Genomic DNA, 288,358 nt, shown 5'->3' on the forward strand with positions numbered 1-288,358 from the left:
GGCTGAAGACTGGCACCTGTGATGCTGGGGACCTCCGAAGGAGGCCAAGATGGATCATCCACTCTGCACTTCTGGCTGAATATGGTTGCAAATGCTTCAACCTTGTCTTTTGCGCTGATGTGCTGGGTTCTCCCATCATTGAAGATGGGGATATTTGTGGAGCCTCCTCCTCCATTAATTGTCCAATTGTTTAATTGTCCACTGCCATTCGTGACTGGATGTGACAGGATTGCAGAGCTTAGATCTGATCCATTGGTTGTGGGATTACTTAGCTCTGTCTATCTGTCTATCTGTCTGTCTATCTGTCGGTCTAAGTCCATAGCTGCTCAAGGCCAAGCTCTAAGGCCATCTGCAGTCTCCAACACTGAAAGTCTGCAACCTTCCACCAACTATGGTATAGGTAATTTTGTAGCATTGTGTAGGAGCACTGAGTCATGCCAAGGCACACGCAAGATAGACTCTAAGGGAATGTACAAGGATGACCAGCCTAATATGAGTTTTTATTGAATAGTTTTTTGTGGTGTCTCTCATTTCAGGATTTTGGCCAAGCGGACACAATGATGCATCATGTGTGTCTAACTAAGGAAGTTTAAAATTGTGTCAAATTGAAAGAAAAAGTGTACAATACTGTGAAGATTAGTGGTAGGTCAGAAGATTGGACAGATCTTGAATAAAGGTGTTACATTTGCGATTTTCTAATCACTGGACCTTTCCAGAATCTAGGGAATCATGTAATTGGAAATGTACACCTCTATTGAAGAAAGGAAGGAGACAGAAAGCAGGAAGCTATAGGTCAATAAGCCTCACAACTGTCATTAAGGAGGTTTATAGCCAGACATTTAGAAAATCATAACACAATCAGAAAGAGTCAACATTGTTTTATGAAAGGGGAAGTATGTTTGACTAATTTATTGGAGCTCTTTGAGGAAGAAACAAAAAACATTAAGGGGCACCTATAGATGTTTTGTACTTGGACTTCCAAAAGGCATTCGATAAGGTGCCATGTCAAAGATCACTACACAAAGTAAGAGCGTATGGTGTAAGCGGTTAGGTATTAGCATGGATAGAAGATTGGTTAGCTAACAGGAAGTAGAGAATAGGGATAAATGCATCATTTTCGGCTTGGCAAGCTGTAACTAGTGGAGTGCCACAGGGACCAGTGTTGGGGCCTCAAGTATTTACAATCTATATTAATATCTTGGATGAAGGGGCTGAATGTATGGTAGCTAAATCTGCTGATTACACAAAGGTCGGTAGAAAAGTGAGTTGTCAAGAGGAGATAAAAATTCTACAAAGGGATTAAGATAGGTTAAGTGAGTGGTTAAAAATTTGGCAAGTGGAATATCATGTGTCATCATATCATCTTGTCCACTTTGGCAGGAAGATTTAAAAAGGAGCATATTATTTAAATAGAGAGAGATTACAGAACTCTGAGGTGCAGAAGGATCTGGGTGTCCTGGTACATAAATCACAAAAGGTTAGAATGCAGGTACAGCAAGTGATTAGGAAGGCAAATGGAATGGTGGTGTTTATTGCAGGGGGAATCGAGTATAAAAGTAGGGAAGGTTTGATCCAGCTATATAGGACCTTTGTTAGACAGCATCTGGAATACTGTGTCCAGTTTTGGTTTCCTTACTTAAGAAAGTAAATTGAATTAGGAGCATTTCGTAGAAGATTCACTGGACTGATTACTGGAATGAAGGGGTTATTTTATGAGGAAAGGTTGAATGGATTGGGCCTGTATCCATTAGAGTTTAGAAGAATGAGAGATTATCTTGTTGAAACAAGTAAGATCCTGAGGGGACTTGACAGGGTGGACACTATGAGGATGTTTCCCCTTGTGGGGGAGTCTAGAACAAAGGGACACAGTTTAAAAATTAGGGGTCTCCCATTTAAGACAGAGATGAAGAGATTTTTTTTCCATCAGAGGGTTGTTAGTCTATGGAAATCTTTTCCCCAGAGAGCAGGGGAGGCTGGTTCATTAAATTTATTTAAGGCTGAGCTAGACAGATTTTTGATTGACAAGGGAGTCAAGGGTTATAAGGAGCAAACAGGAAATAGAGTTGAGGCTGCAATCAGGTCAGCCATGATCTTATTGAATGGCAGAGCATGCTCGAGGGGCTGAATGGCCTACTCCTGCTCCTAATTATTGTGTCCTTGTGTTCCATAGCAGAGGGCTGGAAAGATGGGGAATTGTGGATCAGCAGTGATGTAGGAATGAGATTTTAGGGGAACTGAAGCCTGTCCAGTGCAAAGGAGTCCTGGATGCCTCCTCCCTTCCTCCCCCTCTTCCCTCTTCTCCTCCTCCTCCTGCCTAGGTGCATTCCAAAAGACTGGAGGCAAGGGATGTGTCAACATGAGAGTGAGGTTGTGGAGGGCAAAGCAAAGCACCTGAATTTGGAGACTTGTTCTGGTGGGTTCCAGAGGGCTCCTTCCAAGCAGTCCAAGCAGCAATACCATTGTTTCAGAACAACATTGGCTTGCTCCAAGAATTTCCTGATGGCAGCATGACTCTCATTTACGCATGTTGTTCCAATTATGAGGTTTGTAAGATTATTATGTTTTGCAAGTGTGTCTTTAAATTTTAGGTAAAATGAAGGGGGCCATGTGACCTGTTCTGAAGTTTGCCTGACAGAAAACCTAAGTGTTTTGATTGTCAGGGATTAAAGGCTGCCCAGATTGTTCTACTGGGAAGAAGTTGCATGATGTTTACACTTGGAGACAATGGCAGATGCCCATGTGCTACCATTGGATAGACTAAGGGCTGCATCTTCCGGTTGGCGAACAGGGGTGTGAGGCCCGCTCGCCGATGCGTAAAACGACGCAAGGTGACGTCGGGCGGGCGTCCTGACATCACCCCTCTTCATTTGCATTTTCAGGTTGGCGGGCGCGCAGCCGAGTCGGCTGCATGCCCACCAACCTGTCAATGACCTACTAAGGCCATTAAAAAAGTAATTGAAATTATTAGTGGACCTGCCCGTCCAACCTTAAGGTTGGTAGGCAGGCCGGGAGCCCTGGTGGGCTTCTGAAAAACATGAAACCTCATCCACGGGCGGGATGAAGTATCATGAGGCATTTTAAAATTTCAGAATAATTTAAAATAAAAGTTATGGGCATATCCCAACTCATGTGACAGTGTCACATGAGGGGACATGGCAGCGAATTTTTTTCAATTGTTTAAACTGCTTTTCACATTTGAGCCGATCTCCCTGAGGCAGCACTTTGCCTCAGGGAGATCTGTGCGCTCTTTCATGCGCATGCGCAAAAGAGCGCACTCCCGGCTCAGGGAATCCCCTCCCCTGCCTGCACAGGGAGCACATAGCGCTTCCTGGCGGACGTCACGCTGGGCGGGCCTTAATTGGCCCACCCACGTAAAATGGTGGCGCGCCCCCAACTGGGGGCACCGATCGGGAACCCGCCCACCCGCACCCGCTCCCACACATCACCCCCCCAACAGGGGGAAAATGTTGCTCTAAGTCTCTAAAGTCCCAGAAAAGTGTTGCGAATGGTGGGTTGTAAACAGTTGTGCTTTTAAACCATCAGTTTGGCTCGAAGGTGAAAGAGCTGGGCTCACGAGGATAGGTAATCAGCATTTCTACTTGGATACAAGACCCATGTGATTCATATTGCCATGGCAATGGGCTTTGTGAGGGGAAGCGTTTCTAAGATATCCCTGAAAACTCACAGACAAGGTTGGTCTGCCAGGATCTGGGAGAGAGAGCAGTTAGAGGCTGAAAATCTCTATTGATCACAATGCTGGAATGCACATGGAAGCTTGCACTTGGGTTGAAAAGAGCAAATTCTTGAAGAGTTAAAACAAAACTAGAAGAATCATCTAATTGGCATTAGCGGAGGATCTCTAGTAATAATCTCACCATGAAGGACTGTTTGGGGGGGTTAGAAGTTACCAGGCTGAGAAAGCAAAAGAACAGAAATAAACCATCAGGAGCTAGGAATCATTTTGGGCTGATTCTGGGAGAAATGATTGTCTACTTAAAGGACCTTGTAATGTACACCCGATAGTGGAGTTTTTCAGTTGTATTAAAAGTTCTGTTGTGTAGTTTAAAGGATAAGTTGCTGACAAAAATAGTATTTAGTCAACTACAAAAGTAGTATTTAGTCAATAATGCTTTTAGTTTGTTACAGTAAACATCTTAAAACATGAAATCTTGTTGGGTCATCCATTCAGCCAATAACTGGAAATCTGGATTTCTTTTTAAAAGTTGTCAGTCTGTACGGGGATTGTAACACCATGTCTACACATGGTTGGATAGCTGAGGGGATATATTGGCCAAGTGTGGAATGGGTAGCTCTCATCACCAAGCAGCCAGTCATGGTACAATGTGATGGCTCAAATATCTTGAATGCAGCTGACTGCTGCAGGATGAAAGCACTGTGACTGCTGCCATGATAGTGGACATTGTTCCGTGTTTCAACATAATGTTCTGTGCAAGGTCACACACCAACTGCATGTTCAGGAAGTTAATATGTGGTGCCCAGAGAGCCATGTGCATGTAGTCATTGGCTATCCATGCTATTGGGTGTCCTGCAAGCCTGGCAAAACTTCCTGCTTCTTTCTGATAAGAGAGAAGGCAATAACATCCTCTCTCAATGCCAAATCAGTGCTAGAATCCATCCGATGCTGCAGTCCACTGCTCTACACGCTTCCATTCCACACTAGGCCACACTAGCACCCTTACAATCACGGTGCTCCATGCTGCACCAGAAGTGGCAGGAATCAGTCCATCTGCCATGGTACAAGCACCAAGTTTTATTTGCACCAGCACCAGTGGTGCTGTGGAGTAAAGTTTTGCGGCCCCTGATCTTGCATTAAAAGAGTGATCACATTTGAAAATGTATTCATTTGTAAATTCATTGAGTGATACAGCACAGAAAGAGGCCATTTGGTCCATTATTCCTGCATCAGTTCTTTGGACAAGTTTTCCAGTTCGTAACACTGCCTGTTCTGCCCCCATAGCTTTACTCATTTTTCCCCATTCAAGTATTTATCCAATTCTCTTTTGAAAGTTAATCAAGAATCTGCTTCCAGCAACCTTTCAGGCAGTGCATACCAGATCATAATGATGCAAAACAAAATTCTCCTCATCTGATTACTTTCCCAATGACCTTAAATCTGTGACCTTCATTGGCTGTAATCCACTTCAGGATGTCCGAACATCATGAAAGGTACTTTCCTTCTTTGTGATCATCTAAAACTCATTTTTATTGCTGTGGAGATGTTTCTATGCATTGGCAACTCTTTGTAAATCCTTAGCTGCCTCCCAAGATCAGAATAATCCAGCAAGAACTAATTGTTCCTTTTATTTCTCTCTCATTTTAAGCACAATGCAAAATTGGCATAAATGACAAAATATGATGTCTAAAGATAGACCCAAAACCTTATGTGCAGAATCATCCCCTCCCACCAGCAGTAGGATTAATGGCGGGCGGGGGCAGACAATAGTTCAGGAGCTGAAAAATCGGTTTCCCAATGGCAGGAAATGACAGCAGGAACTTGCAGTCCCAACCGTCATGGTGGGATAATGGCAGGTTGCCATTCCCATCAGAGGCTGTCGTGAAGTCAGTGTGCATCTCATAGTCGGGATTCAAATATACACCCAACTGGAATTTCCCCCTCCGTCATCCAATCGACCGTCCCACCAGCGGGATTTCACTCTGGTTCAGAACATGTCGGATCAACATGTTGGGCACAAGTCGGGACTTAGCTGGGTTAATGCCTGGAGCAGCAAGTGGAACCTGGAGTCGATGATGGAGCAGGAGCTGCAGGCAGAGCCTGGAGCAAGTAGAGCCAGGAGCTGCAAGTGTACGGCTGCAGAGGGTAATGGTGCTCGATGAGTGCCTTTGTGTGGCAGGGGTGGAAGCAGCCTGACACCACTATGCCCTGTTATCTTTGATGACTTTGGCGGGTGAGCTCTGGAGTCTCAAGGCCTGGAGGGCCCCGCTTAGTTCGGCTCTCGAGCTCTGGGGCTGGTGCACCCTCTGCGATCCCAGAGGCCGGAGCTGATGGAGTCCCAAACAAAGGGGAATCAGAACGGCCAAGCACCCTCAAACAGTCCTGGGTAAAGGCCCCAGGGGTGTCCACCTGATGCTCCTCCCACCTTTGGGCACCCAAGGGCCCCTCTCTAACTCCTTGAGGGAAAGAGGCACCTGGAGGGAGGTCGAGGTGCCTGTCCCCCTCTCACGTAACCAGTGCAAAAGCTCACTCATTGCTACAGCAATGGAGTGCAGGTCTGCATGCATCTCCAGCAGAAACTGAACCAGGTTCTCCATGGCATCCGTCACCTTCCCCATAGAGACCTCGATACACGCACATGCCAGTACCACTTCGTCAGAGAGCAGGCAGACAAACTCCACCTCATGTAGAGGGCCTCCGACACCTCTGCCTGATATTGCCCTGCCTCTGAATGTATCTCCAGCGTCTTCTCTGGGACCGCTTCCAGAGGCTCATCATCTGACTCAGACTTAGCAGAAGCCTCTTGCCCACCAGTCCTCCGAGTGCCATTGAGCTTGGCTGACTGTGCCTCTTCCTGCTGCAGACAAGTGTCCGTGAGGTGACCACCAGAGTGTGAGACCCTGCCTGAACTAGATCATCCTTTTCCTGCACTGCAGGTCTGTCCTCTGGTAAATGCAGTTGGCCATCACCACCCTGGCGACTGCCTCCCATGCAGAGTTGATGAGTCGGAGGGGCCTCCTCCTTCCATCCCTTGAGTAGAATATGTCCCTCCTCTCCTTCACTGCATTCAGCAGTACTTCCAGTGAAGCATCACTGAATCTGGGTGCCAGTGCTCCTTGGGTTCTGAGTTACATGTCCTGGTTTGTAGCTAAGAGCACAATAAAGCAGTAGTTGCCTGGGTGCCTTTTAAAAATGGCCCCTGGATATGATGGCCGGCACACAACTCCCTGCCTACCATGCCGCGAACAATGTCGGGAAACCCCCAGTGCATAATTAATGAGCCTAGCACCACACAATTTGGCACGATTTCCCACTGGGCTCCGCGACAGACAACACTCTTGCTTCCCAGCCCTGCCACAGGAATTAGGTCCGGAACGGTAAAGTCCGGTGTATATCTTCAAGTTACTCAGCAGTGGCATTGCACACAGGTAGTGTGGGGTCTTGACAGCTGTTGGGATCTATAGCTGTTAACCTGGCCTGTCCCTTTAAGTTCCGGTGTTCTGCCAAAAATGGTCTAAATTGATCATTGGAGGCGAATTATTGGGGACGTTCTTCCACATTGTGACTGCTGGCTCATTGCCTTTTCTTTGTACCAATCCCTCCAAATTATCCCTAGGAAATAATTTGATCTCTTTCTATGTATTTTTTAAACTTCCCCACCAGCTCCCCCCATATCTCATTGGTGTTTTATATAAACCTCTGAAGTGTAATGCATTCTCTCAACACTTTTATAAAAATAGATGGGTAAATATCTACAGAAACATGAAAAATGAACAGAAAACACAGCGGTGGCCTATTTGGTGGGGTTAATTTTCTTCTCCAGGCAACTGGCAGGTGCAAGTGCTCCTGAGATGTGCTCTGCTTGTTTCCTCCTAGGAGCTATTCGGCACAAACTGGGCCTTGCACTCTACAGGCAGGAGCACATCTAAGTCACCAATGAGTCTCCTATTGACTATGAATATAATCGAAGTGTTGGATAGGAAAAGACCAGCTGGTCCTTTCAGCCTGCCCCATACAGCAATGATGCCTGAAGCAGTATGAGCCATACCAACCACACCCACCTACCAGTATAATGTTGAATGCTTCTATGTTTAGTCATGCGAGTCTATTTACTATTGATGCTCACTGTGCTTGATTAGATAAGCCTGGGTGTGGACTCAGAGAAAAGTAAACAAAGCTGTAGAAAGAGCTGGAATCTGGAACTAGAAATGTGGAGTAGACATTTTAAAGCACTGTGAATAAAACCTGTTACACACATAGAAACCAGTGTCATCTCTGCATAGGTCTATGACATAAAATATACAACAACCAGTAGCCATGTGATCGTCAGGGAGAGGCACAAAGGCAAACAAAAACCCAAGGGAGAAACAAACAATGGAAAATTTTGCTCCGACCTATCTGCAGCCAGCTCACCCGATGTGCCTCAAAATATGCGGGAGAGGAAGGTTAAAGACACGGGCCCTCATTTGCTTTGGTTTCTTTATCCTAACCCAAGGATCCCCATTGATCACTCTAGTTGGCAAGGGTCTAGGGAGAGGCCACAGTGGGTGTTCCTATAGTATGGCACATGATGACAGAAGGCAGTGCAAAATTAAATTGGAGGCCATCATTAGCCCCTTCAATCTAATTACCATAGCAACACTGGCAGGAAAGAAAGAAAGAACTTGCATTTATATAGTTCCTTTCATGACCTTAAGTTGCCCTGAAACATTTTACAGCAATGAAGTACTTTTGAAGCATAGTCACTTCTGTAACGTGGGAAATGTGGCAGCCAATTTGCACACAGCAAGATCCCATAAACAACAATTTGATAAATGCCCAACAACTTGTATTAAATTTCACGTTCCTATAACAAAATATACCAAGTCACTTTCCACAGGAACAGCAGACATCGAGCAAGAATTAGGAGAGAAGTTAGCGAGGTGACCAAAGTTACAATCAGAGTTAAATTTGAGGAAAAGGAGAGAGAAAGTGAAGAAAAGAGGTTCAGAGCGAGTTCTTTCAGAGTTCAGGGGCTGTTAAACTGAGGCATTAAACTGAGGCCCTGTCTGTCCTCTCAGGTGGATGTAAAAGATCCCATGCCAATGTTTCGAAGAAGAGCAAGGGAGCTTTCCCTGGGGTCTGGGCCAATATTTATCCTTCAATCACCATCATAAAAGCAGATTACCTGATCATTATCACATTGTTGTTTGTGGAGCTTGACGTGCACAAATTGGCTGCTGTGTTTCCTACACTGCAACAGTGATTTCACTTCAAAAGTACTTCATTGGCTGTAAAGTGCTTTTGGACATGTGGTTTTGAAAGGCACTACATAAGTGCAGGCCTTTCTTTTTCTGTAACTAGTATAAATAAGAAATAGAACAATTCTAGGATCAGGAATGGAACACTAGGGCATTCTCTGGCAGTCAATGGGAGAATAGGAGACGAATGGAATAAATATCCTGACTGCACTGGTACAATTAGAAATGGAGCCAAGGAAATAATGCACATTGGATCACAGAGAAGAGTAAAATAGGATCGATCAGCCTAGGGGAAATGATGGCACTGTGGTAATATCAATAATCCAGAGAACTAGGCAAATGCTCCGAGGACATGGGTGCAAATCCCGCCTTGGGTACTTGCAGAAATTAAATTCAATAATAAACCTGGAATATAAAAGCCAATCTCAGTAATGGTGATCACGAAGCTATCACTGATTGTTGACTCTTAACTGCCTCTGAGATGGCCTAGCGAATCATTTAGTTCAAGGGCAATTAGAGATGGACAAGAAATGCTGGCTTTGCCAGCAATGCTACATCCCGTGAAAGAATTAATCATGATTGATTGAGTGAAGATCGTGGAGAGTTAAATCATGACCTTTTCAACAAGGGTCACAAGATCATGAGATAAATATAAATAAGAAATGATTTATTTTGAGTCTTCATCATTAAGTACGCTCTGGACATTGATGCCCACAAGAAAGGGACTGAAACAACAGTTTCATTGAAGCCTCTTGCAACCAGCAGAGATTCTCCACTTCAGCTTCCTCCTGCAGGCCAGGGAATCCATATGATGGAAATTGCACAACCTTAGACCATGTATATTTGAAAGAGTCTCTTTGTAATCCCATCAGTTGGTACAAGACTTGACTTCAGGTTCCACAGATGGGAGATCAGTGTTATAACTTATTTATCCAGTATTTTACACAGGAAGAGTTTGTCATGAAACAAATGTCCTCCCAGCATTATTTTCTCTCTGGCTAGATATGCATGGTAAATTCAATCAAGGTTCCAACTGTGAGAACAACTTGATCCAGCAGAGAAATGTCTTGACAATTGTTAAAAGACCATTGCAGGCATTATGTTCCACCTGAGTCTAACCAATGTTGACCATCAGAAAATCATGAAGAACGTCCCATGCTTCTATATCCCTTTTGTAATATGGCATAGTTGCTGTATGCAAAGTGGCAAAGTTGAGAGACTATCTAGGAATGGTGGGGGCAGGGCTGTTAAAGACACATGCCAAGCAGTCAATGAGCAATTCAACAGAGATGCTTGGGATGTGCTTTCTCCAGTGTGGATAATAAGGATAGACAGGTTGAAGACATCTAAGAGGATGTAAATGGTGAAAAAGATGATAAGAAATAGCCCCTGTGGTGGAAGAACCTTATGTAATTTTGAGATCAGGGGCTAGCCATAAATATGGATTGTAGAGTTAATATGTAGGGTGAAGCTGAGTGAACAGAAGAGAGGGAACAGAAAGAGTCAAGCCTGGCATGGTGTAGAGTATGAGGCCAGTTGGGCAGTAACAAATGGGTTACTTTGTGGATTGACAGGGTGTGGTAATGGTACAGTATAAAGGATATAAATGGCAAAGACCAGGAAGAGGAGTGAGAGGACAGGAGATGAAGAGGGGAACAGAGTCGGATGGAAGCAAACTGAGGAAGGGAAAGAGCAGCTCAAATCTGTAGCAGAAAACCAAAGTGGATGACAAAGAGCAGAAGCCTTGGCTTATGGCATATTGCTTTTGCTTAATTATAAGAGTTTCTCAAATAGAAGTCTGAGAGTGGCAACCACAGCCTGACAACTGTTTGTCAGCCGAACAAAATGAGGCCTGTTGTCAATTCAAAATTCAAAGCATGAGGCTGCTTGTGCTCAGAGATGTTGCAGCCATAAGACCATAAGACATAGGAGCAGAAATTAGGCCATTCGGCCCATCGAGTCTGCTCCGCCATTCAATCATGGCTGATAAGTTTCTCAACCCCATTCTCCCGCCTTCTCCCCGTAACCTTTGATCCCCTTACCAATCAAGAACCTATCTATCTCGTTCTTAAATACACTCAATGACCTGGCCTACACAGCCTTCTGTGGCAATGAATTCCATAGATGCACCACTCTCTGGCTAAAGAAGTTTCTCCTCATCTCTGTTCTAAAAGGTCTTCCCTTTACCCTGAGGCTGTGCCCTCGGGTCCTAGTCTCTCCTACTAATGGAAACATCTTCCCCACGTCCACTCTATCCAGGCCTTTCAGTATTCTGTAAGTTTCAATCAGATCCCGCCTCATCCTTCTAAACTCCATTGAGTATAGACCCAGAGTCCTCAAACGTTCCTCATATGTTAAGCCTTTCATTCCTGGGATTAGCCTGCCCTATGTTGGCATCTGGGGCCTATGGTACCATTAGTGTCCAGAGTTTGCCCATTGGTCAGAGTTTAGGCCCTGCTTGATGGTCAGGGTCTGCCAATGGGAAGTGACTGCAGGTTAGAATCAAGAGCCACCTGGAAGTTGCACTGCACAGTTTTTGGGATATTACCCACAATGAGATTGGAGCTGCAGCCTTACTTGTTCCCCAAAATAATGTGTACTCTTCTGAATTTTCATTTACTTCCAGGAGTGCTGCTTCAGATTGTGCAGATGGCCTTTGGTGTTGGTGTCAGCCATTCACAATTGGACCACTGGAAAGAAGCAAATGTTATTCAGGTAGGTTCTAACAATTGCAGCCAGCATCAAGTACAGAGCTGCTGATTCACAGAGAGTTAGGTTACCTGCATGCTTGCTGAGTTTCGCCATTAGCAATATGAGTGCAACAAGTATGTTACATCCCATGATTTGATACATCAGCCCCTTATCCTTACGGCCAGGGTTTTCAGCTTAGCGTGCGGGTGTGCACCCGACACACACAAGTGTGAAATAGCATGCGATGACATTGGGTTAGCGTCCCGTCATTGAGCGCTCGCGTGATATTTCGGTCAGTGGGAACGTGCAGGTGTTGGCAGCGCGCCTGCGACAATTAAGAGGGCTGTTAAGCCCATTAATTAATTCATTTAATTGAATGTTTCCCTGCCTGTCCAACCTCTCAGTTGGCGGGCGGACGAATACGCCAAGCAGCCTTTGCACTTTTTGCAAAAACTCATCCACGGGCGGGATGAGGTATCAACCAATGATTAAAAAAAAATAAAATCTTTTAAAACTCATTTTTAACATGTCCCTGCTCATGTGACAGAGTCACATGAGGGGACATGTTTTCCTTATTTTTCAATTCTTTATTTTTCATGTTAAAAGTTTTCAGCTCCCTGAGGCAGCTCTGTGCTTTCAAGGAGCTTTCACTGTGCACACCTGCCGCGCATGCTCACACTTCAGCGCTCGCACTCCTCCCGCCCCCCACCCCGGCATTGCTGAGGCTCTGAGTGTGCCTTTCACACTGGTTGGCTGTTAATTGGCCAGCCAGTGTGAAATCGCAGCCGGGGACTGATCGCGGGCAGCGGTCAGTTTCGCGGCCACTCCCGACTGCCCGCCGCACCCGCCTGACAAGGTAAAAATCCTGCCCTATGTTATTGATTGAAACATGATTCTGGCACAGACAGCTGTGCAGTGAAAATAGAAAATGCTACCAGCATGATATGCTGACATTCATGTGTTGTTTGGCAGAGCTGAATGACAGGACTGCATATTAGAAATCAGAACACTGAGCTCTACAATTTCAACCAAAATTACCATCCATTCAAACTAATACAGGACTAAATTCCTGACCTGTGCTCCTGTCCCTTGAAGCTCTGCACCAAAAGTTCTCAATCCTAAAATCTATACCATAATGTCTTAATGCCATTTACCATTCCCTTTTCCAGCTTGTTCTGTTGTGAACATGGTTCATGCCTCACTTTTTCCTTTCTGCTTGATCTGGCGCTACATCTTCATTCAATCACACCTATCATTCTGATGTCTTTCCAAAATACATGATCACACTTGACGTTTTAATCAGTCTGCAACATCTCAAACCAACTTCATCTATTGATGCCAAGGTGAATTGTAGAACCACACTGTCACTTCAGCTGGTGTCAGCTAACTGAATACAAGGTAGGTATCTAATTACTCTATCTGACATGATTTACTGATGTAAGTTTTTTCATGTTATATATGTTATAGTGGAAATCTTTGTGTCTACTTTCTCAGTGGAAACAATCTGATAATGAGCTTTTCTTCTCTCGAAAACTTTTATATATGTATACATATATATATGTAATCTAATCTGCCCATCTAATAACTGACACAATTGGTTGCAATGCTGGTTTTACACTCACCTGATGTTACTTTCCATTGAATTCAGTGCACCCAGTCTCACTTCCTGCCCAGTAAGTTATGTTACAATTAGCCCCACAGTATTTCATGCATCTCTTGTCACAGTGATCAGGGATACTGACTATTTATTTGAGGGTATTCAACCGACTCAAAGCACAGAATTTTAAACTGATAGTCCTTGGCCAAGCAGCAGGAGCTGTAGAGGGCCAGGAACTTTTATACTGCTGGAGTGGGTTTTACCAGGACTCTGAGCCACATCCTACTTCTGACTTTTCCAATCATTCAAAGAAGGTGGGTGGAATGATGCACACAATCTGTCAAAGGAAGAATTTTTAATTAAAGTGAAGGGAAAGCTGCCCCTCCCCCCTCCCATTCACCACCTCCCCCCAACCACCCTGCCTCCCACCCCACAACCACCCTTCCCCAGAGCCCAACTCTTACCTGGATGTCCTGCTGCAGGATCTAAGGACTGCAGCGAGGTGAGGACAGCAGAAAGAAGGCAGCCTGTCAAACCAAGCAGGTGGGGGTGGGGGAGGGTGAAGAAGTCAGCAACAGCAGTATACTCTCTCCAACCTGGAGATGGTGCACCAAAAGGACATCAGGGAGGGTGGGTAAGGTGGAGGTATCACCCTTTTAGGAGCCAATCCTCACACACTGACTTGCCCAGCATTCTCCAGCACAGCGCACCTCAGACAAAGACACCTTGCAGCTCCATTCATTTCTCTCCCTGCAGGCACCTCCTCATATCCCCATCTGAACAGCCAACACTCACACTCACCCTCATCCTATTGCCCTCTCGCACAAGTGCATCACAGCCACCCTCCACAAATGTTGTCCTTCACTCCTCTCCAGACAATTCGTTTCTAACACTCACAACTCTCTGCTTGCAGGGGAAGAGAGCATATAACTTCATGGAGAGGCAGAGAACCCGGAAGGACTGGGTGGTGGTGTTGAGGATGGTGGCCCTAGTGTGACAGCCACCTTGTCAGTCATTGGCAATGCATGCCACCAGAAAGGCAGTCTTTTTCCAGGAGGCTGCAGATGTCAGCAACAACCTGCCATCAAAGCCTCATTCTCATGAGACGCTGGTGCTCAGACACAATGGCTCTCACTCCTCTGCCTGTAGACCCTGTATTGGGGTCTTGCCTCCTTCGAGCTGGATCTTAGAATCTATTCCCTCTGCCCTGTGGAGCAGTGTGTGGTGGAGGAGATGACGGCTGCCACTGCTGCTGGTTTTGCTCCTGCTGCTGCTGATGCTGTTGGTGTTGGTGTTGTTGCTCTTTTTGTTCCTCATCACGAGGTTCAAGGTGGGGCTGAATAAGTTGCTCCAAGGCTGTGGGAAAGGCTGACAGCCGGGAAATACAGATCAATGTGAGTGAGTCCAAGACAGCAGAACTGACTTCCGAGAAGTTGGCAATCACCTGTCAAGCAGTGAAAGCGCACTGTCAGAAGAAGTGCTGTGAACAGCAACCTCTCACCGGGCCATGGCTGGAGATCTTCGGTTTCACTCTTTGAAGGCTTCCCAGCCTGTCAATTTTACTCAAGGAGCATTACATGCTGTGCATTTGCCTGCTTGACCCTGGCAAGTTGCTGACAGTTCAGATGTGCTGGCTGCTAAAGACAGAACAATTGTAGGTAAAAATGTTAAAACCTAAACTTGCATAAACAAGCCTGACTAACAGGACACACCATGAGCTGCCCAGGTCCAGCAATATGGCCCCTTATATATTGTGACTGGGTATAAATCCTTAATTTCTCCCTTAATACAGCTGCCTTCTTTAACCTGAACAGCAGCTCTTTAAGGATTACATCTAACTGACCGTGTACTGTTGTTGTACAGAGGGGAAGTGGTTACACTGACTGTGCAGAAAGGTTGGTAAATGAAGTTAGTGTCACAATAGTTTCCAGGATGGAGACTGGGCTCATATTTCTTTGATCAACAAAAATCTCATTGCATCAAATAAATACTTGTTAAAGTTTACTGTAATTAAATTTTAACTCTGATCTTTTTACTGAGAACCTTCATTGATAGGTCAAGGACACAGCGAATAACAACACCAAATATAGAAGAAAAAATGGTGTAAATGAAGAAGTAATGGTTATGTGACACAAAATTGGGTTTTCAAGCTGGAAGACTGCAGGAAGATGTGAAGACCAAGGGAGGTAGGGAGATTCTAGAGTTGCACGTTTGTGTTCAAATTGTCTTGTTGCTGTGCTAGTGTCTCTATCCTGGGTATTGCATGTATGTCTATGGTAAGATATGATGACATATAGTCCCTTAATGTTAAATGACAATGATGAGTGGTATTGCTAGTTTCTGGCTGTTCAATGATGTGGATTAAGCAATGCTGAAAACAAGCAAGTCAAAGAATGGTGCAACTACCAAAAGAACACACAATCAACATCGACAGCAATAACCCCACTTCCTATGTTGTCTATCCTTATGAACAGTATAAACTAGGTTAATCAAATGGCACCAATATCTAGTTTATGCATTGGTTAAGATTATGCACATTTAATTGCACAGACCTAACACATGTAGTTAATTAAAATCTAGCTGGGTATCATTTATTTTTAAGTAGGGAAATCAGAATGAAAAGCCACAACTCATGGTACTCATAGACTGCCATGATTGAAAAGAAAACAGAAAGCAAGTGAAATAAGGAGCAGTGTTCAGGTTTTAAAAGCACATACATTGTAAAAGCATGAGTAAACTGAACAAGACAAGAGGCGTCACAGATTTGACACCATGGGAAAGAATGAGTTAAAGGAGAGAGACAATGTGATGAGACTTGAATTTAAGGCAGTGAGGATGTAGGGAGAACTCACAAGATGATATACCTGGAGAGTGAAAGAAAAAAGGGAAGGAAATTCCAGGGGACACAGGCCACTGTGGTTCAAACAAAATAGATAGAAACATGGAGGTTTATGAGGAAGAGAGAAATAAGATAAATCTTCTGTCTAGCCATCGATCATTCAGTGAGAATCCTGACTTTTCTCTTACCAATCCGCATTTATCCACCTTAATTAACCATTGTCAATGAATACTCTGTGGGAGGAAACCAGCGTATGTTTCTCTTGCTTTGTGAAGAGTTATATGAGGGAGTACACAGAGGGTTCAGGTAAGGTTGTCAATTCTGGTTGTATTCCTATAGGCTTCATTCCATGACCTCCCACTCCAACACCCCTCCCAGTCAAGCAGACTTTTTTCTGTCTCCAATATTTCTATAATTAATAAACAACAATGTTCAAAGCAAATGCAAAATAAGTGCACAATTGTTTTGAAGCCAATAAGATTTGTTTTTCCCAAGTTGCTCGTAGCGGTATCCAGGAGATTAATCGTTAATTCCTTGCAGGACAATCATGGAGGGTTGGCAACCAAAGCTCCAGACCTGAGATCTGGTGACCCTTGTATTGAAATGTTTTCAGCAAGTCGAGTGACAGTGAGAGCCGAGAGATTTAAAATGCTGAGAAGCTGATTTAATTTCTCAGCAAATGCTGACAATATGTTCTGTTGTGGGGGGGAAAAAAAGCCTCTTAATGTTCTTATAACTTGTTTATTTGATTGGAAACATTTTCAAAAATAGGTTTAGCTGGAACTTAATCATTTTGAAATAGAAAGTTGAGTATTACCATGATCAGGTTATGCTGACTAAACATTTTGCTTTCAGACTGGATTCCTTTTAATCACACAGTTGGCTCCATAGTAAACCTACAGTTAATTCAAGTATAGAATTCCACTTCATGGAGATTAAAAAAAACAACAATGCTGCAAATTTATAATGGAACCAGAAAATGCTGGAAGTAGACAGTGAGGCTTCTGATGAAGGATCGGAGCCGAAACTGTAACCGTTTATTCTCTTCCAGTCTGGCCTGCTGTATATTTCCAACATTTTTAGCTTTCTATAAAGTCCGTTTGGTTTGGAAATGAAGAGTTGTAGAACATTACAGTTCAGCAGGGGGCTGTTTGGGCCATCATGCCTATGCTGGCTCTTCACAAGAGCAATCCAAAACTAATCCCACGGCCCCACCCTCCCCATTGCTGTGTATTGCCCTCATCTTGAAGTATTTCTTTTGTTTTCCCTTGAAAGATTGTTGAGTCATTAATTGGCGCAAGTTTCGCAAAGGATTTTCTAATCAGTGTGCTGACAGAAAATGACCCCTGTAGACTTTCCATGATGGGAGGCTTACAGGGATTGTCTCCCCTCATAATGCTATGAAGAGCTTGATCCAGTCTTAAAGAAGAAATGGGTCTCCCAATGCTTCAGGGGATAAATACACTGCTCTGTGGTACTGGGGCATAGAGTTTTGAGCAGGCCTCATTGATCCCTGGCCCATACTCAATCAGTGATCTGAACCAAAGGAGGATTAGGCCTGCTATAATTTATATAGCACAGGTTCAGGGAACAGAAACCCTGCTAGAGTTCCTTGTTGCTGCACTGTGAGCCTTCTCCTTGACATAGTACAGGTAGTCCTGGTGTGGGGAGCACCATGTACCACCTACAAAATGTAATGCAACCACTCCTTCAACAGCGCCTTCCAAACCTGCAACATCCACCGCCTAGAAAGACAAGAGCAGCAGGTACATGGGAACACCGCCATATGCAAGTTCCCTTCTAAGCCACACAGTATCTTGGCTTGGAACTATATAGTCGTTCCTTCACTGTCACTGAGTCAAAACCATGGAACTTGCTTCCTAACAGCACTATGGGTGTACCTACACCACATTATTATGACCATGTGAGGACCTGGGTAAACATTATTAAAAATATGCTCCGACTTCCACGCACAGACAGGAACACATACTCAAAGCTCACACACACATGCCCACATTTTTGAAGTTCACACAAGTGCACACACACACTTAATGTTCACACACATAAATACAGGTTACAGAGTAGGATAGATTTGGCCAAATTATAGTCTGTAAGAATTAAAAGAAGTTCATAGTTCACAGCTTGGAGTATTTGCTGGCTGCAGCCAAATCCGGTTGTCTTGCTTTCAGTGTTGAGGTGGTTTAAAGCTGTAGCTAGTCTTTCTGTCTTCCTGGAGATATTGCTGAGGAGTTGAATTCTTTGTTTAAGAAATCTCTGCCTAACACAGAATGGACACAAAGCATCCTCCTCCTCCTTCAGGTACCATGCCCTAAGAGGGTGCTGGTAACCATAGACTCCCATTGGATTGGTCCATGACTATGCTTGGCAAGGTGCTGCAGTGGTTTGCCTTTGCCTTCTGTAATGTTGCTAGCCAGGAACTCTCCCACTCTTAATCCCTGCCATAAGGCAATTGGAAGGATTTTCAACCTGTTTGGCTATGTTATGAATGCACCTTCCATGGCCATGAAATCCTGAAGTGGGACTTGAACCCAGAGGTAGGGGCACTACCACTGTGTCACAAGACCTCCTGTTAAAGAAGCAGCTGTCACATTGTTTGTTCTTTAGATGGTAAAGTTGCAAAACACTAGCTCCATCGAAATAGCTTTATATTAGGGTTCTGAATTTCTTTGTGTTCTTTGGGTTCCTACTTAGGGAAGGCAGTGATTCAGAACCTGGTGCCTTTTCTGGCCAGTTTCCTTTTAAAGATCTTAGTTATGTATCGTCTGGGGAGTCTGGGCATTCACCACCATCTGGTGGTAGTGCTCTGGGCATGTCACTACTAACAGCCATGTGGGGGGCAGTGAAGATCTAGGTTTGTCTCTACAGTCAAAGGAGTCGATGTCCACAAACTGCTGAACAGAACTGCTTGTACTATGCAAATATCTCTGAATGCATGGCTGAGCTGTCTCTTCAGATTTTAACCCATCAAGGGCCACTTCGACATCTCCCTTATCAAACTTCAGTATTAACAGGGAGAACTTTAAGAGCTCAGCACTTGGTCCTGAGCTAGGGCCAGTTCCCTCACTAGCGGTGCCCTCACTGGTTACATTGAGTCTTTCCCTACTCAATTCCAGCTGCCTTAACTGGAATTCTCCCTCCTCCCTCCATTCTAGCCTCTCCATTTCTGTTTCTTCTCCTTCTTTCCCCTTCCTGGAATTCTAGCTCTAGTTTCTGTTGCTCCAGTTGTATTTGTGCCAACCAAAAGAAAATCAGTTATTGGAGTTTTTAAATTACTTGGAGTGATCAATTTGGCCCCCCACTTCCAATTTCTCTCATTTGCCTGTGAGTTTGATTCCGGACATTGAAGTGTTTTCCTTTTACCCCTCATCCTTAGTTTTTCTAGGGTGTCTTGACATTAAATGCCACCCTAATGTCAAGGGTAGAACCACTTTCACCTCGAGTCTGGCAGTCAGCTCTTCTATCCGTAATTATATAAAAGCCTTGATGGAGTGTGGTGCAAAGTGGTCCTGGCAGAACCTGAACTGAGCTTCAGTGAGCAGGTTATTGGTGAATGTGTAGCATTTGATGACTCCTTTCATCAATTTACTGATTATTGGCAGAAGGTCGAGAGATCTTTAATTACACAGAATTATTCAGCACAGAAATAGGGCTTTTAGCCCAATCAGTTCATGCCAGTGTTAATGCTCCTCTCAAACATCCTCCTATCCTTCCTCATGTAATTCTATCACATAATCTACCAAAGCCTTGTCCATCATATGCTTATCCAACTTCCCCCTAAATGCATCTGTACTATTCGCCTCAACTACACCCTGTGGTGACAAATTCCACATTCTCATCACTCTTTGGGTAAAGTTTTTTTGAACTTTCTATTTGATTACTGGTTATCTTACATCAATGGCCTATAGTTTTGCCCTTCCCTACAGGAGGAAACACTCTCTCTGTGTCTACTCTGTCAAACCTTTCGTAATTTTAAACACCTCTATTAGATCACACCTCAGTCTTCTCTTTTCAGGAGAAAAGAGACCCAGCTTCCTTTCCTGCTAGTTGTAACCCCATATTTCTGGTATCATCCTCGTTAATCCTCGACTTGGAAATATATTGCCATTCCTTCACTGTCGCAGGGTCAAAATCCTGGAACTCCCTCCCTAACAGCACTGTGGGTGTACCTACTCCACATGATTGCGGTTCAAGAAGGCAGCTCATCACCACCGCTCAAGTACAATTTGGGAAGGGCAATAAATGCTGGCCGAGCCAGCAATGCCCCCATCCTGTGAAAGAATTAAAAAAAATTTTTGCTCACACTCCAGGTTATCTATATCATTTTTATAATATGGTGACCGGAATTGTACGCAGTGCTCAAAGTGTGGTCTATACAGAGTGAAAGTTGACTCTATGGCCTGGATTTTCCAGCCCCGCCATGGGCGAGGCGGTGCCCCAGTCAGAAGCCCATTGACTTGCGGCGGGGCCAGAAGATGGAGGCGGCGGGCCGGGTGCAGAAAATCCTGCCCAATGCCTCTGGATGATGTTGATCTGATAGATAACAGTGGAACTAAGCAAGGGCAATCCCATAGAGCTGGACAACAGAAGAGAGGGCTTGGAAGAAGATGTTGTGGACTACTGTTTAAAAGGCTGTGGAGAGTTTGAGGAGGATGAGGTGAGATGGTGTACCACAGTCATAGAAGATATCATTTGTGACTTTGACAGGTTCTTTGGCAGGGACAGAGCCTGATTGCAAAGATTTGAACAGGATTTTGTGGGAAAGTAAGGCACAGTTTTGCGAGGCAACAACAAGCTCAAGAACTTTGAGGGGAGTTCGAGATTGGAGATGAGGCAGTAATTTGCAATGACAGCGTGATCAAGACTTTTTTTGGAGGAGTTGATGATGGTGGTTTTGACACTGAGAGGAGCAAAAAATAATCACGAAAAATAGAATCAGCCTGAAAGAAGATAATATGCCATTTTTAGAAACTTTGACTTTCAGCCTGATAAGAACCAGAACTTTGGGTGAAACCATAAGGTTTCCATGTTCATAAAATTTCAACACGCGATGTTAAACACAAAGGAAGAAGTTCAGATTCTTTGCTAGATCTAAAGATCAATGGTAAAAAGCTGTGGTTCATGCCATGAGACTCGTTTCATGCTCTGACCATTTCCTTTCAAGTAAACAAACCATCCAAGAACTTAGCAAATTTGACACCTTATCTGGAGACCACTGTTTCCTTTGAACAGTTTCCCCAGGCAGAGTTTCGCCTCACAGTGGATTTCCCTAACAGCTCAGTACATTGTGTATCATTGAAATAACAAGAAAAATCTATTTAGACCAGACATTTCCGATTGAATATGATGGCTGAATATGATTGCATGTAACCAATTAAATGTAATGATCACCACATACCAACCTTGCACAGAATAGTGGAATCATTCCAGAGTAACCCTCACCCCTGCCACTGTACAACTCTAGCAAGTAGGATGTCAGTGCCAAATGTGGAGGAACAATGAGGGAGATTTTGGTCTTTATCTGTTAGGATTTCAGATATTTAGGGTAAATCCAATGACAGAAATTGTATGGAGGAATGTGAGAAGAATACAAAGAGGCTGCAAAAGGATATAGACAGGTTAAGGGAGTGAGCAATGGAGCATAATGTGGGGAAGAGTGGGATTATTCACTTTGGCTGTCAGAATAGAAAAGCAGAATATTTTTAAAAGGTGTGAAACTTGTAATTGTTGATGTTCAGAGAGACTTGGGAACACAGATAGTTAACATGCAGGTACAGCAAGCAATTATGAAGGCAAATGGCATGTTGGCATTTATTACAAGGGGATTGGAATACAAGAATAAAGAAGTCTTGCTATAATTGTACAGAGTTTTTGTGAGACCACACCCAGAATACTGTGTGCAGTTTTGGTCTCCAAATTTAAGGATATACTTGCATTGGAAGCGGTACAGTGAAGGTTCACTAGATTAGTTCCTGGGATGAAAGGATTGTCCTATGATGAGAGGCCGAGTAGACTGGATCTATACTCTCTGGAGTTTAGAAGAATGAGTGGTGATCTCATTGAAACATACAGATTCTGAAGGTGTGTGACAGAGTAGACACTGAGGTTGTTACCGTTGCCTGGGGAATCTAGAAAACGGGGGCACAGTTTCAGGATAAGGAGTTGATCATTTAGGACTGAGATGAGGAGAAATTTCTTTACTCAAAGGGTTGTGAATCTTTGGAATTTTCATAGCTTTAATGAAGTGCAGTTGTTCAAGGTTTCTGCAATCAGAATGGGCACAGGCAACATTCTTGTTGACAGTGAGAATACATTCAAACCAACTCACCTCGCCAGGGAAGTGAAATGAACCAGCTCTGGGAGGCTATGAGAGCAAACAGAAAGCCCTAAGTACTGGAAACCTGAAATCAAATGCGTTTAGACAAAACTTCCTGAGACATTAAGGACTTACACTTTCAGATATGACTAATCTGCTGTGTGTTTCCAGTAATTTTGTTCTTTTTATTTCTTTGTTTTTAACACATTAACAATGAAGGTAGTTTCATTTTATGGGGACACACACTTCTGGATGTGGACTCTGACTTCATTTGTATAAAACCTGATGCCTAAGGGTCTGGTGCTGGGAGTTCCAGGATTTTGACATAGTGACCAGTAAAGAATTGGTAGGATAGTGTGTGACTTGGAGTGGAACTTGGAAGTGTTGTTGTTTCAATGTATTAATGGCCTTGTCCTTCTAGGTGATAGAGGTTGCATCTTGGGAGATACTATCAAAGAAGCCTTAATGAGTTGCTGTAGTGTGTCCTGTAGATAGCACACCCTGTAGCCACAATAGACCAGTGATGGAGATAGTGAACGTAAATGTTACCCATTATGAATGGGTTTAAAGAGGCAGGGTGACTGTTTTATTTATAGGAGCTGTTTTCTCTTCATGCTGCTCCAGAATGAGGACAGAAGTGAAACAGAAATGCCAATAATTGCAAAAGTCGAGAAGAAAATGGGAGCTTTCCTCCCTGCTACAGGTGATCAGCTCCAGCCTGATTATATAATATTATATAATTATATAATCATACAGCACAGAAGGAGGCCCTTTGTGCCTCCCTATCTCTGTAACATCCTCTATTCCTACAACATTTGAGAACTCTGCATTCCTCCAATTCTGGCCTCTTGTGCATCCCTGATTTCTTTTGTTCTGCCAACTATAGGCACGCATTCAGCTGTCTAGGCCTTAAGATCTGAAATTCCTCCCTAAACCTCTCTCCCTTTTTCGAAGATGCTCCTTGAAACATGCCTTTGTCCTAATATTTCATGTGGCTCCAATAACACTCCCAATATGTTTTATTATGCCAAAGGCACTGTATAATTGTAGGTTAGTGTTGTAAAGTCTGTGCAACTCTTCAAAAGAGCTATCCAATTAGTCCCAAACCCCTGTTCTTTCTCCATAGTCTGGTATTGTGTATTGTAGTTTCTACTGATTTTATTTCTGAGAATATCATCCTATTATTATTGAATGGGCCTTGAATGAGGAAGATTTTATTCCCTTTTTCTTCAATTCTCTCTTGTCCTCCCCTGCACTTTTGGAGGTGCTGACTCTGTGCAAGGTAGAGTTTCACAGTGCTAATTGTTCCTACTTATCTTGCTCAATTGGTCATCATTCATAAATGTGTGACTTAGAATTATATCAGGAGAATGACGTCACAATGAGGTCAATTCTATCTCCTCATTGGATGTCCAAACACATACAGGGAATGCTGGACAGTAATCGAGGGCTAGAGCATTGAGAATTCCATTCTGTACCCGGGATTTTTTAAAATTCATTCTAGGGATGTGGGCTTTGCAAGCTAGGCCAGTGATTATTGCCCATCCCTAATTGAGAAGGTGGTGGTGAGCTGCCTTCTTGAGCCGCTACAGTCCATGTGGTGTAGGTACACCCACAGTGCCATTAGGGAGGGAGTTCCAGGATTTTGACCCAGTGACAGTGAAGGAACGGCGATATATTTCCAAGTCAGGATGGTGAGTGGCTTGGAGGGGAACTTCCAGGCGGTGGTGTTCCTATGTATCTGCTGCCCTTGTCCTTCTAGATGGTAGTGGTCATGGATTTAGAAGGTGCTGTCTAAGGAGCCTTAGTGAGTTTCTGCAGTGCATCATGTAGATGGTACATACTGCTGCTACTGTGCGTCGGTGTTGGAGGGAATGAATGTTAGTGGATGGGGTGCCAATCAAACAAATTGCTTTGTCCTGGATGGTGTCAAGCTTCTTGAGTGTTGTGGGAGCTGCACTCAACCAGGCAAGGGCAGAGTATTCCATCACACTCCTGACTCAGATATGGTGGACAGGCTTAGGGGAGTCAGGAGGTGAGTTATTTGTGACAGGATTCCTAGCCTCTGACCTGCTTTTGTAGCCATAGTATTTATATGGCTAGTCCAGTTCAGTTTCTGGTCAATGGTAACCCCCAGGATGTTCATAGTGGAGAATTCAGCGATGGTAATGCCTTTGAATGTCAAGGGGCAATGGTCAGATTCTCTCTTGTTGGAGATGGTCATTGCCTGGCATTTGTATGGCGTGAATATTACCTGTCACTTGTCAGCCCAAGCCTGGATATTGTCCAGGTCTTGCTGCATTTGGACATGGACTGCTTCAGAATCTGAGGAGTCACAAATGGTGCTGAACATTGTGCAATCATCAGCGAACATCCCCACTTCTGACTTATGATGGAAGGAAGGTCATTAATGAAGCAGCTGAAGGTGATTGGGCCCAGGACACTACCCTGAGGAACTCCTGCAGTCATGTCCTGGAGCTGAGATGATTGACCTCCAACAGCCAACAACCTTGGGAGTCCAGCTGTTTTGTCCATGTTTGAACCAAGGCTGTGATGAGTTCAGGAGCTGAGTGGCCCCGGCAGAACCCAAACTGGGCATCAGTGAACAGGTTATTGCTAAGCAAGTGCCACTTGATAGCACTGTTGATGACAGCTTCCATTACTTTTCTGATGATCGAGAGTAGACTGATGGGGCGGTAAATGGCTGGGTTGGATTTGTCTTGCTTTTTGTGTACAGGACATACCTGGGCAATTTTGCACATAGCCGGGTAGATGCCAGTGTTGTAGCTGTACTGGAACAGCTTAGCTAGGGGCACGGCAAGATCTGGAGCACAAGTCTTCAGTAGTGAAGCTAACAATCATTCCTCTGCTGTCACCCTGTCTGAAGCCAAATAACTCAGCTCAGGGCAGAGATGAAATGTGTGTCCCTGATTAATGTGGGCCGCTTCTCGGCCTGTGCAATCCAGATAATAACTGGGTAAATTAAATGAACCACCATAGAAGCTTTAGGAAATTCTTAAATAAGGAGCTATTTTTTTCGCTTTATAAGTTAACCCTGGCTCTAGCATACACTTGTACTATGGTTGCCAACTCTGGGTGGATGTAGTCCTAGAGCATTCATCACATGACCACCCACCATCGCCCAGTCAAACAGCCTATTTTTCCATAAAGGCAAAATACTGAGGATGCTGGAAATCCGAAACAAAACAAAAAGTTCAGGAAAAACTCAGCAGGTCTGACAGCATCTGTGGAGAAAAAGAAGGGTTAACGTTTCAAGTCCGTATGACTCTTCTTCAGAGCTAAAGGGAAGTAGAAATGTGGTGAAATGTATACTGTTTAAGGAAGGTGGGACAGGTGAAGCTGGATAGAAGGCCAGTGATAGGTGGAGGCAAAGGAGAGATTGCGAAGGATGTCATAAACAAAATGTCAAAGGGGTGTTAGTAGTGGGGATACTGGCTAAAGGAGGTGCTAATGGTAACATTTAGATTGGAAAGCAGAATGTGATAATGGCCAGACCAGGGTAAGCACTATTAGAAAGTGACAGATGGCCCTAGTCGGGGGAGGGGACGGTGGTAGGAAAAAAGATTGAAAAGGCTAAAAGCTGGGGATAAAATAATAAATAGAAATGGAAATCAATTTTTAAAATAATAATAATGAAAGTAAGTGGGGGAAAAATTAAATAAATACTAAATAGAAAGTAAAAATGACAATAGAAAAAAGGGGGGGATCAAAAAGGGGTTGGGATGGAGGAGACAGTTCATGATCTGAAGTTGATGAACTCAATATTCAGTCCGGAAGGTTGTAAAGTGCCTAGTCGGAAGATGAGGTGCTGTTCCTCCAGTTTGCGTTGAGCTTCACTGGAACAATGCAGCAGGCCAAGGACAGACATGTGGGCATGAGAGCAGGATGGGGTGTTGAAATGGCAAGCGACAGGGAGGTCTGGGTCATGCTTGCGGACAGACCGAAGGTGTTCCGCAAAGCGGTCACCCAGTCTGTGCTTGGTCTCTCCAATGTAGAGGAGACCGCATTGGGAGCAGCAAATGCAGTAGACCAAATTTAGGGATGTGCAAGTGAAGCACTGCTTCACTTGGAAGGAGTGTTTGGGCCCTTGGACGTTGAGGAGGGGGGATGTAAAGGGGCAGTTGTAGCACCTTCTGCAGTTGCATGGGAAGGTGCCATGGGAGGGGGTTGAGGTGTTGGGGGTGATGGAGGAATGGACCAGGGTGTCCAGGAGGGAACAGTCCCTATGGAATGTCAACAAGGGGGGGTGAAGGGAAGATGTGTTTTGTGGTGGCATCATGTTGGAGTTGGCGGAAATGGTGGAGGCCGATGGGATGAAAGGTGAGGACAAGGGGGTCCCTATCATGGTTCTGGGATGGAGAGGAAGTTGTGAGGACAGAGGCACGGGAGATGGGTCGGACACAGTTGAGGGCACTGTCAACCACAGTGGGTGGGAAACCTCGGTTAAGGAAGAAGGAAGACATGCCAGAAGCAATGTTTTGGAAAGTGGCATCATTGGAACAGATGCAACAGAGGCGAAGGAGCTGAGAGAATGGGATGGAGTCCTTACAGGAAGCAGGGTGTGAGGAGCTGTAGTCGAGGTAGCTGTGGGAGTCGGTGGGCTTGTAATGAATATTGGTGGAAAGTCTATCACCAGAAATTGAGACAGAGAGGCCAAGGAAGGGAAGGGAAATGTCGGAGATGGACCATGTGAAAGTAATGGAGGGGTGGAAATTGGAATCAAAGTTGATAAATCTTTCCAGGTCCAGATGATAGCATGAAGCGGCACCGAAGCAGTCATCGATGTACCGAGAAAAGAGTTGTGGAAGGGGGCCTGAGTGGGACTAGAACAAGGAATGTTCCACATACCCCATAAAGAAACAAGCATAACTGGGGCCCATGTGGGTACCCATTGCCACACCTTTTATTTGCAAGAAGTGAGACAATTTTAAGGAGAAATTGTTCAGTGAGAGAACAAGTTCAGCCAGACAGAGGAGAGTGGTGGTGGATGGGGATTGTTGGGGCCTCTGTTCAAGGAAGAAACAGAGAGCCCTCAGACCATCCTGGTGGGGGACGGGAGGTGTAGAGGGATTGGACATCCATGGTGAAGAGGAGGCAGTTAGGGCCAGGGAACAGGAAATTGTTGATATTATGTAGGGCATCAGAGGAATCGCAGATGTAGGTGGGAAGAGACTGGACAAGGGGATAGAGGACGGAGTCAAGATAGGAACAAATGAGTTCCATGGGGCAGGAACAGGCTGACATGACTGGAACAGTCCTGTTTGTGGATTTTGGGGAGGAGTTAGAAGCAGGCTGTCTGAGGTTGGGAGACTATGATGTTGGAAGCTGTGAAGGGAAGATCCCCAGAGGAGATGAGGTCAGGAGATGATGACAATCCTGGAAACAATGGCTTGATGTTTAATGGTGGGGTCAAGGTCCAGGGGGAGGTAGGAGGAAGTGTCTGTGAGTTGGCGCTCAGCCTCTGCGAGGTAGAGGTCAGTACGCCAGACAACAACAGCACCACCCTTGTCGGCAGGTTTGATGACAAAGTCAGGGTTGGACCTGAGAGAACGGAGTGTGGCAAGTTCAGAAGGAGACAGGTTAGAGTGCGTAAGAGGAGCAGAAAAATTGAGATGGCAGATGTCACACCGACAGTTCTCAATGAAAAGATCAAGGGCCAGAAGGAGGGGTCCAGGTGGAGGGAGAATACTGGCGGCGGGTGAAAGGATCTGTTGAACGGGGGGAGGACTCCTGCCCAAAGAAGTGAGTGCGGAGACGAAGGCGGCGGAAGAAGAGCTCAGCATCGTGCTGAGCCCAGAATTCATTGAGGTGAGGGCGTAAGAGTATGAAACTGAGTCCTTTGCTGAGCACTGAACGTTCAGAATTAAAGAGGGGAAGGTCAGAGGGTATAGTGAATACACGGCAAGGGCTGGGATTAGAAGACAGGATGGGGTCAGAGGGATGGAAAGGGCTGGAGGGTCCTGGATGGGTGTTGGTATCAATGAGTTGTTGGAGCTTACGTTCCTTAGCACCTGAAAGAAAGGGACAAAGTTTCTTGTTAAGAATCTGGTTGGATAGCCAAATGCTTACATTCCCACTGTCAGTGAATAGGCCACTGTTGATTCACCTTTGGTCTGTCCGCAAGCTTGAGTTCAAGAACTTCAGACTATGTACTCTCTCCTCCATCCCAACCCCTTTTTGATCCCCCCTTTTTTCTATAGTCATTTTTAATGTTTATTGTGTATTTATTTACTTTCTTTTCCCCCACTTACTTTCATTATTTTTTTTTTAAATTTATTTCCATTTTTATTCATTGTTTTATCCCCAGCTTTTAGCTTTTTCTATCTTATTTCCCACCACAGTCCCCTCCCCCCACCCCATCCCCACTAGGGCCATCTGTCACTTTCCAGAGACCTTACCCTGGTCCGGCCATTATCACATTCTGCTTTCCACTCTTAATGTCACCATTAGCACCTCCTTTATCCAGAACCACCACTATTAACAATCCTTTGACCTTTTGTTTATGACATCTTTTGCAATCTCTCCTTTGCCCCCACCTATCGCTGGCCTTCTATCCAGCTTCACCTGCTTCCCGCCCCTTAAACAGTATATATTTCACCACGTTTCTACTTCCCTTTAGCTCTGAAGGAGAGTCATATGGACTCGAAACTCTGTCTTTCTCTCCACAGATGCTGTCAGACCTGCTGAGTTTTTCCAGCATTTTTTGTTTTTCTTTCAGTCTTTTTTCCATCTAGGTATTAATAACTAATAAATGAAAGTGTTCAAGGAATGAAAAAAGACATGCACTCTTTTAGCTCTCCTCTGATTTTGCTCCCCAGTGGCTCACAGCTTCATCCAGCATAATTCCTGGAGTGTTGGGAACCCTCACCCCCATAAGGTGGGGAATCACATAGAAACCTGAGAATCTTCAGAAAGTATGATATGAAGGTCATTCTCCCAACAAACCATTCTTTCCACAGACACCAGAGAACCTGGCTGGATAGCCAAATGCTTATATGCCTACTGTCAGTGAGTAGATACTGACAAATTACACTGGTGTAACCATACCCTGCACAATGCCAATACTGTCAACAATCGTGGTGAATGGGTTAAGCTATAAGAGCACCTTGTAAGCAATAACATGATTATGTTAATGTAATAATCAATGAAAGGTTGACATGCTATTGCCTAGATGGCCTTAGTTTCATTAAATGTTTTACTTAGTATCTTTAGACAAGGACGCAATTAAGTCTGCACTTTGGAGTTCCATAGCAACTACTGGTGCCAACTCTTTACCATAGTTTGTTGCAGTGCTGAGGGAGCATGCAGTAATACAAAAGCTCACTGTAATACAGCAGCATGTAAGAAGCTAGTCAGTACACTCAGTTCCTCTCAAAAAGAACTGCCTGCCAACAAAAGAAATCTGATCCCAATAAAAATCCAATGCTCTGGCCAGAAATGCTAATGTCTTCAATGACTGTTCTCGAAACTGTTTACAGGTGAGGCAAGAAGAAACAGCTCTCTAAGAACTTCCAAAATAATTCAAGTAATGGGGACACTCAGGGAATGAAAACAACCATCCTCATTAATCGTTCCAAAAATTACAACGTAGTTTGTCAGTGTTAGTTAATGCATAGTTTTCAATCTGGATGTGGACAATGGAGCTGAATTCCAGAGGTGAGGGGAGCCCTTGACATCAAGCCAACAATTAACCAAATGTTGCATCAAGGAGCCCTCGTAAAATTGAGGCCAATGGGAGTTGCGGGGGAAGCACTTCACTGGCTGGAGTCACACTGAGCACAAAGAAAATGGTTGTGGTTGTTGGAGGCTGATCTCAGTCCCAGAACATCCCTTCAGCAGTCCTCAGGGTCATGTCCTAGGCCCAATCATTTTCAGCTGCTTCATCAATGACGTTCCCTCTATTGTACAAGGTGGGAACATTTGCTTCTGATTGTCAGTGTTCAGTTCTATTTGCAATTCCTCAGATACTGAAGCAGTCTGTGTCCTCATGCTGCAGGACCTGAATAACATTCAGGTTTGGGCTAAGTGACAACATTCATACCCCACAAATGCTAGATCATGGCCATCTCCAACAAGAGAGAAACTGATTATCTCCCCTTGACATTCAATAGCATTATCATCACTGAAACCTCCACTATCAACGTTGAGGGGGTTAACATTGACCAGAAACTGAACTGGACTAGCCATATAAATACCATGGACACAACAGCAGGTCAGAGGCTGGATTTCTGTGGTGAGTAACTCACCTCCTGACTCCCCAAATTCTGTCCACCATCTACAAGGCACAAGTCAGGAATGTGATGGAATACTCCCCAATGTCTGGATGAGTGCAGCTCCAACAACACCCAAGAAGCTCAATATCATCGAGGGCAAAGCAGCCCACTTGATTGGCACACCATCCACCATTTACACCAACCACCACCAAGACACCATGGCAGCAATGTGCACGATTTACAAGGTGCACTGCAGCAACTCAGCAAGTCTCCTTCGACAGCACTTTCAGCAAACTGTATCATTCAGAGAGGCAGCAAGTCCATATGTACATCATCCCCTGCAAGTATCCCTCCAAGTCACAACATCATGATTTGGAACTATATCACCTTCATCCTTCATCATCACAGGGTCACAATCCTGGAACTCTTTTCCTAACAGCCCTGTGGAAGTCACTTCACAGACTGCAACAGTTCAAGAAGGCAGCTCACCACAACTTTTCAAGGGTAATTAGAGATGGGGAGTAAATGTTGACCTTGCCTGTGATATACATACCCAGTGAATGAACAAAGAGAACTTGCAGTGTGTGTTTATACAGAATCAGATGAGTACCAATATAGCTATGGTAACAATAAGCATGCTGCATACTGATAGAGCCACAAAAAATTATGAATTAAGTCTGCCTGCATTGGATGAATGAAGCCCCTGACTAGAACAAACCAATCACATAAAGTGCTGATGGACCCAAAGTAACGGTAGAGTTGGGCTTACTCAAGGTTCAGGTGGAGGTAACAAACACTTGCTTCCCTGAGATAAAACTTGCCCAAGTCATTCCATGAAGGATGAAAAAGAAGATTGCTAATTCTTTAGGTGGGGAAAGTACAGCTGCTCATTATAAAACCATTGAACTTCTCCATCCTGGAGGAGGGGCTAAACTTGAGTTAAGCACGTGCCTAATACTTCACCATCACATTATTACATGTCATATTCCCAGTGAGTTGGCCTTTCAATCAGACAATAGGGCTTTAAGATATATTGTAAAAAGGCAAATAGTCATGTCATTATCCTGACCTGACCCACCCGTATCCTCTCACATTCTAGTGTTTTAAAACTCAAGATTGCTATCACCTTATTACTATTTCTTCATTTATCTCACTCTATCAGTCAACATGGTAATCTTGGTGGTAATACACTGTGTACAGTTTCACATCTTTCTGTCAGGTTGTAATATTTATAGACAAATAACATGTGTTAAATCAGAAGAGGTGAATTCACTTTAGTGTGCATTCATTATATTAAGTGGCCACAAAGGTATTTGTCCTTCTCTATCCACGCATGTATGCGCCACCTGGAAGATGAATTAGAATGCCCTAAAAGGACCACATGACCAGGCAATTAGAATTCTAATCAATTAGTTATCCAACTGGCACAGATTGGGCTAATCCATCCATGGAGTACACAACCGCTGTAACAAATGGAAGCAGAACACAGAAGGCAAAGCCAAGAATTAGGAAGAGGAATAGGCCATTCAGCCCTCAAGCTTGTTATGCTGTTCAATCATAATTTATCCTCCTTGATTCCCTCAGTAATGTTACCTAACAAAAATCTATCAATCTCAGTTTTAAAGACCATAAGACATAGGAGCAGAAATTAGGCCAATCGGCCCATCGAGTCTGCTCCGCCATTCAATCATGGCTGATAAGTTTCTCAACCCCATTCTCCCGCCTTCTCCCCGTAACCTTTGATCCCCTTACCAATCAAGAATCTATCTATCTCGGTCTTAAATACACTCAATGACCTGGCTTCCACAGCCTTCTGTGGCAATGAATTCCATAGATGCACCACTCTCTGGCTAAAGAAGTTTCTCCTAAAATAAAATTTTCAATCGGACCTGAGCCTCAACAACTTTTTAGGTGAGAGTGCCTTTGAGTGAAGAAATGCTTCCTGACATCAGCCTTCAATGGCCTAGCTCTAATTTTAGGATTTTACCCCCTTGTTCTAGACTCCCCCACCAGAGGAAGTAGTCTCTATCTACCTTATCAACTCCTTTAATCATCTTAAACATCTCAATTACATCACCTCTTTATGTTCTACACTAAATGGAATACAAACCTAGATTATGCATCTTTTCTCATAATTTAACCCTTTTAGCCTTAGTATCAATCATCCTGATGAACCTGCACCTCACTATCTCCAAGGCAATATATCCTCCCTGAGGTGCAGAGTCCAGAATTGAATGCAGCAGTCTAAGTGGGGTTTAACCGGTGTTTTATATAAATGTAACATAACTTCTACCTTTTTGCATTCCAACCCTTTTGGGATGAAGGCCAACTTTCCATCAGTCTTTTAAATTGATTGAATTTCACATTCAGTTTGAAGGAGATAAGAGTTGGTCTAAGACTAGCTAACAGGAAGCAGTGAGTAGGCATAAATGGGTCATTTTCAGGTTGGCAAGCTGTAACAAGTAGAGTGCCACAGGGATCAGTTCTGAGTCCTCAACTATTTACAATCTATATAAATAGCTTGGATCAAAGGACCAAATGTGTGGTTGTTAAATTTGCAGATGACACAAAGATAGTTAGGAAAGTAAATTGCAGAGAGGACATAAAGAGTCTGCAAAGGCACATAGATAGGTTAAGTGAGTGGGCAAAAATTTGACAGGTGGAATATAATGTGGCAAAATATGAACTTGTCCATTTTGGCAGGAAGAATAGAAAAGCAGAAAATTATTTAAATGGGGAGAAACCTGAGTGTCCTGGTACATTAATCATAAAAAGTTAGAATGCAGATACAGCAAGTGATTAGGAAGGTAAATGGAATGTTATTTATTGCAAGGGGAATGGAATATAAAAGTAGGGATGCTTTGCAATAGTTGTACAGGATGCTGGTGAGACCATGGGCGGAGTTTTCTGCTCCCATTGGCAGCAGTCGTGTTTGGCGGCATGAGCAGGCGATATGACGAGAAGGCCAAAAATCAGTTTTACACTGCCGTGAAACCAGTTTGCGATTGTCCGCTCTACCCGTCAATGGCGGGGCATGTTTCCAGCTGCCCAACATCGGGAACTTAATTTTAATGCATTTGCATCTCATTATTGTGCCTGCACACTGGAATCATCCCTCACATCAAATTTACCTCCCACGCCGGCATGACTTCAGAATAGCGTGATTTATGACTGCCTTTAAAAGGTGTTCATCTGGCAAGCTGAATTTTGGGGGCAACTCAGAAGTGAGTGCACACAACCTTGCACAGCGCTTGCAAGGATCGCTGTTGGACAACAAGGAAGAGATGCTGCGTGTTTGCTGGGGGCATAGGCAAGTCATTTTTGCCCAGCTGGCATTCATTGCGGTACTGGGGCAAAGGCTGTAGAGCAAGTAGGGTAGGGGGCATGGGCAAGGCAGCACAGACTGATGGAAGTACACAAGCACATACCTGGAAGGTGAGGGGGTGAGTGACGGGGGAAGCGGCCATGCATTTGGAAAGGCTTGTCAAAAGTGAGCATTCTTCCACAGCTGAGACAATTCAGCAGCAGCTCCATTGACATGCTTGGAGTCGGGTTGCTAAACCATTTCTGCCCACTAAAGCAATGCAAAAGCATGAAAGTTCCACCAAATGCTCCAGAACTTTTCAACCCTCAGACACAGACTGCAAATTAGTGTGCGTTTTAGGGGGCAGCAGAGCACTTGGCCGACTGGGTAAGTTGTACAATCCTTTGTGAAAGCTGGCCATGGTGCAGTCACTAGTGGAGGCTCTCACAGCCCCTTTCAATGTCTTTATTGAGGTTTCCTCCATGGTTCAAGCTAACAGTGCAGCCTTGCAGTGCAGGTTAGGAGAATGTCTGCGCCTGAGCTGAGAGCACAGTATGCAGTCCAATGGGCAAAGCTGCCACCAATCGGCCAGGTGCAGTGAGGCGGAGGTGGGTGGGGTTTCGGACAGCCATACAGTGCATTACACACTGGCCATCCAAGTGGGGGCCAGCACTCTCCTGCATGGTGAAGGGGCCTTGAGACGCAGCTGGAGCCAGAAATTTATCCAAGCGAGGCCTTTAGGAGAGATACGCTAATCCATGCATCTCTCTCTTTGACCCTGCAGGAGAACATCAGGATCATGGAGCCTGGTGATCTAGCTGTATGCCTCATGGCTTACAGGGAGCAGAGAAGAAAGAGAAGAGTTCGATAGAGGCACCTGGCTTGCCAAAGGGAGGAGCACTGCCCTCAAGATGAAGGTGCAACAGGGTCTCCTGCGCACACAGCTGAAGATCCATTGTGAGCCATTGCTCGTAGGTGCCTAGCTAAACTCAGGGTCTATAGATGGCGCTTCTCATTCCTGCAGATGACCGAGGACCAGTGTCGCCGAGGACTGCGCATGTCTAGGGAACTGGTCGGTCACATCTGCCACCTGCTGCAGGATTTGGTGCCATGAGGACTTGGAGGGCATCTACTGCCAGTGACCATAAAAGTGACTACGGCTTTCAATTTTTACACCAGTAGCTCCTTCCTGAACTCCTCAGGTGACCTGTGTGGGATCTCGCAAGCCTCCACGCACAAGTGTATCCAGGAGATCCTGGACGCCATCTTCACGAAAGCATAGAACTTTGTGCATTTCACCCGGGATCACAAAATCAAGAAGCAAGAACACTGGGATTTGCATAGATCCCTGGTTTTCCACATGTCCCATCAACTCATGTGGTGCTTAGATCTCCATAGCAACAAGCAGTCCAGTAGGTAAACCACAAGGGCTTCCGCTCGCTGAATGTTCAGCTGGTCTGTGACCACCACAAACACATCCTGCAGGTCTCTGCACGATTCCCAGGGAGTGCCCTCAACTCCTACATCCTCAGCAGGTCTCAGATTATTGACATCTTCCAGGGTCCACAGAGGCTGCAGGGTTGGCTTCTTGGGGACAAGGGCTACCTGCAGAGGATATGGCTGATGACACCCATGCAACGGCCTCAGACTGCAGCAGAGCGACGTTATAACGAGGCTCGTGCTGCAACCCGGGCTTTGGTGGAGCAAACAATTAGCATTTTGAAAATGTGGTTCTGGTGCCTTGACAGATCTGGTGGAGCCCTGCAATACAGTACCCTGAGGATGTCGCGCATCATCGTAGCTTCAACTTAGCGCTGCAATGAGGGAAGGACCTGCCTGAGGAGGAGGTGGAAGACCTGAATGTTTCCTCTGATGAGGAGGATGTTGAAGGGGGTGTAGGGTTGAGGTCCTCAAAGGCAAGGATGCCAGCAATAAGGCATCACACTGGCCAGACTAGGCAGATGTGCTTGGGAGGCACTCATAGCCGCAAGATTTATGGGGCATGATGACGAGTTGCAGCGAGGACAGTCCTGACATCCTCACCTTGCATCTGTGAATGTTTGACTGCTGTGTGTCTGATGGCAGTGCACATACCCTCAGTGCTCAGGCTCACATCATGGAGACGCAATGGAGGCCTTAATAGTCGCAAGATTCCAGAAGGATGATGATGACGACATGCAGTGAGGACACGCCACAGATCTTCACATTGCCTCTGTGAGGGCAGCTCGCTTGCACTCTGTGATCAGGGTCATATCATGGAGATGCAGCTGTGAAACTTTACGTGCACTGACCCTCTGGCAACCTTCATCACCTGTACCCTTCAGCACCAGTTAGCCTAACATCTGTCATAGGGAAAATGTAAGAAGCTATTATTAAAGATGTTATAGCAGGGCACTTAGAAAAATTCAAGGCAATCAGGCAGAGTCAACTTGGTTTTGTGAAAGGGAAATCATGTTTAACTAATTTATTGAAGTTCTTTGAAGGAGTCACATGTGCTGTGGATAAAGGGGAACTGGTGGATATACTGTACTTGGATTTCCAGAAGGCATTTGATAAAGTGCCACAGCAAAGGTTATTGCAGAAAATAAAAGCTCATGGTGTAGGGGGTAACATATTGGCTTGGATAGAAGATTGGCTAGCTAACAGGAAACAGAGATAGGCATAAATGGGCCTTTTTTTGGTTGGCAGGATGTGATGAGTGGTGTGCCACAGTGATCAGTGCTGTGGTCCCAACTTTTTACAATTTATATAAATGACTTGGATAAAGGGACTGAAGGAATAGTTGCTAAATTTGCTGACGACACAAAGACAGATAGAAAAGTAAACTGTGAAGAGGACATGAGGAGACTACAAAGTGACATAGACAGGGGAAGTGAATGGGCAAATAACTGGAAAATGGAGTATAATGTGGGCAAATGTGAAATTGCCATGCTTAAAATCTTATTATCTAAATGGTGAGAGATTGCAGAGCTCTGAGATTCATAGGGATCTGGGTGTCCCAGTGCATGAATCATAATAAGCTAATTTGCAGGTACAGCAAGTTATTAGGAAAGCTAATAGAATGTTATCATTTATTGTGAAGGGAATTGATTACAAAACTAGGGAGGTTATGCTTGAGTTCTACAGGGCACTAGTAAGACCACATTGGAGTATTGTGTACTGGTCTCCTTATTTAAGGAAAGATGTAAATGCGTTAGAAGCAGTTCAGAGAAGGTTTACTAAACTAATACCAGGAATGGGCGGGTTGTCTTATGAGGAAAGGCTGGACAGGTTAGGCTTGTATCCACTGGAATTTAGAAGAGTAAGAGGCGACTTAATCGAAACCTTGAAATCCTGAGGGGTCGTGACAAGGTGGATGCGGAGAGGATGTTTCTTCTTGTGGGAGAATCTAGACTAGGGTCACAGTTTAAAAATAAGGGGTCGCTCATATAAGACAGAGGTGAGGAGAATTTTTTTCTCTCAGAGGGTAGAGTGTCTTTGGAACTCTCTTCCTCAAAAGGCAGTGGAAGCAGTCTTTGAATATTTTTAAAGCAGTGCTTGATAGATTTTTGATTAACAAGGGGGTGAAAGGTTATTGGGGGTAGGCATGAATGTGGGATTGAAGTTACAATCAGAACAGCCATGATCTTATTGAATGGCGGAGCAGGCTCAAGGGGCCGAGTGGCCTACTCCTGCCCCTAATTCATGTTCGTATTATGTTCAAATGTTCATATGTTCGTATGACCGTGCCGTCACCAAACACAGATGCTGAAGAGATGGGGGCCAGCCCCACATCAAAGGTCCTCAGAGCGCACAGAGAATGACGGAATTCTGTGACACCTGCCCATGACATTCTGACAGCAACGATAAGCACCGTCGAGGAGCAGGCTTCACTGATATGTCCAGTGAGTGTGAAGCTGGACCATCGTTTTGCTCTGAAGATTACACACTGCAGAGCGAAGACCCCTGGACTGAGACACTTGCATTTATCTTGTGCAGGAACCAAGGTTTGACATCTGAGTGACACAAACAGTGCCCATCAGAACAAGAAGCCATATACAAGGAGACATTCTTGGGAGTTTATTTACAATAGTGAACATTATGTACAATGAAATACACCCGTGCCCATGCTGCGCAACTACCTAACCTTCCTAACCTTCTTCTTAACCTTCCTAACCCTGCTGCTACATCTTGGTGCTCCCCTGACATTCACAGCGGAGGTGGAGGCAGCTTGCTGACTGCTACACCCTGTCTGTGATGACCTTGCCAGGTGTCCTCTGGAGAACAGAGACCTGGAGGACCTCGACCTGCTTTGGGTGTCATACTGTGGGCCAGGTGCACCCTTCTCAGCCTGTGGAGATGATGGGGTCACAGGAAGAGAGGATTTGAATCGGCCGGACATTCCCGGAGTCACCTGGGTGGATGGCCCCAGGGTGTCAAGCTGCTGGTCCTCCTCCCTATGGGTGCCCGATGGCCCCTGGCTGATTCCTTGAGGAGAAAGGGAAGCTGGAGTGGGATCGAGCTGCCTGCACCCCTCTCACATTGACACTGATGGAGGCCAACTATGATCTCAGCGATGGAGTTCAGCCTGCGTGGCAGTGCAGACCAATGTCCCGGACGAAGGTCTCCATGGCGGCACCATCCTGCCAGTGTTGACCTCGGTGCTTCAGCATGAAGGCGCTATCATCTCGGACTTAAGACGGATTGACTTCTCCATCATCCCTTGCAATCTGAGGATTGCACCAGACATCCCTTCCTGATGTTCCCATGATTGTCTTTGCGGCCCCAACACCTGATTGAGGGCGGAGTTCAAAGGCTCATCATCTGACTCGGACTCAGCAGATTTCTTGTCTCCAGCAGTCCTCCAAGTGCCGGCAACCTCGGATGTCCATGCCTCCACACAGGTGGAAAAGATTGCGCGTTGTGCTCATCAGATTGTGATCCTGAAGCTGCTCTAGATCTAGCTCTCACCAAGGCGTGTGTCACTGTGTTGATGGAGGGTGTGGGTGAGCGCCATGACGGGTCTTCCAACAGTGCTGCCCTCAGGGTCCTCATCTGAGGTGCTCTCAGCGCTGGAGTCGGGCTCAAGGTTGCCTGAGGGCGACGTGGTGGATATGCCTAGGAGAGAAAGTGGAGATTATTAGTGCTTGGCAGCTGCATTACAACACTACAATGGACTCAGAGTAGCGTTGAGAGATGAATGATGTGGTGCAGGATTGCCACGTGGATGCTTGCCGCTGACCTCACCATTGCCGCAGGGATAGTCGACGTCCTCTCCGGCCAGCTCCAATGCGTGACTCTCGAATGGAGTGAGGACCTTGATGTCCGGCACTCCACCCCGGGTCTGGAACCTGTCACTGTGATTGTGCGCAATCTTGTCCTCCATAAAGACAGATGGAGAGAATGTGAACAAGGTGCATGCCATGCCAAATGTGAAGGATGCCAGGCATGCATGTGTGCTGAGTGGAGCCATGGATGGGATGAGGAGGCAGTCTCCAGAGGAGATGAGGCCAGATGGAGATGTGAGGGTGTGTGTGAATGAGTGACTGTTGAAGTTCCTTGAGCTGGCAGTGAGTGAGATGCCAGTGAATGTGTGATGGGCTTGTGAGTGGGTGAGTTGAGGGTGATGAGATGGTTGACTTAACCTGGTGGCACGGATGAGATCATTCATCCAGAGAAGTGTGAAGTAATGCATTTGGGGAGGACAAACGAAGCTAGGGAATAACAATAAATGGGAAGATATTGGGAGGGGTAGAGAAAGTGAGAGACCTTGGCGTGCATGTCACAGGTTGCTGAAGGTGGCAGGACAGGTGGATAAGTTGGTAAAGAAAGCATATGGAATGCTTTCCTTTACTGGACGACATATAGATTATTAAAGCAGGGATGTAATGATGTAACTGTATAAAACACTGGTTAGGCCACAGCTGGAATTATGTGTACATTTCTGATCATCACATTACAGGAAGGACATAATTGCTCTGGAGAGAGCACAAGCAGATTTACAAGAATGTTGCCAGGGCTTGAAAATTGCAGCTATGAGGAAAGATTGGATAAACTGGGTATGTCTTCCTTAGAACTGAGGAGGCTGAGGTGTGATCTGATTGAGGTGTACAAGATTATGAGGGGCCTAGATAGAGTAGCCAGGGATGCCCTGTTTCCCTTAGCAGCTTAGCAGAGAGGTCAATTACCGGGAGGCACAGATTTAAGGTGATTGGTCGAAGGATCAAAGGGGACATGAGGAAAAACTTCTTCACCCAGAGGGTGATGGGTGTCTGGAATGCGCTGCCTGGTTTGGTTGTGGAGGCAGAAACCCTCAACTCATTTAAATGGCACCTGAAGTGCTGTAACCTGCAAGGCTATGGACTGGGTGCTGGGAGGTGGAATTAAAATGGGCGGCTAGTTTTTTATTTTTTATTGTTCGGCCAGCGCAGACCCGATGGCCTGAATGGCCTCTTTCTATGCTGTAACTTTTCTATCTATAAACCTGATGACACCTCAGAGGAAGACTAGCCATTGATTTAATCACACCGCATCTGTGATCAATCACTGGAAATGCTCCCATCAGCCAGCCCTGCCTCTCTCACCACCCCCCATCACCACCACTGCTCAGCAACTCCTCATTTTTCATCTGGTATTGAGCCAAACAGACAAAGTCCCATGTTTAATCCCTGCTTGTGAAATATCTGTTGATCTCAACTGGGATATTACTTAAGCTGCTGCATTTACCCTCACATCCATGGACTTGAAAAGGGGAGAAAAATCAAGGAGAAAGGTTTGGTTCTGATGCCCTGTACCATAGTGAATAATCTGCAAAAACTAACTATCTAGGTTCACTCTTGAATATATTAAGCAATGTACTGGAGACTGCTGATCCCCATAGGCCCATATCTGTCAAGGTACTGGAGGCTGCTGATCCCTGTAGGCCCATTTCCATCAATGTACTCGAGGCTTCTGGCCCCTGGGGGCCGATGTCTGGCTAGGGCCAAAACTTTCAAGACAAAAGAGGGAAAAAATGATTGTTTTGGTAGCATTACATTTATGACCATGCTGGACAAAAAGTGTGGGTTATATAGAGGTTATATAGTCACCAAATGGTGCTCACATTATCAGAGACTGGACAGCACAGACTATCATTGACTACCCTCTCTGTGACAACTATCTAAGGCTGAACCACACTGTTCAAACCTTGGTATCATATTTGGCTCCAAGATGAGCTTCTGACTACATATCTACGCTTTTGTAGAATTGCCTGACTGCGCACCTGCCTCAGCTCATCTGCTGCCAAAATTCTCACCCATGCCTTTATCGCCTATAGATTTGACTATTACAAAGCATTCCTGCTCAGCCTCCCAAATTCTACCCTCCATAAAGTTGAGGTCATCCAAAACACTGCTTCCTGTGTCCTAATTCACAAGTCCCATTCACCCATCACCCCTGTGCTTACTGACTTACATAGGCCTTGGTTAAGCAACACCTTAATTTTAAAACTCTCATCCTTGTTTTCAAATATCTCCATGGCCTCGTTCCTCCCTATATCAGTAATCGCCTCTAGCCCCACAACCCTCCAAGGTATCTATGCTCATGTATTCCCAGTCTCTTCAGCATTCCCAATTTTAATCACTTCACCATTGGTGGCTGTGCCTTCAGTTGCCAAGGCTGTAAGTTCTGGAATACCCTCCCTAAATCTCCCCAAAAGTTAAAATACTGCTGTTTTATATTTTGTTAACTGCTCTATATAAATGCAAGTTGTTGTTGTTGGATGATTCACTGTGTTTTCTGTCATTCAAAGTATAGACTATAGAAATACAGATCAGGGAAGAAAGCTTAACTTCATTATCACTTCTTGGCAGACCAGTCCTGGATTTCTCCCACTGTGGCAGGAACTTCTGTTCCAGACTGGAATCAAACCATAGGACTTATTCCCAAATGCTCCAGGAGTCTTTGATTGTGTAATGTGCTCTCTTTTTATCCAGCATTGTTTTGTATATTCAAACAAAAAGTACAATTATGTAACCAGGGTTGGCAGCAAGTAGTCTATAATTGACTCCATTAAAAAAATGACCTGGTTCCCCAGGCTTTCTGAGTGAATTGGCCCTAACCTAATAGTCCTTCCCTCAGAAACTGCACAAATACAATTCAGAGAGATAAAATAACAGAATGCAAGGACTTGAAAAAAGCAATTATGTTTATTTTTATTCATTCATGGGATGTGAGCATCACTGGCAAGGCCAACATTTGTTGCCAATCCCTAATTGCCCTTGAGAGCAGTTATGAGTCAACCACATTGCTGTAGGTCTGGAGTCACATGGAGGCCAGACCAGCTATGGATGGCAGGTTTCCTTCCCTAAACCACATTAGTGAACCAGATGGGTTTTTACAACAATCAATGATAGCTTCACGGTCACCATCACCGAGTCTAGTTTTCAATTCCAGAATATTTTTTAATTAATTGCACATATTAATTAATTGAATTTAAATTCCACCAGCTGTCACAGTATGCTTTGAACCCCATGTCCCCAGAGCATTAGTGTGGGCCTTTGGATTACTAGGCCTTTGTCATTACCAGTACATCACCACCTCCCCTAAATATGCATATTTGGATCTTGAAGAAGGCAACTGATGAAGTGAATTCTAAGATGATCCTCCAGCAGAGGGATCAGGGAATTCAGCTCCCATTCAGTGCCAATGACCACATGCATCAAGTCCCTGTAGAATCCATACAAAAGAACTCTTATAAACCCAGGACTGTCAGCTTGTAAACACACCTACACCATAGAAGTAGCCAGCAAAGGTCTAAACCAAGAGATCAGCAGCTTAATGCTCAGAAATGACACATAATATTGGAAAGTGGTACATGCAAATCTGAACCCAAATATTTCATTGGATGACAGTCAGGAACTGAGGAAGACCGAAAGTATTGTTGAAAAAAGAGACATACTGTTGAAGCTTGCCTTGCAGTCCTCAGGATGGAATCACAAGAATACCAAATCTCAAAGGGAACAACAGTTTATACTGCATGAGAAGAGGGTGTTGATTAGTTGGAAAGTGGACTCTGATTGGTAGAGACATTGTCATGGAGAATGCACCAGGAAACATTTAACTGCCAAGCTTTTGTTTAAGTTCAAACCAGACAAGTCGATTCTGCTTGGTTAAGGCATTGCATTGGAGAATGAATCAGGGATTGGCTGTCCCCCAAGCTTTTGTTTAGCTGAAAAGGCTGCAATGTGCAGACATGTTCTTTCTGTTTGCAAAGAACCAGGCCCTGTTTGTGAACATATGTAGCTTCTAGCACTTGTATATGAGTCACACTGCAAGCCTGACTGATAACCTTAAATTAACTGTTAGTGCAATGCTCGGCACAATCAAGATTGTTTGCTAAGTGTTGATCAATCGCAGAATCACATCTAGTGTTGGACACTATCAGCATTCTCTTCTCATGCAGTATAAATTGCTGTTCCCTTTGAGATTTGATATTCTTGCAATTATATCCTGATAAGATTCAACAGTATATCTCTGTTTTTCAGCAATGCTCAAGTTCTGTACTACAACACGACCACTGAAGGTATAGAGTAAAAGAGCCCTGTAAATTCTTTTAGGACTTCATTCTTGAATGTGATGACACTGGCAAGGCCAGCATTTATTGCTCACCTCTAGTAGCCTTGAGAAGGTGCTGGCGGGCTGTGGCTTGAAGTAACAGTAGCTTGCTAGGGTACTGGATAATGAATTGCTTAGGAGATAGGAGACAGAGAGTAAGGATAACGGATATGTACTCCAATTGGCAGGATGTGACTAGTATCCATGTATAACCTAGAGATCTGTACTGTACTCAGCTTTTCACTATATTTATAAATTTATATTAAGGGATAGAGAGACAAATATCTAAGTTTGCTGATGATACTAAGTTAGGTGGCACAGTTAATAGTGGAGATGGGAACAGAAAGTTGCAAAGAAACATGAGCATGATTCTTGCAAAAAATATACTCTTCAGATTTTCTCAATTAAGGCATTGGCCCAATCAGTGCCAAGTAAAGGGGGGTTTTGACATCTGCCATGCCTGTGCCATCTGTAATTAAGTACTTTGAATGAGGCAAGGATTTGAGTGCAAGGATCAAGTGTGGAGCAGGAGGCAGCCATTGAGTGGCTCAAGTCTGTCCACCATTCAATTAGGTCATGGCTATTATGAACATATGAATTAGGAGTAGAATTAGGGCATTCAGTCCCTCATGCCTGCTCAGCCATTTAATAAGATCATGGCTGATCTGAATGGAACCTCAACCCCACATTCCTGCCTACCTCTGATAACCTTTCACCCCCTTGTTAATCAGGAATCTATCTAGCTTTGCCTTAAAAATATTCAAAGAATTTGCTTCCACTGCCTTTTGAGGATGAGTTCCAAAGACTCACAACCTACTGTGAGAAAAAAAATTTCTTCATCTCTGTCTTAAATGAGCGACCCCTTATTTCTAAACAGTGACATAGTTCTAGATTCTCCCACAAGAGGAAACATCCTTTCCGCATCCACCCTGTCATGACCTATCGAGATCTTAAAGGTTTCAAAAAGTCGCCTCTTACTCTTCTAAATTCCAGTGGATACAAGCCTAAGCTGTCCAGCCTTTCCTCATAAGATAACCCACCTATTCCTGGTATTAGTCTAGTAAACCTTCTATGTATATATATAAATTGTAAAACGTTGAGGCCCCAGCACTGATCCCTGTGGCACACCACTCGTCACATCCTGCCAACCAGATAAAGACCCACTTATGCTACTCTCTGCTTCCTGTTAGCTAGCCAATCTTCTATCCATGCCAATATGTTACCCCCTACACCATGAGCTTTTATTTTCTGCAATAACCTTTGATGTGGCATTTTGTTTACCCTTCTTGATACCATTACCTCACAAAAATCAGTGAACCTTAGGCTTGAAATTTTCAATTGACACCCCACCCACCTCCCCCTCCGGCTCTCACCACAGACTCAACCCATTTTGGTGGCAGAGAGAATTCCAGATTTCCAGTGCCCTTTGGGTGTGAAGGAATCCTGCACTCAAACCGTAAATAATGAAAGATTCAAACATATTTGCTTTTTCTTTTCTCATCATAATGCAAACACAAACCACTGACATAAAAGGCTCTGCAAGGAAAAAAGGTTTGGAAAGTTCTGTTCATTGAAGAAGATGTACTGATGAAATTGGAGTGTGGTGGGTTTTTGCAGCCGTTCTCAGGTTTCCCAGCTGGATCATCGTCAGCAGCACATGAACAAGGACAAGGTTCCCAGTCTGCAGATTCCACAGATTGTTCACACTGTGCTGCTGATTCGCTCACTTAGGCTAAACAAGGAACTTGGCAGCATTGCTGTTTCCAGTTGATTTACAGCCACTGCTGAAGTGGAACACAGCAAGTGGCACTGCTCAGATAATGCATGGTCAATAAGGTCAGCAGGGAGTTACAGGAAACTGGTGAAAAACTATGTACCACACATACTGTGTAACACTAGCTACAGGTGTGACTCTATGCCACTGGCATACACCATTTGTAGCCTAGCATTCCATTTGTACATTTACCATGTCAGTTTCATACTTATCCCACCACAAATGCAAGCATTACAACTGTACAATTGGGTTGAGTGCAACCGCAGCTTAACAGTGTTTTACTGCCACTCACAGTGTAGGTGCTTGTCAGTAACCTTATGGCTTTACAGTTGATGATACTGCACTCTACATGAAGCCATCAGTTGTGCCCAAGTGCACAAACAATGTGTTTCCTTCAGAGAGCCATCGCCTCCAATCATGAAATAATGTTTGGCCAACCCTCTTTCTTTGCCAAGCAATAATGGAAATCCTCCCAGAACATGCCATGATCTTACAAAGTAATGCCTGTTACCCTTGTCCCCTTCTTCCAAAAACGCTTATCTCCATGGAGAAAACCTCTTTAAACAAATACATATTACAGACATTTTAGAACGTAGATCTAAAATAGTTCAAATTATTGAAATGAATTTTTTTCTCATTAAGGCAGCTGAGAAGTTTTTTTTTAATGTTGAGCAATCCTTGAGTCATAGAATGAATCATAGAATAGTTACAGCACAGGAGGCCATTAACCCCATCATGTCCATGATAACTGTCAGCAGCAGCAACTCAGCTAGTCCCGTTCCCCCGTCTTTTCCTTGTTGTCCTGCAATACTTTTTCTCTTCAGATAATTATCCATTTCCCATCTGCCTCCACCACTCTCAGCCAGTACATTCCAGGTCCTAACCATTAGCTGCATAAAAAGGGTTTTCCTTATGTTGCCTCTGGTTCTTTTGTCAATCACCTGAAATTGGTGTCCTCTAGTTTGCAACCCTTCTGCCAGTGGGAATAGTTTCTCCCTATCTACTCTGTTTAGACACCTCATGATTTTGAACATCTCCATCAAATTCTCAAGGTAGAACAACCCCAGCTTCACCAATCCATCCAGGTAGCTGGGGTTTCTCACCCAAAACCATTCTCCTAAATCATTTCTGCACCCTCTCCAATGCTTTCACTTTCTTCCTAAAGTGCAGTGTCCAAAATTTGGCACAGAACTCCAATTGAGTGTTTAAGAAATGTTCACCATAACTTCCTGTGCTCTATTCTTCAAAGCCCAGGACCCAAAGTCTTTATTAACTGTTTTCTCAACCTGCCCTGCCACCTCTAATGATTTGTGTACATATACTCTGAGGTTCCTCTGCTCCTGCTCTCCCTTTAAAATGTATCCTTTGTTTTATATTGCCTCTCCTCTTTCGTCCTACCAAAATTAATCACTTCACCGTTATTTGCATTAATTTTATCCACCATGTCTCTGCCCATTCCACCAGTCTGTCTACATCCTCTTGAATTCTATCACTATCCTCCTCACAGTTCACAATTCTTCCAAATTTTGAAATTGTACCTACACACCCAAGTCTCTATCTTAAATACACTGTTACTTAGACAGTACCTTCCAAACCCACAACCTCTGCCATCTAGAAGGAACAGGGCAGCAGATACATGGGAACACCACAACCTGGAAGTTCCTCTCCAAGCCACTCACCAGCCTGACTTGGAATATTGCCATCCCTCACTGTCGCTGGGTCAAAATCCTGGAACTCCCTCCCTATAACAAAACTGTGGGTGTACCTACAGTGGTTCAAGAAAGCAGCTCACCATCACCTTCTCAAAGTCAATTAGGGTTGGGAAATAAATGTTGGCCTAGCCAGTGAAGCCCACATCCCTTGAATGAATTAAAAAATACATCTCCAGTCCAGAATGTTTGGGACCAAGACATTTCTGGATTATGGAATTCTTTGAATTGTAAAATAACATTAGAATGCCTAACCCCAAGTACGAACCAGATATAAATATCTAACCGAGACATAACAGTGACAAAACCTCATAAAGCACAAACAAAAATTGCTTTATTTATCCAAATACAGTATCTTCCATATTTACAAAGTACTGTGCTGTACTAATATGATGCTGATGACATCGAGGGAACAAGGAAATCCAGGTGACCAAGAATGAGCACTGCCAACTGTTATAAGGTTGTTTTGAGTCTCACTAAGAGGTCTGGAGTCTTGTATGGTTAAACATAAACCGTTTATTGGTAACTCATAATTATATACATATCCAAGGTACAGCCCTGCATGGGTGCTGTTTTCATGTTCGCTCCTTCCAGACTCTTCCATACACAGCCGACCATCATGTGACTCTCTACATCACTATATGGGTGGTACTGTTTCCCTAGTGCCACATCAACCCTTACTCTGCCGAACCAACAGGTCCAGGCTGGGGAAAGTAGGGGTAATGATTGTTTACTAAACATTCAATATAAAAATCTGGGAACTATTTCCTTTCTTAGAAAGATTGGCAATGCACTGCCAGTGTGGAAGGCTTTGATTTTTTATTTTGTCTCCTATCTAATTAGTCCGCTTCTCTTCCTCCTTAATCCATCTTGGCTCTCACTCTCTCCCCGCAGTTTTCCCACTGAAACAGCCGAAGGCTGTTCATCTTATCTTCAGTAGAATAACAATAAAAGGCCACCACATTCACTATTTCATGATGTGTTACAGTGCCGTGAGTGGCGAGTCTGTGTTGCCTGAGCTTGCTCAAAAAAATTCCGGACAATTGATGTTTCCGAATTTTGAATCCCTGGACAGGAGGGGTCACTGTGTCTAGAATAAGAAAAGCAGTGGTCTTAATACTGATCCCTGGGGAATTCCACAATATACTTTCCTCCCATCTGAAAAATAACCATTCACTGCAACTCTCTTGTTTCCTGTCAGTCAGCAAACTTCGCATCTATGCTATCACTATCCCTTTTATTCAATGTGCTTTAACCTTGCTGATAATCCTATTACGTGATCAAATGCCTGTTGGAATTCCATGTACACCACATCCACTGCAATACCCTCATCAACCCTCTCTGTTACCTCATCAGAAAAATCAATCAAATTAGTTAAACATGATCTTCCCTTAACAGATCCATACATCCTTTCCTTAATAAATGCACATTTGTCCGAGTGACTGTTAATTTTTTTCTGGGGTTATTGTTTCTAAAAGTTTTCTCACCACCAAGGTTAAACTGACTAGCCTGTAGTTGCTGGATTTATCCTTTCACCCTTTATAGAACAAGTGTGTAACATTTGCAGTTCCCCAGTCCTCTGGCACTGTCCCTGTATCTAAGGTCGATTGCAAGGTTATGGTCAATGCCTCTGCAGATTCCACCCTTACTTTCCTCACTGTCCTTGGATGCATCTGATCCTGGCCCGGTGACTTATCAACTGTAAGTAGTCAGCTTTTCTAATAATTCCTCTTTTTCAGTTTTTAGCCAACCCAGAGTCTCAATTATCTCCTCTTCCCCTATGACTTTGGCAGCATCTTCTTCCTTGCTAAAGACAGATGCAAAGTATTAACTTGGGAACTCAATCATGTCTGCTGCCCCCAGGCATAAATCCACTTTATGGCCCCACTCCTCCCTTCACCACCCTTTAGTATTTATATGCCTGTAGAAGACTTCTGGATTACCTTTCATGTTAGCTGCCAGTCTCTTTTCAAACTCTCTCTTTGCTGCTCTTATTTTTTTTTCACTTTCCCGCTAAACCTTCTGTATTCAGCCTGATTCTCACTTCTATTATCAACTTGAAATCTGTCATGCACACCCTTTTCCAGCTTCATCTTACTCTCTATCCGTTCTTCATCCAGCAGGCTCTGCCTATGTTTGTTCTACCTTTTCCCTTCATGGGAATGTGATTCATCTGTGCCCAAAATACCTCCTCTTAAAGGCAGCTCATTGTTCAATTTAAAGTTTTGGCCATCAATCTTTGATTCCAATTTACCTGGGCCAGATCCAATCTCACCCTTTCCCAATCATTATTTTTATTCTGGATTGTCCCTTGTCCTTTCCCATCCTGCTCCTCCAGGTACCAAGACCTAAGAGGGCGTTGGTAACCATGGACTTCCATTGGATTTGTCCATGATAATGCTTGCAAAGTACCACAGTGGTTTGCCATTGCCTTCTGCAGTGTGGCTGACCAGGAAACTCTCCCACTCTTACCATCAGGCATATTGGAAGGACCTGCAGGCTGGTAATTAACCTGTTTGGCCACATTATGAACGCACCTTCCATGGCCATGAAGTGCTGGAATGGGACTTAAACCCTGAGATCCTGACCCAGAGGTAGGGACACTGCCACTGTGCCACAAGACCTTCATCGTCTTCCATAGCTAACCTAATCTTATGATACGATGACCACTGTCCCTGAAATGTTCCCCTACTGGCACTTGATCTACTGGACCTACCCCATTCTCCAGAACCAGATTCAGCAATGCCTCTATCCTCATTGGACTGAAACATACTGATGTAGAAAATCCACCTGGACACACTTTAGAAACTCTTTCCCATCTACCCTTTACACTATTACTATCCAAGCCAAGATGAAGATAATTGAAAACTACATTAGAATTACTCTATAGTCTTTGCACATTTCTGTAATTCCCTTGCAGTTATGTTCCTCTGTATCTTTCCCATTAGTTGGTGGCTGAGAGGATACACCGAGCAGTGTAATGGCATATCTTTTGATTCTTAGATATAACCAAATAGATCTGCCTTTGACCCCTCTTAGGTATCATTTCTCTCCAGGACTGTGATATTCTCCTTAATTAATACTGCCACCCCTCCTCCCCCTTTCTTCCCTTCTTGAAGTTCAATGTTCAGAGCAACCTCAGCAGAAATGCTGCCCCATGAGACTGGTCAAATGCATTCATGCAGTCCCATAGATCACTCGCTCAGGGAGTATGGAATATCCACAACAGGGGTGTGTTGTCTCTGCTAGAAAGATGCATTTGTTGGCATTCCCCACCCTTGCTAATGAGGCAGGAATGTGGCAGAGATTTGACACCTTTGTGAACTTGCCTCATGACTATCTGCAATGGATGATCATCTTCAGCAGCCCCATCTGCCAGGCACGGTCAGGCAAGAGGTGTTCCAGACCCAGCCTTAGCCACTCAGTATTTGTGCTGCTACTAAAACACAATCTAGTCATTAAAAGGTATGAATCCTGATTTTTAAAGGAAAATAAATCCAGTAATTGCATTGATAACTATCATTGGCTCATTCAGAATAAATCCAGGCGAAACAGCAAACGGGAACATATCACACAAAGCTGAAGAGATTTTGGAACTGTGCTGCTCTCTTAGCATGAAATTTGACAGTATACTGACTAAATGTACCATCTCAATGTCATAAGCAGAGCAATCTAGAACATTTTGTGCTGGCAAAAGAACCAGAAGGGAGACGGGGAGAATTTTCTTTTGCTGAAACGTGTTGTTATGATCTGGAAAGCATTGGCTGATAGGAAGAAGATTCAATCATGAGATTCAAAAGAGAATTGGATAAATATTTGAAAAGAAGAAACATCGACGGGCTTTGGGGAATGAGTGGGGGATGGGGTTAATAGGTAGCTCTTTGAAAGAGCCAAATTAACAATGGTGGGTCGAATGGCTTCCGTCTGCGCTGTTTGATTAGATGATTAAGAATCCTGTGCAATAAGAGGCAATGTGATCCAATGAATAAAACAGGAAGTGAGCATCTGTTTTGTCAACTATTGAAGCAGAAAGGTAGATTAGCATCTCAGGTAAACCAAATGGGAAGGGGTTTGTCACCTGGTACATGTGGCACTCAAGGGCACTAGTGTGAAGCTGGAAGTGCAACCAATGCGTAAGATTTCTGCAGAATGTGAACCTCTGAAGAAAACAAATGATAAATTAGCTGCAACAGAGGCTCCTGTGAGTAACCTTGCAGACTGGTGGTGTCAGGGTTGAGAATCCAACCTGCTGCTAAGGAATGAGACCGAGCTGTTAAAAGCTCTCATTGTTCACTGCCAGCAGTTGAGGGGACAGCCACAAAGCCAAGCAGTGTAACAATTTTCTCTGTATTGGATGCCAAAGGTGGGTTCTGGCATGGGGAGTTGGACAGACTATGGAGTGTTTATGGGATTTTGCTGTCACACAGTGGTGGTTACCTTCGCCTACATTACAACAGTCAGTCAGCTTCAAAGCAGTTCATTGTAGGGAACTCGTTGAGATCTTTCAATGCGATACAGCCAACCTCCAGTCCTGAACTCCATTTAGTAGGTACCAGTGCCTGAACAAGCTGTTTGACATTTCATTAGTTCCAACACAAAGTGAAAAGCACAGAGTTCTTTAATTTATCAGAGATGATGCTTTATTTTATCAAGGAACTGCTGATCTTATGAATGCCAGAGCATCCTATTGGTGGAAGAATATCAGAGACAACTGCTATACAGACATATTTCCAATGCAGTTTAAGTGTCACTCACAGATAAACTGTTAACTGCTGATGGATTGGGACCAGATCAACAACAATAACTTACATTTATATAGTGTTCTAACCTAGTAAAATTCACCAAGGCACTTGACAAGAGCATTAGCAACCAAAATGCAAATTACAAAACAAATACAAAAACAAACTGCATAAGAAGGCACCAAGACTGGTGATCAAGAGCTTGGACAGAATGGTTTTACAGAACATCTTAACGGAGGAGAGAGAAGTAACGAGGGAGAGCTTTAGGGGTGGAAAACCAAAGCTTAGAGCTTCGGCATCGGAAAGCACGGTCATCAGTGGTGGAGCAAAGAATGATCCTAACAAAAAATCCAACTATTCTCCAGGTCCCTAAACATAATAATGATGTCTGTTCATGTAAGCCCCTCCCCAGTGTGATGAACTATCTTTTGTCGCCTGTACCATTCACTGAGACAGCAAGAAGATAAAGTTGTAAAACAGCTCTGAACAGACCCATGATGAAGCCAGAGGATGGGATTTTCTGCTCCGTGGACTAAATGTGGTGGCAGGCGGGAAAAGCGGCGTTTTGCCCGCCGGCTGCAATGGCAGGTTTTCATGCCCGATTGTACGCATCTCACCACATTCAATATACATCAACAGGAAACGCATCATATCACAGGCGGGCAGCCTGTGATTCACCCACACCACCATGACCTCAGTAGATCATTTCAGTGGGTGCCATATTTAAATCACACGCGCGCGTAACCTCCTCAATGTCCGTTGCCCTGGACTGTTCCAAGTGAGAGATGGCCCCCAAAGCGAAGAAAACTGCAGCCCCCTTGTTTAGTAAAGCATCACTGGGTCACGTTCTTTACACCATTGAAGACCACCTGGAATAGCTCTCCTCCTGTGATGGCAGACGGAGGTCCAAAAACCTCACCACTGCGGCTTGGGAGGAGGTTGCCAGAGTAGCGAGTGCCATGAAGAGATATTAATGTCTATAATGTTACTGGAAATTATTTTTAACTGCAGTTATAGTAGAGTCTTTGTCTATGTATGTGTCTAGATGTGGCTCAGTTGGATTAAAGCCAGCTAGTCTGGGTGCTTTGATGTATAGTGGTTTTGAGATGTTAATTAGATAAATGTAAGGAAGTTAAAGGTAAAATGCAATGTGAATTTGTTGAATAAACCATTCAAAGGAATGGGTAAAATCTTGCACCTATCTGGGAGATGCCAAGTATTGCTAATAAAATTGATGGAATGGAAGGATGATTGTTACAAGAGGCAACATTTTTTAAAAGCCTAGTAATACAATGGGAAATTTACATTCAAAGGGGAAGTTAGGTATAAACAGAAAGGAGTTTGTGTGAAAGTCAGAGGCATTTAAGATCTAACCAACCTGTAAGCCAACAACTGTGTCTGCAAAGGAACCAAATTGCAAGGAACCTCATTTTGAATTCGTAAGGTCAAATGTGTTTAGCTTGGTATCTGTTTAAAGTCTATGGGTTATTGTTGCCTTGGTGAAGATTTACCTGGGAAGTGATTAATTTGGTGATTTGTTTCAAAGGTATTATGGTAGTAATTTGTAGACCTATGTTTAATTTGTTGTTAAATTAAAAATGTTTAATTTAGTTTTATATAAAAAACCTTATGAGGCTCGGTGGTCTTATTCCTGAATTCAGAGCTGCATCTCAAACATACCAATTGAAAATATAGGTTATGACAGTTGTTCAAGTTTCCTTCTGGGATTTAAAGAACTCAGCCTTTACCAACTGCTGTGTCATAACAACTGGGGGCTTGTCTGGGATAATAGTTCTAATTCCTTGATTGGTTTGGAATTGGTGAATCTTAAGGTTATGAGTATGAGAAGCTCTTTGAATTCAGGAGTTGGTGAAGTTTTTTATAAGTGGTGAGACTGCATGATGGCTTTGGCAATTGCTAAGACTTGTGTGGGAGTAGAAGATATAACTCTGATTGTGTTGCAAAAAGCACCCAAGGATGAGTTAACAGAGTTGGCAGATAAGTTAAAATTAGGGTTACCTGTAGGGGTGAGGAAAGCAGATATAATTAAAAGTATAGCGCAGCATCTACAGTTGGAAGTGAAACCTGACACAAGTGAGTCACAGCTGGAGGTAGTGAGACTTCAGTTTGAAATGAAGACGAATGAACTTGAACAAGCAAAGGAACTGAAAAAACTGGAACTAGAAGCAAAGGACAGAGAAATGGCATTTCAAAGGGAGCAAGTGGAAAGGTAGGAGAAAGAAAGGAAGCTGGAACTGGAATTTCAGGCAAGAGAGAAGGATAAAGAAAGAGAGGCAAAGGAAAGAGAAAAGGAAAGAGAAAGGGAATACCTGCTTAAAAGGCTGGAAGTTAAAAAAGAGATCGCAGATTCTGAGGAAAGTTCTGATGATGGAAAAACCTTTAAAAACCCAGTGGGGAGATGTTTAGATTTGTACAACCTTTTCCAAAGGCCAGAATTTTCCTGTCGGCAATTTGGGGGCGGGGCCCACTCGCCGAAGGGAAAATGACGCGGAATGACGTCAAGAGGAACCCCCGAAATCATCCCGGTCCCTTTAAATTTTTAGAAAGGCGGGCGGACAGCAAAATCAGCTGTCCACCCGCCGACCTGTCAATGGCCAATTAAGGCCATTGACAGGCTAATTAAGATCATTAAAGACCTGCCAGTCCAACCTTAAGTTTGGCGGGCAGGCCAGGAGCCCCAGCGGGCTCCAGATAATACATGAAACCTCATCCACTGGCGGGATGAGGTTTCACGTCCATTTTTTAAAAGTTTAATAAAGTTTATGTCCTTTTTATTAACATTTCACATGAGGGGGACATGTTAATAATATTTTTATTTTTCTATTTTTTAAGTTTTGTGCACTGTCACTAATCTCCCTGAGACAGCACTTAGTCTAAGGGAGCAATGCGCTCTTTCGTGCGCATGCGTGAACGAGCACACTTTGACAGCTAGGGATTCCCTCCCCCCCCCCCCCACACAGGAAGTGCTATGCGCTTCCTGTCGGGCAGGCCGCTGGGCGGGCCTTAATTGGCCCGCCCACTCAAAATGGCGGCGGGCCCCGTTTCGGCAGCGGGGGTCGGCTGACCACCAAGGGCAAAATTCTGCCCAAAGTGTGAGGAAAAAGCATTTGAAGCATTCTTTATTTCATTTAAGAACGTAGCTAAACAGATGAAATGGCCACAGGAGCACTGGACATTATTGCGGAGAATTCTCTCCCCGTCGGGTGGATTGGGTGGGATTGGGCACAGGCGGGCATGCACCCGATCACTGCCTACAATCAGCTGGGCGCCGCCATTTTATGTGGGTGGGCCAATTAAGGCCTGCCCAGCGTTATGCGCACCCAGAAGCACTGAGCACACCCTGTGCAGGCAGGGGGAAGAGGGAGAGTTGGGGTCTGTGCTCTTTTACGAATGCGCATGAAAGAGTACAGAAATCTCCCTGAGGCACAGAGCTGCCTCAGGGAGATTAGTTTGATTTTTTAAAATTTTAATAAAGAAAAAAAAAAATTTTTAAGGCATGTCCCCTCATGTGGCAGTGTCACATGAGCTGGGACATGTCAATGAATTTTAAAGAAAATATTTATTTAATTTATAAACCTTCATGAAACCTCATCCTGTCCGTGGATGAGGTTTCATGATAAATGCGAAGGCCGCCTCGTCTCATCATCTGCCCGCCAACCTTAAGATTGGACGGGCAGCTCAGTTAATTATATGAATTGGAATTTAAATGGCCTTAATAAGCCTTTGACAGTTCGGTGGGCGCGCAGCGGAGTCCACCGAACTGAGGATCTGAATGCGCGATGATGTCGGGACGCAAGCCCAACGTCACCACACGTCATTTTACAAGTCGGCGAGCGGGGCCAGCCCCCACTCACCGAACAGAAGATTCTGGCCATTGTTACAGTCTAAGTTGGTGGGTAGAGCGCATGAGGTATATGCTTTGCGCTCTGAAGAGGTATTGGTGAATTATGATGTGGTGAAAAAGGCTATTTTGAGTGCATTTGAGTTGGTTCCTGAAGTACACAGGCAAAAATTTAGGAATATGAGAAAATAACCTGGGCAAACGTACACTGAGTTTGAGAGAGTAAAACAAAGTAATTTTGACCGGTGAATATGGGCATTAAAAATAGAGACAACATATGCAGCTCTTAGAGAGGTAATTCTTTTGGAAGAATTTAAAGACTCAATCTCTTCGGTAGTGAGAACTCATGTGGAGGAACAGAGGGTTTAAATGGTGAGACAGGCAGCAGGGATAGCTGATGATTATGAGTTAGTGCATAGAATTAAACCTTTTTTCCGACACTCTTTTAAATCGGAAAATGATAGAAAGTGAGAGGGTGAAAGGAAGGTGGGCAGTCAGGGAAGAGAAGGAGTATCTGGAAATTCCCAGGAAGTCTTTTCGCAGAATAAAAAAGAAGGTGCTGAGGGTAGAAGTGACATTCAAAAGTTGAGGTGTTTTCATTACAAGAAAATGAGGCATACAAAGTCAGTGTTTTGGAAATTATTGGGAAAACCCGTTGGAATTATTGGGATGTTACAGAGAGAGCATCCTGGATTGTTTCCAGGTTGTGTGGTAACGAGATCACAAGCACACAGATTGAAACAAGAAAAAACAAGAAAGGCAGGCAGTTCAAAGGCAAAAAGAAGGTGTTGAAATCCAATTAGCTGGTACTGTGTTTGATAGCATTGTTCACAAGGAAAGATTACAGGACAATTCAACTGAAATGTTTAACTCAAGGAAGTTAGTGGAATTACAGATAAAGGATTGGCAATTAAAACAGTTATATCAGAAAGCTTATTCAGAAACAGAGACAAAATGTATTCCAGTGTGTTATTACCTTAAGGGAGATATTTTAATGAGAAAATGGAGGCATTTTGAATTTGTAAGGTCAAATGTGTTTTGCCTGGTGTCTGTTTAAAGTCTATGGGTTATTGTTGCCTTGGTGAAGATTTACCTGGGAGCGATTAATTTGAGGATTTGTTTAAAAGTTGTTATGATAGTAATTTGTAGGCATATGTATGTGTTTAATTTGTTTTTAAGTTAATAATTGTTTAAATTAGTTTTATATAAAATCCTTGTGAGGCTCGGTGGTCTTATTCCTGAATTCAGAGCTGCATCTCAAACATACCAATTGAAAATATAGGTTATGACAGTTGTTCAAGTTTCCCTCTTGGATTTACAGAACTCAGCCTTTATCAACTGCTGTGTCATAACAAGCGCCAACTCAGCTCATATCAGCCATCCAGTGTAGGAAGAGGATGAATGATCTCATCCGTTCCACCAAGTTAAGTCAACCATGTTATTACTCTCAACACACACTCTCACAAGCCCCTCTGACATTCGCAGGTTGACAGTCCACAGGGATCTCACACACAACCAGCTCAAGGGGCATCGCCAATGACTTTCCCACACACACCTTGACTTTTCCTTTTGTCCTCACATTTTGTGAAGCTCATGTCCTCATTGTGTGCACAGCTCCAGTCAGCAGCCACACAAGCCAGGCATCCTTATCATCTGCCTTGGCATATCTCCAGCTGTCTTTATACAGGACAAGCTCGCCCACAATAAGAGGGAGAGATCCCAGACCGGTGGTGGGATGCCTAAGCTCAAGGCCCTCAATCCCTATGAGGAGCATGCTGTTGAGCTGGCCGGAGAACACCGAGGCTGTACCTATGGTGATGGTGAGGTCAGCGGCACAGACCCAAGTGAGGACCTTGCACCAGCTGCTCCTTCAGACAGTGACACTGTGAGTCAATTGTTGTGTTTTGGAGTCTGCAACCATGCACTAAATATCTCTACCCTCTTTCATAGGCACCACAGCCAAATGCCCCACAGACACCAGGAGCCAGCCCCTCATATCCAGTCCCAAGGACACCTCAGATGAGGATCCAGGCAACACACTGCTGGAAGACCCGTCACAGCACTCACCCACACCCTTTACCAGCACAGAGATATACACGTTGGTGGGACCTAGATCTAGAGCAGGCTTGGCGTCACAATCTGGTGAGCACAGCACTGATTCTGGTCTACAGCAGGTGGAGGCAGGCCAATCCAAGGTCACGAACACTCAAAGGACTGCTGGAGGCCAGGGTTCTGCTGAGTCTTAGTCAGATGACAAACCTGTGGATTTGGCCCTCACTTAGAGGTTGGAGCTGCAGGAACACACATGGGGATATCAGGAGGGGTTGTCAGATGCTTTCCACAGATTGGCACCATACAGTGGAGGAGTCTGTCCACGTTCAGTCTGAGGTCATTGTGCCGGCATGCAACTGCAGCAAGTCAACACTGGTTGGGTGGCAGCCGCCATGGAGACCTTGATTCAGGACATTGCGCCTGTGATGCTTCAGGAATTGCACTCCATCTCTGTAGGCATTGGTGGCATCCAGCGGTGGCTACACGAGAGGTCACTCCAGATGCTCCTCCTTCTCAAGGAGTCAGCCAGTGGCCCTCGGATACCCATGGGGAGGAGGACCAGCAGCTGCAGCCCTCTCCCCTACCCCCAGAGCCATCCGCCCAGGTGACTCCAGTGTTCAGTCGATCCCAACCCCCTCTGTCTGTGAGCCTATCAACTGCAGCTCCACAGACTGAGGGGGGTGCACCTGCCCCACAACAGGAGACCCAAACCAGGCCGGGGCCTCCAGGTTTGGGCCTTCCAGAGGACACCCACCAAAGCCATCACCGGCAATGGGGTGTAGCATCAGCAGGCTGCCTCCACCTCCGCTGTGGATGTCATGGATGCACCAAGATGTAACAGTAGGGTTAGGAAGATCAAAAAATATTAGGAGCACACAGGTTGAATGGGCGTTCACTAAATGCACATAATTTCCAACAATGTAAATAGAATTGCACCCACCTCTGTTTGCTGAGCAGTATGGTGGTCAATCAGATGTTACACCATGTTCACTCCCCCCACTTATCGCAGATGTCACATCATCTGCCTCAGGTCAATGTTGTGTGCAGTCATCTCATAACAGTGTATGTCACTTCTCAGCTCATTCCCACATCAGTGAAGCGTCACCCTCAATGTAAAGTGTGCTTGTGCAGGGCATCTCTTAGACTTGCTTTGCAAGTTCATCTCAGGTTCATTCCTGGCTGTGTAAGATGGAGGCTCATGTAGTCCCCGCTTCTTCTGCACTGTGGAAAGGTAAAGGGGTAGAGTAGAAGGGGAATGTAGATGTGCTTGATCTCCATGAACACTCCATGAGGATGTTCAATCTATCAGCCCAACCTCTGAGCTCCTGTGCACTCATGTCTACCTTCAACATTGTTGACTCTCTGGCTGTAAACCTGCACAGCTCCCCAATAACTGTGTGCACCCTCCCACCTCAATGGTCCTGAGCTCTGACCCTCACTGACATATTTTTGCCCTGGTGCTCAATGATACAGCAATGACCTTTAGCAACTTTGGAGTTGTCTGCATTGTACCCACAAGATTATTGTGGAAATGTAGAGATGCAGTGTTGGGCCATATGTTCTGCTTAGCGACCCTCATCTAAACCCTTGGCGAGCTCAGCGGTGCTAATTTCAGATGGTGATGTTTGCGGACAATTGAACTGTTGAGCCTGAACTCAATGCGCATATGTTAGCTAGATGGGATGGCAATGCTCAGGCTGGAAATGTGCTAGGATCTAGGATGGAATGCGGCTGATGTGTGCCGTTTATTATCAACAATGTGCAACCTTGAGGGTTCCATGGAGTGTCTGCAATTGTCGGGATCGCAAGGGGCGGGGCTGGCCATTCGGGAAAAATGATTGTTTTGAAGAGGAGGCATGTTCCGGTGTGGCAGGCAGGTGTCTGAAGGTGGCCCTCAAAAGGCCGCCCATGCCCATTGAAAGGTCAGGCTAACTGCAGGCTTGCATCCCTCACTGAGACTGCCGGATGTCAATGTTATGAGGGTTGAAATTATGAGGACTCCGTATGATTAACATTAGGAGAACGCATTTGCACTTGGAGAATGTCCTCAGCTGGCTTGGCCCAAATCTCACCTCACATTTTCACCATCAAAGTCACACATAAGGCATTGTCCAGTAGCTGGAGATTGCTCTTCTTGAGGTGCCTTGTCAGACTGAAGACATACTACCATGAGTGCACTGAGGATTGCTATCCAGATCCTGCCTCCTGTAGGCTGAGGTGTGATGCTGAGATACCTTCTGCAGTAGAACCACATTTCAGCAAGGCAAGATGCTTCCAAGGGTTCGCCATCTTTCAAAGGTTGAGGACATGGTGAGCCTAATGCGTAACTACTCACTCTCAGATTGAAATGGGTGGTTGAAATGAGAAGGATAGCAACGCAGGTGGTTGGATGACACAGGCCCAGCATGGAAGCCAGTGACCCGAGAGCATAATCACTGCATCTCATCATCATCCTCCTGGAATCTGGTGGCTATTAGCGCCTCACATTCATGCCTGCCTTGCCTAGCCTGTGCTATGGCCTCATCCCCTGCAGCCTCGGCTTCCTTGACCTCATTGCCCTCAGTCCTCTTGATGTCCTCATCGTAAGAAGAGACGTGCAGCTCCTCCATCTCATCATCTGGCAAGTCCTCCCCACTTTGCAGTGCCAGGTTGTGCAGGGCACAGTGAGCCACGATGATCCGTGAGACCCTTTGGGGAGTGTACTGGAATGTGCCGCCATATCTGTCGAGACATTGGAATTGCATTTTTAAGATGTCAAAGGTTTGCTTTTCCAGTGATTGTGTGGCGGAATGAGCACCATTGTACTTTCCCTCTAATGGAGCTTGTGGCTGCCAGATGGGCATTTGCTACCTTTGTGGGTAGCCTTCGTCGCCAAGGAGCCAATCCCTGAAGTGGCCCTCAAAGATGCCTGGTCTCTGTGATTTACTGAAGATATAGGGGTTGTTGCAGCTCCCAAGGTATCTTGCGCATACCTGCATGATGTGTTTCTGGTGGTCTCAGCAAAGTTGTACATTGAGTGAATGGAATCTTTCCCTGTTAATGTATTGCATTGGCTCTTGCCAGGGAGCTCTCATAGCCACATGGGTGCAGTCGATGGAACCCTGCACCTGTGGGAATCCGGAAACCGCAGCAAATCCCAGTCCTCAGGCTGCCTGGCTAGCTTGATCTCTAGTGAGGGACACATAATTGTTGGCCTTGGCAAAGAGGCCGTCCGTTACCCCCTGCATGCAGTGGTGGGCGGAAGCTTGTGAGATCCATAGAGGTCCCCAGTGGAGCCCTGGAAGGAGCCACTCACATAGAAGTTAAGAGTCGGAGTGTCTTTGAGAGCGACTGGCAATGGATGTCCTCCCAGTCCTCGTGGCATCAACTCCTGGAGAATGTGGCAGATGTGAGCCTGCAGATCCCTGGACATGCGGAGGCATCGACGGCACTGGTTTTCGCCCATCTGGAGGAATGCCATGCGTCTTCTGTACACCCTGGGTCTTGGGAGCAGCCTACGCTCAGCATCTGTGAGCTGCATCCTCTGGGTCCAGAGGGAGTCCTGCTGCCACTTGGTCATCAGGGTGATGCACCTCCGTTTGGCGAGCCTGACGCTGATGTCACACTCTTCCCCTCCTTTCATCCTGCCTGCATGTGATGATGAAGACAACATTAAATACACTATTCGTCTTCCTCATGTTCTCCTCTCTGCTGGAGCATCAGCCTCCTAAATTCCTCTTCCTGTCACTGACTGGTGAGTGACTGTGGTTTCAAGGGGTTAGTTTCAGTTGAAGCACCTCATTGCCACAAACTTCCTTGGCAGTGCAATGACTGTTTTCAGGAACATAATTGTGCTTCTCCCACGCCCACTTCCTTTTCTGAGACCTCATGCTGTGAGATTGCTTTGAACAGGTGCTTGGATGTGCTGCTTTTATCCAGGTGCTGGAATCCTCTTCCAGTGCACTCTATGACTACATCTTTTGGAATATGCATGAGGGCAAATGTTGAGTGAGGGACTGAGATTATTTTAGGCAGGGCTGGGGTTTCACATCTCTGAAGCTGCCAGCTGCAATGTTGGGGAGTATGGTTTCCAATGGCCTTCTGCAGTTTGTCCAGTAGCCCACTTAGTTTTGGATTTACTGTTGCACTGGGAAGTTACCGCGATTGGGACAAGGGGTTATCGCAGGGAGATAGATTAGTGGCACGAATCGGGATTAAACTTGCTATGAGTGCGCTTTATGAATTAAGGCTCCAGATTACCTCTATAGTCATTGAAGTGCTCCTAACAAATCTCAGCTGTGCTTTCCTTCCCATTTGGGGACAGCTTTCAGATGGCGCCCCTTTAATGGGTCCCCAAGTGCAGTGATCCACTGCTCCCAGAAGCCCTAAGAGCTCTCCCCAACAGCATTTCCTCACAGTTTCATTTTCTGCTGTGCTTGGAGTTGGGTTGCAAGGTGCTGGTGCTGAGGTTTTACTGCCAGACCAGCTTCAACCCTCCCTGTGTGACTGTGGAAGTCCATCCCATTGGCTTGGAGGAGCATAATGTTCAGGTTTTCCTCCCTCCAATAACTGTCAGTCCTCCCCCTGTAATGCTTGATGTCATTGTCACGGTGGTGGATATCCCTATGTTACCCCTGAATCATTTGAGGTGGATGTGCCTATGGCCCATGTTGACCTTACCCCTCCCCATCTTGAGGCCTATTGTACAATGACATATAGGCCCCCCCTGCCCCCCCCCCCACCATGAGGCCATTGAGTTTCTGTCCCTACGCTACCTGTTCCCAATATATAGGCTGCAGACCCCGGACTGTGACTGTGCCATCTGCGGCTCAGTATTATGCCCGAAACCCCCCAGACCGACTTACGTGAGGTGATGATCAGGCACTGTGCATCATGCTGGGCATGACTGACTGTGGACTGACATGCCCTGCCCCTTCCCGGACTGGAACAAGGACAGTTTTTGCTAGCTCAGAAATCTAAACTGAAGCACTTCTTTACTCACCACCCTTCTGGCCTGATTCACATTTGGCCTTCTGCCCGAGATTCACTTCCCATTCTGACCCCGGGGATGTTCCCTCACCACGACCACACCCTGCATCATGTGTCTGAGTGTACCCTTCCTCAGTATTTCTTCACCACCAATGCCCCACCATCATCCCCCCAACCCCAGTCAAGCCATTACCCTCCAGCCCCTTCCCTTGCCTCTGTCTCTGTCTCGTCTCCCCCGTACTACAGTCAGGCCTTTGCCGTCCAGCTCCTTCCCTTGCCTCTGTCTTGTCTCCCCCCCGCCCCCACCAGTAAAGCCTTTGCCCTCTAGCTCATTTCAACATCATTCCCACATTTCTGCTGGCCTGCTATATATTGCCTTGACTCTGAAACCACCCTGAAATGGATGTGCTGTTGCCTGCGCAGCCTGGTGCGGAGTTGAGGAGCTCCGAGCGATGCGTGATGTAAGGTAGGCGAACACAACTCAAAGTTATGAGTGAAGTGCCGTTTGCCAGCTGCATGTCACTCATATCCGATGGTGAATGACACTGGTCTAATTAGACACTGGCATGGCCTTATCATCCTGCGTGGGGACTTGGTTCCGGTGAGCTGCCTTCATACTGATCATTCATTATGTCTAAATATATTCAAATGCCATTCCCGACATGATGCAGCAGAAACACGTGCCAACATTCAAGTCTGGAGCATACAATCTGTTTTCACACCGACACAAAACTGACTTTTGCACTCCTGTAATATTTTCCCCTCCCACCTGCCATTAGGCCCACCGCTGGCAGGAGTGGAAAAGCCCACCCGTAATTGAAGTTAAAAAAAACATTGAGCAGTTAAATCTTAGGTGTTATGTTGTTGAGGAGGAGCTCAGTGTTCAGAACGATGCAGCATTATAAGATGCTCATGGAACTTTTGAAAGAGGCAGTACTATATGCCCAAAGATAAAATTTACAGCCATTAGGCCCAACTCTTCTCGTTTCTACACAAGTCTCTTCCCACCCAACTTAATCTAATCCTATCAGCATAACATTCTATTTCTTTCCCCTCATTTGTTTATCTAGCTTCCCCTTAAATGCTGCAACGCTCGGTGTCTCACCTACTCTGTGGCAACAAGCTCCTCATTCTAACTACTGTCTGGGTATAAAGTTTTTTTTAATTCTTTAATGGGATGTGGGTGTCACTGTCATTTGTTGCCCATCCCTAATTGCCCTTAAACTGAGTGCCTTGCTAGTCTTATCAGAGAACAGTTAAGAGTCAACCACATTGTTGTGGGTCTGGCGTCACATGTAGGCCAGACCTGGTAAGGACACCAGATTTCCTTCCCTAATGGACATTAGTGAACCAGATGGGTTTTTACAACAATCAGCAATAGTTTCATGGTCATCATTACTGAGACCAGCTTTCAATTCCAGATTTTTATTACTTGAATTCAAATTCCACCAGCTGCTGTGGTAGGGTTTGAACTGATCTCCCCAGAGCATTAGCCTGGGTCTCTAGGTTTCTAGTCCAATGATATTAGCACTGCACCACCATCTCTCCATTTTCCTGAATTCCTTATTAGAATTATTGATGACTATCTCGTACCAAGAGTTTTTTCTTTCTTTTGACAAATCTCCTTTGATTGTCCCAGTGTTCTTTTCTGTTCCTCTCTTTCTGGCTTTTCTTTCCTGAGTCATTCTCTGATCCAATTTTCCTTCAGTAACAGGAATTAGCCTCTAATTCAGCTCAGAAATGTATGAACATAGGAATGTAGAAGCCTAGTCCATCAAACAGGAGGTGGTCATTTAGCCCCAGCAGCTTATTACATGGGAACCGGAACCATAGAGTTATACAGCACAGAAACAAGCCTTTCAGCCCATCGTGTCCATGCTGGCCATCAAGCACCTAACTCTTCTAATTGCATTTTCCAGTCCATAGCCCTGTATGCTATGGCATTTCAAGTGCGCATCTAAATACTTCTTAAATGTTGTGAGGGTTCCTGCCTCTACCATCCCCTCAGGCAGTGTGTTCCAGATTCCAACCACCCTCTGGTTGAAAAAAGATTTCCTCAAATCCCCTATAAACCTCCTGCCCCTTACCTTAAATCTATGCCCCCTGTTTATTTACACCTCCGCTAGGGGAAAGGTTTCTTCCTATCTATCCTATCTATGCCCCTCATAATTTTGTATATCTCTATCAGAGGTATAGCCCCCTCAGCCTTCTCTGCTCTAAGGAAAACAACCCTAGCCTATCCAGCTGATATTCAGCCTCAGTGCCTTACCCACCATTCAACTAGATTATGATTGATCAGTACCTTAACTCCATGTATCTGCCTTATTTCCATTCCCTTGTCTATAATTAGGATCCAATATAGTTCGATATTTGCTGAATTTTGTCTTCTGAAAGATATAGGTAACGTTGAAAGCAGCAGCAGAATAGTACACTTTGCAGCATTCAAATTAGGTCACATTTGGGATTTCGGACTATTTCATGACAGAAGGGCTTTGCCATGGTGCATTAAATCACATTTGGGGTCACAATGCATCATATTTACAAGGTGGAATTTAATGCCCACCCCCAAGGTGAATTTGAAGGCAGGGGGCATTTAATCATTGACATTCACCTCCTGCCCTTTATTCTGATGCTCCTTCCTCCCCAGCCAGTGACCTCTCCACCCCCAGCCCACCCCACCCCACCCCCGCAGCCCCCACTCCACTCCCACTTCACACACCAACACCCACTCCCACACCCCACCCCACCCCCACACCCTGTCCCCACACACCCTGCCCCCACCTCTCCACCCCCCAAACTGACCACTTAAGTGCCTGACTCACACTTAATACAGTGGATCTTCCCCAAAGGAGGCAATGCAGGACTCTCAACAGTTCTCCGGTTGGCAGGCAAGAACCCCATTGTCTGGATTAAATTCCACCTACAGAGTGGCCAAGTGTTGGGGGCAGGGTGAGTGGTGTACCAGTTTGCAAAATGATATCTCTTAACTACCACTTCAACTTGAGACAGTGTGGGTGAATTTAGATGTTCCAGGCAACAATCCACACTTATTATTTTCAGATGACCAATTCATTCAGAAAGCAGAAACAAGCTTCCAGAAATCCTTAACAAGAGGGGCTGCAGCTGGTTTGATTAGTAGTTCTACTGGCCTGTCTCCTTGCAGAATGATAAATGCTGAGTCTATGCACAATACCACAAGTGCCAAAGCTATTGAGGTTTTGAGAAGTTGGTTTGTAATTTATGGGTTACCAGAAGTGTTGGTGTCAGATAATGGTCCACAGTTTATATCAAAAGAGTTTGAAATATTTCTAAATTAAAATGGAGTCAAACACACTCAATTACCACTTTATCACACAGCATTGAATAGTGCTGCAGAAAGAAGTATACAGATTGTGAAGAGCTCTTTGCAGAGTATTTGTTAGGTGACAGGCTAGGCAGTAATTTCCATGTTTCTCTTTAACCCAGGTGAGACAATTTTCTGTTCTCTGACAGAATAACCCCACAGTCTACAACAGGCTGCCCTCTGACAGAATAACCCCACAGTCTACAACAGGCTGCCCACCTTACAAGTTAGTGTTTAAACACACTCCTAGGACAAGGTTTAGTTTCCTTAAGCCTGACATCAATAGCAACTACCAAGGTGATAAGGAGAAGTATGTAATTGAAGTTTTTGTAAAGAGACTAGATGCATTCACATATCTAGTGAAGATTGGAGAGAGACTCTGTCAATGTCATGTAGATCAATTGCTTGAAAGAGAAAATCTGACAAAGGGAGAGCATGAAATACCTCCTATATTCCAAATCCCTCCTGAAGCTCCAAGTGCAAGTCAGAAAGATAGTGAAAGTCACAAAGAAACCGAAAGTTTGCTGGTATTACAGAATCCACCAATAGAGCAAAGTGAGTCAGGATCTTTGATTAAGACAAATCAATCAATGTCACAATCCGCTAATTGGAGTTGGTAGTCAAAGTCAAAATTCAGATCTGACATAGTCAGAGATGTTGACAGAGCAGAGTCAAGGTAATGGAAATGGAAGGAGATCCCTGGACAGAAAGAGAAAGATGCCAGATAGGTTAATTGTAGAAAGGAAGAAGAAAAAAAGTTGCTCTTTTCATTAATTCTTATCAAATGATGGTATTTTTGTTAAATACATACTGGTGTTAAGGAAAAACATTTTTTTAACATGTAAGTTACTCTGGCAGTAGCGATCATATATGCTTTGGTTGTGATTACAGTAAAAACAAGTATGCAACCCAACCTGTTAAATCTCAGGTCTTGCTGATATTGGTTTAGTCATATTGTACATGGGAAATTATGTATATGTTGCATTTTACATTTTAATATGTGTTGTTTTTTAACGGGGAGGGAGTGTAGTATATTGTAGAACTGCCATTTCTGATCCATTGGGGAGGAGTGAATAAAATTAGTTCAATAATGGTTGTCTGCACTTGAGCATGTGTCATTCTTACTCAGTGCAGTACACAACACAACAATAAGCTGTCACAGAACAGGAAAGATTGCAATAAAAACAGAAAATGTTGGAAATGCTCAGCATGCCAGGCAGAACCTGTGGCAAGAAACAAAGTTAAGATTTCATCAGAACTCATCAACCTGAAAGGTCATCGACCTGAAACATTGAGCAGTATTTAATGCAGGCAATAGATGCCTCAGCCATTGGCTGAAAAGCTGGCGAGAGCCCCCTTTCTGGAAGGCCTGCCAAATTAAGTGCCCTTAAGCACTTAACTGAGCAATGGCGGGCCTTCCACAGGATCAAGAACCCTGGGGATGGAAGTCCCATTCCCCCGTGAGCTGCCAGCCAATTAGAGGCCGGCAGCTGTGCATTGAAGGCAGTGCCAGTGGGAGCAGGCACCCAGGGAGAGGCCCAGGGTTGCTGAGGGACTCAGACTACAGGTGAGTGAGAGCAGGATGGGAGTTGTGGGAGTTGGGCTGGGAGGCAGGGTCAGCAGCAACGTTCTCAGCAGCTGCTCCTTCCAGAAAGCCAAATCCCTCGGTCAGGCACTGACTGCCTTTGAATGAGGAACCCCACTACCCACCATGGGAGCCCGCAAGCAAATCCAACAGTGTTTTGCTTTCCAGACTTCCCACATGGCAGGTTCCTCGCCCTCCATTGGTTGAATACCAGCGGCGGCGAGATGAGACCCTTAAATGGGCATTAATTGCCCACTTTAAGGGCCTCTGTTGTGAGCGAGGCTGGAAGGACATCCACGAGCCTTCCCACATGGACTTAATCAGGGTGGACGCAGGAAGGTGGCATAATCCCCTCCCACCACTTACCCGCCCGATTAAATGCCGTTCTGCCTCCAAACTTGCTGTGGGGGAGAGCATTAAATTCCAGCTGTTAACTCTATTTCTCGCCAGATGCTGCCTGAGCTGCTGAGTATTTCCAGCATTTTCTGTTTTTACTTCAGATTTCCAGCATCTGCAGTATTTTGCTTTTGTATTTGAGCAAAGATTGCAACTTTGGACACTGCAACAAGAAGTAACAATATCTGAGAGGCCACTATTATGGGACATGGAAGCAAGAAAATGAAACTTTCAAACTATATGAAAAGAAGTATACACTGTGCTATCGGGAGAAGAGGCAACATGAAGAAGACTAGAAAGAATTCCCTTGGTAGGCAATCCTGGCCCTCCCCAGAACAGTGATCCGGCCATTCCATGTTCTGAATCAGGTACCCAGGTCTTGTTCACCAATGAATAAAATGTTTAGTAATTTTAGTATCATTTTGTGGTTGCTGCCTTTGTTCAAGGTTAGAATAGTAATTGGGTTATTTCCCCAAGCATAGGGACAAATTATTAATAATAACCTTATAGCTGCAGCTTTTAAAGCTCAACCCCATTTTCTAAAAATTGGCAATTTTCTGAGTTCATGCTTCTGGTAGGAATCACATAATGGGGGTCTGTCAATTCACTAAATACATAAGAATAGGGCAAAATGGCACATGTAAGTCATCTTGCGAAAAATCAAGGTTTATTCTTCCCCCTAACTTGGCCCATTGAGTGAACAGGAGCATACTGTAGATTGGGGATCGAAGATGCAGGTGAAATTTCAACCTGCACATTTTCTTCCCCATTTCCCTTAGAATACCAAAGAACAGGATTGTCATCCCTTAAGTTATCTGGGACTCACATAAGAAATCCTAGGGGAAGAAACTTGTTCATCTAGTGTTTCTACACAGGCTTCCATTACATCCCCAAGGTCAGGTTGCTGTGAGCCACTACCTGAGTGACCTATGCAGCATTCTTTATTGAGAAAATTGAAGAATGTCTCAGAGGGCACATAGGTTGTAGCCCACCACGCTGCCTGCCCCCGAGGAATCAACGTGAGTCTGTGTAGACTGAATGCAAACCAATTTCTCCCCCATAGTGTTTGATCAGGAGACAAACCTAAATAGGCTCTGCATGTTGTACAAATACAAATGGCTGCACCTGCTATGTCACTGGATCAAAATACTCAAACTCCCTGGCCAACAGCACTGTGAGAATACCTTTATAGTTTCTAAGTTCCCTGTCATATTAAACTCTCCAGTAATAAATGACATTAATATAGCAAACAAAATGCATATTTCCATTTCGCTTCATTCGTGGAGAGAGCAGAAATATTCAATTCTTTCAGACCTATTTTTTGGGAGATTTGGGAATAGAACACCCTACCCAATCCTGACCTGTTGGTCTCAACTGTCTGTCTTCTTGAACGTTCTGTACTTTACAACCGACTAACTTCCTCCATTGGACAGCTGTAAAGCCACAGGGTCAAAAATATTCCAAATATGGAACTAACTCGGTGTAAGACAACATGATTTTATAAACAGAGTGGAGGCAGTTTCAATTCAACGGTTGCAGACTCAGGCACATTTCAGCTAAATTTATAGAAACTTTGCTGAATTTAAAAGAAAACAAGACCTCAAACCTCAGACATATAATAGAACATAACTGTATAATAATTCTCCAAATTCTTTTGACTTTTCATTGTACACTTAGAAGTGGTATTATGCTTTGTCCTTTATGCTGAAGAGTTAGAGCTTCTGCTGCAGGGCTTGTACCAAAGGAAGGTGGCTCTGCTTAGGGCTAAAGGCCAACATGAGGTAAATGCACAGATGCCAGGTGCACGGAGGATGGTCATGGACTGAATCAATACAATCACACTCTGGCAAAAGAAGCTGAGGAGAAATGTAAACAATGGGTGGGATTTTCCGGCCCCGACACCAGCAGGCATCATCGCAAGCAGGAAGGGAAAATTTGGAGAACTGTAACGTCTCTCCTAATTTTCCCCTCCTGCCCATGCTCACCGGTGTCGGGGCTGGAAAATCCCCACCCAATATATTTTATATAGTGAATTGTTGTGATCTGGAATGCACTGCCTTGGTAGAAGCAGATTCAATAGTAGCTTTCAAAAGGGAATTGGATATATACTTGAAAAAGAAAATTTACAGGGCTACGGGGAATGAATGGAGTGAGTGGGACTAATTGAATAACTCTTTCAAAGACCTGGCATAGCACAATGGGATGAATGGCCTCTTTCTGTGCTATATGATTCCAAGATTCTACATAATTCAAACGCAGCTCCAAAGAAGGACAAAGTCTACCCATATCAGGAATAAAGTGAGGTGCCCTGCTTCATTCTACACACATTTCTTGGGGGACTCATGACAAGCCTAAATTGGAAACTATTACATCCCTTTGGAGGCATCATTTTAACCAACTGTGCACCACCATTGTACCTTTGTCACACACTCATACATTGAAACTAAGCTGCATGTTTTTTTCTGAGGTGAAAGGGGAATGCAGGGTGAGGTGCTCCTCTACTGTCAAGGAATTTTTCAGTCAGTCAACAGTCATGATGGTGCTTACCTCCTGAGAGCTATCCACCCAGTGTTCCCTCCTCAAATAATGTGGGCACCATAGATTTCCCTATAATGAAAACATTGTGGCTGCTTGTTGGATAATAATCAGTAACATGCACAGTAATGCTTCTGTGGTCAGGTACCAACCGAACAGGATTGAGTGCCAACCCTTTCTGTACTGCGCAGCCATGGGGTTGATAGGAACAGTGCCAATGCCACATTTGCAACACTCTGTACTCAAGGGAACCCTGTCACCCAATGAATTCATTATCCAGCTGTCGCCTCTTTTCTAAAGAAAAAGTGACAAAGGTCACTTTGCAAACACAGCGTTTGCTTGACATCAGAGTGCAGTAGATTGGAAGGAAGTGGTGGTATAAAGGTTCACTCAATGGAAAGAGTCGCCCGCACTCCTGGTGTTATCCGCAGCAGACGTGTGGCAACAGTGTGGCAGCCTGTGGCTGTGTAGCAGAGGAAGAGAAGATGGGAATCCTCTGATGTGGTCAGGCCTTGGAATGTGGGGCAGGAAAGCTCTGGTGCTGTAACTGTATTTGTGAAACCCTTATGGGCTCTTCTTCATAAACATCATAGTGGTGCTCTTGGAATGTGGAAAGGAATTCCTACCCTCACCACTTTGCATGATCCTATTTTAATGGCAGCAGCAATCAGAAATAATGAAGGAAAGTGCTGCTAAGAACAAAGACAATAGATGTAAAAATGGAAGATGACACAGCAAAACCAACCATGGAGTGAAATGTAATCAAATTTAATACAAAATGCAAAATGAACAATGACTCTTCATAACAACTATGCAGCATTAACCCACCTTCAGTAATCTACAAAAGCAGGCAAGAGTCAGGTCTACGAGCAAGGTGAACCAGCCAGAACCCCATTTCCATTATTGTTCTATTTATATGAGCTCACTCATACCTTCAGTGTGATCTCCTTCTAGAACCAACAAATGGATATTGAAAATTCAGTCCAATGCAACTGAGGCAAAAATAGTCAAAAACACAGTAACCATGAGGTTGTCTTGACTCAAGCTGAAGGTAAGTTCATTGATGAGATCAAGATTGCCTAAATGTTGCAAGATGGCATTGAGAACCAATTGGAGTGTTCCTAAAAAGGAATGAGTCAGGTTCTGCCCTGGCCTCAGCTACTCACTAGATAAATATTGAGCCATCAAGTGAAGAAGTGGCCATTCTTCATGTTTAAGCCAAGCCAGCAGGTATCAAAAGGCTTTGTTACCATGGGAGAAGGATCACAGCTTTCCTTTGTACTCAATGTGGAATAAAATTGTAAACTTATTCTTTACAAATGAGTTACAATTTCTTTATTTGAGGTGTAAGTTTCCCACAACATTTACACATGCATTTTTCAACAGGGGTTACTGAATAGCATTCAGGAGCTCCCTCCCTAGCCTGGTGCTATTCAAACCAGTGGTATTGATCTAATCACTATCCCATCTGAAATCAACCAGTGCACCACAAACCTGGAATTATAGAAGGGACAGTTAAATGGTACCTTCACCCAATGAGTTTCCCAACATGTTGCTGTTGTGTTTTACAATCAGGACAAAATGGGATATTAGCAGTGGAGTAAGTATTTTATTTTTGCAACTGCATGTGGACTTGCATATCCCCCATTACTGATGGAGTATAGTTTTCACACTGGCAGTGCCAACCTAAGTCACAGGATTATTGCCATATAACCTGCTCATAACTTGAAGGTCACTCTGTAACCACTGTCACAGGTTTTGAGGTCTTAATTGCAGAGTGAACTGGTGGAAACTCTTTCGAGTTACCAACAGTCACAGATTGCAACTTTTTTCAAGTACAATCACAGTTCTTGGTTTTCCAGGAGTGGGACATGAACCCACAACCCTCTGATTCAAAGGCGAGGGTGCTATGAACTGAGCCACAGCTGACACCTCGTGAACTGGTGGAAGGTGCACATGGGGACATGGGCTGGGTGATGAGGATAGGGTCAGCCCATCAGCGAATGAACTGAGTGAGAAGTGTGGCATGATTGGGTTGGATGGTTCTTTGTGAATATAGGGCTGTAACTGGATCATGAATAGTAGATCTTATCGTAACTGCTGTTGCGAAACAGCCTGATGACAGACACAGTATAAACCCCATCATTCAAAGTAGTTATCTAGAAATAGGAGCCTCAAAGGTTCAGTTTGATGTTTGGGTTGGAAACATTTGTGCTCAATACATGTAAGGCTGGTTACCCATGAGCAGAGCTGGTACATTTGTACTTCTATTAGCCAACAACCTCAGCCTACCTCAAAGAATATCCTGTCACGAAGAATAAGGATTCTTCCCAAGTGCCTATCATTTGAATGACCCTTGAAGCTCCCCAGTCCAGCTCAACCTTAAAGGTGTTACCAAAATTGTACGCTTGCACCCAAAATCTGTCTCTACCAGCAAATGCTTAACTGTACCAATAACTTAAATATGTCAATATATTCTCCTTTAAGTACAATGGAACAAAACTGTGCAGGAATTATCTTTTTAATTTAAAAGCAAAAAACTGCAGATGCTGGAAATCCAAAATAAAAATACCTGGAAAAACTCAGCAGGTCTGGCAGCATCTGCGGAGAGGAACACAGTTAACGTTTTGAGTCCGTATGACTCTTCAACAGACCTAAGGAAAAATAGAAGAGAGGTGAAATATAAGCTGGTTTAAGGGGGAGTGGGACTGGATAGAGGGCCAGTGATAGATGGAGATTGCCAAAAGATGTCATAGACAAAAGGACAAAGAGGTGTTGCTTGTGGTGATATTAGCTAAGAAATGTGCTAATAGGTGTCATTAAGGGTAGAAAGCAGGACGAGCAAGGTACAGATAGCCCTAGTGGGGGTGGGGTGGAGGGAAGGGATCGAAATAGGCTAAAAGGTAGAGATAAAACAATGGGTGGAAATACATTTTAAAATAATGGAAATAGGTGGGAAAAGAAAAATCTATATAAATTATTGGAAAAGGGGGGATCGGAAAGGGGGTGGGGACTGAGGAGAGAGTTCATGATCTAAAGTTGTTGAACTCAATATTCAGGCCGGAAGGCTGTAAAGTGCCTAGTCGGAAGATGAGGTGCTGTTCCTCCAGTTTGCGTTGAGCTTCACTGGAATATTGTGGCAGGCCAAGGATGGACATGTGGGCATGAGAACAGGGTGGTGTGTTGAAATGGCAAGCGACAGGGAGGTCTGGGTCATGCTTGCGGACAGACCGAAGGTGTTCCACAAAGCAGTCACCCAGTCTGCGTTTGGTCTCTCCAATGTAGAGGAAACTGCATTGGGAGCAGCGAATGCAGTAGACTAAACTGAGGGAAGTGCAAGTGAAATGTTGCTTCACTTGAAAGGAGTGTTTGGGCCCTTGGAAGGTGAGGAGAGGGTAAGTAAAGGGGCAGGTGTTGCACCTTCTGTGGTTGCATGGGAGGGTGCCGTGGGAGGGGGTTGAGGTGTAGGGGGTGATGGAGGAGTGGACCAGGGTGTCCCGGAGGGAACGATCCCCGCGGAATGCCGCTGGGGGGGTGAAGGGAAGATGTGTTTGGTGGTGGCATCATGCTGGAGTTGGCGGAAATGGTGGAGGATGATCCTTTGAATGTGGAGGCTGGTAGGATGATAAGTGAGGACAAGGGGGACCCTATCGTGGTTCTGGGAGGGAAAGGAAGGTGTGAGGGCGGATGCGCGAGAGATGGGCCGGACACGGTTGAGAGCCCTGTCAACCACTGTGGGTGGAAAACCTCGGATAAGGAAGAAGGAAGACATGTCAGAGGAACTGTTTTTGAAAGTGGCATCATCAGAACAGATGCGACAGAGGCGAAGGAACTGAGAGAATGGGATGGAGTCCTTACAGGAAGCGGGGTGTGAGGAGCTGTAGTCAAGGGTCACTGGCCCTCTATCCAGCTCTACTTGTCCCACCCCCCCTTAAACCAGCTTATATTTCACCTCTCTTCTATTTTTCCTTAGTTCTGTTGAAGAGTCATATGGACTCGAAACATTAACTGTATTCCTCTCCACAGATGCTGTTAGACCTGCTGAGTTTTTCCAGGTATTTTTATTTTTGTTTTTGTTTTGGATTTCCAGCATCTGCAGTTTTTTGCTTTTATATTAGTTAACTTAGTTTTGTTTAACAGCTTTGTGAAACAAGGGTGAAAGACAATTCTAACACATCTTTATAATACGGTTATTTATTTAGACATCTCCACAGTTGCTTTTCCATGCCTGCAGAGGCATCATCTGGCCATTCCCCTTCTCCTGGCCTATTGGTTCCCTGGCAACTGAGTAAACTATCAAAATACTCATTCCACTTGTTTCCAGTGAAATGAAACTTACAGTATCAATCTAATCCTCTACTTTATTCCAAGCCAAATATCGTCTATATACATTTTACACAGCTTCCCAATTTCTATCTAGGATCTTCCCAAACTTAAGCATTTTTGATCTAAAATATTTTGTGAAAGGCTCACTGCCTCTTGCCTCCTGGAAAACCAACTCCTTGGATAGTAAGAAGCCTGAGATTGGGGTTCCCCCTTCCCAGGAATCCAAACATATTGTTTGACATTTGAACTGTGGAAAGGCCAATGACCACTGCCCCAGTAAGCACTATGGATGGGTCTGGACGTCACCGCACACTCGCACGATATTTCAATCAGCAAACGCGCAGCATGCCTGCCGACAATTAAGAGGTCTATTGAGGCCATTAAAGTATCAATTAACAGTGATTTTTTGCTGCCCATCCAACCTTACGACGAATTGGCCAAGTGGCCTTTGCATTTTTCAGGAAACCTTATCCAAGGGCAGAATGAGATTTCCGTAATTTAATTTTTTTTGAAAAGTCTATTCACAGAATTTTTATAATATGCACACATAAGTGACTCATTCTGATGCATGGACATATTTTCTACATTTTAAATTCTGTTTTTATTGATTTTAAATTCATCAGCTCCCTGAGGCAGCTCTCTGTCTTCAGGGAGCTTTCCTTCCATGCTGCCCCACGCCTATGCTGACTTCAGCGCTTGCCCTCCTCCCACCCCCATGCTGAGCTTCTCAGTACACACGTTTCGCACTGGCTGGCTGTTAATTGGCTAGCCAGTGTGCGATCGGGGGCTGATCGCTGGTGGCGGGCCGCTCCCGGGCCCATCGATTGCGGCCGCACGCCAACCCAAAAATTCTACCCAATGTTTTTTTCTTTCTCCATATCAACTTCTTGGTAAAATTCCCTGTAAAATACATGAATTGACGTTAAGACAATTATCTGCAGCTGAAACCCGAGAGACTGCATTGAGCAGGGTGTGCTGCCAAGAAAACCCCTAAGGAGGTGGTACTGATGAGTAAATCACACTAGATGCTGCCAAGCTGGGCATGTAGGAATCCAAGCCTTTTCATGCCAGTGTCCTGCGGTTGTTCAGATTCAAATCGGGTCCAAATTTCACCCAAATTAAGCACAGTACAGCACTTGCTGGAAGAGCTGACAATGCAGACCCAAAGTGACTAATTGACATATGCACAAAACAAACTGTGAATATTGTGCTTCAGTTGTAACATATTAACCAAAGGGATAAAGATAGAGAACTAACAAAATCCAAGCTTCAATCGCTGTATTGTAAATGGAGGAAAGATCCCAAATATAGAAAGGAGCTGCTCTATAGCCTTGCTGATGATGTGATGGGCACAGATATCACTCTAAAACACACAGACAAAAGGTCCCAAGTTTGATTCCTGCTTTGTGCTACATTAACCAATTTCAGTGACCAGGAATATTGACCTCAACATATGTAGATAAGGAGGGAGAAAACTATTCAGGAAATAGGCCCCCAGTCAAAATGTATATACGTTTGGATGTCAAGCAAGAATCGGGCTGGGCCCACCTGTGATGTACTTCAAGGTCAAATGTGCTGCCAACACTCTCAATTTGGGCTGAAGCTGTGTCACCTGAAAAAGGACAATGCAGCTGCTGAGTGCTATGCAAGAGTTAGCACCTCTACTAGAAGAAATGAAGAAAAATAAAACCCAGCCAAATAAAGAGGGCTGAATGTGTGATAAGGACATTAGCTGTTATATAGAAACATAGAAGCATAGACAACTTATGACACAGAAGGAGACCATTCAGCCCATCGTGACTATGCCAGCAGAGAAACAGCCATCCAGCCTAATCACACTTTCCAGCTCTAGGTTCATAGCCTGTAGGTTAGAGCATTTCAAATACATATAAAAGTGTTTTCTAAATGCAATGAGGACTTTTGCCTCTACCGCCCTTACAGGTTGTGAGTTCCAGACCACCAACGCTCTCTAGCTGAAAAGAATTCTCCTCAACTCCCGTCTAATCTTTCTACCAATTACTTTAAATCTTTCCCTCTGGTTATTGAACTTTCTGCTTTCTGAAAGATGGTCTTTCCCATCTATTATAGACCCCTCAATTTTATAAACCTCAATAAATTGTCCCTCAGCCCCCTATGTTTCAAAGAAAACAAACCCAGCTCATCCAATATTTCCTTATTGCTAAAATTCTCCAATCCCGGCAACATCCTCATAAATCTCCCCGGTACACCTTCTGGTGCAATCATGTCCTTCCTTTAATGCTCTCTATGTAGTTTAACTATTGTTTTATACAGTTCTATCATAACCTCCCTACTCGTATAATCTGGGCCTCAGACAGTAAAGTATCTCTTCCTAATCGCTTACCTGCCTCTCCGGCTATCTTCAGTATTCTATGAACTTACACTCCAAGATCCCTCTTTACACTTCTAAGTATCCTACCATTTATTATGTATTCCCTTGCTTTTTTTGCCCACTCCAAATGCATGACTTCACAATTCTCCAGACTGAACTCCATTTTTCACCTTTCTACTCAGCTGACCAGACCATTGATATCTTCTTGCAGTCTTCAGCTTTCTTCATCACATCTCCAATTTTTATATTGTCCACAAACTTCTGAATCATGCCCCCTACATTTAAGTATAAATCATTGATGTGCACTACAAAAAGCAAATGACCCAGGACTGAGCCCTGCGGAACCCCATTGGAAACAACTTCTAGTTAAGCACCATCCACCATTACCCTTTGCTTCCCGCCACTGAGCCAATTTTGGATCCAACTTGCCACTGCCCTTGAATCCCATGGGCTTTTACTATTCAGACCAGCCTGCCATATGAGCCTTGTTGAAAGCCTCATTAAAACCATGACAACTACATTGAAAGCACTACCCTCAATAGATCCTCCTTCCTACCTCCTCAAAAAACTCACTCAAGTTAATCAGACAACACCTTCCTTTAATAAATCCTGCCTGTCCTTGATTAATCTGTGTTTTTCTAAATGATGATTTATCCTGTCCTCCAGAATGTTTTCCATTCATTTGCCCACGTTAAACTTCTGATAGCCAGTTAGTGAAGGGTGTGAAATACTTGCCAATATTTTTCATGCCCTAATTCCTTTTTAATTTCACTCCTGCACTTGCTGCACTCTTCTAGGCTTTCTGCTGTTTTGAGCTCTCAGTGTCTGAAATCAGCAGCTTCCTTTATTTTGCTTTATCTTACACTTTACGCTCTTTGACATAGATTTTGGAGTCCAACTCTTCTTTTTAGGAACATATCGTTGTTTATCTTCTCTGTCTCCTCCTTGAATGCCTCCTGCTGCTTTGACACCGATTTACCTTCAAGTAGCTGTTTCCAGTCCACTTCTGCAAAACCACATGTCAGCTTAGTAAAATTGGTATTTTCCCAATTTATGCTTTTTTTAGACTTGGTCTATCCTTGTCCTTTTCCATAACTAAGCTACACCAAAGTCCAACAAGGGTAAGGTTCTGCAGCCTAAGGGCATGGAGAAATACCTATTACTGAAGTCTCTTCCCCCCAATTAATAGGACTTCCCACACTGCCCCTCAGACTATCATCATCTCCTTCCTATTGGTCTCTGGTGGGTCGGGCAGAATGTGGGATATCAGGCCATAACTGTTCACCATCATTTGCATGCTGCTTGCTATTCTGCTGGAACTGCTGCTGGGACTGTATCTGTAGCAGTTCAGGGACTGACACTGGAACTCTGCTGGGACTGTATCTGTAGCAGTTCAGGGACTGACACTGGAACTCTGCTGGGACTGTATCTGTAGCAGTTCAGGGACTGACACTGGAACTCTGCTGGGACTGTATCTGTAGCAGTGCAGGGGCTGTCACTGGAACTCTGCTGGGACTGTATCTGTAGCAGTTCAGGGACTGACACTGGAACTCTGCTGGGAATGTATCTATAGCAGTGCAGGGGCTGTCACTGGAACTCTGCTGGGACTGTATCTGCAGCAGTGCAGGGGCTGTCACTGGAACTCTGCTTGGAATGTATCTGCAGCAGTGCAGGGGCTGTCACTGGAACTCTGCTGGGACTGTATCTGCAGCAGTGCAGGGGCTGTCACTGGAACTCTGCTTGGAATGTATCTGCAGCAGTGCAGGGGCTGTCACTGGAACTCTGCTGGGACTGTATCTGCAGCAGTGCAGGGGCTGTCACTGGAACTCTGCTTGGAATGTATCTGCAGCAGTGCAGGGGCTGTCACTGGAACTCTGCTTGGAATGTATCTGCAGCGGTGCAGGGGCTGTCACTGGAACTCTGCTTGGAATGTATCTGCAGTGGTGCAGGGGCTGTCACTGGAACTCTGCTTGGAATGTATCTGCAGCGGTGCAGGGGCTGTCACTGGAACTCTGCTTGGAATGTATCTGCAGCAGTGCAGGGGCTGTCACTGGAACTCTGCTGGGACTGTATCTGCAGCAGTGCAGGGGCTGTCGCTGGAACACTGCTTGGAATGTATCTGCAGCAGTGCAGGGGCTGTCACTGGAACTCTGCTTGGAATGTATCTGCAGCAGTGGAGGGACTGTCACTGGAACTCTGCTTGGAATGTATCTGCAGCAGTGGAGGGACTGTCACTGGAACTCTACGGGAACTGCTGCTTGAAAAATTACTGGAAATGTTCTGGATCTATTGAAGGTTCTGTTGCTGGAACCTTTGTTAAAACTGTGCTGGAACTCTTGCTGAGACCATGACTAGTACCTTTGCCAAGACTACACTAGAACTCTTGCTGGAACTGTTGCTGGAACTCTGCTGGATCCATGTCAGAGCTCTTGCAACATCTGCACTAGAATTCTTGTTGCTAAAACTCTGCTGAGATTGTGCTAAAACTCTTGCTGGGATTGTGTTAGTACTCTTGCTTGGGTTGTGCTAGATCTGTTGTTGGATCTGTGCTAGAATGTTCCTCAGGCTATTCTAGAACTCTGTCTAGGACTGTACTGGGGCTCTTTGCCAGAACTGATGCTAGAATCCGTGCTAGGATGGGGGGGGAAACTTGCTTGGATTGCACTAGAACTCTTGCTGGGCTTTTCTAGATCTCTTGCTGGGACTGTTCTAGAACTACTGCTGGAATTGCACCAGAACTCTTGCTGGAACTGTGTTGCAGCTGCTATTTTCTATGGCCATTTGTGTCCTGTGTACCAGCCATAATATGTCACCAAAGGGATAATTTAATGGAATTAATTTTCACTGTTTGTGAGCCCCAGGTATCATTGTCAACAAACCTGTTTCATGGCCGGAATTTTATGGCCCTACTGCGGTGTCTCCCCCGGTGGATGCGGCAAGACATTTAAATTTCCATTCAGTTCGCCTGGACCGTAATATCCCGCCAGGCGGGAGGGGCCGTACAATCCTGGCCCATGTGGTGATTGCTACTACTGAGGAAGCAGAATTCCAAAAAAACAGTGCTAAAACAGATAATAATCTCTATCTGTGTGCTGTGTGTTAAAAAACTGAGTAAATAAAGATGCTCAGATAGTCAGGTTTAACTAAACTCACAAACCACTCCAAATATACAATAAATGTTGACATGTGCCAAAGGATTTAATACTTATTACCAATTAAACCCTATTGCTTCGTGTAAGTACAGACTCTTGTGCAAGATTCCAAACATGTAGTAGCACTTCCTCAAAGTAATGTGGTTTTCATTTGTGCAGTGATCTCTAACTTTGTATAAAATGTTGCCTCTTTCCTGGTAAGAAACATTATGTACCAGAACACTGTGCTACCACATCCAAGTTTAGATTACTTCCCAGAATTAAAAATAGTTCAGCAGTTTGACGGTATAAGCAAAAGCAGGAATGCTAAAGCCTCGAGACAGCAGAGAAAAACAATATAATCTCCAGACCTCCTGCTCCCATAACAAACACGACTTTCTGTACCAATTCCCCTGACAGAGTAAACACAGCTCTCTCAGAGAAAAGGAAACAAAAACAGCAGACAAGGGGAGAAACCATTTTTTTACTGTAATGAATGCCATGTGAGCTCCATTCTACTCCCCAGAGTATCTTAAAGGTGAAGTCATCTCTAATTTCCAAGAAGGTCATGAAAGAATGAAAGGCTTGCATTTATGCAGCACCTTTTACAACCTCAGGATGTCCCAAGGCACTTTACAGCCAATGAAATACTTTTGAAGGGTCGTCACTGTTGTAATTTCCAGACAGCAAGCTCACACAAGCAGCAATGAAATAAATGATCAGGCAATCTGTTATTTTAGCTGTTGGTTGAAGGATAGATATCAGCCAAGCCACCTACGCTCTTCTTTGAATAGGGCCCAGATAAAAGAAGGCACCTCAGCAATGTAACAAGTTGTTGTGATCTGGAATTCACTGCCAGAAGGGGTGATAGAAGCAGATTCAAGGGAATTGGATAAATACTTATGATGGAAAAAAACTGTAGGTCTATAGGGAAAGAACAGGGAAGTGTGACTATTGGATAATTCTTTCAAAGAACTGGCACAAATATCTTGGTCCAAGTGGCCTCTTTCTGTGCCATAAGGTTCTGTGAGCTCGATTTTTAGGCTCCATTGGGGATAGGAGTGAAAGCGGAGTGGGGGGAGGGGGGTGGGGTGGGATGAGCCAGCCGGAATGTTGGCCCTTAGCTTGATTCCACTGTCACTACCCCCTCACCAATGGGGGAGGCAGCAAGGCGACCAGCCCACATGAGGTAGGTCGCCAATCCAGCTTGTTAACAGCCTATTTTCCAGTCACCCTCTAGGTTTGCGCCAGTGCTGGGGGCCAGTTTCCAGGCCCTCCCTGCCTGCCTTGGTACACGGGCTGCCAGTGGAGGGACTCCCCCTACTTTCTCCCACATTCGTGGCCCAGCTGCAAAGCTTATTTTTTAGTTTAAATTTACAAAAGCTGGAGAGAGGATGCCTCCATTTTGGAGAGCCCTCTCCCTTCCCCTCAATTGCAGTCTGCTGGTCCTTTCAAACTGGAAGACCTCTGATTGGCCCTCCAGCTTTGAAAGCTCATCTGCTGTCCTGAACTGGACAGCAAGCCCGTCCGCTGGCCATTGATTGGCCGCCCTGGGGAAAATCACAATGAGTGACTGTTTCCCAAACAGCGCAGGTTTCTGATCCACATTTCAGCCTGATGGCAGGGTTCAAATGCTCACAGGGAAAATCCTGCCTAATGACTCTATGATTCAAGTCAACCAAAGATTTGAATGTGCAGCATCCATTAAATGTTTCCTCCCAGGTACAGGTGGGATGGGGGAACGAGGCAAGTGTCAGGACCGGCCCATCCCACAGAGACATATTGCTTGACAATCAATTACCATTGACCAGAAACTGAACTGGACCAGCCATATAAATACTGTGGCTATGTGAGCAGGTCAGAAGCTAGGAGTTCTGCAGCGAGTAACTCACTTCCTGACTCTCCAAAGCCTGTCCACAATCTACAAGGCACAAGTCAGGAGTGTGGTGGAATACTCCTCACTTGCTTGGATGAGTGCAGCTCCAACAACACTCAAGAAGCTCAACATCATCCAGGACAAGGCAGCCCATTTGATTGGCACCCCATCCAACATCTTTAAACATTCACTCTCTCCACCACTGACACACACTGGCAGCAGTGTGTACCATATACAAGGTGCACTGCAGGAACTCACCAAGGCTCCTTTGATAGCACCTTCCAAACCCACAACCTCTAATACCTAGAAGGACAAGGGTAGCAGATGCATGGGAACACCACCATCTGCAAGTTCCCCTCCAAGCCACATACCATGCTGACTTGGAACTATATCACCATTCCTTCACTGTTGCTGGGTCAAAATCCTGGAACTCCCTTCCTAACAGCACTGTGGATGTACCTACACCACAGGGACTGCAGCGGTTCAAGAAGGCAGCTCACCACCACCTACTCAAGGGCAATAAATACTGGCCTAGCCAGTGATGCCCACATCCCATGAACGAATAAATAAAAAATAATTGTGGATGATAATTACCGTTCAAGAGCACAGTGTTATTCTGTTGGCTCATGGCCATGTAATAAATGCTGAAAGAAACAGGAAGAAGATACTACAGAACAAATAGATGGAGCACAGCAGATTTAAACTGGAGTTTACAGGACATACACCAGGGTACAAGGATTAGTGCATTTAACCAAACACCTTTGGTGCACAATGTCTTAAATCTATATGAGAAAGGTTTGACCTTCAGCTACAGAGTATCACCAGCTCTGGAATTGTAATGTAAGACAAATGATCCAATTTTAAGAGCGCATCTTATTTATCAGCCCTGTTTTTTTTCAGTAGTAATTTATGAACTTACTGTAACTACTCTGCATATCTTCAACATTCATTAATTGCACAGATGTCTAGGGAATGTCTTCCATAACCTGACAGAATTTGATAAAACAGACCACAAACCAAATTAAACTGTCTCCATGAACCACGCAGTGTATGTTACAAATACATAGCCATCAAAAAGGACCCATTGCAAACCTTAACCAAAATCTTAACAGCTGATGGAAGACCTGTGTTGAGCAAAGGATCCTTTCCAAACATATACTTCACCACTCCTATGTGCTCATTTACAAAGTAACAACTTTATCTTTCATTGCTCCTAGGCTTATATCATTCCCACTGAGGCCTTTGAGACTGCATTTCATTAACATTCACCCAGATCCCAGGATTCAAATGGGAGATGGTCAATAATTCATCACAGCAACAAGTTTTAACTTCAGGATATGCCAAAAACCCCAAAATACAGATCTTCCAAAGCATCAATACATCAGATACATCAATATTTCAATCCCTCTGACCCAGTTCAATGTAACACACCAGAAAAAAAGCAGGCCGAATGTGGAGTAAAGCAGTGCAGAGCAGGACCAATGGAGCAAGTTTGGATACAATGGGCCACATTTCGATGGCGTGGTGCAGATCACGGCATGCCCTGTTGGTTAGACTTGCTTGTGCATGTTCAAGCTTTAAATGTTTTTGCACACAGAATTGCTGGAAGTGTGCACAACAAGGATAACAGGCCATCTGGAAGATGGATGATCAATGGGGCAAATGGTGCATCTCCTTAGCCAATGAAATTATAGAATTAAGAAAAGGGCAGAGAAGGAGATAGGATTAGATTGGGTGAATTCAATGTCCAACCAGATACAGAAAGAGAATTAAATAGAAAGGAAGAAAGGTTGAATTAAGAGAAACAGAAAAAAAAGAGAGAAAAGAAAAGTAAGGGAAACATAAATTAAAAATTTAAATTTGGAATTTTCACAATTTCCTAAAACAATTCACAACTTGACAAAATGGGATTCCATACTTATAATAAAAGAGAGAGAGACTGCTGGAAAAACTCAGCAGGTCAGGCAACACCTGTGAATCGACCTGGAATATTCATTCTGTTTTTCTCTACAGAAGCTGCCAGAAGCATGTGATGCTGTTTCCATGAGGTTAACGGAGCAACACAACTCATCCAGCAACATGGGGTGATTTGTAGTTCCTGGAGTATCTCTTTCTCGCTGCAGGTTGCTGACTGATTTGCACATTAGTAATAGCATGCGTTGTTCAGACACCATTATTTATTCAGCAAAATCTGGCATTGGACAGTTATTCCACCCAAACCCCAGCAAACTCTCAATACTCAGATAGAAGTTCAGATTGTCCTTTGTGCCTTGAACAGTACAACCTATTATCCAATAGGTGTACATTTATATAATCAAAGCAATAATGGGCTCAATTCTAACTCTGTGCAAGTGGATGGGATTGAATAAGCTAAAATCTTATCCTAACCTCTGCCTTCTGAATCTCCCAAAAATGCTAAAAGGAATATTGTTTTCCTATTTAATTTGATGTTATAGCTTGACCACATTGATCAACAGGAATAAATTCATTTTGCCTGGATCGTGTAACCAGCTTCCTAGATATCAGCTGTGGCTCATTGCCTGTGCTCTTACTGCTGTTTTAGGAGTTCATGGGCTCAAATCCTATTTCAGAGACTAGAGCAAGTAATCTATGCTGATAGTTATGTGTGGTACTGAGAATGCACAATACTGCCAAATGAGATGTTAAACTAAGGTCCCATGTGTCATCTTAGTTTGATGTAAAGTTATTGGAAGAAAAGCAGGGGAATTCTCCCAGTGATCTGGATGATATTTGTCTTTTAATGAACATCACTAAAGCAGCTGATTATCTCGTGTGATGGCCTTTGGCCTGGAAGCAGCGACAGTAAGAAAATTTGTGATTACTTTAAAATGTTTGGTAAATTTGAAGCTTGAAAGGGACTTTTAAGAGTTTGTATGACTTGTAAAGGGATCAATTATAATTTTTTTTATAAATAAGAAATACTGTTCCATATGACCTCCTGACCCTTGACCTGGAAGTTCAAAATACGGAGGCTGATGGCAGACATGAAGAGAAAAGGAGAGAGAGGGTGGTCAGCAAGCAGAGTCAGCGATCTGAATCGGAGAGTACCTTCAGGGCTGCCGCCACTGTTTCTTTCACTTCCGAGTGAGTAAATGCCCAGAATCGGCCATACCATGTGAAGGTAAAGGTGGTTCTGGTAAATCCAAGCTACCATGATTGACAGAAGCTGAGAGTTGAGAAGGTTCCAGAAAAAAGTGTGCCATTGTGTAGAAGATTGAAACGGTGGAATCCTGTTTACACAGAAGCTGTTGCTTGCAGAGAATCAGCTAAGCCTTTAAAGGAAAGGGACTTGAATTCTGCCTGAGGAAGATCCGAGCTAGGAAGAACTGTGAAATTGGGGCCATCCAGGCCTAGTGGGCTACCTAGAAATTCCATAGGTCGTCTTTGTGGTATCTGCTATTCCATGTGCAAGTTATAGACTGTGATTTGCCTGTTAATTTATGTTTAATTTACATTGATTCTGATTTGTGTTAAAGTAAAAGTCACTAAAAGTGAAATCTTGATGGTAATTTCTACATTTGGGGAGGGTGTTATTCGGTAAATTTGGTCACTTTTGGCTTATGCATTCCCACAGGGATCATAACACCCACCTCCTCACTGTCTCTGCTGTCCCTAATTGGACCATGAATGAGCCATTGGGCCATTGATTGGCTGCTTCCTTGTAAAATGCATTGGATGTCAAGCACCAACATGGCATTGCATTGGGACCCAGAAATGGACACCAGGAACCCAACTCTGAAATGACGATCTGGCCCAAAATTTCAGAAGTATTTGAGTAATTGCACAGCACTTTGGGATGTCCTGAGGTCATGAAAAGCTTTATAAAAATGCAGGTTTATTCTCTTTCTTTCCTAATAAAATTATACCTTGTGGAAAAGACAAGTTCTTTATCTGCTTTTATACAGTCATTGTGGCAGAAAAGATGGCCATTCGGCCAATTGAGTCCATGCTGGCTCTCAGTAGAGCAATCTACTGTCAACGTCCTTCCTTAGTAACATAATCTACAACTCTATTACCCTTTGGGTTATAAAAAAAGCTCCTCTGACTTCTATTCCCACTGCCAAGTTCCTAATTTTAACTTTTCTCCAAACTGAATCATTTTCCCAGAACAATGTTGGCTAATGAGTCACTCCGGAGGATCCTTTATCTTTGCAAAAGAAAATGAGGCCAAATTCTCTAAGCTAATTTAGCAATTTAAAACCATGATACTCATTCCCAAATTTGTCGCTTACTATTTTAACCTTCAAAGGACAATAATTGCAATCCTATGTGGCTTCCTATTCCATTACTCTAATAAAATCAACGAGGCCCATTTTCAGGATAAGTTACCATGTGGTAACAATGAAATGAAACATTGGGAGTTGACAATTTATTGATGGTGTGATATTCATTTAGCATGAGTATAGAATGCTAAACCCTTCCACACAGTCACCTTTCATTTTGCTAGCCAGAGCAACATTAATCTCACTGAGCCAAATATAGCAACATCTTGCATTTATATGGCATCTTTGATGAGCAAATGCCTAACAGCACTTGGGGAGATGGTGGCGTAGTGGTAATGTCACTGGAATAGTAATCCAGAGGCCCAGCCTAATGCTCTGAGGTCATGGGTTCAAATCCCACCGTGGAAGCTGGTGGAATTTAAATTCACTTAATAAATCTGCGAATTGAAAACTAGTCTCAGTAATGGTGACCATGACAACTATCATCAATTGTTGCAAAAACACATCTGGTTCACTAATGCCCTTTTAGGGAAGGAAATCTGCCATCCCTACATGTGATTCCAGATCCACAGCAATGTGGTTAATTCTCAACTGCTTTCAAGAGCAATTAGGGATGGGCAACAAATGCTGGCCTTGCCAGTGATGTCCACAGCCCATGAAAGAATAAAAAAAATGAGTGTCATCAGACATAAATTGACACCAAGCCAAAGAAGGAGATATTAGGACCAGGGATTGAAAATTTGGTCAAAAAGGTAGATTTAAATGTGTATCATAAAGGAGGAGACTCTAGGCTTCAATACTTGACTATTCCAATGTGCTCCTGGCTGATCTCCCATAATGGTGAGGTCATCCAAAACTCTGCATTAAGTCCTGTTCATCCATAACCACTGTGCTTGCTGACCTACACTAGCTCTCAGTCAAACAATGCCTATGTTTTAAAATTCTCATCCTTGTTTTCGAATCTCTAAATAGTCTCACCCCTCCCTATCTCTTCCAGCCACATAACCCTCCAAGATATCCATGCTCATCTGATTCTGACCTATTGAACATCCCTGATTTTAATCACTCCCCTAATGGTGCCTGTGCCTTCAGCTGCCAAGGCCCTAAGCTCTGGAATTCCCTTCCTAAACCTTTACAACTCTCTACCTCACTTTCCTCCAGAAGATGCTTTTTAAAACCTACCCCTTTAACCAAGGTTTTTGACCATTTGTCAGAGTTCTGATGAAAGGTCATTGACATGAATTATTTCTCTCTGCACAGATGATGCCAATACTGTTGAGTATTCTCAGAATTTTCTGTTTTTATTTTTAATCATAGAATGGTTCTATTATGGTCAATATCATGGTCTCCCTGGTCCAGGAAATCCACAGTGTCCAGAGATTTAGCCAGATGGTGTAACCTATTCTACTGTGAGTTCCTTCATATATTGTTTACTGCGAGGAAATTAGATGCTGCAAACATGCCTGAGAACTCCCATTAGGCAGTTGTATCTCCAGATACCATTCCCCCCCAGTTATCTGCTTTGGGTATCATGGAGTGCCTCTCTCTAAACTCCTTCACAAGCTTGATCCCAAGGGTATCTGAATTAGCATGCTAGAGATATAACCATATTAGGATCATGGAGTTGGATTAATTGGAACCTTCAAGACTAAGATTGATAGATTTTTGTTGGGCAAGTGTAGAAAGGGACATGGACCAAAGACGGGCAAATAGGGTTGAGGTACAGATCAGCCCTGATCTAACTGAATGGCATGGCAAGCTTGAGGGACTGAATGGTCCACTCCTGTTCCTATGTTCCTAACTGGGAAATCATTAATTAGTTGACACATTGTGGAATTGTAGCCATGAAAGGGATGACAAATACAATGCATAGCCTTCTCCTCAGGAAACACACTTACTACAGTCAGCTTACAAGTATTTTAGCAATACTTTCATAACCATTATAGACTGATCACTCTTGTGGGTTGCACTTTTTTAAGAATTAAGACTAAGGTATTTTCCAAAAGCCCTGCCCTGATTGGGCCTAAGTTGTGGCCAGCCATTGTTAGTGGGTGCATTCCCTCAATGCATCTTCTCAAGTCAAGCTCTGATTTCTAATGGAGCACAAGACAGCTGCAGATCTGTGAATTCACTGGAACCTTAAACAAACTTCTCATATGGATTCTCATCAGCCTCATTCCTTCATTAATGAATCTGATGAATTGAAATTCCACTGATATCTCCTGGGATACACATTAAACTTCCCAGGCTTATTCTTGTACATTTTATATACCTTAGAGCAATCCAGAGCTGACACTGGTTTCTAAGTGTGCAACAGGTTTAGTTACAAGAAATTTAAAATATGTCTACACTCACACTTACAGCTCAGCTTCTAGCAGCTTCTGTGGTGTCTGTTTACTTTGCTCTGGGCCAACACCCAGGCATAGCTAACCAAGCACAGTGAGTTTGGATCAGTTGCCAGACTCACATAATGAAACACAGAACAGGTGAACACTACGCCTACTACCCCCTCCCTACGCCCATGCCACAAAAAATTACCAGGATTAAGGTAATTTACAATGTTATAGCACAAATTGTTCCTTTGCATTTTTCCACTTGGATAGGAACTCTATCTCAAGGTGTTAAAGTCTGAGCTCAGCCTGATCAGATAGAAGAGATATAGTCCTCAACTTCCACACCATCTTTGGTTCCTAGACTAGTTAAAACTGAATTTAAATTTTCAAACAGCAATGGTGGGCTGTCAATTCACTCTTTATTACATTAATTGTCCAGGCATCTGCAGCCAATTGACATAACTGCTATGCTACAATGAGAGATAATAAGGTGAAGCTGATGCCAGATCAGCAGAGGTAGGTGCTTCTGAGCCAGAAGAATTTGCTTAATACAGCTAGGAATGAATTTATGGAAGAGTTTTATTGACCTCCTGCCTACGCTGCACTACTTCTGGGACTCTGAGACTACCAGGAAATTATTATATAACCTCCAGGCAGACTGAAGGAATCTCAGGTGTAGGTATGGCATTCTCTAGAGGCATACCTTTTATATGCCATTTTCTCACTGCTGTTCAAGTGGTGAAGGAAGAGCAATGAAACACTAAATATTTCCAATAACTGACAATTGCTGCAAATGGAGCGATGTGTCTATTCGAACTTGCCTTTAATCCTGTATGACCAACACCTCGAAAAAACATCGGAGAGATAAATTAGGGCAGGGTGTGAGGCAGCAGCGGAGAAAGGATTTTTTCTCACAGAACATCTACAAGGCACAAGTCAGGAGTGTGATGGAATACTCTCCACTTGCCTGGATGAGGGCAGCTGCAACTACACTCAAGAAATTCAACACTATCCAGAACAAAGCAGGCCACTTGATTGGCAGCCCATCCACAAATATTCACTCCCTCCACCACCGATGCACAGTAACAGCAGTGTGTACCATCTACAAGATGCACTGCAGGAACTCACCAAGGCTCCTTAGCCAGCACCTTCCAAACCCACGACCACTACCACCTAGAAGGACAAGAGCAGCAGATAGATGGGAACACCACCAGCTGCAAGTTCCCCTCCAAGCCACACACTATCCTGACATAGAAATATATCACCGTTCCTTCACTGTTGCTGGGTCAAAATCCTGGAACTCCCTGCCGAACAGCACTGTGGGTGTACCTACACCACATGGACTGCAGTGGTTCAAGAAGGCAGTTCACCACCACCTTCTCAAGGGTAATTAGGGATGGGCAATAAACGCTGGCCCAGCCAGGGTGCCCACATCCCATGAATTAATTTTTAAAAATGCTGGTATTCAGGGTGACCAACCCTTATGAAATAAGGGACAGGCTGACTGGGGAGGGGGGACTGCTCTGTCCATCAGAGCTGGTGTTGGGCAGGGGGATGTGATCATAATTCCCTCTAGTGGCCAACGGCCACAGTGTAATTGCTTATACATTTAAAAAGAGGCAACGACAAGAGGAGATTGCCAGGATCAGTTTCCCTCGGGCCATCCTGGAAATAAGGGACAAAAGGCTTAAGGGATGGAGGACAAACAGTCAAAATAAGGGACAATCCTCAAAATACAGGATAGGTGGTCACCCTGCACTACACATGCCTCATTTCTGACCTGGACAGTGCCTTCAAGGGAGGGGCGTCTGTGGTGACACCTTTGCCAGTTGAGAAGGAAGGGGATTGGGCTGACTAGGCCTGAATTCACTGGAGTTTAGAAGAATGAGAGGAGATCTCATTGAAACATATAAAATTCTGACAGGGCTGGACAGACTAGATGCAGGGATGATATTTCCTCTGGCTGCGAGGGATTCTAGAACAAGGGGTCAGAGTCTCAGGATATGAGGTAGGCCATTTAGGACTGAGATGAGGAGAAATTTCATCACTCAGAGGGTGGCGAACCTATGGAGTTCTCTACCTCAGAGGGCTGTGGAGGCCAAGTCACTGAATAGATTTAAGAAGGAAATAGATAGATTTCTAGAGTCTAAAGGTATTAAGGGCTATGGGGAGAGAGCGGGGGTACAGCGTTGAGAAAGAGGATCAGACATGATCAAATTGAATGGCGGAGCAGGCTAAAAGGGCTGAATAACCTACTCCTGCTCCTATTTTCTATGTTTCTATGAACACAGAAGGGACTCCTGTCCTGCAGTTCCTAATGGCCACTTGATACACCATCTGCCAAAAGTATACCCCTCTAGTATTGAACAGACTTGGTCCTAAAGAGAGTGATAGGAATTTTTTTTTATTAATTCATGGGATATTGTCTTCGCTGGTTGGGCCAGCATTGATTGTCCGTCCCTAGATGCCCTTGAGAAGGTGGTGGTGAGCTGCCTTTTGGAATCACTGCTGTAAGTACACCCACATTGCTGTTAGGAAGGGAGTTCCAGGATTTTAACCCAGCGACAGTGAAGGAATGGCGATATATTTCCGAGTAAGGATGGTGAGTGACTTGCAGGGGAACTTCCAGGTGGTGGTGTTCCCATTTATCTGCTGCTGTTGTCCTGGATGGTGTCAAGCTTCTTGAGTGTTGCAGGAGCTGCACTCATCCAGGCAAGTGAGGAGTATTCCATCACACTCCTCACTTGTACCTTGTAGATGGTGGACAAGCTCTGGGGAGTCAGGAGGTGAGCTACTCGTCGCACGATTCCTAGCCTTTGACCTGCTCTTGTAGCCACAGTATTTATATGGATAGTCCAGTTCAGTTTCTGGTCAATGGTAACTCCCAGGATGTTGATAGTGGGGGATTCAGTGATGGTAATGCCATTGAACATCAAGGGGCAATGGTTGGATTCTCTCTTGTTGGAGATGGTCATTGCCTGGCACTTGTGTGGCATGAATGTTACTTGCCACTTGTCAGCCCAAGCCTGAATATTGTCCAGGTCTTGCTGCATTTGGACATGGACTGCTTCAGTATCTGAGGAATTGCGAATGGTGCTGAACATTGTGCAATCATCAGCGAACATCCCCACTTCTGACCTTATGATGGAAGGAAGGTCATCGATGAAGCAGCTGAAGATGGTTGGGCCTAGGACACTACCCTGATGAACTCCTGCAGTGATGTCCTGCAGCTGAGATGACTGACCTCCAACAACCACAACCATCTTCCTTTTTGCTAGGTATGACTCCAAACAGCAGAGAGTTTTCCCTTTGATTTCTATTAACACTAGTTTTGCTCGGTTAAATGGGGCCTTTGATGTCAAGGGCAGTCACTTTCGCTTCACCTCACGAATTCAGCTCTTTTGTCCACGTTTGAACCAAGGCTGTAACCATGTTTGAACCAAGGTCAGGAGCTGAATGGCCCTGGCGGAACCCAAACTGGGCATCAGTGAGCACGTTATTGCTAAGCAAGTGCCGCTTGATAGCATTGTTGATGACCCCTTCCATCACTTTACTGATGATCGAGTGTAGACTGATGGGGCAGTAACTGGCCGGGTTGGATTTGTCCTGCTTTTTGTGTACAGGACATACCTGGGCAATTAATTGAAAAAATAAGCATTAACAAAACAGAGGGGTTGGACGAGAAAAGAAAGCTGTTTCTGAGATTGTCCTCCATTTTCCCTATTTCCCTGAAGACTTCATACACATATATGTTTTGCACAATGGCTCTGATTTCAAAACTGCAGAGTGGCAGCAGTTGAACCATCTGCAAGATGCGCCGCAGGAAATCACTAAGGGTCCTTAGACAGCACCTTCCAAACCCACGCCCGCTACCATCCAGAAGACACTGGCAGCAGACACATGGGAACATCACCACCTGGAAGTTCTTCTCCAAGCCACTCACCATCCTGACTTGGAACTTGTAGTAATTATGGTTTTGTTTAGTGTGTAATGTACCTTTAAGAATAATACTTGTTAGGTAGTAACCAATAGCGGGCTACCTCAGCAGTCAGTGTAGAGATAGAGTTGGAGTTGAAAGCACACATATAGATGCAGCTGAGCATATTGTAAATAAACTTATGTTTCACCCAAGAAGTGTCTGCTGATCAACTCTATCAACAATAGTCGCAACTTGGCCACCCTTACAACAAACTGGCAATGAGGATAAAACAGGATTGAACAGAAAAAATCAAGTTAGAAAGAAATCAGCATTGTACCTCACCCAGTGTTTGTAAGTAGCAAGCTCCATTAGAATTGAAGTTACCCTCTCTCAAAATGCCACAATTTGGGAGAATTGATCCTTTTGAACCAGCCACAGACGATTGGTCCCATTACAAAGAATGCCTCACATTCTTTTTTCAAGCGATCGAGATTACAGGAGAAGAGAAGAGAAGTGTGGTCCTCTTGAGTACTTGCGGGAGCAAAACCTACAATCTGATTCGTGGTTTGACAGCACCCAGTGCCCCAGATTCGACGAATTTTGATGACTTGGTGGACCTCGTGAAGGGTCATTTTCAACCAAAGCCCTCAGTCACGATGCAGAGGTTCAGGTTTAATTTGCAAAATAGAGCCTTGGGTGAGACAATTGCATGCTACATGGCAAATTTGAAGCAGCTAACGGAACATTATGAGTTCGGTACAACTCTAAACGACATACTCAGAAATCGTTTAGTGTGTGGCGTGAATGAGGACACTGTTCAGAAAAGGTTATTGTTTGAAGTGAATTGGAATTTCAAGAAGGTGCTAGAGATAGCGCTGGCCATGGTAAGCACTGTAAGAGATTCAAAAGTAATACAGGGTGTGCAAAATGACACCGTCCTCCAAACCGGGCAGGAAACCCCAGCTGAAAAGTGGGAAACAGCCCCCATAAGCAGAAGAATAGAGAAAAATAGCTTAGCAGTGAAATCGAAGAATAATTTCAATAGAGGTGGAAACAAGCAGTCTTTTAGCAATTGACAGTTTAAAAAAATTGAATGCTACGATTGCCACAGAAATGGACATATGATGAGGCAGTGCAAGGAAAGATTCAAGCAGACTTGTAAATGAAAGAAAAAGCCCAATGAAACCTACAATGTAGAAGAGCCTGAAACAACAAATTCAGACATTTATTCGTTGTCTAATCTGAAAGTTGGAAAGACAGTACCAATATTGTCACAGTGAAAGTAAATGGCAAACCAATTAGAATGGAAGTGGACATTGGAGCTTCCAATACAGTAACTGGGGAACATACCTTCAGATATCTGAATAATGCTGAACATCAATTAAGTTTAGAAGAAACAGCCGCCAACCTAAAAACATATACGGGTGAAGACATTCAAGGAAAAGGCATAAGCAAAGTAACTGTCCATTATGGAAGCCAATCAACAAAGCTACCAGTGTTGGTGTTTAGAGGCAGGGGACCAAGCCTTTAGAGTGAAATTGGCTAAGGGAAATCAACCTTGATTGGCCACTGAGATTCAAAAGGAAGCTGGAAGCGTTCCTGTTTTGAAAAAAAATATGTAAGGACTCAACAACCTGAAGAAATGCAGGTTGTCTTAAGCCAAAACCTGGAAGAACAACAGAAGAAATTTGAAGAGGCCCTGCTTGATGACAGAGTTCGAGATGAGGTGAGCAACCTTTACAGGGAAAAAGAAAACCTGTTGAAAGACCTTCGCACAGTACAAGATGCCCTTAAAACCAGAGTTTGTGCCTCTGGAAAAGTATGAATAGAAACAGAAAGAATTCAGCACTTCTCTGAACAAACTGAAGAATGAGTTGGCAGGGAAGACACAACAATGTTCAATTTTCCAGGAGGCAGCAAATACAAAAAAGAGATGGAAGAGCTGAAGAATCAGCAAAATGAAGCGAAAGAGGCTTTGGAAGCTGATGTCTCAGAATTTTCCAAGTAGCAGACAGGTAATGAAATTTTGGGAAACTCAGCCACTGAGCTTAGACAAGTTGAGCTGGCATCTGAGAGAAGTCCGGCCAATAGTGAAGTCAAAAAAAGGCCGAGATTAAAGTCTGCGCTAGAAAGAAGGCACATAGAAGAAAGATACAGATATACTAATAGGGCCTTAATTCTTGCGCATACGAATACACTTTCATTCATAGGTCTGGCAATCAAAATGCAAACGCCAATGCCCTTAGTCGTTTGCCTTTACAAGAAAATGATGAGCATGTCCCAGTTCCACAGGAACTTGTTTTGTTAAATTTCTTAGATTCCTCGCTGGTATGTGCTCAACAGATCAGAGACTGGACAAGTTGGGACCCAGTCCTATCTCAAGTATGAGAACAAGTGCTGCATGGTTGGTCACAGGAGCCCGTATCTGATGAAATGAAAACATACTTCAACAGAAGACATGAAATAACCAGCCAGGATGGCATCTTATTGTGGGGAGCATGAGTGATAGATCCTCTAAAGGGAAGGGAGCCCCTTTTAGTTGAACCACACAGTGCCCATCCAGGAATTTCCTGAATGAAGACCCCAGCATGCAGCTATCTATAGTGACCTGGGATGGATGGCAAAATAGAGAGTTTAGTAAAGCACTGTGTGTCATGTCAGCAACTTCAAAAGTTGCCAGCGACAGCTCCATTACACCCATGGGAGTGGCCAGCTAAACCCTGGGTGCGGTTACACATTGACTACATTGGACCTTTCCAGGAAACAATGTTTCTACTCATTATTGATGCCCATTCAAAATGGATGGACATATATGAGGTGAAGTCACCAATGTCGGCCACTACAGTTGAGAAACTACGTCAAAGTTTTGCCATTCACGGACAACCAGAAGTAGTCATTTCCAATAACGGCACGGCATTTACGAGTGCTGAGTTTCAAAAGTTTATCAGCCTCAACAGTATCGCTCATGTAAAAACTGCACTGGTACCACCCTTCCTCAGACAGACTTGTCGAAAGGGCGATTCAAACATTCAAAACAGGCATGAAAAAGCTAACTGATGATTCCTTGGCAACCAAGCTAGCACGCTTTCTTTTTCATTACAGGACTACCCCTCACACAACAACAGATGTCACACCTGCAGAGTTATTGTTGAAACGCCGTCTCAGGACAAGTTTGAGCTTAATAATGCCGAATTTAGAGGGGAAGGTGGAAAGCAGTCAAGGAAGCCAGAAAACTAGACACGATTGACATAGTTGTGAGAGGAAATTTTCTGTGGGAGAGCCAGTATATGTGAAACATTTTGGAGAAGGACCAAAGTGGTTACCGGGTGAAATAAGTGCTGTGACTGGACCTCTATCTTACCACGTGGAGGTGGAAGGCCAGATCATCCGTAAACATGTGGTCTATTTAAGGAAGAGAGAGACAAATCATCAAGAGTTGGTTCCACTGGTGATCATGACCGGGTCTGCTTTTCCTATGGATAATATTCAACCCAGGACAGATGTGTCTGATGTTCCTGTAAGAGCTGAGGATACAGAACTGCAACTGCCCACCGAAGCACCTGATGTACAGGCAACTCCGGAAAAGGAGGTTCCTGACAAAGAATCTGAAGTTATGGAGCTGCAACGTTCCACACATACCAGGAAACCACCTGAAAGACTGAACTTGTAAATTTCTTACCTAGTGTAAATATTACGTTGTCTTGAAATATTTGTACTTGCAACATAACATGTATAGCCGAGTTAAAGGGGGAGGAATGTAGTAATTATGGTTTTGTTTAGTGTGTACTGTACCTTTAAGAATAATACTTGTTAGGGAAGATCACATGAACTGTAGTACCCAATAGGAGAGTAGCACGGACCACCTCAGCAGTCAGTGTAGAGAGAGAGAGTTGGAGTTGAAAGCACACGTGTAGTTGCTGCTGAGTACATTGTCAATAAACTTATGTTTCTACCCATGACGTGTCTGCAGGTCAACTCTATCAACAAGAGTAGCAACTCGGCCACACTTAAAGCAGAACTATACCATCGTTCTTCAATGTTGCTGGATCAAAATCCTGGAACTCCCTCCCTGACAGCATTGGGTGCACTTTTGCCACATGGACTGCAGCAGTTCAAAGTCAGCTCACCACAGCTTCTCAAGGGCAATTAGGGATGGTGGCCTAGTCAGCTACGCTCACATCCCATGGAATAAATTATTAAAAACTGAATCAGTTGCAAGATCCAAAGTAGCAATAGCCCTTACACTCACCAAGTAAAACACAGCCCTTATTCTCACCAGGTTATACTCACCGGGTAAAACACAGCCCTTGTACTCACCGAGTAAAACAGAGTCCTTATACTCATTGAGTAAAACACAACCCTTATACTCACCAAGTAAAACACAGCCCTTGGAATCACCGAGTAAAACACAGCCCTTATATACATCGAGTAAAACACAGCCCTTATACTCATCGAGTAAAACACAGCCCTTATACTCACTGGGTTATACTCACCACGTAAAACATAGCCCTTATTCTCACCAGGTTATACTCACCGGGTAAAACACAGCCCTTGTGCTCACCGAGTAAAACAGAGTCCTTATACTCATTGAGTAAAACACAACCCTTATACTCACCGAGTAAAACACAGCCTTTATACTCACCGAGTAAAACACAGTCCTTATACTCACTGGGTTATACTCACCAGGGAAAACACAGCCCTTATACTCACCGAGTAAAACACAGCCCTTGTACACATCGAGTAAAACACAGCCCTTATACTCACCGAGTAAAACACAGCCCTTATGCTCACCGAGTAAAACACAGCCCTTATACTCACCGAGTAAAACACAGCCCTTAGGCTCACCCATTAAAACACAGCACTTATACTCGCCGGGTAAAACACAGCCCTTATGCTCACCGGGTAAAACCCAGCCTTTATACTCTCCGAGTAAAACACAGCCCTTATACTCACCAAGTAAAACACAGCCCTTATACTCACAGGGTTATACTCACCGGGTAAAACACAGCCTTTATACTCACCGAGTAATACGCAGCCTTTATACTCACCCAGTAAAACACAGCCCTTATACTCACCCAGAAAACACGGCCTTTATACTCACCCAGTAGAACACAGCCCTTATACTCACCCAGTAAATCACAACCCTTATACTTACTGAGTTAAACACAGCCCTTATACTCACCCAGTAAAACACAGCCTTTAGACTCACATAGAAAACACAGCCCTTATACTCATCCAGTAAAACACAGCCCTTATACTCACCCAGTAAATCACAACCCTTATACACACTGAGTAAAACAAAGCCCTTATGCTCACCGGGTAAAACTCAGCCTTTATACCCACCGAGTAAAACTCAGCCCTTAAGCTCACCGGGTAAAACACAGCCCTTATCCTCACCAGGTAAAACTTAGCCCTTATACTCTCCGGGTAAAACGCAGCCCTTATACTCACCGAGTAAACACAGTACTTACCGAGTAAAATACAGCCCTTGTACTCATCGAGTAAAACACAGCCCTTGTACTCACTAAGTAAAACACAGCCCTTATAGTCACCAGGTAAAACACAGCCCTTATACTCACCGAGTAAACACAGCCCTTATGCTCACTGGGTAAAACACAGCCCATATACTCACCAAGTAAAACTCAGCTCTTATACTCACCGGGTAAAATTCAGCCTTTATGCTCAATGAGTAAAACACAGCCGTTATACTCACCGGGTAAAACACAACCCTTATACTCACCGGGTTATACTCACCAGGTGAAACTCAGCCCTTATACTCACCGAGTATAACACAGCCCTTGTACTCACCAAGTAAACCACAGTCCTTATACACAATTCAGTAAAAGACAGCCCTTGTACTCACCGAGTAAAACACAGCTCTTGTACTCACCAAGTAAAACACAGCCCTAATACTCACCGATTAAAAAAAACAGCCCTTGTACTGACCGAGTAAAACACAGTCCTTAAACACATTTGAGTAAAACACAGCCCTTATAATCACCAGGTTATACTCACCAGGTAAAACACAGCCCTTGTACTTAACGGGTTATACACACCGAGTAAAACACAGTCCTTATACTCATTGAGTAAAATACAGCACTTAAACTAACCGAGTAAACCAAGTAAACCAAGTAAAACACAGTCCTTATACTCATTGAGTAAAATACAGCACTTAAACTAACCGAGTAAACCAAGTAAACCACAGTCCTTATACACAATTCAGTAAAAGACAGCCCTTGTACTTAACGGGTTATACACACCGAGTAAAACACAGTCCTTATACTCACCAGGTAAAATACAACCCATATACTCATCAAGGAAAACATAGTCCTTATACTCACCGAGTAAAACACAGCCCTTGTACTCACCAGGTAAAACTTAGCCCTTATACTCTCCGGGAAAAACGCAGCCCTTGTACTTACCGAGTAAAACACAGCCCTTGTACTCATCGAGTAAAATACAGCCCTTGTACTCACTAAGTAAAACACAGCCCTTGTACCCACCGAGTAAAACGCAGCCCTTGTACTCACCGAGTTAAAAACAGCCTTTATACTCACCGAGTAAAACACAGCCCTTATACTCCCCAGGTAGAACACAGCCCTTATACTCACCGAGTAAACACAGCTCTTATGCTCACTGGGTAAAACACAGCCCATATACTCACCGCGTAAAACTCAGCTCTTATACTCACCGGGTAAAATTCAGCCTTTATGCTCAACGAGTAAAACACAGCCCTTATACTCACCAGGTAAAACACAACCCTTATACTCACCGGGTTATACTCACCGGGTTATTCTCATCAGGTGAAACTCAGCCCTTATACTCACCGAGTAAAACACAGCCCTTGTACTCACTGACTAAAACACAGCCCTAATACTCACCGAGTAAAACACAGCCCTAGTACTCACCACGTAAAACACAGCCCTTGTACTGACCGAGTAAAACACAGTCCTTAAACACATTTGAGCAAAACACACTTATACTCACAAGGTTATACTCACCAGGTAAAACACAGCCCTTGTACTTAACGGGTTATACTTACCGAGTAAAACACAGTCCTTATAGCAATTGAGTAAAATACAGCAATTAAACTAACCGAGTAAAACACAACCCTTATACTCACCAGGTAAAATACAACCCATATATTCATCAAGGAAAACACAGTCCTTATACTCACCGACTAAAACACAGCCTTTATACTCACCCAGTAAAACACAGCCCTTATACTCACCCAGTAAATCACAACCCTTATACTCACTGAGTTAAACACAGCCCTTATACTCACCCAGTAAAACACAGCCCTTAGACTCACACAGAAAAGACAGCCCTTATACTCACCCAGTAAAACACAGCCCTTATACTCACCCAGTAAATCACAACCCTTATACACACTGAGTAAAACAAAGCCCTTATGCTCACCGGGTAAAACCCAGCCTTTATACCCACCGAGTAAAACTCAGCCCTTAAGCTCACCGGGTAAAACAAAGCCCTTATCCTCACCAGGTAAAACTTAGCCCTTGTACTCTCCGGGTAAAACGCAGCCCTTGTACTTACCGAGTAAAATACAGCCCTTGTACTCATCGAGTAAAACACAGCCCTTGTACTCACTAAGTAAAACACAGCCCTTATAGTCACCAGGTAAAACACAGCCCTTATACTCACCGAGCAAACACAGCCCTTATGCTCACTGGGTAAAACACAGCCCATATACTCACCAAGTAAAACTCAGCTCTTATACTCACCGGGTAAAATTCAGCCTTTATGCTCAACGAGTAAAACACAGCCGTTATACTCACCGGGTAAAACACAACCCTTATACTCACCGGGTTATACTCACCAGGTGAAACTCAGCCCTTATACTCACCGAGTATAACACAGCCCTTGTACTCACCAAGTAAACCACAGTCCTTATACACAATTCAGTAAAAGACAGCCCTTGTACTCACCGAGTAAAACACAGTCCTTAAACACATTTGAGTAAAACACAGCCCTTATAATCACCAGGTTATACTCACCAGGTAAAACACAGCCCTTGTACTTAACGGGTTATACACACTGAGTAAAACACAGTCCTTATACTCATTGAGTAAAATACAGCACTTAAACTAACCGTGTAAAACACAACCCTTATACTCACCAGGTAAAATACAACCCATATACTCATCAAGGAAAACATAGTCCTTATACTCACCGAGTAAAACACAGCCCTTGTACTCACCAGGTAAAACGTAGCCCTTATACTCTCCGGGAAAAACGCAGCCCTTGTACTTACCGAGTAAAACACAGCCCTTGTACTCATCGAGTAAAATACAGCCCTTGTACTCACTAAGTAAAACACAGCCCTTGTACCCACCGAGTAAAACGCAGCCCTTGTACTCACCGAGTTAAAAACAGCCTTCATACTCACCGAGTAAAACACAGACCTTATACTCCCCAGGTAGAACACAGCCCTTATACTCACCGAATAAACACAGCCCTTATACTCCCCAGGTAGAACACAGCCCTTATACTCACCGAGTAAAACACAGCCCTTATACTCCCCAGGTAGAACACAGCCCTTATACTCACCGAGTAAACACAGCCCTTATGCTCACTGAGTAAAACACAGCTCATATACTCACCGAATAAAACTCAGCTCTTATACTCACCGAGTAAAACACAACCGTTATACTCGTCGAGTAAAACACAGCCCTTGTACTCACCTAGTAAAAAACAGCCTTTATACTCACCGAGTAAAACACAGCCCTTATACTCACCAGCTAAAACACAACCCTTATACTCACCGAGTAAAACACAGCCCTTATGCTCACTGGGTAAAACACAGCCCTTATACTCACTGAGTAAAACACAGCCCTTGTACTTACCAAGAAAAACATAGTCCTAATACACAATTGAATAAAACACAGCCCTTGTATTCACCGAGTAAATGACAGCCCTTGTACTCACCGAGTAAAACACAGCCCTTGTACTCACCGAGTAAAACACAGCCCTTGTACTCACCAAGTAAAACACAGCCCTTGTACTCACTGAGTAAAACACAGCCCTTGTACCCACCGAGTAAAACACAGTCCTTATACACAATTGAGTAAAACACAGCCCTTGTACTCAACGGGTTATACTCACAGAGTAAAACACAGTCCTTATACTCATTGAGTAAAATACAGCCCTTAAACTAACCGTGTAAAACACAACCCTTATAATCACCAAGTAAAACACAACGCTTATACTCATCAAGGAAAACACAGCCCTTATACTCACCGAGTAAAACACAGCCCTTGTACTCACCGAGTAAAACACAGCCCTTGTACTCACCGAGTAAAACACAGTCCTTATACACAATTGAGTAAAACACAGCCCTTGTACTCAACGGGTTATACTCACAGAGTAAAACACAGTCCTTATACTCACTGAGTAAAATACAGCCCTTAAACTAACCGTGTAAAACACAACCCTTATACTCACCAAGTAAAACACAACCCTTATACTCATCAAGGAAAACACAGCCCTTATACTCACCGAGTAAAACACAACCCTTATACTCACTGGGTTTTACTCACCGGGTAAAACACAGCCCTTATACTCACCGAGTAAAACACAGTCCTTATACGCACCCAGTAAAACACACCCCTTATACTCACCCAGTAAAACACAATCCTTATACACACCGAGTAAAACACAGCCCTTATACTCACCCAGTAAAACACAGCTTTTATACTCACCAGGTAATACTTAGCCCTTATACTCACCGGGTAAAACTCAGCCCTTGTACTTACCGGGTAAAACACAGTCCTTGTACTCACCGAGTAAAACACAGCCCTAATACTCACCGCGTAAAACACAGCCCTTGTACTGACCAAGTAAAACACAGTCCTTAAACACATTTGAGTGAAACACAGCCCTTATACTCACAAGGTTATACTCACCAGGTAAAACACAGCCCTTGTACTTAACGGGTTATACTCACTGAGTAAAACACAGTCCTTATACTCATTGAGTAAAATACAGCACTTAAACTAACCGAGTAAAACACAACCCTTATACTCACCAGGTAAAATACAACACATATACTCACCCAGTAAAACACAATCCTTATACACACCGAGTAAAACACAGCCCCTTTACTCACCCAGTAAAACACAGCCTTTATACTCACCAGGTAATATTTAGCCCTTATACTCACCGAGTAAAACACAGCCTTTATACTCACCAGGTAATATTTAGCCCTTATACTCACCGGGTAAAACTCAGCCCTTGTACTTACCGAGTAAAACACAGTCCTTGTACTCACCGAGTAAAACACAGCCCTTGTACTCACTGAGTAAAATACAGCCCTTGTACCCACCGAGTAAAACACAGCCCTAATACTCACCGTGTAAAACACAGCCCTTGTACTGACCGAGTAAAACACAGTCCTTAATCACATTTGTGTAAAACACAGCCCTTATACTCACAAGGTTATACTCACCAGGTAAAACACAGCCCTTGTACTTAACGGGTTATACTCACCGAGTAAATCACAGTCCTTATACTCATTGAGTAAAATACAGCACTTAAACTAACCGAGTAAAACACAACCCTTATACTCACCAGGTAAAATACAACCCATATGTTCATCAAGGAAAACACAGTCCTTATACTCACCGAGTAAAACACAGCCCTTATACTCACCCAGTAAAACACAGCCCTTATACTCACCGGATAAAACTCAGCGCTTGTACTTGCCGAGTAAAACACAGCCCTTGTACTCACCGAGTAACACACAGCCCTTGTACTCACTGAGTAAAACATAGCCCTTTATACTCACCGAGTAAAACACAGCCCTTGTACTCACCGAGTAAAACACGGTCGTTACACTGAATTGAGTAAAACACAGCCCTTATACTCAACAGGTTATACTCACCTGTTAAAAGACAGCCCTTGTAGGCACCGGGTTATACTCGCGGATTAAAACACAGCCCTTATACTCATTGAGTAAAACACAGCCCTTAAAGTAACCATGGAAAACACAACCCTTATACTCATCGAGTAAAACACAACCGTTATACTCGTCGAGTAAAACACAGCCCTTGTACTCACTGAGTAAAACACAGCCCTTGTACTCACCTATAAAAAACAGCCTTTATACTCACCGAGTAAAACACAGCCCTTATGCTCACTGGGTCAAACACAGCCCTTATACTCACTGAGTAAAACACAGCCCTTGTACTTACCAAGAAAAACACAGTCCTAATACACAATTGAATAAAACACAGCCCTTGTATTCACCGAGTAAATGACAGCCCTTGTACTCACCGAGTAAAACACAGCCCTTGTACTCACCGAGTAAAACACAGCCCTTGTACTCACCGAGTAAAACACAGCCCTTGTACTCACCGAGTAAAACACAGCCCTTGTACTCACCGAGTAAAACACAGTCCTTATACACAATTGAGTAAAACACAGCCCTTGTACTCAACGGGTTATACTCACAGAGTAAAACACAGTCCTTATACTCATTGAGTAAAATACAGCCCTTAAACTAACCGTGTAAAACACAACCCTTATACTCACCAAGTAAAACACAACCCTTATACTCATCAAGGAAAACACAGCCCTTATACTCACCGAGTAAAACACAACCCTTATACTCACTGGGTTTTACTCACCGGGTAAAACACAGCCCTTATACTCACCGAGTAAAACACAGCCCTTGTACTCACTGAGTAAAACACAGCCCTTGTACCCACCGAGTAAAACACAGCCCTTGTACTCGCTGAGTAAAACACAGCCTTTATACACACCAAGTAAAACACAGCCCTTGTACTCACCGAGTAAAACACAGTCGTTACACCAGATTGGGTAAAACACAGTCCTTATACTCAACAGGTTATACTCACCAGGAAAAACACAGCACTTGTAGTCACCGGGTTATACACACTGAGTAAAACACAGACCTTATACTCATTGAGTAAAACACAGCCCTTAAACTAACCATGTAAAACACAACCCTTATACTCACCGAGTAAAATACAACCATTACACGCATTGAGTAAAACACAGCCCTTATAATCACTGAGTAAAACGTAGCCCTTATACTCATTGGGTTATACTCACTGGGTAAAACACAGCCTTTATACTCACCGGGTAAAATGCAGCCGTTATACGCACCCAGTAAAGCACAGCCCTTATACTCACCCAGAAAAACACAGTCTTTATACTCACCCTGTAAAACACAGCCCTCATACTCACGCAGTAAATCACAACCCTTATACTCACTGAGTTAAACACAGCCCTTATACTCACTGAGTAAAACATAGCCCTTAAATGCACCCAGTAAAACACAGCCCTTATACTCACCCAGTAAAACACAACCCATATACACACTGAGTAAAACACAGCCCTTATGCTCACCGGGTAAAACTCAGCCTTTATATTCACCGAGTAAAACTCAACCCTTGTGCTCACCGGGTAAAACTCAGCGCTTGTACTTACCGAGTAAAACACAGCCCTTGCACTCATCGAGTAAAACACAGCCCTTGTACTCATCGAGTAAAAAAAAAAGCCTTTATACTCACCGAGTAAAACACAGCCCTTATACTCACCATGTAAAACAAAGCCCTTATACTCACCGAGTAAAACACAACCCTTATACTCACGGGGTAAAATTCAGCACTTATACTCACCGAGTAAAACACAGCCATTATACTCACCGGGTAAAACACAACCATTATACTCACCGCGTTATACTCACCAGGTTATACTCACAGGGTGAAACTCAGCCCTTATACTCACCCAGTAAAACAGAGCCCTTATACGCACCCAGTAAAACACAACCGTTATACTCACCGAGTAAAACACAACCCTTATACTCACTGGGTTTTATTCACCGGTTAAAACACAGCCCTTATACTCACCCAGTAAAACACAGCCCTTACACGCACCCAGTAAAACACAACCATTATACTCGTCGAGTAAATCACAGCCCTTATAATCACCGAGTAAAACACAGCCCTTATGCTCACTGGGTGATACTCAGCCCTTATGATCACCAGGTAAAACACAGCCCTTATCCTCACCAGGTAAAACTTAGCCCTTATATTCATCGGGTAAAATGCAGCCCTTGTACTTACCGAGTAAAACACAGCCCTTGTACTCACCGAGTAAAACACAGCCCTTATACTCACCAAGTAAAACACAGTCGTTACACTGAATTGAATAAAACACAGCCCTTATACTCACCAGGTTATACTCACCAGGTAAAACACAGCCCTTGTAGTTAACGGGTTATACTCACCGAGTAAAACACAACCGTTATACTTGTCGAATAAAACACAGCCCTTATACCCACCGAGTAAAACGTAGCCTTTATACTCACCCAGTAAAACACAGCCCTTATACTCACCCAGTAAAACACAGCCTTTATACTCACCCAGTAAAACACAGCCCTGATACTCACCCAGTAAATCACAACCCTTATACTCACTGAGTTAAACACAGCCCTTATACTCACCGAGTAAAACACAGCCCTTATACGCACCCAGTAAAACACAGCCCTGATACTCACCCAGTAATTTACAGCCCTTATACACACTGAGTAAAACACAGTCCTTATGCTCACCGGGTAAAACACAGCCCTTATCCTCACCAGGTAAAACTTAGCCCTTATATTCACCGGGTAAAACGCAGCTCTTGTACTTACCGAGTAAAACACAGTGCTTGTACTCATCGAGTAAAACACAGCCCTTGTACTCACTGAGTAAAACACAGCCATTGTACTCACCGAGTTATAAACAGCCTTTATACTCACCGAGTAAAACACAGCCTTTATACTCACCAGGTAAAACACAGCCCTTATACTCACCGAGTAAATCACAGCCCTTATGCTCACTGGGTAAAACACAGCCCATATACTCACCGAGTAAACCTCAGCTCTTATACTCACCGGGTAAAATTCATCCTTTATACTCACCGAGTAAAAAACAGCCCTTAATCTCACCGGGTAAAACACAACCCTTATACTCACCGAATTATACTCACCAGGTTATTCTCACCAGGTGAAACTCAGCCCTTATACTCACCGAGTAAAACACAGCCCTTGTACTCACCAAGTAAAACACAGTCCTTATACACAATTCAGTAAAACACAGCCCTTGTACTCACCGAGTAAAACACAGCCCTTGTACTCACCGAGTAAAATACTGCCCTTAATCTCAGCGAGTAAAACACAGCCCTTGTACTCACCGAGTAAAACACAGTCCTTATACACAATTGAGTAAAACACAGCCCTTATACTCACCAGGTTATACTCATCAGGTAAAACACAGCCCTTGTACTCAACGAGTTATACTCACCGAGTAACACACAGCCCTTATACTCACCAGGTAAAACTTAGCCCTTATACTCACCGGGTAAACTCAGCCCTTGTACTTACCGAGTAAAACACAGCCCTTGTACTCACCGAGTAAAACACAGCCCTTGTACTCACTGAGTAAAACACAGTCGTTACACTGAATTGAGTAAAACACAGCCCTTATACTCAACAGGTTATACTCACCAGGAAAAACATACCCCTTATAGTCACCGGGTTAGACTCACCGAGTAAAACACAGTCGTCATACTCACCGAGTAAAACACAACCGTTATACCCACCCAGTAAAACGTAGCCTTTATACTCACCCAGTAAAACACAGCCCTGATACTCACCCAGTAAATCACAACCCTTATACTCACTGAGTTAAACACAGCCCTTATACGCACCCAATAAAACAGAGCCCTTAAACTCACCCAGTAAAACGCAACCCTTATACACACTGAGTAAAACACAGCCCTTATGCTCACCGGGTAAAACTCAGCCTTTATACTCACCGAGTAAAACTCAGCCCTTATGCTCACCGGGTAAAACACAGCCCTTGTACTCACCGAGTAAAACACAGTCCTTATACACATTTGAGTAAAACACAGCCCTTATACTCACCAGGTTACACTCACCAGGTAAAACACAACCCTTGTACTCAACGGGTTATACTCACCGAGTAAAACACAGTCCTTATACTCATTGAGTAAAATACAGCCCTTAAACTAACCGAGTAAAACACAACCCTTATACTCACCAATTAAAACACAACCCTTATACTCATCAAGTAAAATACAGCCCTTATACTCACTGGGTTTTACTCACCGGGTAAAACACTGCCCTTATACTCACCCAGTAAAACACAGCCCTTGTACTCACTGAGTAAAACACAGAGCTTGTACCCACCACGTCGTTACACTGAATTGAGTAAAACACAGCCCTTATACTCAACAGGTTATACTCACTAGGTAAAACACAGCCCTTGTAGTCACCGGGTTAGACTCACCAAGTAAAACCCAGTCCTTATACTCATTGAGTAAAACACAGCCCTTAACCTAACCATGTAAAACATAACCCTTACACTCACCGAGTAAAACACAACCATTCTACTCATGGAGTAAAACACAGCCCTTATAATCACCGAGTATAACACAGCCCTTATACTCACTGGGTTATACTCACTGGGGAAAACACAGCCTTTATACTCAGGGGGTAAAACGCAACCTTTATACTCACCCAGTAAAACACAGCCCTTATACTCACCCAGTAAAACACAGCCATTACACTCAACCAGTAAATCACAACCCTTATGCACACTGAGTAAAACACAGCCCTTGTACCCCCCGAGACAAACACAGCCCTTCTTCTCACTGAGTAAACAAAAAGCCTTTATCCTCACCAAGTAAAACACAGCCCTCATACACATCCAGTAAAACACAGCCCTTATACTCACCGATCAAAACACAACCCTTATGCTCACTGGGTAAAACACAGCCCTTATACTCACCGAGTAAAACACAGTCGTTACACTGAATTGACTAAAACACAGCCCTTTTACACAACAGGTCAAACTCACCAGTTAAAACACAGCCCTTGTAGTCACCGGTTTATACTCACCGAGTAAAACACAGTCCTTATACTCATTGAGTAAAATACAGCCCTTAAACTAACCGAGTAAAACACAACCCTTATACTCACCAAGTAAAACACAACCCTTATACTCACCGGGTAAAACACAGCCCTTATATACTCACTGAGTTAAACACAGCCCTTATACGCACCGAGTAAAACACAGTCCTTGTACTCATCAAGTAAAACACAGCCCTTGTACTCACGGAGTAAAACACAGCCCTTGTACCCACCGAGTAAAACACAGTCCTTATACACAATTCAGTAAAACACAGTTCTTATACTCACCAGGTTACACTCTCCAGGTAAAAGATAGCCCTTGGACTCAACGGGTTATACTCACCGCGTAAAACACAGTCCTTATACTCATTGAGTAAAACACAGCCCTTAAACTAACCATGTAAAACACAACCCTTACACTCACCGAGTAAAACACAACCATTATACTCATGGACTAAAACACAGCCCTTATAATCACCGAGTATAACACAGCCCTTATACTCACTGGGTGATACTCACTGGGTAAAACACAGCCTTTCTCTTCACCGGGTAAAACGCAGCCTTTATACTCACCCAGTAAAACACAGCCCTTATACTCACCCATTAAAACACAGCCTTTATACTCACCCAGTAAAACATAGCCCTTATACTCACACAGTAAATCACAACCATTTTACTCACTAAGTTAAACACAGCTCTTATACTAACCAAGTAAAACACAGCCCTTATACATATCCAGTAAAACACAGCCCTTATACTCACCCAGTACATCACAACCCTTATACACACTGAGTAAAACACATCCCTTATGCTCACCGGGTAAAACTCAGCCTTTATACTCACTGAGTAAAACTCAGCCCTTATGCTCACCGGGTAAAACACAATCCTTATACTCACCAGGTAAAACTTAGCCCTTATACTCACCGGGTAAAACTCAGCCCTTGTACTTACCGAGTAAAAGACAGTCCTTGTACTCGTTGAGTAAAATACAGCCCTTGTTCTCACTGAGTAAAACACAGCCCTTATACTCACCAGGTAAAACATAGCCCTTATACTCACCGAATAAAACACGGCCCTTTTTCACACTGGGTAAAACACAGCCCTTATACTCATCGGGTAAAACCCAGCCCATGTACGTACTGAGTAAAACACAGCCCTTGTACTCACCGAGTAACACACAGCCCTTGTACTCACTGAGTAAAACACAGTCGTTACACTGAATTGAGTAAAACACAGTCGTTACACTGAATTGAGTAAAACACAGCCCTTGTACTCACCGAGTAAAACACAACCGTTATACTCGTCGAGTAAAACACAGCCCTTATACTCACTGAGTAAAACACAGCTCTCATACTCACTGAGTTATACTCATCGGGTAAAACACAGCCTTTATACTCACCGAGTAAAATGCAGCCTTTATACTCATCCAGAAAAACACAACCCTTATACTCACCCAGTAAAACACAGCCCTGAGACTCACCCTGTAAATCACAACCCTTATACTCACTCAGTTAAACACAGCCCTTATACACACTGAATAAAACACAGCCCTTATACGAACCCAGTAAAACACAGCCCTTATACTCACCCAGTAAAACACAAACCTTAGACACACTGAGTAAAACACGGCCCTTGTACTCACCGAGTGAAACACAGCCCTCGTAGCCACCGAGTAAAACACAGCCCTTATGCTCGCTGGGTAAAACACACCCTTTATGCTCACCTGTAAAACTCAGTCCTTATACTCGCAGGGTAAAACACAGCCCATATACTTGCCGGGTAAAACACAGCCCTTATGCTCGCTGGGTAAAACACAGCCCTTATATCGCTGGGTAAAACACAGCCCTTATACTCCCTGGGTAAAACACAGCCCTTATACTCACCGGGTAAAACACAGCCCTTATGCTCGCTGGGTAAAACACACCCTTTATACTCACCAGGTAAAACACAGCCCTTATACTCACTGGGTAAAACACAGCCCTTATACTCACCGGGTAAAACACAGCCTTTATACTCACCGGGTAAAACACAGCCCTTATACTCGCCAGGTAAAACTCAACCTTTATACTCACCGAGTAACACACAGCCCTTATACTCACCGGGTTATACTCACCAGTTGAAACTCAGCTTTTATACTCTCAGAGTAAAACACAACCCTTATACTCACCGGGTTATACACACCGGGTAAAACTCAGCCCTTATGCTCGCCAGGTAAAACACAGCCCTTATACTCACCGGGTAAAACACAGCCCTTATACTCAACGGGTGAAATTCAGCCCTTATACTCACCGGGTAAAACACAGCCCTTATACTCACCGGGTAAAACTCAGCCCTTATACTCACCGGATAAAACACAGCCCTTATACTCACCGGGTGAAACTCAGCCCTTATACTCACCGGGTAAAACACAACCTTTATACTCGCCGGGTAAAACTCAGCCTTTATACTCACCGAGTAAAACACAGCCTTTATACTCACCGAGTAACACACAGCCCTTATACTCATTGGGTAAAACACAACCCTTCTACTCACCGGGTTATACTCACTGGATATAATACAGCCCTTATACTCACCGGGTTATACTCACCAGTTGAAACTCAGCCTTTATACTCTCAGAGTAAAACACAACCCTTATACTCACCGGGTTATACACACCGGGTAAAACTCAGCCCTTATGCTCATCGGTTAAAACACAGCCCACATGCTCGCCAGGTAAAACACAGCCCTTATACTCACCGGGTAAAACACAGCCCTTATACTCAACGGGTGAAATTCAGCCCTTATACTCACCGGGTAAAACACAACTCTTATACTCACCGACTGCAACTCAGCCTTTATACTCACAGAGTAAAACACAACCCTTATACTCACCAGGTTCTACTCACCGGGTAAAACTCAGCCCTTGTGCTCGCCGAGTAAAACACAGCCCTTATGCTCACCGGGTAAAACACAGCCCTTATGCTCACCGGGTAAAACACACCCTTTATACTTACCAGGTAAAACACAGCCCTCATGCTCGCCGGGTAAAACACAGCCCTTATACTCACCGGTAAAACCTAGCCCTTGTACTCACCGGGTTATACTCACCAGGTGAAACTCAGCCTTTATACTCTCAGAGTAAAACACAACCCTTATACTCACCGGGTTATACTCACCGGGTAAAATTCAGCCCTTGTACTCGCCGGGTAAAACACAGCCCTCATGATCGCCGGGTAAAACATAGCTCTTATGCTCACCGAGTAAAACACAGAGCTTATGCTCATCGGGTAAAACACAGCCCTTATGCTCGCTGGGTAAAACACACCCTTTATACTCACCAGGTAAAACACAGCCCTCATGCTCGCCGTGTAAAACACAGCCTTTATACTCACTGGGTAAAACACAGCCCTCATGCTCGCCAAGTAAAACACAGCCCTTATGCTCACCGGTAAAACTTAGCCCTTATACTCGCCGGGTAAAACTCATTCCTTATACTTGCCAGCTAAAACACAGCCCTTATACTCACTGGGTAAAACACAGCCGTTATACTCGCCGGGTAAAACTCAACCTTTCTACTCACCGAGTAACACACAGCCCTTATACTCACCGGGTAAAACACAACCCTTATACTCACCGGGTTATACTCACCGGGTAAAACTCAGTCCTTGTGCTCGCCGAGTAAAACTTAACCCTTATACTCACCGAGTAAAACACAGCCGTCATGCTCGCCAGGTAAAACACAGCCCTTATGCTCACCGGGTGAAACACAGCCCTCATGCTCGCCAGGTAAAACACAGCCCTTATGCTCACCGGGTAAAACACATCCCTCATGCTCGCCGGGTAAAACACAGCTATTATACTCACCGAGTAAAACACAGCCCTCATGCTCGCCGGTTAAAACACAATCCTTATACTCACCGGGTAAAACTCAGCCCTTATACTCACAGAGTAAAACACAGCCATTATACGCACTGGGTAAAACTCAGACTTTATACTCACTGAGTAAAACACAGCCCTTATACTCACCGGTTTAAACACAGCCCTTATACTCACCGGGTTATTCTCACCGGGTTATACTCACCGGGCAAATCACAGCCTTTATACTCACTGGGTTATACTTACCGGATAAAATACAGCCCTTATTCACCGGGTTATTCTCACCGGGTGAAACTCAGCCCTTATACTCACAGAGTAAAACACAAGCCTTATATAGCCCCTATACTCACCAAGTTATACTCACAGGGTGAAACTCAGCCCTTATACTCACAGAGTAAAACACAGCCATTACACTCACCGAGTAAAGCACAGCCCTTATACTCGCCGGGTAAATCACAGCCCTTATACTCACCGGGTAAAACACAGCCCCTATGCTCACCGGGTAAAACACAGCCCTCATGCTCACCGGGTAAAACACAGCCCTCATGCTCGCCGGGTAAAACACAGCCCTTATGCTCACCGGGTAAAACACAGCCCTCATGCTCGCCGGGTAAAACACAGCTATTATACTCACCGAGTAAAACACAGCCCTCATGCTCGCCGGGTAAAACACAACCCTTATACTCACCGGGTAAAACTCAGCCCTTATACTCACAGAGTAAAACACAGCCATTGTACGCACTGGGTAAAACTCAGACTTTATACTCACTGAGTAAAACACAGCCCTTATACTCACCGGTTTAAACACAGCCCTTATACTCACCGGGTTATTCTCACCGGGTTATACTCACCGGGCAAATCACAGCCTTTATACTCACTGGGTTATACTTACCGGATAAAATACAGCCCTTATTCACCGGGTTGTTCTCACCGGGTGAAACTCAGCCCTTATACTCACAGAGTAAAACACAAGCCTTATATAGCCCCTATACTCACCAAGTTATACACACAGGGTGAAACTCAGCCCTTATACTCACAGAGTAAAACACAGCCATTACACTCACCGAGTAAAGCACAGCCCTTATACTCACCGGGTTAAACACAGCCCTTATACTCACCGGGTTAAACACAGCCCTTATGCTCACCGGGTAAAACACAGCCCTTATACTCACCGGGTTCTACTCAACAGGTAAAATTCAGCCCTTGTGCTCGCCGAGTAAAACTCAGCCTTTATGCTCACCGGTTAAAACACAGCCCTTATGTTTGCTGGGTAAAACACAGCTCTTATACTCACCGGGTAAAACACAGCCCTCATGCTCGCCGGGTAAAACACAGCTCTTATACTCACCGGGTAAAACACAGCCCTCATGCTCGGCGGGTAAAACACAGCTCTTATACTCACTGAGTAAAACACAGCCCTCATGCTTGCTAGGTAAAACACAACCCTTATACTCACCGGTAAAACACAGCCCTTGTACTCACTGGGTAAAACACAGCCCTTATACTCACCAGGTAAAACACAGCCCTCATACTCACCGGATAAAACACAGCCCTCATACTCGCCGGGTAAAACACAGCCCTTATACTCACCAGATAAAACACAGCCCTCATACTCGCCGGGTAAAACACAGCCCTTATACTCACCAGATAAAACACAGCCCTCATACTCGCCGGGTAAAACACAGCTCTTATACTCACCAGGTAAAACTCAGCCCTTATACTCACCGAGTAAAACACAGCCCTTATACTCACCGGGTAAAACACAACCCTTATATTCACCGGGTTATACTCACCGGATAAAATACAGCCCTTATACTCACCAGGTTCTACTCACCGGGTAAAACTCAGCCCTTGTGCTTGCCGGGTAAAACACAGCCCTTAAGCTCACCGGGTAAAACACAGTCCCTATGCTCACCGGGTAAAACACAGCCCTTATGCTCACCGGGTAAAACACAGCCCCTATGCTCATCGGGTAAAACACAGCCCTCATGCTCACCGGGTAAAACACAGCCCTCATGCTCACCGGGTAAAACACAGCCCTCATGCTCGCTGGGTAAAACACAGCCCTTATACACGCCGGGTAAAACACAGCCCATATACTCGCCGGGTAAAACTCAGTCCTTATACTCGCCGGGTAAAACACAGCCCTTGCACTCATTGGGTAAAACACAGCCATTATACTTACCGGGTAAAACACAGCCCTTATACTCGACGGGTAAAACTCAGTCCTTATACTCGCTGGGTAAAACTCAGCCTTTATACACACTGGGTATAACACAGCCCTTATACTCACCGGGTTATACTCACCGGGTAAAACTCAGCCTTTGTGCTCGCCGAGTAAAACTCAGCCCTTATGCTCACCGGGTAAAACACAGCCCTTATGCTCACCGGGTAAAACACAGCCCTTATGCTCGCTGGGTAAAACACAACCCTTATACTCCCCAGGTAAACCACAGCCCTCATGCTCGCTGGGTGAAACACACCCTTTATACTCACCAGGTAAAACACAGCCCTCATGCTCGCCGGGTAAAACACAGCTCTTATGCTCACCAAGTAAAACACAGCCCTCATGCTCGCAGGGTAAAACACTGCCTTTATACTCACCGGGTAAAACACAGCCCTCATGCTCGCCGGGTAAAACACTGCCCTTATGCTTACCGGGTAAAACTCAGTCCTTATACTCGCCGGGTAAAACATAGTCCATATACTCGCCGGGTAAAACACAGCCCTTATACTCGCCAGGTAAAACACAGCCCTTATATCGCTGGGTAAAACACAGCCCTTATACTCACCTGGTAAAACACAGCCCTTATACTCACACGCCATCTACTGTCTTACTGCCGCATCCTCATCCACACAAAACTTACAGCAGCATAAGGAATACTGGCTTCCTAGTGTCATCAATGAACAGTAGTGGGTTGGTCAAATATATCATGAGCTTCCTTTATATTTAAAGTTTTATTTACTCATCAAGGCTAGGGATGTTAACACTGGATCATTTCATTTCAACCACCGTTGATGGGCATGGCGTTGGCAACAACAATAACTACAACTTGTATTTATATAGCACCGAGCCAAAGAAAAGATAGAAATAGATTATTTTTTAATTATTTCTTTCACAACCTCAGAATGTCCCAAAGCATTTTACAGCCAATGAAGTGCTTTTGAAATGTTGTGATGTAGAAAATGTGGCAGCCATTTTGACACAGCAAGCTCCCACAAACAGCAATGTGATAATGACCAGAGAATCTGTGTAGTATAAGGATCTGGCATAGAACGGGTGAAGCTGAGATTGAGTTCGGTACCATGCACACTGTGATGTAAAGGGACACATGACCCGAGTCTAAGGAGCAGCCTTGGACTGGACAGAGATGTGTGTAGAGGCAAGCAAGAAGACAGCTCCTAACTTAGACCTCATACTGTATATATGTATGTAGTTACTAGTAGCTAATAAACATTTACTGTTACACTATATAAGACTCCAAATCTCTTCATGAGACCTACTGAACTACATACAACATCTTACAACAATCTGTTTTAGTGATTTTGGTTGTGGGATAAACATTGGCCAAGACATCAGGAAGAACACCCCCCTCTTTTCTTCAAATTATGCCCTAAGATCGTTTATATCAATTTGAGAGGGCAGACAAAGCCTCGCTTTCACATCTCAACCAAAAGGCCACACCTCTGAAAGAGTAGCACTCCCTCATTTCTGCACTGAAGCGTCATCCTAGATTTTGAGGTTATGGCTGTGGAGTGGGATTTGAACCACAATTACTGACTCAGAAGCGAGAGTTCCACTCAGCCATGGTGAGAGGGATACTAGATCAAAAGCTTCATCAAGGTGGTTTTAATGATGGTCTTAAAGTTGGAGCATGAGATAGTGAGGGAATTCTAGAGCCTGGGGACGTAAATGGCTGAAGACCTGCCATTGATGGGCAGAGGAGTGAATGGAGGATGTAACATATTGTTGCCGGCTGCTGCTCAAGCTATGAAACCCAGATCTCAAACTCCTCAGGCTGACGAGAAGTGCCCTCGAGTTCTCACATGGCACAGGATATGCATTTGAAATGACTGAGGTGTCCTACCTCTCTTTATTAAAGCACTAACTATCAGAAATAAAACATAAAACTTAAAAATATTAACATTAAAAGCTTGAAATACACATTTTTTTTAAACCAGCTTTAATTATTCTAGTTCCTTATCTTAGATCCTTACTTCTATACTAATCCTCAATCATAATCTTAGTTCGCTCGGGCTCAACTCCTGCTCCTCAGTTTTGAAATTGTATGTTCCCTTTTTCATCCTATTGTTTTGTGATATTTTCTGTTACTCTCTCCATGCCTGCGCTTTATTTGTGCTCCTTGATTCTCCAAAGACTCTCCCTTTCATTGGTCAATAGTTGTGTACTCTTTAAAAATTTATTTTTTCGGGGGAAGTGGGCATCGCTGACTAGGCCAGCATTTATTGCCCATCCCTAATTGTTCTTGAGAAGGTGGTGGTGAGCTGCCTTCTTGAACCGCTGCAGTCCATAAGGTGTAGGTACACCCACAGTGCTGTCAGGGAGGGAGTTCCAGGATTTTGACCCAGCAACATTGAAGGAACAACGAGGCGATATAGTTCCAAGTCAGGGTGGTGTGCGGTTTGGAATGGAATTTACATGTGGTGGTGTTCCCATATGTCTGTTGCCCTTGTCCTTTGAGGTGGTAGAGATCGTGGGTGTGGGTTCAATATACTTTAATGAAGTGAGGACTTGAGGCAATTTGATTGACGTCCACAAAATAATGAAGGGACTAATTTGTCTTCACAAGTAATGTCAATGAGATGTGCTTGCAAGGCCCAATGTTTATAAGTTAAGCAACAGTAGTGGAAGGTTGCATGTTGGGTGGCTCTTCTTTTCCCAGAGAATGGAACAAGTAGTGGTATGGAACAAGTTGCCGCCTCAAATTATGGGTGCTGATTCATGGAATAGAATCATAATCATAGAATTATAAAATCATACAGTGCAGAAGGTCATTCAGTCACTTGTGCCAACTCTTTGAAAGAGCTATCCAATTAGTGCCGCTTCCTTGCTCTTTCTCCATAGCTCTGTATGTTCACTCAGTATCTTCAAAAGCGAGTTGCATGGATTCCTAGCTGGAGCAGAGATTACCACATACAAAATGTGGCTGCCAAGTAACAGTAATAATGGTCAATATCATTTTCTTTACTAGTTTTGATCATCTTAGGAGAATCATGAGGGAATTTTCCATATTTTTCTCCTAATTGTTTTTTTGTTTCTCCCAGGAGATTGCAAGGCATGTGATGGATAGAAAGTGCCTGAATCATGCTTCATAAGGCATCACCATTGTATGCACAGCCTGGATGGAACAGCTGGACCTTCGCTGCCTAACATTGTTGTATGTATGTTTCTTATTTATAAATGAGCTCAGAGAGGGCTTGTGGGAAAAATCAGAGAAAAAATAGAAAAGTGAGTTCAGGGCTAGTCTTGGGGAAGTCTTGGGGAATGTTTGCCTTGGTGAGCAAAGAGAGGAGAAGGATGTGGCAGATACAATTGAATAGATGGTTTCATTCTTAGAAACAAAGAAGCTCATTGGCACTTGTTAGATGTAAAGGTGGAGAAGGGAGGAGAGAAGATTTAAGGTAATGGCTGATAGTCAATAAAAGAAGCCGGGGGTTCTTTTTATTCTCCAGGATTATCCAGAAATAATGAGCAATGTTAGCAGAAGAGAGTGAGGCCTGATACTGCTGCATGTGGTTCAGCAGATCAGAGGTTTGATGACTAAACCGCTCATGTGACAGATATGCTCCAGTCTGTGTCCCTTGCACTAGAGGGGGTGGAGATGAGCACCATACCAGATAGAACAACCAGAGTGAGAGAGTGCAAGAGTTTTAATTGGGACAAAGACATCAAAGGGAATGGCTAAGCAGATAGACACCTAAAGAATTATTATGGCAAATAGAGGGCAAAAGCTACACAGATGGGAGTTGATCATGCAGTTGTAAACAACTTGCTGGAGCATTTACTTCAGGTGCAGATGCAGATGGAAATGGGTTTGCAAGAGGGTAGGAGCGGAAAGAGTTACAAAGAGAAGATCAGAGATGGTTTTGTGCGTGATGTAGACTATGGAACTAGAGGGACCCCATGTGATGGGAAACTTGATGGGGTCACTGTGAACATAGATGTTTATGTGAAGAGAGAAGTTAAGGAGGGTGCTGAAAATAGCAAAGAGGTGGGAAGTTGAACAGAGATAGAGGTTGAAATCACTGTGGGTGGATGAGGAGTTGCTCAATGCATAGCTCAATAACAGGAATATCTTATATCATGGCAATATCCCATTATACCAATGTGCCTGATGCATCAAACTTCAATATGCCCCTGGCATGCAACCCTGGATCATGAAATCTTGCAGTCCGCACCACACAGTTTTGGACATCTTCTTGTTCTGGAAGGGGGCAGCAAGTTTCAGACTTGAAACTTCAAAGGCTCATTTTACTAAGTTGGCCATCCATCAATAATTAATTTCTGTTTCTCAGCCAATACCAAAATTTGGAAATTCCGCAAGCATCTTCAGCACTTAGCTGAGTCTGCATATGACAGTTTCCTCAGATCTATTATCAACATCAAGAAAATGGGAAGAGTGAGACTTCTCAACACAAACACACTTTTCAATTGGAGCTATGGTTATTTGTTTAAATCAAGTTGAGAAATTGTCCTCCCTGATGAAGGATAAGTGACAGTTCTGCATTTGGGCTGTTTCATTGAGAGAAGACAGGTGCATCCAGACTGCACTCTGGTCTTTGTAGTCCCCCCGCCCCCGTCCTCGCCCTCGCCCTGAAAACAGCAGAACTGCGCAGGCCCAGGACTACAATTCCCGTAAAGCATAGCGGCCGGGAAACTGAATAATTGTCAGCCTCACGGACCAATCAGCAGGCTGATTTTGGGGTAGTGGTGCTCCGTTGCGCCAATGGGTAGAGGCCTGGGCGGGATTGAGCCAATAGGTAGAGGCCGGGGGCGGGATTGAGCCAATGGGTAGAGGCTGGGGGTGGGATTATCTGCTTGGCGTTGCGATTGCGGGTTTGAGGCCTTGGGTTTGTTTCGTCTTTGCCTGTCCGTGAGGAGTGAGGCCATGGCGGTCGGTACTGTGTTCATGGTGCTGTATCTGCTGGTGGTGTTGGCGTTGTCTGAATCCTCCAAGGTAAGAGCCAGTGTCTAGGCCGCGGCTGTATCCCTATCCTGGTGCTGGGAGAGGGGGGAGAGTCCCCATTGTACAGACTCACCTGATGGTACCCAGAGTGTTTATATAATCTGTGCAGTGGGGCTGTTAGCAAGGATCCTCTACTGCAACAGGCGCTGTGATTCTATTTATATGTAAAATTATATATTATTTCTGTTGTATATAACATGTTTACACATGTATATTTTCTATCACATCTTTGTGTGTACATGGTCTATACACAAATCGCCCCAGTACTGTACCCTGGTAGAATTTGGGTGAACCGCCATCAATGGGAAAACTGCAACAAGCAAACAGATGAAAAACAACAAAGCCTGCCACTCTGATGGTCTTCAAGCTAGTGGGCTTTTGTTTGGATCAAGATTCTATGCACCCATCCTACAGATTTGGGAAGAACCTCACCCCCCCCACCCCCTGCCCACTTCAGCAATGTGACAATTATAACTGCCTTCAAGAAGGGAGATATATCGTGCTGTGGAAACTGTCAGGGTATTTCCCTCTTGTCCATAGCAGGCAAAATCCTGACACTTTCTCCTGAATCACTTCCTGTGCCTGCAGAAATCCTCCCAGGGACACAGTGTGGCTTTAGACCTTCCAGAGGAGCCTCCGACATGGTCTTTATTGCCAGAAAAATCCTAGAAAAATGTCGAGAACAAGACCAGGAACTCCACATTACATTCATCGACCTGATGGAGGCACTTGACTCAGTAAACTTTGAGGCCCTGTGGATTGTGCTCCAAAAATTTAAATGTCCAAAAAATGTCTTCACATTCCAGCAACTGCTTCATGATGATATGATTGCAACTGTCTTGAGTGGGAGATCTGAAACACAGGTCTTCAAAACCTGGACCAGTGTCAACCAAGGCTGTGTGATAGCCCCCATACTATTTACAGTTTACCTGTCAATGGTTATTTACCTCATCAAAGACTAACTGTCCTCTGGTGTCAGTATTAAATACCGGTGAGATGGAAAACTCTTTTTTAAAAACTCAAGTCACCGTGCCAAAACTAAACTGACCACCATAGACTTACATGATCTACAGTATACAGATGACTGCAGTGTCATTGCCCACTCTGCACCAGATTTGCAAGCTATTCTCGATCTCCTCAATTCCACATATGAGAAACCCAGCCTGTCCTTCAATGTGCCAAAACAAAACTCATATCAACCCACACCTGATCAGGCAAATATTCCATGGTCAAACATGTTGAAGGAGAGACTCTGGAATATGTTGAGCACTTCCCATACCTTGGCAGCCCCCCCTCTAATTGGCATACTTCTCATTGGCATCTTTCAAAGTGATTGCAGATTTTTTTTTTGGACAAACCGTAGTGCTCCACAATAACTCCAACTGTCGTTACAAAAATGGCACCAATTGCAAAAAACACTCCGGAGGTCAGCGCATAGCCCATGGCCGAATGGATTCAGGGAGGCACCTCCTCTACAGAAAATCAACCACCTACTCCAGCTCCATTGACGAGCTGATCCAACACCGGATCAGCTGCATCACCTTAGCCTTCTGCAAACTATGGCAGCAAGTATTTGACAACAAAGACCTCGCAAGTCAACAAAAGTCCTGGTGTACAGAACAGTTGCTGTCGCCACACTCCTGTACTGTAGTGAGGCCTGGACTGTATATCAGTGACACGAGTTCTAGAGAAACTCCATCAGCAATGCCTCCACCGCATCCTCTGGATTCAGTAGGAGGACCGTTGAACAAACTTTGATGTCCTCCTTGAAACTACCTCCACAAGCATTTGGGCAAAACTCCTGCAAAACTGATAGTGTGCAGATGGCTGAAAAGGGTCTCCCCGCCAGGCCTTGTTTTCTCAACTTTCAAATGCTTAGCATTACAGGGGAGGACAAAGACACTCTGAAGCTCCCCTTGCAGGGCAGAAGGATTGACATTAATGACTAGCAGGAGCTTGCTACCTACCATTCAAAATGGCAACAACTTGTCCATCAATCTGCATCATACTTTTGAGTCACAACATCTGAATGATGAGGCTGAGCGGCAGCAGAGAAGGAAAGAAAAGGAAGCAAATCCTGCACCCCGGATCCTATTACCTTGTAGGATGCCCTGCCCCATGTGCTCAGAGATATACGGGTTGAGAATTGGCCTGTTCAGTCACATGAAGACCCATGGCAGAAACTTGTGACCCTGAGTAGATGTCATCCTTGAATTTTGGTACAGCTGAAGAACAACAGATATAAAGTGGTAGCACTCTTGCCCCTGAGTCTCTCAGTTCCGGGTTCAAGCCTCACTCCGGGTTTGAGTACAAAAATCAAGGCTGACGTTCCGGTGCAGTACTGAGGGAGCGTTGTGCTGTTGGAGGTGCCCTCTTTCGGATGAGACGTTAAACCGAGGGCACATTGCCTGTTCGGGTGGATTGTAAAAGATCCCATGGTACTATTTCAAGGAAGAGCAGGGGAGTTATTCCTGGTGTCCTGGTCAACATTTATTCCTCGATCAGTATCACAAAAAGAGATGGTTGTTTGTGGGAGTTTGCAGAATGTAAATTGGTTACCGTGTTCCCCACATTACAACAGTGACTACATTCCCAAAGTATTGTATTGGCTCTAAAGCACTTTGAGACATCTTGTGTTTGTGAAAAGCATTATATAAACGCAAGCCTTTCTTCCTATACTGTACATAGCATAATATTTATATGCGTTTGTGTATGACAACATTTTTAAGGCTCGGATTTTTCAGTCAATGGCAAAGTGACAATGCTTGCTGCTGACTGTGAAGAAAGCTGCCCACAAAGATCAACCAAACCCTGTGCCGTGGATTTGCCCTTTTCTGACATGCATTTTATTCTGGCACCAGCTATAGGGAATCTCTAGCATTTATTTTTATTCATACTTGGGATGTGGGCATCTCTGGCAAGGCCAACATTTATTGCCCATCCCTAATTGCCCTTGAAGGTGGTGGTGAGGTGCCTTCTTTGAACCGCTGCAGTCCATGTGGTGTGGGTACACCCACAGTGCTGTTAGGTACAGAGTTCCAGGATTTTGACCCAGCGACAGTGAAGGAACGATGATATATTTCCAAGTCAGGATGGTGAGTGGCTTGGCGGGGGAACTTCCAGGTGGTGGTGTTCCCATGTGTGCTGCCCTTGTCCTTCTAGATGGTAGCGCTCGTGAGTTTGGAAGATGTCGTCTAAGGAGCCTTGGTGAGTTCCTGCAGTGCATCTTGTAGATGGTGTACACTACTGCCACTGTGAGTCGGTGGTGGAGGGAGTGAATGTTTGTGGATGGGTTGCCAGTCAAGCAGGCTGCTTTGTCCTGGATGGTGTCAAGCTTTTTGAGTGTTGTTGGAGCAGCGCTCATCCAGACAAACGGAGAGTATTCCATCACACTGCTGACTTATGCCTTGTAGATGGCGGACAAGCTTTGAGGAGTCAGGAGTTACTTGCTGCAGAATTTCTAACCTCTTGTAGCCACTGAATTTATATGGCGAGTCCAATTCAGTTTCTGGTCAATGGTAACCCCCAGGATCCCGCAACGGTAGTTCCATTGAATGTTATGTGGTAATGGTTGGGTTCTCTCTTGTTGGAGATGGTCATTGCTTGGCACTTGTTTGGTGTAAATGTTACTTGCCACTTGTCAGCCCAAGCCTGGATATTGTTCAGGTCTTGCTGCATTTGGACATGGACTGCTTCAGTACCTGAGGAGTTGTAAATGATGCTGAACATTGTGCAATCATCAGCGAACATCCACAATTCTGACCTTACAATGGAAGGAAGGTCATTGATGAAGCAGCTATGACATTACCCTGAGGAACTCCTGCAGTGATGTCCTGGAACTGAGTTGATTGATTGACCTCCAACAACCACAACCATCTTCCTTTTGTGCTAGGTATGGCTCCAGCCAGTGAAGAGTTTTCCCCTTAATTCCAATTGACTCCAGTTTTGCTGGGGCTCCTTGATGCCAAATCGTTTTGCAGACAGAAAGAACATGCACACACTCTGCACCTGTTTCAGCTAAACAAAATAAGTGACTGCCCTGATGAATGAGCCAGTGGATGGCTATACATTGACCAATCAGGATCAAGCTGTCTGGTTTAAATTTCAAACAGTGCTTGGCAGTTAACTGTCAGTCGCCATCACTGGTGCATTCTCCATGGCAACAACTCTGCCAACCAGAGTCCACTTGCCAACCAATCACACTCCCCTCATACAGTTTTTCCCCTTGTATTGGTATTCTTGCGAAATGCCCTGATGAGTGCAAGATGAGAAGCTTCAGCATATGTCTCATTGTTCAGCAATATTCAAGTTCTGGACCACCAAATGACAAATTTTCACTTTTCTTCTTCCCTCTACCTGTTTTTCCAATTTTTTTCTTTATCCTTTTTTCTCCCTGTTACTCTGTAATGATGATTATCCTATTGTGAATTTCCAAAAAAAAGTCTTTCTAGTTTCAAATTTTGAACTTGTGTGCTTTCTTTTTGTTTCAGTTTTGGCCTTCCTGCTATTTGTAGAACTGATCCTTTTGTTGCTGTATAGCCCAACTTTAGGGTCAATAATGAACCGTTTATCCAAACTCTTTATCCTCCTGACCTGTTCTGTAGTGCTAGGAGCAGGTGTGTAGAACGTATCTTAACTGAATGTTAGTGGTGTGAAGGGATTCTTAACTGATTTCTGACTCTTTCTCCAGAGCTCTGAAGATGTAAGATGCAAGTGCATCTGTCCTCCATACAGGAACCTGACAGGCCACATTTACAACAAAAACGTCTCCCAGAAAGACTGGTAAGGCATGGTCCTAATATCTCAGTATTGCACTATTGACAAGAACAGACTTTCAGATATTGCAGTTGGAAACGGGAGTCAGTGGATGAAATTCTGGTTTTATTGGATGGGATTCAGGGATTTTTACTGCTGCACTGTGGATTGATTTCAGCAATTCAATCCATTTTTCCATTAAAAACTGAAAATCAGAGGCATTGATTCTAAGCTGTTTATCAGAAAATCCCAGTAATATTGGAGAGTTAATGATGCGGTAGGTTGTTATCTAATGGAATGCCTGAGGTAGCTTGTGTGAACCTACAGTGAGGAAACTTGAGTTAACAATTGTTTGGTCCTCCCCTCCAGTAGTCCAGGTGACTTTATTTGTCAAGTTCCGAACAGTGTACAAGCTAGTCTACTGGTCTCTCCCCTGGATCTAGCACACAAGTGGATCAAAAGTTGACCCAGCCACAGACTTGAATATGACTTCAGTTGGCTGAGAATAGCTTTTAAAGTTGTTTCCCATCCAATGAAAACTAAGTTTGCTCCTACCTGCAAACAGGGACTATGAACTGAAATAGAGGAAGGAGGCAGGTGAAAGCTTTTAAACTTCTAATAGGTTTCAAAAGACTTTAGTACAAAAGCAAAATACTGCCTATGCTGGAAATCTAAAATAAGAGCAGAAAATGCCAGAAATACTCTGCAGATAAGTCAATGACGAAAGGTTACCCACTTTCTGTTTCTCCTTCCACAGATGCTGCCTGACCTGCTGAGCATTTCCAGCATTTTCTCCTTTTATTTGCGATGATGTTTGATGAAATAAAACAAAGCATAAAATGAAAGGTTAAAAATGGATTAAAAAGAGCATAAGAATGTAGAACAGGAGGACCAGTAGAGCTGATGTTTTAATTTTAATTGAGTTTTAAGTGTTTATTTTAGTCCCATACAATTAGCTCTACAGTGCATTAAATGCGACATAACCACATTGTGAGACTCATTATCTTTATACAGCTGTGGAAGCAATCCACTTATCTAGTTCAACCTGTTGACATCAGAGTGTCAACGGAATGAGTTTAATGATGTGGAGACGGAGGGAGGTTGAAAGTTTAGATGATTTGTTGGTGCCAGGCTATCACTGCAGCAGATTGTAAATGGATAATTGAAAAACAACTCGCAGGGTAAGGCTATACAACATAGAATGGGAACTAATTGTAATGGTTCATTTTTGTGTCAACCCAACTTTCAAATATTTCATGCAATAATGTGCATTCCTGTCTGACTTACTAAAGTTGCTGTTTGTCTCCTCACCTGTTCCTTTCCAGACTGCTGCTGGTTCAGGAATTTGCTGAGGCCTTAAGTGGCGTTTTTTTTCAAACCAGAAATCATGTTATGGTTTGGAAAGTTTCAGGGACATCATCATCTTAGGCAGTCCCTTGGGACCGAGGATGACTTTCTTCCACTCCAGAGTTGTGGGTCCTGAGGTGCCTAAAAAGCCCAGTGCTTAATCCACACACTCTGCCACAGGTTTTGATGAGGTGGGTTCGTGTGATGCTCGGATTTTGGTACCCTCCTTCCGCTGTTTGTGCTTGGCATCCACCTGGGCCTGTCAGAGATGTTCGGAATGATTGGCACTTTCGCAGATATTTCTTCTCCAGTTTGGGCGGTCTTGAGCAAGAGACTCCCGCAAATCGGTGGGGATGTTGCATTTTTTGAGGGAGGATTTGAGGACGTCCGCGAAACATTTCCTCTGCCCTCCTCATGATCATTTGCAGTGCCGAAGCTTGGAATAGAGAGCTTGTTTTGGGAGTCTTGTGTCAGGCACGCAGACTATGTGGCCTGTCCAACGTAGCTGATTAACCGTTGCCACGATACTGGGGATGTTGGCCTGAGAGAGGGCACTGATATTGGAGTGCATATCCTGAGACATGCAAGATTCACAAAGGATTAGGCTGCTGCTATTTGTTGAACTTATCAGAATAGTTATAAGAAAACAAATTTTATTGTAAAGCACTAATGGCATAATAAAATTCAACAGAGGTGTTCTTCCAGGAAAAAACACCGTGCAAATAGTTAAATAAGCATTATTCAGCACAAGGGGTATGTGGGGGCGGGGGAGCTGCTGCATCATTTAAATTCCTCTGGGAACGTGGTAGGTGTGGGTTGGATGTGCATTTTAGATCCCACCTGATTTTATGCTCCTTCACAGTCACTGGGCCTTAATATCAGAAAAGGTGTGAAACTGGCATCTGGCTCAGTTGCTGCTGGGCAGGTTAGGTTAAAATGATTCCCTTGTAGTCATTAAATTCAGGTTATATTTGTTACCTTCCAATTCTTGAGAACTGTTTTAGAATCTAAGGAATTCTAAGGATGCAGAAGTTGCGAAGTCTGGTTCAGCTTTGGAGAATGGCCAGGAAGTGGAATGGAGTCAGAGCTAGGCAGCAGCTTGTGGCAGGAATCAAAGACAATTGCTTCAGCTCTCGATGTTTAATTGGAGAAAATTTCGTTTCATCCACTACTTGACTTGGACAAGCAATGAGAGGGATCAGAGGCAGGGGGTGGGGGGGCGTCGAGAGGAGTAGCAGTGGTGCGGCTGGGTGTTGTCAGCATACATGTGGAACCTGATTTTTTTTTTTGATGATGTCACTGAATTGCAACATGTAGATGAGAATTACGAGGAGCCCAAGAATCAATCTATGGGGGAACTCCAGTGGTAACAGAGACCAGGAAAAGAAGCCATTACAGCTGATTCTCTGGCTGTGATTAGACAGATAACAATAGAGCCCGCTGCGGGTGTTGGAATGGTGTGCTCAACCCTGTCAAAGGCTGCAGACAGGCTAAAAGGGATGAGGAGGGGACACATTCCTTGGCCATTGTCACCTTGAATGTCATTTGTGACTTTGAGGATCATTTCATTGCTGTGGCAGAGGCAGGAGATTGAAGTACGATGGTATTTGCCTGAACTGACCTTTTAGCTACCGTAAATCGCAGCACATAAATCGAGCCAGCATATAAGACAATCCCGTTTTCCGGCCCCAAAAATTATTTTTTCGCATATGCTCAGTTTATAAGCGAACCCTCCCTTTTTCAGGCATGACAGACTCATTAGTAATCAGCCCAATTTTTCACCCCAAATATGCATGCTTTACTGGTGCCTTTATAACTGGGTACAAGCAGGCGATGCAGGCTTTGTTGCAAAGATCTCACTCTTTGTGAGATGACATTTAAAAATGGCAACCGCCCACACCAGCTGTTCACTTTTATACTCAGTGTATAAGTTGACTCCCATTTCTGGACGGATTTTTTTGAGGCTTCAAAAGTCGAGTTATATGGCGACATCTATGGTGTTTAGGGGTGATCACTGCGGTGTAAGCAGGTCTGTATGATATGTATGTTTATACATTGAAACATGAAGGAGACAACATAGGCAGTTTGACCGCAGTATAATAGCCACCAGACAGGTGAAGTCATCCACAGAAGAGGGAAGGGCCAATCCAGATAAGGTTCACCTTAATTCTGGCAAAATCATAACATGCCCTCAATTTGAATGTTTTTGTTTTCAAGTCATTCCCTTAAAAGTAAACAGACTTCCAGAATCAAGTGTGCCTTTTGGTTTGTTTAAAACATGCACAAAATGTTAGGTGACAGCATTAAAGACATCTATTATCTCTCTGTGTAGAAATGGGAAATTCACATCTTTATTGTTTCTTTTCCTTTTATATGCCAGTTCTTTGCCAAACCACAATTCTTCCTTGTGGGAACTTGCAGCGTATAAAATAAACTGGTTCTTTTGGACAGGAACTTGATTAATTTTGGCATTGAGCATTTGACCTGTCAGTTCAGATACTAGTGCTTTAATGCGGATGAAGTAAAGAGGAAACAGATTCCAGTCTATTACCCCAGGTCATGGCAATTCATTTTTGCTTAAATCAGTTAATGTTTACAGCTATGTACAGAAAAGCAGGAATCTATATTATATATTAAAATCACTGAATGGATCACCAAATTTTATGCACCTGGCACTGTAATAGCTGTTTTTATAAGATGACGTGCTGGAGTTTCAACTACCTGCAGTATTGCACTCACCACTGCGTGCATCGGCAACAACATGTTTCCTGTTATCAAAAAGATTGGCTGCAAGTTGTTGTCGGGAAATTGTCTATGATTAAGGATAGCGTGACTGAACAACTTGAACATTTTCAGAGATGGCTAGCATGGATTTTTAAAATATTCTTTGTGGGACGTGGGCATCGTTGGTAAGGCCAGCATTTGTTGCTCATCCCTAATTTCCCTTGAACTGAATGGCTTGGTAGGGCACTGAAGAGTCAACCCATCGCTGTGGGTCTGAAATCACATGTAGGTCAGACCAGATGAGGATGGCAGATTTCCTTCCCTAAAGGACATTAGTGAACCAGATGGGTTTTTACAACAGTCGATCATAGTTTCATGGCCACCATTACTGAGACTAGTTTTCAATTCCAGATTTATAATTGAATTTAAATTCCACCAGCTGCCATGGTGGGATTTGAACCTCTGTTCCCAGAGTAGCCTAGGCCTTTGGATTGCTTATCTAGTGACATTACCGCTATGCCACCATTCCCTCTTCCCCCCCCCCCCCCCCCAAATTTTTAAAGGATATGTAATGCATAACAAATCTGATTGAAATTTTTGAAGGGGTGACCAAAGTAGTGAACAAGAGAATGTCTGTGAATGTTATTTATATAGTCTTTCAGAAGGCATTTGATAAGTCCTTCATCATAGATTGATAGCCTAAAGCTGAAACTTATGGAATTAAAGATAAATTATTGACCTGGTTAGCAAATTGACTGCGTGGAAGGAGACGAAGTAGGGATAATGGGCAAGTATTCTAAGTAGCAGGATGTGACTACTGCTAAAAAAATTATGCCCCCACCCTGAGAAGGCTGTCAATGCAGTTTTTGCAATGTGCCCCAAAGTCAAACAGTGGGTTATGAATCAGCACACAGTATGGAAAAATAAATTGAACTCTTAAATCTTAGGTTTTGAGGCTGCTGTCCTTATCTGGTCTGGCCTATGTATGACTCCAGACCCACGTCAATGTGGCTGACTCTTAATGGCCTAACAAGTCTTCCAGTTCAAGGGCAATTAGGGATGAGCAATAAATGCTACCCTTTCCAGTGATGTTTACCAACAAACATAGCAGTGAGTCATAAGGTTGATTTTTGCTGAGTTTTAACATATTCAAAGACTTGTGTCCATACACCCACAGGTCTTTCTGTTCCTGTACCACTTAAATATTTTAACAGTTAGTTTATATTGTCTTTCCTCATTATTCCTATTAAAATGAATCATTTCACGTTTTTCTGTTTAATTTTGTCTGTCATATGTCTGCCCATTTCACCAGTCTTTGTCCTCCTTAACTGTTAATAGTTTCCTTGCTGATAATACATTTGAGTTTCTTGTCATCTGCAAACTTTGAATTACCCTCTGTGTACCAAAGTCCAAGTCATTAATATATATCAAGAAGAGCAGTGGTCCCAACACCAACTCCTGAGAGATACCACTGCATGGCTTGAAAATCACAGAATCGTAGAATTGTTACTGTGCAGAAGGAGGCCATTCAGCCCATCATGTCTGCACTAGCTCTATGAATGAGCATTATGACTTTGTGCCGTTCTCCTGCCTTTTCCCCGTAATCCTGTACATTGTTTCTATTTAAATCACCTAATGCCCTCTTGAATGCCTCGATTGAACTTGCCTCCACCACGCTTTCCGGCAGTGCATTCCAGACCCAAACCACTCGCTGTGTGAAAAAGTTTTTTTCTTGCATCGCATTTGCTTCTTTTGCAAATCACTTCAAACCTGTGCTGTCTTGTTCTCAATCCTTTTATGAGTGGGAATAGTTTCTCCCCATCTACTCTGTCCAACCCCCTCATGATTTTGAATGCCTCTATCAAATTCCCTCTTAGCCTTCTCCTCTCCAGGGAGAACAGTCTCAGATTCTCCAACCTATCTTCATAACTGAAGTTTCTCAGTCCTGGAGCAATTTTTGTAAACCTCTTCTGTACTCTCTCCAATGTGTTCACATCCTTCCTAAAGTGTGATGCCCAGAACTGTACATAACACTCCACCTGAGGTCTAACTAGTGTCTTGTATAAATTCAGCATAACCTCCTTGCTCTTGTACTCTATGCCGCTATTAATAAAGCCCAGGATACTGTATGTTTTATTAACTGCTCTCTCTACCTGTCCTGTCACCTTCAATGACATGTGCACCCAGATCCCTCTGCTCCTGCACACCTTTTAGAGTTGTATCCCTTATTTTGTATTGCTCCTCCATGTTTTTTCTACCAAAATGCATCGCCTCACACTTCTCCGCATTGAACTTCATCTGCCACCTATCTGCCCACTCCCCCAACTTTGTCTTTTGAAGCTCTATACTGTCCTCCTCACAGTTTACAGTGCTTCCAAGTTTTGTATCATCCGCAAATTTGGAAATTGTCCCCTGCACAGCAAAATCTAGATTTGGGATAGTGGTAAAGGGCAGAGAGGGACAAGAGTGTATATCATATATAATGTATATCAGGAAAAGCAAGGGTCCCAATGCCCACCCATGGGGAACTCCACTACAAACTTTCCTCCAGCCTGAAAAATATTATTTTTATCATCATTATCACTGTTAATCATTACTCATTTCCTGTTAGCAAATTTTGTATCCACGTTGTTACTGTCCTTTTTTATTCGAGCTATAACTTTTCTCAAGTCTGTTGTGCAGCACTGTATCGAATGCCTTTTCAACCCTCTCTGTTATCTCTTCAAAAAACTCCAGCAAGTTAGTTAAACATGATTTTCCCTTAAGAAACCCATGCTGGCTCTTCCTAATCAACCCACCTATTTTAGTGTGACTAGTAATTGTTTTAGAAGCTTCCCCACCACTGAAGTTAAACTGACTGATCTGTAATTGCTGTGCTTATCCTTACAACCTTTTTTGAACAAGTTCGTAATGTTTGCAGTTCTCCAGTCCTCTGCCACCACCCCTGAGTTTCAAGAAGACTGAAAGATTATGGCCAGTGTCCCTGCAATTTCCAGTCCCACTTCCTTCAATACCCTTGGGTGCATCTCATCCGGCCCCAGTGCCTTATCAACTTTAAATACCGACAGTTTATCCAATACCTGCTCATCAATTTTGGACCCTTCTAGTGACAGAGTACCCTCTTCTGTCACCATGGCCTGGGCAGCACCTGCAAAGTATTCATTTAACACCTCACCCATGTCCCCTGCCTCCATGTGTAAATCCCCTTTTTGATCCCTAATCGGCCCTACTCCTCCTTTTACCATCTTTTTTACTATTATGTGCCTATTGAAGACTTTGGGATTCCCCTTTATGTTGGCTGCTAGTCTTTTCTCATAATCCCCTTTTGCTTCTCTTCTTTGCTTCTTCACCTCTCTCCTGAATCTTCTGTATTCAGCCTGGTTCTCAGTTGTATTTTCTACCTGACACCAGTCATAAGCACGCTTTTTCTTCTTTATCTTAATTTCTATCTCCTTTTTCATCCAGGGAGCTCTGGATTTGTTTGCCCTACCTTTCCCTTTTGAGGGCATATACCTTGACTGTGCCTGAACTATTTCTTCTTTGAAGGTAGCCCATTGCTGAGCCGCAGTACCACCAAGCTTTGGTTCCATTGTATACGGTGCAGCTCTATTCTTGCCCCATTGAAGTCAGCTCTTCCCCAGTTAATTTGACTCTGGATTGCCCATTGTCCTTTTCTACCGTCATCCTAAACCTTATGATACAATGATCACTGTCTACTAAATGTTCCCCTGCCTATGCTTGATCTACTTGGCCCACCTCATTTCCAAGAACCAGGTCCAGCAGTGCCTCCTTTCTTGTTGGACTGGACATATACTGCTGTAGAAAATTGTCCTGAACACACTTTAGGAACTCTTGTCTCTCTCTGCCCTTTACACTACCACTATCCCAGTCTATATTTGGGTAATTAAAGTCCCCCATTATAACTACTCTATAATGGTTGCACCTCTGTAATTTCCCTGCAGATTTGTTCCTCTACATCCTTCTCACTAGTTGGTGGCCTATAGACTACACTGAGCAATGTAAGTTCCTTAGCCCTAGCCAAATTGATTCTGTCCTTGAACTCTCTGGGACATCCTCTTTCTCCAGCACAGTAATGCTCTCCTTAACCAATACAGCCAACCCTTCTCCTCCTCTTCCTTTTCTATCTTTTCTGAACCCTTTGTACCCAGGAATATTTAACACCCAGTCTTTCCCTTCCTTGAGCCAGGTCTCTTGTTATCACCACAATATCATTATTCTGCATGGCAACCTATGCCTGTAACTCAACAATCTTATTTACAATACTCCGTACATTCACAGACATGCAGTAACCCTGATTTAAACTTCATTACTTTTTCCTTACTTTGACTCTGCCTATTAACTTACTATTCTCTATTCTGGTGCAACCTGTCTATCCCAGTATTTTGTACACCCTGGCATTTCTCTCTAATATTCTCTCTTTGCTTCCACACCCCTGTCGAGTTAGTTTAAAGCCCCCCCCCCCCCCCCCCCAAAAAAACAGAGCTAGCAAAACACCCCACAGGGAACTCAGTCCCAGCTCTGTTCAAGTGCAACACGTCCGGCTTGTACAGGTGCCATCTCCCCCAGAACCAGCCCCAGTGTCCTAGGAATCTAAAGCCTTTCCTTCTGCTGTATCTTTCCAGCCACGCATTCATCTGCCTTATCCTCCTATTTCTGTACTCACTTGCATGTGACACTGGGAGTAATCTGGAGATTACTACTTTGGAGGCCTTGTTTGCTAATTTTCTACCTAGGTCCCTAAATTCTGTCTGCAGGACCACATCTCCCTTCCTACCTAAGTCATTGATACCAATGTGGACCACGACCTCTGGCTGTTTACCCTCCCGCAGAAGAATGTCCTGTAGCCGCTCAATGACATCCTTGACACTGGCACCAGGGAAAGCAATATGCCACCCTGGAATCACATCTATGGTTGCAGAAACCCCTGTCTGTTACCCTAACTAACAAATCCCCTATCACTATTGCTCTTCTTTTCTTCTTCCACCCCTCCTGTACAGCTGAGTGCTTGTGGTGCCTTAAACTTGACTGCACTCGTCTGAGGAACCAAGGCCCTCACCAGTATCCGAAATGGAAAACCGATTAGCGAGCTGGACCCCAGGGGACTCTTGCACTGCCTGGCTGATTCTCTTGGCTGCCTGGTGGTCACCCATTCCCTTTCTGCCTCCATGCTTCTAACCTGCGGTGTGACCACCTCTCTGAATGCGCTACCCACGTAGCTCTCAGCCTTGCGGATGTGCCACAGTGACTCCAGCCACTGCTCGAGCGCCGAAACCCGGAGCTCAAGTTTCTGCAACTGGCAGCACTTCCTGCACATGCTGTTGTCTAGGCCACCAGTAGTGTCCACGGCTTCCCACATATTACAGGTCACACATTCCACACGACCAAGCTGCCTGTCATGTCTTAACTTCCCTTAAGTTAACTTTATTTTACTTTTGTTTGCTTGTATTACTTTACTGGCCCTTACTTCCCCTTATTCCTAGTGTTTCTTACTCAAATCTAAGTAGCTAATTTAAAAATAATATGCTTTTCTAATTATTTAGTTATTTAAAGACACTTCCTAACAGCAGTTTCTTACCAACCAATGAACTTAACAGTTTTCCTGCGATGTCACTGTTTGATTTTTTTTTAATGTTGCTTCAAACTCCGCTCTGAAGGTGAGGTTTACACCCAGTTTCTGCTCAGCTGTTCCTGTTTCCGACTTAGGATAATCCCTATGTATACCACACCTCTTTCCCCTGTGCACCAAGTTCCCACGTGAGCCTAATTTGTTACTCACTTGGTTTCCGTCTCACTCCGGCATAGTCGCCTGTCTCCTCACGCGCCCCTTACTGCAAAACAACCATTCATCACTATGATAAAAGCAAAATACTGCAGATGCTGGAAATCTGAAACAAAAACAGAAAATGCTGGAAAAACTCAGCAAGTCTAACAGCGTCTTTGGAGAGAAAAAAAAAGTTAACGTTTCAAGTCCTTATGACTCTTCTTCACAGCGTCTTACTAAGCAGATCAGATCTCCTGTGAACTGAAACCTCTACCTTTTATACATTCCACATGTGAGAAAATGTATCATGGTTACCACTTCCCATGGTATATCACAATAGACACCATTTGGATGACCCACCACGTTTTCCTGACTACTCTGAAGGGCAATAAATACCTCACTACTAAACTATTGTATTCAGGGTAAGGCTAATAGTTGAGTTAATGTGCACACTAGTTGTTACACAGATGCTTTACAACAATGTACATTCTATTTCCTTTAAAACAAAAAATTATTGATTGCTTAGCCATTTATGGATAATTTATATTTTCTGCATCCCATAATCTGCATTATATATAAAATCTGCTAGTATTTTTATGATTCCTGTAGAGACCAATAACTATTAAAAAGATATTTGAATTCCCAGCGACTAACTGAAAGGAATTGCAAAACAAGATTTCAAATTTTAAGACATATACTGTAATAAACTAAAAGCAACTTGACTAAACATTACTTAGTAGGCAACTAATACTCTAAACTACAGAAAGATGACCCTTATTAATATCCTAACGTGGCCGATAACCCCATTCCGTGTGCAGAAACATTTGGAGGCGGTAACGTAGCGTTATTGTCACTGGACTAGTACTCCAGATACCCAGGGTAATACTCTAGGGACCTGGGTTTGAATCCCACCACAGCAGATGGTGAATTTGAATTCAATAAAAAAAAGTCTGGAATTAAAAGCCTAATGCTGACCATGGAACCATTGTCGATTGTTGTAAAAACCCATCTGGTTCACTAATTTCCTTTCTTTAGGGAAGGAAATTTGCTGCCTTTACCTAGCCTGGTTTATGTGTGACTCCAGACCCACAGCAATGTGGTTGACTCTTAAATGCCCTCTGAAATGGCCTAGCAAGTCACTCAGTTCTCGAGGACAATTAAGGATGGGCAATAAATGCTGGCCCAGCCAGCAATGCCCATATCCCATGAACGAATATGTTTAAAAATCAGAATCGCCACAGGATTACAGTCTTTATAGGAAGTATTCCACAGTCACTCCCAGCTTCCATTGAGTTCATGTCTTTCTGTTTTGCCAAGATATTATGCTGCATGTCCATTGAACGGTGCTTCCGTCAGTTTTCAAAGAATTTCTGAACGTATACCAGCAGTAAGGCCCACTCCAGCAACTTCTCCCTCCAACCTTGCAAGCACAAGTCTTGAATGCCACAAGATGAGTCTCTTTGACTAGAGACTGTCTTTTCACTCATATCCTGCCTGGTAGTTCATAGAAAGCCAGACACTCCTTTCAGCTGGCCACACTAGCAGCTTTTTGTCTCTCTCAGACCTCCTCTCTCTCTCTCTCTCTCTCTCTCTCTTCCATCCAAAAAAACTGAGACAGAAAGTCTGTGACAGTTAGCCCAGCTGCTCTTTGTTTCAGATGTGAACATTTTGTGCTTTTCCCTCTGTAAGCCTTAACCTAGGTTTCCCGCCCCCCCCCCCCCCACCCCAACTATTACACACACCATTTACAGCACTTAATGTGAGTGAATATCATATTCCTTCTTTCTTTGGACAGAAAATCTAGACTTAAAGAAGCCTGCACTGTATATTCATTAAAGTAGTATAAGATGTGCCACAAAAATTGTTGTAACTTGACCCTTTTTGATTGAAGTGCTTCAGACAGCAGCTGAAGTAAACCACGCAAAGGTAATGATGACATTTTATCAGACATGTGAAAGCCTTTGAAAAAATAAATAAAAGGGTCTACTTATTTACAGTCTTGTATTTGTTTGCATTTAATTGATGTTTTTACTTTTTTTTTTAAAAGTTCCTTGCGTGTGGTCCAACAGATGTAAAAGCCTTTTGGCCACTTTTCCCCTCTGCCCCACTGTTCCCCCACCATTCCCCATTTCTCCTGAACAGACTGATCTTGTTTTTGTTGGGATACAGTTCTTCGGGTATCCCCCCCCACCATACCTTTAGTACTTCCCCCTCATGGCCACTCATCGTCTGTGGATCAAGGCCCCATCAGCAGACTATTTGACTGAGTCCAAACCTTCCCTCATCTAACCCCCACATGAGGCAAGTGGGAGCAAAAACACTGCTGGTTTATCTTTTTTGCTACTCCCTAACCTAGTTTGCTGAGGTAATTTGTAATGGCCTAGTAACATTGATCAGGGAGTGAACCTGACCTTAATGCCTACATGAGGTTTATCTGTTGAGCCATTAGACAGCTCTCTGCACAATTCTAATTTAAAAGATGAGCCATTTTTAAATGCAGAAAGGGAGGAAATGTGGGGCAACGAAAATTTGCAGTGACTTACCTAAAACTTCCAAATAAAGCACATTGATGAGTTCTGGTTCCTTATGGCTTGATGTCATAAACATTGAAGCTCTGTTATATGAAGACCCTGTGTTTCCCCGGCTGTATGCCCTTATAAGATGGATGCAGTTACTTATATGAAGGTGTATTTTTTCCCCATAACATAACGTGAAATAATATCAACACATCCGTTGAATACTTGAATATGATATCAATTTAGATTGAAGCATCAGAGGGCCTGCAATTCATTTTTAAATGGGATTATTTTTGCTGCACTGGATGGAAATTTCAATCTTTATTTGCTTTAAAAAAACGGAATGAGTGAAGACTTCACTGTAGAGTTTAACTATTAGAAGCAGAAGTGTGTACATGGGAATACGGCTTGCATCTTTGCCAAGGCAGAAGCCAGACAGGGTGTGGGAGGGACTGGGCGAGGAGGTATGTTTATGGCATGAGTTCAGAGGTGATTTTGTTTCTCTTGAAAAGTCATTGAATATTTTAATGAGTTAAATAATTAATACTTCCACATCAAGATGAAAGCGAAGAAAAATGCACTTTTATTCTTAAATATTTTTGTGTCTAGTTCACATCTCAAATGTTCTTTTACAGCCCTCTGAAAATATAGTCGGCCTAGTTGGTTTCAGGCAGATGACAACACCCTAACATTTATGCATTGAGGGATCATAAGTCATTGGTAAAGCACTGAAGGAATGTTCTTACAGCCTGCAGTCATCTGAATTCATATCCATTAATAACACTCCACAGATCCTACATGATTCACCATAGGCTCTGTGTACTCCGTATGACACAGTGCTGTCCTGATGTAACCTATGATGCAGCACCAGCTGTATTTGTATAGCATATGCTTAGCATAATGGCACATAGACAAGCAAAAGGTGTACATTGCAATCTTTGTGTCTCAGTGTGATATAAAACCTTAAGAGTAATGCTCAGGAGCTTTGTTAACAGAAGCTGTAAATGCTTAAGCTGATGGGAAAGATGGCTGAGAGAGCTGATTGATTGGTGGGGGAGTGCTCAAGTTTTTCCCAAGTTGGATCCCTTGTGTACATGAGTTAAATGATCCAGGATTGTTAAAGCATTCTTTAACCTAAGACGTAGAAAGGTCTTGTGCCCCTAGCACCCTACATAGATTCTCCAGGCATTTCACAGTTGCCCTGACTTGGCTGCACCTGGTTGCTACCCCACCGAATGTACAGAATTATTACAAATGAAATAATATGAAAACCAGCTGAAACTGTGTGAAATCTGTGGATGACTGACATTTAGATTGCACTTGCAGCTAACCCCGAGAATGTATAATTATAAGCTGAAACTGGATATTTACTCAGTATCTGCCCATCCAGGTGTGTGCATTACACACACAACACACGGAGAAATGTGATCATATTTGTATTCAGATTTTTTACTCCAGAAAAAGCAGCTGTAACCTATGTTTGTATTTCAATAATTGAGACAGATTTTTGATTTTTACAAGAAGCAGGTGATATTGTAATTAAAAATCAGGAAACAACAAACTTGCTAAATAATTACTTTGTATTGGTCTTCACAGTAGAGGATATGGATGAAGAACAATCACAGAATCACAATGATTACAGCACTAAAGGAAGCCATTAGGCCCATCGTGTCTTTGCTGGCTCTCTGAAGGAGCAATTCGCCTACTTCCATTCCCTGGTCTTCTCTTTGTGTAGCTCTGCACATTCTTTCTTTTCAGATAATCCAATTCACTCTCTCTAAAGGCCTCGATTGAACTTGCCTCCACCACGTACTTGGGCAGTGCAATCCAGATCCCAGCCAATTGCTGCATGAAAATGTTTCTTCTCATCTCTCCATTGCTTCTTTTGCCAGTTACCTTAAATCTGTACCCTCTCATTCTCGATCCTTTCATACATGGGAACAGTTTCTCCCTATCAACACTGTCCAGACCCCTCATGATTTTGAATACCTCTTATCCAATCTCCTCTCAAGCTTCTGTTCTCCAAGGAAAACAATCCCAACTTCTCCATTCTATTTACATAAAACGAAGTTCCTCATCCCTGGAACCATTCTTGTGAATCTTTTTTGCACTCTCTCTAATGCATCTTTCCTAAAGTTTGGAGCCCAGAGCTGAACACACTACTCCAGTTGAGGCTGAATCAATGTACTGTACAAGCTTAACATAACCCCCTTTCTTTTGTATGCTCTGCCCTTATCAATAAACCCTAGGATACAATGTGCTTTATGTCATCTTCAATGATCTATGGACATTATCACTCTGGTCCCTCTGTTCCAGTACCCCTTTTAGAATTGTACCCTTTATTTTATTTTGTCTCTCCATGTTCTTCCTACTAAAATGAATACTTCATACTTCTCTACATTAAATTTCATCTGCCACTTGTCTGCCCATTCCACCAACCTGTCTATGTCCTTTTGAAGTTCTACACTATCTTCCTCACAGTTCACAACGTTTCCAAGTTTTGTACCATCTGCAAATTTTGAAATTATGCCCTGTACACCAAGGTCTGGGCCATTAACATATATCAGGAAGAGCAGGGATCCTAACGCCAAACGTGGGGAGCTCCACAATAAACCTTCCTCCAGCTTGAGAAACAACAGTTAACCACTACTGCCTGTTACCTGTCACTTAGCCAATTTCGTTTCCATGTCGCTACTGTCCCTTTTATTCCACGAGCTCTAATTTTGCTCACAAGTCTGTTGTGTGGCACTTTATCAAATGCCTTTTGGAAGTCCATGTACACCACATCAACAGCATCGCCCTCATCAACCCTCTCAATTACCTCATCAAAAAACTTCAAGTTAATTAAACACAATTTTCCCTTAATAAATGCATGTTGGCTTTCTTTAATTCACATTTGCCCAATGACTTGAGGAAAAGTAAAAATAAATTAAGCGGAGGAAGTTACTAGATTTCATTTTTTTTTGAATTGCTAATAGAGAAAATAATGAAACTGAGGACTGATGCCCCAGAACATTGAAAGAAGTAGGTGAGGAAATTGTAGATACTTTAGTCATGGTGCACACATGTTGTGAAGAAGTTACTAGAACCTATTATATGGAACAGAATGACAAAGCACTTGGGCAAATGTGAACTGATTAAGGAGATCTAGCATAGATTTTACATGTCTAACGATCCTACTGAATTTTTTTGACGAGATAACAAAGGTGGTGGATGAAGAAGTACCCGTGGATGTTGTTTATATAAAGTTCCAAAGGTATTTGATAAAGTTTCAAAGGAAAGACTGTTAATAAAGATGAGAGCACGTTGGCAGTTTATTGACATGGGTAGGGAATTGGTTAGGCGGTAGGAGACAGTAGGGATAATAGGCGTGTACTTTCGTTGGCAGGATGTGACTTGCGGTGATCCCACAAATCTATACTGGGATCTCAGTTTTACACTATCTCTGACTTGGAGATACGGCCCTCTATCCTTTCATCCAGGTTTGCTGCCAACACCAAGTTAGGTGTCACAGTAAATAGTACAGCTGGAAGGAAAGTTGCAAAGAGACTTCAACAGACTAAGCAAGTGGGCAAAATTACAGCAGATGGAGTTCAGTGTGGGGAAATGTGAGCACATCCACTTTGAACTGAAAAAGAATATATCAGGGAATTTTCTAAATGGTGAAAAGCTAGGAGCTGTGGAGGAACAGAGATAGGCACCCATGTACAAGAACCATTAAAAGCTAGTGGATAGGTCCCAAAAAATAATTTAAAAAGCAAATTGAATGCTGACTTTTATCTCAATTTCTTTCATCCATACTTCCATCTATTTCCCAGAAGGTCACTGTGTTAAGAACCTCTTACCAGTGACGTTGTGCTCTTACACATGAAGCCTCATTCTATTGGCTTGGTACACTGGAGGATCTTGCAGTTGATCATTTTTTGCTGGCACTTGATGTGTAGGATGTTAAGCTTTTGAGTAGAACTTGTCAGGCTACTAAATGCGATAGCACTAATTGATCCAGGATTTGGATCCATATAGATGATGACAAGGGCCCTGTACTCTTTGTGGCTAGCTGTTTGATTGTGACCCTATGATGTGCCTTGGGATGTTTTACTTCATTAAAAAGTGCTCCATAAATGCAAGTTGTTGCTGTTTAGTGTCAGTTGTGGCTCAGTTGGTAGCAATCTCACCTCTCAATCAGAAAGTTGAGTTTAAGTTGCACTCGAGCACAAAAATCAAAACCGACAATCCAGTGCAATACGGAGTGAGTGTTACATTGTTGGAGCTGCAGTCTTTCAGGTAAGTTGTTAAGCTGAAGCTTCATCTACACTTTCAGGTAGAGGTAAAAGACCCCACCGCAGTATTTCAAAGAAGAGCAGGGAAGTTATCCCCAGCATCTGGCCAATATTTATCCCCCCAGTCAGCATCACAAATACAGATTATCTGGTCACTATCACATTGCTGTTTGTGGAAGCTTACTGTGCGTTAAATTGGCTGCCTCATTTCTCAAGTTACAGCAGTGACTACACTTCGAAAGTATTCATTTGCCTAAAAACATCCCTTAGTCATGAAAAACACTCTAGAAATGCAAGTTCTTTTGTGCTTCCTTGCTTGCTTTCACATCGGTACTCTATAGGGGAATGCACTTTTAATTGGTAAACTGTAACATTGTGCTTTCTATGTGATCTTAATCCATCAGCTTGAATTTCTCCTATTGCTAGTTGCAGACCCTTGAGAAACCAGTTTGGATTTGGAGGTAGCCAAGCTCGCCTGGCCACACTGGGCTGAGGCCAGATCAGTTTAACTCTGGTCTTGTTTCTATCTCCCAGATGAGTCTCCCTCCCAATCCCAGTTGAAATCAATACCTAGCTGGCTGGTGAAAGCAGGATTTTGGGTGACAGGAGGCTGCAGCCAGAGACCATGACAGTCAGGTATGTACACCAGGGTGGGTTACTGTCCAAGTCCAAGCGTAGATGTGGTAGGGTGTGGTGAAGCATGGGGCAGAAAAGGTTTGAGCCTTTCTATGGGCCCCAAAGAAACAGTCCTGTTCCTCATAGTCCTCGAGGAAACCTTCAAAAAAACATCTTTTTAATCTTTGCTTCTTGAGCTCCTTCAGCGCATACTGCTGCTGGATGCTGGTGCTGCACCTGGCATTATTTGTTGGTCACCTTATTGTGCCTTGAAGTTGTCAGTGTGCTGTTATATTGTAGGCACCAAGTTTTGTATATTCATGAGGGCCTTCCAAATTACCGGAAACACACCAGTTAAATCATCAGCAAGTACGAATGTGGCACCAACCTAGAGATCAGATGTTGCCTCTATTTTAAACTCCTTCACTGTACACCCTCAGTGCTCCCTACCCTTGGTCCTAATCATAGTTTGGAAGAACAATTTGATTGTACTTGGTGCTTTTCAGTGATGAAATAGACTTCACAGATATTTCACCTGCCTATCATTCTTGTTTAATCCACCCCAGTGACCACATGGGTTGCTCCTTTGACATATATCTATCAAGTCTGTCTTGTTTTCTGCCCCCAGTTAGAGTTCATTTTAAGCATATAGTTTCTATAGTTCTTGCAGAATGGATAGACCTGTAAATGCCAATCTGCTAACATATCATCTAACATATATTCTTTTTTGCATGTTACATTTACTAGCTGTCAATGTAGTGAGAGCAGAGTGTCATGCTTAAGCCCTTTAAGCTGCTGTGTATTTGATGTAAAGCAATGCTACGCCAAAACAAAAACAGAATTACCTGGAAAAACTCAGCAGGTCTGGCAGCATCGGCGGAGAAGAAATCAGTTAACGTTTCGAGCCTTCATGGCCCTTCGGCAGAACTGAAGCATAGTTAGGAGAAGGGAGAAATATAAACTGGTTTAAGGTGGTGGTGGGGGGGGCTACGCCAATTAGTTTCAGTGCTACATCTTGTGGACAATCAGACCCTTCAAAGATGTCCTTTTGTGCTGAGGTTGTTTTGAATGGTAACAACGTCATTCAGTAACCATGGGCAAGATAAAACACGTTATTATTCAGTGTTACTTAATGTGCTTTAAAGACTGAGAACCTTGAGGCAGAAAGCCTGCTACCTTTGCAGAGGTACAGGTAATTAGAAAGCTAATAGAATGTTATCATTTATCGTGAGGGGAATTGATTACAGAAGTAGGGAGGTTATGCTTCAGTTATATAGGGCATTGGTGAGACTATATCTGGAGTATTGTGTACAATACTGGTCTCCTTTTTCAAAGAAAGATCTAAATGCTTTAGAAGCAGTTCAGAGGAGGTTTATAAGATTAACACGAGGAATGGGTGGGTTGTGTTTTGAGGAGAGGCAGGACAGGTCAGGCCTGTATCCACTGGAATTTAGAAGAGTAAGAGGCAACTTGAGTGAAACGTTTATGATCCTGAGGGGTCTTGACAGGGTGGATGTGGAGAGGATGTTTCCTCTTGTGGGAGAATCTAGAACTAGGGATCATTTTTAAAAATAAGGTATCGCTCATTTAAGACCGAGATGAGAAATTTTTTTCTCTGAGGAGGGTGAGCCTTTGGAACGCTCTTCCTCAAAAGGCGGTGGAAGCAGAGTCTTTGAATCTTTTTAAGGCAGAGCTAAAAATATTCTTGATTAACAAGGGAGTGAAAGGTTATTGGGGGTAGGCAGGAATGTGAGTTTGAGGTTACAATCAGATCAGCCATGATCTTATTGAATGGTGGAGCAGGCTCGAGGGGCTGAATGGCCTACTCCTGCTCCTAATACGTATGTTCATATGTACAAATCTTGACTAGCTTATAGTGTATGTGTATATACCAGAGTAGTGTGAGCATCAGGTTAGTGTTCTAGCTACGTGGCATAACTGTATTGTGTATTTTTTACATTGAATTACTTGAAAATTGCAGCATGGAAATAAGCCATTTGGTCCCTGCCTGTGTTAATGCTGCACATGAGCATCCTCGTCTAGTATAAAAGGGAATCCAAAACTGTTCTTTAGGCATATAAATAGTAAACAGAAAATAATTAGGAACTAAAAAAGGGATTTTATGCCTTGTGGCAGAGGGCATGGCTGAAGTATTAAATGAGTACTTTTCATCTGTCTTTACCAAGGATGGAGATGCTGCCCAAGTCACAGTGAAAGAGGAGGGAGTTGAGACACTGGATGGGTTAAAATTGATGAAGAGGAGAAAATAGATAGGCTGACTGTTGATAAGTCACCACATTCGGATCAGATGCATCTGAGGACACTGGGGGAAGTAAGGGGGAAATTGAAGAACTACTAGCCATGATCTTCCAATCCCCCTTTGACACAGGCAGTGTCAGGCGATTGGAGAATTGCAAATGTTACACCCTTGTTCAAGAAAGCATGTAAGGATAAGCCCAGCAAATACAGTTGGTTTAACAACAGTGGTAGGAAAGCTTTTAGAATAATTCAGGGCAAAATTAACAGTCACTTGGACAAATATGAATCAGTTAGTTGAAGCTAGCACAGATTTGTTAATGCAATCCTGTTAACTTGATTGAGTTTTTTTGATGAGGTAATAGTGAGGGCTGGTGAGGGTAACGTGTTTGATATGGTGTACATGGACTTCCAAAAGTCATTTGATAATGTGCCACATAACAGGTTTGTCAGTAAAGTTAAAGCCCATGGAATAAAGGGTACAGTGCCAGAATGGATACAGAGTTGGCTGAATTAAAAGAAACAGAGTAGTGATGCATGGTTGTTTTCAGACTGGAGGAAGGTATATAGTAAGGTTCCCCAGCCGTCAGTGTGAGGCCCACTGCTTTTCTTGATGCATGTTAATGAGTGTGCAGGTCAGAATTTCAAAATTTGCAGATGGCACAGAACTTGCAAGTATTATGAGCTGTGAGGAGGATAATGATGGACTTCAAGAGGATACAGACAGGTTGGTGGTATGGGTGACATGGCAGATGAAATTTAAAGCAGAGAGGTGTGAATTGATGCATTTTGATAGGAAGAACATGGAGAGGCATAGTGGTATTGTTACTGGACTAGTAACCCAGAGACCCAGGGGAATGGCCAGGGGACCCAGGTTCGAATCACACCACAACAGATGGTGGAATTTGAATTTAATGAAAATCTGGAATTAAAAATCTAATAATGACCATGAAACCATTGTCGGTTGTCATAAAAACCCACCTGGTTCACTAACGTCCTTTAGGAAAGGAAATTTGCCTGGTCCGGCCTACATGTGATTCCACATTCACAGCAGTGTGGTTGACTCTGCAATGCCTTCCGAATTGGCCTACAAGCCACAGTTGTATCCAACCGCTAAAAAGTCAATAATGGGCTGTAATGTCTGACTAGTGTCGGAAAGTGCTGGCCTGCAGAAATTAGAAGAAATAAATGCACACTTACCTGGTCTTGAAAATTGCATTGCCACTTCCATTTTCTGGAGCTGCTTGGGGCCTGCGTCAAAAGACTGCTCGTAGGCCCCAGCGAAGTCCAGATCCAGTGTATTCAAGGAGGCCATGGCCCCTTTTTTACAGCACTTGCTGCCATAAAACGGATAAGTTTAAAGGGCCAGGGAAATTGATAGGCCAAGGAAAGGTGAGTGTTTCAGGTAAGTAGATAGGATTTGGGGGTTGGGGGGTCTGAAGGCCGGGGCGGCCCTGGGGTCCGGAGGCCAGGGCGGAGGGGGAGGTGGTGTTGTCAGAGGTCGGGGGCGGGGCTATGAGGGGAGACCCATGGGGTCGTTCTGGGTCTTTGCAATATTTACCTAGAAGTTAGAAGAGGTTTTAATTCTTCTAACTCTTTCTAGGTAACTATTGGTGTAACACCAGAGGAACCATGGAAGTTTGTGATTTAAATCACATTTTCGGATGGTTCCCAGTGCAGCGCAATTATCCAGAGGAAGTTCGCACTTCTGGGTAATTGCTGTGCAAACCCCTGCCTGGGAACTTGCCAGAGGGATTCCCCAGCGCATCTTTGGGGTACCCCCAAAATCCGACGCTAGTGAGTGTAGAAGTTATGAGCCATTAGGAAATGAAACTGGACCGACCATCCAGCATTGACCAAGGCACCAGAAATGACAACGGCAAACTCAGCCCTGCAAAGTCCTCCTTATGAACATCTGGGGGCTTGTGCCAAAATTGGGAGAGCTGTCTCTCAGACTTGCCAAGCACCAGCCTGACATCGTCACACTCTCAGAATCATACCTTACAGATAATGTCCCAGACACCATCACCATTCCTAAGTGTGTCCTTTCCCACTGGCAGGACAGAGGCAGCAGAGTGGCAGCACAGTGGCAAAGAGTCAGGAGGGAGATTGCTCTGGGAGTCCTCAACATCAGCTCCGGACCCCAAGAAGTCTTGTGGCTTCAGGTCAAACATGGGCAAGGAGACGTCTTGCAGATTACCACCTACCGTCCCACCTCAACTAGTGAACCAGTACCCCTCATTTTGAACAACACTTGGAGGAAGCACTGAGGGTGACAAGGGTACAGAATGTACTCTGAGGCTTCGATGTCCATCACCAAGAGTGGCTATGTAGCACCACTAGAGACTAAGCTGGCAGAGTCCTAATGGACATAGCTGCTAGACTGGGTCAGCAGCAGGTGGTGAGGGAACCAACAAGACGGAAAACATACTTGACCTCATCCTCCCTGACCACAGATGCATCTGTCCATGAAAGTATCAATAGGAGTGACTACCACACAGTCTTTGTGGAGACAAATCCTGTCTTCACATTCAGAATACCCTCCATTATGTTGTGTAGAGCCATGCTAAATGAGATTGATTTCGAACAGATCTGGCAACACAAAACTGGGCAACCATGGGGCACTGTGGGCCATCAGCAGCAGAACTGTACTCAACCACAATCTGTAACCTCGTGGCCTGGCATATCCCCCGCTCTACCATTACCACCAAGCCAGAGGGTCAACCCTGTTTCAATGTAGGAGGGCATGCCAGGAGCAGCACTAGGCATACCTAAAAAAAATGAGTTGCCAACCTGGTGAAGCTACAACACAAGACTACTTGTGTGCCAAACAGCAAAAGCAGCAAGTGATAGACAGAGCTAAGCGATTCCAAAGCTGACAGATCAGATCTAAGCTGTGCAGTCCTGCCACACCCAGTCGTGAATGGTGGTGGACAATTAAACAACCTCACTGGAGGAGGAGACTCCACAAATATCCCCATCCCCAATGATGGGGAGCCCAGCACAACAGTGCAAAAGATAAGGCTGAACCATTTGGAACAATATTCAGCCAGAAGTGCCAAGTGGGTGATGCATCTCTGCCTCCTCCAGAGGTTCCCAGCATCACAAATGCTAGTTTTCAGCCGAATTGATTCACTCCATGTGATATCAAGAAGTGGCTGAAGGCACTGGATACTTACTGCAAAGGCTATGTGCCCTGACAATATTTCCGGCAATAATACTGAAGACTTGTGCTCCAGTACTTGCTGTGCCCCTGGCCAAGTACAGCTTCGTACAGTTTCAGTACAGCTACAACACTGGCATCTACCAGGCAATGTAAAAAATTGCCCAGGTATGTCCCGTACAAGAAAAGCAGGACAAATCCAACCAGCCAATTACAGCCCCATCAGTCTACTCTCGATCATCAGTAAAGTGGTGGAAGGGGTCATCAACAGTGCTATTAAATGGCACTTGCTTAGCAATAACCTGCTCACTGACGCTCAGTTTGAGTTCCGCCAGGCTCACTCAGCTCCTGACTGCATTACAACCATGGTTCAAACATGGACAAAAGAGATGAACTCCAGAGGCGAGGTGAGAGTGATTGTCCTTGACTTCAAGGCCACATTTGACCAAGTGTGGTATCAAAGAGCCCTAACAACACTGGAGTCAGTGGGAATCGGGGAAACTCTCTACTGTTTGGAGTCATACCTAGCACAAAGGCGGATGGTTGTGGTTGTTGGAGGTCAATCATCTCAGTTCCTGGACATCACTGCAGGAGTTCCTCAGGGTAGTGTCCTAGACCCAACCATCTTCAGTTGCTTTATCAATGACCTTCCTTTCATCATAAGGTCAGAAGTGAGGATGTTCTCTGATGATTGCACAACATTCAGCACCATTCGCAACTCCTCAGATACTGAAGGCCATGTCCAAATGCAGCAAGACCTGGACAATATCCAGGCTTGGGCTAGCAAGTGGCAAGTAACATTGGCCCTACACAAGTGCCAGGCAACGACCATCTCCAACAAGAGAGAATCTAACCATCATCCCTTGACATTCAATGGCGTTACCATTGCTGAATCCCTCACTATCAAGATCCTGGGCCAGAAACTGAACTGGACTAGCCATATAAATACTGTGGCTACAAGACCAGGTCAGAGGCTTGGAATCCTGCGACAAGTAACTCACCTGACTCCCTAAAGCCTGTCAACCATCTACAAGGCATAAGCCAGGTGCGTGATGGTGTACTCTCCACTGTCTGGATGAGTGCAGCCCCAACAAGACTAAAGATGCATGACACCATCCAGGAAAAAGCAGCCCTCTTGACTGGCAGCACATCCACAAACATTCACTCCCTCCACTCCTGACGACAAGTGGCAGCAGTGTGTACCATCTACAAATGCACTGCAGGAACTCACCAAGCCTACTCGGGCAGCACCTCCCAAACCACGAACACTACCATTGAGAAGGACAAGGGCAGCAGATACATGGGAACACCTAGAAGTTCCCCTCCAAGCCACTCACCATCCTGACTTGGAACTATGTCACCGTTCCTTCACTGTTGCTGGATAAAAATTCTGGAACTCCATCCCTCACAGCACTCTGGGTGTACGTACACCACATGGACTGCAGTGGTTCAGGAAGGCAACTCACCACCACCTTCTCAAGGGTAATTAGGGATGGGCAACAAATGCTGGCCTGGCCAGCAACAGCCGCACCCCATGAATTAATTTTTTTAAATTACAATTCTGAAGGGGTTGCTGAAGCAGAGGTGTATGAAGACCAATTATTGATGGTGGCAGGGGAGGTTGTGAAAGTGGTTAATAAGGCATATTGGAGACTGAACTCTATAAATAGTGGCGTAGAATGGTGAACCTTTATAAAACTGGTTTGCCCTCAACTGGAGTATTGTGTCCAAATCTCGAGTCTTGATGCAGTCATGTTGCTGCAGCCTCTGAGGATCAGTTAAAGTACTTGCCCTCAGTTTTTTAGTTTTGGGAGAGTCCTGGACCCCGATGTTATTGGCAGTGAGAGTCGAAATTCAGCTGAAGAACCCAAAAGCTACAGTTGGACACTCTCTTGAGAAAAGTTCCCAACTGTGGGAAGGAAGCATCAGCTCTGCACTGTGGTTGGACAGACTAGGTTAGAGTCCAGTGATCCAGGTGGATAGCAGAGGGTGGGTTTGAGACTTGGGGGCTTAAGTGATAAGCAGTTAGATATTGGGCTAGGGAAGATTGAAACCTTCTTTGAGGGGTCTAGAGGGAGCTCTGCTGCTTTTCTTGGTCCCGAAGGAGTGCTAAAGGAGTCACATCTTGGGGAGTTGGCAGTTCCTGCCTGGGGTCATTTGTGGAAATTCTAGAGGCCAGACCTCCCCCTCATTTGTTAAATTTAAGTTGCAGTGTGGATTTTGCCCATTGAGAGACACCACAGGCATGCCCTTCATTGCGCAGCAAATTCAAGAAAAATGCAAGGAGCAGCACCAGATGTTGTGCATGGCCTTTTTCTACCGCACAAAAGTCTTTGACTCTGTCAACCACGAAGACTTATAGAGTATCTATCTCAAATTTGGCTGCCTTCAGAAATTTGTCACTATCCTCCACCTGCTCCCCGATGACATGCAAGTTGTGATCCTCACCAACGGAACTACCACAGACCCTATCTCAGTGAAGACTAGAGTCAAAGTTTGTGCCATTGGACCAACCCTCTCCTCCACCTTCCTCGCTGTAATACTGCACTTTTACAGAATGAAATACAAAGAATCTACAGAACAGATGGGAAACTGGTCAACTTACCCTGTCTTCAATCCAAAACTAAAATTCACTCCAACCTTAGTCGTTGTGTTCCTTTGTGCAGATGACGCTTGTGTGTGCACTCACTCAGAAACTGAGCTCCAGGTCATTGTCAATTCTTTCTCCGAAGCATATGAGAAAATGCACCTTTCGCTAAACAAGACGAAGACTAAGGTCCTCCTCCAACCAGTTCCCACAGCACAACACCTCCCCCCCAACGATTAAGATCAACCGCGAGATCCTGGAAAATGTGGACCATTTTCTGTATCTTGGGAGCCTCCTCTTGACAAAGGCAGACATAGATGACGAAATTCATCATTGCCTCCAATGTGTCAGCTCAGTCTTCGGCTAACTGAGGAAAAGGGCATTTGAGGACCAGGATTTCAAGCCTGAGACTAAGGTTTACCGGGCAGCAGTGATCCCCACACTCCTGTATGCTTCAGAGACTCGAACAACTACAGCATGCAACTCAAAGCACTGGAGAAGTACCACCAGTGGTGCCTTCACGCGATGCTCCAAATTTTGTGGCAAGAAAGGCGATCCAAGAGCAGCCCCCTCTCCCAAGCCAATGTGTTCTGCATAGAGGCGTAAATCACTTGAAACCAGCTCTGCTGGGCAGGGCATGCCTGACACCAGACCTCTAAGGAACTGTTTGACTTGGAGCTCAGTCTTGGCAGGAGACTCCCAGGAGGACAGCGGGAACATTTTGGGAATATCCTCAAAGCATTTCTGAAGAGGTCGAACAGGCCCCTCGACTCATGAGAATCCCTGGCTTGTGACCAGCCAAAATGAAGGAAGTTCATTCCGGGAGGCACCGCAAAAATCGAGAAACTTCGTCGGGAGCAAGCAGAGGCAAAATCAAGGTGTAATAGGAGCATGCAAACCTCCAAACAGCTCAACTACCCAACCATTTGAGTAGCACCACAGCATGTGGCAGAGACTACAGATTACGCATTTGACTTATCTCCAAACTCATTAAACTGCAGTGGAAGCAAGTCATCCCGATCCTGAGGGACTGACTAAGACGGGTGGGGAACCTTTTTCTTATCAAGGACCATTCACACACACAAAAATCAGTTACAGGTGCACACACACAAAAATCAACAGCGTGGGTAGAGCTTTAGTACACAAAACTGCATTGTCAAATTGCAATCTGCTGATTTGAGCTCTTCCCACAGAACAGCAGCCATAGTCAAAGATGTTTCTCAGCGTTCCTGGTGTCATTCTTTTGTTTAAATTAGATGGCAAGTTTCCCAACCCAAAAGTCTAGCACTGTCCTAACGTTCGCCCGGGACTTAATTGTTTTCACGCACCATCATGATCGGTTACAGAGACAAACGAGCAGCCATGCTGTCAGGATGAGATTGTACTGATCTCAGTAAAAATAACGTCTGAGGTAACAAAAAAGTCATTCATTTAGGCAATAGAAGGATCTAATACTGTATTGAGACTTTACACAAAGCATCTGAGCTCATATTAATTTTTGAAAATCTTGCTGCGGGCTGAATGAAGTTGAGCAACAGGCCGGATCCGGCCCACGGGCTGTAGGTTCCCCACCCCAGCCTAAGAAGAGCTTCTGCAAGAAGCAACTTTTTTCCAAAACATGTTTAAGTCTAAACTTATCATTTAAAGGAGAAGCAAGACAGCATACTGTTAAGTGCTCGATCAGTGTGTTTGCAGGTATCTAATTTTATACTAAACTGTTTATAAGAAATATTGATTGTAACTTCTTTGTGTATATGTTCCTATATTACTGTATGACTGTCATTAATCACAGGACTCACAGCAACAGATAGGGCTCTGCTTAGATTTCAAAAATGCCACCCCCACAGCCTCAAAATGATTCTAGGAAAGTGGAACATGTCTTTCATTGAAACGTGCACACAGTTGCTGCTGGACAGTATCTTTAATACAATGTGCATGCTGATCTTCCTCTGCATTTGAGCTATATACTGGCCCTGCTATATACTGTACATTCAAATATTATACAGGCAGATCTGTTCACAATTAATGATCAGCATTAAATGATGTGGTGTTAAATCACTCACTGCGATTGTTATATACCCAGGATGCTTAAGCAACAGCTTAACACTTCAAAGAAATTATTTATTTGAAGGTGGACCCACTGAATTTGTATCAACCTGTAGACCATGCACCTGTTACATGTGAATGGGTTATGAATCAGACACTCATTCTTTAACAGTGTAATTGTCAGCGTAAGTATATTGTTGCATGTGGTGCCACTACATTTAATTCGGAACTAGCCCACTCAGCTTCTATACATCCTATAGATCTCGGGCTGTTTGTGCAGATGGCAATAGTGTTGTAAACCAATATAGTGACTGAAGGGAAGTAACTGGTGCCAGATTACAAAAAAGAGACTAACTTGAGAAGCTATAAACCCTTGCACTCTGCACTACTAAGTAAAATAATAGCATCTTAACAGAGATGAATGTGGTAGCAGGAGAATCAGTCTGATGGAAAGTAGAAAATGTGGCTTCACAGGTGGTAGATCTTGTTTAACAAATACATTCAAATTCTTTCAGGATACAGCAGCCTTAATTAAGGGCAGCTTAGCATATTTAATAAACTAATATATCAGATTAATGTACCCAGACCACAGCAATGTCTTTTAGAATGTCACATAAAAACTGGAAAAACACAGGAGAGGGAGCTGCAGGTTTAAGAGAAAAGCATCCAATACTGTGAGCACAACTTGCATTATTGAAAAAAAGGAAACTGGATCATGGGGCTGTACAGCTCAAAGGATACAGCACAAATCCCAAGGAGTGTTACTGTACAAAGCATTGGTCTGCCCCCATCTTGAGTATTCTGTGAGGTGGAGCATCCTGGCCTTGGAGGGAGCACAGAGTAGAGCTCTAATTTACCAAATGGAGTTGGACTCAGAACTCCGGGAAGAACTACAAAAGCTAGGACATATATTTTAAAGGAAAGTGAACTGAGCGATGATCTTTATTGAATTATTGAAAATGCCAGAGAGATGTTTAAAGTGACCAAACTCCAGGATGAGGAACATGGATTCAAAACTTAAAAACGAGAGGTAAATTCATAGTCATGGAGTCGCCGCGGAGTTGCCTCGCACGGCCGCGGGGTCCATGCCAGTAGTTAGATCATTTTGTAGATAAATTAAAAATAAAATTTAAATTAAAAATAGCAACGTTGTTTAAGTTTGCATTTTGTTTTACATTGCATCACTATGCAGTTGCTGCCTGCCCTGCTGAATGTTTCTACCATTTTCTCTTTTTATTATAGTTGAAACCTGATTGAGTATTGCAAATTTGGGAATTATATACGTTTAATGTAGCCACATGCTGCACTAACGGGTTTTGAGTGCAAGGTCGTCCCTTATTGTAATCTATCTCAAAGAAACTGCCTTGGAAGCTTCCTCTTCCTCCTCCTCCTCAACCTAAACATGGAAGAGAATTCTTTGGGAGAAAAAACCACTTTCTTGCACTGTACAATATACATGGGATGAGGAGCTGCACATTGTCGGCCCTTTGGTCAGTAATGGTGATCTATAAAATTTTGTATTGCATCTATCCTCAGAATGTGATCAGGTCTTCACATCAGTTACTCTGGTCTGTAACTTCCAAGCTTCAGGGCATTGTATCTGGGAGGTACCCCATTGAATGTCCCCCCACCCCCACCCCCAAGAAGTTCCCAGGTAAGGACTGTACAGCAATTGCCCGGAAGTTCAAACTTCCAATGGGCAATTTCCCTGCAAAGGGAACCGTCTGAAAATGCGATTTAAACCGCAAACTTCGGATGGTTCTGACTATGTTGCAGCAATAGTTACCCAGAAAAAGTTAGAAGTAAGTCCGACTTAATTGAATTCACAATTCCAGATCTATTGCAGCATACAACCCAAAGTGAGAACAGATTGGGTTGTGTGCTGCAATAGATCAACCCTGCATCCCCTTACCTATGGGTTTTTTTAATGAGATATGGGCATCACTGGTAGGCCAGCACCTGATGGGTTTTATGACAATCGACAACGGTTTCATGGTCATCATTTTTATTGAATTCAAATTTCACCACCTGCTGTGGTGGGATTCAAACCCGGGTCCTCAGAGCATTACACTGGGTCACTGGAATATGATGATATGAGGCTTTATTACTCTTTACTATGGGCATGTAGAGTAAAGATTTTACCTACAGATAACTAGAACAGTTCGGGTTTGATGGTGCAGTAGGGAACTTTGTGCTTTAATCTTACCTTTAGTTGCCCAGCTGTGGTGAATCAGCTGGCATTGTCACCTGCACAGATATGATGAACCAAATGGTGGCTGCCTGTGGTGTAAGTCTTTCTGTATTTCTCTAAACCATTATACCCTTGTATGTACCCTGTACATTTACAATATGGAATCCTTGGAAGCTGTTGTTGCAGATTGTCAGAAATATAGTGAACATAAGTGGGGGAATTGAGACACCTTGTATAAATACGCCCTGCTGAATACATGCTCCTCGGGCTCTCTGATGCCTTCAGTCAGAGCCTTCATCAGGCTGCATTGAATGGCTGCAATCTCTAGTCCCAGTGATGATTGTCACAGTTAATACATTATTTTTCTCACAAGTGAGTTGCTTCAAGGCCTTGCAAATATTACTGCTGGTAACCACTAGATGGTGCACAAGAGTAAATTGTGACTGAGTGTCTGGCCTTAAATTGATGTCTCAGCAGCACGGCTGTGAACGGGAGCTCACCATAAGAATCTGCATCTTTCAGCTATCTCGTGGTGTGTTGGACTCTACCATGATAGTCTACATGTTTGGTCCTAAAAAAGACTTGGACAGTGCGAATCCTTCTGTTTTGTTCTATCCTGTACGGTGTGCCTAGGTTTTCAAGCTGGGGCCTTTGGGCCTTTAGGGTCAGCACTGGGATCCTAGTGGGCTGTTGAGATCTTTGATTTCTCTCCATCCATCACTAGATTTTTGCATTTCCCAGTATTTTTGGATTGACTAGCACTATTGCTGTGTGTTCATATTATCATTTTCTACAGTGATATCACTGTTTATTTTTAGGTTGCTGACATTGTTAGAACCTGGGCGTGTCAATATTCGCCCTGAGATTCCCATGCAGAAAAGTATTGCCTTTGTTCTGTTCTCTCAAACCCAGTCTGAACTCTTCAACCCAGCAGAAATGTTTAAAATAAAACAGAAAATGCTGGAAATATTCAGCAGATATGGAGAGAGAACAGAATTAATGTTTCAGGTTGGTAACCTTCCATCATAAAATGGTTACAGCATAGGAGGCCATTTGGCCCATCATGTGAATGCCAGCTCTCTGCACCAACAGCTCAACTAGTCCCACTCACCTGCCCTTTCCCCAAAGCCCTGCAGCTTTTTTCTCTTCAGGCGCTTATCCAATTCACTTTTGAAAGCTCCCATTGAACCTGCTTCTATCACACTCTCAGGCAGTACATTCCAGCTCCTAACCACTCACTGTGTTTAAAAAAAAAAATGGTTTTCTTCATGTGGCCATTGGTTCTTCCCCCATTCACCTTAAACCAGTGTTCTTTGGTTCCTCAACCCTTATGTCAATGGGAACAGTTTCTCCCTATCTACTCTGTCCAGACCCCTGTGATCTTGAATATCTCTATCAGATCTTCTTTCAACCTTCTCTTCCCCAAGGAGAGCAGCCCCAGCTTCTCCATTCTGTCCATGTAACTGAAGTCCCTCAGCCCTGGAACCATTCTCGTGAATCTTTTCTGCAGCCTCTCCAGTGCCTTTACATGCTTCCTTGGGCTGACAAGTGGCAAGTAATATTTGCGCCACACAAGTGCCAGGTAATGACCATCTCCAACAAGAGAGAATCCAACAAGGGATAACCTACCATCACCCCTTGACATTGAATGGCGTTTCCATCACTGAAACCTCCACTAGCAACACTCTGGGGGTTACCATTAACCAGAAACTGAACTGGACCAGACATATAAATACCGTGGCTACAAGAGCAGGTCAGAGGCTACGAGTAACTCACCTCCTGACTCCCCTAAGCCTGTCCACCATCTACAGGGTACAAGTCAGGAATATGATGGAATACTCTCCACTTGCCTGGATGAGTGCAGATCCAACAACATCCAAGAAGCTTGACACGATCCAGGACAAAGCAGCCCGCTTGATTGGCATCCCATCCACAAGCATTCACTCCCTCCACCGCCTATGTACAGTAGCAGCAGTGTGTACCATCTACAAGATGCTCTGAAGGAACTCAAGCCACCTTAGAAAGCACCTTCCAAACCCACGGCCACTACCATCTAGAAGGACAAGGGCTGCAGACACATGGGAACACCAGCACCTGGAAGCTCCCCTCCAAGTCACTCACCTTCCTGACTTGGGAAATATATCACCGTCCCTTCACTATCGCTGGGTCAAAATCCTGGAACTCCCTCCCTAACAGCACTGTGGGTGTACCTACACCACATGGACTGCAGCGGTTCAAGAAGGCAGCTCACCACCACCATCTCAAGGGCAACTAGGGATGGGCAATAAATGCTGGCCCAGCCAGCAAAGCCCACATCCCATGAATTAATTTTTAAAAAGGCATCCTGGATTCTGGGCTTCATAAAGAGTGGCACAGAGTACAAAAACAAGGAAGTTATAATGAACCTAAACAGTGGTTCGGCCTCAAGTGGTGTGTTGTCCAGTTCTGGGCAGAACACTTTTTTGAAAATTCATTCATGGGGTGTGGGCATCGCTGGCTTGACCAACATTTTATTGCCCATGTCTAATTGCCCTCGAGAAAGTGCACTTTCTCCTGCTTTTGTGGATTTGTCCTGCTTTGTGTACAGGACATACCTGGGCAATTTTCCACATAGCTGGTTAGGTGCCAGTGTTGTAGCTGTGCTACACTGAACAGCTTGGCTGGGGGCACGGCAAATTCTGCAGCACAAGTATTCATTCCAAAGCCAGAATATTGTTAGGGCCCATAGCCTTTGCACTATCCAGTGCCTTCAGCCGTTTCTTGATATCACGTGGAGTGAATTGAATTGGCTGAAGACTAGCATCTGTGATGCTGGGGACCTCCAGAGGAGGCTAAGATGGATGACCCACTCGGCACGTCTGGTTGAAGATTGTAGCAAATGCTTCAGCCTTATATTTTGCGCTGATGTGCTGGGCTCCCCCATCATTGAGGATGGGGACATTTGTGGAGCCTCCTCCTCCAGTGAGTTGTTTAATTGTCCACCACCATTCATGACTGGATGTGGCAGGACTACAGAGCTAAGAACTGATCCGTTGGTTGTGGGATCGATTAGCTTTAACTATCACTTGATGCTTATGCTGTTTGGCACGCAAGTAGTCCTGTGTTATAGCTTCACCAAGTTGACACCTCACTTTTAGGTATGCCAGGTGCTGCTCCTGGCATGCCTTCCTGCACTCCTCATTGAACTAGGGTTGATCCCCTGGCTTGATGGTAATGGTAGAATGGGGGATATGCCAGGTCATGAGGTTACAAAAAGCATCTGCTGCTGCTGTTAGCCCACAGCGCCTCATGGATGCCCAGCCTTGAGTTGCTAGATCTGTTCGAAATCTATACCATTTAGCACGGTGCTAGTTCTGTTGGGGAGTATTTAAACTAGTGTGGCGGGGGGGTGGGATCCCAGGAGTAGGAGCAGATAGGTCAGATTCAGATCAGAAAAACGGACGTAGAACATTAGCTAGGGACGTTGTGATAGACATGGAGTTACAGGAGAAGCAAAGTTTACAAAGTGTCCAGCAAGGGAAATTGACGGGGTTAGACTGTTTATACTTCAATGCAAGGAGTATTACAAACAAGGTAGATGAGTTAAGGGCACAGGTAGACACATGGCAGCAGGATGTCATTGCTATAATGGAGACCTGGCTAAAGGAGGGACAAAACTGGCAGCTTAATATCCCTGGTTATAGAGTCTTCAGACACAATAGAGTAGGAGATAAAAAAGGAGGGGGGCGGGGGGTGGCACTAATAGTTAAAGAATCAATTCCAGTTGTGAGAAGGGATGATATACTAAATGGGTCAACAAACGAGGCTTTATGGATTGAGCTTAGAAATAAAAAAGGGGCAGTCACACTACTGGGAGTATACTACAGACCTCCAAATAGTGGAAAGGGAGATAGAAGAACGAATATGTAGACAAATTTCTGCTTGTAAGAACAAGAGGGCAATAATAGTAGGAGACTTCAACTATCCTAATATCAACTGGGATTCAAACAATATAAGGGGTACTGAGGGAGAAAAATTCATGCAATGTGTCCAGGAAATTTTTTTCAACCAATTAGTGACAAACCCAACGAGAGGAGATGCAATTCCAGACCTAGTCTTGGGGAACATAAAAGGGCAAGTGGGTGAAGTGACAGTTGGCGACCATATTGGGGACAGTGATATTTTGTCTCCATGTTTACAAAAGAAAGAAAGGATGTAGATATAGTAGTCCAGGAGGAACACTGCGAGATATTGGATGGGATAGTCATAAAGAGAGAGGAAATAATCGAAGGGTTGAAATCCTTGAAAGTTGATAAGTCACCAGGGCCAGGTGGATTGTTTCCGAGGCTGCTGAAGGAAGTCAGGGAGGAGATAGCAGATGCTCTGAGGATGATTATCCAATCTTCACTAGATACAGGGGAGGTACCGGAGGACTGGAGAAATGCAAACGTAGTTCCATTGTTTAAAAAGGGATCAAAGGAAATGCCAAACAATTATAGGCCAGTTAGTCTTACATCGGTGGTGAGCAAATTAGTAGAATCAGTCCTGAGAGATAGGATTAACTGTCATGTGGAAAGGCATGGACTAGTCAGGGATGGTCAGCATGGATTTGTTAAAGGAAGGTCTTGCCTCACAAACTTGATTGAATTCTTTGAGGAAGTGACAAGAAGGGTTGATGAAGGTAGTGCAGCGGATGTTGTGTACATGGATTTTAGCAAGGCATTTGACAAGGTCCCACATGGCAGATTGGTCAAGAAAGTAAAAGCCAATGGGATTCAGGGTAATGTGGCAAACTGGATAAAAGGTTGGCTTCGTAACAGGAAACAAAGGGTAATGGTCGATGGATGCCCTTGCGAATGGAAATTTGTCTCAAGTGGTGTTCCACAGGGCTCAGTGTTGGGACCCTTGCTGTTTGTGTTATATATTAACGATGTGGATGTGAACATGGGGGGCACGATTAGGAAATTTGCGGATGACACAAAGATTGGCCGAGTTGAGGATAGTGTAGAGGATAGCCATAATCTCCAAAACGATATAGATGGGTTGGTGGAGTGGGCGGTAAAGTGGCAGGTGGATTTTAACATAGAGAAGTGTGAGGTCATACATTTAGGGAGGTCAAACATTTACAGGGATTACACAATAAATGGGAATGTACTAAGGGGTAGATGAAGTGAGAGATCTTGGCATACAAGTACACAGGTCCCTGAAGGCAGCAGTTCAAGTAGACAAGGTTGTAAAGAAAACAAATACAGAATTCCCTGGAAAAACTCAGCCGGTCTGGCAGCATCGGCAGAGAAGAAAAAAGTTGACGTTTCGAGTCCTCATGACCCTTCAACAGAACTGAGTAATATTAGGAGAGGGGTGAAATATAAGCTGGTTTGGGATGGGGGGAGAGAAGTGGGGGGGGGTGGTGGTGGGTGGTGTGGTTGGAGGGACAAGCAAGCAGTGATAGGAGCAGATAATCAAAAGATGTCACAGACACAAAAGAACAAAGAGGTGTTGAAGGTGGTGATATTATCTAAACGAATGTGCTAATTAAGAATGGATGGCAGGACACACAAGGTACAGCTCCAGTGGGAGTGGGGTGGAAAGACTAACAGGGCATAAAAGGTATAGATTTAAAAATAATAGAAATAGGTGGGAAAAGAAAAATCTATATAAATTATTGGAAAAAACAAAAGGAAGCGGGAAGAAACAGAAATTATTATTAAGGTTGTAAAGAAGGCATATGGAATGCTCTCCTTCATTGGCAGAGATATAGGATATAAAAGTAAGGATATAATGTTGGAATTGTACAAAACACTGGTGAGGCCACAATTGGCGTATTGTGTGCAGTTCTGCTCACCACATTACAGAAAGGACATAATAGCTCTGGAGAGAGTGCAGAGGAGGTTTACTAGAACGTTGCCAGGGTTAAAAAAGTGTAGCTACAAGGGGAGATTGGATAGGTTGGGGTTATTTTCCTTAGAACAAAGAAGGCTGAGAGGTGACTTGATTGAGGTGTACAAAATTATGAGGGAAATAGATAGAGTGGACAGGATAAAATTGTTTCCCTTGGTGGAGAATTCTAGAACCAGGGACATAGATTCAAGATAAGTGGCAGAAGGTGTAGGGGGGTGGGCATGAGGAAGAACTTTTTTACGCAGAGGGTAGTGGGTGTCTGGAATTCGCTGCCCAAGTTGGTGGTAGAGGCAGAAACTCTAAACTCTTTTAATAGGTACCTGGATCTGCACCTTAAGTGCTGTAAGCTGCAGGGCTATGGGCCAGGTGCAGGAAGGTGGGATTAGAAAGGGCACCTGGGTGTCCTCGGGCTGGCATGGACAAGATGAGCCGAATGGTCTCCTTCTGTGCTGTAACCTTGCTATGGTTCTATGGTAGTGTCACACAACACAATGGAGGGTTTTTTCAATGTGAAGGCAGGACTTTGATTCCACAACGACTGTGCGGTGGTCACTCCCACCGATACTGTCATGGTCAGATGCATCTGCGGCAGGCAGGTTGGTGAGGATAAGGTCATGTATGTTTTTCCCTCTTGTTGGCTCCCTGTGTCCTTTAGGAAAAATCTATATAAATTATTAGAAAAAACAAAAGGAAGGGGGAAGAAACGGAAATTATTATTAAGGTTGTAAAGAAGGCATATGGAATGCTCTCCTTCATTGGCAGAGGTATAGAATATAAAAGTAAGGATATAATGTTGGAATTGTAAAAAAACACTGGTGAAGCCACAATTGGCGTATTGTATGCCAATCGTTCAGTAGTGGTGTTACCGAGCCACTCTTGGTGACGGACATTGAAGTCCCCACCCAGAGTACATTCTGCGCCCTTGTCACCCTCAGTGCTTCCTCCAGGTGATGTTCAACATGGTGGAGCACTGATTCGTCAGCTAAGGGAGGGCGGTATTTGATAATTAACAGGAAGTTTCCTTGCCCATGTTTGACCCAATGGCATGAGATTTCATGGGGTCTAGAGTTGATGTTGAGGACTCCCGACTGTATACCCTTCTGACTGTATACCACTGTGCCGCCACCTCTGCTGGGTCTGTCCTGCCAGTGGAACATGGTGACCCAGGGATGGTGATGGTCGTGTCTGAGACGTTATCTGTAAGAAATGATTCCGTGAGGATGACTATGACAGTTGTTTGACTAGTCTGTGAGACAGCTCTCCCAATATGGGCTCTAGCCCCCAGATGTTTGTAAAAAGGATTTTGCAGGGCCAACAGGGCTGTGTTTGCTGGTTTTCCAGTGCCTAGGTCAATCACTTTCTTTTTTGAGACTCTGTAGCAGTCTGGTACAATTGAGTGGCTTGCTGGGTCATTTCAGAGGGCATTTAAGAGTCAACCATATTGCTGTGGGTCTGGAGTAAGGATGGCAGATTTCCTTCCCAAAGGGCATTCGTGAACCAAATGGGTTTTTACAACAATTGACCGCTCATTAGTAGACTTTTAATTCCAGATTTTTATTGAATTCAATTCGATAAATTCAAATTCTACCGTTTGCCTTGGTAGGATTCGACCCTGTGTCCTCAGAGCATTATTGTCGCTGGATTACTACACCATCACCTCCCCCTATTCTCAACTTGCCCTACCAACTTCAAAGGTTTGTGCACATATGCCCCCCTGACCTAAGGTGTCAGCTGCAGCTCAGTTGGTAGCACTCGCACCTCTGATTCTGGATTCAAGTCCCTCTCCAGGGCTTGAGCACAAAAATTAAGGCTGACACTCCAGTTCAGTTGAGAGAATGCTGCATTTTTGGAGGGTGCAGTTTTTCGGATGAGGGATTAATCCAAGGCCCCATATATCTGCTCAGACAGATGTAAAAGACCCCATGGCACTATTTTGAAGAAGAACAGGAGCATTATCCCCAGTGTCCTGAACAGTTTTTACCCCTGTATCAACAAAAAAAAAATTATCTGGTCATTATCACATTGCTGTTTGTGGGAGCTTGCTGTGCACAAATTAGTTGCAGTGTTTCCCGCATGCAAAAATGACCACACTTAGTAAATACTTTGACTGCAAAGTGCTTTGAGACATCCGGTGGTCATGAAAAGCGCTATATTAATGCAGGTCTTTCTTTTTTCAACCTTTCTCTTCCTGCATTCCCTTCAAAATTACAGAACTGGGAAATGTTAGAATGTTATAGGTTTTAAGCAAGTGAAAAGGAGTGAATGGGGAAAAAAGAACAAAACGGAAAGCCTGTGATTGGGTGGAAAGCAGGAGAGATGCAGTCTCCCCTACAATGGGGACACCTCCCCAAATGGGGAGCCCTCCATCAGCCCACAAGCGTGACTCCGAGGGTCACCTGTCATTTTAATTCTTGCTCTCATTTTGACTCCCCTGTCCTCAGCATCCTGCAGTGTTCCTATGAAGCTCAACTTTAGCTCATGGAGCAACACCTTGTTTTACGATTAGGCACTTTACAGCTTTCCAGACTCAACATTGAGTTTAGAAATTTCCGGTTGTAACCTCAGTCCCAATTTTGTTTATTTTTTTCTTTGCTGGTTTGGTTTTTTCTTGTTCCCACTTTTTTTTTGCTTTCAGACAGCAACAGATCATGATTCTGTCATTTGCACCTCCTGATGCATCATTTATTTCTTTTTTTGTCCCATTACCACTCCCTTTGGCTTTGCATCTTTTGTAATTTAATCTCCCCTGCCTTCAACCCTATCACCAACCTGCCCTTTTACCCTCATACTCCTACTCTTCACTTACTTCAAATCTATTACATCTCGAACTTTTCCTAGCTCTGATGAAAGGCCATTGACTTGAAACATCCTGTTTCTCTCTCCACAGATACTGCTAGATCTACTGAGTATTTCCAGAATTTTCTGTATTTATTTCAGATTTCCATCATCTGCAGTATTTTGCATTTTTCCAAGTCTGGTAGTCAGAATAGTTTTGAACTTAATAAACCCGTCTGGACCATTCACATATCCACCTATCTGATCAAATTGCTAAATTTCCAATCTACACCTAGCAGATTACAAGTATAAAAGTATAGAAAGAGCCTTGTAAAGAGTTACTTCTGAAGGTACAAAAGAAATATACAGTCTTTTAGTATAAATATCCCTTCTATTGTTGGACTAAAAATTTTGATGGTTGATTGGCCCATGAAAGTAGATGCCAGATTTCAGGCAACTAGAATTTGTTCCCTTTTGTTATTGCTTATATACCTGAATATCCCAAAATTGAGTTACATTTCAAGTAGTGATGTGGCATCTTTTTATTATCAATCTTCTTTCATTCATTTATGGGCTGTGGGCATCGCTGGCCAGGCCAGCATTTATGCCCATCCCTCATTGCCCTTGAGAAGGTGGTGGTGAGCTGCCTTCTTGAACTGCTGCAGTCCCTGTGGTGTAGGTACACCGACAGTGCTGTTAGGGAGAGAGTTCCAGGATTTTGACCCAGCAGCAGTGAAGGAACTGCATTTTGTTCCAAGTTAGGATGGTGAGTGGCTTGGAGGGGAACTTCCAGGTGGTGGTGTACCCATGTGTCTGCTACTCTTAACTTCTGTGTGGCAGCAGTCGTGGGTTTGGAAGGTGCTGCCTAAAGAGCTTTGGTGAGTTCCTGCAGTGCATCTTGTAGATGGTACACAGGGCTGCCAATGTGCGTCGGTGGTGGAGGGAATGAATGTTTGTGCCAATCAAATGGACTGTTTTGTCCTGGATTGTGTCGAGTTTTTTGTGTTGTTGGAGCTGCACTCATCCAAGCCAGTGGAGAGTATTCCATCACACTCCTGACTTGTGCCTTGTAGATAGTGGACAGGCTTTGGGGAGTCAGGAGGTGAGTTACTCATCGCAGGGTTTCTAGCCTCTGATCTGCTCTTGTAGCCGTAGTATTTATGTGGCTAGCCCAGTTCAGTTTCTGGTCAGCGATATCCCCCAGGATGTTGGTAGTAGGGTTTCAGTGATGATGATGCCATTGAACGTCACGAGACAATGTTAGATTACCTCTTATTGGAGATGGTCATTGCCTGGCACTTGTGTGGCACAAATGTTACTATCCGCTTGTCAGCCCAAGCCTGGATATTGTCCAGGTCTTGCTGCATTGGACATGGACTGCTTTAGTACCTGAGGAGTCGCGAATGGTGCTGAACATTGTGCAATCATCAGCAACCGTCCCCGCTTCTGACCTTTTGGAAGGAAGGTCATTGATGAAGCATCTGAAGACGGTTGAGCCGAGGACACTACCCTGAGGAACTCCTGCAGTGATGTCCTGGAACCAAGATGATTGACCTCCAACAACCACAACCACCTTCTCTTGTGCTAGGTACGACTCAACCAGCGGAGAGTTTTTCCCCTGATTCCCATTGACTCCAGTTTTCTAGGGCTCCTTGAGCACACTTAGTCGAATTCTTCCTTGATGTCAAGGGCAAGTCCCTCTTGCCTCACCTTTGGAGTTCAGCTCTTTAGTCCATGTTTGAACCGAGGCTTGTAAGGGTATTGATATTTAGGAAAGACAGGCAAAAAGAAAAATTAGGTTCGGTGGCGTTGTTAGTTAAAAATGAAATCAGTGCAACAGTGAGAGAGGATATTAGCTCAGAAAATCTAGATGTAGAATCGGTCTGGGTGGAGCTGAGAAGCACAAGGGGTGGAAAACATTAGTAGGAATTGTCTATAGACCTCCAAACGGTAGTGGTAACATAGGGGACAGCATTAAACATGAAATTAGAGATGTGTATAACAAGGGTGCTACAGTAATCATGGGTGACATTAATCTACGTATAGACTGGGCAAACCAAATTAACAATAATACTGTCGCGGATGAACTCCTGGAGTGTGTACGAGATGGTTTTTTTAAACCAGTACGTCGAGGAACCAAGTAGGGAAAAGGCTAACCTGGATTTGGTATTGTGCAATGAGAAGGGGTTAATTAATGATCTTGTTGTGCAGGGTCCTTTAGGGAACAGTGACCATAATATGATCAAATTTTTCGTTAGAATGGAAAGCGAAGTAGTCCAATCCGAAACTAAGGTCCTAAATCTAAACAAAAGAAGCTTCGAAGGTGTAAGGCGTGAGTTGGCTAAGATAGATTGAGGAACTTCATTGAAAGACATGACAGTGGATAGGCAATGGCTAATATTTGAGGAACGAATGTATGCATTGCAACAGTTATACATTCCTTTCTGGCACAGAAACACACAGGAATTCCAGCCCAACCATTGCTAACGTAAGAAATTAAGGATAATATTAGACCCAAAGAGGAATCATGTAAAGTTGCTAGAAAAAGTAGCAAGCCTGAGGATTGGGAGCAGTTTAGAATTCAGCAAAGGACGACCAAGAGATTGATTAAGAGGGGAAAAATGAGTATGAGAGTAAAATTAAATGGAACATAAAAACGGACTGTAAAAGCTTCTACAAATATGTAAAAAGAAAAAGATTAGTGAAGACAAATGTAAGTTCCTTAAAGTCCGAAACAGGAGAATTTATAATAGAGAACAAGGAAATGGCAGAGCAATTAAACAAGTACTTAGTTCTGCCTTCACAGAGGAAGCCACAAATAACTTCCCAGAAATGCTAGGGAACCAAGGGTCTAGGGAGGAGGAGGAATTGAAGGAAATTAGTATTACTAAAAAAATAGCGCTGGAGAAATTAATGGGACTGAAAGCTGATAAATCCCAAGAGCCTGATAATTTACATCCCAGGGTACTAAAGGAGGTGGCTATGGAAATAGTAAATGCTTTAGTTGCCATCTTCCAAAATTCTGTAGTTTCTGGAACAGTCCCGGCAGATTGAAGGGTGGCAAATGTAACCCCACTATTTTAAAAAAGGAAGGAGGGAGAAAACAGGGAATTACAGACTGATAGGGAAAATGCTAGAGTCTATTATAAAGGATGCGATAACAGGACACTTAGAAAATATCAACGGGATTAGACAAAGTCAACATGGATTTATGAAAGAAATCATGAGTTTTTTTTTGAGGACGTAACGAGCAGAATAGATAAGGGAGAACCAGTGGATGTGGTGTATTTGGGTTTTCAGAACGCTTTTGATAAAGTCCCACACAAGAGGTTAGTATGCAAGATTAAAGCACGTGGGATTGGGAGTAATATAGTGACATGGATTGAGAATTGGTTAGCAGATAGGAAACAGAGCAGGAATAAGTGGGTCTTTTTCGGAGTGGCAGGCGGTGACTTGTGCAGTACTGCAGGGATCAGCGCTTGGGCCCTAGCTATTCCCAGTATATAGTGATTTGGGTGAGGGATCCAAATGTAATATTTCCAGGTTTGCTGACGACACGAAACTTGGTGGGAATGTGAGTGGTGAGGATGTTAAGAGGCTTCAAGGTGATTTAAACAAGTTGAGTGAGTGGGCAAATACATGGCTGATGCAGTATAACGTGGATAAATGTGAAGTTATCCACTTCGACAGGAAAAACCGAATGGCAGAGTATTATTTAAATGGTGATAGATTGGGAAATGTTGATGTACAAAGGGGCCTGGATGTCCTTGTACACCAGTCACTGAAAGCAAGCATACAGGTACAGCAAACACTTAAGAAGGCAAATGGTATGTTGGCCTTCATTGTGAGAGGACTTGGAGCAAGGATTTCTTACTGCAGATGTACAGGGCCTTGGTGAGACCACACCTGGAATGTTGTGTGCAGTTTTGGCCTCCTTAGCTAAGAAATGACATGCTTGCTGTAGAGGGAGTGCAGCGAGGGTTCACCAGACTGATTCCTAGGATGGCAGGATTGTCATATGAGAGATTGGGCCGACTAGGCCCGTATTCACTGGAGTTTAGAAGAATGAGAGGGGGTCTCATTGAAATGTATAAAATTCTGGCAGGGTTGGACAGACTGGATGTAGGGATGATGTTTCCTCTGGCTGGAGGGTCTAGAACAAGGGGTCACATTCTCAGGATACGGGGTAGGCCATTTGGGTCTGAGATGACGAAAAACTTCTTCGCTCAGAGGGTGGTGAACCTGTGGAATTCTCTACCACAGAAGGCTGTGGAGGCCAAGCCACCAAATAGATTTAAGAAGGAAATAGCTTTCTAGACAAAGGCATCAAGGGCTATAGGGAGAGAGTGGGAGTATGGTGTTGAGATATAGAATCAACCGTGATCATATTGAATGGCAGAACAGGCTCGAAGGGCTGAATAACCTCCTCCTGCTCCTATTTTCTATGTTTCTATGTAATGAGGTCAGGAGCTGAGTGACCTTGGTGGAGCCCACATTGAATGCCAGTGAGCGGGTTATTGCTAAACAAGTGCTGCATGTTAGCAATGTTGATGACCCCTTCCATCACTTGACTGATGATCAACAGTAGACTGATGGGGCAGTAATTGGCCGGGTTGGATTTGTCCTGCTTTGTCCCAGGACATACCTGGGCAATTTTCCACATTGCCGAATGCATTGAAGTGATAATGCATTGAAGTGATATTGCACTGCTCCAGAGTGTTGTAGATTCAGTCCAACACTCCGTTTACTAAAACAAAAAAGGAAAAATGTTGGATATGCTCAGCAGGCAAGCAGCATCTGTGGAGAGAGCAGAAGACAATGTTTTGGGTGTAGACCCATAGACATTGACTGACATGCTGAGTGCCCCCAATGTTTTCTGTTTTGGTTTCAAATTTGCAGCACCTGCAACATTTTGTTTTTTATCCACCTATTTGTGACATGTCTCATTTGCACCTAGATATGCTTTGAAAGGTAATGATAGGTGCAGTGTAATTTGCTCCTTCCACTTCTACACCCCCATCCCCAAATTCATGCAAAATACTGCTTCCAGGAGGGTAGCAGGAGTGCACTCATGATTTAAAAATTATCGAAAAGTTAGTAAACCTATCACAAGTACCAATTAAATTAGATTGCATCACAGACAAATGCTCCCCATCGACAAACAAAACGCGCCATTAGATGGAAAGCTTTTGAAAACCAACTGCATGTTAAAAGTTGCACATTTTTTGAGTGTCCTAGTCATTCAGTAATATAAGATGCTGTCTTGTGTTTTCAGTAATTGTCTGCATGTTGTGGAGCCCATGCCAGTGCCGGGCCGGGATGTGGAGGCTTACTGTCTGCTGTGTGAGTGTAAATATGAAGAAAGAAGCACCACTACAATCAAGGTACAGCCAAGTCTTCTCCATGTCATCTGATTGATTCCGTTCCCCCTCCCAGCTCCACCAGCTCCCTTAAGAATAGCTCTGAGCACTATTACTCATCAAGGTGACCCTTTGTCCGATGTGTTGGAGCTGATTTGTAAAAGTGTGCTTTGGATTTATTTCATAGTTCTGTTCATGTTTAGAATCATACAGCACAGAAAGAGGCTATTTGGCTCTTTCTGTCTATGCCAGCTCTTTGAAAGAGCTACCCAATTAATTCCACTCCTCTCATTATCGTAGTCCTTCAATTTTCTCCTTTTCGAGTATATGTCCAATTTTGAAAAATACTATTTAACCTCCATCTTTTTGAGACAATGCATTCCAGCTCCTCAATTCTGTGCATAAAAATAATTCCTATTTCTCCCTGCCATTTCTTTTGACAGATATCTTAAAGCCGTGTCCTCTCTTACTGACCCATCTGCCAGTGGAAACAATTTCTCCGTATCTACTCTATCAAAACCCAATCATGATTTTGAATACCTCTTATCAAATCTCCCCATAACTTTCTCTGCTCTCAGGATGATAATCCCGGACTTCTCGAGCAGTCCTTGCCGCCTTCACCTATCATTTGGTGTGGTGATTGAAAACGAACTGGGAAGAAAAATGTTAAATTAGCTCAACCACTGCAGCTTAGCCATACAAATCAGGGAGGTCCCAGGTTAAAACTTCAATCTGCACTGAGTTTGCTGACTTACAACCAAAACAGAACCTGTCATGCTGCAATTGGCCTGGTTGGCGGGAGGAAAGGAAATAGCAAAGGGTTCCTACTTCAGGTGACTATTGTGAAACCTTTACTGAAATTGTCTGTATGCAAATCAAGTGGCGAGGCCTACTTCCTGCAGTTGATTAATCAATTAATGCTTACTATTAAGGCATGTACATGCATAATGATCATTGTCGACACTTGCTGGAAAAAGTAGGGAGGAAAATAGAGCACCCAATTCATTAGTTTTGCGGATCATGGATGCAGCCTTGCAAATCAATGCTGTCTGATGTAGAACAATAGCACTCCAGAACACTGCTGCCTTCATTCTGAAGATTGCTTTTGAAAGTTCCAGATTGGTTCACTGTCTAACTGTGGGAAATGAAGTTGATGTTAATCATGTAATGTTTCTTGTTTAAAGGAGTCCATTTGTATCACAGGGAGTAATGGGAAAGTAAGCAAATGTGGGGCTGACGTTTATGAATAATCAAAAATAGATTTACTCTTTTTAAATCTTGATTTGACAGGTAACAATCATCATTTACCTGACTGTTGTTGGAGCTCTGTTGGTGTACATGGCATTCCTGATGATAGTGGACCCACTTATCCGAAAGCCAGATTCATACATTCAGCCTCTGCACAATGAGGAAGACACTGAGGTAAGGAAAGTGAATGATAATTCTAGGTGGGTTTATATAAGTAAGGGGGATAGCTACAAATATGTGGAACATTCACCTTTTCATGACAAATATGTTCCAGATGTGGGTGCTTCTTATTATAGGGTTTGATTTGCAAACACAATTTATTTTTGTACCCTGTATTTGTTACTAATAAGTTAACCTCTTTAACAGAAAATGTGATATACTTTTTCTTTTAGATCTTTAAAGCTATCCTTCATTACTTCCCATTGGCTTTGAGAATGTTACAGATTAAACGAATGGTGACAATGCCTATGACAAAGTTTATTTAGCAGCATTCGTTCCCCACGAAGGGTTCCCACTTAAACCAAAAGGCACAGAAATTCATATCAAACATGGAACTGGGTCTCAGCTAATGTACAAAATAAGAAACTGAACAGTCATGAGAGATGTAATGCAAGAATAGGGGATATAATGAACACAGTCCAGAGCTGATAGTGTTTTGGATTCTTTTGTTTCTAATTTCTATTAGTGGTCTCTTAATAGGCCAGCAATCCCCTTGTGCAGACAAATAGCAAATGAAAATTAACATTGATAAATGCATTGTAATAGTTGAACAAATGTGCATTATAAGAACAGCGAAATGAATTGATTTGAATGAGAGAGACTTGGAAAAGGATTTGGAAGTGTGGAGACATTGTAAGAATATACGACCAAACCATAGAGCACTCTGAGGTTACACTCTGGCTTTACGATGCATGCACATTCATCTCCAATGCAATATTATCATCAATTGCTATCTCACTCACCATTGCAATATTATCACTAATCATTCAGTACCTCACTCTCCAATGTAATGTCAATTACTCAGTACATCGCTCTCCAAGGTGATATTATTAATCACTATCTCAGGCAGCTTCAAAAGCCCCAAGTCATAAAGAGAGAATATATTGCAGTACCTTTCAAAAGTTGTATATTCCATTTGTGTCAACACACTGGTGTTTTGGCCTGTTGATTTGTATGCAGTGAACACAAGGAAATCTATACGTAGACTACTTGATGGCCTTGTGAGTAAAGCACTGCACAATCCAGAAAGGTCCCATGTTTGACTCGTGGCCTATGCCTGGTTGACTAGGGAAACAGTTGGAGAACTGCTAATGGCCACAATGCCTCAAGGCTGAGGAGCAACAAGTAAGACATTTTTCTGCTCCTTGCTGCCTGATAGCCCCTACTGAAAAGTACACGTGAATGAATGTTGTAGAATTTGGGATTTCTTTACCAGATCCCTGAGCTGTGAATGGTATGGTTCTGTCAGCAGCATTAGAGAAGCATGTTGTAGGGCATGTCACTTCCAATACATCTGACAGAAGGGTAGCAATAGTGGAGGGAGAGGATTGGGTCACATTATCTTCTCTCCACCTAGAAATGTTGATTGAAACCATATAATAGTAGAGAGGAGAGGAAAAGACCGAACTCTCTCCCCCGCCCCGCCCAGCCCCAAGATCTCTGCCATCATGAAAGAGGAGACCAGTAATGTCATAGAACACCAACTTCTGCAAGTTCTCCTCCAAGTCATATCCTATCCTGACTTTGTCGTGTATTCCAGTTAGTTCCTCAAAAGCTGATTAAAAAACCTGGAATTCCTACCAAGCATCACCACCATTGCTGGAATCATTTTGGGAAAAGGCACTCCACTGGCACCTTCTCTGAGTACCTCGAAATGGACATTGGATGTGACAACATTGGAAAGGCCAGTGGTGAAGGATAAAACAGGAGCTAAACTTTTATAAGCATTTATTCACATAGGTGCATGTTTGTAATGTGTACCTCCTAAACGCAAACCTCAGTCCTAGTCTGTTCCAGTTTAATTCTTTGCACCACAACTTAAACTGTTGTAACTCTTTTGAGTACATTCACAGTTCAACTCTTTCGAGTACATTCACAGTTCTTGGTTTCCGGGAGTGGGACATGAACCCACAACTCTCTGATTCAAAGGCGAGGGTGCTATGAACTGATCTGTTCCAGTTTATAGGAGCCCAAGTGAATCCTGATTTAATGCTCACCACCTTCATCCAATCAAACACAATTAATATACAACTAACATCCATGACATTTTTTTTTTAAAGGTTGAGCACCTAAGCCTATGGCTTGGAATATCTCCCTGTTTCAGCTCAGCATGACTAAGGGAAAAAAATAAGTAGGATTGGCTGGAAGAAGTTGTCTAAATAAGAAAAAGTCTGATTTATGCTACAATGATGGGCTGGAGCTTTCCTTCATTGTAAAAAAACATGGACACATTGCCTAGATATGATTTAATTTCAGTTGGCAGCATTTTTTCACTGGATCAGAAAGTTGTAGCCTCAGGGTTCATTCAGGATGTTGATATTTAACGTAGACTGATGTTCTGGTGCAGCACTAAAGGAATGCTGCATTGTCAGAGATGCATTCAGATAAGGCGTTAAGTGTAGCTCCTTTCAACCTAATTGATTCAAGTGAGCACTAACAATTCCATGACACTATTCAAAGAAGAGCATTGAATTATCTCCATTCTTCCCTCAACCAATGCCACCACAAAAAAAATAGATGAACTGTTTGTTCACCTTACTGATTTTTGTGATAATTTTCTTGTGCAGAATGATGCCTACATGTTGCTTACAGAGCATAGTCGCTATATGCAGCACATTAAGGTGTTAAAATGAGCTGATTGTGTGCTAAATAAATGTGGGCCTTGTATATAATGCTCGTGTTTTCTACTTTCTGATTCATTTTCCAGTCACTGAGGCCATTGTCTCAAGCCTTTGCTTTTGGGATTATTTTTGTTGAGTGTTGTCCCCTTTGTTATTTTATTGTGGGGAAGCTATGTTTAATCTCCAACTGAGTTTTACTTTGAGAATTTCCTTGTTCAATGGTTTTGGCTTTTAAATTACCTGTGCAATCTAAAAATAAAACGTATATTTAAGATCAAACAACTTAAAGAAGCTTACCACACTTCCTGCCGCTCCTGTTTCAATAGAATTATTGCAGTCATTTCCTACTTTGTTTACAGTGTAGTGATGCTTCTAATACCAGGTTGGGTGAAATTAATTCATGCCAGTCTGTGTGAGGGCTGATGAGAGCCAATGTAGGTGGTCTGATGATAATGACAGGAAATGAAAAATGATGTAAGTGCTTATTATGGGGTAAGAAATGACAGTGTTAGGCTGGTCGAATATCAGTGAGCAACGCACGGTCAGACACTTCAGGATATCATTATCAGCAGTAAAAAGTCTATCTCCATCTGTGTTTAAAGGACAGAGCAGGTTGTCACAACATGTGACTTCTATGGCTGTGCCGCGATGTTGGATAGCGTCAGAAATCCAAAACTTCACTTTGTTGATGGTACTCGTGCTTTTTGAAGTTAATGATCACGAGCAATTACAACTCAGCTAATTTCCATACACCTGTGATGGGTCTGATTGAACATAAAGAAGTCTGTGCCTGGTCTCCTCTTTGCTCTAGTGGGCGATGCCACACAGACCTGAAGGATCCCAAGTTTAGGCCATAGCCTCTGCTGAGTTGACCAGCACAGCATTTGGAGGCCTCGCTACCCCAGGCTGAGAGGAACAGCCAATTTCCTTGCTCCCACTTGCTTAGTGAGTACTGGTAGATGGTTTCACATTCTTAAAAAAAATAAATTGCAAGGCCTGTTTTTCATTCGGACAGGTTAAGAAACGTAGTGGTCAGGTCAGCTCAGACTAAATCCAAGAGTTTATATACAGTGTCCACACTTGTTGTCCAAAGTGCTGTCTTTCAGATGTAGCATTAAGCTGAGGCTCTCTCTGCCTGTCAAATGTATGTAAAATATTACATACCCCTATTCAAAGAAGAGCAGGTGTTCCCCATGTATCCTGTTAATATTCCACCTTTAACCAGCATTCACTCATTTGCTGAAGATGGGACAGGGTTTTTTGTGATTGACCACTGGTTTTGCCCATGTGACAATAGTAGTTGCACTTCCAAGATAATTCGATTGAGTTGAATTCTGGCAGCTGTCTGATGCAAACAGTGATGTGCTGCTCAGCAGTTAGATGAGTTTGCATAGTGTTCTCACTGCAGATGTCGGACTCCAGTAAGGAGACACGAATCATGGCCAGAGTGCTTCCATGGTAGAAAACGATCGAAAATATTATCAAATAATTTCTGTTTCGTCATCTAGTAAGTTGTGGGAATGGTTGAGGCAGAGATCAATGGAAACGCTCTGGGAAAATTGAAATAACATTTGAGGTGGATGCAGGGTAATGAGGGGTGAGCAGTGCATTGAGATTAGTTTTGGATTGCTCTGGTAGAGGGGCAGCTTGGACACACTAGGCCAGATGGCATCCCCTCCTGTAAATTGCTGCAGTATATCCTGGAGCATCGTGTAGAATTAGTTGACGTGATAGCATATTACTAATGTGCTTTGGTAAGGAAATCTGGTGCCCTTACCTGGTCTGGCCTACATGTGACATCGGACCCTCAGCACTGTGATTCAATCTTAACTGCCCTCTGAAATGGCCTAGTAAGCCATTCAGCTGTATTAAACCGCTATAGGAGAGTCTAAAGAGTAAAAGCAGATGGACCACCTGGCATGGAGCTCGGCCCAGTCACATCAGACCTGTAGAATCCTCCTCACTAACACCTGGAGACTTGAGCCAAAATTGGCAGAGCTGTCCCACAGTCTAATCAAGCACAGACTGTCCGAGTCATACCTTAGAGTCTATGCTCCAGACTCCTCCATCACCATGATAAAAGCAAAATACTGCAGATGCTGGAAATCTGAAACAAAAACAGAAAATATTGGAAGAACTCAGCAGGTCATCTGTGGCGAGAAAAACAGTTAACGTTTTGAGTCCGTATGACTTCTTCAGAAATGTTAACTATTTTTCTCTCCACAGATGCTGTTAGACCTGCTGAGTTTCTCCAGCATTTTCTGTTTTTGTCCTCCATCACCATCTCTGTGTATGTCCGATCCCACTGGCAAAACAGACCAAACAGAGGTGGCAGTGTCAACAGTGGTATACAGTTGGAGAGAGTGGCGCTGTGTGCTCAACATTAATTCAAAACCCAATGAAGTCTCATGTTATTAGGTCAAAATTGGGCAAGGAAACCTCCTGCTAGTTACCATGTACCACCTCCTTAAGCTGATGAATTAATACTCCTCCATGTTGTACATCCATGGATGCACTGAGGGTACCAGAGGCACACTGTACTCTGGCTAGAGGCCTTTTTATTTACTCATGGGATGTGGGCATCGCTGGCAGGCCAGCATTTATTGCCCTTGTGCACGGGTCAGTGGGTCACATTACTGTGGGTCTGGAGTCACATGTAGGCCAGACCAGCTAAGGCTGGCAGATGTGTTTCCTGAACCAGATGGGTTTTCACAACAATCGACAATTGTTTTGTGGGTCATCAGCGGACTTTTAATTCCAGATTTTATTGAGATCAAATCTTACCATCTGCTGTGCTGGGATTCAAACCCAGGTCCCCAGAGCAATACCCTGGGTCTCTGAATGCTAGCCCAATGACAATACCACTATGCCAGCATCTCCCCTTAAGTGCTCAATGTGCATCATCAATAGTGGTTTGGTAGCACCACTACTGACCAAGCTGGCTGGGTCCTGAAGCAAATTGCTGCCAGGTTTGGATTGTGGCAGGTGGTGAAAGAACTGGAGGAAGTGAAAATTCTACTTGACCTCACCTCACCAATCTACCTGATGCAGATACATTTGTTTATGACAATATTGATAGGAGTGATCACAATACAGTCCTTATGGAAATGGAGCCCCATCTTCATTCTGAGGGCACCCTCCATTGTGTCATGTGGCACCACCATGCCAAATGGGAATCAATTCGTTAGAGACCTAGCAGCTCAAAACTGAGAATTTGTAATGCACTAGGTGTCATCAGCAGAATTGTAATCTGCAACCTGTAACCTCATGGCCCAGGATGTCCCTCATACCATCAAGCCAAGCAACCAACTTTAGTTCAATGAGGAGTGTAGAAGAGTATGCCAGGAACAGCACCAGGTTTACCTGAAAAAAGATAGTGACCGAGGACACAGGACTACATGCATGCTAAACAGCAGAAGCAGCATGCTATATAGAGCTAAGTGATCCCACAACCAACTGATTAGCTCATAAGTTCTGCAGTCCTGCCAAATCTAGTTTTGAATGATGGTGACCAATTAAAAAAACTAACAGACAGAAGAGGCTGCATGAGCACCCTTATCCTGAATGATGGCAGAAACCAGCACATGAGTGCAAAAGACAAGGATCATCCAAGTGGATGATCCATCTCTGCCTCCTTCCGATAACCCTACCATTACAGGTGCCAGTCTTCAACCAACTCGATACACTCAGTGTAATATCAGGAAACTATACCAGTAAGTGCACTGGATACAGGGAAGACTATGAGCCACGACAATGTCCCAGCTGCAATGCTGAAGGCTTGTGCCACAAAATTAGCTGCACCTCCATCCAAACTTTTCCAGTGCAGCTACAATGCCGGCATCTACTGACAATATGGAAAACTGCCCAGGTATGTCCTGTGGACAAAAAGCAGGACAAATCCAATCTGTCCAGTTACTCCCTTTTCAGCTTATTTTCAGTTACCAACAAAGAGATGGAAGGTGTGGTCAGCAGTGCCATCAAATGTCATTTACTCAACAAAGATGCTCAGTTTGGGTTCTCCCAGGACCACTTGACTCCAGCACTCATTACAGCCTTGGTCCAATATGGACAGAAGGTCTGAATTTCAGAGGTGAGATAAGAGTAAATGTTTTTGACATCAGGGAAGCAATGCACTGTGTGTAGGTGGTGGCATAGTGGTATTGTCACTGGACTGGTAATCCAGAGACCCAGGGTAATGGGGACCTGGGTTTGAATCCCACCATGGCAGATGGTGGAATTTTAATTCAATGAAAATCTGGAATTAAAAGTCTGATGATGACGACCATGGAACCATGCCGATTGTCGTAAAAACCCATCTGGTTCCCTTTAGGGTACAAAATTTGCTGTCCTTACCTGGTCTGGCCTGGCCTACATGTGACTCCGGACCCACAACAATATGGTTGACTCTTAAATGCCCTCCTAAAACAAAGGCAATTAGGGATGAGCAATAAATACTGGCCTAGCCAGCGACACCCACATCCCATGAGCGAATAAAAATAAAGCTAATGGGCATCAGGCTCTGCACCTGCTGGAGTCATACATAACATGTATGCACCGTTCCATTCACAATTCGTCAGATGACGAAACACTCTGCACTTGCATGTAGTAAGCCTGACAACATCCAGGCTTGAACTGGTGAGTAGCATTCTTCCCACACAAGTGCTACACTAACAGAAAGGAGTTTAACCACCAATGACATTACCATTATCAAATCTCCCACCATCAACATTCTGGAAGTCATCATTTGGCTGCTTTGTCCTGGATGGTGTCAAGCTTCTTGAGTGTTTTTGGAGCTGCACTCATCCAGACAAGTGGAGAGTATTCCATCACACTCCTGACTTGTGCCTTGTAGATGGTGGACAGGCTTTGGGGAGTCAGGAGGTGAGTTACTCACAGCAGGATTCCTAGCTTCTGACCTGCCCTTGTAGCCACAGTATTTATATGGCGAATCCAGTTCAGTTTCTGGTTAATAGTAACTTCCAAGATGTTGATACTGGGGGATTCTGGGACAGTAATGCCATTGAATGTCAAGGGACGATGGTTAGATTCTCTCCTGTTGGAGGTGGTCATTGCCTCGTTCTTGTGTGGCGTGAATGTTACTTGCCACTTGTCAGCCCAAGCCTGGATATCATCCAGGTCTTGCTGCATTTTGACATGGACTGCTTCAGTACTTGAGTCTCCAAGGCACAAGTCAAGAGTGTAATGAAATACTTTCCGTTTGCCTGGATGAGTGCATTTCTAGCAACACTCAAGAAGCTTGAATCAATCCAGGGCAAAGCAGCCTCTTGATTGGCACCCCATCCAGCACACCCCAGTACAATATGCCTATTATATATGATCTACACGATGCATTGCAGCAACTTGCCAAGGCTTCTCCAATAGCAGCTTCCAAACGTGTGACTTCTCCCACCTAGAAGGAGATGGGCAAGTAGTGCATGGGAGCACAATCATTTCCAAACTCTCCCCAGTTCACATACCTTACTTGGAAATGTACCACTGTTCCTTCATCATCAAGTTAAAATCCTGGAAATCCCTTCTTTACTGCGTTGTGGGAGCAACGGTTCAAGGAAATAGGGAAGTACAGTAAGTGCTGCCCTTGCTAGCAATGCCCACATCCTGTGAATGAATTGAAAAAGGATATGCAAACAAAAATTATATTTATAGTAAATCCTCAATGGTTATGCAATTATACTTTCAAATCTATACAAAAGTGTTGGCATAGTCAAATTTTACTACCTTCCAGCTTTCCATCAGTCTGTGTTTACATCAGATATGTTCTAACCCCAAACTTAGCTTTAATGTGCAGAAATTGTAGCAACCTAGTAATGGATGACACTGGGAGAAATCAGACAAACTGAAAATGCAACTTTCAAGCAGTTTATGACTGCTTCAAGCCGAAGTGTGCTGTTGCGTTGGAGGAGTCCAGTGTGTGGGTGGTCTGAGAGATGTATCAAAACATTGTGCTGCCTTGTGTATCTTTCCCCGTTTCTCTGTGGGCAGTCATGGTTCCAACACAGGTTGACAGCAGGCTGCTGCAATTGAAGGGCATGATCTTCTAAGCAGTACTAGTTAATAGAGCTTTTGTGTATTACAAGAATAGTGAATGCTTAAGATTCAAGACTGAAGCACCCTCTCTTATAAATTGATTCCTGAGTGTGTGTGAGTAGATGTGTATCTTTATACTTGAATGATATAAACAATTGCAGAGTACTTGATGTTTTGACGTTTTGCTTTCCCCAACCATTTTTGAGTTTGGGATTACTTGTGTTTCTTTGAGTCTACATTGATTTGAGTAAAGCTCAAGCTGTCAGCTTTGAGGAAGTATGCTTGTTTTCAGTTGTGCAGTTGTGTTCCTACTATAAGATGTGAATTAATCCTTTGAGTGCTGGGCGGAGATCTGAATGTGTCTGGCAGTTTATCTTTGTCACGGGAGATTTGAGTTGCCTTTACAGCCATGGTTTTAATATATTACTGGTCAGTTTTTCTTTGTAGTTGGTGGTTCTTGTTGTGGAGGCTCTTTGACCATAGCTTGTCCTAATTTTCAAGTTTTTTTTTTGTTGTAAAGATAGTGAAATCCTATGGGTTCTAACCTGGTTTTAAAAAGATCTCTGCTAAACCAGCACAAGACAAAGGAATGACTATTTGCAGCCAATGCTAGTATTTAAATATTGAAGGGAGAGAAACCTATCAACAAAAATTGCTCATATTTCTCACATCACTTCAGATAACTCATAAGATGGTATCAGACTTTGACTCTGGAATCAGTGTGATGAACAGAGTAATATCCCCAATAAGTTGCTAAGTAGAAGGGACAGAAAGAGTAGGAACAGTGAGGGTATTGTGGCCATGTGTGAAGAGTTAAGTACTCCTATATCTCAATAAACCATCAGTGGGAAAGCCTTTACCAATCAGGGGATTCATTCATATCAGGAGGAAAGCTCGCAAGAATGTTAAATTTTACCTCAGCTGATAAAGCACTGCAAAGAGATAGCACTGCAAGATAGCACTGCAAAACAAAATGATGCATTAGTGCCAACAGAAACCAGGTTCTGATAATCTATGGAATTCATAATTTTTCAAGAAACTGAAAATATACAACACATTCTCGCACACTGGCCCGAGAATGATTGTCAAAAGTCTCTTAGGGGTCAGATGATGCCAAAGAAAAGTGGACCAGTTACTTTCGTTGTGCCCTTGCCATTTATAAGAGTACCCAATTTTACCAAAGTAAACTCTTAGTAAACTGCCGTATTCAATATTTTAATTGTTTGCTCTGGTTTCATTGCAGATTTGCTGATTGTTTTCTCTGAACGTTTTTTTGCAGTTAAACTTTAATTCTGCAATAGATTTAAGGAAATTTGTGGACATTGGTTGAGGATAGGATTTAGCTTGACTTGGACGACATCTATGGTCAAATAGCCTACCTGTGTTTATTTTGTAGGTAATTTAAAGAATGTCTACAAGCCCTTGGTAATAGAGGGCAACTGATGTGTGCAGTTATATCACTGCATAAGTCTTTCAGGAGCGGGCAAGAATTTAATGCAAATCTAAATGGCCGTAGAGCGAGTTTTGAGCCTAGAGCTGCCAGGTTTACCAGGTCTTTTGGTTGATGCAGTATTTTAGAGTGTCCAATCCTTATGACAGTATTGCAAGAGGTGAGGTGAAGGTAAAACAAACCCCATAGTGCTGATAAGGGAAGAGTGGGTGTTGCTGTGGATTTGGAGTTTGCAAACAGAAGTATCCTGTGCCAAATTGGAATGAAGATGGCCGAGACAGCAAAACTGTTCAAACGTAGACAGACAAGATCTGCTTCCTTCTGTAATTTTGGGGGGGTTTTTTTGGTTTTTGGTTAACGTCAAACATATTACCAATCGTTCCCAAAGATGGAGAACTGTAATCTGCACTACATTATGTATATTTTGACTGAATCGTGATTGTTTTGTAGGTTGTGCCAGGTTAATCCAGACCCCTTTTGTGCAGCCAAGTAAGTGAAGTTTAACTGTTTCAGTGTTACGATGTACTACGCTGACAGATATATCTTGTGTTGTTCATGGTGAGTCAAAGAATACATGGGTCCAGATCTTCTGTTCTCCAGAGGGTCGTACCCTGGAGGTACCCCTTGGAAGTCCCTGCACACTGGTTACATGGGAATTGTCTGGTAAGTTTCAACTTCTGTTGGGCAGTTGCCCTGCATAGGGAACCCTGCAAAATTATGATTTTAAAGTCAAAGACTTAGCAGAATAGTTACTCTGGAGAAGTTAGGATTAAAACCAGATCTAACTCCTGGGTAACTATAATACTGGCACCCCCCCAACCCAACCTGCTGACTACCCACCACCTGACTACCCTCCCATTCCCGACTCCACTCCTGACTCATCCTAGCCCCTCACCCACGTACCTTACACACTTACCTTCTCTCCTAACTTGTTAAAGTGGCTGGAACATTTAAACCTACTGGAATACAGCAGCTAGTGCTGTTAAAAGAAGGGCGTTGTTTCGCTTCCCCCTGCGCTCCTCTCCAAGGAAAGGCCTCCAGGAACAGCTACGCTCTACATTTCTCAGCAAGCCTGGGTTGGATGTCTGAGTGAGAAATGTGGAGCTCCAGTTTTAGATAAGATAGGAGTGGAGTGGCGATCCAATGGTGATTACCACTCTACGGAAGATTCGGCTTGTTGTTTTAGAAGAATAGGGTTCTTATCAACAAAGGATAACAGGGAAGGTGTTACACAACAAAAACAAAAATACCTGGAAAAACTCAGCAGGTCTGGCAGCATCTGCGGAGAGGAACACAGTTAACGTTTCGAGTCTGAATAACCGTTCAACAGAACTAAGTAAAAATAGAAGAGAGGTGAAATATAAGCTGGTTTAAGCGGGGGTGAGACAAGTAGAGCTAGCTAGAGGGCCGGAAAGGGGGTGGGGATGGAGGAGAGAGTTCATGATCTAAAATTGTTGAACTCAATATTCAGTCTGGAAGGCTGTAAAGTGCTTAGTCGGAAGATGAGGTGCTGTTCCTTCTAGACTCTTCCGACTAGGCATTTTACAGCCTTCCGGACTGAATATTGAGTTCAACAATTTTAGATCATGAACTCTCTCCTCCATCCCCACCCCCTTTCCGATTCTCCCCCCCCCCCCCTTTTTTTCCCAATAATTTATGTAGATTTTTCTTTTCCCACCTATTTCCATTATTTTTAAATGTATTTCCATCCATTGTTTTATCTCTACCTTTTAGCCTTTTTCGATTCCTTCACCCCACCCCACCCCCACTAGGGCTATCTGTACCTTGCTTGTCCTGCTTTCTACCCTTAATTAGCACATTCCTTAGATAATATCACCACCTTCAACACCTCTTTGTCCTTTTGTCTGTGACATTTTTTGGTTATCTCCACCTATCATTGGCCCTCTATCCAGCTCTACTTGTCCCACCCCCCCTTAAACCAGCTTATATTTCACCTCTCTTCTATTTTTACTTAGTTCTGTTGAAGGGTCATTCGGACTTGAAACGTTAACTGTGTTCATCTCCGCAGATGCTGCCAGACCTGCTGAGTTTTTCCAGGTATTTTTGTTTTTGTTTTGGATTTACAGCATCCGCAGTTTTTTGCTTTTATCAAGGTGTTACACAAAGTGTCTAAAGAACACAAGAAATAGGAGCAGGTGTAGCCCATATGGCCCGTCAAGCCTGCTCCAATACGATCATGGCTGATCTTGGACTTCAACTCCACTTCTCATCCGTTCCCTATATCCCTTGATTCCCTGAGAGACCAAAAATCTGTCTCTCCCAGCCTGAAATAGATTCAACAATGAAGAGTGCACAACCCTCTGGGGTAGAGAATCCCAAAGATTCACAGCCCTTTGAGTGAAGTAATTTCTCCTCATCTCAGTCCTAAATTGATCGACCCCTTATCCTGAGATTGTGCCCCAGTGTCTTAGATTCCCTCTTACAGGGACTGTACAACAAGCAGGGCTTTTGATGTTTTTAGGCTGTGACTTACTGGCATCACAGCAAAACATAACAGGTTAGTCTGAACCTGTCAGCATGGACATGCTCGTAGGAAATGTTTATGTAGCAATTTTCAATAGATTCAATGACTCATGTAAGAATTTTATATACAATTTGATAAAATAATGTGTGCACTCGCTTACTATCCACAAAAATTTACTCTCTGTTGTCACTTATTTGTAAGCCATTATTAATTCCTATGCCGCCACCTCAAAATCTATCTACTATTTATAAGGCTCAGATCAGGGTTATGCTGGAATATTCACCATTTGGGTGGAAATTTGGCCTCTTCAGCCTTGATTTTAACCTCCCCACCATTGCAATCATACCTTTAGCTGCCAAGGCCCTAAGCTCTGGAATTCCTTTGTTAGGCACTCGAAATAGTTTAGTTATATTTGTATTTGTGGATATTAGGAATGAGTTTTAGCTTTAATGTTTAAGTTTGATTTGTATTTCTAATATGTGTGTTAAGAAAATGATGAAACTTGAGTTTTAGTTTCACTTTAAAAGATGCCTGCATTTTTAATAAGTTTTATGACCTTCGAAGTAGAGAGCTGTGTTATCAAGGGTGCAGTGGTTCAGGGAAGTTAAAACAAAGTAGAAATAAACTGTGTTGTTGCCTAGCCACAGGGGTCCCGAGAGGGAGGCCCAGCGCACACACACCGAAAGAATTTGAGTTCAGTTGGTCACTGTGCTCTAAAGTTGAAAGGAGTTGCCAGCAGAAGCAGCATAGGAGAGGGACAGATAGCAAGTCCCAAACTAAAGTTGAAACCAGCTGCCAGGAAAAGCTAGACAGGAAGGAGCTGCAGGAAGCATGTTTCCCCAAAGAACAGAAGAAGAGGGGTTCCAAGAGACCACCTAGTTAAAGGGAACGTACAGGAATCTGGAAAAGGCCCTGTTAAATCAAGTTAAGAGTGAGGAGCAGAGAAAGGCCCCAAGCTTAAAGGGAGAAGCTGCAGGACGCAGATTTAAAGCAATATAGGCTTGCGAGAAGCCAGACGATCCAAGGAGAAAGCTTAAGTTCTGTAACACTTTACTATGGGCATGTGAGGCAGTGGTATTCTGTTGGCATGGCTGAGTCAGAGAGAGAGAGTGCGTGGAAGGAAACTTGAATGCACATGGCGATCCAGGGCAGAGGAACATCGGAAAGAGAATTCGAAACCCTGGAGGTGGACCCTTATGAAAGGCGTCGGAAAGAAAGTGTCATTTGGGAGAAGATTCCAAAGCGAGTTCTTCAAATGTGGAGATTGGAAACCCCATGTGAAAGGAGGAGTTCAGTGAGACCAGTTGCCTCATGGTGTTACAAGCGTCTGGGGGGAGTTAATGAGAGATCCATAGCATCTGTTTGGGGTGGCATCTGTCACTTGGTTTCGGAGTATGGTGTGTCTTACCACAGCTCACCTATTGGTTTACATGAACTGTGTACTTATTGTGAACATTAGAGTATAAGATAGCTTTTGTAACTTGTGTTATCCTTACAAATCTGTATAGATCTTTAAAGGTACAATTGTGGGTGAAGGAGTATTGTAGTATAGTTCCTCTTTTCTTGTTTAATAAATGTTTTATTCTTTTGTTAAAAGTTCATCAGCTGACTCCAGTGACTCTGTTCAGTAGCCACACTCCATGTATCTAAATGATAAAACCAAAGTTAGGATCTGTCAAGCCGGGGTCCACTCTGGGATCTGGCTTCCCCGGTAGTAACATCAGCTGGGATCATAACACCCTCCATAAACCTCTTTGCCTGTCTACCTCTCTTTCCTCCTTTAAGATCTCCTTCAAACCTACCTCTTTGACTAGCATTTGCTTATCTGCCCTAATATCTCCTTATGTGGCTCGGTGTCACATTTTGTCTACAGGATGCACTGCAGCAGCTCACCAAAGTTACTTCAACAAAGCATTGCCGCCCTACAACCAGAGTTGCCTTTATTTTCTTTGTGCATGGCCTGTTTTGCTGCTCCTGAGCCTAGCAGTTTAAATGGAAAGTTGTCTGTAGCTGTAACCTGTACCACTGAAATGAATATTGTGAAAGCACTGTCACCTGGCAGTTTACACACCATCCTGACCTTGCTGCATATCACCATTCCTTTTTCATCTCTGGGTCAGGCTTCAGGAAGTTCTTACTTTGCACCATCTCTACAAGGGCTGGAGAATGCCCAACTAATTCCTCGGAAACTAGAGATGGGCATTAAATTCAAACTTGCCTATGTTGCCCATATACTGAGCATAATTATTTTTAAATAGTGATCTATAAATTACCATTGATATGTTATTACTGAAAATAACAATCTATCTGTGACCAATGATTAGTTAATCGTGAACATTTGTAAGTTTAACTGTGGCCATCAATTTATTATTGTTGATTATAGATTATCGATGTATGGCCATTAATTAGCTAAAATCTACCAGTGATCATTAATTCAGAAGAGTCTAATGTGGCTCAAATTAGAGCTTAACATCAGGGACACTGCCTAATCTTGGCTTTGCTTTGCCTAAACAAGCTAAAGAAAAGACAGTGAAGTCAAATAAAAATTAATAGATGGATTTTAAACAATGAGGAAGGAAATATTAAGGTGTTTAGTATCTGTGAAAGTGGATAAATCACCAGACCCAGATGAAATGTATCCCAGGCTGCTAAGGGAAGTAAGGGAAGAAATGGCAAAGCCTCTGACCATTTTCCAATCCCCTCTGGGTACAGGCATGGTGCTGGAGGATTGTTAACATTGTACTGTTGTTTCAAAAGGGAGGAATGAATAGCCCGAGCAATTACAGGCCCGTCTGTCTAACCTGAGTGTTGGGAAAATTATTGGAAAAATCGACAGTATAAATCATCATGTAGGAACACACTGATTAATCAAGGGCAGTCAGCAAGGATTGGGGAAGAGGGGTTAGTGTCTGAAGAACTTGGTTAAATTTTTTGTGGAGGTAAGAATGGGTATCAATTAGAGCAACACGTTTGTTGTAATCTATGGATTTTAGGAAGACTCTTGACAAGGTAGACATAGCAGACTGGTCAGAAAAGTAAAAGTTCGTGCAACTCAAGGAAAAGTGGCAAATTGGATCCCAAATTGGTTCTGTGGCAGGAAGCAAAGGGTAACGGTCAACAGGTGTTTTTGTGACCAGAAGGCTGTTTGCTGTAGGACTCCACAGTGCTCAATACTGGGTCCCTTGTTTTCCATGGTACATATCAATGATTTCGACATAGGAGGCTTGATTAATAAGTTTGCAGGTAATACAATAATTGGCTGTGGGATTATAGTGAGGAAGAAAGCTGTAGACTTCAGGAAGATATCAATGGATTGGTCGGAGGCAGAAAATTAGCTAATGGAATTCAATCTGGAGAAGTGAGAGGTAATGCATTTGAGGGGGGCAAACAAGGGAAGGGATAAACACAATAAATTGTAAGATAATAAGCATAGAGGAACAGAGACACCTTGAGTACATGTCCACAGATTCCCGAAAGTAGCAGGACAGATGGGTAAGGCAGTTAAGAAGGTATACAGGAAACTTTCCTTTATTAGCCAGGGCATAAGAGTATAAGAACAGTGAGGTTCTTATAGTTTTGTAAAAAAATACTAGCTAGACTGCAGCTAGAGTACAGCATATAGTTCTAATCACTGCATTACAGAAAGGGTGTCATCACCCTAGAGAGGGCACAGAAGAGATTTAGGAGGATGTTACCAGGAATGGAGAATTTTAACTGAAGAAAGATTGAATAGGCTGGGGTTATCTTTGGAACACAGGAGGCTGAGGGAAGATTTAATTGAGGGGCCCAGATAGTGGTTAGGAAGAACCTATTTCCATTAGCACAGAGTTCAATAACCAGGGGCATAGATTTAAAGTAATTGGTAGAAGGATTAGAGGGGAGTTGAGAATTTTTTTTCACCCAGTGTATGGTGGGAGTCCGGAACTCACTGCCTGATGCCAAAACCTCATTGCTTTTTTAAAAAAATTGGGTATGCACTTGAAGTACTGTACCCTACAGGACCACGAACCAAAAGCTGGGAGGTGGGATTTGGCTGATTGGCACTTTTTCAGCCAGCACATTCACAATGGGCTGAATGACCTCCATCTGTGCCATAATTATTCCCTGTTAATTTGATGTCTTGTACCTGGGACCCCACTCGAGCTTTACTTTTAAGATTAAGGTTTTCAATGTCAAAACTCAATAACATTGATACAATTAAGTGATAAGACTGCAAGCAATAAGACTAAGCTTGGGGGTCTCATATCAAAGTTCAATGTGTGGAAAATTGACAGTTAATGCCAATTAACTGCTTTATTGGTAAATTTATAGTCTTAATTGTAACAGTGTTATTTTTCCTGATTGTATGCAGTTCATGAGTCAGTATGTTTTATGTGCTGGCTAGCTACATCTTTTGGCAGTGCTAATGTTTCTATCAACAGTGGTGTAATAGTCTAACACACAATGAGTCAGTTTTTTTTGTTACCCAAAGCAAGCAAAAACACTTGCAGATTAGGTGTTCATTTGGATGACTTAAATGCCTTTGGCTTTGTCTTGAATTAACTCTTGTTTAGTGGGCTATTTAGCAGTCTCTTGGAAGTCCTATTTATCAATATCTATATTGCACTACATTTTTGTGAGGATTGTTTAAAACTTGCTTCTGCTGCATTTTGAAGTGCTTCAGAACACAGCGGTAGGTAAGGGGGTCTGTGTCCAGTAAGAACAATTGGCACAGTGCAGATGATGTGTGCCTGTCTAAATTAACAAGCCTCCATATGCACCTGTGCAGTTAATTTTTTTGATCTGATGCTGACTTGAAAATTAATCATTTAATGTGTTCGTAATCCTGAAGAAAACTGAATATTTGGGTGAATCCAGATTCCTTTTCCAAACTTGGGATGCTTACATTGAAGTAGTTGTCTTTATTCAGTACATACTATGAGGGTAAACGCTATCCTTAATTTCCTTCTCTTTTATGATTTGAAAGGCTGCTTTAGAGTTGCTACTCCTTAGACACAGTGGGTTCTGAGTGTCTGTTAATATCTAATTAATTTAATAGAAATTGAGCCATCCAAGCAATCCTGTAAAAATGAAAACCCATTGTGCTTCCATATGCCAGGAAGAATTAATTATTAATTTAAGGTGTTGAAAGGATTTTAGCAACAGAAAAGCAAATTTCAAAACCCAAGCCATGATCCCCCAGGCATCCAGTTCCTTAGATTCTATTCTATCCTATTCAAAAAAGGAGAGAGAGAGAGAAAGTGAGGAACTACTTGCCAGTTGGTTGGACACCAACTAGTGTGGAAAACGCTACAACTTATTATAAGGGACCTGGTAGCACACTTGGAAAATCAATATGATTGGGCTAAGTCAATACGGTTTTATGAAAGAAAAAGAGTGTTTTGCAAATCAATTAGTTTTTTGAGGATGTAACTAGTTGAGTGGAATAGGGGGAACCAGTGGATGGTGGTGTATTTGAATTTTCCAAAAGCATTCAGTAAGGGGCTTCAAGAGGTTATTAGACAAACAGACTCACAGGATTGGATATTAAAAATATTAGCATAACTTGAGGATTGCTTAACAGATGGAAAACAGAGTGGGAATAGATAGGTCATTTTCATTGGCAGGCTGTAATTAGTGATAATGAATGGCAGACTAAGCTCAAGTGGTCTACTCTTGCTTCTATTTCTTGTGTTCTTTAGTTCTTGTGATTTGGAAGCAGCCAAGGGCTTATTCATTAACTGTCGGACTTGTACTCTATGCTGCTATTTATAATATCCAAACTTCTACTGGCTTTATTTACCTTATTTTGTGAAATTATGTATTTGAACCCTAGATGTTCATCTACACCTTTTAGTGTCTTTTATTCCCATTAAAATGCATTTGCCCGTTCTGATTACCTAAGCCTTTCATAGCCATCCAAATCTTCCAAACCTCCTTCCTTGGTACCATAAAATTTTGAGATTGTGTTCCCTTCATCCCAAACCCAAATTATCTGTAGATATCAGAGAAAAGTGAATCGATCACTGGAGTACACCACCAACAGTCTTTCTCCAATCCGAACAATATCCATTTGCTTTAATTCCTTGTTTCCCATTCATTAATCAAACTTTATATTCCTGGCACTACGTTTTGTTATGCCATATGCCTGAATTTTTGATACAACCCCCTTGTGAGGCAGTTTATAAAATGCCTCCTGAAAATCCATATATACTTCTACTGCATTCCTTAACCTTTCCAATTGGTCACTTCTTGAGAATGAGGAAAGGGTGCAAACATGTTTGTTTGAGGTAGCAGATCCATGGAGACAATGTAACATTAACAGTTTGAAACCTCACTCCCTAGGTCCTCCACCTAGCTAATTGATATGGAAATAACTGGATGATACGCTTTGGGAACTAAAGTTACCATTTAAGATCATAAGAAATAGGAGTAGGCTGTTCAGCCCATCAAACCTACTCTGCCATTCAATAAGATCATGGCTGATCTGATTGCAGCCTTAGTCCAATTTCCTGCCTGTCCCCAAACCTTTGATTCCCTTGTCAAAGTACTTATGGCACTTTGTTTATTTTATGTGGGCATCTTTTATAGAACACTGTGGGTATATGGTTGTGTTGTAACAAGAAGGCAGAGAGCACAATAAGTGTTCATTAGTGACCTTCTAAATCTTGCACTCTGTTTTGGAGCCATGATAGGTCTTGCTCTCCATAATAACTAAGTATGGCTGCAAAAAGATGGAGAGTATAGAATACATTAAATCTAAGTTAAGAATATGCTTTGTGCTCCCTTGGATTTAGCAATCTGTCAATTTTGATGCCAGTTTATCCCATAGTTTAGAAATCTACATATTTAATGGTTACTTATTGAGTTGCTTTTAGCTCAGCTATCTTGGTTTATTATCCTGTCTTGTTTCTGCAGAAATTACTTCTTAATGATTTATTTTGGAATTTTAACTGATTAAATCACCTTTCTCTCTTCATCTTCCTCTTTTCCCCTATCCCATTGGTTTATCTTCTAATAGGTTAAACTCACTGTCTGTTCTCATAGGTTAAACTTACTGTGTCAGTGGTCAGAAATCTAGAATCAATTTGGTTTCCCTTCTTTTGAAGATTTTCCTCATGACCACTTTCTTCATACAGTAGCCAAAGCGCAACACCATCATTTTTGTGTAGTATCTTTAGAGGTCACGAGGCTTTACTTTGAGTTTCTGCTCTTTGTACCGCCCTAAAATCAATAGCAGAATCTCAAAAAAAACATCTGAGGTGTTTGTTGGCAGGAATAGTAGGGATAGTGTATGCCTTTATTTCTAGACCTTGACTCTTCTAACACACTCCTGGCTGGCCTCACATCTACCACCCTCCATAAATGTAAGGTCATACAAAACTCTGCTGCCCATATCTTGACTCGCAGCAAGCCATTCACCTGTAACCTCTGTGCTCACTTGGCCTACATTGGCTTCCATTTGAGCAATGCCTCTATTTTAAAATATTCATCTTTCTTTTATTTCAAGTACTTAGCTCCTCCCTACCTCTAATGTCCTCCAGCTCAACAGCCCTCCGAGATATCTGCATTGCTCCAGCTTTGGCTCCTTGCCCACACCCTAAGTTTGACTGCTGTACTATAGGTGGCCATACCTTCAGCTAAAGGCCTAAGCAATGGAATTCCCTTATTAAACTCCATCTTTACTTCTTTCTTCCTTTCAAGACTCCCTTTAAATGTCTACCTTTTTGGCCAAGCTTTTGATTATCTGTCATAATATCTCCTCCTGCGGCTGAGTGTCAAATTTGTTTACTGCTCTTGTGAGGTGTCTTCAGTTGTTTTACCTTGTTAAAAGTGCTATATAAATGCAAATTGTTGATGTATTTGGAGAAACACAAATTACTTGCATCTCCTTCAGTAGGAGGACATTCAACATTTTATTTGATCATTTGAAAGAAGCATCTATTGTACTGTAAATATTTGTACATTCACATGTTCCTCCCACAGGTTAAGAATACCATTGTTTCCACTAATTTTTTCCTCTCTCCCTCTTCCCTTCTGCCTCCTCAACTGCTGATGGCACTGACTGATGCTGGGGTGCAGTTCAGCAAGCACTTGGAGCCTTCTGGTACCTCACCCAGTGGCCATTTGCCACATGTGAATGTGAGTGACTGTTGGCTGTTTAATCATCGGGGATAGCACTGTTAAACCTAATGTGCAGTCCAGCATGGAGATTTGAATAGCTGTCAGGTGTAGGAAACTTGGCTGATTCTTCTTTTCACCTCTATAACCCAGGCCAATCAAACCAATATTAGCATCCCTGCTGCCCAGCACAGCAGAACTCGACCAACTTAAAGGAGACCAAAATTAAACCTGGATGTGACCTCCTTGTCCTCTGTGGCACATAGTTATTTGTTAAGCATTTCTTTGCCCACTGAGCCACCAGAGTAGTAAGTGTGACTTTTCTCACAAGTTAGTACACCACTGTGACCTCAGAACTGGGAGATCGTGCAGTGGGGATTTGTTTTGAGAGGACCATAAGATATTAATCCCAGTTGTTCATTCATGATGCTATTCCAGTGGCTCATTAAGTTTGTTTATGCATGTGAGAAATCGGATGACAGGGCTCATACCTGTACCTATTTTCTTAAGCTTCAAGCTGCTCTACTGTACATTGATTGATGCAATACATGCATGATGATCATTGTTGAAAGCTCCGATTAAATCTAGGCTTTGATGTTTGTTGCTCAATGAAACCCCTCCTTTGATAACAGTCACTTCCCATTTAATGTTGCTGTTGACAGAACTGCAGCACTCTCTGACTGTTTCATGTTTCCTAGCCTTTTAAGATGAATTTTTCTCAACTGCAGCATGTATGTATTTGGTGTGAGATGTGTCCTGTTGATTGATATGCCTCTGATCTTTGCAAAGTGTTGAGATCGATGGATTCCTCACCACTCTACTTCTCAACACTTCTTTGACCATGCTGCTCACAAGTCAATATTTGTATTAGTCACCACCATATAGTAATCAAATTCGCAGACAGAGTTAAATGAGCCCTAGGTTTTTTTTATTGAATTGACAACACCTCTGCAACCCTTCTTTGGCATCAGTCTAGATTTTTCCCATTTCCTCTGCGAAAATTTGAGAATATATGGTGGGAGAACATTACTAAAGAATGGGGGTGTCATTGTTGCGATCATGCATTGTGGTGAAAAATCAGAATAGTTTATAGTTATGTAATGTTATGAATGTAGTAATTATATTGAGGTGCTTTGGAGAGGTGTAATGCTGATGAGTAGCAAACCCAAGAAAAGAAGTAGGTTTAGAAGAGGCTTTTGAAAGTGGAAGAAAAGTAACAAGCTGGTTGGATTTAGGAAGAGTGATCCAGATTGGAGAAGTCAAAATTGCTAAAGGCTGCACCATTAATGATGCAATGGAACAATGGGGAGGTGATTAAGAGTAGGCCATAGTAAGAAGAGCAGTGGGCATGCACTGGCATAGCTCCTTGGGGAGATTGCAAAGATAGAATAAGCTAAGACTCATTAAGGGAATTTGGTCCAAGACTAAGGTTTTAAGCTCATTCCTTGGGGAGTGAAGAGCCCTTCGAGACTGACAAGGACAGTAATGTGAGTGGGATGGAAATTAATGTGGAATAGGGTAGAGGTAATCGAGTTCTGGCAAATTGGACTTTATGCAGGTTAGATCACAGGAGACCAGAGAAAAGAACACTGGAAGGTAAGCCTGCAAATTAAGGCTCTGCTAAAAGTTTCTATGGAGGTGAGTGATGTTGCAGAACTATAAACATTCTTGCTGATAATGGATGCAATATTGGAACTCGGTTCAGCATCAAACAGGACACCAAAGCTCCAAACTGTCATGTTTTGCCTGAGCAAGCAGCTGCGAAAGGAGAATGGGGTTGGGAGCTAGGATGTAGTGTTTTTGACAGGGGTCAGATGTCTTGCCTTCAGCCTTGATAATAAGTTGGAAAGGAATCACTGGCTCATTCACAATTTTGTCAGATAATACTGGCTTAATGCTCCTTTTACATGACTAACCCTTTCAATGAATGAATACTCAAAATACCAAGTGTAGTTATCAGTAATTAACCAATACTAATACGGAGAGGCAGGTCAACCAGTTGAATCCCAACCAGGTTCAAAAGGTATTAAATTTCAAAAGCAGAATGTTTTGATATACATTGGCCTGCATTTTGTGGACAATGGCAAAGGGATGGTACTTGCTACTGACCTTGAAGAAGCTGCCCACAAAGATCTAGCAATCTCTGTGGCCTGGATTTTCCCTTTCCCGACATCAGTGCGAATCTGCCGCCAAGTCAAAGGGATCTCCAGGTGTCTAATATCAGTATCATCAATCACATTTCACAAACAGCAGACAAGGAAATAAAATGCACTGAATTTTTCACTTTTAATTAAAAATTTAAAGGAAAAACGAATGGGCCATATACATGGGATTGAGGTAGAAGCTGAAATAACATTTTTTAAAATAAAACTTTTTGAAAACTTTTAAACCAATGATTTTTTTTAATAATAGAGAAATTTGACATTCTACAGAAATAAAATTAGTTTTTCTGGAAAGATGAGGCATTTCTGAACCTAGTACACCTTCAAAAATCAAGTTGGCTTCATTCAACAAGGTGTAACATTTTCAAGAGTTATTACAGTGAAACTAATGGTGTAAAAGGTCAAGTTTTCATCAGTTTATAGTGATTTTCTATTTGATTGCAGCCTGGGGGGACTTCCTCCCAGGATGTGCTGTAGAAGAATAGAATCATTGTCAGCATTTTCTGGATTTCTACATTATTCTGCACATGTGCGAATTCCAGATATTGCTCAGTTTCATTGATGTAATGATGGTGTCATTACCACCACAAAATCTTGTTCATTGTATAAATTACACTGGTGAAACTACACTGGTGCTGGGCACCATGCCATCTTGGTACATATACACATCACAATGACTTCAAGTCTGGCGTTGAGCCCCTGAATAGTACTTTGTAAACTTCATTCTATCCTGCCCTTTCCCAGTTTGGCTAAAAGGATTCATCAGTGGATTTGCTCTGTTCTTAAGCTTTTTGGCATTATTACTGATCTCTCTCACATTACAAATCTATTTCTTATGGCTACCTCACCTGTAACTCACTCAAGGTAAAAGAATGTTTAACTAAATCGTGGAACTACAGTAAAGATTCTCCCAGTAAATCCATTTGCCTTCTGATTAGAGGGACGAGGCAATTTTACATGAAGGTGTGCTGTCAATAATGCATGTGCAGTTCTTCTGCCATTAGTGCCGCTTTGGTACAAAGCCCACAGTCTCCAGACACTCTCTTGCAGGTCCTGCAAGTTGCCATTGGCCTCCACTTCCATTTTTTGCATAACATTCTTTTGTTTAGCGGTGGTGCTGTTAAATAGTGGAAGTGACACATAGTTTGAACACTGCTGATCTTGGGCCATAGTATTAAATGTAGAAAGGTTAAATATAGACAAGAGAAGGGTAATTTAACAGATGCCTTTAAAATGGTGACGGGATTTGATCAGGTAGGCATAGAGAAGATGTTTCCACCTGTGGGCAAGTCCAATTCCCTTGGACAAAGGGCTTAGGCACTGTTGCTCCAACAGTACTGTCGTAAAGGAAGTGTTCTGTCCATTGCTGTCAAACTAACCATTGACTTGTGCAGCAACCAAAGAAACAAACCTGCTTAGTTTTCTGTATCTGGCTCTTTTCATTTTTCTACAAAGTGTTGAGTTTGGTTTCCAAAGATTAATCAATCTTCTGTTAAAATGCCTAGCAGTTAAATATGAATTGCATCAAATTTCACACTGCAATTAAGATATAAAGCCTTGTAACTACTGCATACTTTCACATAAATTAATTTCAGGACATCCTATGCTGTCTGTTGGCCCACCTGCAAATAATTGGCAATGTAGCAAGTCAGCAAACTGAGGCTGAGGTTGTTCAGCAGTAATTTGTATACATGCTTCTGTATCATACTGGATTTACTGCCGAGTAATCAGCCAGAACTGCTGGTAAGGAAACACTTTGAACAGAGACCATAACATGATCAAATTCAATACATGTTTGAGATGGTGACGTGAGAGTCACAGAACAAAGTTTTAAACTTGTGCAAGGAAAGAATGAGTCATAAACTGACCATAATAAACTACATTGATAATAGTTAAACCTACAGATAAACTGTGGGAATTACTCAAAGAAGTATTGGTGCAATTGCAGACCAATAAAACTAGTATTTGTGTGCATGTGTGTGGTGTTTGTGTGTCCATACATATTATGTATGTATCTGTCGACATAAATGACTGAATTTTTCAGTCAGTAGATAAAGAATGGCACTTGCCACTGACCTTGAAGAAAACTGCCCACAAAGATCTAGTGATCTCTGTGGGTGGATTTCCCCTCTACCAATGGCAGTTTAAATCTGGTGCCAAGTCATGGGCATCGCCAGCAGTGATATCAGCAAGCAGGGTAAGCAACCTATCACATTGAAGTATTCTAACAAACAACAAAACAGGAAGTTCAAAGCACTTGATTATCCATAATTTTTAATTTCAATTTTCAGAAAGTGAAATAAATAACTATGACCAAGATAGAAATAGAAACTTTAAAGTATACGTAAAACATGGGTTTTTTTTATCGTGGAGGAATTTGACATTTCAGTACTTGTGAACTTAGTACACTGTTTAAGAATCCAGTTTCACCTGACTCAACAGGTGTAATGTCAAGGGTCTTGATGGCAAGATGAGTAGCATAAAAGTGGAAGTTTTTGTCAATTCACTGATTTCTTAGGTATTGCACTCTGGGAAAGCTAATTCTGTGTATGTGCTGCCTCACAATTTGCTGTCAGTTTAAACGGAATGACAACTGCAATTTCTGTCAGTTTCACCATTATTACTGATGCAAAATATAGGCTATGTTTATACGTATATTGAATGTATGTGTGTTGTGTATTGGTGGAATCAGGCAAGATAACACTCCGGATACGGTCCATGTTCATGCAAGATTAGCATTGTGTATTAGCTGAATTAGTACAATAGTGCCAATGTACTACAGAAAAATCTGTATTTTAGCCAATACATTTTCATGGTAGAATTCTTGTGATAGTCCTAATAGATTTTTAGATGTTTATTTTTAGGTGACATTTTAATATAAAATGCCTTTTAATTAAATATATTGTTCACAAAAAAAGCGTCTAATAACTTGCAGCAAGTTGCTCCTATCGCCACCAAATGGCCATGAGTGCGTCACTTTGTTTTGACAAGCAAATTCTACAGCTGAGAAGTTTGCACAGTTCAAATGAACTCTGCTAACATCTCACATGCTACCATTAAGCTTTCTTAAATCCCTGTATTAACACAAAGGGAAGGTACAAGTTGGAAATACACTAATATAGAATATTGGTAAAAGGCTTCCTTAGAGAATGTTACCATCAGGACTACAAGTCAGAGGAGGTTCTGATCATCTGTACAGTGTTCTATTCAATCACAGCTCAAGTACTGTGGCTCCCTGTAATTACCCTAACACGAGAGGCATTCAAGTGTCTGAGGCAGTGTAAAGAAGAACTACGGACTTGGATTCATAAAAATAATAATTTGGAAATGTAACAAAGTTCTTTGCAAAGTGACAACACATGGAATGGATTCCCATACAAAGTTGTAAAAACAAAAGCCATTGCATTCTGTAGTAGGGGGAATTATGGGTCATTGTGCATGGAAGAATTAAGTTGGACTAATCAGTATCCCCATTAATTATCTTGTCAACACTAAAATATTCTATGTAGAATAATTGGAGCTTTCAAATCTGAAATTAAGATTTTTGTTAGGTAAGGGAATCAAGGGATTATCAAACCAAGGCAAGTAAATAGAATTGAGGTGAGGATCGGCCAGGATCTAACTGAATGGTGGAGCATTGCTTGAAGGGCTGAATGGCCTACCCCTATTCCTAAGATTCTTATGACACCTGCAGCAGCACTACCACAGACCTTGCTGTAAACTGGATTTGGGCCAAGCTCACCACAAATACAGTACTAGACTCTACTGTGGGACTATTCATTTAAGAACGCTCCCTGGAACTATGTACAGTACTGAGTACGCTTCCTCTTGCAGTCATACCAGTCATGAGTCTGGACATTGTTAACCTGTCCAAGACCCTGTGAATTTTAAGTGCTGTATCAACTCTTAAAAATAATCCAGGAAGTGCACAGTGATAATTCTATGTGTAATTCACAGTTAATCAACTAGTAAGACCTGGGAAACGGGGAATATGTTTCCTTTCTGTGGTAACTTCTTTAGAATGCCCAAGGCTATTGAGATCTTAGCGGCGGAAACAGATGCAGCAGATAACGTTTTCCCACACCCATGCCCGAGGAAATGCTACTTGAATGAATGACAGATGTTTTACTCAGGCATTTACATTTAGTACTTCAGATCATCGAGTGATTTTAAAGTGCTTGGCTACAGGAGCCTGATAGTAGTGCAATATACACAGTTGTAGCAGAAGGACCACCAGCCCAGCAGAAAATGATGCTAGAAATTTAGGTTATTGCAGTACTTTCCTTGCTGCAAGTTTATCTTATTAATACTGCAGAGTGAATTCAGCAACACTGTATTCTGTACAAGATTTACCTATGTACTTTCATAACAATTGTGCGTCAGTTATATAGCGTCTTTCACAACCTCAAGACATTCCAGAAGTGCTGTATAGCCAATTCAGTACTTTTTGAATGTGGTCACTGTTGTAACGCAAGGAAGAGGGCAGCAAGAATCAGACCATGAACTCTCCCCTCCATCCTCACCACCTCCCTCCCGCCCCCCCCCCCCCGACCCTTTTTTTATCCCCTTTTTTCAATATTCATTTTCATTTTCATTTTTTATCCACTTATTTTTATTTATTTTCATTTTTATTCATTGTTTTATCCCCACCTTGTATCCTATTTTCAATCTTTTTCCCCACCACCGGCCCCACCCCACCTCCACAAGGGCCATCTGTCACTTGTTCATGTTGTTCTTTCCAGAGTGCTTACCCTTGTCCTGCTATTATCACATTCAGCTTAATGCCACCATGAGCACCTCCTTTAGCCAGTACCACTGTCATTAACACCCCTTTGTCCTTTTGTCCATGACATCTCTGGCAATCTTCTCTTTTGTCTCAACCTATCAGTGGCCTCCTATCCAGCTTCAGCTGCTCCACCCGCCCCCCCCCCCGCCCAATTTATTTCACCTTAAGCAGTATAAATTTCATTATTTCTCCTTAACTCTGAATAAGAGTCATATGGACTCAACATTTACTGTTTTTTTCTCTCCACAGATGCTGTTAGACCTGCTGAGTTTTTCCAGCATTTTCTGAATGTGTTTTCAGATGTTGGCTAAGGGATAAATATTGGCAGCACAACAGGGAGATCTCAAGATAGTGATATAGGATCTTTTGCATGCACATGAGGAAGGGAGATAGGGTCTGTTTAACATTTCAGCCAAAAGACAGCACCTCAGTGCAGCATCCCTCAGTTACTGCACTGGGGTGTCAGTCTAGATTATGGGCCCAAGCCTCTGGATTTGAATTCATAACTTCCTGACCCGGGGAGTGTTATCACAAGCTACAACTAACAGTAATTAGTCATGTTCATTGCTCTGTCCTTCAAACTAGAACTTTTCCTGGTGTTAGAAGAAGCACAGTAATTATTAGATTCTGTAGATCAGCTGGGAGGCTTGTACGAGGACAGCTGTACAATGAAGTACTTGACGCAAAGTGTTGATGTCAACTGTTTACTTGTTGCTGCAGCAGGCACTTTGCTGTCACAGCCAGATGGAAGCTGAAACCCTCCTGCCCAAGGCTTTGGCTTCTGCAGCATTGCTCTGCAGTAAACAGGTTGTTGCTGAGTTAAATTCCTGGACTTAACAGCATTGTTGGAGTATCTGCAGCACATGCGCTGCAGCAGCTCAAGAAAAAGACACAGCACTTCCATCTCAGGGTAACTGGGCAGCAATAAACGCTGGCCTTTCCGGCATGTTTTCAATGCAACTCCATTTGTACAATGAGTGCTGCTCAGTTCTACCACAGTTAATTTTTACAACTATGTTAAACACTTAATACAGTTGGTGCTTTTGTTTCACTCCCAGCTTGTACCCTTAAATTATATTGTGGTGAATGTTTGTCCAGCCCTATGTCGCCCAACCTTGCAGTTAGAAACTTGTATGTATCTTATATTCTTATTGAAAGCTGATGGAGCTAAGGTTTAAGATCATGTACAAACTATAATCCACCTTCTGCATAGACTAGAGAGCTTCTCCTGTAAGTTCTCAATCAGATGAGGCCATTAAATAATCCAAGGAGTGTGATCCAGCAGACATAGGTACTTTGAGGAGGGATGACTAAAGTTCTGCGTTTGTAGCTTTTATTAAAGGTGAAGTTGTGCACAGTTAGTGAGCTGGATTAAAGATGAGTTTGGAAAATAGAAACAGCAAGGTTGTGGTTCGCAGAAAAGGGTATGGGGCAGTTAGCTGAACCCTGGTGGACTCCCTTCTGCAGCCTCTGCTGCTTATATGTAACTTATAACAATCAATGATACCTCTGATAATGTCACAATTGTTGATGATGTGAGCAGTATAGACAAATTTGAAGGAAATAAATCCAAGTATATTTAAAAGTGGGTGAGTTAAGGATTGATCATTGGAAAATGTAATATATTACATTGCAATCAGGAAACCTGAAGGACAGACACATTGTAAGTCTGCTGTCAGACATGGAAATAGAAGAATTTAGGTGAATTGTTGGCCATCCATGAAAACTATCTTAAATTGAGATTCCTGTTGGTACTTTTCAAATTGTGATGTCTTTCAGTGTCACAGGATTGCACTTCAGTATTGGTTATTTTAACCAGGATAATTAATTGCTCACAAATTTCATGTAATTCTGATCACTTTTTTTACTTTCAAGCAGACCTGGATGTGTTGGAAGAGTCAGAAATGTAACAAAAATTATTCCTAAATACTATGTTATCAGTATAGGTAGACCGAGATGATCTGTTGTCATTTGAAAGTTCTCATTGCAGTATTGACTACAGGTTAATACTACATGTGAAAAGCTGATGCATGGTAAAAAAGTAATACAGTATCATCAACAAGTGCCATCAGAGACCGATAACTTACCCATACAATTACTCTGTGTACCATCACAGACCGGTACTTACCTACACAGTTAATCTGTGTACCGTCACAGACCAGTAGTTACCCAGACAGTTAGTCTGTGTACTGTCACAGAATTAGTATTCAGTTCACTGAAATAAATGCTCTCGCTGCTGCAGTCCTGAAGCTTGCAAGTTAGCACAGGCTTCACCACAAGTACCACAACTGGCTGAACACAATATAGCTTCCTTTCCTTAAAGTACATTGAAATTTGACTACTACATTATAAAACCATGGTGAGTAAAATACTGGAAGATAAAAACACTTCCTATCTCATGGATATACCAGCTGACTTTACACTTTGTTGAAAGATTAAAAATTACATTAAAAAATATAAGGAGGATCTTGAAGATCTTAAACCTTAAACAGAATATTTATTTCCAAGTAATCCACAGTTAAATAGCACTTAGTACATTTATAGCTGTCACATACCAATCTTTGATCCTTCAGCATGGATCTTGCATCAGTAACATGGGGCAAGCTGAACATTAGTGTTTCTATACCACAATCCCATATATCATTGAATCCTACAGCACAGGAAGATCAGTTCACCCATTGTGCATGCGCCAACTCCTTAAAGGAGTTGTCCAATTAGTCCCACTCCCTTGCTCTTTGCTCATAATCTTGTCAATGTTTCCTTTTTCATTTATATCCAGTTCCATTTTGAAAGTTACTATTGAATTAACTTCCACTACAATTTCAGACAGTGCGTTCCAGATCATCATAACTCTGTTTTCTTTTAAAAACAATCTCTTCATCTCCCCTCTGATTATATAGTATTAACAGCACAGAAATAGGCTGTTCAACCCAACAGGTCCATGCCAGTGTTTATGCTCCCCATGAGCCTTCTCCCACCTTCTTCATCTAACCTCAACAGCATACCCTTCTATTCCTTTCTTCTTCATATGTTCATCTAGCTTCTATGCTAGTCACCTCGAACTACTCCCTGTGGTGGCGAGTTCTACATTCTAATCACTCTGAGTAAAGAAGTTTCTTCTGAATTCCTTATTGGATTTATTTGCGACTATCTTGCATATATGACCCCTTGTTCTAGTCGCCCCTGCAAGTGGAAATACCTTCTCTACGTCTATCCTAGTAACCGCTTTCAAAATCTTAAAGATCTTTCAAGTCATTCCTCGATTTTCTTTAGCAAAAAAGAGCCCCAGCCTGTTTAATCTTTCCTGATAGCTCTAGCCTCTGGTTTGGTATCACCCTAGTAAACATTTTTTTGCACTTCCAGTGCCTCTAATTCCTTATTTGTAATGTGGAGACTAAAGCTGTTCACAGTTCCCCAAGAGTGCCCTCCCTAATTCACCCATTTACTGATGCCTTCCTCCAATTTCCCCTTTATTTATATAGCACCTTTTGCATTGTAAACATTCCGAGGTGCTTCAGATGATCTTCTGCCAGTGAGAACCATTTCTCCTCCCTTACTCTTTCAAATCCTTTGTGATTTTGAACACCTCTATTAAATATCCCATAGCTGCTTCTGCTCTACAGAGAATAATCCCAGCCTCTCTAGTCTCAAAACTCTTTATAATTCTGAATACTTTGTGATACGTATTTTTAAATTACAAATAAATGGGAGTAATGGAGACTGTAATCTCCTCTTGGGGTTAGGAGAAAGAGCTCTAGTTTTCCTATCTTGGGGTACCTAATAACCAACAGGTACAATGGAATCCTCAACCGAAACACAACTTTTAAACAAAACTTAGTTCGCTGACCTGGGTACAGTTTGCACCTATATGGTTTTATACTGCTACAAATTGAAATGTTGCGGTCTATTACAGTCAGTTGCCCACAGTCATCTTATAGTCACAATCATGCCAAGCCACTGGTGCAACTTTTGCAGTATTACACTAATGGTGGGAGCAGAAACTTGGCTATGCAGTTGATGGGGAACACAGAAATGAGGAGTAAGCCATTTGGCCCCTATAAGATCATGGCTGATCTGATTGTGGTGTCGATACCACTTTCCTGTCTAACACCCCGTCCCCCCCTCTGTAACCCTTGACTCCCTTGTCGATCAAAGATTTTTCTAGCTCAGCCTTGAATATATTCAATGACCCGTCCTCCACTGCTCTCTGGAAGAGAATTCCAAAGACTAATGACACTCTAAGAAAAAAAATTCTCCTCATCGCAGCCTTAAATGTGTGACCCCTAATTTTTAAACTGTGTCTTCTAGTTCTAGTCTCTCCCACAAAGGGAAACATCCTCTCAGCATCCGGCCTGTCAAGTCCCCTTAGGATCTTCTATGTTTCAATAAGACCACCTCTCATTCTTCTAAACTCCAATGGGCATAGGCTCAACCTGCTCAGCCTCTCATAAGACAACCCCTTCATCCCAATAATCAGTCAAGTGAGCCTTCTTTGAACTGCTTCTGATGCAATTATATCCTTTCTTAGTCAACAATTAACAATCTTCGTTAAAAGGGAGTATCTAAGAGAAGAATTCTGAAAACCTTTGGAAAGGCTCAGAAGGAATCTTGGCTCAAATGTTGTCTTTGTCGAGGCTAAAGGAGATAGGATGGGAGCAAAAAAACCTGAAAAAAATAGCTGATAGAACAGTTCAAGGAGTGCCAATGAAGACACTTCAGCAATGGATTTAAGACAATAGAATCAATGCACTACTTACAACCTTTAATCACAAAACACCCATAACTGATGTCACAGCATCGAATCTTAATGGACACAAACATTACTGAGTACATATGAACATCGGGAAGTGCTGTGTGGGTTGTTCAGTGCCTTCCTTATATATTTTCATGTAGTGGTCCCCTGGTATTAGGCTGGCACTTTCATTTCCCATTTTGCACACTCCCTGGAAAAGCTCCCTATTAAACAAACCGGATGGAGCTTTGACATCACAAAAATCTGCGCACTTTTGCCATCAGGTTTGCCTTTATCTCTAACTAAATGTTAGTTTCTCTGATATATATTTACTTCTGACTCAAACTTGCACATCCCCAACCTCCATCACTTCATGATTGGCAGCTGTGCCTTCAGCTACCTGGGGTCTAAGCTATAAAATTCCCTCCCTATATCCCTAAACCTTCTCTTTCTTTCCTCCTTTAAGATGCTCCTTAAAAGTTACCGCTCTGTGTAAAACTGACCTAATACCTCCTTACATTGCTCGGTGTCAAATTTTGTTTGATAATGCTCCTCTGAAGCACCTTGGAACTATGTAAAAGATGCTATGTAAATGTAAGTTATTTATCTGTTGGCATTTGCATGGTTTACTCTGGAAATGTGTACAATTGATTTTTATAATTATAAAGAAACCAAGTAAAGAACTAGTTGGGAAAGAGTAGCAAAGGAGGTGAGATAAGGCAGAAAGAATGATTGATTATGGAATAAGAGATTTGAGATCTAAAGGACTGAAGATGATGGGAATAATGAAAGATGGAGGAAGATTTGGTGTGATTTGAGATCTGAGATTATGAGTAGTGAATTGCAATGTCATCACCTTGAGCAGGAAGAATGTTTAGGATGTCATGCCTATACCTTAGAAGGGATAAAAGAGGAAAAGAAGTATCGACCACAGTAATATGACTAAATCAGACTTGGAAAAGGAAGACTGTTAATAAATGCAATGAGAGAAAATCATCCACTTTAATTATCTTTATTGCAGGACACACGCCCATTTGCTCCATCCCATGGTCAAGCCCGTGCCAACACTGTTCTCGAGAGAGTGGAGGGAGCCCAGCAGCGGTGGAAGCGTCAAGTGCAGGAGCAGCGGAAAACTGTCTTTGACCGACACAAAATGCTTAGCTAAACGTCACGTCTTTCAACTCATTGATTCAGGCCTAGTCATGTTTTCACTTTGAAGCATGAAAGTTGGTGTTAATTCTGAAAACTTAATGCTGTCTCCCAGCTTTATTTTAACCAGTCCGGTTATATGCCTCACACATCAAAGTGAAGCATTTAAACAGTTTGCATGGTATTCCCTTTGAGGATGTGACTCTGTAAAGTGAATCCCCTAATGTCCCCTTTAAGTGCAGCTCCCTAATTAAATGTTCAAAAGAATACAACCCTGCACGTGTGAGGAAGCTTTGGTAGAAAAATATATAATAGAGCTTCATTGCCAAAACCCAATCGAAATTCTCTCTGCTTTTTCTGTTAAAGGGACGGGGTGCTCTATGCATTCCCCCATCGCCCCCCCACCTCGTGATGATGTGAATTAAGAGTACTACCGCATTCACATTGTAAGTAAAGGGGACTTTCTTGATCACATCCCCAAAGTGCCCCGAGATAGTAGTTCAAAGTAATCAAGTACGGAGAAGAAAAGCCTGAGAGACAGCAGTAAGTGTACAGATCACTTTTTTTCTTTTTCTTTCTTTGTCACTCTCCTCTCGCTCTCTCGCTCTCATGTTTAGTATGATATGCTGGTCCAATATTCTATATACTGCACTGTGAAACTTCATTCTGTGAAACAGTTTTCTCTCAAATTTTTGTCACGGCAAGGTGGCTGAAGTTTACAATTAGTCCTTCCACTGGAAATGTTTTACAGGAGATAAAGGAATTTGTGCTATAAATGGAAAATAAGTTTGACCACTGTAAAAAAAAAAAAAGACTTGGTTTACATTTGCTATCACCCATAGTGAATGTAGGCACAAACTCCTCCTCGTCCTTAATGAAACAGAGTTTTACAGTGCCCTGTAGTGTAAGTGCTTTCTGTTGTTACTTGGTGCTGTTTCTGGTATTCGAATGCTGAATGCAATATGTTTCATATTGACATGTTCTTCCTATCCTGATCATCCTTAATATTCTTTTTCAATAATGTAGAGCTCAGATTTAGAGCTTTTGAACCTTGGGTTCTATTCTTGATTTATTAGTTTTCAAGCATTTTGAAGTGTTTTGTTACTTTGGGAACTTGCTTTAAAGGAGTACACTTGGGCTAAGTCCTGGTGTAGATATTTTTTTTTTGAAAAAGATTACAAGGAAACTCGCCTAGAGGTGGCTTGCTCCTAGATTAACGGGATGCTGCCTTTCAGAATGAGCAGAAGCACGGTACATTATTTAAAGGATGCTTTGTCATTCAGCCTCTACTCCCACTGCCCAGGCTGGAAGACGTCCAAGTGCAGGCTCCCTGGCCACCTTACAGAGTATGTTTTAACATTTGTGTTTCAGAATAAGCCCAGTGCTGATTGGTGTGATGTAAGTTTCTTGATTTACGTTCACTCCTTGGCCACTCTTATGTCTAAGTGTAATTGTTGCTGTGGAAACTCTACAGCTCGCTAACGTTTATAAAGCCCTAGAGCATAGCCTTTTTTATTCAGAGGTGACACATAAACTTGGACAGTGGATTTGTGTTATACTTAGAGTATTATTATGTTGTTCTGCAGCGATGGTAACATGGTACCGTGACAAACAGCTAATAATGCAGGTTGTCATCTCCGTTATTTCATACAGCTACTCATTTCTGCACTATTGGTCGGTTGAGGTAATTCCTTTGTTGCCTGTTAAGGAGTTACTTTGAAATGTCTCAACACTCCTTCCGAACAAGCAAACAGTAGAATTTAGACTAATATTTTAATGGAAGTAGATATGGAAACTCCAATGGTCAAGCTTTGTATTTATGGAGATCCAGATAGAAATCAATCGTTTTTAACCTGGGATCTGGTGAACTTGTAGTAAGATGGATGACCACAGCTGATGCCACCGTGCCATAGTGTTTTATTGTATCATGGAATGGTTGGACATAAATTGGTTTCTAAAACTCTTGTGTCTAGCCACGGCTAATTTACTAGGGAGGACTGGGAGTAGAGCAGTATTGGCCAAGATCTGAGGAACAGGTTTACCTATTTGCTCTTAGTTGACAAGTAATGTACTATAGCACAAGGCAAAGGGCAAAAAACAATTATTAGAATTCTATTGTTGAAAATCATCTGCAATTAAAGTATCTCTCAGTCATACATGTGTTGGAGATGACTAACTGACCAAATAGAATATGTTTCGCTCAATCCACTGATCCTAGTTGAGCAAGTTATATTCACATTGAACAGGCCTCTCTTGTACAGGCCGGAATAAAAAAGGGGCAATTCCTGTCCTGTGTCATATATCAGCCCTTACAACGCAAGGGTGCTACCATGTGTTGCTGAGAGAAGATCCAGCAAGTCAGTCAGCTCTTCTAATGGAGACTTTGTAGGAAATTACCAAATGTAATTCTAATTTATCAAAAACGGGTTCTTTAATTTTAAATAAAGGAATACCATCTGAAAGAGGAATAAAAATATTGAGAAGTGTCCCAGTGAAGCAAAGGAACTGAGTCAAAGTTGAAGCTTTAGACATTAAAGCGATGTTTATGGTGCCTGCAAACTGGTTGCTTGTTTTTCAGCCTTTTCAAAGTTTGTAGGTAACCCGCCTTGAGCAAGTTGGCAAGAGGAATTCTGCATTGTTGGCAAAAGAGTTTAATGTGTGAAGTCTTTTAGTCTAGCCTCAGTTTGGCATGGCTCTGCCCATGGAATCTTCCTGCTCTTTGATCATATCTTAACAGTAGCGGTCAGGTTACTAGTTTTGTGATCATACTTGTTACAGGTTCAAGTCCATGGACTCTGTAATGCCTGTACCTTAATCTATCTCTGTGATTAGTTCAGTTGATTTCCAGTATCTAACCTTTTTACCTCTTTGAGTGAGAGAAGGGAAAGAAGATAAAAGGTATCATCACCATCTTTCTCCAGTGTAACTACACTTACATTGGGCCAAGTCATATTACAGTCCCACTCTTTCAGGAAATCCCTTGAATTTTTTTGAAGACAAGTTGTTGTTGAAACTTGTAGATGGGGGTCCAGTGCCCATTTAAATTGAAGCTTCTCCAATACACCACTGGAATCTCCTGGCTATTCTTGGTTTATGTAGGTCAGCAACTAGTCAGTGCTGCGGTGTGTACCACTTATGTTGGAAATTTGTGTTGCATTTTTGTAAAAAAAAGTATTAAAAGTTATTTTGTGAATACTTCCACTTTGCACAATGGAATCTAATGTATAAATACTGACTTTAATGGAGACTTTTTGTGGTAACCCGCTAGTTGCAGGAATCTCCATGTGTTTGCATGTTGACGTAGAAAGGACAAGGTGCAGTGGATAACCTGAGAAGTGAAGTCAGTGTTTATTTTGTTACACTCATGGGCTGACAATATTTTAAAACAAATTGGAGATTGTGTACATTCAGTATATAACATCAGACAATCCTAATGTCCAGGAAATCACTCACCAGATCATCACCTGCTAACATTAGTAACAAAATCTAACATTGCCCTTCCCATCAGCTAGTCTGGACTTTAAGAGCTCTTTAATCTGTGGATCAGCTCACATTTTTGTAGATTTGTCAACTCTGATTTGATTCCTCTTGGTTCATTTTCCTCTGAAAATCAAATTAGCCACTACCTGCAAAGCATGCTCAGTAAGCTCTTGCTGCAAAATTAAACAACACTTCAGCATTATCTAAAATTTTCTGGCTTAAATGAACACAAATTGTAAAAGATACTAGGTTACACTTAGCTTTGTTGGTACTTTTCATAATGGGATGACTGGATACAGCGACACTGTTAATTATTGCCTACATAATCACTACACTTCAAATGTAATTCATTTTGTGAAGTGTTTTGAGATGCTTCAATGCGATAATGTGCTTTGGAAATATGCAAATTAATATATACCTTAGTCATTGCACTGTTACTTGTACAAATTTACTAGAAAAGAACTACTTGAGTTTGTATAATTATTTGTTAACTAGAATGTTGTTTTTTCTGAACCGTGATTGGTAATTTTGTTGTTTTAAGTAGAAATATGCTGCATCAGTTTTCTTTGAGCTATATCTTCCCTTTGATGCTGTCCCGATACCTGTAGTCTGAATAAGTGTCTAGAATTGCAGCTTTTGATTCATAGTAAACCCAGTATGGATTTTGCCCCAGCTTGAAATCTGCAAAATAACCCGCCTGAGACAAAAGCTCTGGTACGACAATGTATTTCTCCAGGGGATGAAGTACGTGTTAGCATGGGCCTTGAGCGTGTCAGATCATTTGATCTGTGCTGATTGTAGCAGAGGGAGAAAGACGCAATGCATTGTGATCTGATCATCTCACCACACACACAGGACAAGGCAAAAACTTACACACTAAAGCAGGAATCTTTGGAGGTGTTCTGTAGGCTGAGCTAGTTAACCTGGGCGCAACTTGATAAATGTGTTTATTCCAACGGGAATATCGCTCTGACATTGTGTAAAAGCGCCACAATATCCCCAAGATCTGTCCTTTTTTCCCTCGGTGTTACGGAATCTAATGGTCTCACTGGTACTTAAGAGCTTAACGTCTCACTTTTTCCGCATGTGAATTACTGACTTGAAGTGGAACCATTTTGTTGTGTTCAATTTCAATGCTTTTGTCCCTGTAGAAATGACCTGTTTTATTTTCTATTTTATACGCTGCAAGACGAATCCAACACATAATAAAGATTACAAGAAGCATCAAGTGTTTGGTAGTTTATTCTAGGAGAAGACTTTGGTCTTTTTCCATTTAATTCCTGTGTTCCTATTATCATACTTGCAGCTCACGCCATCACACAACAATGACATTCTCTACTTTCTTCTATATTAGCTATTACAGCGAACTGTAACTGAAGAGTCAGCACACAGGTAATGTTCCCAGTAAATGCATTACTTAATATTAATCATCAGATAACATTGTAGTAGTCACTGGCAGGGCCAGGTTGGCAGAGAACACTTGACGCCTCCCAATGTAAAAGGAGGCGGGGGATGTCTGCCTGTAATGATTTTGTTTCATGGCTTCCAGTTTGTGAACCGGATCCTCCTCTGACTGACTGCACTGTGGTTAGCACAGACTATGGGTTCAGATGATAACAAGCCATGATCTGTTGTCATATGGGTAAAATATAATTAACATTAAACAGTAATTATTGTGTTTGTTATTACATTGCAATCGTATAATTAACAATTTGAAAACAAAATTAATCAGGTTAACGCCCTGTTCTTGATTTGCAAAGCTGATTTCAAGGCCTGCTTGGAACACCAGTCTAAAATCTTTAATATTAAAGCCTTGGTATGCAAAACAAATGCGCTTTGTGGGTGCTCAATGTGGTGTGTTTGTGCTCTCCAATTTCCTCTCCCAAAGCCTTCATCTCTTATTAGGTTCTGGTTCTATTGCTGCTGATTGCCCTCCAGGACTTGATTTCTCACGCCAGCATCTTGGCTGACACATTCAGCTTGGTGAGTTAGATGATGTACAAGACAGAAATAATGATGTAGCTTGGACCTACATTGCATTTAAAAGGAGGGAGAAGAGCAGAGAATAGAAGAGAAAGACAGAAGTATTCTTTTTTGATACCAGGACTTGGCCTTATAGCTGGGATCTTTACTCATCTAGCATTCTGGCTCTGAATACATTACTTTTTTTATTCATTCATGGGATGGGTATTGCTGGCAAAGCCAGCATTTATTGCCCATCCCTAATTGCCCACGAGAAGGTGGGGGTGAGCTGCCTCCTTGAACCACTGCGGCCTATATGGTGTAGGTACACCCACAGTGCTGTTAGGTAGGGAGTTCCAGGATTTTGACCCAGTGACTGTGAACGAACGGCGATATATTTCCAAGTCAGGATGGTGAGTGGCTTGAAGGGAAACTTCTAGATAGTGGTATTCTTGCACATTAGTGATAGGGAAACCTAGGATGACTGCAACCTGCTTACAATAAAAAATTGTTCACTTTATTAAAAGAAGGGCATTTACTGATTCACAAGAATACATCTGTATACAACTTTTACAGTGATAGAAAGCTCTGGCTGGCTAGACCACATTTGGTGAACTGTGGACAGTTCTGGGAACCCCACGTTAAGAGGATATATTGGCCTTGAAGGGAGTACATTTACTATGATCCCTGGACTCCAAGGGTTAAACTATGAAGAGAGATTACACAAACTAGGGTTGTACCCCCAAGAATTTAGACAGTTAAGGGGTGAAAACACACACTGTTATGGACAGGAGAGGTGAACTGAACTCCTTTACTTATCTCGCCGTCTGTCCATAAGCAGAGGTGTTTTAATTTTTGAAATAGGCTGTGGCGTGTTTCTCCAAACCCTCAGTCTGTGATTTTTTTTTTTGAATTTTTAAAGCAACTCGCAGCAAACTCTTCATTAGGGTTAAATCAAAAGTATTGTTTATTCGTACATTCAAACCCAGGGGATGGTCTTCGCAACAATGTACACACACACAAGCACAGAAGAAGCAGATGAGAAGAAAAGAACTTTACAACTACAAAAAAAAACGAAGAAATGGATATCAATTCATGTGAATGTCAGAATCCAGTGAGGGACCCTTCACGTAGGCATTAAAGTTCAGGTGGGTTCAGCTAGCTGAAAGCAGGAGTTGTAGAATTCCTTTAAAGTTGGTGATGATGCAGAAAAATGAGGTTGGTATACAGAAACTTGATCCAATATACAGGCAATGGCAGGAATCTTCCAGAGAACCAGGATTTGTTGTCAGCCTGGAGTCTGGCTTTGGTGTTGACAGGCTGGATTTTAACAGCAGAGACTGCCCTGTGAGTCCAGGAAAGTAACTTCAAAGATTTTCAAAAGCCAAAGGAGCTTAGGTCATATGAGGTTACCCATTGATGAGTCAGTTTCAAGGTAACAATCCGTTTCTATGTCTCTGGTCAAAATATTGTTCACCTTAGGAGATAGATGATGGTTATTTGCACCTCCGTGGGCATAACAAGCTTCAATGGCTCTCTTTGTAATATGTCCAGGATGGGGCGACAGACCATCTGCTGTCCCCTTGTTTCATTGATTATAATGGGTCCACACAATGATAGGTGTGAGATTCCACAAGGACGAGGGCTGAGCTTTGTCCTGTAATTACTGTTGGAAGTTTCCAGAACTGTAACCAACTTGAAAATCATGTGACTTGTAGCAACCATGTTTTTGGTCCAGCAAAGCCCATTTTTAAACAAGCAGAAAGTAAGATTTGATTTACACAGTATATGATTTCTTTCATGTCTTATGGACATGACAATAAGGTCAATATACAGAAACCATTTCTGCTGGCTGAAGAGGCCAGGACTAGGAAGCATCATCTAAAAATTAGAGCCAGACCCTTCAGGCATGAACTTAGGAAACACTTCTTCACACAGGGTGGTAGAAGTTTGGAATTCTTCCACAAACAGCAATTGATGTTAGATCAGGTATTAACTTTAAAACTGAGATTCCTGTTTGTTATCTGAAGATATTAAGGGATATGGGGCAAAGGCAGGTGTATAGAGTTAGGTTGCAAATCAGCCATGATCTTATTGAAGGGCTGACAGAACAGACTTGGGGGTGGGAGGGTTGGTGGTGTTCAATGACCTTTTATTCTTATATTTCCACTCTCAGGTTGATTAATAGCCTCCAACGAGAAGGTTCATTCTAAGCTGCAAGCAAATAGTGGTTAGCCTATTTGGAAGGGTTTTATGGGCCAGAGCCCATAAACTCGACCCTTCACCACTGGATATCAGAGCTAGATCTATGCTTGCCAAGAGTGAGATTCAAATGCTGCATCTACTGACTGAGGACTGGAATGCTACCAATATTCAGATGGTTTGTTCCAGTAAGATCAACATTGTGTTCATGCCAGATATGGACATGAAGCAATCTAACCAAGTGAAGGACCGAGAATGCTAAATAGTTTATGTAGCATAATTGATTCTTTGCAAGCAAATGATTTAAATATCCTCCCACGATTTTATGGAAATGGAGTAAGCTGCACATTGGTACTTGCAGAATAAATTCCCTATTAATCACATGGATCAAGACCACCAACATTTAACTGAATCCCATAAGCAAAGCTGGCCAGAGCCTCAGGTAGGCAGTCAGAAGGTTTAGTGGAATTGCCCTTTAAAAGCAACTCTCCAGAAATCTCATGTAGCATAAATCTCTTGACCAGGCATTTGCAACTCTGCCATGTTCCCTTCCTCATACAGTGGAGCTGCAGATTTATGACACATTAAACATGTGATAGTGTAATTCCTATATAATATCGCAATATCACAAGCTAATTCACAGATAAGTGAATTTCTCAGCGCATGCTGAGTGCAATTGTGTAAGTAGAAGGGCTCAGACTAACAGTGTTAACAGAGCAGACAAGACCCCTACTGGATATCAGTCCAAACTGCATCACTCAACTACTCAACCAATAAGTGCATGGGCTGTGGGTTCAAGCCTATCCCTTTGCCATTTCTAAATCCAGGACAGATTTGAGAGAATGTTCATAGACCATTTGTGTTGGATCTCTGTATTCTATGCAAATTTTTAGATTCTTTCATACATGGCTCCACTGTATAATAAATAGATACCTGTAGGAGGCTGATTCTGTGGTGCTATACACTGGGATAGTCCCTTTGTCAACCAATGGTAGTGCTACCCCTATGTTGCAATCAGAGGCTGTTTATCCTCTGTCATCAGCAAGTGATAGTATTGAGATGGGGGCTAGGTTTGTGCAGATGGGGAGGGAGGTTGAACAATGGCCTTGTTCCCATTTCTTACTGAGCTGCAATTCTGCTGACAGTTGCACTTTGGTTGTAATGGTGCTTATATCTAGTTTGTGCCTTAGTTTCATTCACTTACCACCATGTGCAATTCTATGGGTCTTGCTCTCTTTTTACTTGAACACACATTTGAAGCTTATATGGGAATAAGCTTTTTTTTTTGTTGCAGTGTTTACAATACCTTTTAGTTTTTTTCCATTTTTGGAGATTTATCAACAATATTTCTGAGAATAAATTGGAGGAGGAATTATATTTTTCCATTAATGTAGACACTAAACCTGAATCGGCAACAGAGGATAAATGGCCTCTGTTCAAGGTCCACAGGGAAATCAGTTGTACAGCAGTTGCCTTCTGCATTAAGGACACCAAGAGCCATGTTGTAACATAGGGGCAGCCCTGCCAGTGGCTTGCAAAGACACCATTATTCTCATTGTTATGCCCATTGGCCATTTTCAGCTGCTGTTCCACTACTGAGTATGCTAGCATCTGTTATTGGACTGTAGTAACCCAGAGACCCGGACTAAAGTCCCTGGGACATAAGTTCAAACCCCACCGTAGCAGCTGGGGAATTTTAATTCAGTTTATTCAGTTGGTAACTTTTTATTCCAATCAGTATGATCATGAAACTACCGATTGTTCTAAAAGCCCATCTGGTTCACGCCCTTTGGGAAGGAAATCTATTGTCCTTACCCAGTCTGGTCTACATGTGGCTCCAGAGCCACAGCAATGTGGTTGACTCTTAACTGCTCTCTGAAATGGCTTAACAAGCTACTCGGATGTACCAAACCACTATGCTTGCAATGGTCCAAGAGGGCAGCAAAGCAGTACCTTCTCAAAGGCAATTAAGGATGGGCAATATATGGCCAGTGACATCCACATCATGTGCATAAATGAAAAAACCAGGAGAGCGGGGAAAACTATTTCCTCCAGAAAGTGAGTCAGTAAGTAAAGCTTATAAAAGTTCAAATAATTGGCAGAAGAACGAGAGGGGCAATGAGGAGACTTCTTTTCACACTGAGTTAAGTTCAGGATTGGACTACCTGAAAGCAGATTGCATCAGAACTTTCAAAAGGCAATCGGGCATGTACATGAAGAGGATTCATTAAAGGTCATGGGTAAAAAGCTGGGCTGTGAGAATTTGACAGTTCTTTTAAAGAGCTGGCATAGGTGGATAGCCTCCAGTGCAGTAAGATTCTATGATATTTGCACTTCTCTCAAACAAGTGAGTAATATATTGACCAGTACATTCACCTCACTTTTCCACTGAATACGCAACGCAACTGCAGTGGATGCTGGACTTCCCAAAGTGAAAGGGATCACTATTATGTGTTAAATCTGAAACCTACCATGTTCTCTATATTGGTCTCTGCTCTCTCTCTTGCTCCCCCTGTTACTTCTCTCTTAATTTCTGTCCTCTTTTGTTCTCTCTTTTTACATTCTATACTGTTTGCTTTTGCTGTTCTCTCTGCTTTCTGCATTTGTGTCACAGTTCTCAGTGTTGCTCTCTGTTTGTTTGTCCTCTATAAGTTCTGTGATTCCTCCAAAATGGAAAAGGCTCATCTGGGAAGGCACTGAACACATGGAAAGACTTCATCAGGAACGTGCGGAGGCATAAAGGGAGCGCGTAATCCTCCAAACAACCCACCTAGCTGTATATAATAAAAGCAAAATACTGCGGATGCTGGAGATCTGAAATAAAAACAAAATGCTGGAAAAACTCAGCAGATCTGGCAGCATCTATGGAGAGAGAAACAAAGTTAACATTTCAAGTCCAATATGATTTCTTCGGAAGGCAGAACAGTACCAAAGAAGAGTCATATTGAACTTGAAACATTAACTCTGTTTCTCTCTCCACAGATGCTGCCAGACCTGCTGAGTTTCCCCACCACTTTTGTTTTTAACCCTTTAAGCACCACCTATCCTGCATGTAGCAGTTTGCAGATCGCGCATTGGACTTACCAACTATCTTAGCACCCATCGAACTGGAGTGGAAGCAAGTCATCTTCAATCCAGAGGGATTGACTAAGAAGTTGTTCCTCCTGTTTTCTCTCTCTGCTCTCAGTTCTGCTCTGTGTATTCTCTATTATCTGTTCTCCTCTTGTTTTGTCTTTCTCCATGTGGCTCCCTCTGTGCTCCTCATTGTTCTCTGTGTTCTCTCTGCTTTCTGTTATTTTCTCCATTCTGTCTCTGATCTGTGTTCTCACTCTTCTTATATTGGTCACTTTTTTTCCCCTTGTTTTTTGAGTTCCCTTATATTGTTTGTCGATCTTAGAAATTTCAATGCCTTGCTCTTCTTTCCCTTGATCTTTTGTTTTCTGATGATTTATGTTGATAAGTGTTTTATACGCTATTTCATGTATCGGTCAATTCTCTCATCTCCAATCTTTTTCAGCCATTTGGCTCTGTGGGAAAATCAGCAGATAGACTCCAAGATAACCAGTAGAACCCAAGGGTTGCTTTATGTGTACTGTAGACTTAAAAACGCACTTCACTTACATGAACCTGGCACAAGATGGCAGAGACCGTGAACCAGCCTAGCTCGGAATGCAGGTCCATTTTGCTGTCCCAGTGAACCATGGAGTCATTATGCCACAGCAGGAGGCCATTCAGCCCATTGAGTCCATGCTGGAGAAGCAAAAACAACTTTTTCTTACCATCCCCCCCAAGGTTAGCTACTTCATGCTGTGTTTAAAACATATTTTATTCTATACATTTGTATTCATAAATGTTTACCTTACACATTTATACCTCTATTCACACATCCAGCCATCTCTCTTACATATCATTTCCTCTCTTATGTATTTCTCTTTTCCACCCCTTCATTTTATATATCTGTCCATCTCTCTATTGTACATATGTTTATGCATTTCTCCTTTACTTATGTCTCTTCCTAAATTAGACATCTGTTTCTCTATCTTATACTTCTCCCTATTTGTTTTACACAGCTATTTATCAATGTTTAACATTTTATACATTTGTTTATACATCTACCTATCTATCTCTGCATTTTGCACATTTGTGTGTCTCTCACCTCTGAGTCAGAACATTGTTCTGACATTGACATTTCTGAGAGAGTTTTTTCAGTGAGACAGTAAACCCAATCTCATCTGCCTGTTCAGATGGAAACAAAAAATCCTGTTGCACTTGATTGGGAACTCATCCTCGTGCCCTGACCAACATTCATCCCATCACTAGCACCTTTACTAAAACAGATTAGCTAATAACTTACCTCACTACTGTTTGCGGGACCTTACTGTCAATAAACTGGCTACTACATTTGCTGGTCTAACAATAGTAATTTTACTTCAGAATTATTAATTTATTGGTTGTGATGTACATCATGGAGACTTGGAAGGTGCTTTAAAAATGGTTATTTCTTTGATCTGCTTATTTATCAATTTTATCTTGTTCACCAATCTGTGCAAGCCACATGTTTATTTTACCTGCACAATTATTCAATTCTCTACACCATCTCTGTTTAGGATGACATCCATTTTCCTTCCAAACTGTCTGTCCATCCGCTTGTCTATTTTTTATCAATCTTTATCTGGCTGTTTATTTGCTTTTCTCGCTGACTATTTAGTACCAGTTATTTCTCTATATGCCTCTTTGTCCACTTTCTGTCTTTTAGTTGCTTGCCTGCCGAGATCTCTTTGTTTTTACCCTGTGCTGTGCAGCAGACTCCAATTTTGGGTTCTTTCTCCAGCTCCAGTATGACTCAGACAGAAGGCTCTGCCCTGGAGGCATAAGAGTGTTTGAAGTGAGATCAGGTATATGATTGCTGTGTGTCAGGACACCCAACTGACAACAGGATATTAATGAGAGCCACATCAAGTCTTCTGCCAATGTGCACAACCTCTATATACACACACACATACCTTTACAACCTGCAAGGCGGAATACACTGACACCAGCAAGGTCTGGCTACATTGCAACCCTTCCTCACTTTCTGTCCACAGCTGGGATTATAGAATTACTCAAATTCACCAAAAGAACCACAGAATGTTGGATCTTTCAGACTGAAAGAGCAGGATTATTTATATAAGGTAAGTTAATGTACACCGGTCTTAAATTCGGACTGTAAAGCATGCAGTAAACACGATTGTCAGTTATTTCATTAGAACTTACTTAAAAAAGGTCATTTATTTTTAATCTTTGTTTTAGAATAATAATTTGAGAAGAGGTGATTTGAAGGATAAACAGGAGCTGGAGATGTTCATCTAGATCTTTTATAATAAGAACAAGGTTATTCTGTCTCTCTGGAGACTTTGTCCTGAGAGAGTATGTTCTGAACAGGGGTCTAGAGATACAGTTTGAGATAACCCGAGAGAATAAATACCATCCATTTGCAGCTTCAAGATTGATGTGACCTTCACAGTTATGGAGATCTGAACACAAACAATTCAAGAAGAGCTGAAATCTTGTCTTTATCATTTTATTCATAAAGAGGACAGGAGTATAAATTTTCAGTCCAATTCTGCATACTATATTTAGCTGTAATTAATACTAATTAGGGTTAAGGAATGCCAGATGTTCATTAAAAGTCAATTGAACTGTTGAACCCTCTTGTTCTATATGATCAGTTGATTTCTAACATCCTATGCTATATAATCTGTTAGTCTCTAGCCTCCTTACTCTATATGATCAGTCACGAGCCCCTTGTTCTATATAATCAATCACTAACCACTTTGTTCTATATAATCTGTTGTTCCATATGACCAGTCACTAGCCCCCTGTTCTATACAATTAGTCACTAGCCCCCTGTTCTATATGATCAGTCAGTCTCCAACCCATTTTTCTATACTATCAGTCTCTAACACTTGTTCTATAAAATCAGTAGGTTTCTAACATCTTATTCTATATGTTTGGTCAGACTGTAGATCCTTCTTCTATATGATTTGCTCACCCATTTAACAAGTGATTGGCTGAGCCACAGAGACCAGGAAGATCTTAGATTCCATTTGTGCATCTGTACCTGAGTTATAGTTCAGCTGGGGCAAAGATAGAGCTGATGTGGTTGGCTTCTACGTTAGGAAGGAGATCTTTGGTCAGCTATGACATTTCAGTGAGGTACTGAGAGAGTAGTGTGCTGTTGGAGGTGCTTTTGAATGAAACCCCTCAAGTGGATGTAAAAGATCCCATTGCAATCTTCGAAGAAGAGCAGGAGAATCCTCTCTGATACCTTGGCCAACTAACATATAAACTAGATTATCTTGCCATTTATTTATTGCTGTTTGTGGGAGCTTGCTGTGTGCAAATTGGCTGCCATTTTCCCTGCCTTTTAACAGTGACTATACTTCACAAGTACTTCACCGGCTGCAAAGCACGTTTGAACATCCTGAGGTCATGAAAGGCCTATAGAAATGCAAACTCTTTCTTTATTTACCCTGCTTCCAACCACTATCCTTGACTGTGTGGGGTTGTACGATGACTGGATTAGCCTGGACCCTGATACCATTTATGAAAGACATATAAATAATAGTCAGTAGGGTGAGATACTGGGATTAAAAAGCACCTATCAGATTCTACCTCAAAAAGGGAGCAATGCTTTCAGGTGAGGCATGGGGAGAAAATGATCAAAACTTGTCTAGTTTGCATACCGGGAGTAAAAAGCACCTATCGGATTATACCTCAATAAGGGAGCAATGCTTTCAGGTGAGGCATGGGGAGAAAATGATCAAAACTTGCCTAGTCCACAGAAGGAAAGGAAGCATTTCACAACTAATGTTACAAATTGAAAATCAATTTTTCACAGTCTTACGTTGGGACTATTTGTAACATCAACACCAACTACAACCTCCTATCTACCACGGAGGATTGATTTATTGATTGAAGAGAGTATGTGCACAGATTCAGTTTGGTGTCCAATGTAGTGACAGGAAATTAAATCTTACTTAACTTCAGCCAAAATATTTTAAATTGCCTTACCTGAGGCATTTGTTCTTATGGTTGTAGTGTGTTTGATACTGAATCAGGGACTTGGGAGGTGATTAAAGGAAGTGAACATCCTGCTCTCATCACCTCAGTGAAAGCCACAACCCAGACTAGAACAATCTTAAACATTCACCGAACCATTAGGAGTAAGTAGGTTTTAAATGCAATGAAATGACAGCTGTGCTGGAGCTCACACTGAGATGTCTGCACTCAGGATAATTGGATTGCTGTGTGGGTTAACGTGCCCACTAATTGGGAATACTGAGCTATTAATGGAAGTGGAAGACACAATATCTCAGGAAAACGCAGTCGCCAGAATCATAGGTTATAGCACAGAAGGAGGCCATTCGGCTGGCTCGCTGCAAGAACAATTCAGCTGCTCCCACTCCCCTGCTATTTCCCCATGTGTTTATAAACTCTAATAATCCCAGAGATCAGGAGATTACATTTGCAATGTCTGTTAACTGCCTGGACCAGCATCATAGTCAACAATGTGTCCAAAACAGTGGGACCCGGTTAGTCTTTGTTTTATTGAAAAATTAGGTGATAGGCCAAATGTACAACACCACTGGAAAACAAAACAGAAGAAGAAATCAGGAATTAGTGATCAGATATTTACACATTGATTTTTAAATGCTCTGGGTTATGGATTTTAGGAGGAAGGGAATCTGCACTGAGTGACCTCAATGCAGTTATAATAATTATTGAATCATGTGTATTGTTTCCAAGCATTAAATTACCACGTGTGTATTTCTGTGTGTACATCTGTCCCTGTGATTGCCTGTCTGTGTGCGTCTGTCTCTGTGATTGTCTGTCTGTGGTCGGCTGTTCTGCCTCTCTGTGTGATTGTCTGCCTGTGTGTGTTTGCCTCTGTGATTGCCTGTGTGTCTCTGTCTCTGTGATTGTCTGTCTCTGCGATTGTCTGTGTTTCTCTGAGATTGTCTCTCTGTATCTGTCTTTCCGATTGTCTCTCTGTCTGTCTCTGTCTGTCTCTGTGCTTGTCTGCCTGCCCATTTCTATCTGTCTGTATTTGTCTGTGTGCATATGTATGATTGCATAAAAATGGAAGAATGTGCATGAGAGACTGGGGTAGATCTTGATTCCGTGTGATATTCTACAACGAGTGACTGTGAATCGATCAACTTTCCCAGTGGATTCAATAGAAATAAAAATGTGGAAATGTAACATGGGCTGTCACCCGATGTTTATGTCAACTTATACGAGCTTTAATTTGGATATAGTTTCCAATGACTCAGTGTTAACACTATGCTAACGCTATAAAAATATACAATCATTCTGATGGCATTTGAATTTTACTTAAGATATCGTTCATTATTGTTTTAAAACATATTTACTTTTGATATCACCCCTCAGACTTCCAAAAATATATCCAGCTGCCTCAAACTCATTGTTAACAATTACATCATCCACTTATTCCACTACTGGCATTACCCTCTTACTGCTAAAGTCCAGCTGACTTCTCACTCCCTCCTTAATGCTTTTAATTTCATTCATTGGAGGTTCCTATATCAGTGTCTGGTTAACTCGAGAGTTAGAATTTTAAACAGTAGATTCTGCTCTCATTAAGGTTAACATCAAACTGTAAGCATTGCCACCTTTGTGTGTCTGGATTAGCCATGTTATACCAGAGCAAAATAATAGGTGATGCAGACACACTCTCTCTGCTGTATGGATACACACTGGGACTGAGAGTTCTCTGTGGCTCTCTTTTTTATTTCATTTCTTATTTTTAAAATTAATTTATTGCCTTATTCAATTAATTCTACCTAATGTGAAGTGCTGTAAAAATACCTTTTTTGCATCTTAGTAAATACAAGTAGAGGTCTTGTAGCTCAGCGGGTAGTCTCTAAGCCAGAAGCTTTAGGTTAAAGTCCCACTCCAAGACTTGATGGCCACTGAAGGTGCATTCATAATGTAGCCAAACAGGTCGAGTCTCAACTTGTAAATCCTTCCAACACACACCAATGGCAGGTGGTAAAATTGGGAGAGATTCCTGATCAGCCTTGTGGTGGAAAGAAATTGGAGCCTCTACCATCACTATCCATAGCTCCAAGATACAACATGCATGTAAAAGTGTATGTTGCCACAGCAACTCCGACTCCTTGGGGGAGCCAGTTGGCTCAGTTGGTTGGATGGCTGGTGTGGCTCAGATTGGTGCCAATGGCGCGTCCCGCTGATTTAGCAAGCAAAACAAATGGAAACTTGACCCCTCTACCTATATATACTGGTAAAAGTAAAGATGCAGTTATTGTTTTGTATATCTACATATTATATCAATAAAGACCCTATAAATGGAATTGCACTAAGTCTATATACACACTTTATATTATATATCTTTCTTGACTCACTAGGAGCAGTCTCACCTCTGAATCAGAAGGTCATGGTTTTAAGTCCCACTCTAGAGACTTGGGCACATAACCTAGGCTGGCATTTCTATGCAGCACTAGTAGAGTGCTGCACTGGTAGAGTGCCGTCCTTCAGATGAGACATTAAACCAAAGGTTCCATCTTCCCTCTCAGGCGAACATTCCACCGCAATATTTCAAAGACGAGCAGGCAAATTCGCCCTGATGGCCCAGGACCAAAACAAATTATCTAGTCGTTTGTGGAACCTTGCTGTGCACAAATTGGTTGCTGTGTTTCTTACATCACAACATTGGTCACACTTGAAATGTACTTCATTGGCCGTGGAGTGCTTTGAGTCACCCTGAAATACACTATATAATTTCAGGCTTCTATATTTAAATATACAGTATTGCCTCCTGTATTTCAATGTCTAAATATATTGCATCTCCTATGCATCATATAAGTCTACATATAAAATGCACCTCCCTAAGTATTCCATATACTGTATGTATTCTATAAAGGTGTAATTTCCCCACTTTGTAATCTCAGCAAGGATCCTCCTCCTTTGCCCAAGGCTGGTCACATGCTGAAAATTTGAACACACTTTGCACAATTTTCTGGTATAAATGGTTATAAATTTTGCACAGCAAGTTCCAATTTCCCAAATGTGCTCTCAGTTAACAGGCTTTCTGCCAAGAAACAGTTGTCCAAAAAGGATCCCTCTATTAAATCTCTTGCTCACCTATCTATTGTGTGTTTATGGGGTGATCGGGTGAGGGATGTCAGTTCATGACCTTTACATAAAGTGAAGGTTCATCCTGCTCCTTGATAAATTTGACCTGGGAGCCTGGAGATGGAAGGAGAGTATGCTCACCCATACTAATGCCCTATCACTCATTTAAAATGAGGGATATATCTGCTTGTAGTTTATATTTCAAGTAAGAAACCTATGTGAGGGAGTAAGACCCATGGTACAGATGCCACCAGGGTGAGAATGATCTGAAGATCAGATGGAATAAATGAAGACGCAGTGACCAGGTGAATACAAGTTTGGGTTTTGAAACCCTGTAAATTGTGAGGGAAAGGAAGACTAAAGGAGGTAAAGAGTTGAGGTCCTGGAATAGAATGAGTTAGATTTGGAGTCCTTGTGCTGAGCCTTGATTTCAAGGTATTGAATATGTAGGGGAGAGAAAATTAATCAGTTTTTCAAGGAACAAGAGAAGAAAGTTCAAAGAACCAAGACACAATAAAAGGACTGACAAAAGAGAGAATTTTCTATTTTCTATCAAATATGAGTTTGAGCATTACTGATTCAATGAACATTCCTTAATGCTAATGAACAAAATTAAGACACAAGGACTGAGGCACTAAACTTTCCTGACGGTGTTAATATTTTGGTTTTGCATTCTCCCAGCTAGATTTTAATTAACCAAAGTACTGTCACATTTAGATACAGCATCCTTTATGTTGCAACATTTCCGCATCAGCTTGTTTTGTAACATTGCACAAACACTTTGAGATTTTCATGAACCAATGTGGAAGACACAGAAAAGGTGACTAAAAAGGGGAACCAGTAACTTATCAACTGTTCCATTCTCTTAGTTTCTCCATCGCTATCACATCTGTTTTGAAGGTGCCATCTTCCACACCAATGCTTCTGATGTGTCTTCTCTTTTCCTCAACTGTGGAATCCCCTCCACTGTGGTTGACAAGCCCTACGTATTCAGTAGAGCCACTACAAACAGGCTAGGTGCTCGATTATTTCCTCTAGCTGCAGGTGCAATTCTGTGTGTTTTTGCAGCATTTCTGTTCAAAGCCAAAGTTTGAAGAGTCTACAGAGAGTGATCTGGTTGATGTTGGTTCAATTCACTGCAAGATGATCTTCTGGAGTTACAAAGTTGGCAGGACCAATGGTTTATGGCATGCAAAGCCAAAAAATGCTATCCTTTGTGTATTGCCAGCTACAAGGAGCCACCAACATATAGCTTTAAGTTCTGAAATCAAATTCTCCAAGTAGATACACGTCTATGCCTGGCGGTTCACCTTAAAAACAATTGTTAGAGGATTCCACGTTCAGCCGGTAACATCCATAGCAAACAGTGCTCTCGGATTTCTGAGGAGGAACCTTTGGCATTGCAACAAAAATATCAGAGTTATAACTTACCAAACATTTGTTCATCCAATCCTGGAGTATGCAAGTTGTCTGTGGGATCATTATATGGTGAGAGATATAAATAAGATTGAAGTGATCCAAAGACATGCTGCACAGTCCTGCATGAATCAATATGAGAAATACACCAGTCTCACATCCTGGATCAAAGATTTGGAACTGAAATCTGAACAGCAAAGGAGGGAGTTAAATAGACTGACCATGTTCGAGAAAATATGGAATGGACAGGCGGGAATTGACAGAAACAAGTACCTGGTGCCCTCTGGCATGACAAAGCACGTGGTAGCCATCCACACAAACTACAAAGACCATTTGTTTATAAGACAGTGCATCAACAATCTTTCTTCCGAAGGACAATCCCACAATGGAACAAGTTGTCAAAGAAAACAGTCACAGTTCCATCACTTGAAATCTTCATTACCCATCTTTAGATTGTTTCCATTGAGATGTTTTCATTATCAGGACGACCATCTCAGCAGCTCATGCCTGGTTTAGCCAGCGCTACCCAGATAAATGTTGGTAGAATATGGATATTAGTCTGTGATACCGACTCAGCTACAACAGGAACAGAGGCAGAAGTTGAAACACTTTTTTGGTTATTTTAAATCTTATGTTGAAACAAGTTGCTTCCAGTCTGACTGGTAAAAAGCTGCTGACCTTCAATTGAGGAGTTTACAGATGCCTTGGAGGATACCCTCAAGCAGCTCTAAACCTAGAGGGCCCATTTCAGACTCCATCATTTTGGCCTGGCTTGCACCTTTCTGGGCTGGCTGGCTGACGGGCAACAGCAAGGCCACTGGCAGAGTGGTAGGTGTTGGAGTAGGCACACTATCAACCTGAGAGAGGACAGAGAGTTCCAATTCAATGGAGCTGCTGCCAATCCTTGGGTGGTGCCTTTGCAATCATGCAGATTCATTGGAGAACAGATTGATGGACTGCTATAATGCCCTTTCAATACAGGTAGCCAAGGTAACTGCAGCACTCAGACCTTTGATAGAAACTGTTTGGGCTGCATTGCAAGCTGTAGCATTGGTCATCAAATACTCCATCATTTTGGGTATGCTTGTGGAGGTGACAATCCATTCCATGTCAGAAAGGATGGGCTTCTGGATCTGCACAAAGCTCTGTGCCAAGTTGGTGCTCAACTCCTCCATGCTGTTTAACATCGATCCCAGGCTTTCTGGTAGGCTTTCCAGTGCACCAAGCATTTGGGTATGTGCACCAATCCAGCCGCCTTCTGTAAGTTGGCCCATCAAAGTCCTCATCAGAGTCCTCTGCAGCAGAGCTAGTGAGACCTGCAGCGAGCTGGCACCCGCAGCATCCTTTCCCTTGCCCTTGCTCTTGCCCACCTTGTGACCAGTGCTCATCATGTGCAGATCCCTCTATTCTGGGCTCTAAAATATACACAGTGTCAGACTCTGAGCTGGTGACTGTGACTGTAAGATCAAATGATCATCTCTTCATCTTCACTATCTTCTTCCTCTTCTGAATGGGTTCATGGGTATCTGAAATTAAAAAAAGAAAGACATTTGTTCTTCCACCATCTGCAGCTTGACGGAGGGGGAAGTGGGAGGAAAGGAGGATAATTAAGTATGTAGATACCTTCATCGTCGATCTCGCTCGTCCCAGCAGTTGCTGCAGCCTCAGTAATGCGTCTTTCCATGATAGCCAGCACTGTCTCCTCAATGGAGGTTAAAACACGAAGGTACACTTGGCTTTGTCCAGTTTCTTGCTGCTGCCTCCTGTCATGTGCCACATTCTCCTGCAAGAAAGAGGGAAGTGAGTCACTGAGTGTTCTGCAGTATGTTTGGGTGAGAAGCCATCGTGGTTGAAGAGCTGTGAATGAGCGCACACTCTGAGTTATAGATGCAAGGCTTGCAACAATGCCAAGTGTGTAAGAGTTGCCAAGTGTGTAAGAGTGAGGTGAAGCATATGAATGTTAGGGGTCAGTATTTATTGACAGAATTATTGGTAGATGGGTGATGGAGGATTAGTGAATTAGGCAATAGATGAGGCTAATGGTGCAGTTGGTAGTTTTTTTTACTCATTCATGGGATGTGGGTTTGCTGGCTAAGCCAGCATTTTATTGCCCATTTCTAATTCCCCTTGAGAAGGTGGTTGTGAGCTGCCTTCTTGAGCCATTGCAGTCCCTGTGGCATGGGTACACCCACAGCGCTGTTAAGAAAGGAGTTCCAGGATTTTGACCCAGCGACAGCGAAGGAACAGCGAGATATTTCCAAGTCAGAATGGTGAGTGGCTTGGAGGGGAACCTCCTGGTGGTGGTGTTCCCATGTACCTGCTACCCTTGTCCTTTTAGATGGTAGTGGTAATGGGTTTTGGAAGGTGCTGCCTAAGGAGCCTTGGTGAGTTCCTGCAGTGCATCTTGTAGATGGTACACACTGCGGCTACTGTGCATCAGTGGTGGAGGAAGTGAATGTTCATGGATGGAGTTCCAATCAAGTGGGCTGCTTTGTCCTGGATGCTGTCAAGCTTCTTGAGTGTTGTTGGAGTTGTCCTCATCCAAGCAAGTGGGGAACATTCCACCACACTCCTGACTTGTGTTTTGTAGATGGTGGATAGGCTTTGGGGAGTCGGGAGGTGAGTTACTCACCGCAGGATTTCTAGTCTCTGACCTGCTCTTGTAGCCACAGGATTTATATGGCTAGTCCAGTTCAGTTTCCGATCAATGGTAACCCCCCAGGTTGTTGACAGTGGGGGATTCAGCGATGGTAATGTCATTGACTGTCAAGGGGCAATAGGTAGATTCTCTCTTGTTGGAGATGGTCATTGCCTGGCACTTGTGTGGCGCAAATATTACTTGCCACTTGTCAGCCCAAGCCTGGATATTGTCCAGGTCTTGCTGCATTTGGACATATTGTATTTAAAGGCGAGCTCATGCACCTTGATATCTCATGTCAGATCATAGAACTTTTTCTTGCATCTTAATCTGTGTTCTTGGGACAACACTCCTGGCACTGGCTTCTACTGCTGCTTCTTCCCATTGTCTCCTGAGCATATGTCTGGAGGTACGCTTGTGGACATAGGATGTCTCTCCCTCTCTCCACTTCTTACATCAGGACTTTGTGTTTTGTCAGAAACTTTGGCGATTGCTTTCTCTCAACCTCAGCTGTTCGTTAAAGTATCACAAAAACAGATTCTATTTTCAAAGCACTTTTTGCAGCCACAATCTACCTTCCCTTTGAGAGGTGCAGGCTGCCTTTCAACACCACATGTTACTCATGTAATTGAGTCCATCTGACCATAAGAAACAGGAGCAATAGTAGGCCATTTGGCCCCCCAAGCCTGCTCCACCTTCAGTAAGATCATGGCTGATCTGTTTGTGTGGTGGAACAGCATTGGTAGCACTGGCTGGACGCAGTAATCATTTTAAAACAGGCAGCACCAAGTTAACCTGGTTAGCTCGCCACAGGTTGATAGAGCACCAAAATCTCCACACCCGTTTTGTGGGCGTTTATCCAGTTTAACCTCCACACATTTTCCAGCATGGGGCACTAGACAATAATTAGGATTGGGAAATGCTCTCTCATTTCCAAACCTCAGGAGATTGATACCCAATTGCAGCATCCCTAGATCCCCAGCTGTAAATTAGCACTCTGAAAACTAGCAATGATCATTATCACTATCATTACTGCCTCGGTGTAGAGCTTGAGATGGTGAGGGGTCATTGAGTGTACTTTCACATCAGAGGCTGTGATGAACCAGATTGATGTGTTATGGAGGGATTCCGTTATTAGTGTCTGAGTCAGTGTAGTAATCCAATAGTGACTGGTGATGGTTAATAATACACTAACAAACCATTGACAATCAGATTAAATTAGGCTGTGATGGATCAGAGTGGTATGTTGTGGAGCACAATGTTGGTGGACTGTTTACAATCTTTCTGTATTAGTTATGCTTCTTGTATTAAATCTATTTTTAATAAAGCAGGAATTGTTGGAAATATACAGCAGAGCTCACAGCACCTATAAGTATTAAACTCAGTTAATGCTTTGGGTATAGCTGCTTCATCAGACTGAATATGTTTCGGTTTGACATTATTTTTGTTGTTTCAGCTCTATTGCGATATTTTATTTAATTGTTTCAGTGGGTGGAATATTAAAGGTCAGGATTGTGGAACTTCATTGACGTCCTGGGTTTTAGAAAATGTTACAAACCAATCATTGCTCCCTAGTGTTCAGTGAGTCGATGACTGCCTGATGTGCTGGAGATTCCGATAATCCGAGAGAAGATCCCAGCTTCATCCCCCATGTCCAGCTGTGTTAACTGATCTCTGCCCCCCCCAAAGTGCCTTACAGCCAATGAAGTACTTTTGAAGTGTAGTCACTGTTGCACAGGAAGGTAATTCAGGAATAAAAACAAAAACAAAAAAACTAAAAAAAAACAAAAAAAATAAAAAAAACTACTGCGGATGCTGGAAATCCAAAACAAAAACAGAATTACCTGGAAAAACTCAGCAGGTCTGGCAGCATCGGCGGAGAAGAAAAGAGTCGATGTTTGGAGTCCACATGACCCTTCAACAGAACTGAGTGTAGTTAGGAGAGGGGTGAAATATAAGCTGGTTTAAGGTGGGGGGCAGGGGGAGAGAGAAGTTGAGGGTGGGGTGGTTGTAGGGACAAGCAAGCAGTGATAGGAGCAGATAATCAAAAGATGTCACAGACAAAAGGATCAAAGAGGTGTTGAAGGTGGTGATATTATCTAAGAAAAGTGCTAATTAATAATGGATGGCAGGACACTCAAGGTACAGCTCTAGTGGGGGTGGGATGGAAAGACTGACAAGGTATTAGTTGTAGATTTAAAAATAATGGAAATAGATGGGAAAAGAAAAATCTATATAAATTATTGAAAAAAACAAAAGGGAGGGGGAAGAAACGGGGTGGGGATGGGGGGAGGGAGTTTAAGATCTAAAGTTGTTGAATTCAATATTCAGCCCAGAAGGTTGTAAAGTGCCTAGTCGGAAGATGAGGTGCTGTTCCTCCAGTTTGCGTTGGGCTTCACTGGAACAATGCAGCAAGCCAAGGACAGACATGTGGGCAAGAGAGCAGGGTTGAGTGTTAAAATGGCAAGCGACAGGGAGGTTTGGGTCTTTCTTGCGGACAGACCGCAGGTGTTCTGCAAAGCGGTCGCCCAGTTCGCGTTTGGTCTCTCCAATGTAGAGGAGACCGCATTGGGAGCAACGAATGCAGTAGACTAAGTTAGGGGAAATGCAAGTGAAATGCTGCTTCACGTGAAAGGAGTGTTTGGGCCCTTGGACGGTGAGGAGAGAGGAAGTGAAGGGGCAGGTGTTGCATCTTCTGCGTGGGCATGGGGAGGTGCCATAGGTTGGGGTTGAGGAGTAGGGGGTGATGGAGGAGTGGACCAGGGTGTCCCGGAGGGAACGATCCCTACGGAATGCCGCCGGGGGGGTGAAGGGAAGATGTGTTTGGTGGTGGCATCATGCTGGAGTTGGCAGAAATGGCGGAGGATGATCCTTTGAATGCGGAGGCTGGTGGGGTGATAAGTGAGGACAAGGGGGACCCTATCATGTTTCTGGGAGGGAGGAGAAGGCGTGAGGGCGGATGCCCTCAATTCAGGAGTCATTTTGAGCACAGCAAGATTCCATATGTAGAGGCAAGTGACCTCAGCACCAAAATGGACTTGGAGGGTTAAAGCTACTGCTGTAAGAAAGAAAGATTTGCATTCATATAGCAACTTTCATGATCTCAGGATGTCCAAAGCACTGTGCAGTCAATAAACTTTAGAAATGTTGTAACGGTTGGAAAGTAGGAGAACTGGCAGCCAGTTTATTCACAGCAATGAAAGAAATGATCAGATCACTTGTCTGAGTCATGTTGGCCAGGACACCAAGGAGAGCTACCCTGCTCTTTCCCAAAACGGTGCAATGAGATCTTTCACGTCTTCATGACAAGTTAGTCAGTGCCTCAGTTTAACAATTGATCTAAAAGACAGCACCTCCAACAGTGCAGCATTCTCTCAATTTGTCAGGATTATATGTTCATGTCTCTAGATCGGGGCTTCAACCCATAGCCTTTTGCCTTACCCAGCGAGCCCCAGTGCTGTATGGCACTGAGGACAATGTAGCATGTCTATTAATTCCTTAGATGAAACTCAGCAGAGGTCGATATAGAAGGGAACCTTCTGACCCAGAAGGGAAAGTGCAGCCACTGAGCCAAGGATGATAGACTTTTGAAGGTGGAGTGCCCAGACTGAGTGCAGTATTTTACATCTGGCCTTGCCAATCGTCCACAATGATACTTTTCTTTTCCTCAACTCAGTTCTGAGCTGGTGTAACACCAGAGCATAAACCTATTCTCATCTGCCACTAATTGACATCTCAATCAAAGATGTCGAGAGAGGGTGGCTAGAGTAGTGGAAAATGACAGGATCTGGTGCAGGGCCAGCACTGCCAGCAATTTGCCTCCCTGACATTCCCTCCCAACGAGGAGCTGGAAGTCACACTCCAACCTTTCAGTGCAAAAACTATCTCTGAGAAGAACAACCATTTATTGGACCATAGCTCAACCAGAGTCAGCAAGTTTAGGAGAGGGCGGGGGGAACCAGCAAATCCAATAATGCATGTTTTCTGTGACTTCCAAGTATAAAAACCCAAAGTAATGCTCTTTAATTACAGCATCCTTAAACTGCTGTTGAATAAAGGCCAAAGGTTATTCTTAAATTCATTCTCAGGGTGTGGGAATTATTAATACCCATCCTTGGTTGCCCGTGAGAAGATGGTATGGTTTGGTACAATTCAGTGCATTGCTGGGCAACTGCAATGCAAGTTAAGTCAATCATATGGGTGTGGGTCTGGAGTCACATATGGGCCAGACAGGTTAAGGCTGGTAGGTTTTCTTCCCTAAAGGACCTCAGTAAACTGGTTGAGGTTTTACAACAATCTGACTGTTTCAGCAGGATTCATGTACAATTGTTGGACAATCATTAAAACACTTCCTTTCATTCTAGAGCCTGGTAATGAGAACCATCTACAGTGAGCTGTCATCAGGCATTTCAGAATTGAGTGGCCTTCCTCAACATTACCTGTTGGTCGAGCTCTTCATGGAGACAGATGATTGCAATTCCGGGTCACTTACAGTGCGGCATAAGGAAGACACTCCCTGCTTCAAAAACTGCTCAGAGTTAAAGAGGCGACCCAGACTTCAGAGTTAAGGAGGAGTACCAAACTCAGAGGCTCAGAGATAAAGGAGTCCCAAAGCTCAGAGTTAGAGGGGAGGCTGAAAACTCAGAGTTAGAAGGGGAGTCCCACTGCTCAGTCTGCCTGACCACAGCTTCAGTCTCTGAATCTAAAGTAGACTTTGACGTGCATTATTTAAGAAGGACCCATCTCTGATGTCCAGGGGCTGTGGAGCAGAAGCGAAAGCGTAGCTTCTGTCTGATGTCACTCTCAGGGCAGTGCAGTCCATCCAGCCAAGAGTCGGTTTCATGCTTTAAGATCTGAAAATTCTGAGTTATTCTTTATTTTGCTGCAGAATCCAAGATGAACAGTAATTATCCCAGGTCACTGATAGACAGGAGACCAATGACTGCCCCTAACTGCATGCAAATAGGTATGCCTCTACCCCCTGACCCATCCACACATCAACATCTACCCCATGGGGACAGTGTAACACATGTCCCATTTCTGGTCTATCCAACCAGCCTGGAGTCAACCTATTATGATAGTTATGGTAGCATGTTCCCCTACATGCCCTTCCACGGGCACTTTGGTGTCTATGACTGTCCCTTTGAGCCAGCATTTATTCAAAAGAGAAATGAGAGGGAGAGGCAGAGGGTTAAGTGTGTGAACGAAGGTTATGCCAGACTCCGCGATCACCTCCCAGAGGCAATGTCGGAGAAACGTTTAAGCAAAGTGGAGACCTTGCGAGCAGCCATCAGGTACATCAAGTACCTACAGGATTTACTCAGCCACAGCCCTGACAGCTCCCCGCAGTTAAGAGAAGAGCCCCAGAAGGACATTATGGCTCACGATTCTCCTGTCTCCAAGCAGGACTGTAACAGTGATGGGGAATCGAAAAGCTCCTCACCATACTGCGAGTCAGAGGTTTCCACCTCCGAGCGAAGCTGACGGTGTAGCTTTCAAGAAATAAACTTTCGTAGCAATATCCCATCAGTTCTGCAAAGCATCAGAGAGCAATTCGTGAAGCTTCCATGTCTATTTTACTACACAAGACAACAGTTTTAATAAATAAAAATACTTAAAACATGGTACTGTTTTTGTGATTGACACAGACTTGTCAATATTGGATTTGAATGAAAACTATGGGTGAAGAACAATACCGCAGGGGAATTGCGGGATTAACAGGATACAGACTTGGAAATTGGGATAAAGAGGGACATTGTGGGATTAAAAGAATGCAGACTAGGATAAACAGGGACACTGTGGGATTAACAGGATACAGAGTGGGAAACCGGGATAAACATAGAAACTGGGATTAACAGGATACAGGAACGGAAACCGAGATAAACAGGGACACTATGGGATTAACAGAATACAGACTGGGAAACTGGGATAAACGGGGAAACTATGGAATTAACAGGATACAGATTAGGAAACCGGGATAAACGGGGAAACTGTGGAATTAACAGAGTACAGACTGGGAAACCAGGATAAACAGGGAAACTGTGGGATAACAGGGTACAGACTGGGAGACCAGGAATAAACAGGGAGACTGTGGGATTAACTAAATGCAGATGGGAAACTGGGGTAAACAGGGACACTGTGGAATTAACAAAATACAGACTGGGAAACAGGGATAAACAGGGAGACTGTGGGGTTAACAGGATACAGACTGGAAAACCGGGATAAACGGGGAAAATGTGGGATTAACAGGATACAGACTGGGAAACCGGGATAAACAGGGAAACTGTGGAATTAACAGGATACAGACTGGGAAAATGGGATAAATGGGGAAATTGTGGGATTGACAGGATACAGACTGGGAAACCGGGATAAACGGGGATACTGTGGGATTAACAGGATACAGACTGGGAAATCACGATAAACTGGGAAATTGTGGAAATAACGGGATACAGATTGGGAAACCGGGATTAACAGGATACAGACTAGGAAACTAGGATAAATGCAGAAACTGTGGGATTAACAGAATACAGACTAACGAGCTATGGGATTAATAACAAATACATTAAGGAACTATAAAATGAATGGAACACACATTAAGGATCGATGGATAAGTAGCGAATAGGGAGAGGAGAGGAGGACATATGGATTGACACACTAAACACACCTGGCTGCTTGTAGATACCTGCCCTTGACTCCCCACATTCATTGAACAGGAAAGGTTATCAGAGGGAGGGGATCTGCACTGGACTCCTGCAGTTCCTCAGCCCTCAGAAGAACTACATTGGCAAAATCTTCAGGGAAAAAAAACCAGAAGTGATTGAGAATGCGGGAGGAAAGTGGCACATTCTTACTGTTCATGAAAGGAAAATGGGTCGGAGTTCCCCTGCTCTGATCTTTGTGGGTGAAATCAAGGAGCTTTTTGGAAAACAAAACTCCGGCGATCATCTTTGAAAGGTGTCTGAGAGTATTTCAGTTAATAACAGCTTTGTCCTGTGTCTTTAAAAACAGCTTCAAAAGGAATGCAAACAGGGAGCTTCAAAAGCGAGAGACCATCAACCTTTCAAGGAGACACATCACCCACAAGAGATCAGAAAGCCTATGTCACTGGCATGTGATATCCTTGCACTTTGTGTAGGTGAATATGGACAGACAGCAGAGTTCATAATTAAACGATGTCAAGGTTAGATCTTTGCCACAAGGAACGCACATGAACAGAAGGTCCCAGGTTCATCTCCCAGTCTGTGCTTATTTAGCTGTTAACAGCAAGCTACCACCAGGGGTGCTGCAGTCAAGGATTCCACAGCCAGTTACCTCAGGCTACCACAACACTGTTGATGTACAGACACTACAATCAGTTTCCACTGAGATGAGAATGACTGCCCTTGGCATCAAGAAATCTTCAACCAGGTGTGGCCCTAGTATGATTGAAGTTAATGTCGATCAGGCTGAAAATTCTTCAGTGATTGAAATCATACCCAATGTACCCTCTGATATTTGATTCTAAGCCCTGGTGACCTGTTTAAGTGTGTGGGTCCTTTAAATTTCGCTGGGGTGGGGCGGGGGGGCTGCTGCATGTGCCGTAACTTAAAGAGACTGACTTGTGTGCAACCTATGCATGAATTTTCAGGTTGCTGCGCAGCCACATGGCTTGGAGGGAATATCGGTCATACGTGGCACAAAGGAAGATGGTTGTGGTTGTTGGAGGCCAATCAGCTCAGTCCCAGGTCATCACTGCAAGAGTTCCTCAGGATAATGTCCTAGGCCCAACCATCTTCAGCTGATGCATCAAAATAAAGCTTCCCTTCATCTTAAGGTCAAAAGTCAAAATGTTTGCTGAGGATTGTAGTATTCCATTCCATTCACAATCAGATAATGAATACTGATAAGATAATAACATAAGAAATTGGAGTTGACCATATGGCCCCTCGAGCCTGCTCCATGGTGCATTATAATTACGGCTGATCTCCTGCTTCAACACCACTTTCCCACCTGCTCCCCATATTCCTCAATTCTCTGAGACCAAAAATCTGTCTATCCCAGCTTTGAATATATTCAACAATGGAGCACCCACAACCTCTGCGGTACAGAATTCCAAAGATTCACAATCCTCTGAGTGAATAAATTCCTCCGTATCTCAGTCTTACATCACCGACCCCTTATCCTGAGACTGTGCCCCCATATGAAGAAGTCTTGGGTCAAATTCAGCTAGACCCAGACAACATTCACACTTGTATTGATGTGGCAAGTATATTAGCTCCATACAAGTGTCAGGCAATGAACATTTCCAACAAGAGAAAGGCTGACTACCTGCCCATCACATTCAATGCCCTTACCATTGCCAAAACCTCCAATATCAACAGTTTGAGGATCACAATTGACCAGAAACTCAACTGACCCAGCCATATAAACACTGTGGCTACTGGAATAGGTCAGAGGTTGGTTACTCTGTGGTAAGTGGCTCACTCTTTACTCTCCAAAGCTTCACCACCAGTTGTGTATGCCACAAGTTTGACTGAGTACAGATTGGGCCACTATACCCAGGCCATTACAAGGGACACTTCAGTCAGTTTACATCAGGAGCAATGCAGACTTTAACAGCTGACAATAATACAACCAAGGTGTCAGAGTGGGCACTAATTCCATTTAGGGTAACTGCAGTATGTTACCACTAAATAACTAGAGACAGGGTATCACTATGGGCACAAAAGCCAGTTACCATTAGGGAACTACAGCCGTGGTATTACTTGAGATCCTACAACCATTTACAGTAAAGGGCAATACAACCAGTTACCACTTGAAGCAATACATTCAGGTCATGAAAGTCACTAAGTTCAGTAACCATTACGGGAACGACAGCCAAATACAGATACCTTTGCAACAAGTGACCATTAGGGGCAGCACAGCCAGCGACCACAAGCAACACCACAGTCAGTTACTGCTAGGATACTACAGATAGTGTAGTGAGCACGACAGTCAATTATTACTAAGGGCACGATAACCAGGTTACCACTAGATGTATTACAGTAAACTATTGTATAAGACACTACAAGCAGTTAAAACCAGGGAAGCTACAACCAACAAACTGCTAGGAGAATTACTGCCAGTTACCACTAGGGGCAATACAGCCAGTTATCACTCAGGATGCTAAAGCCTTTAGGGGGCAGTACAATCAGTTACCATTATAGGAACTATAGCCAGATACCACTCGGGACAACACACATGGTTAACGCAGTGGTACTACAGCCAATTACCAGTGGGAACACTACAGCCGGTTACCACTAGAGACACTACAGATCATACCACCAGGAGCACTACAGCCAAGTCAATGCAGTCAATTACCAATAGGGCTACACAACTAGTTACTACTGGAGGCATTGCAGTCAGTAATGCTAGGGGCACAATAACCAGTGTGCCAGTCGGCACTACAGTCGTTAACTTGAGGGACTTCTTACCGTTAGGGGCGCTACAGTCAATTACCATTCAATGTACCATAGCTAGCTACCATAAGGGGCACCATGGCCAGTTCCACTACTGGATCCACAGCCAGTTAGCATTAAGGGCATTATAGTTAGATACCATTAGTGTTCTAACCTAATCATACACCTGTTCCAATACTGCTGCAAGTGGTTGTAGTGTGTACTATCTACAGGATGAACTGCAGCAACTCAGCTAGGAGACTGATGAGGGATCAACAATCAGTTTTTGCTAGGGGACAACAGACAGTTACCGCAAGGGGCGCCACAATCGTTAATCCTAGTGGTATAACAGCTAGTTACTGTTAGGGCCACTACTGTCAGAATCTATTAGGGGCACTAGAGTAACATTATGGGTGCTACAGTTAGGGCATCACTCGGAATATAGCTGGGTTAGTTGTGGCACTGCATCTGTTTTACTGGTAGTGGCAGGGTACTGCTAAGAGCAATACCACCAGGGTACCACTAGGAGCAGGGCAGTCAGTTACCATTGAGGCACTACTGCCAATGTTCCATTAGTGGCACTAGAACAAGGATATTGCAAGGGGCAATATAGACAAGGTACTGTGAGAAGCAGTACAGCCAGGGTACCATTATTGGCCCCCTCAAATGGAAGGCACCACTAATATAACCAATAGTTAAATCATCTATTCAACATTGTTCAACAAGGAATCAAGAGGAGAGGAGGAGGCAGGATAGTTAAAGCTTGCACTCCTTTTGATCAGTTGAATGTGTACTGGGGACATGGGAACACCAGCACCTTCAAGGTCTGATCTGAGGCAGAATAATAAAACAGGTTCTGCTCCAAAGCTGTGTAAATAGATACTCTGCTGCCCTCTGATGTGAATGACTAGTTGCTACACCTATTTATCTCCCTCCTTACATCACAAGCTATTAGGAGAATGAAAAAAAATGTCACATTTAACTGGCACATTTTACATCCTCAAGACAGCCCAAAGAATTTCACAGCCAATGAGGTACTTTTGATGTACAGTGTTTCTTGTTTTGTCAGCCCACACAGCAGTCAATTTGCGCACAGCAAGGTCCAAAAAACTGGAATGAGATAAATCTCTTAGACCATAAGACATAGGAGCAGAAATTAGGCCATTCGGCCCATCGAGTCTGCTCCGCTATTCAATCATGGCTGATAAGTTTCTCAACCCCATTCTCCCGCCCCCATTCTCCCGCCTTCTCCCCGTAACCTTTGATCTCCTTACCAATCAAGAACCTATCTATCCCGGTCTTAAATACACTTAATGACCTGGCCTCCACAGCCTTCTGTGGCAATGAATTCCATTGAATTAACCACTCTCTGGCTAAAGAAGTTTCTCCTCACCTCTGTTCTAATAGGTCTTCCCTTTACTCTGAGGCTGTGCCCTCGGGTCCTAGTCTCTCCTACTAATGGAAACATCTTCCCCACGTCCACTCTATCCAGGCCTTTCAGTATTCTGTAAGTTTCAATCAGATCCCCCCCTCATCCTTCTAAACTCCATCAAGTATAGACCCAGAGTCCTCAAACATTCCTCATATGTTAAGCCTTTCATTCCAGGGATCATTCTCATGAACCTCCTCTGGACCCTCTCCAGGGCCAGCACATCCTTCCTGAGATACGGGGCCCAAAATTGCTCACAATATTCTAAATGTGGTCTGACCAGAGCTTTATAAAGCCTCAGCAGCACATCCCTGCTTTTATATTCTAGTCCTCTCAAAATAAATGCCAACATTGCATTTGCCTTCCTAACTACCGACTCAACCTGCAAGTTAACATAAAGAGAATCCTGGACTAGGACTCCCAAGTCCCTTTGCACTCCAGATTTCTGAATTCTCTCCCCATTTAGAAAATAGTCTATGCTTCTATTCTTCCTACCAAAGTGCATGACCTCACACTTCCTCACGTTGTATTCCATCTGCCACTTCTTTGTGCAATCTCCTAACTTGTCCAAATCCTTCCGCAGCCTCCCCGCCTCCTCAATACTACCTGTCCCTCCACCTATCTTTGTATCATCTGCAAACTTAGCCAGGATGCCCTCAGTTCCTTCATCTAGATCATTAATGCTCACAATATTCTAAATGTGAAAAGTTGTGGTCCCAACACTGACCCCTGCGGAACTCCACTAGTCACCAGCCACCATCCTGAGAAGGACCCCCTTAAACCCACTCTCTGCCTCCTGCCAGACAGCCAATCTTCTATCCATGCTAGTACCTTGCCTCTAACACCATGGGCTCTTATCTTACTGAGCAGCCTCCTGTGCGGCACCTTGTCAAAGGCCTTCTGGAAGTCCAAGTAGATAACATCCATTGGCTCTCCTTTGTCTAACCTACTCGTTACCTCCTCAAAGAATTCTAACAGATTTGTCAGGCATGACGTCCCCTTGATGAAACCATGCTGACTTTGCCCTATTTTACCATGCACTTCCAAGTATTCTGAAATCTCATCCTTAATAAGGGACTCTAAAATCTTACCAACGACCGAGGTCAGGCTAATCGGCCTGTAATTTCCCGTCTTTTGCCTCACTCCCTTCTTAAACAGGGGGGTTACATTAGCGATTTTCCAGTCCTCTGGGGCCCTTCCTGACTCCACTGATTCCTGAAAGATCGCCACTAACGCCTCCACTATCTCTTCAGCTATCTCCTTCAGAACTCTGGGGTGTAATCCATCTGGTCCAGGTGATTTATCCACCTTCAGACCTCTCAGTTTTCCTAGCACCTTCTCCTTGGTAATGGCCACCATACTCGCCTCTGACCCCCGACTCTCTTGAACTTTGGGGATGTCACTCGTGTCTTCCGCTGTGAAGACTGACACAAAGTACCTATTCAGTTCCTCCGCCATTTCTTTGTTCCCCACTACTACTTCTCCAGCATCATTTTCCAGCGGCCCAATGTCCCCTTTTGCCTCTCTCTTACCCTCTACATATCTAAAAAAACTCTTGCAATCTTCTTTTGTATTACTGGCTAGTTTTCCCTCATATTTAATCTTCTCCCTCCTTATTTCATTTTAGTTTTCCTCTGTTGGTCTTTGTAGGCTTCCCAATCCCCTGGTTTCCCACTGCTCTTCACCGCATTGTATGATTTCTCTTTAGCTTTTATGCTGTCTCTGACTTCCCTTGTCAGCCATGGTTGCCTCGTCCTCCCTTTAGTATGCTTCTTCTTCCTAGGCATGAATTTTTGCTGTGTCTCCCAAATGACTCCCAGAAACTCCTGCCATTGCTGTTCCACTGTCTTTCCTGCTAGGCTCACCTCCCAGTCAATTCTGGCCAGCTCCTCCCTCATGCCTCTGTAGTTGCCTTTATTCAACTGTAATACCGTTACATCTGATTCCAGTTTTTTCCTCTCAAATTGCAGGGTAAATTCTATCATATTATGCTCACTTCCTCCTAAGGGTTCCTTCACCTTAAGCTCCCTTATCAAATCTGCCTCATTACACATCACTAAATCTAGAATTGCCTGTTCCCTAGTGGGCTCCACCACAAGCTGCTCCAAAAAGCCATCTCGGAGACATTCCACAAATTCCTTTTGGGATCCACTACCAACCTGATTTTCCCAGTCTACCTGCATATTAGAATCCCCCATGATCACTGTAACCTTGCCTTTCTTACACATCTTTTCTATATCCTGGTGTATCTTGTGCCCCACATCCTGACTACTGTTCGGAGGCCTGTACATAACTCCCATAATGGTTTTTTTACCTTTACGGTTCCTCAACTCTACCCACACAGATTCTACATCATCTGACCTTACATTATTTCTTGCTAACAATTTAATTTCATTTCTTACTAACAAAGCAACCCCACCCCCTCTGCCAACCTGCCTATCTTTTCGATAGGATGTATATCCTTGGATATTTAGCTCCCAGTCCTGATCTCTTTTAGTGATGTTACTTAAGGGACAAATGTTAGTCGGGGCATCAGGGGGATTTGCCCATGGTCTTCTTCGAAATAGTCCTGTGGGATCACTTACACCCAATTGGGAGGGAAGACTTGATATAATGGATATCTCTGGAGGTCAGGTTCAAGTTTCTTCATTTCCATTGCTTTCAATCTTTCTTTTTCCTATTCCTCTATTTGCAATTCATGCTTTTTCATTTCCATTTCTTTTGCTAATTCAAGTTTTTTCATCATTTTTCTATCTCAAGCTGCTTCATTCATAACTGAATTTTGCCAACTCTAGTTGTCATAGACCCATTTCAGCTTTCTCTCCTTTTAATTCTAAATGTTGTGTAATTACCTTAATCATATCCTTACGAGGTCCTAATTTTATTTCCACCTTCAATTTATCTGCTAACTCTCTTAGTCAAGGATTTCAAATAATCTACTGTTACACTTTCTGCACCCAGTATTTATTTAAAAATGCAAATTACACCTATGTTTCTAAACTACCCCCATGTTTACCATGTTTACATCAAAGCCTTCAGACCAGCTGCCTTTAATCCAATTAAGCCTCTCTCCTTTTTAACACACACACATTCATAGACACAGAAACCATCATTTTACATTAAATTCCAATAACATTATTAGAATCATTATATCTTCCTGACACCCCCTCCTTATTAAAAAATGTGTCATCATAATTTAAAAAGATGGCTTCATTTTTATTAACCCATCTTATACCATCTCCTATACTTATCTATATACTTTCACTATTATATTACCAGATGCATGCATTAACATAACAATATATATACTAACCTTTCATATCAACAGAAATTATTTCAGTTCAGTGTCCAGGTTTTAAACGTCCAATTTTCCCCATAATCTTCAACCCTTGATAATGCATCTACAATCAGATTCCCTCGTCCCGCTACATGTATAATCTGTAGATTAAATGGTTGCAGTAATAAACTCCGTCTGAATAGCCTTGCACTTCTGTCTCAAAATTTGTCCAGAAACTTTAAAGGATTGTGGTCTGTATAAACAATTGTTCCTGATGAATTGTTTGCAACATAAATCTCAAAACGCTGCAACGCTAACACCAAACCAAAAATCTCTGTTGTACATTCAACTTCAGTGAAAAATACCCTATCGGATTTCAATTCCATTTTCATCTTCCTGTAACAGTACATCCCCAATGCCTATATCGCTTGTGAAAATGGCCAACTTAAATTTCTTGGCGTAATTGGGTATTGCCAACACTGGTGTTTTCAAACTATCAAATGCCTTCGGACACTCCTGTGTCCATTGAAACTTCTTGTTCTTTTTTAATAGTTCAGTCAATGGAGCAACCACACTGCTAAAGTTTGGTACAAATTTCCAATAAAACCCACTCATGCCCATTTATGTGACTGAAAAAGCTTTTCCAAATTACTTTGAAATTTGCCTGGAAGGTAACTAAATTTTCAAGTACCCCCTCATTATCCAGTTTGATTAGAGGAAAACCAATTTCAGAATACTGCATTTCTATTTCTTCTTCATTATCCACCACCACTAATACCCCATTTTTGTCCTCTTCCCTGTCAAAGTACTTTTTAAGCATATTTATATGACACACCCTCTATTTCTTTCTTCTATCTGGAGTATTTATTAAATATTTCACTTCACTCAATTTCTTTTCAACCCTGTAAGGCCCACTAATCCTTACCTTTAACAAGTCACACAGAACTGGTAACAGAACTAACACTTTCTCCCCAGCAACAAAACTATGAGCTGTAGCTTCCTTGTCTGCTTTCACTTTCATCACTTGCTGTGATATCTTTAAATGTTCCCTAGCCAATTCATATACTCTGTGTGAATCTCTCTCTGAAGTTTGATACATAATCCAGGACAGTAGTTTCTGAATTTTGACCCACCAATTTCTCATGAATCATTTTCAGTGGTCCCCTCACCTTATGACCATAAACTAGTTCAGAAGGACTGAAACCAGTCAATGCATTAGCAGCGTTCCTAATAGCAAATAACAAGAATGGTATTCACCTATCCCAAGCCTGTGGATAATTCTGACTATACGCTTTCATCATAGTTTTTAGAGTTTGATGCCATCTTTCCAAAACCCCTTGTGACTCAGGATGGCAATCTGTTGACTTCAACTGTTTTATTCCCAAACTGTTCAATAGTTCCTTAAACAGGTGTGACTGAAATTTGAACCCTGATCTGATTGTATATCCTTAGGTAAACCACATTTTGTGAAAAGTTTAGTTAACTCTTCCACAATTCTCTTTGTTGTAATATTTTTCAAAGGTATTGCTTCAGGAAACATGGTATGCATCCATCATTGTCAGTAAGTACTGATTTCCACTTTTAGTCTTCGGGAGGGGTCCTACATAATCAGTCATGACTCTAGTAAAAGGTTCTTCAAATGCTGGAATGGGAATTAAAGGTGCAGGCTTAATCACTGCTTGTGGTTTTCCTATCACCTGACACGTGTGACGTGTTCTACAGGATTTGACTACATCCCTATGAAATCCAGGCCAATTAAAATGTTTTTGCATCTTTGCCTGTGTCTTTCTAATTCCTAAATGTCCCCCCATTGGAATTTCATGAGCTATCCTCAGAATATAATTTCTATATCCAAATGGTACTACAATCTGCTGCTCATCCCTCCAGCTTCCATTTGCTGAAGCATGATAAGGCCTCCATATTCTCATTAAAACATTACCCTTAAGGTAATAACATTCTGGAATACATTTTGCCTCTGTTTGAGTAAGCTGTCTGATATAAATATTTTATCTGCAAATCTTTTTTCTGTAACTCCACTAACCTCCTTGAGTTAAACACTTCAACTGAATTGCCCTCTGTTCTTTCTTCCTGAACAATCTTATCAAACACAATGTCAGCTAATTGGATTTCCACGACATCCCCCTGCCTTTGAACTTCTTGTTCTTCTTGTTCCAGCCTATGAGCTTGTGATCTCATTATCATGCAATTTGGAAACAATCCAGGATGCTCTCGCTGCAATCTTCTGTTGAAAACACTTCTACAGGCTGCTCAACTACCATAGGCATCACCCACATTTGTGATCCAGCTATATCATTACTCAGAATAAATTGAACCCCTGTAATAGGCAATTTTTCCACTACTCCAACAATCACCTCACCTATTTTCCACTTTCTCTTTAAATTTACCTTCCACAATGGAATAGGTTTAGCATCTCCATGAACCCCACTTATTACCATCTGTTCCTGCAATACTCCCTCTGAACAACAAATGTCACTATCCCACAGCATTAAGGATTGACTAGCCCCTGTGTCTCTTAAAATTTCAACATCTTTACCTACTCCATCCTGTACACATAGAAAGACTTTCCCTTCACACACAAAATCTTTAAACCTTTCTGCAACCTGCTCCTCCAAATTCTCTTGAGTAAATTGTGAGCATATTCCCACTTCTTTACCTATCACCGATTCTCCCTGTTTTACCTGGTTGGCAGACAGTAAACATAGAGTAGGAATAAACGGGTCTTTTTACGAATGGCAGGCAGTGACTAGTGCTGGGATCCCAGCTATTCACAATATATATTAATGATTTAGATGAGGGAACTAAATGTAATATCTCCAAATTTGCAGATGACACAAAGCTGGGTGGGAGGGTGAGCTTTGATGAGGACGCAGAGATGCTTCAGTGTGATTTGGACATGCTGAGTGAGTGGACAAATGCATGGTAGATGCAGTATAATGTGGATAAATGTGAGGTTATCCATTTTGATAGCAAAAACAGGAAAGCAGATTATTACCTGAATGGCGATAAATTGAGAGAGGAGAATGTGCAACGAGACCTGGGTGTTCTCGTATACCAATCGCTGAAGGTAAGCATGCAGGTGCAGCAGGCGGTAAAGAAGGCAAATGGTATGTTGGCCTTCATAGCGAGAGGATTCAAGTACAGGAGCAGGGATATCTTGCTGCAATTGTACAGGGCCTTGGTGAGACCACATTTGGAATATTGTGTGCAATTTTGGTCTCCTTATCTGAGGAAGGATGTTCTTGCTATAGAGGGAGTGCAGCGAAGGTTGACCCGACTGATTCCTGGGATGGTGGGACTGACATATGAGGAGAGATTGAGTTGGTTAGGATTATATTCACTGGAGTTCAGGAGAATGAGGTGGGAATCCATTGGAACCTATAAAATTCTAACAGGACTAGACAGGGTAGGTGCAGGAAGGATGTTCCCGATGGTGGGGGAGTCCAGAACCAGGGGTCACAGTCTGAGGATACGGGGCAGACCATTTAGGACTGAGATGAGGAGAAATATCTTCACCCAGAGAGTGGTGAGCCTGTGGAATTCATTACCACAGAAAGTAGTCGAGGCCAAAACATTGTATGTTTTCAAGAAGGAGATAATTTTAGCTCTTGGGGTGAAAGATATCAAAGGATATAGGGAGAAAGCGGGAGCAGGCTATTAAGTTGGATGATCAGCCATGATCATAATGAATGGCGGAGCAGGCTCGAAGGGCTGAATGGCCTACTCCTGCTCCCATTTTCTATGTTTCTATATTTCTATGTTACCTGTACACAAACTATTGGTCTTTCTTGTGCCTGAACCTCAGAACCCACAGTACTTGTACTTCCAGAACTTTTCTGCACCCCTATAATTCCAACAGATTTTCCCTGCAATTTCCAGCACACAGATTTCATATGTCCAACTTTATTACAATGAAAACACCTCAATTTTCAAATGTCGCTTCTACCCCCTGCACCTTCCTTTTTATTCTGAGAAAAAAACTTCCTGCTAATTTCCACCTACTCTTTCTCTTCCCTGACTACCCACCTTCCTTTCACCTTCCCACCTTCTATCCTTTTCTGATTTAAAATGGTGGCGAGAAAAAGGTTTAGCTCTATGAACTAACTCATAATCATCAGCTATCTCTTGTATCACCGTTTGAACCCTCTGTTCCTCCACTTGAGTTCTCACTACCGAAGGAATTGCATCATTAAATTCTTCCAAAAGAATTACCCCTCTAAGAGCTGCATACATTGTTTCTATCTTTAATGCCCACATCCATTGGTCAAAATTATTTTGTTTTACTCTTTCAAACTCAGTATAAGTTTGCCCAGGCTGATTCCTCATATTCATAAATTCCTGCCTGTATGCCTCAGGAACCAACTCATATGCACTCAAAATAACCTTTTTTTTTTACCACATCATGGTTCACCAACATTTCTTCTAACAATGAAGAATAAATCTCATGTTCTCTACCCACCAACCTGGATTGTAACAACAATGTCCAGTTTTCAAGTGGCCATTTCATCTGTTTGGCTATCTTCTCAAATTAAATAAAGGAAGCATCCACATTCTTTTCACAAACTTTGGAAGAGCTTGTACAAATTTAAGCATCTCCCCACTGGGTTTTAGGTTAAAGGTTTTCCCCTCATCAGGACTTTCCTCAGCATCTGATGTCTCCTTTTTAACATCCAGCTTTTCAAGCCAATATTCTCTGTCACTTTCCTTAATTCTCTCTTCCAATCCTAACTTTTCTCTCTGGAGATCAAGTTTTCGCATATTCATTTCTTTTCGAAATAATCTCTCTTTTTTCCTTTCCTTTTCTGCTGCCTCTAGCTCCAGTTTTTTTTCATTTCCAATTCTTTTTCCCTTTCGTTTGCCTCCAATTCAAGTTTTCTCAGTTCCTTTCTTTGTTCAAATTCAAGCCTCTTCATTTCTAACTGAAGTCTCAATACCTCCAGCTGTGACTCACTAGTGTCAGGTATCAGTTCCAACTTTAAATGTTGTGCTATACCTTCAAGTATATCTGCTTTCTTCACCCCTGCAGGTAACCCCAATTGTAATTTATCTGCCAATTCCATTAACTTAACTTTAGTTACTTTTTGTAATCAAGTCAAAGTTACAATTTCAACTCCCAGACAAACCTGAGCATCTGCCAAAGCCACATTGCAATCTCACCATTTCAAAAAAAACCTCACACCAACTCCTGAATTCAAAGTGCTTCTCGTACTCATAACCTTAAGATTCACTAACTCCAACCCAATCAAAGAATTTCAAATATCTCCCGCCAAGAGCCCCCAACTATGTTATGGCACAGCCGATGGTAAACGCAGAGATGTTCAAATCCCAAAGGGAAACTTGAAACAACTGCCACAACTTGTTTTGCAATTTGTATAAATTTCAAGATGCGTACCTTAAATTCAGTAATGAGAAGACCACCAAGCCTTATAGGTTTTTCCAAAACTAAATTAAATAGTTATTAATAAGAGAAATTATTTTAAACACATGCATAGATCTACAAATTGCTACCATGATAACTCTTAATTTCCTACTTAATCTGATTCACAGTTGTACTTTCGTTAAAGCAACGGTAAGATGCATAGATTTTAAAAGACCCAGGCAAGGTCACCCATGATACCCTGAACAATTCAAATTCAAAGTGAGTTTTCTTAACTTCAGTTCTTTGTCGACAGCAGCTTGAGGCATAGATGCTGAAGGCCTTTCACACTTGTTAGATCTTAAAATGCCTACCATTACACACAGCCTTCGCTCCTTTATACACATTTTCCCCTTTGACTGCAAATACCCATTGTTTCACTCTACTTTTGGACTTTATCTTTCTGATCATAAAAATGTAGCATAGTTCCCATTTTACCAGTAATCTTTGGGAAAAATAAATACTGTTTCTAAACTTCATCTGGCTAGGTGACACATTTCACCCCTCCTTTGAACCAATTTAGTCTGGTTTATTTAAAAATACAAATGTCCTTTTACACCTATGTTTCTAAACTTCCCCCATGTTTACAATGTTTACATCAAAGCCTTCAGACCAGCTGCCTTTAATCCAATTAAGTCTCTTTCTCTCTTACACACACACACATACACACACATCACAATTTTACAGTAAATTCCAATAACATTGTGAGAATTATTATATCTTCCTGGCACTATGAGGTGGTTAAAAGGGCAATAGTCAATGTTCATGAGTTTGCCCCTGAAGCATACCAGTTGAAATTTTGGACTTTAAAGAAAAGGCTGAATGAAATATGTGTAGAATTTGCCAGGGGAGAAGAAATTTTGTGGGATCAGTGGTTTCATTCGTTAAAGTTGGAAAACAATTTTGAGAACGTGAGCGAAATTATGATTATGGAAGAATTCCAAAATAGCATTCCACTTACCATTATTTAAATGCACTTCAAGGGAAAAATTTTCCCCTGGTTGGGGGGAAGTGCGGGACCAGGCGCAGGCAGGCGCGTCTCCAATCGGTTCCCCCAGTTAGGGGCGCGCCGCCATTTTACTTGGGCAGACCAATTAAGGCCTGCCCAGCATGACATCCACCAGGAAGTACTATGCGTTCCCTGTGCGGGCGGGGGCGGGGTGGGTGGATTTCCCTCAGCCAGGAGTGTGCTTTTTCGCGCATGCGCACGAAAGAGCGCACTGATTTCCTTGAGGCTAAGTGCTGCCTCAGGGAGATCGGCTCCGAATTAAAATTTGCAATAAAAATGATAGAAAAATTTCCCTGACATGTCCCCTCATGTGACATGATCACATGAGTTGGGTCATGTCCATAACTTTAACTGAAACGTTTATGAAAAATTTAAATACCCTCATGAAATCTCATCCCGCCCGTGGATGAGTTTTCATTCTTTTTCTGAAGCCCGCCAGGGCTCCTGGCCTGCCTGCCAACCTTAAGGCTGGACGTGCAGGTCCATTAATGATTTAAATTAGTTTCTCAATGGCCTCAATAGGCTGTTGACAGGTCAGTGGGTGAGCAGCTGAATCAGCTGCGCCCATGTCAACCTGAAGATGGAAATGATACGGGGTGACATTGGGAGTTCCACCCGAATTCATCCCGCATCATTTTATGCATCAGCGAGCGGGCCCCGCCCCCTCTCGCCAACCGGTAGATCCTGCCCCAAGTATCAAAGATCCAAGAAGCGGCAGTTTTGGCTGATACCTATGATATCTTACACAGACAATTACATGTGGGGGTAATGGTTATATGGGGAATCAACAGGGAAACTGGAGGAACAGGAAAGAGTCTAACCTTATGGAGAAGGAGGAAGATGTTCCAGTCAAGAGAATTGATAGTGTAGAGAATAAAAGGGGTGAAAATAAACTGATATGCTTTTATTGCCATAAGACAGGGCATCTCAAAGCCCATTGTTGGAAGCTGAACAGTAAAGCAGTGGCAGTAGTAGGAATGTTTAAGGGATCCTCAGAAAAGGCTGTACCAGAAAAGGAAGCATAAAAAGCATAGCAATGGTACAAATGAAACGTGTTCCCTCAGAACCTACTAGGAAGGGGGATATGGCCCTGGGTAGTCCAGAGAATTCTTCCTGAACTACTGTTAAAGACAGTCAGGCGACTCATGGTTCTGGATGTTTTGCCTCAAAGGGAAAAGTGTTCCCTTACACCCCCAACAAAATAAGTAAACAAATTAAAATTTTAAAAGACACTGGGACAAATCAGTCATTGATGGTGGCTGATTATGCCATTTGTGTTGCAGGTAGTTTGATGAAGAAAAAAGTATTAATAGGAGATATTAATGGAATTTATAAACCTGTTCCTTTGTGTAAAGTAAATTTATGAAGTAGCTTAGGAAACTGAATTGTTACCGTGCGAATATATTCCTAGGCCACCTATTGAAGGACGATTTTACTCTGGGTAATGATTTGGCTAGGGGAGACAGGAACATGGCAACAATTGTATTGTAGTAGGTGTTTCATCATGCTGACCTCAACAAGCTCCAAAAAATGACTGGCCAAATACAAGAAGCTTATTGCTGATAATGAGCATTTGAAGGAAAACCTGATCAGTATGGAGAACCAACATTCATGCACGACAGATGAGTTTGCTAATGAAAATCGAGTATTGATGAGAACAATTGAGTGTCAGTCACAGGAAGCAAAACACTTGACTGAGGACCTAGAATGTCTAATTGATAAGCTTGTAGAATGAAATTCAACAAAGGTAGATCTTCAATTAAAACTTCATGAACTTCAAGCAGCAGAAGTCTCTATGAAGCATCATGAAAAATGCTTTGAACAGGAAAAGTAATTGCTGGTGAATCAGAACAGTCGGTTGAATGCAGAATTAATAACCAAAACGAATGAATTATTAGAACTTCGTTGTGAAAGGAGGAATGAGATTTTTGAACTCTGATACAATTTAGAGAACCAAAGAATGAGATGTATGGTGTGGAAAAGCAGACCCAGAACTTAAAAGCAGATAAGGAAAATTTTAAGAAACAGATTGAGGATCTAATGAGTGAATTGAAGAAGTCTAAAGAGCATCCAATAACCATGGAAGAAAGATTCCAAAATGAACTGAATACCCATATGAAGTTGTTAACCTTGTATATGGGTTCTACAGATAATTCTGAAACCAAGACAACTGAACTCACCAGAGCAGTTGCTGAACTGAATAAAAAGATTAACAAACTTGGAAAAGAATTGGAAAATGAGAAGCAAACAAATACTTGGATAAAATTGCGAAAGAAGCAGGAATATAAGTTTCATTTTGAAATGTCAATGAGAAGAATATGAACATGTAAGAAGGCTGTGGAAGATCACTTGGATAAACTAGAAAATGATTTGAGTGAAAAGAAGAAAAGTCCCTTGGTGCAAGTTTATTTATTTTGGTGTTGATCAAAACAATGAAAAAAAGAAAATCTGTTATGGAAGAGATGAATGGGGAAGATAATTTTGAAGTTGATTGCCAATCAGACTTATGCGGTATATGTTGCAAATATAAAGGCATGTTTCCATTAAGAGAGGAGAAGAGCAAGAAAAATTGCTTGTTCTTCTGTATTAAAGTTGAGGAACATAGGCAAAAATAATTTGTATAACATAAATATGGATGCATGTCAATCCTATTTGATGAATATCAGTCATATTTGCCGAGTGGATGATCCATCTTGGCCTCCAACTGAAGTCTTCAGCATCACCGATGCCAGTCTTCAGCCAATGTGATTCACTCCATGTGATATCAAGGAATAGCTGAAAACACTGGATACTATAAAGGCTATGGGTCCTGACAATATCTCAGCAATAGTACTGAAGACTTGTGCTCCAGAACTTGCTGCATGCCTAGCCAAGCTGTTTCAGTACAGCTACAACACTGGCATCTACCCAACAATGTGGAAAGTCACCCAGGTATGTCCTGTACACAAAAAGTAGGACAAATCCAAACAGGTCAATTACCTCCCCATCAGTCTAGTCTCATTCATCAGTAAATTGTCAGAACAGCGTATCCGCAACACACAAGTGCCAGGCAATGGCCATCTCCAACAAGAGAGAACCCAACCATCGCCCCTTGACATCCAATTGCATTACCATCACTGAATCCTCTACAACCAACATCCTGAGGATTACCATTGACCAGAAATTGAACTGGACTAGCTAGCTAGGAATTAGAGACAGTTTAAGTAAGTTATATTGGTATTTGTGGGTGTTAGGAATGAGTTTTAGCTTTAAAGTTTGATTTGTATTTCTGTATCTGTGTGTTAGAAGGGTCAAATTGAGTTTCAGTTTCACTTTAAAAAGGTGCTTGCATTTCTAATGAGAGTTTTATGACTTAGATTGTTAAACAAACACAAGGGTAGAAGAATTGGACTGTTGCCTAGCAACAAGGAACCAGAGAGGCAGGTCCCCCCACAGATCCACATAGAAAAAGAAAAACAGCCGTTTGGTTTTGGAAGCTGTTGGAGTTCAACTGGTTGAAAATTACTACCAGGAGAGACTGAAGCAACGAGGACAGATAGCCTGTCCTAAGCTAAAGAAAAATCCCAAAAATTGAGGGGAGTGGAAAAGGAGAAAGTCTAAATAAGGACACCTAGTCAAAGGAAGGACAGGAACCTGGAAAAGGTCCTATTAATGAAGTTAAGAGTGAGGGGCAGAGAGAAAGGCTCCAAGCTTCAGATTTAAAGAGACAAAAGCTGCAGAAAGCGGATTTAAAGTGAGAAAACTTGCAAGAGGCAAGAAGGTCCACAGAGACAACTGAAGGTCCATAACCCTTTGCTATGGGCATGTGAAGCAGTAGTGGTACTGTTGACAGCTGAGATGGTGAGCGAGTACGTGGAAGACATATTGGATGCATGTGGTGACCTGGGAAAAAGGAACATCAGAAGGAGAGTTTAAAACTCTTGTGGAAGGCACCTGAGAAAGCATCAGTTTGGGAGAAGATTCCAAGGCGAGTTCTTGGAGAGTGGAGATTGGTAACCCTCGTATGAAAGACGGGTTTCAGTAAGACTGGTTAGTTCATGGTAACAAGCATCTGGGGGGAGTTGAGGAGAGATCCATAGCATCTAGTTGAGGTGGCATCTGTCACTTGGTTTCAGAGTGTGGTGTGTCTGACCACAGGGTGCCCATTGGTACATGGACTGTATATTTACTGTAGACATTACAGAATAAGATAGCTTTTGTAACTTGTGTTATCCTTACAAATCTGTATATACCTATTAAGTTATAGTTGTGGGTGAAGGAATGTTTTATTCTTTTGTTAAAAGGTCATCAGATGACTCCTGTGACTCTGTTCAGTAGCCACACTCCACCTATCTAAACAAACAAATAAAAGTTAGGACCTATCAAACTGGGTTTCACTCTGGCATCAGGCTTGTCCAGGGATAATCTCAGCTGGGATCATAACAATATAAATACTATGGCTACAAGAGCAGGTCAGAGGCTAGGAATCCTGTGGCAAGTAACTCACCTCTTGACTCCTCAAAGCCTGTCCACCATCTACAAGGCACAAGTCAGGAGTGTGATGGAATACTCTCCACTTGCCTGGATGAGTGCAGCTCCGACAACACTCAAGAAGCTCGACACCATCCAGGACAATGCAGCCCACTTGATTGGCACCACATCTACAAACATTCACTCCCTTCACCACCAACGCAGAGTGGCAGCAGTGTTCACCATCTACAAGATACACGGCAGGAATTCACCAAGGCTCCTTAGACAGCACCTTCCAAACCAATGACCGCTACCATCTAGAAGGACAAGGGCAACAAATGGGAATGGCACAATCTGGAAGTTCCCCTCTAAGTCACTCACCATCCTGACTTGGAAATATATCGCCATTCCTTCACTGTTGCTGGGTCAAAACCCTGGAACTCCCTTCCTAACAGCACTGTGGGTATACCTGCACCACATGGACTGCAGTGGTTCAAGAAGGCAGCTCACAACCACCTTCTCAAGGGAAATTATGAATGGGCAATAAATGCTGGCCCAGTCAGCGAAGCCAACATCCCAGGAATTAATTTTAAAAGTTTGAAGAGCGAAAGACCACTGGAGTATTGGTTCACAGTCACACCAGCAAGGTTGAAAATCCTACTACAAATAGAAATACAAATTGGTCAATATGTTGCTAAAGATAACTTTAATGTATCTTCACTACTTTTGGTAGACATTGAAAAGATTATAGCCAAAAAAACATATAATTGTTGGTGTTCAAAGAAAGTGTGTCAGAGAAAAGGCAGATTCTGAGTTATGATAATTCTATGGTGCTCAAATTCTGCTAATCTTACTTATTACAGGTATTGATTTATGTTTTTATTAAAGCTTTGTAATTGTACAAAATAACGTGTATTTGTGAAACAAAATGAAAAGATTATCTGTCTAGTAAGTAATAAGCTATTTGTCAGGAGTTTATCATGTTAAGCTCTTGTAAAGAAAGTGTAAAGCCATTGTAAAGAAACCTTCACTGAAGTGAAGCTTTCTTTCTTCAGAGGGAAAGAGGTGTTATGAAACATAAATGCTTAACTTGATTTAAAGTTGAAGGCTGGGAACTCCAGTTCCCCATGGGCCTCAGGCCTTCTGCGCATGCGCTATCCAGGAAGTGACCACACATGCACAGTTGGTGTCTTTTATCAAAGTAAGGCCAGGAACCAGCCCTGCATGCCTGCTCAGAAGAAAGGAAGAACAAATGGTGCGAAAAGCAGGTCAGGTGACCTGGACCGGAACACCATTACTGAGGAAGGTGTCCTAAGGAGCAGGACGCTGGGAGGCAAACAGGGAGAGGCCCCAGAAGAATGTCCCAGGCAGGGACAAAGACAGGAATCAGAAAGAGGTCACAGAAGACAAGCTAAAAGAAGGGAACAGAGCAATAGGCTTCAAGTTAAAAAGGGAGCTGCGAGTAGCAGACTTGAAGTGAAGTGGGCTTGAGAGAAGCCCTGAAGTTCCGAGAGGTCAGCTGAAGGTTGGTGACTCCATGCTGAGGGCCGTAGGGACAAAGGTGCCCCTTTGGAGCAGTGGTGTTCTGGTGGCATGGCCAAAGATCTGAAATCGATCTTGGAAGGTGAAGCTTGAATGTACTCAGAGATCCAGGGGAAAGGAATCTCAGAAGGCCAGATTGAAACCCTGGAGGTGGATCCTTGTTGAAGCCGTAAGAGTGGGAGCAACATTTGGAGAGAATTCCAAGGCGAGTTCTTCAAACGTGAAACCTTGTGAGAAAGACGAGGACAGGATAAAAAGAGGGGGCGAACAGCACACCCCCCTGGAAATCACGTTGACGTGAAGCTAGCTGCTTCCACGCCAGCCAGCCCGATGCAATAAAGCATTGCAGGGCTCATTAACGAGGGCTGAGTGGGACTTCTGCCCCTCATTCAGGTGGAAGCCCCACTGTCTGGAGCTGCCGGCCAATCCGATCACTTCTGGCAGCACCAGGAAGGCATTAGTGGCAGCTGCTGGGACTGCAGCTGAAGAGAGGAGCTCAAGGCCTAGGATCTCCGGAGCAGGTATGTCCAGGGTCTTGGGCCATTAGGGTTTGGGAGTGTTAGAGAGGAGTGGCTGAGGGGGGAGGAGGGTGAGTTTAAAAGAGGGAGCAGATAGGAAGGAAGGGGGTGTTCAGTCTAAGGGAGCCGGCCCCACGATTGGCCAAGGGAAGCCCCTGAAGAGAAAGCACCCCCTTCCTTCCTATTTGAGGTTAAAAATCGGGCTTCCTGCTCCTGCCCTGCTGCCCATGCCAAACGTATTATGGCGGAGGCAGCATATTATTAGAGTCAATAGGCTTGTTAGCAAACCTAACTGGCCCTTAATTGGTCATTTTAATATGCTGGTGGGCTGCTGATTTCAGCGCCCGCCCCCCCATATTATGGGGCTGAGTGAGAAGGTGGTAGGATGGGTTCCCACCCCAATCTACGTGCCCCCCGTGGGAAGAAAATTCAGCCCAGAGTTTCAGTGAGACCGGCTGGTTCACAGTATGACAAGCCTCTGGGTGGGTTGTTGAGAAACCCATAGAATCTGCTTTGGTCGCATCCATCATTTACTTTGGAGTGTGGTGTGTCTGTCTACAGTTCACCAGTTGGTCCACATGTACTGCATACTTACCCTGAATATTAGAGTGTAAGATAGATATTGTAAATTGTTTTATGTTTCAGAATTTGTATGTGTCTGTAAAGATACATCTGGGGTGAAGGAATATTGAGAAAACTGAATCATTTTCTGTGTTTGCATTGAGATCTTTCCAACCTTTTTGTATGGTGTAATATAGTTGATTTTCTTTTTGTTCAATAAATGTTTTATTTTTTGTGCTCGAATTTCATCAGCAGACTTGAAGTCTTGCTTCAATTGCATAGAAGCTTGGTTAGACTGCACCTGGAGTACTGTGTGCAGTTTTAGTGGCCTTACCTCAGAAAGGATATTATTGCCATAGAGGGAGTGCAATAAAGGTTCACCAGACTTGTTCCAGGGATAGCGAGACTGTCTTATGAAGAGAGATTGGGGAAACTGGCCTTTTATTTTCCAGAGTTTCGAAGAATGAGAGGTGATCTCATTGAAACCTACAAAATACTTAAAGGAATAGACAGGGTGGATGCAGGTAAGATGTTTCCCTGGTTAGGGAATCTAGGACCAGGGGACACAATTTCAAAATAAGGGGAAAGAGATGAGGAGAAATTTCTTTCACAGAATCACAGAATCACTGTGCAGAAGAGGCCCTTCAGCCCATCGAGTCTGCACCAACACGTGAGAAACACTTGACCTACCTACCTAATCCCATTTACCAGCACTTGGCCCATAGCCTTGAATGCTATGACATGCCAAGTGCTCATCCAGGTACTTTTTAAAGGATGTGAGGCAACCCGCCTCCACCACCCTCCCAGGCAGTGCATTCCAGACCGTCACCACCCTCTGGGTAAAAAAGTTTTTCCTCACATCCCCCCTAAACCTCCTGCCCCTCACCTTGAACTTATGCCCCCTTGTGACTGACCCTTCAACTAAGGGGAACAGTTGCTCCCTTTCCATCCTGTCCATGCCCCTCATAATCTTGTCGCCCCTCAGTCTTCTCTGCTCCAACGAAAACAACCCAAGTCTATCCAACCTCTCTTCATAACTTAAATGTTTCATCCCAGGCAACATCCTGGTGAATCTCCTCTGCACCCCCTCCAGTGCAATCACATCCTTCCTATAATATGGCGACCAGAACTGCACACAGTACTCCAGCTGTGGCCTCACCAAAGTTCTATACAAGGTTCCAACATGACCTTCCTACTTTTGTAATCTACGCCTCGATTGATAAAGGCAAGTGTCCCATATGACTTTTTCACCACCCCACTAACGTGCCCCTCTGCCTTCACAGATCTATGGACACACACGCCAACGTCCCTTTGTTCCTCAGAACTTCCTAGTGCCATGCCGTTCATTGAATACTTCCTTATCAAATTACTCCTTCCAAAGTGTATCACCTCACACTTTTCAGGGTTAAATTCCATCTGACACTTATCTGCCCATTTGACCATCCCGTCTATATCTTCCTGTAGCCCAAGACAGCCTCACTGTTAACCACCCGGCCAATCTTTGTGTCATCCGCAAACTTACTAATCCTACCCCCCACTTAGTCATTTATGTCATTTATATAAATGACAAATAATAGGGGACCGAGCACAGATCCCTGTGGTACGCCACTGGACACTGGCTTCCAGTCACTAAAGCATCCTTCTGTCATCACCTTCTGCCTCCTACAACTGAGCCAATTTTGAATCCACCTTATCAAATTACCCTGTATCCCATGTGCCTTTGCCTTCTTTATAAGTCTCCCAGGTGGGACCTTGTCAAAGGCTTTGCTGAAATCCATTTAAACTACATCAACTACACTACCCTCATCCACACACCTGGTCACCTCCTCAAAAAACTCAATCAAATTTGTTAAGCATGACCTTCCTCTGACAAAGCCATGCTGACTATCCCTGATCAAACCTTGCCTCTCCAAGTGGAGATAGATACTCTCCTTCAGAAATTTCTCCAATAGTTTCCCTACCACTGGTATGAGACTCACTGGCATGTAGTTCCCTTGCTTATCTCTACAACCCTTCTTAAATAACGGAACCACATTAGCTGTTCTCTGGCACCTCCCCCGTGGCCAGAGAGGAATTAAAAATTTGGGTCAGAGCCCCTGCGATCTCCTCCCTTGCCTCCCTCAGCAGTCTGAGACACAAATCATCTGGACCTGGAGATTTGTCCACTTTTAAGGTTGCCAACACCTCCAATACCTTGTCACTCCCTATATCAATTTGCTCAAGAACCTTGCAGTCTCTCTCCCCGAGTTAGATACCTTCATCCTTATTCTCTTGGGTGAAGATGGATGTGAAGTATTCATTCAACACTCTACCGATGTCCTCTGGCTCCATCCATACATTGCCCCCTTGGTCCCTTATGGGTCCTACTCTTTCCCTGGTTATCCTCTTCCCATTGATATACTTATAGAATATCTTGGGATTTTCCCTACTTTTACCAGCCAGAGCTTTCTCATATCCCCTCTTTGCTCTCCTAATTGCTTTCTTAAGCTCTGCCCTGCACTGTCTGTACTCCACTAATGCCTCTGCTGATTTGCTTCCCTTGTACCCACTAAAAGCCTCTCTTCTCCTTCTCATCGTAACCTGAATATCTCTGGTCATCCATGGTTCTCTGGGCTTGTTACTCCTTCCTATCACCCTAGAGGGAACATGTTGAGCCTGTACCCTCCCCATTTCCTTTTTGAACACCCCCCACTGTTCCTCTGTAGATTTCCCCACAAGTAACTGTTCCCAGTCTACCTTGGCCAGATCCTGCCTTATTTTACGAAAATCCACTCTCCCCAATCCAAAACATTTTTTTGCAACTTGTTGATTTCTTTGTCCATTACAAACTTAAACTGTACCATGTTGTGGTCACTATCACTAAAATGCTCGCCCATCACCACCTCAGCCACCTGTCTAGTTTCATTCCCCACTCAGAGGGTTGTGAATCTTTCTAATTCTCTACCCCAGAGGGCTGTGGAAGATCAGTCATTGAGTATGTTTAAGGTAGAGATTCATTGATTTCTGATTAACAATAACATAAAGAGTTACGGGGATAGTGTGGGTAATAGGCATTGAAGTGGTCGATCAGCCATGATCATATTGAATGGAGGAGCAGGCTCGACGGGCTGAGTGGCCTTCTCCTGTTCCTATGTTCCTGGACTCCTGTGAATAATGTGGTTCTGTAGCACAATGGAAAGCGTGTTGGACTTCTAGTCAATGATAAGAAAAAAAATTGTTCAGTAACTTTCCTCCACAGTTTCAAATAAAAAGTTAGGATCTATCAAGCCAGGCTTCACTCTGGGATCTGACTTGTCCAGTATTAACAGCAGTTGGGATTGTAACACTACTGGGAAATGTACCACATCAAATGTGACAAATAAAATTCTTATTTTTGTTCAATGTTGCAAATCCTTGGAAATGTTTTCCAGCCAGAATCTGCTCTTATGTTGTGAGCTTGGGACATCATTTAAAGTATTTACCTGAAGTTTCAAATACTAAGTTAAGCTTTGCTCATTTTTTTTTTACTATTGGTCATCACTTCCTCCCAGCAGATTATTGTCCATAATATCACAAGAAGCTCTGTCTCTTTTCATGTTGGCCCCTGAACGCAGTTGCATTGCCCCTCTCCTGAGGCCAAGCAACACCGCCACGTTTCGGTGCGGGGAAGGGATGTAGTGCACCAGGATTTTTATTATCACTGGCAGCCAGATGAGCCAGTCACATTACTTGCTAGGATTTGCTGTTTATATGTTCCATATCTCTGTTCCACCACCATCCCAAGTTAGTGATGACAAAGAGCTGATAGACTAAAAGCCAGGAGCCATAATCATGACACTGAAATTGACAATGATTTTATTAATGCTTCTTGTATCGAATATCAAGACAATAACCTTCGAACTTTACCTGTGATAACTAATCGCTAATACAAGGGGCTGCTTATTTATGCAATATGACATCTTACATGTACAGATTTCTCTATTTCAGTAACTATGGTGCATGAGGGGGACAAATGTATTTCTTTACTAATCTATCTCATGTGGTGTTGTACTGAGGAAGTGAAGAGCAATTGCAGCGTTCAGGGGATGTTCAGGGATGACTGGGTGAGTGTATGCAGGCATAATTCAATTCTGATGAAGAGTCGCATTCCACTCAAAATATAACTGTTTCCCGCTTCACAGATACTGCTAGACCTGCTGTGTTTTTATTTTGTCGATAATTCAGTCACTGTTTTAAAGGCATTCACTCTGTACTTTTTTTAAATTAATACTTTCATAGAATTAGTCCTCGAGTTAATGTGCTTAATTGGGGGAAGGCTAATTGCAACAATATTAGGCAGGAACTGAGGAATCTAGGCTGGAGGCGGATGTTTGAGGGCAAATCAACAACTGACATGTGGGGGGCTTTCAAACGTCAGTTGATAAGAATTCAGGACCGGCATGTTCCTGCTAGGATGAAGGATAAGTATGGCAAGTTTCAGGAACCTTGGATAACGAAGGATATTGTGAGATTAGTCAAAAAGAAAAGGGAAGCATTCTTAAGGGCTAGAAGGCTGGGAACAGATGACATCCATGGAGAATATAAAGAAAGTAGGAAGAAACCTAAGCAAGGAGTCAGGAGGGCAAAAAGGGGTCATGAAAAGTCACTGACAACCAGAATTAAGGAAAATCCCAAGGCCTTTTATACATATGTAAAAATCAAGAGGGTAGCCAGGGAAAGGGTAGGCCCACTCAGGGACAGAGGTGGGAATCTGTGTGTGGAGCCAGAAGAAATGGGAGAGATACTAAATGAATACTTCTCATCAGTATTCACCAAAAAGAAGGACTTAGCGGTCAATTTGTCTAGGGAAGAGTGTGTAGATAGCCTGGATCATGTTGAGATCAAAAAAGAGGAGGTGTTAGGTGTCTTGAAGAATATTAAGGTGGATAAGTCCCCAGGGCCAGATGGGATCTACCCCAGAGTACTGAGGGAGGCAAGGGAGGAGATTGCTGGGGCCTTGACAGAAATCTTTGTATCCTCACTGGCTACGGGTGAGGTCCCAGAGGACTGGAGAATGGCCAATGTTGTTCCATTGTTTAAGAAGGGTAGCAGGAATAATCCAGGAAATTACAGGCCGGTGAGCCTTACATCAGTGGTATGGAAATTATTGGAGAAGATTCTTCGTGACAGGATTTATACCATTTGGAAGCAAATGGGCGTATTAGTGAGAGGCAGCATGGTTTTGTGAAGGGGAGGTCGTGTCTCACTAACTTGATCTAGTTTTTCGAGGAAGTGACAAAGATGATCGACGATGGAAGGGCAATGGATGTTATATACATGGATTTCAGTAAGGCCTTTGACAAGGTCCCTCATGGCAGACTGGTACAGAAGGTAAAGTCGCACAGGATCAGAGGTGAGCTGGCAAGATGGATACAGAATTGGCTTGGTCATAGAAGACAGAGGGTAGCAGTGGAAGGGTGCTTTTCTGAATGGAGAGCTGTGACTAGTGGAGTTCCGCAGGGATCAGTGCTGGGACCTTTGCTGTTTGTAGTATACATAAATGATTTGGAGGAAAATGTAACTGGGCTAATTAGTAAGTTTGCAGACGACACTAAGGTTGGAGGAGTTGCAGATAGTGAAGAGGATTGTCAAAGGATACAACGGGATATAGATCGGTTGGAGACTTGGGCAGAGAAATGGCAGATGGAGTTTAATCTGGACAAATGTGAGGTAATGCATTTTGGAAGGTCTAATACAGGCAGGAATTATACGGTAAATGGCAGAACCCTTAAGTGCATCGACAGGCAGAGGGACCTGGGTGTACAGGTCCACATGTCACTGAAAGTGGCAACGCAGGTGGATAAGGTAGTCAGGAAGGCATATGGCATGCTTGCCTTCATTGGCAGGGTTATTGAGTATAAAAGCTGGGAAGTCATGCTGCAGCTGTATAGAACCTTGGTTAGGCCACACTTGGAATATTGCGTGCAATTCTGGTCGCCACATTACCAGAAGGATAAGGAGACGTTGGAGAGGGTGCAGAGCAGGTTTACCAGGATGCTGCCTGGTCTGGAGGTTATTAGCTATGAGGAGAGGTTGGAGAAACTCGGATTGTTCTCCGTAGAGCAACGGAGATTGAAGGGCGACTTGAAAGAAGTTTACAAAATTATGAGTGGCATGGACAGAGTAGATAGTCAGAAGCTTTTTCCCAGGGTGGAAGAGTCAATTACTAGGGGACATAGATTTAAAGTGAGAGGAGAAAAATATAGAGGAGATGTGCAGGGCAAGTTTTTTACACAGAGGGTAGTGAGTGTCTGGAATTTGCTGCCAGAGGAGGTGGTGGAAGCAGGTACGATAGTGGTGTTTAAGAGGCAGCTTGACAAATACATGAATAGGATGGGAATAGAGGGTTACGGACCCTGGAAGTGCAAATGTTTTAGTTGACGGGCAAAATGATCGGAGCAGGCTTTGAGAGCCAAAGGGATTGTTCCTGTGCCGTACTTTTCTTTGTTCTTTGTTCTTTAAATCAACACATCTCTGACAATCTTTCCAAATCCAAAAACTGATCTTGTGCACCCCTTTCCCATTCCCGCTATCTCAACATCCCTTCTACGAACTTAACCTCCAACTCACCCCAAGAATAACACATGAGACCCACTTGGTAATACATTTAAAAACTTATATAAAGCACACATCATATTTCAAATGATAATCATGTGGAATAAATATAGTAAACGATAATGTGCTTGAGGTAACAGAGCAGGAAAGAAATCTGAGGGTTTTGGTAGAGAGGTCATTTAAATTGATGGTGCGTTGTTCACAGGTAGTCAATAATAAAATAAAATGTGATGTAGAGTTAGGAGTTTACTTTATAGGTACAAAGAGGTGATATTGAGGTTGCATTTAGCTGTGGTCAGGTTATGCCTGGAGCTCAATGTTCAGATTTGGTCTGTATTATAGAAAGAATATAGAGTTATTCGAGAAATCCCTGAGGTGGACTATGGGCCTGATTACTGAATTTAAAAACCAGGATAAGAAACAATTGTCTACTCTGGGGCTTTACTCTCTGGGGTAGACAGGGATGAGGAAAAAGTTGATAAACTTATTTTAATATTTTCATGAATATGGAGAAATTAGATCCAGCAAAATTCTTCTGTTGGTTACAGGGTTTGAGAATTAGGGCACACTGTTTAGAGTTAAAGATGTTGGAGAAATAAGAGATTTAGGGGAGAGTATTGCACTTATTTAGCAACTTTCACAAGCTCCCTTGCTCTTCTTTGAATATGGGATCTTTAATATTCACCTGAGTGACCATCTTTTCCTTAACATCTCATCGAAAAGATGGATAGGTATCATTTAGTCAGTATGAGGACTGGTAGAGATGTGGAACGGATTAACAATGGAACTGGTGGAAGAGATAGCCCAGCAGGGTTTTAAAAAGTGCTGGATGAAGTCGTTAGTAAAGGGGACAAGGGTAATTAGTTCCCAAATCACTATATTGTTCCTGGCGGACGTCGGGGAGGGCAGGATAGATGGACCAATGTTCTTCTGTCTGAAACATGACCAAACTGCCATGTAAATAAGCTCACAGCACAACCAATCTGATATACTTTTCTGATTGGTTACTGGGAAATATGAGCTGATGAAAATCACTTCATCACTATCCACTTCCCTCACTGTGTCTCACTACATTTTTCACATCCTCTGCCATACCCTATGAATCACTAGAAGCAATTCCATGTTCATTGGTAGATCTTAACATAGCTGAACATTCCATATGTTCACACAATTCCTGTTATCATAATTTTGTCCCACTTCAATGTAAATCTTTCCCTGTAAGCTTGTCACACTGTAATTGTGCTCTCCTGCCAGTGGTGTCATTGTAACTCTTTCGAGTACATTCACAGTTCTTGGTTTCCGGGAGTGGGACATGAACCCACAACCTTCTGATTCAAAGGCAAGGGTGCTATGAACTGAGCCACAGCTGACACCTTTGTAGTGGTACCATTTTGTATCTCTCAGTTATCCAGTCTGTACTGTAAAGAGACTTTTATGCTACAGCCAACTCAACTTTAAGTTGCTATAAGCTTTGGTCTTTAACTGTAAGTAGTATCACATCAAATATATGATAGAATAGAAAATGATTACATGTAAAATAGAGACTGAATTATGTCTGAGTGCAATTATTTCCCTACCCTCTCTAGCCTTGCTTCACCTGAAGACTACACTTGATCTTGACTATTCATGTTCAATGTATGAGAGGTCAACATGTATATCTCTGAACATCCTATGCCAAACCATCTATTTCACTTGAACATATCCCATTGCAATGTCTATTTTGAGAGGGTAAGTAGGAAAGAATAATTTCACTGGCTGGTGATTCAGTCACTCGAGGGCTTAGGTTTAGGAGAAATATTTTGCACAGAGAATTGTTAGGTCATGAAAAACTCAACCAAAAGCAGCAATGGAAGCAAATCCACAAGAACTTTTAAAAGGCAGATTTAATTTATTTGGCAAATAAAAATGTAAATAGGTATGGAAAAATGACAGGGGATTGAGAGTAAGTGGGTAGAACTTTCATTGAAATTTACATCATCAATGGAGGCCATTCAGCCTATCATGTATATATAAGTTGTTCGTTGGAACAATCCAAAACCGATCCTGCTGCCCTGATTCAAATATTTATCCATTTTCCCCCTAAAAGGTGCAGTGGTTTCTATCTCAACCACTCCCTATGGCAAAATGTTCCATGCTCCAATAACCCTCTGTATAAGGAAATCTCTTTGAACCTTTGTCTTCACTCACTTTCTGACAATTTTAAATAGATGATCCCTCATCCTGACTCCCCAACTGAAAGTAAAAGTCTCTCCTTATTCATTCTATCAAAACCCTTCAAAATTTAAAAATCTCCTTTAAATTTACTCTTAACCCTCTCTGCTATTATGGAAATAGTTCCACCACTTCAAGTCTCTCCTCATAAATGTTTAGATGGGGTTTCACTTACTCTATGAGTAACTTGAAGATTGTCAGTATAGCGTTTTTCTTGAAATTATTTATTCAGAACTATTCACAAAGACCTCAATGTAAGTACACAGTTCTCAGGACACAAGCTGTTCTGTATTTTGCTCTCTCGGAGCCTCTTGCTCATCTGACCCTGATGTCATGCTTGCATCATCGTTAACATTATTGTCTCATTAACATTATTGTCCTATTAAATCTTCATTCTACATAACCTCCCCCCTCCCAAGTATAATCTCAAAACTATTAAATTATTTTGTTAAACCATTTACGTTATAACTATATTTTCTCCTCTGGGCACTATCCTGGTGAACCTATGCTGTATTGAGCTTATGGCTTTAATATTCTTTCCAGAATGAGTGTCCAATACTGCATATCTTTAACTGTGATCTAAACAATGTTTCATACTAATTTTTCATTATTTTTTCACTGTTGAATTCTCTCTCCATTTATAAAACCCACAATACTGTTGACCTTTCCTCCTGGTTTTATATATTTGTCCTCACACAGAGAATTACGTGTTTGAATTCCTGGGTCTCTGTTCAGCCAGTCACTTCAATATCTTTCCAATTTACTCCCAAAACCTATTTCCCCACACAATCCAGCAGTACACTGGCACACACACAATTCACAACCCTCAGTACTATCAACCTGTACTTAGACTAAGGTAAATGGGGAAATGTGTGTACTCCAGGTGAATAGAGACTACTTTTCTTGACTGGAGAGAAGATGCGGTGGCGTCCCCTAGAGGTCAACATTGGGACCATTTATTTTATAAATAAAAGACATGGACTTCAGTATAGGGAGTACCATTTCAAAGTTTACGGACGACACAAAACTTAATTACGTAGTAAACAGTGAGCAGGTTAGTCACAGACTTCAGGAAGATAAAGATGAATGGTTGAAATGGGCAGGCACAAAGCAAATGCAATTTAATGTTAATAAATGTGAAGTGATGTACTTTGGGAGAAACAACATTGAGAGGCAATATAATCTAAATAGTACATAGTTAGAATTGCATAGAATACACAGCATAGGAACAGACCATTGAGCCCACCTAGTCTGTGCAGGTGTTTCTACTCCACATGAATCTCCTCCTATTCCATTTACCTCAGCTCAGCCTTTCAGCATATTTTTCTATTCCTTTTTCTCTCATGAAATCATTCAGTTTCATTTTGAAAAAATCTATCCTATTTGCCTCAATCAGTTCCTGTGGTAGTGAGCTCCACATTCTAATCACTCTCTGAGTAAATACATTTCTGCTTATTTCACTACTGGGTTCATTAGCAACTATCTTGCATTTATGGCCCTAGTTTTGGATTTTCAGACAATTAGAAACATTCTCTCCACATTTAACATGTCCAATCCATTCATAATTTTAAAGGCCTCTGTCAGGCCACCTCAAGGCTTTCTCTTTTCTAAAGAAAAGTCCCAACCTGTTCAATCTTTCCCAATAGCTGAATCTCTCAGCTCGGGTACCATCCTTGTGAAACTTTTTTGTACATTCTTCAGTGTTCCTATGTACAGAGACCAGAGCATGTACTGTATGTTAAGTGTGGCCTGACCAGGATGCGAAACAAGCCTAACATAACTTCACTACTTTTAAATTCTGTACTGCAAAAAATAAATCCCAGTATTCTGTTAACAGGTTAATTATTTGGCTGATCTGTATTGCTGCGTAGAATGATTTCTCCACCAGTATCCCCATCCTTTTGCCTTTCTACCCCGTTCAGCTTCTTATTTTTCTAAGTTGTAAGTGATGTTTCTGTTTTCCCCAACCAAATTACATCACCTCACATTTTTCTATGGTAAAGCTCATTTGCCACCTAATCTTCAAGTTTTCTAATGTCTTTTTGTACAAGGCTGCAATCTTCCTCACTCCAAACCACCATCACCTCTACCTCCCCACACATCTCACCCCCAACAACACCCAGTTTGGTATCCACTGCCAATTTTGTTATTGGGTTCCTTGTTACTAAATCAAAATTATTCATGTAAATTAAGAATAACAGTGATCGCAGAATTAATTCTTGTGGAATACCACTTTTTAACCTTCCTCCAAACTGAATAACAAGCCTTTACCTCTATTCTATACTTCTGTTTTTTAGCCAACTTGCTTCCCATTCAGATCTCTGTCCCCTGACTCCACAGACCTTTGTCATTAGCCTATTATGTGGGACCTTATCAGGGCTCTTTCGAACATCTGAGTATAATTATTTGGCACTATTTTGAGGGGGATGGCGATATTGCATATCTACAAATCCATGAAGGTGGCAGGGGAAGTTGATAAGGAAATTAAGAAAGGATATATGTAAATGGTGGCATTAGCAAAGAAGTCATGCTTTACAAGTCAATGGTTAGACTTCTGCTGGAATATTGTGTCCAATTCTGGGCACCGCACTTTAGGGAGGATGTCAAAGTCTTGGAGAGGGTACAGCGGGGGTTACCAGGATGATGCCAGTTATGTGGAAAGATTGAGGAAGCTGGAATTGTTCTTCTTAGAGCAGAGATAGTTACAAAGACATCCAATATTCAAAACTATATGAAGGCTTTTGATAGAGAAAGTCTGGCAAGTCAGTCAGTAACCAAAAGTCATAGATTTAAAATAATTGGCAAAAGAACTAGAGGGAAAATTAGGAGAAATTATTTCTTATAGAAGGTTGTTAAAATTTGGAGCGTACTGCCTAAAATGGTGATGGAATCAGATTTGATAGGAACTTTCTAAAGGCATTTGGACATGAAATGAAGATGAAAGGTCCGAGGAATACTCTGGTACAAAATTTCAACACTCAGAGTCCAGATGCAATATTCAAGTGGTTCCTTTATTACGCATGCGGGGAGCAAATGCTGGGCAGTCCAGGCACTTCTCCACCAAGGTTCAAATGAGCACAGTTTATATATTTTTTACTATCAGTTACAACTTAGTGGTATTAGTTAGACAAAGGCCACAGCACAATGGTGGGCTGATAATTGTGTTCTTGTACAGTAATTGCAGTGCAGAGACTGGGTATTGTCCTTTTGGAGACAGCAAAGAATGTATGTTTGTTCTATACAAAAGGTTAACGGGAGCTGACTGGATGTGGTTCAAGGCCATCAGACAGTGTGAAATGGCCTTCCCCATTTCTTGATCGAGTCATCCCGTGTCTTTGATTGTTTGTGTCTCCAATTTCCTAATTGCAGATTTACAGCTGAGCCCTTTGTACAAGTTCTTAGCTTTCATGTAAGGCTGTGATTGTCTGTGTATGCTTTGGCACCCTAGCTGCTGGTCCTGGCTGGCAATTTAAAATAAATCCAAATTTTCTGCCCCTTCAGTCCCCCCTTTTGGGTGCGTAACCGTTAGGTTAAACTAGCCAATTAATCTGCGTCCGATGGTTCTGTCATGGCTCCGGTGGTACCAATCTGAGCAAGTCCTACGGGCCATGGCATCACCTGGACCTCTCCCCAAGTTTTTAAACTTCGTAATGTCCGAGACCTCTATCTTTCCGGTGGTGCACGGCCACTAAGATGGGAGGCTGAGACCCTACTACATTAATATTGTGCCCTGTCCCAGCAGCCATTGTTGCTCCTTTAACATTATTTTTGTCCTATGTCTAAGGGCTTTCTTCTTACAGGTGCGTCATGCTGCAATTCCCCAGGCCAATGCTAACACTAGCTGCACAGCGATGAGTATGTGAGAGATTATTCTTATCCAAGGGTGTATATCCACATTCAGCCCCCAGTCTCACCATGTCGGATCTCTCAATTGCTCTTCCGTATCATTGATTAGCCTTTTAAACACCGCCTGTAACACGTAACACTGTTTCATCACCTTTTGTAAGTCACCTTTAATCTTTGTCAGACTTTCGGGAAGGTGGGGAATTGGGGCCTGCTTAGGTTCCTCATACTGTTCCAGGGTATTGTGGAGTGTGTTGGAGGTGTTGACTGAGACCTGACCCCTTTGTTGGATGTACACCATTCGCATGTGTCTGATAGTAACTGGGAGCTGGGGTTTAAAGCAGAAGTTGGGGGTGGTGATGTTGCAATGTAGGCTCCCGTATGTGTATGACTGCTCAGTAGTTGTCACACAGTATTCCCCCTTTCCCTTGTATCCTGAGCGGGTGTGATGGTTTTCTCTGTGGGTGATTTCTAACATACATCGCACCGTTCAGTACCTCCCCTCTTTGGATCTGGGCCAGATTGTGTCTTAATTGCCAAATCATCCCCTGGCCGTAAGCGTGGCACAGCTGGCTTTTTTGGGTGCTGTCCTCTTGTCGTTCCTCCCTTTCTATTAATTGGTTGGTGGTTTTAGCTTGGGTCTCTATAACGTGTACGCTTTCTAATAGAGATGCCACACTCTTGCCCCCTAGGGCCGCTGCCGTTTCTCCGCCCCTCGCTGCTCTTATGAGCAGCTGCCTCATGATTCCTTTAAAATTCGTGACCTCGGAGTTGATTCCTTGAATGTGGAGAGAGTTTACCAGGGAAGTCCCTGTGTTCACCCCTGTCAGTACATTGTTAACTAACCCTCTCTTCTGGCGGTGAAAAGCAAAATGTCCCCTGAATCTAGTGGCGCCTGTGGTGTCGGCCGCCTGATTAATCACAACCTTAGTAATTTGTATAGTTTTCGTGGGGTGCTTGGTTACTGCAACACTCAGGCAGTTGTATACCTGCCAGGTTCACAATTACCGGTACAATTTCATGTTTAACATTATCATACAATAGTTCACTGTCCGTATACAGTACCAGTCCATTCTGTAGTCCAGGGGTCATGTCTGGGCAAGATAGTCTCTGTGGTATCATTGTGTCCTGTGATAGCAGGGTGGTGTCGATCCGGGGTCCGCCGTTGTAGTCAACTCTGCGTGTTTAGGCCTCAAGATCCAATGCCAGGTATCTGTCATTCCCAAATCCTCCTCCCCGGGACAGTGACCCCAGTTGTTGTTGTCCCGGGATGTGAAGGTAAATTGCAAAAAATCTCTCTCACATTGTATCTGGACCTGTGCCCCTTTCGCACATGTCCAGGGTCCGTCCGGGCCATCGCTGATCTGGAAGCATATTGGGCCCTCATTCTTCCATCGGAGTTCCATTCCCATATGCGAGCTCTGCCCTGGGCTCTCTCCATCGCTCATTCCAACGGATAGTTGCATAAGCCCGGTGCCACACTTGAAGAACATTGACCTTTCCGTTGTGATATTCATACCTCCTTTCATGCAATATCTGGCGCTGACATTCTTGTAGTATAAGCCCATACCGGCCGCTGCTTCACGGTTTACGTTCTGTATGCCAGTGACTGCGATAGCCAGGGCCCTGGTAATGATTATCGACACCCAGCTTTTTTCCATCTTGGCGTAGACATTACCCGATTATTGTTATTTCTGTAATGAAGCATACTGCTGATGATCACCAGGGGTTAGGTTGTATAGAAGAGACAACTTTCTCCTCTTCACCCCTCCTTGTGCACAGCCCACAGTGACCCTCCCCATAGTTGAGGATTCCCCCTTTTGACTTTCGGATGCCCAGTCCTCCAGATTGGGAATGAATCCTAAACCACTTGGCTAACACTGTATGGACTGCTCATTGTCCGCTTTCACCCCACTGCCCAGTAATTCAGTCTTTCTTACTTACATCATACCTTTTCAGTTGCGACCAGTGTTTCCACCTACCTTTTCCCTTCATATCGACGCAGGCACATGATAGCCTTACTTTAGTCGGTTCGCCAGGGTTATGCTGGGCACAAATGATGTATCTCTGACAATACTTGGCGACATCCCTGCCAATGCCAGTCCCTACCAGTTCTGAAGCAGTCTACTGAGCATACTGCCCCATCTGCTGTGGTCTGGTTCATGATACAGTTTCAACAGGGTGTATTGTATACAATTCGGGGCCATTGCTAACAACCCTTTCCTCCAAATTCCGTCGTTTCCCGTGGTGGCCCCTGCGCTTCTCCATTTTTCCTTCTCCTCGGGATCTGTACCTGCCTGTAATTTCTGCACATTCATCTCTTCTGGGCTATATGCAGCCACCTGGACTATGCGCAGTTCCTCTTTCTCAGCTGCCTCTTTGGCCGCTGCGTCTGCCAGCATATTACCCATTTGTTGCTGGTTTTCCACCTTCCTATGTGCTTGTATTTTAATAACTGTTGCCTCTGCAGGCGCCCAAGCTGTTTCCACTAACTCTCGAACTACATTCTCGTGCCTTATGTGCCCCCCTCCTGAGGTGATGAATCCCCTCCCATTCCAAGCTGCCATGTAGTTGTGGACTACCCCAAATGCATACCGGCTGTCAGTATACACGTTCACCTTCTTGCCTTTAGCCACTTTGAGGGCCTCTGTAAGGGCAATCAGTACCTGAGCTGACAGGGACCCTTCTAATCCCCCTTTTAGGATAGCCTCTTCATTTTGGTCTACGACTGCCCACCCAGTCCGAAATTGCCCGTTTATGTATCTTGTAGATCCATCCACATAGAGGGTCAAATCTGGGTTCTCAAGTGGTTCATCTGAGATGCGCCCCTCCACCCCTTGGTCTAATATCTAACATTGGTGCGGTTCCCCTTCGGATATCATTCCTGGATTCTGGATTAACTTTAGTATCCCTTATGATCTGTACTGCCTTATCTTTTGGTAGTAACACAGCTTCCCATGCCACCCGTCTGGAGTCTGACACTGCTTCCAGTTTCCCAGTGTTTAACAACTCCACTAAAGTATGCTGGGTGTGCAATGTTATTTGTCCAGACATGGTGACAGGTTCACACACCCAGACTGCCCACGTGGCACAGTCTAGCGCTGCCACACACCTGGCCAATCCCTTCACTACAGGGGACTGCTGTGTGGAATAATATGCTACCGGCCTCATACTTTCTCCTCGTTGTTGTGTCACTGCTGCGTTGTAAAAATCCCCATCTATACTGCTGTAGACGTGGAACGGTCTGGACATGTTGGGTAGCTTGAGGGCTGGTGCTGACATGAGACCAACCTTCTACTCTGTATACGCTGTCTCTTGCTCTGCTCCCCATTCGATCTTTTCTGTCCCGGGCTTTCCTCCCTTTACTAACCTCTGTATCGGCGCGGCCTTTGCTGCAAACTGGGGTAGGAGGTTGCGGCAGTAGTTGAACAGCCCCATGACCTTTCAGACCCCCCTTACTGTGGTGGGGCAAGGCATGTCCGCGATGGCCATTTTCCTGCCCTGCGGTAGGATCTTGTTTCCCTGACTGATCTCTTTTCCTAAGTAGCTAACCAGTGTTTGCCCTTCTTGTGCCTTTTTGGGGTTTATCTTGAATCCAGCATTTTTCAGTGTCCTTAAGACTACCAAGAGAGCCCCAATGTGGCCCCTTTCTGATTCTGACGCTATTAGGATATCATCTACATATTGTAAGATTGTACTGTTGTATGGCTCTACATCACACTGACTCAGCTTCTCACTCATGACCCGATGGAAGATATTCGGGCTGTTGTGGAATCCCTGTGGGACCCTCGCCCAAGTATACTGTCTCCCTCCCACTGTGAAAGCGACTTTATCTTGGGATTCCTGGTCCAATGGTATCGACCAAAATCCATTGGCTACATCTAAAACTGTAAATATTTTATGTTCAGGTTTCAACCCGTTAAAGATGGTCGCGGGGCTTGACACTATTGCGTGTTCCCATGATGTTACCTTTTTCAGCGCTGTATAGTCTATCGTCGATCGATATGACCCGTCGGGCTTTTTGACCGGCCATACTGGGGAGTTGGTGGTCGAGGTGGCTGGCCTCAGGATTCCCTGATCTGCGAGTTCTTGCACAATTCCCTCCACAGCCATCATGGCCTCTGGTTTTATGGGGTATTGTCTGTCGGCCTGGTGGAGCGGCCCTGGGACCACCACTGGTGGGGTATCAATTAGCCCGCAGTCCTGTTTGGTACTTGCCCATACCTCAGGTAGTGCTTGGCACAGGAGTCCATATGTCCCGTCCACGGACCAATCCCTAATTAAGACTGAGGTGCTTCCCAGGATGGTTACATTTTTGGCTACAGCCTGTCTCCCCTTCATTTTCTGTATCTTCCCCCGGTTATCTGTCCAAATTATCTGTTTATTCCTAGGGTCTACTAATACATCTAATCCATTTAATATATCTACCCCAAGTATTGTACCTTCGGGGTTGTTACAGACCCAGAATTGGGCTGGGATTAACAACCCTTTTATTTCTAACACCTAGGTTTGGCTTTGGTATGCTGTTACTCGTTGTCCCCCTACTCCCTGAATAGTTATAGAATGCCTGGTCAATGTTAAATCTAAATCGGTTATGGATACCGATGCCCCTGTGTCTACTAACATATCACATTGCCGGCCCCGTAACAATACTGTTATGTATGTGTGAGGATCGGTTCCTTCCTCGGGGACCGATGCTACCTATTGGGGCTTTGTCTTGGTCAGGTTCTCAATGGTACTGATCAGTTGGGAGTTTGACATGTCCGTCAGATTCGCTGAGACGCTGTTGGGGTTTTGTGTTGCCTTGTTTTGTTGGGGTCCCCTCGCCTCGGCCCCTCCGCCTTTTGCCCTACAGTCTCTTTCTGTGTGTCCTAGCCTATGGCAATTGCAGCAGTGCCAGCGGTTGGCTTGCCTTGGGGCTTTACACTCATTTTGCTTATGCCCTGGGTTTTTACAATTAAAGCACACCTCGGGTTTAGGGATGGCTGTCGCGGTGGCCACCGTTTCAGTGGGGTCTGTAACCTCCATTGCCGACACCTTTATCTTAGTTTTCCCTATGTGGTTATCTACCCCGGTGGCCCATTTTTCCAGCTCATCATATGTGTTCTTGCCTACTAGCCCGGTGTCTAGGATTGCTTGGTGGGCTGCGCTAAGGCCATCCTTGTACAATCGTATAAACTGTACATCGTCTCGGTTTGGCGCAGCATCTACACCCCCATAGTTACAATATATCTCAAACTTCCGATTGCCATATTCATGGGCACCCTCGCCCTTTTCTTGTTTTACTCCAGTCACTATATTCCAATTAACTGGGGCTTGCCCTAAGACTTGTGCTATTTCTGCTCTAAAGGCTCGGATATCGGCTTGCTGCTGTGCCTGGTCTGCAGTGATATCATTACGCTAGGTTCCTTCCTGATACCCTTGCTGCAGCCGTCCCCAATACGCCTCAGGTAGTTTCATCCAGACTAACCTGTGAACGTCCCTGTTATGGAGACCATGGCATTGCCGTATTTCCTGAAATTTTTGCCATAACATCTCATTTCTGTGTCTAGGTTTTAGTTGGGGTAATTTTTCCAATAGCTTCATGGTGTCGCTAGGTGACAGGGACACATCCGTGGTTCTTAGTTGCGCCAGGAATCCTCTTATAGCTCTTTGTCCATGTATTGTCGCCTGGGCCGGCTGCCCATTTTGTGCCAGTACGGCCGCTTGAGCTGGCCTGCCTGGTTGTCCGGGCACTGGGGGCACATACTCTATCTTAATTGGGGCCACGGGATATGTTGTTCCTCATATCCTGCTGTCTGTTCCACCAGCCTGTTCCAATCTACATTACCTGCGTATTGTGGAGCTACTGGTGGCTGTGTTAAAGCTGGCGAAACTGACATGAGATTTTTTGCCTGTACTCGCTCTTCATTTTGGGATTTGTTGGCCAACATTCTGTTTACTTTCTTACTTAACGCTACGTGTTGTCTTAACATTAGGATCCAGGCTTTATCAACTTTGTCTTTTTTCTGATTATCCCACCATTTTCTCTGATCAGCAGGTGAGTCAAATGGGTTCCAATTGTTCTTTATCATTTTGCCTATCAATTCCTTATTTTTGTCAGCTAAATGCTGTGTCAGGAATCCCTCTGGACTCAACTCGAGTTTGTCACTACTGGCCATCTCTGGATAAAACCGTTGGGGTATAGTTGTCGTCAGCGGTACGGTTCTTACCTGGGTCCTTTCTGACCGAACTCGTTACTTGTGACTAACACCAGATGTAATTATAACAATCTATAATACAAGTGTTTCTACCCCACCCTTACCGCCCCTTGAACTATTGCCTGGAGCCTAGGTTTCGGGTATGCGGGGCGCCTGACACTTCCTGGGTCCAGACGGAGTCGGATTTAGTATGAATAAAAATGTACTCATACTGTGACTCGTCCTGGTTCCCCGTCGGTGTCCTGCGTCCTTTGTACCCTGCTTGCAGCGCCAATTGAAAGGTCCGAGGAATACTCTGGTACAAAATTTCAACATTCGGAGTCCAGATGCAATATTCAAGTGGTTCTTTTATTACGTATGCGGGGAGCAAATGCTGGGCAGTCCAGGCGCTTCTCCACCAAGGTTCAAATGAGCACAGTTTATATATTTTTTACTATCAGTTACAACTTAGTGGTATTAGTTAGACAAAGGCCACAGCACAATGATGGGCTGATAATTGTGTTCTTGTACAGTAATTGCAGTGCAGAGACTGGGTATTGTCCTTTTGGAGACAGCAAAGAATGTATGTTTGTTCTATACAAAAGGTTAACGGGAGCTGACTGGATGTGGTTCAAGGCCATCAGACGGTGTGAAACGGCCTTCCCCATTTCTTGATCGAGTCATCCCCTGTCCATGTGTGTCTCCCATTTCCTATTAGCAAATTTACAGCTGAGCCCTTTGTACAAGTTTTTAGCTTTCATGTAAGGTTGTGATTGTCTGTGTATGCATTGGTGCCCTAGCTGCTGGTCCTGGCTGGCACTTTAAAATAAATCCAAATTTTCTGCACCTTCAAAGAGAACTAATTTGAAGGGTTATGGGAGAAAAGGTGTGGAGCAAAATTGGTCAGCTCTTCCAAAGAGCCAGCACAGGTTTGACAAACCGAATGGCAGCTTTTCTATGTTGTCAGATTCTGTGATTCCACTTGAGTGTATTCTGCAGTAGAGTAATTCCTCACTTAATGTCACATTTGCGTTCTTGAAAAATGCAACTTCCAGTGAATTAACATTAAGTGACTCAGATTTTCCCATGAGAACTAATATATTAACCAGAGTTTGGTTCTTTTAACATTCAAATTATTCACAGATGTACACCATTGAACAAACCGACAGTAAGAATTGAATCATTAAACACAGGGCTGGCGAACTGAATGCAAGCACAGAATGTTGGGATAAAATTAGATGGCAAAAGGATCATTAACAAAGAGATTGCAGAGAGTGAATATTCCAGACAGGCAGGGAAGACAACTCTTTGAGAAGGAGCAAGTATGAATAATTCACGAGGATAAACAGCTGAAGTGTCCAGTTGTTGAGTTGAAGTTGTTTTTAGGTTGTTGTCAGTTTGGCTGAGTTTTATTGTATGACTCACTGCCTGTGTGTTTATCCCTTTCAGGTCCTCAGTCTGTTTTTGAGAATGTTTATTTTCCTTACTTACAAACTGAATAAATAAACATAGAATTAGTAATTCACTGATGGTAGTTCATTAATTAAATGCTGCACTTTAAGATTGCTGTGATCGCTAAATTCAATAAAAAGTGAGACTGATTACATTAATTTATTTAAATACTCCTGATTGTGGCCCATTGGCAAACAACATAATAGTGATAAAGGCAAAATACTGCAGATGCTGGAAACCTGAAATAAAAACAAAAAATGCTGGAAAAACTCAGCAGGTCTGACAGCATCTGTGGAGAGAAAGACAGAGTTAACATTTCAAGTCCATATGACTGTTCATCAGAACTAAAGGGAAGTAGGAATGTGGTGAAATATATAATGTTTAAGGAGGGTGGAACAGGTGAAGCTGGATAGAAGGCCAGTGATAGGTGGAGGCAAAGGAGAGATTGCGAAAGATGTCATAAACAAAAGGTGAAAGGGGTGTTAATAGTGGTGGTTCTGGGTAAAGGAGGTGCTAATGGTGATATTCAGTGTAGAAAGTAGGATGTGATAATAGCCAGACCAGGGTAAGCACTCTGGGAAGTGACAGGTGGCCCTAGTGGGGGTGAGGTGGGAAAGCAGGCGGTGGTGGGGGAAAAAATTGAAAATAGGCTAAAAGCTGGGGATAAAACAATGAATACAAATGGAAATAAATTTTTTAAAATAATAATAATAAAAATCAGTGGAAAAAATAAATAAAAATTTTAAAATGAAAATGAATATTGAAGGGGAAAGGGGATGAAAAAGGGGTGAGGATTGAGGAGAGAGTTCACGGTCTGAAGTTGTTGAACTCAATATTCAGTCCGGAAGGCTGTAAAGTGCCTAGTCGGAAGATGAGGTGCTGTTCCTCCAGTTTGCGTTGAGCTTCACTGGAACATTGCAGCAGGCCAAGGACGGACATGTGGGCATGAGAGCAGGGTAGAGTGTTGAAATGGCAAGCGACAGGGAGGTCTGGGTCACGCTTGCGGACAGACCGAAGGTGTTCCGCAAAGCGGTCACCCAGTCTGCGTTTGCTGTCTCCAATGTAGAGGAGGCCACATTGGGAGCAGCGAATGCAGTAGACTAAATTGAGGGAAGTGCAAGTGAAGTGCTGCTTCACTTGAAAGGAGTGTTTGGGCCCTTGGACAGTGAGGAGGGGGGAAGTAAAGTGGCAGGTATTGCACCTTCTGCGATTGCATGGGAAGGTGCCATGGGAGGGTGTTGAGGTGTTGGGGGTGATGGAGGAGTGGACCAGGGTGTCCCGGAGGGAACGGTCCCTACTAAATGCCGACCAGGGGGTGTGAAGAGAAAATGTGTTTGGTGGTGGCATCATGCTGGAGTTGGCAGAAATGGCGGAGGATGATCTTTTGGATGAGGAGGCTGGTGGGATGAAAGGTGAGGACAAGTGGGACCCTATCACGATTCTGGGAGGGAGAGGAAGGTGTGAGGGCAGAGGTGCAAGAGATGGGTCGGACACGGTTGAGAGGCCTGTCATCCACCGTGGGTGGGAAACCTCAGTTAAGGAAGAAGGAAGACATGTTACAAGAACTATTTTGGAAAGTGGCATCATTGGAACAGATGCAATGGAGACGAAGGAACTGAGAGAATGGGATGGAGTCCTTACAGGAAGCGAGGTGTGAGGAGCTGTAGTAGAGGTAGCTGTGGGAGTCAGTGGGCTTGTAATGAATATTGGTGTACAGTCTATCACTAGAAATTGAGACAGAGAGGTCAAGGAAGGGAAGGGAAGTGTCAGGGATGGACCATGTGAACGTGATGGAGAGGTGGAAATTGGAAGCAAAATTGATAAATTTTTCCAGGTCCAGACGAGACCATGAAGCGGCACAGAAACAGTCATCGATGTACCAGAAAAAGAGTTATGGGAGGGGTCCTGAGTAGGACTGGAAAAAGGAATGTTCCACATACCCCTTAAAGGGACAGGCATAACTGGGGCCCATGCGGGTACCCATGGCCACACCTTATATTTGGAGGAAGTGAGACAAGTTTAAGGAGAAATTGTTCAGTAAGAGAACAAGTTCAGCCAGACGGAGGAGAGTAGTGGTGGATGGGGGTTGTTCGGGCCTCTGTTCAAGGAAGAAGTGGAGAGCCCTCAGACCATCCTGGTGGGGCACGGAGGTGCAGAGGGATTGGACGTCCATGGTGAAGAGGAGGCAGTTAGGGCCAGGAGACTAGAACTTGTTGATATGATGTAGAGCATTAGAGGAATCGCGGATGTAGGTGGGAAAAGACTGGACAAGGGGAGAAAGAACAGAGTCAAGATAGGAAGAAATGAAGCAGGAACAGGCTGACATGATCGGTCTACCTGGACAGTCCTGTTTGTGGATTTTGGGGAGGAGGTAGAAGTGGGCTGTCTGAGGTTGGGAGACTATGAGGTTGGAAGTTGTGGTGGGAAGATCTCTAGAGAAGATGAGGTCAGTGACTGTCCTGGAAACAATGGCTTGATGTTCGGTGGTGGGGTCATTGTTCAGGGGAAGGTAGGAGGAAGTGTCTGAGAGTTGGTTCTCAGCCTCTGCGAGGTAGAGGTCAGTATGCCAGATAACAACACCACCACCCTTGTCAGCAGGTTTGATAACAAAGTCAGGGTTGGACCGGAGAGAACGGAGTGCAGCAAGTTCAGAAGGAGACAGGTTAGATTGAGTGAGGGGAGTGGAGAAATTGAGACGGTCGATGTCATGCCGACAGTTCTCAATGAAAAGATCAAGGTCAAGTAAGATCCCAGATGGAGGGGTCCAGGTGGAGGGAGAATATTGGAGGCGGGTGAAAGAATCCATTGAACGGGGAGAGGACTCCTGCCCAAAGAAGTGAGCACGGAGACAAAGGCGGCAGAAGAAGAGTTCGGCGTCGTGCCAAGCCTGGAATTCATTGAGATGAGGGCATAAGTGTATGAAAGTGAGTCCTTTGCTGAGCACCGAAAGTTCAGCATCAGAGAAGGGAAGGTCAGGGGGTATGGTGAATACACGGCCAGGGCTGGGATTAGAAGATGGGATGGGGTCAGAGGGACGGGAAGGGCTGGAGGATCCTGGATGGGCATTGGTATCAATGAGCTGTTAGAGCTTGCGTTCCTTAACATCTGAAGAAAGAGACAAAGTTTCTTGTTAAGGCGTCGAATGAGATGAAGAATAAAATGAAACTGGAGGCAAGGATAGCTTTGAGATAGGATGAGTTGGTGCTGCTGAGGGAGAGGTCGAGTGTGTTCATATGGCGGCACATGGCACTGAGTGTGGATCTCAGGATGTAGCGAGAACAGCAGTCTGAGGAGTGTTGTATGTCCCAGAGATACCTGTAATCCTGAGTGGGTTCGAAACATGAGGGATGGAACTTCAGTTGGAATCCACATGGGGTAAGTCGGAGATGGAGACAGTTACTGAGGGAGGAAATATGGCTGTGAAAGTGAGTTTTAGTAAACACCTTGTCAAACACCAGGAGGGAAATGGAAAGCAAAGAAGGTGAACAGGGCAAAAAAGACAAGCGGAAATCCTGTCGGAGAGAAGAGAATACTTCTTCAAGGTAGGCATTCCTGAGAGAGAAGTGGCTGTGAATTAAACACCAAGATAAAGGCAAAATACTGCAGATGCTGGAAATCTGAAACAAAAACAAAAAAATGCTGAAAAAGCTCAGCAGGTCTGACAGCATCTGTGGAGAGAAAAACAGAGTTAACGTTTTGAGTCCATATGACTCTACTTCAGAGCTAAAGGGAAGTAGAAATGTGGTGAAATATATAATGTTTAAGAGGGGTGGGGCAGGTGAAGCTGGATAGAAGGCCAGTGATAGGTGGAGGCAAAGGAGAGATTGCAAAAGATGTCATAAACAAAAGGTCAAAGGGGTGTTAATGGTGGTGGTTCTGGATAAAGGAGGTGCTAATGGTGACATTAAGAGTGGGAAGCAGAATGTGATAATGGCCGGACCAGGGTAAGGTCTCTGGAAAGAACAACATGAGCAAGTGACAGATATCACCCCACCAGCCTCCGCATTCAAAGGATCATACTCCGCCATTTCCGCCAACTTCAGCATGATGCCACCACCAAACACATCTTCCCTTCACCCCCCCTGGCGGCATTCCGTAGGGATCGTTCCCTCCTGGACACCCTGGTCCACTCCTCCATCACCCTCTACTCCTCGACCCCCACCTATGGCACCTCCCCATGCCCACGCAGAAGATGCAACACCTGCCCCTTCACTTCCTCTCTCCTCACCGTCCAAGGGCCCAAACACTCCTTTCAAGTGAAGCAGCATTTCACTTGCATTTCCCCTAACTTAGTATACTGCATTCGTTGCTCCCAATGCGGTCTCCTCTACATTGGAGAGACCAAACGCAAACTGGGCGACCGCTTTGCAGAACACCTGCGGTCTGTCCGCAAGAAAGACCCAAACCTCCCTGTCGCTTGCCATTTTAACACTCCACCCTGCTCTCTTGCCCACATGTCTGTCCTTGGCTTGCTGCATTGTTCCAGTGAAGCCCAACGCAAACTGGAGGAACAGCACCTCATCTTCCGACTAGGTACTTTACAACCTTCCGGACTTAACATTGAGTTCAACAACTTTAGATCTTAAATTCCCTCCCCCCATCCCCACCCCATTTCTTCCCCCTCCCTTTTGGTTTTTTTCAATAATTTATATAGATTTTTCTTTTCCCACCTATTTCCATTATTTTTAAATCTACAACTAATACCTTGTCAGTCTTTCCACCCCACTAGAGCTGTACCTTGAGTGTCCTGCCATCCATTCTTAATTAGCACTTTTCTTAGATAATATCACCACTTTCAACACCTCTTTGATCCTTTTGTCTGTGACATCTTTTGATTATCTGCTCCTATCACTGCTTGCTTGTCCCTACAACCACCCCACCCTCAACTTCTCTCCCCCAGCCCCCCCACCTTAAACTAGCTTATATTTCACCCCTCTCCTAACTACACTCAGTTCTGTTGAAGGGTCATGTGGACTCAAAACGTCAACTCTTTTCTTCTCCGTCGATGCTGCCAGACCTGCTGAGTTTTTCCGGATAGTTCTGTTTTTGTTTTGATGTTCCTCCAGTTTTCGTTGGGCTTCACTGGAACAATGTAACAGGCCAAGACCAACATAATAGGCCAAAATAACAGTGAATGTTGCAACGTTAAACGGGCATATGTTTCTTATTCTATCAGATACATTATAACAACGTTAACCAAATCAATCTTAATTGAGGAATTCTCTGTACTTGAGTTTGGAGACTGGGAGTCGGAGCAGCGGCGGACCTGTAAGGATGAAACCCGGAGTCAGGGAGTATAAATTGGGACTGAGGCTTGAAGCCTACACCACTTACCTGGGAGTGGGAGAGCAGGCGGACCTACAAGGAAGAAACCCGGAGCGAGGGAATATAAATCAGGGCCAGGACTTGAGGCCTACACCACTTACCTGGGAATCAGAGGGGCACACCAGTCAAATGCTCAAAACCAGCCTGCACTGAGTTTGAAAGGAGAGTGAGAAAAAACAAATAGTGACAAGAAAACCATAAGTTCATTAGTTGGTAAGAAACTGCTGTTAGGGGCTGTCTTTAAATTGCTGTAAATTAGAAATGTGCATTACCTTTAAAGAAGTAGCTATACTTGAATTTAAGTGGGAAACACCAGGAATAAGGGGAAAGTCAGGGCCAGTGTAATAAAGTAATGTAAATAAAGTAAAATAAAGATAAAGCATGACAGGGCAGCTAGGTCGAGTGGAATGTATGTCCCGTAATATGTGGGAAGTCATCAACGCTACCAGTGTCCTAGACGATCATATGTGCAGGAAGTGCTGCCAGCTGCAGAACCTAGAGCTCGGGGCTTCAGATTTCAAACGGCAGCTGGAGTCACTGAGGCACATCCACAAGACTGAGAGTTATGTGGATAGCATGTTCAGAGAGGTGGTCACACCACTGCTTAGGAGCCTGGAGGCAGAGAGGGAATGGGTGGCCACCAGGCAGTCCAAGAGAACTAGGCAGGTAATGCAGGAGTCCCCTGGGGTCCCGCTCACAAATCGTTTCTCTGTTTTGGAAGCTGGTGAGGGTGCTGGTTCCTCAGAGGAGTGCAGTAGGAGCCAGGCACCATGAGTGTCTCGGCTGCACAGGAGGGGAGGAAGAAGAAAGTAAGTGCAATAGTGATAGGGGATTCATTAACCAGGGGAACAGACAGGCCTTTCTGCAGCCATAGACATGTCTCCAGGATAGTGTGTTGCCTCCCTGGTGCCAGGGTCAAGGATGTTACCGAGCAGCTGCAGGACATCCTTCTGGAGGAGGGTGATCAGCCAGAGGCTGTGGTCCACGTTGGTACCAATGACTTAGGTAGGAAGGGGGATGTGGTCCTGCGGTGAGAATTTAGGGAGCTAGGTCAAAAATTAGCAAGCAGGACCTCAAATGTAGTAATTTCTGGATTACTCCAAGTGCCACATGCAAGTGAGTACAGAAATATGAGGATAAGGCAGATGAATGCATGGCTGGGAAGATGGTGCAGAAGGGAGGGCTTTAGATTCGTGGGACACTGGGAATGACTCTGGGGGAGATGGAAGCTTTACAAGCCAGATGGGCTGCACCTGAACAGAGCTGGGACTGAGTTCCTTACTGGGTGTCTTGCTAGTGCTGATGGGAGGGCTTTAAACTATCTCAGCAGGTGTGTGGGAACCAGGAGAGAATATTAAGAGAGTAATACCAGGGTACACAAAATACTGGGAGAGACAGATCACATGAGTATAGAGAATAGTGGGTTAATAGGTGGAGTCAGGGTAAGGGAGGAAATCATGGGGCAGCATTTTCCCATCGGCAAGCGGGGTGCAGGGCCCACAGGTAAAATGACGCACGGTGACGTCCCGATGTCACTGCGCATCATTTAGATTGTCAGTTCGGCGGGCACACATGCCTGCCTGCCGAACTGTCAAAGGCATATTAAGGCTTTTTAAAAACTAATTAATCCAATTTAATGAGCTCCTGCCAAACCTTAAGGTTGGCGGGCAGGTGGCCTTCGCATTTTTCATGAAACCTCATCCACGGGCGGGATGAGGTTTCATGAACTGTTTTAAAATCTAATAAAAATGTTAACATTTATTCTTTGACATGTCCCAGCTCATGTGATAGTGTCACATGAGGGAACATGTTTTAAAAGTTTATAAATCCTTTATTTTAAAGTTTAAGACTGAAACAAATCTCCATGTCTCAGGGAGATCTCTGTGCTCTTTGGTGCGCATGCGCAAAAGAGCGCAGGGAACCACTCAGGGAATCTGCCCCACACAGGGAGTGCCCAGCGCTTCTGGACGCACGTCATGATAGGCAGGCCTTAATTGGCCTGTCCACATAAAATGGTGGCACGGCCCCGATTGGGGGTGCTGATTGGGCTCGCGCCCGCCCCCACCCCCACACAATGATGGGGCGAAATTTCTGGCCATGATGTCTAAATCAGGGTTACCGTGCCTGTATGTGAATGCATGGAGTATAGTAAATAAGATTGGGGAGTTACAGGCGCAGATTGCCATGTGGAAATATAATGTTGTGGCACTAATAGAGACCTGGCTCAAGGTCAAGACTGGGTGTTAAATATTCCTGGGTACAAGGTGTTTGGAAAAGATAGGAAAGGAAGGAAAGGAGGAGGGGTGGCAGTATTGGTTAAGGAAAGCACTGCAGTGTTGGATGTCCCAGAGGGTTCAAGGACAGAATCAATTTGGCTAGAGCTAAGGAACAAAAAAGGGTGCAATTACATTGCTCAGTGTAGTCTATAGGCCAACAACTAGTGGGGAGGATGTAGAGGAACAAATGTGCAGGGAAATTACAGAGAGATGCAAGCATAATAGGGTAGTTGTAATGGGGACTTTAATTACCCGAATGTAGACTGGGGCAGTGGTAATGTAAAGGCCGGAGAGGGGAAAGAGTTCCTAGATTGTGTTCAGGACAATTTTCTACAGCAGTATGTGTCCAGTCCAACAAGAAAGGATGCACTGTTGGACCTGGTTCTTGGAAATGAGGTGGGCCAAGTAGATTAAGTGTCAGTGGGGGAACATTTAGAAGACAGTGATTATTGTATCATAAGGTTTAGGATGACGGTAGAAAAGGACAATGTGCAATCCAGAGTAAGGATAAATAACTGGAAGAATAACCGACTTCAATGGGGCAAGAACGGAGCTGGGCTGGATAGACTGGAACCAAAGGTTGGCAGGAAAAACTGTAGCTGAACAATGGGCTACCTTCAAAGAAGGAATGGTTCAGGCACAATCAAGGTATATTTCCTCAAAAGGGAAAGGTAGGGCAAACAAATCCAGAGCACCCTGGATGAAAAAGGAGATAGAAATGAAGATAAAGAAGAAAAAGTGTGCTTATAACAGGTGTCAGGTAAAAAACACAATTGAAAACCAAGCAGAATACAGAAGGTTCAGAGGGGAGGTGAAAAAGCAAATGAGAGAAGAGAAGAGGGATTATGAATAAGACTGGCAGCCAATATAAAGGGGAATCCCAAAGTCTTCTATCGGCACACAGATAGTAAGAGGGTGGTAAAAGGAGGAATAGGGCCGATTAGGGACCAAAAAGGGGATTTACACATGGAGGCAGGGGACATGGCTGAGATGTTAAATGAATAATTTGCATCTGTCTTAACCAAGGAAGCAGATGCTACCAACGTCACAGTGACAGAGGAGGAAACTCTGTCACTAGAAGGGTTCAAAATTGTTGAAGAGGAAGTGTTGGACAAACTGTTGGTACTTAAAGTTGACAAAGCACCAGGGTCGGATCTAAGGATTTTGAAGGAAGTGAGAGTGGAAATTGCAGGGGCACTGGTCATAATTTTTCAGTTTTCCCTAGAGTCAGGGGAGGTGCCAGAGGACTGGAGAATCGCAAACATTACGTCCTTGTTCAAAGAAGGTTGTAAGGATAAGCCCAGCAATTACAGACCAGTCAATTTAATTTCGGTGGTGGGGAAACTTCTGGAGACAATTATTCATGACAGAATTAATAGTCACATGGAAAAATGTGGATTGATTAGGAAAGGCCAGCATGGATTTCTAAAGGGGAATTCATGTTTAACTAACTTGCTGGAGTTTTTTGAAAAGGTAACAGAGAGGGTAGATGAGGGTAATGCTGTTGACGTGGTGTACATTGACTTTCAAAAGGCATTTGATACAGTGCCACACAACAGACATGTGAGAAAAGTTATAGCTCATGGAATAAAAGGTACAGTAGCAACATGGATACAAAATTGGCTGAGTAATAGGATTCCAAGGGTAATGGTCAATGGACATTTTTCGGGCTGGAGGAAGGTTTGGAGTGGAGTTCCTCAGAGGTAAGTATTGGGATCCTTGCTTTTGTTGATATATATTAATGATCTAGATCTTGGTGTGCAGGGGACAATTTCAAAGTTTGTGGATGATACGTAAACTGTGAGAAGGACAGTTTAGAATTTCAAAAGGACATAGACAAGTTGGTGAAGTGGGCAGATAGGTGGCAGATGAAGTTTAGTGCAGAGAAGTGTGAGGTGATGCATTTTGGTAGAAAGAACATGGGGAGACAATATAAAATAAGGGGTACAATTGTTAAGGGTGTGCAGGAGCAGAGGTACCTGGGTGTATATGTGCATAGATCATTGAAGGTGGCAGGACAGGTAGAGAGAGCAGTTAATAAAGCATACAGTATCCTGGGCTTTATTAATAGGGGCATAGAGTACAAGAGCAAAGAGGTTATGCTGAACTTATATAAGATACTAGTTAGACCTCAAATGGAGTGTTGTGTACAGTTCTGGGTACCACACTATAGGAAGGATGTGAACACATTGGAGAGAGTGCAGAAGAGGTTTACAAGAATGATGCCAGGGATGAGAAACTTGAATTGCGAAGATAGATTGGAGAGGCTGGGGCTGTTCTCCTTGGAGAGGAGAAGTCTAAGGGGAGATTTGATAAAGATGTTCAAAATCATGAGGGGGCTGGACAGGGTAGGTAGTGAGAAACTTTTCCCGCTTGTAAAAGGATTGCGAACGAGAGGGCACAGATTTAAAGTGATTTTCAAAATAAGCAAATATGATGTGAGAAAAAACTTTTTCACACAGTGAGTAGTCCGGGTCTGGAATGCACTGCCTGGAAATGTGTTGGAGGCAGGTTCAATCGAGGAATTCAAGAAGGCATTAAATTATTATTTGAATAGAAACAATGTGCAGGGTTACGGGGAAAAGGCAGGAGAATAGCACTGAATCATAATGCTCATTTGGAGAATCAGAGCAGACACGATGGGCTGAATGGCCTCCTTCTGCGTCTTGACAGTTCTGTGATTCACTGATTCTTAAGCTTGACAGTTCTGGTTGGATAGTTTCCAGGATATTTCATCACCGCTGTGCCCCAGGCTGTAGCTCCACACATCCATCAAGGCTGTGCATTGTGCTCCCACACTGATTAGAAAGTGAACAGACTCCCTGTTATCCAATTGGATGATTCCTGTCCTTTTGGTCCTGCCACCACCGCCCCCTCTATCACAGCTCCAATATTATTGTATCAAATCAACAGAAGTATTTGAAGAAAATGAAACAAAAACGCACCATTTTATTTAATGCTTCATTGATGTTCCTCACAGGTGGTTCCCGGCTATGTCCGGGATATTAATCCTTTATTTTTGAAGGCTCGAGACAATCCTGGTGAGCTAGCGACCCTACTCTGTGGATTTGAGCATGTTGGCCAACTTGCTTATTAAAGAAAAGTTCCAGAGAAGATCCACAAATTCCTATGGTTAAGCTTCTGTTTTGCGTTATTCTAATTTGGACTGTCTGAGGCAAGTTACACTGTTACTTCAAAATATAATATGCAAAATATAAAGGAGGCAAAGCTGAGGTATGGATTAAATAAATTAGGCCTACATTCTCTGGAGTTTAGAGGAATGAGAGGCAGACTCATTGAAACCTACAAGATTCCGAAGGGGCCTGACAGGGTGGATGCTAAGAGATTGTTTCCACTGGTCAGGGAATCTAAAACACTGGGGCACAGTCTCAGGATAAGGGGCCAATCAATATAGGACTGAGATGTGGAGAAATTACTTCACTCAAAGGGCTGTGAATCTTTGGGATTCTCTACCCCAGAGGGTTGTGCACCCATCATTGTTGAATCTATTTCAGGCTGGGAGAGACAGATTTTTGGTCTCTCAGGGAATCAAGGAATATGGAGACTGGGCTGTAAAGTGGAGTTGAAGCCCAAGATCAGCCACGATCATATTGGATGGCAGAGCAGGCTCGACAGGCCACATGAGCTACTACTGCTGTTATTTCTTGTATTCTTGTAATTGGATAAAATATGTTCACTGTAGGAGCTGATCTCACTCCAGGACAGTAGGTGGCACACTTGCTATTCAGTGTGCTAACTATCCTGTGACATTACAGCATCCAATTGAAAGGGGTTGAGATACAAGAGTGTTATGTGAGGACTCTTCATTTAATGTTTTTGCTAGTTAAGGAAATGAGTAATAGAGCCATACGGACTCGGAACTTTCCAGCGTCCTCAGCTGGCACAGTGGTGAGGTCCTTGACCTCAGTGCTTCAGATTTAGGGAGAGGACAATTTAGACAGAACTCTGATCCTGGTTTGCAACCCAGTGACCCTGCTGGGAAGTCAGCTTATATAGGTGTCGGATGAAGGCAGAAAGAACCTGCTGGGAAGTCAGCTTGTATAGGTGTCAGATGAAGGCAGAATAGAACCTGCTGGGAAGTCAGCTTGTATAGGTGTCGGATGAAGGCAGAATAGAACCTGGCTGTGATGGCCCTGCAGTTGAATAGCCTGTCAATGCTCAATTTAAGGCTTGTACAAGAATAATGTAATCTACGCAAAGAACTAGAGAGTAACGAGGGCATGTGGATTGTACCCGAGTGGGGAGTCAACACTCCTCAGGGAGGGAATGGAGAAGACAGGAAAATTTTTAAAAATTTATTCATTCATGAAATGTGGGTGTCGCTGGCAAGACCAGCATTTATTTCCCAACCCTAATTAACCTTGCAGGGTTGACAGTGAGCTGCCATCTTGAACCACACCATGTGGTGTAGGTACACATACAGTGCTGTTATGGAAAGAGTTCCAAGATTTTGATCCAGCGACGGTGAAGGAACAGTGATATATTTCCAAGTCAACATGGTGGGTGGCTTGGAGAGAAACTCATAGGTGGTGGTGTTCCCATGCACCTGCTGCCCTTGTTTTTATAGGCAGTAGAGGTTGGGGATTTGGAAGGTGCTGTCAAAGGAGCCTTGGCGAGTTCCTGCAGTGCATCTTGTATCTAGTACACACTGCTGCCACAGTGTGTTGGTGGTGGATGGAGTGAATGTTTAAGGTGGTGAATGGAGTGTAGATCAAGGGGGCTACTGGATGGTGTTGAGCCTCTTGCGTGTTGTTGGAGCTGCACTCATCCAGGAAAGTGGAAAGTATTCCATCACACTCCTGACTTGTGCCTTGTAGATGGTGGACAGGCTTTGGGGAGTCAGGAGGTGAGTTACATGCTGCAACGTTCCCAGCCTCTGACCTGCTCTTGTAACCACAATTTTTTTTCTGTTGTGTGTGTGTGGGTGATTTGTTTAAGCGCATGGCTCCTTTAAATCTTCTGCACAGCTGCGCACATGCGTTAACTTAAAAAGGCTGATTTGTGTATAGCCTACACTAACTACCGGGTTACTGTACCACCATGTAGTTTAGAGGGAACATTTGATCATTGGTAACTACCATGATGTTACTGGTAAGGATTTGATGATGGCAATGCCATTGAATATCAAGAGGAGATGATGTCCCACAATGCCTATTGCTTAAACTCTCTCTTTTATTGGCGATGATCATTGCCTGGCACCTGTTTGGTGCGAATGTTATTTGCCATTTATCAGCCCAAACCTGGAAGTTGTCCGGGTATTACTATATGTGGGCATGGACTGCTTCACTAACAGAAGAATTGTGTTTGGCACAATTAGGTGCATAAAATATCACAACTGAATGCAAATGTGAAATATAGTCATTCCTTTTTCAATTTTAGTTAAAGAAGTTTATTGGAGCAATTTTATTAGTGTGATTGCGTGTTACTATTGCTACACCTTCATTTTCTGATTTGACCCATAGATTCCTGTTCATACAGGTCCTCCTCTTCCCAGTACTTTAGCCATTCACTCTTTACTCTGATTTTGGTCTGTAGGTGCCAGGTGCCATCTGGTACTTTACTAAGAGACCATTCTTCAGGTGAATGCTCGGTAGTGAGCATTGTAGATTATGTGACTGGATTGGCCTCATATCACTGGAGAGAAAAACCATTCCAACCTCAGGAACCAATACAGAAAATACAGTAATTTCCCTTCCTCTGATTCTCTCCTTCACAATCTATATTCTCAGGAGCCTAGAAGAATGAAAGGTGATTTTACTGAACCTAATAAAATTCTGAAGGGGTGTGACAAGGTTGACACAGAGCTTGTTGCTGTTGGCTGGGAATATAGAACATGGGTCCACAGTGTCAGGATAAAGGGTTGATCATTTGGAACTGGAATTAGGAGAAATTTCTTCATTCACAGCGTTGTGAATCTTTGGAATTCTGTATCCCAGAGAGTTGTGGATGCTCTATCGTTGAGCATATTCAAGGCTGGGGTAGACAGATCTTTGGAGTCATGGGGGAATCAGAAAGGGAAGTGAAATTGAGGTCAAAGATCAGCCATGATCAGATTGAATGACTGAGTAGGCTTGAGGGGCTGTAAGGCCTCCTCGTGCTCCTATTTCTTATGTTCTCCTCCCCACTCCCTTTGACTGTATTTTCTCATTGCTCCTGTCTTTAATTTCACATTAGAATTTAGATCTGGTCATTCTCATCAATTGTCCCTCTCTTGATTGTAGCAAACCCTGAATGGCTGCTGTGAGGATGGTTGAAAGTTGTAAAATAAACAGCTCTGTGCAGTCAATAGCAACAACATGCATTTATATAGCACCTTTAACATAATAAACTGTTCCAAGGTGCTTCACAGGAGTATTATGAAACAAAATTTGACACTGGGCCATATAAGGAGATATTAGGATAAATGGTCATAAGCTTGGGCAGAGGTAGGTTTTAAGAAGCATCTTAAAAAAGAAAGAGACAGGGAGGGAATTCCAGAGCTTAGGGATTGGCAGATGGAGGCACAGCCAGGATGCAAGGACAGGAAATTAAGGATAAATAAGAGGCCAGAATTAAAAATTGTTTGAAGGTCTCCATGATGAGAGTGGTAACATTGAATAAGACAATTTTACAGTTACACCATGTAAAATATTAGGTCTGAAAAGAGCAGTTAAGGTAACATTAAGTTCCTCCAGGGAACTCTCAATTAAAAGAGTTCCCTTGGAGAACTGATAGGCCTCAACCTTTAAACAGCATACTCCACCCATCATCCGGAGGAGTGACTGGAACAGGTAAAAAAGGTAGCTATATATGGTGGAGTGGAGTGGAGTTACTGCTGATTGGTCAGGCTATTGTGTTTGTACAGGGCGGTATATGTTAACATTCTCACTGCTGATTGGTTGATTGTGCAGAATAGATGGTAATGTGTTTCTTGAGGCAGGGTAGTCAGATGTCACTGATGAGAAAGTGGCTGCCTTGGGGAACAGTGCGGTGTTGGTAAATCTCCGTAGCCTCTCTGACACATCTTGTATGCCAGTGCATGATGGATGAGATCAGTTTTGAGTTGCACCATTGGATTGAGTTGAGCGGGTTTGATGATAGCTGACTTGTCCCATTCACTGTGTTTGAAGCAGGTTTCATGTTCCTTGTAGGCTGTGGCCTGTTTCCCCACTGAGGCCAAGTCCACAATTGCATAGTATACTGTAAGTTCCTGGTTTATTGTTAGATGGTTCCTTGTTTTTGTGGGTATGAAGAATAGTGTGGAGGGTCTTAATGGCTTCTATATCCGCTGACCTGAGTATATGTTGTAATCTGTCAAGGTGGATCTGATGTACGGGGAGGTGGGAGAATGATCCTTGTGTTGTAGTTGTTGTGGAGCCAGTAACAATTTAATTCAATTCAATTCCATGAACTTTATTGTTCTTATGGAAATTTGCTGTGGGTACAATTGCATATTCGTAACCAACAAAGAAAGAAGAAAGAATTACATAAAAATATAACAACCCATGTTGCTACAGTGCAGTACCAATATCATCGCCAAAGGGAATAAAAAGTTAAAGATAGGAAAAAAGAGTCTTAGGACTTTATGCTCCCTCTCACACAGGTGTATCCGATAACTATGTCTAAATTTGTGATCTGACTGTGTCCTCCAGACTGCCTTCTGTACCAGGCATCGATGGAGATGAGGCAACTACAGAGTTTTAGGATGCTCTCCAATCCTGGGTAGTCATAGACCGTTGGCAGACACTTGGCCATCATTAATATCCTGCTATCTCTCCTGTACCAGAAAGCTCCAGGCCAAGGAGACCACCTACTTTTGCTGGTCCAACACATTCCCTTACAAATGGACTCCAGCCAAAAGCTCCCTGCTGAGTGACAAAAGCTCCAATGCAGTGACTCCCATCTCCCAGGTTGCATGCTTGCAGGTCCAGCACTAACCAAAGAACTGATCCAGGAAAAGGGGTCTTAGGGAGATGAGTGATGCTTTTGGTACCCCTGAGTTGCAGTTGATGCAGCCAAGCCAAACAGGGCAACTCCAGCATGACTGAGCACTGTACCGGAG

The 288,358-nt window shown here is 43.2% G+C and overlaps 2 protein-coding genes and 1 long non-coding RNA gene across 5 annotated transcripts; all 3 read left to right on the forward strand.

Annotated features, from left to right (window-relative positions):
* The first annotated feature begins 11,567 nt into the window (after positions 1-11,567).
* LOC144683614 (uncharacterized) lies at positions 11,568-96,604 on the forward strand. 2 transcript variants are annotated; one of them, XR_013577303.1, is made up of 3 exons: positions 11,568-11,649; positions 15,278-15,408; positions 95,751-96,604. It is a non-coding gene; the product is annotated as an uncharacterized LOC144683614 (long non-coding RNA). The 2 variants fall into 2 exon arrangements; XR_013577302.1 differs by lacking the exon at positions 11,568-11,649 and having other exon boundaries at positions 15,168-15,408.
* Positions 96,605-119,512: 22,908 nt separating this feature from the next.
* On the forward strand, positions 119,513-229,556 carry tmem9 (transmembrane protein 9). Of its 2 annotated transcripts, XM_078546806.1 has the most exons (6): positions 119,513-119,663; positions 124,363-124,454; positions 167,865-167,973; positions 169,240-169,371; positions 229,167-229,391; positions 229,424-229,556. In XM_078546806.1, exons 1-5 carry the CDS (start codon positions 119,595-119,597, stop codon positions 229,368-229,370), a joined length of 606 nt encoding a protein of 201 aa, XP_078402932.1. In that variant the 5' UTR covers positions 119,513-119,594; the 3' UTR covers positions 229,371-229,391; positions 229,424-229,556. The 2 variants fall into 2 exon arrangements, with proteins under 2 accessions (XP_078402932.1, XP_078402934.1); XM_078546808.1 differs by lacking the exons at positions 229,167-229,391; positions 229,424-229,556 and adding an exon at positions 202,819-207,650.
* A 138-nt stretch (positions 229,557-229,694) lies between these two features.
* LOC144683616 (achaete-scute homolog 5-like) lies at positions 229,695-230,387 on the forward strand. The gene has a single exon (XM_078546809.1). It carries the CDS (start codon positions 229,699-229,701, stop codon positions 230,284-230,286), a length of 588 nt encoding a protein of 195 aa, XP_078402935.1. The 5' UTR covers positions 229,695-229,698; the 3' UTR covers positions 230,287-230,387.
* Positions 230,388-288,358: the final 57,971 nt, after the last annotated feature.

This window comes from Cetorhinus maximus, chromosome 8, assembly GCF_964194155.1.
Source record: "Cetorhinus maximus chromosome 8, sCetMax3.hap1.1, whole genome shotgun sequence".
Classification (NCBI taxonomy): domain Eukaryota; kingdom Metazoa; phylum Chordata; class Chondrichthyes; order Lamniformes; family Cetorhinidae; genus Cetorhinus; species Cetorhinus maximus.

Bases quoted from the DNA above. Each gene is read 5' to 3' on its own strand.
- LOC144683616 (XM_078546809.1), top strand. From the start codon at position 229,699: ATGAACAGTAATTATCCCAGGTCACTGATAGACAGGAGACCAATGACT.
- tmem9 (XM_078546806.1), top strand. From the start codon at position 119,595: ATGGCGGTCGGTACTGTGTTCATGGTGCTGTATCTGCTGGTGGTGTTG. The intron at 119,664-124,362 runs GTAAGAGCCAGT...CTCTTTCTCCAG, and splicing joins CGTTGTCTGAATCCTCCAAG to AGCTCTGAAGATGTAAGATG. The intron at 169,372-229,166 runs GTAAGGAAAGTG...CTTTCATTCTAG, and splicing joins ACAATGAGGAAGACACTGAG to AGCCTGGTAATGAGAACCAT.